We start from the raw sequence: 269,711 nt of genomic DNA, 5'->3' as shown, positions 1-269,711 counted from the left end.
CCCGGGGTTTCTATGAATATGCGTCATAAAACTTACATCCGGTTAATGCCTCGAGACCAGCCATTCAGATCACCTTTCAAGTGATTTACATTGGCCTTAAAGAGATTTTTGAGCCTCAGAATCTTCTATTTTTGAAAATGTCATTTAAAGCCCTTCAGCTGTTATCCTAAGTTCAAAGTCTCTTGTGAACAAAGTAAAAAAACACATTGGTACACAAAACCTCTTTGCTAGGACCAAGGCTCTGCCTCATGTACAGGCAAGCTCTAATTGTTTAATTGATGTATTCCATTTAATAACATTGGTTGATTTCATTTTCTTTTTCAAAGAAAGTAGAAAAAGCAGCTGTAGTCAATTATGTCAAAAGGACTGAATTTGATAGTTTTCCAGAGAAACTGAGAGCAGTTGTGTGTTGACTAGGAGACGGTGACAAAGGCTTTGCTAGAGGCAAGGACCTCTTGCAAAAATGGAATAATTACACAATTAAAAAAAAAAAAGATTGTCCAGCTCCTGTTTAAGGGGAAAAAAAATAGAATTGACTAGAATCCCTAACTTGGCATCCCCGAAAGTTTTTTTTCCTTAATATATGTATAGTATTGATGTATCGTTCACTTACAATGTTTCAGGGGCATATCAAGGTGATCCAGTTATACACATATATTATTTTTTAAATTATTGTCCATTATAGTTTTTTTTTTAAAGATATTGACATTGACTACAGTAAACCTTTGTTGCTTGCTGCATAATCTATTTCGTCCTTCATGGAAGGAAAGTCTTGAATCTGAAACTGGATAGTATGAAATATTGGAAGAACAACCATGGAAGGCCGAGAAAGAAATTCTATTAGAATCACCAAGGAAAACAAAGCCAAACCGATTGCAGCCAGCCGCTACAGCCTATCCTGGTTATTTCTCTGGGGCTCCAAGGTATTTTATTCTCTTTTGGTGTGATTATGAATGGGCTCGCTTCCTTGGTTTATCTTTCTGATGGCTGTTAGTGTACAGAAATGGAACAGATTTCTATACGTTTTGTACCCTGCAGCCTTACTAAATTCATCGATGAACTCTCGTCTTAGTAGTTTTCTGGTCCATCTTTAGGGTTTTCATTTCATTTGTAAACAGTGACAGTTTTACTTCTTTTCCAATTCAGATTCCTTGTATTTCTTTTTCTTGTCTGCTTGCTGCAGCTAGGACTTCCAACACTATGTTGAATAGAAGTGGTGAGTGCGCACCCTTGTCTTGTTCCTGATCTGAGAGGGAATGCTTTCAGCTTTTCGCTGTTGAGAATGATGTTAACTGTGGGTTTGTTTTATATATATATAGCCATTATGTTGAAGTATGTTCCCTCTATGCCCACTTTTTGGAGAGTTTTAATCATAAATGGATATTAAATGTTACCAGAGGCTTTTACTGCAGTTATTGAGATGATTGTATAGCTTTTATTCTTCAATTTGTCAATGTGGCGTATCACATTGATGGACTTGCAGATATGGAAAAATCCTTGCATCCCTGGGATAAATCTTGATCATGGTGTATGATCCTTTTAATGTATTGTGGGTTTGGTTTGCTAGTATTTTGCTGAGGATTTTTGCATCTATGTTCATCATTGATGTTGGCCTATAATTTTCTTTTCCTGTCATATCTTTGTCTGGTTTTGGTATCAGGATAATGCTCGCCTCATAGAATGAGTTTGGAAGTGATCCTTTCTCTGTAATTTTTTGGAGTAGTTTGAGAAGGATAGGCTTTAACTCTTCGCCACATGTTTGATAGAATTCACCTGTGAAGCCATCCGGTCCAATCTTTGTTGGGAGTTCTAAAACTACTGACTAAATTTCATTACTGGTAATTGGTCTGTTCATATTTTCTGTTTCTTCCTGGTTCAATCTTGGGAAATTGTACTTTTCTAAGAAGTTGTCCAGGAGAAGGCAATGGCAACCCACTCCAGTACTCTTGCCTGGAAAACCCCATGGACGGAGGAGCCTAGTAGTCCGTGGGGTCGCTGAGTCGGACACGACTGAGTGACTTCACTTTCACTTTTCACTTTCATGCATTGGAGAAGGAAATGGCAACCCACTCCAGTGTTCTTGCCTGGAGAATCCCAGGGACGGGGGAGCCTGGTGGGCTGCCGTCTCTGGGGTCGCGCAGAGTCAGACACGACTGAAGCGACTTAGCAGCAGCAAGAAGTTGTCCATTTCTTCTACATTGTCCATTTTATTGCTATATAACTGCTCATAGTCTCCTATGATCCTTTGTATCTCTGTGGTGTTTGTAACTTCTTTTTCATTTCTGACTTTATTGACTTGGATCCTTTTCTTTTTTTTCTTGATAAGTCTGGCTAAAGCTTTGTCAATTTGGTTTATCTTTTCAAAAAGCAAGCTTTTAGTTTCATTGATTATTTTCTGTCTCTCTTTCATTTATTTCTTCACCTTTATGATTGCTTTCCTTCTACTAACTTTTCTACTAACTTTTCCTTCTACTGTATATTGTCACCCTGTTTATTTAACTTACATGCAGAGTACATCATGAGAAACACTGGGCTGGAGGAAGCACAAGCTGGAATCAAGATTGCCAGGAGAAATATCAATAACCTCAGATATGCAGATGACACCACCCTGATGGCAGAAAGTGAAGAGGAACTAAAAAGCCTCTTGATGAAAGTGAAAGAGGAGAGTGAAAAAGTTGGCTTAAAGCTCAACATTCAGAAAACTAAGATCATGGCATCTGGTCCCATCACTTCATGGCAAATAGATGGGGAAACAGTGGAAACAGTGTCAGACTTTATTTTTTGGGCTCCAAAATCACTGCAGATGGTGACTGCAGCCATGAAATTAAAAGATGCTTACTCCTTGGAAGGAAAGTTATGACCAACCTAGATAGCATATTAAAAAGCAGAGACATTACTTTGCCAACAAAGGTCCGTCTAGTCAAGGCTATGGTTTTTCCAGTGGTCATGTATGGATGTGAGAGTTGGACTGTGAAGAAAGCTGAGCGCCGAAAAATTGATGCTTTTGAACTGTGGTGTTGGAGAAGACTCTTGAGAGTCCCTTGGACTGCAAGGAGATCCAACCAGTCCATCCTAAAGGAGATCAGTCCTGGGTGTTCATTGGAAGGACTGATGCTGAAGCTGAAACTCCAATACTTTGGCCACCTCATGCGAAGAGTTGACTCATTGGAAAAGACCCTGATTCTGGGAGGGATTGGGGGCAAGAGGAGAAGGGGACGACAGAGGATGAGATGGCTGGATGGCATCACCAACTCGATGGACATGAGTTTGAGTAAACTCTGGGAGTTGGTGATGGACAGGGTGGCCTGGCGTGCTGCGATTCACGGGGTCGCAAAGAGTCGGACACGACTGAGCGACTGAACTGAACTGAACTTTCCTTCTACTAACTTCTACTAATTTTAAGTTTTGTTTGTTCTTTCTCTAGTTGCTTTAGGTGTAGAATTAGGTTGTTTGAGACTTTTCTTGTTTCCTGAGGTAGGATCGTATTGCTATAAACTTCCCTTTTAACATTGCTTTTGCTGCGTCCCGTAGATTTTGTTGTGTTTTTGTTTTCGTTTGTCTCCAGGTATTTTTCTATAATTCCCTCTTTGATTTCTTCAGTGATCCATTTGCCTCTTTAGTAGCATATTGTTCAGCCTCCATCATGTGTTTGTATTTTTTGCGGTTTTTTCTTATAGTTGATTTCTAGTCTCACTGCCCTTTTACTTTCTTAACCATCTTTTGATGAACAGGGTTTTTCCTTTATGGACAGTGCTTTTTTCTGCCTGGATTAAAACATCTTTTCCTACCCTGAGGTTATAATATTATTCTCTGTAACTTATAATAGCCTCCTTGTTTTGCCTACATAGTTAATTTTTTAATATATCTGAGGTTGATTTTTGTTCAAAATCAAGGTAGGAGACCAGTTTCATTTTCTTCACGTATGGATATACAGTTTTAACACCACTCTGCCTCCGCCACCTCTCTAAATCAAATATCCATGTGTGTGTAGATCTCACTCAGTTCAGTTCAGTCTCTCAGTCATGTCTGACTCTGCAACCCCATGGACTGCAGCACAGCAGGCTTCCCTGTCCATCACCAACTCCCGGAGCTTGCTCGGGCTTATGTCCATTGAGTCGGTGATGCCATCCAACCATCTCATTCTCTGTCGTCCCCTTCTCCTCCTGCCTTCAATCTTTCCCAGCATCAGGGTCTTTTCCAGTGAGTCAGTTCTTTGCATCAGGTGGCCAAAGGATTGGAGTTTCAGCTTCAACATCAGTCCTTCCAATGAATATTCAGGACTGATTCCCTTTAGGATGGACTGGTTGGATCTTACAGTCCAAGGGACTCTCAAAGTCTTCTCCAACACCACAGTTCAAAAGCATCAATTCGAAAGCACCACAGTTCAAAATATATCAACGTATACATCTATGTCTGGACTATTTATCCTGTCCCACTGATCTCCTATATCCATCCTGTGTCAGTCATTTTAATCTTAAGATAAACCTTGATATTAAGTAAAGCAAGTCCTCTTAACTTGCTTTTCTTCTTCAGGAATGACCAACCCTTCTAGGTCTTTTGTCTGCCTATATATTTTATGAATTAGCTTATTGGATTCCTTAAAAAGTCCTAAGGACATTTTATTATGATTGGATTGACCCTTAAAAAAAGTCAGTTTGACAAAAGTTAACATCGTCACAGCACTGACTGTTGCATTCATTTAACATAATGCATTTGTTTGATTTCTTTATATAAAAAAATTTAATTGATTTTTTTGTATAGATGTTCTGTACTTTGTTATTTTATTCTTGTATATTTAATATTTTTGAAATATTAACTTTTAAAATTTTCTTCTGTGTTTATTTTTGGTGTATAAAAATTTCAGTGATTTTGTATTTTGCCCTTGTATCCAGTAACTTTTAAAAATTCACCTAGTAATTCTAATAATTTATCTACAGATTCTTGGACTATTTACCTATTTTGTCATATTATCTCTACAATGAGAGTTTTGTTTCTTATTTCCAATTTTTATGACTTTTTCCTTTCTCAGGACTCATAGCACTGTGTTTGACCTTCAGGGCAATGTTAAAAGTAGGCATATCCTTTGTCAGATGAAAGAAGTTCTTTTAGTGCCTGGTTTTTTAAAAAGAGTTTTTATCAAAAATGTATGTTAAATATTATCAAATGCTTTTTCTGCATCTATTGAGAATTGATAGGATATTTTTTCTCCTATAATCTGTCAATGTGGACAAAATATTGATGCTTTTCTAATGTTAAACCAGTATTTAGGAAAACAAACTAACTAATATGTGGGTAAATCTAAATGATTATAAACACATATCATTAAAATGAAAAATGACAATTTCACATAAGTTAGAGGATAAAAAAAAAGTCTTTCCTAAACATTTTTTGGGAAAAAAAAAAAACCCTAAAAATCTCCTTAAAATTCTATTATGTGCTGGTTATAAGAGAAACAGCAAAAACATAAGGATGATACAAAATTTTAAATAAAAAAATAGGTATGTCAGGAAGTTACTATAGCAGTTGGAAAGCTACTGTAGCTATATTAATATGAGATAAAATAGAATTTAAAGCAAAAGGGATTACTGAAAGAGGACTACTTAATAATGGTAAAGTTTTAATTCACCACTAACATATAAAAATTCTACATACATATATACACTTATTGTCATGAGTCCAAAAGCAAAAATGGCAAAACTATGAAAAGAAATTTTAAAAAAATCTACAGCCATAGTGAGAGATTTCTTTCTAGATTAATAAGCTTTATTAGAGCAGTTTTAGATTCACAGCCAATTAAGCCAAGTATGCAGAAAGTTCCTGTAAAAACCCTGTGCCCATGCACACATATGTGCACTCCTTCCCCACTAAGGAACCCTCTCCCACAATGGAACATTTGTGACAATCGATGAACCTGCATCTTCATATTAATATCACCTTCAGTTCATAGTTTACATTAGGGTTCCCTCCTGGTGGTGCAGCTTCCATGGGTTTTGACAAATATGTATCATGTATCCACCAGCGTGGTATCATACACAACAGTTTTCACTGTCCTGAAAACCCTCTGGGTTCCACCTGTTCATCTTTTCCTCTACCCTAAACCCTGCCAATCACTGATTTTTTCTTTTTCTTTTTTTTTGTTAACTGTCTCCCTACTGCCTGTTCCAAAATGTCATGCCATTGGAAGCATACCTATGGAGTCCTTTCCCCTAGGTATGTCCATCCAAGGTTCTTCAATGTCTTTTCATGTCTTGAAAATTCTTTTTTTTAATCATTGAATAATATCCTATTGCCTAGACATGCCACAGTTTATATTTGCTTCCAAATTCTGGCAATTATGAACAAGGCTTCTATAAACATCCATGTGCAAGTTTTCATGTGGACATAAGTTTTAAACTCATTTGGGTAACTCCCAAGGATCGTGTAGTAGGAGAGTGTTTAGTTTTTTGAGAAGCTGCCAAACTGTCTTCCTAAGTGGGGCTGTACTATTCTGCTTTCCCACTGGCGATGAATAAGAGTTTCTGTTGCCTTGACGTCCTCACCAGCATGTGCTGTGATCAGTGTTTTAGATTTTGGCCATTCTGATAGTATCCCACTGTCGTATTAATTTACAGTCCCCTAAGGACACTTCGAGGGCTTCCCAGGTGGTGCTAGTGGTAAAGAACCCGTCTCACGATGCAGGAGACAAAAGAAACGTAGTTCGATTCCTGGGTAGGGAAGATCCGCTGGAGGAGGGTGTGGCAAGTCACTCCAGTATTCTTACCTGCAGAATCTCACGGACAGAGGAGCCTGGCGTGCTACAGTCCATGGGGTTGCAAAGAGCCAAACACGACTTAAGCGACTTCGCATATCACACAGCACAATGACACTTTCATATCTTTTCATCTGCTTGCTTTGCCATCTGTGGTCGTCTTTGGTGAGGTATCTGTTCAGCTCTTTTGCTCATTATTTAACCATGTTGTTATTTTTTTTACTGTTGAGTTTTGAGAGTTCTTTGTATGTTTTGGATAACCGTCCTTTATTAGATATGTATTTTGCAGGTATTTTCTTCCAGCCTGATTTGTTTTCTTGATGTTGTCTTTCGCAGAGCAGAAGTTTTAAATTTTAACGAAGTCCAGTTCATTAACTGTTTCTTTCATGGATCATGCCTTTGGTGTCTCTGAAAAATCATAGCTATATGCAAGGTCAACGAGGTGGTCTCCTAAGTTATCTCCTGAGAGTTTTACAAACTTTTGTGTCTTACATTTAGGTTTATAATCCATCTTGAGTAGAGTTTTGAGTTTTGTGCAGAGTGTAAGATGTGTGTCTAGATTCGATCCCTGATCAGAGAGCTAAGATCCCCCATGCCTTGTGGCCAAATAACCAAAACATAAAATAGGAGCAATATTGTAGCAAATTCAATAAGGACTTTAAGTATGGTCCACATCAAAAATCTTTAAAGAAAATAAAAAAACAAATAGGTAAGGATGGAAAAGGACTGAAATCAGAGTAAGTCTTCTGACTACTCTGTGATAATGCTGGAAATTGGTAACAGAAAGATGACTAGAAAATCTCCATATGCGTAGAAATTAAGAAATACACTTTTAGATAATTTAGGGTCCAAAGAAGAATAAAAAAATTAGAAAATATTTTGAGTTATTTGCCACCTGTATGAAATAGTGGATCCAAGGGAAGACCGTCAAACACTGCTAGCATCATAGTGAGAGAGACATCCAGGGCACATCCATGAAAATCTTCCTGCTGGAAAGTCAGCCTGATTCAGAACCAACCTCAGTCTATCCGTGTACAGGAAACACAAGTGACTATAGAGCGTGCTAAAGACCACCACAGCGCGGCAGTCAACAAAATCCAGAATATGAGAAACTTTCTGGGTTAAGTGACTCAATGTCCCCAATAGGTGAGTTGCAAAGAATAATGAAAGATAGGAGGTGGTGGAAGACCAGCAGTGCGGTGGGAATCTCTTTAGAGATTTAAGAGATGAGAATGAAATGCAGTGTGGGAACCTTGTTTGAATCCTGAGTCTAGGAAATTAACTTAGAAATGCTCATGATACAGGGGAGTCTGAACACTGTATTGGATCATATTGGGGGTTTATTATGATTTAATTGTGTTATTCACATCTTAAGTCTAGTATAATGATTTCATGTTTCTTTTTAAAAAGACCATTCTCAAAAAGGAAGATCATTTACTTTTAGAGTTAAATACTAAATTATGTATATCAATGAGAGAATTTGTGTGAATGGGATTTGCTTCAAAATAACCCAGTGATGTTGTAAATGACATAATATTAGCAGTGGGCTGATAAATGTTGAAAGTTGCTAATGGGAACAGGAGAGTTCATTATACTGTTTTCTCCACTTTTGAATACATTAAAATTTTTCCTGATAAAAATGGTTTTAAAAATCATAAATAGCAACCAAAGAAATATTTAGAGAAAAATTTATGGCTTCATTGAAACACTTATATTCAAAAAGAAAGTCTGAAAAATGAACAGCTCTTGTGTACCCACCAGGTTAGTAAGAGTGAACAGGATAGAAAATGTAAAATACTGGTGAGACTGAGAAGAAAATAGAACTCTTATAAGCTACTGGCAGAGTGTAAATTAGTTCACCTCCTTTTGGAAACTTCTTGGGATTACCCAGTACAGTTGAAGTTACACACGTCCTGTCACTCATCGGCAATTCAAAAGCTAATAGAGTTTTGCCAAAAGAACGCACTGGTCATAGCAAACACCCTCTTCTAACAATACAAGAGAAGACTCTACACGTGGACATCACCAGATGGTCAATACCAAAATCAGATTGATTATATTCTTTGCAGCCAAAGAAGGAGAAGCTCTGTACAGTCAGCAAAATCAAGACCGGGAGCTGACTGAGGCTCAGATCGTGAACTCCTTATTGTCAAATTTGGACTTAAATTGAAGAAAGTGGGGAAAACCACTGGACCATTCAGGTATGACCTAAATCAAATCCCTTATGATTATACAGTGGAAGTGAGAAATAGATTTAAGGGACTAGATCTGATAGACAGAGTGCCTGAAGAACTATGGATGGGGGTGGGTGACATTGTACAGGAGACAGGGATCAAGACCATCCCCAAGAAAAAGAAATGCAAAAAAGCAAAATGGCTGTCTGAGGAGGCCTTACAAATAGCTGTGAAAAGAAGAACGAAGCAAAGGTGAAAAGGAAAGATATTCCCATTTGAATGCAAAGTTCCAAAGAATAGCAAGGAGAGATAAGAATGGCTTCCTCAGTGATCAATGCAAAGAAATAGAGGAAAACAATAGAATGGGAAAAACTAGAGATCTCTTCAAGAAAATTAGAGATACCAAGGGAACATTTCATGCAAAGATGGGCTCAGTAAAGGACAGAAATAGTATGGACCTAACAGAAGCAGAAGATATTAAGAAGAGGTGGCAAGAATACACAGAAGGACTGTACAAAAAAGATCTTCATGACTCAGATAACCATGATGGTGTGATCACTCACCTAGAACCAGACATACTGGAATTCGAAGTCAAGTGGGCCTTAGGAAGCATCACTACAAACAAAGCTAGTGGAGGTGATGAAATTCCAGTTGAGCTATTTCAAATCCTAAAAGATGATGCTGTGAAAGTGCTGCACTCAGTATGCCAGCAAATCTGAAAAACTCAGCAGTGGCCACAGGACTGGAAAAGGTCAGTTTTCATTCCAATCCCAAAGAAAGGCAACACCAAAGAACATTCAAACGACCGCACAATTGCACTCATCTCACACACTAGCAAAGTAATGCTCAAAATTCTCCAAGCCAGGCTTCAGCAAGACGTGAACCGTGAACTTCCAGATGTTCAAGCTGGTTTTAGAAAAGGCAGAGGAAACAGAGATCAAATGGCCAACATCTGCTGGATCATCAAAAAAGCAAGAGAATTCCAGAAAAACATCTGGTTTATTGACTACACCCAAGCCTTTCACTGTGGATCACAACAAACTATGGAAAAGTCTGAAAGAGACAGGAATACCAGACTACCCAACCTGCCTCCTGACAAATCTGTATGCAGGTCAAGAAGCAACAGTTAGAACTGGACATGGAACAACAGACTGGTTCCAAATCGGGAAAGGAGTAAGTCAAGGCTGTACATTCTCAAACTGCTTATTTAACTTATATGCAGAGTACATCATGAGAAATGCTGGGCTGGATGAAGCACAAGCTGGAATCAAGATTGCAGGGAGAAATATCAATAATCTCAGATATGCAGATGACACCACCCTTATGGCAGAAAGCGAACAGGAACTGAAGAGCCTCTTGATGAAAGTGAAAGTGGAGAGTGAAAAAGTTTGCTTAAAATTCAACATTCAGACAACGAAGATCATGGCATATGGTTTCGTCACTTCATGGCAAAAGAGATGGGGAAACAATGGAAACAGTGACAGACTATTTTGGGGGGCTCCAAAATCACTGCAGATGGTGATTGCAGCCATGAAATTAAAAGACACTTGCTTCTTGGGAGAAAAGCTATGACAAACCTAGACAGCATATTAAAAAGCAGAGACATTGCTGATAAAGGTTCATCTAGTCAAAGCTATTTCCAGTAGTCATGTATGGATGTGAGAGTTGGACTATAAAGAAAGCTGAACACCAAAGAACTGATGCTTTTGAACTATGGTGTTGGAAAAGACTCTTGAGAGTCCCTTGGACTGCAAGGAGATCCAACCAGTCCATCCTAAAGGAAATCAGTCCCAAATATTCATTGGAAGGACTATGAAGCTGAAATTCCAATCATTTGGCTACCTGATATGAAGGACTGACTCACTGGAAAAGACCCTGATGCTGGGAAAGATTGAAGGCGGGATGAGAAGGGGATGACAGAGGATGAGATGGTTGGATGGCATCACCAACTCAATGGACATGAGTTTGATAAAGCTCTGGGATTTGGTGATGGACAGGGAAGCCTGAAGTGCTGCAGTCCATGGGGTCGCAAAGAGTCAGACATAACTGAGCGATTGAACTGAACTAATAAACCTAAAGAAATACACGCAAATGTGTCCCCGGATATGATTATAAGAGAGTTCATGGCAGTGAAATTTGTAATGGCCAAAGACAACCTGCATGTCATCACCAATAAAGTAGATGGATAATATGCATTTTGTACCTGCAAGGGCCATGCACCAGTCACAGTGAAAGAAGTCCAGTGCGTGTGATAAATCAGTCCTAGGAATAACAGTGAGAAAAGAAACCAAATATGAAAGATCCATAAGACACCAAGTACATGAACCCATGCAATGAAACAATTGATAAATTGAATTTTTTCAAAAGAAGAATCTTCTCTTCAAAAGACACCATAAAAGAATGAAATTTTATCCACAGGCAGGGTGGCATACACTTTTACCATACATACATCAGACAAAGGACTTGCAGCCAGAATAGATAAAGAATGCTTCCAACTCCATAATAAGACAAAGAGCTCAATTTTAAAAATGTGTTTATTTGCCTGTGCTGGGCCTTCGTTGTTGCATGCGGGCTTTCTCTAGTTGCAGAGAATGGGGGCTGCTCTGAGTTGCAGCGCGTGGGCTTCTCATTGCAGTGGTTTCTCTCGTCGAAGAGCTCAGGCTCTAGGGCGCTGGGGCTTCGGTAGTTGCGGCTCCCGGGTGCTAGGGCACAGTCAGTGGTTGTGGTGCATGGGCTCAGTTGCCCTGCCGCACGTGGGATCTTCCCAGACCAGGCATCGATCCTGTGTCTCCTGCATTGACAGGCGGACTCATCACCACTGAGCCACCAAGGAGGCCCCAATTAAAAAATAAAATAACCAAGTGACTTAGACACTTCACCAAAAGATGTATGTGAATCACCAATACATGGGTGAAAAGATGTTCACACCATTAGTCATGGAGGAAATGGAAATTAAGAGAGAAGAGACCTCACTTCATGAACAGGTCTATCTTAGAGCCCTGGGTGTGGAGCACTTCGACGTTTCATATGGTGCAGATGAGAATGCATGGGCTGCCACCGGCTGGAAGAAGTTTGACCGCTTCTTATAAAGTCAGTCGTAAACGGACCACACACTTCACTGCACGTCCACTCCCTGGTTTTCACCCAAGAGCAGTGGAGGCATACATCTCTTCCAAAGACTGATCTGAAAATACAGCAGCTTGGTTCACAAATGCCCAACCCTGGAAAGCACCCAGTGTCCAACAGCTGCTGAATGGATGAACCAATGTGATTTATCCATCCAATGGAATAACGAATTCTGCAATAAAGGAAAAAGTACTTGTGTGTAACAGCAGAGATGAATCTGAAAAACACTAAGCTGAGCACACAAAAAGCTAGATTCAAAAGAGGACTTTCTGTATCGTTCCATTTAAATAAATTCTATAAAAGGCAAAACTGATCTCTAGTGACAGGAAGTAGATCAGTGATTGTCTAGGGGTGGGGAGAGGAATTGACAGCAGAAAGGGACGAGGAACTTCTTGAGGTGATGGACATGTCCTGTATCTAGTCAAGCTAATCAAACTGCACATGTAAAATGGGTCAAATCGTTGTGTATAAATTATACCTCTTACACTTGATTTAAAAACCAAACGAGAGATGTACACGCAAGTTCACAGCTGCATTATTTGCAACAGCCCCCAAATGGAAGCAGCCCAAGTGTCCACTGATGGATGAATAGACAAGTGAAACGTGGTCTATACATAGAAGGAACAATACTGAGTCTTTTTTTTGGTTGCACCATGTGGCTTGCGGGATCTCAGTTCACAGACCAGGGATTGACCCCGGGTCATGGCAATGACAAGCTGGGAGTCCTAACCACTAGGCCACCAGGGAACTCCCTATTCAGTCTTAAAAAGGAGGAAAATTCCGACATAGGCGACAATGTGGATGACATCTGAAGACATTGTGTGCATGCGTTCTAACTCGCTTCAGTTACGTCTGACCCTTTGCGACCCTTGAGACTATAGCCCGCCAGGCAACTCTATCCGTGGGATTCTCCAGGCGAGAATACCGGAGTGGGTTGCCATGCCCTCCTCCAGGGGACCTTCCCGACTCAGGGACCAAAGCCACATCTCTGGCATCTCCTGCATTGGCAGGTGGCTTCTTTACCACTAGCGTCACCTGGGAAGCCCTTGAAGACATTATGCTCAGTGAAATAAGCCAGACACAAAAGGACAAAAGCTATACGATACCACTTAGAGGATGTACCTGGAGGAGTCAGGGTCACAGAGAGAAGGCAGAAGGGTGGTTACCGGAGTCTTGGGAGGAGGAAGGGCTGGGGGGTGTTTGACCGGCTCAGGGTTTCAGTTGGGAAGATGAAAAAGTTTTGGAGGTGAATGGTGGTGGTGGTTTCACAGCAGTGTGGATATGCTTAATGCCACGGTGTACTTAAACATGCTTAAAAAGCTGAAATTTAGGTTATATCTATGTTACGACAATTTTTAAAAGAGAAGGAAAAGACCAAACAGGGGGTACTGGGGATCAGATTTTTCTCCCTGAGTCTTCTGAGAGGTGTGACTGCAGGTCAAAGGGTGTCTCAGGGGCCCGCTGTCCCAGCAAGATGAGGTTTGGGGGGGGTCTGCCGCCAGGCACAGCCGGGTCACACGGCTGCTGAGAGAAGGGCTGAAAAGTTGCTGACGGTGCTCACAAGACAGGAATACACACGGGAGAACCGGAGCCGTCTTAGTGAGGCTTATGTAACCAGCTCAGACACGAGTCCTTTACGAGGGCTGCAAAGAGATCACGGAGACACTCCCAGAGACAGCAACCAAAGAAGACCTGGCAAGTGATGTTTCTGGGTGCAATTAACTAGTAATTAGTAGTAAGTAAAGTAAGATGTGGGCTTCCCTGGTGGCTGAGTGGTAAAGAACCCACCTGCCAATGCAGGAGATGTGGGTTTGATCCCTGGGTCGTGAAGACCCCCTGGAGAAGGAAATGGCAACCCACACCAGTATTCTTGCCTGGGAAATCCCATGGACAGAGGAACCTGGCGGGCTACAGTCCATAGGGTCACAAAGTGTCAGACACAACTCAGCAACTGAGCACATAGGCACGCATGCACAAGGTAAGACACGCATGCGTGAGACAATGAAAACTGCATAGGAGGGTCCGTTTGCATGTTTGTCTGATTCACTTTGTTGTAAGGCAGAAATTAACACAACATTCTAAAGCAACTCCAATAAAATTTACTCCAATAAAAATTAATAAAAAAAAAAAGATATGTTTGCAATGAGCAGCGCCTTCCTCTCCCATCCCCCCTCCTCCGTGCCCTCCCTCAAGAGCAGCCTTGTGAAGGATTTCCCTGGGTCTTTGCAGACAACCCTTGGTGTGGAATAGGTGGTTCACTCGCCAGTTTCACTACCCAGACTCAGGCCCCCCATCAACGCTCTTGTTCCTCTTCTCTGAATTCCTCACGCCCTTTTGCAGGGGCTCTGGGCTCCAACCACCACACCGGGCATTGCCTTGTTCTTGGTAAATGCTGCATGGTTCTCCTTTGGGGGGAAATACTCATCAAACAGGCAAATGCAGACCCCTTTCCACATCTCCCCAGGGCTGCGTGGCCTCTCCTGAGGCCTGGGCTGGCGCTCAGGTGCCCTGGCCACACGGTGTCTCCTCTGCACAGGCCCACATGCTTGGTCAGCCCTGCAGTGAGCTACACGGAGGCCCCATCCTCCGGGCCTAGACGCTGTCCTGCCCGCACAGCCTTCCTGCATCCTCTCCGCATCAGGTGCCGGCACCTCCTTGTTCACGGTCTTTCCTCCCTGCTTCCTGGCTCCCTTCCTTCTGAGCTGGCTTTGCAGCGGGGAGACGGCTCCCCTGATCTCCACCTTCACGGCCTAAGCCTCTGCTCTCGCCCAGGCTTCTGGGCCCCCCAGAGCCTTCTCCTTCTGCACTATGAGCACAGAGCCCAGTCAGTTCAGTTCAGTCGCTCAGTCGTGTCTGACTCTTTGTGGCTTCATGGACCGCAGCACGCCAGGCCTCCCTGTCCATCACCAACTCCCAGAGCTTGCTCAGACTCATGCCCATCAAGTCGGTGATGCCATCCAACCATCTCATCCTCTGTCATCACCTTCTCCTCCTGTCTTCAATCTTTCCCAGCATCAGGGTCTTTTTCAGTGAGTCAGTTCTTTACATCAGATGGCCAAAGGATTGGAGCTTCAGTTTCAGCATCAATCTTTCCAGTGAACACCCAGGACTGATCTCCTTTAGGATGGACTGGTTGGATCTCCTTGCAGTCCAAGGGTCTTTCAAGAGTCTTCTCCAACACCACAGTTCAAAAGCATCCATTCTTCGGTGCTCAGCTTTCTTTATAGTCCAACTCTCACATCCATACATGACTACTGGAAAAACCATAGCTTTGACTAGACATACCTTTGTTGACAAAGTAATGTCTCTGCTTTTTAATGTGCTGTCTAGGTTGGTCACAGCTTTTCTTCCAAGGAGCAAGCATCTTTTAATTTCATGGCTGGGACAGAGAGACCGCCTGCTGAGGCTCAGCGAGTTACTTATTCAAGTCTCAGTACGCACCCCAGGGGCCACTGCTTAGAGGCTCCGATGGGGATTCTGCCAGCAGCCTGGGTCTTGGACCTTGCACCTCGTTGGTGACCTTGACATCCTGAGGATGGTGGGGGATGTCTGTGAGATCTTCTGAGCCTGACGCTGAGACACACCTTGTCCCTGGGTCACAGGGGAACTCGAAGGAAGCTGCGAGGTCCCCTGGGTGCTGGGGAGCAGAGCGCATGTGGACCAGCCTCCCTCCTCAACCCTCCACATTACCCCGGGTCACCATCCCCCAACCTCTGCTCACACACGCTCCTGAGTCCAAAGTTGGGAGCCCAGAGCAGCCATGTAGAAATTCTATGGGGAAAAGACAAAAGGTCCAAAGAAATGCCAGGAGGGCTGGGCCTAACTCAGCACAGGATGAGGGCCCTGGGTGGTATTAGATGAAGGCAGATGTGGACATCAACCCACAATCTAAAAGCGCCCGAGGAAAACCACTATTAAGGAAATGCACACTGAATCCTTTAAAAGAAAATAAGAATTTTTTTTTAAATCCATTATGAAGCAATCACCCTTTCCTTTTGCCCCTTCCTTTAGTTGATGTTTTTGGCATTTTCAAATTTTTATGTATTGAGTCTTCTTCAAGCCAGGCCCACAATTACAGAAAATTTCACTTGAGGGGAGAAAAAAAAAAAAAGGCTACATTTATGCTTCTCAGGGTGTGTTTTTAAATACCAAACAGAAGGGCAGGAGGGAAAAAAATTACACGCCTTCTGGTGCCAAAAGGAGATTAAGAAACGAAAAGGCCTTTTGCAGTTGGATTGGGAAGAAGGTACTGGGGGATAAACGGTCCACTAACAGCTGAGCAAAGCCTGGCGCTCACCTGGAGAGCGCGTGGTCGAGAGGGTGCGTGCATTTTCCAAGCTCGTTATGCGATCTTTAACAAAAGTAGTCGGTGAAAGAAATGTGAGCACCAGGATGTTCTGGAGGCCTTTGAGAAATGGTTGTGGCTTTAATTAATTCATTAAACACATATGAATTATATATGTGAGAGACACTGTATTAGCGCGGTGTCTGCTGGGTCCTGGGCTCAGTTAGAGGCCCTGGGAAGACCGCAGACCCATCCCTGCCCTCGCAGGGCTGACCGTTCAAGTGGGAAAACACAAGAGAAACAAAATCCAGAACCGAAACTCGCAGGGTGACAGATAGCGCCCAGAGCGGAGGAGCGAAATATACATAGGACAGGGAGGAAGGAAGGGAATGGGGCTGAGGGGATGAGGTTTCAGGGAGCACGCTCAGGCAGAGTTTTGTGGGCTTGAGGTGTGTCCCCCCACCCCCAATCCATACTGAAGTCCTAACTTGCCAGCACTTCTGAGTGTCACTGTATTTGGACACCAGGTCTTTAAAGAGTTGGTTAAGTCAAAATGAGATCCTGAGGGTGGGCCCTGATCCAGGATGGCTGGTGTCCTTGTAGGAAGAAGAGAAGATGGGGACACAGATGCACATGAGGAAGTTCATGGAGGAGACATGGGGAAAAGATGACCGTCTCCAGGCCCAGGAGGGAAGCCTCGGAGGAAATACACCTGGCCGACACCTTGGTCTCGGACTTCCAGCCTCCAGATCCACAAGACAGTCCGTTTCTGTCCCTCAGGCCACTCAGCATGTGGGACTTTGTTACGGGAGCCTTGGCAAACCCACACGAAGACCTCCCCGAGAAGGGAACTTCTGAGCAGTGGTCAGAAGAGAGGGCTGAGCCAGCAGGGGCGGTGAAGGTGCAAGGTGCAAGGGCTCCGAGGCATCGGTGCAGCCCGTGGGGCCGGAACAGCACAGAGGGAATGGACGCACAGGTAGCAGGGGGTCTGGGAGGTGAGGCGCGGGAGGCTCTGGCTTTTACTCTGAGCCAGGAAACCACTGGAGGGTTCTGAGCAGAGATGTGAGACACGGTCTGACCTATATTTTATCGGAAGCATCCCAGCTTCTTGCCCCGTACGACTCTCCATATTGGGTAGACCAGCAAGTATGCAGGGGGACCAGTTAGGAGGCTGGTCAGGGCTTCCAATGAGAAATGATGTCGGTCTCCACGAGGGTGGGCAGGGGTGGCGTGATAAAACGTGGCTGGATTCTGGTTGTGTTTTGAAGGCAGAGTTGGTCGGATCGGCTGGCAAATCTCGTGTACAAAGTGATGGGAAGAGAAGGGTCAAGAGCGCTGCATCAGCCGATCCACTGGAGGGAGGCAGCGCCAGCCCCTGGGATGGCAGCGGGCGGGGGGCCACCAGGGGCTCCGTGGTGAAGCCTCTGGCCTTAGACTGGCTGCTGGAAATCCAGACGGAGACCGCTGGCCGTCCTGGGGTGAGCGTGGCCTGAAGATTGACACAGGCCTCGTTGGCATTGGAGGGTCTCAGCCGAGAGCATGGGTCCAGGGGCAGAGGGGTCTCTGCTGGCAGAGGTCGGAGGATTGGCACGTGGACCAGAGCTGGTTCTGGGGCAGAGGGCGAGGTCAGGAGAGGAGCCAGGGGCGGCCAAGGCCAAGAATTGGGGCAAGGGACACAGAAAAGCTGCAAGCACTTTTATTTATTTATTTATTTTTTAATAGAAATTTATTTATTTTAATTGGAAGCTTTACAATATTGTAAAATTTACTTTACAGTATTGTAGTGGTTTTGCCATATATCGACATGAATCCACCATGGGTGTACATGTGTTCCCCATCCTGAACCCCCCTCCCACCTCCCTCCCCATCCCACCCCTCTGGGTCAGCAAAGACTTTTAAATTGGGTGTTGTCTGTGGTAGTTACTCAGTCATGTCCAACTCTTTGCGACCCCACGGACTGCAGCCCATCAGGCTCCTCTCTCTGTGGAATTCTCCAGGTAAGAACACTGGAGTGGGTTGCCATTTCCTCCTTCAGGGGATCTTCCCGACCCAGGGATCAAACCCACATCTCCTGCATTGCAGGCAGATTCTTTACCGCTTGAGCTACCAGGGAAGCCCTAAATTAGGTAGGGGCCCCGTTTTGAATCTGGAGATTTGGCAGGACCATCACTGGCCGTGGGCGTCTTCCCTTCCTCAGCACTGGCCACTCAGCAGATGTTTGTTGACACGGCCTGGGCTTCCCTGTGAGGGCATCTGGGATGCAGGGATGGGGACCTCTGGTCCAGTTCTGGTGACTGCACCCCTCCAAAATCCTTAGAGCCATCCTTCCTTGGTTCTTTTGCTAACTCATCTCCCTCATCCCCCCGGGAACTGCTGGGTCCCCAGGGTTTGCCCCTTGCTCACCTGGGTCTCTCAGAACCTCAGGGGGTCTCTGCGTCCCCTACTAGCAGATGCCCAGGACATGTAGTGACATAGACAAGCCTCCAGCTCTGGTCCTGCTGATGACCTTCTCTCCAGGTGGCGCTGGGGCTGGTCACCTACCTGTGGCCTGAATCTTGTTTCCCATAAGCTGTAGCTCAGGGGGTTCTAAGGACGACAGGAGACAACAGACAGGTACCCACCACGGTGTCTGGGTGAGGGTGGTGGGGCGAGAGAGAGGGTGGCCCCGAGCAGGCGCAGAGCTGGCTTTTATGACAGCGGTCCTGACCCCTGTGTGAGTGAGGCTGGTTGATGCCGACAACTCAGGAGGTCGGGAACTTTGCTTGGCACCCATCCGGGCAGATGGGGCAATGGGAGGGAAAAGAAGGGCAGAGGGGCGTGAGTGAGTGTGACCACGGGGTTGGGAGGTGTGCAGACACTGTCCTCTGAGGGGCTATAGCGAGGGAGCGTGGCGAGGAGACTGGGAGCCAGGGAGGCAGACTTGACCATCATCACCCTGGGGGGGCCCTTTACTTCCCTGGGCCACAAACAGGAAGGCAGCTGCTGAGTTTCTCAGTAACAGAGGAGAGTGAGTGTCTGGGGTTAACTGTGTCCCCAGAAAGTGTTGCAGTCCTGACCTCAGCATCTGCGGATGGGACCCTGGGAGTATCACTCAGCCCTGTGTGTGACATAGGACCATCCCACTCAGAAAAAAAGGTCTTTGCTGATGATCCAAAGTTAATGCGAGGTCATTAGGGTGGGCTCTAATCCAATATGACTGGTGTTTTTATAAAGAGGAGAAATTTGGACACCTAGTCCCCAGATCTGTTTAGACGAGCAATTTCTGGGGTTTAAGCTGCCCCGTCCGCAGCCCTAGGAGACACCATGGTGAGTGATCAGATGAGAAGGTGCAGGCTGGAGGCTGGACCTGCCAGGGGTGTCACAGCTGGGCAAGGAGCTCCCACTGGGGAACCAGAGCAGGGCAGGAGTGGGGAAGAGCCCACAGTCGCAGAGAGGAAAATGCCACGACCCAAGGAAACACGAGCAGGAGACCCGCGCAGACGCTGCAGGTAAGAGGAGTATTCTGAAGGCTGATAAACACTTAGCGGGGTACACAGCTTCTCTCGCCATCAGAAACACAGATGGAAACCACAGCAGGCAAGCACTGCTCGCTCACCGGAAAGGCGGAACCATCAGTGATACCAAGCACAGGCCAGGATGTGGGGCCACTGGTGGGAACGTCCCTGGTGGGAACACAGCTCGGTGTAATCACTTCGGAAAAGTTCTTGTGCCAAACAAAATGCACTCATGCCCGATGATCAAGCCATTTCACTCCTGGGTCCTCACCCAGCACAGATGCGAGTCAGCGCTTCTGTCCACGGAAAGGACATATGTGATTGCTGTATCCATAGCAGCTTTCTTTACCGCAGCCTCCAGAAATAGCTGGTGTCCATCAGCATGAAGGGGCCTCTCAGGTGGCTCAGAGGTAAAGCATCTGCCTGCAATGCAGGAGACGTGGGTTCGATCCCTGGGTCGAGAAGATCCCCTGGAGGAGGGCATGGCAACTCACTCCAATATTCTTGCCTGGAGAATCCCATGGACAGAGGAGCCTGGTGGGCTAGAGTCTGTGAGGTCGCAAAGAGTCAGAAACAGTTGAGCAACCATGCGTGAGCACACATCAGTACGAGGATGGGTAAATGGTTGCACATTCACACCATGGAATAAACTACATAGTAATGGCAAGGAACCGACTCCCGAGAGATGCAGCAATGTGGATGGCTCTCAGAGATGCGGTTTTGGGTGAAGCAAGGCCCGTACCAAAGGGTCTGTGTTGTGTAACTCCATCAAGATGACGTTTAAACCCAGGTCAAATTATCGAAGGGGAGGGAGGTCCGAAGAGTGTTGACCTCAGGGGCAGGCACCGTTAGGGAGGAGGTCAGACGTAGCCCGCTGCGGTGCTGGAAACGTTCCCCACCTTCATCGGGGTGGCAGTACAGGGGTGGACGCGCTGAATCGCTGTGCGAGGTGGGGGTAGAGGCGAGGGGCCATCGTTGCAAGCCACCCCTCCATGCTGACTCCGAGTTCGCACTTGAATAGGTCCCTAGGTGATTTGAATGCAAGTTCAAATTTGAGAACAGATTTTGAAGAAAGACTCCGGTCTCTAGTGGGCAGTGGAACTGGGGGTGGAAAGGAGAGGAAAGGGGGAGCTCCGTGGGACCCCGGGTTCCCGACGAGTGAACAGGTGAGTGGTGGGGGTGGTATCTGGGAACAGAGATGCTGGGGAGGGTGGGGTTGGGTGTGCCCTCTGAGGATGCTGCCTCCAAGACTTGGTCCGCTGCTTGACTCCATCTAGGGAGAGAGATCAAAGTTCTAGTTAGAGACCCAGTGTCATTAGAAAGTGGGTGCAGGTCATTGCCAAGCCCGGGATCATGGCTGGAAAGTGAAAGTGAAAGTCATTCCTTCCTGTCTGACTCTTTGCGACCCCATGGACACAGTCCACAGAATTCTCCAGGCCAGAATGCTGGAGTGGGTAGCCTTTCCCTTCTCCAGGGGATCTTCCCCACCCCACCTAGGGATCGAACCCAGGTCTCCCGCATTGCAGGCGGATTTTTTTTACCAGCTGAGCTATCAGGGAAACCCAGGAATCACGGCAGGAGGAGGGCTAAACTGAAAGGGTCCGGGGCGGAGTTCTTACTCACGAGTCCTGAGAAGAGCTGAGTTAGGAGACAGGAGGGGAAGCAGGCAAGAGTGGGGCAAGACCCGGGAACTTCGGGAGACACAACCGAGCCAGATGCCCCCGGGAGTTACCTTCAGGGTGGAGACGCAGCTGTAGGTTCTGCGAAGCGGACAGCGTGTTCGGGGTGAGCGGTGGGAAGCGGCGACTGCGCTTTCAGGCAGCTTGGTGGTGGAGCGAAGGGCCGGTGGGGCTGTGGGCATCATGGCTAGTGGAGAGGCATTGCGCGGATGTCTGCGGAGCCAGGGCTGATTGAAGCCGTATTATTTCAGGAGGAGGGAGGGGACGAGGTCCGGAGGACAAACCAAAGGAGGAGGGTGGACCAGGGGGGTGGGCGTAGACAGGTCCACGTGCTGAGAGGTGAGGACGGTCAACCTGGCGCTTTCTTCTGTGACGTGGAAGACACGGGCACGCGTGGAGCGCGACAGGGGGCTGGGGTGGGCGGCGCAAGGCACGGGGGGCGCAGACAGGAGGGGAGCAGTCGGGGCCTCCTCGGGCTCTGGGGCAAGGGGAGTGAACGCGTGAATTTGATTCCAGCATTTTCCAAGAATGCAAATGTAATAATACCTCCTTCTGTTTTTCTGTTTCCTTCGAGTACCTTGGCTTTAGGGCTCTTTTATCTCTTCAAATCCCACTCTGGAAAAGGCAATGATTAAAATGATAAGTTCCATCATAAGTAAACCTTGGGCAGGAAATGAGGAATCCGGGAGCTCAGGGATCACCTTTGTGGTGAGCTCCTGACATTCTTTTGGACAAGGATGGGAGACAAGGGAAAGCCTTCCTCAAATATCAGAAGGGACATCACACGGAAGAAAAGTTTGATGAGTTCTCCCTGTCGGCAATGCAGGGGCCAGTAAACGCACTCGGAGTGGCTGTGGGCACAGATGGAGCAGAGAATGGGCCCTGCAGGCCGCCTGGGGAGTGACCTGGCTTGGGAATGTGGGACGGAACAGAGGGGTCCAGCGCTCACACTGGTTGGGAAATGGAAAGGCAATTCCTTTGGATTCTAAGATTCTCTGATTTGGAGCTCTGATCCTCTGATTTTTGATTCTCTGATTTTTCTGGCTCGCATTGGCCTTGCACCCCTGTGGGGGTGGCCCTGGCTGGGGGGGCTGGGACCCACAGTGGGGCAGGAGAGCCTGTGTTCTCAGAGGGCTCAGAGCTGCTAGAGGCAGAGCTGGACAGGCCTTCAAGCCCCTCCTCCATCTAGGATGTCAGCCCCCCGCGTCGCAGCAAAAGCATAGACTCTACAGACTTTTTGTTCCAAACCCAGGTTTCCTAGGTGGCGCTAGTGGTCAAGAACCCACCTGCCAATGCTAGAGACATGAGAGATGTGAGTTCGATCCCTGGGTCGAGAAGATCCCCTGGAGGAGGGCATGGCAGCCCACTCCAGGATTCTTGCCTGGAGAATCCCATGGACGGAGGAGCCTGGGGGGCCACAGTCCACAGGGTTGCAGAGTCTGACACAACTGAAGTGACTTCGCACGCACACACACGCTAGGTCCCCTTGGCTTACCAGCCAGAGACCTGGAACAGGTTATTCACTCCGTGCCTCAGTTTCCTCACTTGTAAAATGGCGATGGTGATGATGGCGGCTCCCACATGGAACTGTTCTTGGGGTCAAATATGCTCAGAAGAAGGCCTGGCACATTCAGGGTATTTTAGCTATTTATATTATTTAGCAGCAGGGAGGCAGCTTTTATCTCGGGAAGCTTTATTAATTATTAATAATGTTTCTTTTAAGAACACAAATCGGTCTAGTTGCATAAACTCATAATAACAGAATGGGGTTGGGAATTGGAAATTCTAGGGAAGAAAGCAAAAATATAAAAGCGGATGCCCTGCCTTTCCTTTAAGAGCAAAATTAAAAGACTCCACTGAAATCTAGAGTTTCCTTGAGTAGTAATTGTCTCTGGGGAGGAGAGAAAAACAGGGGCTTCCAGGGACTATCTCCTGCGCTGGGGTTTCAGTTCACATCCCACAGTCACTTTCCTGGCCATCTGAGTGGACAGCCCATGCTGACCCTGGGTGCACGCAGGACCCCAGGGAGCAAGAAGAAAAGGCAAGCAAAGCCAAAGGACGGTGACAGTCCTACCCCACCAGCTGGTCAAGAGATGTGGGGGTGCCCCTGGCGATGCTGTGCAGAGCCTCGTGGGTTCTGCTTCTACAGCCTCGGGGCACAGGCCGGTCCTCTGGTTGTCTGCCTACAGACAGTACCGCGTGGGTGGAACTCAGGTCACTGCTGTTACTTCCCCACCGCGGGGCCTGCTGACTCACCTGCCCAGCCAGTCATCTGCTGGTTCCCTTTAGGTCAGCCTGGGAGTTAGGGAGCTTGGCTCTGAATTCTGACTCTGAGTATTACATGTATGACCTCAGGGAATTTAGATCAACACTTGGTAAAGAATCTGCCTGCAATGCAGGAGATCCAAATTCGATCCCTGGGTCGGGAAGATCCCCTGGAGAAGGAAATGGCAACCCACTCCAGTATTCTGGGAATACTTGCCTGGGAAATCCCATGGAAAGAGGAGCCTGGAGGCCTTAGGGTCACAAAAGAGTCAGACGTGACTGAGCCACTAAACCACCACCCCCACCTGGCCTCGGCTTCCTCATGCGGGAAACAGGGACAAGAAGGCTCTTGTCATAAGAAATAAATGGTGTACAATGAGTATCAGTGCTTTGGGCTCAATTAATAAATGGTGATTCTTTTTACTATCATCTATTGACATGGGGATTTTTCACTTTCATGCATTGGAGAAGGAAATGGCAACCCACTCCAGTTTTCTTGCCTGGAGAATCCCAGGGACGGGGGAGCATGGTGGGCTGCCGTCTATGGGGTCGCACAGAGTTAGACACGACTGAAGTGACTTAGCAGCAGCAGAATTGACATGGGGAGTGTCTAGAAGGGCTATCCTCTGAACCCCATAGATCAGGGATCCCCAACCTCTGGGATCTAATGCTTGATGATCTGAGGTGGAGCTGATGTAACCATAATAGAAATAAAGTGCACAATAAATGTAATGCCCTTGAATCATCCGGAAACAAACCCCCTCCCTAATACCTGGCCCATGGAAAACTTGTCTTCCATAAAAACAATCCCTGGAGCCACAAAGGTGGTACACAGATGACCAACACTGTCTGTCCTCTGACCAGGATGGAGGAATCCCTCCAATGGCCAAGATAACTGATGCTGTCTTTTTCTCCCATCTCTTTTTCTGCTGATGGGACTCAACTAGAGCAGCCGCAGTCCCCTCGTCACCGCGCCCATGTCCAGATCATCCTGTTGGAGCAAATGCCTTCAGACGGCTCAGTCGCATCTTCTCCTTCTCAGTTTGCAGCCTTCTCAGTACCTAAGATCCAAGGGAATGACCTTATAAGTGACCCCCAGCTGTGGACCAGATTTCCATCTTGCCCTCACTGCGGTTTTGGAAATCTAGGGCCATTCAGAGGGAATTTGGGGGAACTGAGGTGGGACCTTTGTACCCACCTCCCACTGTTGATCAGCATTTCCCCTTCGCACCTCGGGGGTTTTTGTTTGTTTTGTTTTTGATCTTTGAAAGGCCCCTGTAAGGATCTCCTGTATGGATGTGAGTTGGACTATAAAGAAAGCTGAGCACCGAAGAATTGATGCTTTTGAACTGGGGCGTTGGAGAAGACTCTTAAGAGTCCCTTGGACTGCAAGGAAATCCAACCAGTCCATCTTAAAGCAAATCTGTCCTGAATATTCATTGGAAGGACTGATGTTGAAGCTGAAGACTCTTAAGAGTCCCTTGGACTGCAAGGAAATCCAACCAGTCCATCTTAAAGCAAATCTGTCCTGAATATTCTTTGGAAGGACTGATGTTGAAGCTGAAACTCCAATACTTTGGCCACCTGATGCGAAGAACTGACTGCTTGGAAAAGACCCTGATGTTGGGAAAGATTGAAGGCAGGAGAAGGGGACAACAGAGGATGAGATGGTTGGATGGCATCACTGACTCAATAGACATGAGTTTGAGTAAACTCCAGAAGTTGGTGATGGACAGGGAGGCCTGGCGTGCTGCAGTCCGTGGGGTTGCAAAGAGTTGGACACGACTGAGCGACTGAACTGACTGAATGACTGTAAGGATCTAGACACGGAGAAATCAGGATTCTGGAGCTAAAAATGACCTTAGACACCAATTTGTCCAACTCACGGCCTTAAGAAACAAAGCTCACTGCAGCACTTTCTGTTTACTGAATTGTTTCTCCCTGGCCCTCCTGGCCACCCTTTAAGGGAGGTATTATCAGTATCTCTCTATGTCTATAGATAAGCAAATTGAGTGATTTAGTGCGACGTGTTGGTTAAGAATATGCACTCTGGAACCAGACTGCTCGGGTTCCAGTTGTGGCTCCGTTGTTGACTAGCTGTGTGACCTTCAGTGAATTAGTGCCCGTCCGTGCCCAGCGCCCCCATCTGGAAAACGACGCTAACGCCCAGTGCAGTGGAGGGCTGAGTGAGGGTCAGCGCGTGTTATTGTTGCAGACGTCCTGCAGGTTCTGTTCCTGACCACCACGGTAAAGCGAGTGTGTATGGCAATAAAGTGAGTCATCTGAATTATTCGGTTTCCCAGTACAAATAAAATGATGTGTACACTCCACTGTGGTCTGTTAAGTGTGCAAAAGCATGACATCTTTAAAAACGTGCCTACCTTAATTAAAAAACACTTTATGGCTACAAAGTGCTAACCAGCATCTGACAATGCAAGGTGGCCACAAACTTTCATGCGGTGACCCAAGGACAGGAGCAGATGAAACCAAGGAGGGTCTTGGAATGCAGGAATGGAAAAACCAGACCCTTATCCACCTTCCCTCCCATCCCCAATGTTGTAACTATTAATGAATTTCAGGTCCTCCTGACCAGTATAACCTGTCTCCCCTCTTTCCCCATATAGGGATAAGGTATTTGCCTTACTCTTCCCCCCAACCCAATATACCTGCCTTCATCCAATCAGCAAATGACCCTCGAGACCCCTATCCTGCTCCTTACACGCAGGGTATAAAGATGAATCAAGGACCCCTGTTCAGCGTCGGCTCTCCCTGACCATCAGGAAGTCAGCCCACTGTCCTGGCAGCCACTCACCCCTCCCCACTCTAATAAACTTTATTCTTCTTTTCATTCTGCCTCGTGTCTGGGAATTCTTTTCCAACCCGTGCACAGACCACAACACTCCATTTTGTAAAAAGTGTCGTGTCTGGGAAGTGCAGGAAAGTGAAATGCAATAAAAGGAGATAGGCTGTCTTCCTTGAGCCAGTACAGAGTAGACTTGCTGATTTCTTCAGCACACGTTTATTGAGTCACTACGGTGTGCCTGGCCTGCAACGTGCTGACGATACAAGGGTGGGCAAAACCAGCGTTCCTTCCCTCATGGACCTTAACGTCTAGTGGGGAAAATGGGCACTGGTGGGAAGTCACACGCGTGTGCAGTTGTTCCGCGGCAGGTCTTATGCAGGAGTCACAGTGGGGAAGGTAGAGTCGGCAGGGCCTCCAGAAGAGCTTCCTTGAAGAAGTGAAGACCACCTTGATGTCTGATGATGAGCTGGACTTAGGCAGCCTGGGGATGGTGGGGTGGGGTGGGTGGTCAGGCAGAGCAGTCTGAGCAGGGGGTAGTGAGGTCTGAGTCCCTGCGGAGGGACAGCCCTGACCCCTTCAAAGGCTGTAGAGGCTGGAGCCCAGGGTACTAGGGCTAGTCTGAGGAAAGACCAGTCGGTGGGAGGAAGCGTCTGATCCTTCGGAGCCTCACCAAAGATTTTCTTCATCCCCAGAGCAAAAAAAGGATGCTGAGCTGAGATGTGACAACCATCACATCAGTGTTTTCAGAAGATTCGTGTGATTGCAGTGTTCGGGATGGGTTGTGGGTGACCGAGGGGATGCAGGGATGATGGAAGGAGGACAGGGGTGGGGCACCGGTGTGTGGGCCTGGCATTTGGAGGAGAGGTCTGGGCTGGAGATAAAATATGTGCCTTGTTGGCAGGGTAATTACAGCCAGGGGCATAGGGGAGCTGCTCTGGGAAGACACTCTAGAGTCACCTTGTCCCAGAAACCACGAGTCACCTGCAGCTCTTAGATGACTGAAACGTGCCTCCTCTGAATTTAGATGTGCTGAGTATAAAATACACACTGAATTTTGAATTTATTTGAAATTACATTTATTATACTAATAAAACACCACTTCCGTCATGGCTCAGCTGTAAAAAATCCACCTGCCAATGTAGGAGACATGGGTTTTAACTCTGGGTCAGGAAGATCCTCTGGAGAAGGAAATGGCAACCCACTCCAGTGTTCTTGCCTGGAGAATCCCATGGACAGAGAAGCCTGGTGGGCTACAGTCCATGGGATCGCAAGAGTCGGACACGACATATCGGCTAAACAACAAGAACAGTGTAAAACAGTGTGAACTATGTCACTGATACTTTTATATCGGTTGTATGTTGAAATGATAACATTTTGGATATAGTGAATTGAATAAAATATATTAATAAAATGAATTGTACCAATTTCTTTGAACTTTAAAAAAATGTGGCTATTTGAAAAATTAAATTACATGTGGAACTGGGATTAGTGGCTTCTGTCATGTTTTGCTTGAACAACGCTGATCCAGGGTGAGAAAGGGAGAGGGTCTAGGACCCAGCCCTGGGAAAGATGTTCAAAGCAAGATTTCAGACAGCACCTAAGCTAAGGGGAAGCAGCTGGGTAGATACGGTTGCCAGGGACAGGGAGACCGAATGCTCACTTCCAGGCTCTCCTCCGGCTGGTTAGCCTGCCTCAAGTCCTGAGTTTCGGAGAGTGGAAAGAAGCAGAGTATTTGATCAGAACTTCTCACTAATTCTGAAATACCGTCCTCCACCAATTCCTCTTTAGCTCTATGTGGACCAAGAGCTCCCTCCCACTGGCCGGGCTAGAAGGGGCCTGGGAAAGGCCCCAGGCTGAGGGACAGGGGCTGGCACTGGGTCACGCAGGGAGCTGGGGGATGAGCCGAAGGCCCCTTCCCCTCCGCAGCATGGGTTTGTGGCCGGTGACCCACGCGACCAGGGGTGTGGCTCGTACAACCGCACACACAAGCGCAACAGGGGTGTGAGATGCCAGGAATTGGGGGGGGAGGTGTCCCCGGGGCCGAGACCTAGATCCATTCCTCTCAAAAGACAACTAAAGGCAAACTTCATCTCGGACGCGTTTCCTATCTGTAATTGGTAAATATGCAAATGAAAGGCCCACATGGTCTGGCCGGGCAAATCAAGCTCTAGGCGAGCGACTGGGGGAACCGGCGCTTCCGGGGAGCCTGGGCACCGCGCCCCTCCGCGGGCGCCCGGGGCGGAAGGCCGGGAGGGCTCGGGGTGGGGGGTGCGTCCCGGCCCCCTCGGCCGCCGCCGGGGGGCGCTCCAGGCCCGGACCCGCCGCGCCCCCCAACCCCCGCCCTGGCCACGCGGGCCTGGCCTCCGCGCCCCGCGATGCGGTCGCTTCCGCCGCCGCTTCCAGGCGCGCTGGTCGGCAGGGCAGCGTGGGTTCGCGGCCCGTGGCCGGCCGCAGCCTCCCCCGCGTCCCCCGGCTCGTTGCAGCGGGGCCCTCCGGCAGCTCCGGGCGGCGAGGCGGCTTTGTTCCCGCGACCCGACGGCGCGGGGGCCCGTGCGTCTGGCGGCGGCGGCGGCGGCACTGCAGTGGCGGAGCCCGGCCGGCCCGCGCGCCTGCAGCCGGGCGCTCGCAATGCGCCAGCGCGGGCGCCGCGCGCGCCGAACCTCGTCGGGCCGGCGGGGCAGCCCGGCCGCCAGCTGCTCCCGCGCCCTCGTGCGTTAACTGCTGGGGTCGGCCCCCTCCCCGCGGCCCGCGGCCCGCCGCTCGCCGCAGTACGAGCCGCCTCCCCGCCCCCGCCCCCCGCGCCGCCGCCGCCGCCGCAGGAAAGGGAGGGGGCCGGAGGGAGGGGAGGAGGGAGGCGGCGGGGCAGAGCCCAGAGCCCGTCCCGGGCACCCGCCAGGAGCTCCGGCCGCGGCGGGAGGCGCCATCCGGGGGCCGCCGGGCAGCCGCCGCGCGCCTCGCCCTCAGCGCCTCTCGCGGCCGCGTCCCCGCCGACCCGGCCGCAGCCTCCCGCCGCGGGGAGGGCAGCTCCCCCCGCCGCCCGGGACCCCCCGACTCCACGGAGGGCAGACTCCTTTTTTCCTCCCCGGGAGGGTGTCGCCACCTGGATCGCCAAGTGCGAAGGGCCCGGGAGGCGGGGACCCACCGGAGCACGGTGACCGGCCATGGCTCAAGCGGCCAAACAGCTGAAGAAAATCAAAGACATCGAGGCGCAGGCCCTCCAGGAGCAGAAGGAGAAGGAGGAATCCAACAGGAAGCGGAGGAACCGCTCCCGTGACCGAAAGAAGAAGGTAAGGGGAGGGGGGCGGCGAGCCTGGAGGCGGAGGCGCCCGGAGGTGGCCGCTGGGGGAAGGGGCGCGGCGGGGCCCGGAGAGACAGGGGGGCGCGGGGCCCCGCGGCCGGTCCAGGCGATGTTGCCGAGCGCAGGGCGCGCGGGGCAGGAGCGGTGGAGGGAGGGGGCTTCGGTGCGGCCGGAGGAGGACCGGGCAAGGGGCTGGAAGGGCAGAGCGGGCGGCCCGGAGGCTGAGGGCGCGCTGGAGCCCGCCCGCCCGCGGAGACCTTTCAGCACCTTGGACAGACGCCGCGGGCCCGGCGCCGCCGGGAGGAACTTTTCCGCCCCCGCCTCTCGTGGTCGGCGCGGGGTGGGGGGCTGCTGGCCGCCTCTCCCGGGCTTTCCAAGGAAGCCGCTTTGGGAAATGCGGCCCCGGGCTCTAGAGACCGCTCTGCCCGGGGACCCACTCTCGGAGGCGGAGAGCCTCCTTCCCAGATCTCTGAATGGTGGGGCCTCTGCCCTTTCCCCACCCTCCTTGAACCCCAGGAAGCACCTTGACTGACCCTGTGGGGTCCCCGGGGCAGAACAGCTTAGCCTGGTTGCGGGGGGAGGCGCGGAACGGGTGGGCATTTGGCACCATCTCCAGTTCGGGTCACTCAAGATGAGCAGCGGATGACCGAAGGAACTTCCCTTTGGAAACCGGCCGCGGGTGCTGTCCAGCCTGGCCCAGGGGCCAGATCAGAGAACAGGTCTCCTTTCTGTGTAGGAGTCGGTTGGTGGTGGGGGCGGGGGCTGGTAGTGACAAGACAGCCCCCACAAAGACCCAGACCCCTTAGGGAAATTGCTCTCTGTTCAGCACTCTGGGTCTGGGGCCTTCCTACCCCCAACACAAAGCACCTTTTAATAAAAACATCTTTGGTGAGAAACACCTTCACTTGTGGAGGGAGGGAGTCAGTTGACTGGGTGAGGGCTCCAGTTGGGGTGTTGTGGAGCCCCCCCCCCACGGAGGAGGCCAGGTGTCTATGGATGCGGTTCTTTGGGTTGGAGACAGGCCCAACTTTGGCTCCAGCAGAGCCATTTTAACCTGCGGGCAGAGAGGTGGGGCATGGCCTGCGAGCCCATTGCCTGGGAATGTGGCCCTCGGGGTTCCCGGACTGAGATGCTGGTCTTGGTTGAGAAGGAAACATTTTTTTTTTTTTTCCTTGAAATTGGCTCCCTCTGAGAAAGAAGTTTGAAGCCTGGGGTTGACAGCAGCGTGGGGACAGGCTGCCTGTGGGTCCTACCTACTCCTCCTTGTACCAGCCAGTCGGCAAGACCCACATCCAGCCCGTTCCTCGAGATGAAATCCAGGAGCAGAGACATTCTCTGATTGCAGCCCAAGTGGCCGGTGCGCTAAGCTTTCCTATATCCCTTCCAAAAAAGCAGCCTTCCTCCCCCGAGGGACTGCTGTCTCATGTGTAAATAGTAGTTGCACCAAGGCACCACCACTTTAGCAGGACCTAAAAAGAAGCCTTCCCCAAACTGACAGGGATCGAGAGTTTGGGTTGGTGCCACGTAGACAGAACGCTCCATCAGGTCCTTCTGCTGGGTCTGAAATACTGGAGCCCATCTTGTGAGCCAGGCCGGGGGGAAGTCTGGTTATATCTGACAGTGCTCACCCACTTTCTTGGCATGAATGTAAACTTCTCCTTAGGAAGGCGTGTTCTCTATTTCCATCCCTGCCTCGGGCTTTAGGAGCCAAACCCATCCTCTCCCAAACTGCTCACTCAATGTTTTTATCCCACTTTTTGCTCCCCAGCCTCTTCCTTGATGCTCCTGAGACCGTAAACATATATATATATATTTTGAGCCAGAGTCAAAACAAAACTCTCCCTTTCCTCTCTTCTGAGAATTCTTTCCATTCTCTGTAGCTCCCTTCAATATAACTCTGAATCCCAACTGCCTGCAAGACACACATAGAAAAGTAGCAAGTCCAATATTCTTTTTGTTTCTTAGTCTGGACATTCTTGGTCAACTTAATCTCCATGTCAAGTCGAGATGATAACATATTCTGCGCTACCCCCCCACCCCCCAGCCAGTTGGGTTATTTTGTTTTACTAGCTGGTCACAGCGTACTGCGTCAGTAAGCATTTGAAAATCTTCCACACAGATTTTCATTATTTTACGCAGTGTCCTGGGTGCTAGGAGGGATACAGCAATAATAAGGAAATCTGAATTCAAAGTGGTAGCGATGCTGTAAACTCTTCAAGGGATTTTTGGGGTAGAGGGGCACTAAGGTACGCAATGAGGTGTGGGGTGCTGCATTTGTGTTTTGTAATGCTAGTGAGTTCTTTTTGCCATCGGCCTGGTCTTGCGAGCCATTTCAGAGAGCTGAGTTAAAATTTATAGCAAAAGGCAACATCGCAAGAAGGTGGCAGGCCCTTGGGGAAAGGTGAGGGAGGCAGAGCACTGCAGGAAGGCTGGCTGGAGGACGCGCGTGCAGGAGCTGGTTGAGCAGATGGCCGAGGCGGGAGTGGGGGCCCAAGGGAGGGTTCACATAAGGTGAGGTCTTCGTTAGACCCATTTTTCACCAACGAAGTCATGGTTTGAGGTGAAGTGTGTTAAGACCGAGCAGCTGAGGACTCTACCCTGGTCACCCCAGGCTCGGGGATGCTGTGGAGCCACCCTCCTCTCAGCACGAAGAAAGAATTCACACATGCAGACAGTCGTTTGATGCCAGTGAACTGGTAATTCAGGGGAGCGCGGAGCTCAGCAAGGGCATTCTGGATTTACGGAAAGGGAAGGCGTTTGTCCCACGGGTAACCTACTTATCGGGGCCTGACGGAGCAGAACCGCAGCGCTCCCCATTTGTAGAAATCATCACGGTTGTAACTTCAGCGGTGGCTGCAGCTTTTACAGTTGCTGGTATTGTGTGGGAAGGCGCTGGCTGAGGGGTGTTGTGCAGCGGCCCTGGAGGCTGCTGTTGTGACGTGCTGACTGACACAGATAGAAACCACCTCGATGCAGGGAATTGAGCTCAGACTCTGTAGCTGGAAAAAGGCCTGCATTCTTCTGGGGCCTCATTCAGTTTTCTGCTTGTGCAGCGTATGTCCTCATCAGATGCCTGCCGTTGGAGCTGCAGCTTTATGGGGAAAAAAAAAAAATAAGACCCAGTATTTATGATGCTGACTTGATAAGTCCCCTGTGTCTGAAGATGGGGATGGAAGTAAATAAACTGCAGGGCATGTTTCAAGCAGGTATTTGCATTAAGAATGGCAGCTTTCTAAGGCTGAGGACGCCTTGGGCATAAGGACATGTGTGCTTTTTCTGCCTTCTTGAAGCTTGAGGTTGGGAGATGAGGATGAGGAGTTTGGAGATGGAGGTGAGGCAAGGCAGAATTCAAAAAAGAGGGAAGGGGAAGTGGGAAGGGGAGGGAGGTAGACAGAGAAGGGGGCTGGGCTCTCAGCCCTACTTTAAGGGGTGACCCTCAGCCTGCAGCGCCTGTGAGTGCCCCGGGGTGGCATTTACTGAGCTCTCTCCTCATCCCTTACTCTCTCCACCTCCTTCATCCTCTGATGCTGGTGAAGGAGGGGACCAGGCCCTGTTCGCAGCTGTCCATCTGATACCCAGCAGGCATGCCGTGAATGTGGGGATGGGGATGGGTGGGTGAATGAGTGGGGTCTTATGTCTGTCTCTATTCATCTAGGTGATTCTTGTCATCGCTTGTGTTAGGTGAGCAATGCGCTCTTGACTGTCTTTTGGGGGCACCTGAAGAAAGCCTGACATTTCTTTCATTCCTGATCACTTTGCAAACCACCGGAGCCTTGTAGGCAGGCAGTGGAACCATCTAATTTTTTGGTGCAGTGACTTCTACCACCAAGCCTGCAGTTAATTCCTGACAGGGTCCCTGCTGCACTAAATGTCAAGTGAGTTTAGCCATTTGGAACAGCAGTGTTTGCACAGGGCCCCGAGGATCCCAGCGGAGAAGGCTACAGAAAAAAAAAAAAAAAAGGAAGCCCAGGAACAGAAAGTGGCCATCTCCACTTAGCTGTGTGTCAGCCCTGCCGGCCTCCGCAACATCCTCCGGGGCCCTGGGCCTTCCTCATGCAGCAGACGAGGCCCTGCTCCTGGACTGCGGAGATGTCTTCTGTTGATCCAGTGACTGGAATCACGGAGATTTAGGGGGACCTGTAGGAGACTGTCAGTCCCCCAACTGTGGCCAGGGCTTGTTCCCAGGAAGAGGGTGGGATGGGGCGGGGAGGTGTGGGTGATTAAGAATGGGGTGAAAGGCAGGAAATTAGGCAGGAGAGTCCTGTGAGCCCACGTTTCCCATTTGTAAAGGGCCCTGAATGTAAAGTGCTGCTGCTGCCTCCAAATTGGTCTATACATTCAACCCAAGGAGAAGGCCCAGGATCGGAAAGAGGCATGTTCCTCATGCGTCTTTAAACCAAGGCCCTGCCATGAAATCACCGTAGTAGTGTATGTCGCAGTATGCCTTGATGTTTGTATATGAAATCTCCATTTGGCTTTTGGAAAGCATCATGATTGCATGTTAGCTATTAAACACACTCATTTGTTTAGTTTTGCGACTTTAAAATGTACCACGACTTGGGTAACTGCCACCTTGGTGTCTCTTATTTTAGTACCCGGGGAGTCTCAATACAGGGACGCGGCCTTGCCCACCCCCTCTGCCCCGAGCGCTGGGAGAAGATGCAAGAACTTTCCCAACTTGTTCTCTGGCCATCTCCCAACCCAGCCCTCCCTCCCTGCTGCAGGGGCAGTTTTGGTGGGGCCGTTCCCTGGGGGCTACCGTCACCCTTAACCATCCACTAGACCAAGAGAGCAGGGTGTTATGGGCAAAGAAGGTCTTCCACCCTTAGTTGTATCCAGCAGAGTGTGTGGCTGGCACATCACAGCCGCTGCTCAGAGTATGTGGGGTGGCAGCTGAAATTCAGAACCTGGAGCATGGGACCTCCCTGCCAAGGGGACCAGGAGCCAACTCTGGGACTGGCAGTTTTTATTTTCACGTCAGTCTAAGGACTTGCTTATTTTTATGGAAAAAAATAAGCAAGCTTTAGTGAGTGGATGCCACATGCCAGGCAGTTTTCAGTTGGTTCATTCCCGGGCTCTGTCTCTGTCGGGCGAATCCATCAGCCATTCCTTCCTCCTTCACCATCAAAGCCCATCATTCTTTTCTTCAAGAGAGCTTTCCTGAATGTCCTCCGTCCCTCTTTCTCTGTATCCTGGGTTGCCCCAGCCTTCGTTCTGGTGTGTGTGTGCACATGCATGGGTGTGTGTGTATGCACATGGGTGTGTGTATATGAGACACATGTTCTTATTTTATCCCTTCTACTAGATTATAAGCTCTTTGAAGCCAAAGCCAGAGTCTTTGCACATAACCACTCAACAAATATTTATGGCTTGAAATGATTCAGGAGCTACGTTTAACTGGTTCAGAAGTTTTTCCCTTGGTCTTTCTATTTGATGCTTGAAGAGTTGGCCCTATAGAAGTAGAACCAAGTAAATGTGGGTTTTTTTTTTTCCCCTCCCTGAATTATTCCAACTAAAGCAAAGTCTGCTGTCATCAATATTTTGGTTTTTGGAAAAGGCAAATATGCTTTGCTTGGCTCCATCACTTCATTCCTGGTTCTTGAAAAGTAGCTCAAACATCTACCTCGTACAGAGTGCTGGGCTGGGAGTCAGGTGCCTGGATTCCAGTTTCAGTTCTTGTACTTACTGGCTACCTGGACATGAATAAGCCACCAGATTTCTTTGAGCCTCAGTTTTCTCATCAGTGAAATTGAAATGAGAATAAAGGAGGTGTACTTTGTAAACTTTAAAACTCCTGTCTATTTAAGAGGTTACAGTTAGTAACATAATAATGTTTGTTAATTAAATTATTCTTTCTAATAAATCCAAAGCCAGAGCTCCAGCCCAGACTTTCAGTGGTGGCATGAAATCTTGACATTGGCTTGGCAAGTCCAGCCCATTATTATTTCAGTGCTGGTAAATGAGAAAAGGGACACTTTAAATCATTTTCTCCATTTCATTTTCAGGAAAGAAATGAATTTCCTATTTTGACAAGATTTATTATCGTGGGCTTAGTTATCTCCATGGGTGCAGTCTACAACTTTGAGATGGGCTTTATTAAAGCCCTGGGTGACAATTACAGCCGCTTGCCAAAAGAGGAACATAAACGTGGTTCCTGAACTTTCTGAGAATACCATCCCTGTTAGAGCCCTGGCAGGTAAATCTGGGGTGTGGACTATTACAGACAATGAAACATGTTGTTATGGGCAGACCAGACTCCTCCAGGGGAGACTCTGTGCATCCCAGGAGTGTAAGCCCAGCACATCCTCCAGGAAAGGAGAACTTGCATGAGGAACCCTCAGAGATAAAGCAAAGAAGACTGAGTGGCCAGACAGTTTGAAACCAAAAAATCTTTTATTTCTCCTTTGCTGCCCATGTGACTGGATGCTTTCCCAAGAAGAAAATTTTCCTGTGTTTTTGCTAAGGTGATAATACTTTTTCAGTGTCAGTTAATGCCTTTTTACCCTTTTCAGGGCATCCTTGACCATGACAGCTGCAAATACCCTTCTTTGCTTATCCGAGGAGGGCCTGTATGTACTGAGAGGCTGTGGGTCCTATGGGCATCGTCTCGCTGGATCCTCCGGCGGCCAGTGACCTCCGAGCCGGGGCCTGGCTCCAAAACTTGTTCACAGGCCTCCGTGCTAGGCTGCCTTCTTACACGTTTGTTACCTCCTCGGTGTGTTCAAGGCTACCAGGTGCTGGGAGGGGAGTCAGAATACTGGTACTTTTCCTGCCTGTGCAGGAAGGACTTGCACATTGGAAGGAAAGCTGCTGGTGTGGGAAGTAAGCCAAGGAGGCCGAGAAGAGGGGCCGGTGATCTGGGCTCAGGACGGAAGCACTGGCATCTGGATGCCAGGTGGGTGGTGGTGCCCACGGGCTCCTTTGAACGTCTCTGTAGCAGCCCGTGGGATGGTGAAGACCCCATTGAAGCCTTGGGTTGAGACAAGGGGCCGGATGATGAGTGACTCCCAGGAGTGGCCTGCTCTGTTTCCATCTCCCCTGCCTCACAGAACGGTCCTTTCTCCCTTTACTGCCTGTTTTAAAGACTTCTCTTCCTACCGGTGGTACAAGTGGTAAAGAGTCTGTCTGCCAGTGCAAGAGACGCAAGAGATGCAGGTTCGATTCCTGGGTCAGGAAGATGCCCTGGAGAAGGAAATGGCAACCCACTCCAGTATTTTTGCTTGGAAAATTCCATGGATGGAGGAGCCTAGTGGGCTACAGTCCATGGGGTTGCAAAGAGTTGGACACGACTAAGCATGTGCCCGCCACACTTCCTGCCACAGAGCTGGCATCTTCCCTGTATAATCATTTAATAACGTGCTTATACATGGAGTTATAGTGAAGATGTGTCTCCGTTTTCATCCATTCTCCCTAACTCTCTGGGACTTTTGCTTTCTTCTGGATGCCTGTGAGGTCCTGGGCCTCTATGTGTAATGCTTGCCAAGATCTCAACTTGGATGGGTGGGAAGAGAAACAGCAGGGCCAGACTCTTGCCCTGAGTCTCTCCCTTGAATCTCTGTGGTTTCATTTCCTGTTCCTAAGAAGTCCAGTGGGCTAAGAGATGCCCATGAAGAGCAGTGCCGTCAGAGAGAAAACAGGCTCAAGAGATGAACAGGCACAGACTAGCCTTAAGGTCGACTTGGGAGAAGTCAGGGTGGCGTCAGAGGAAGCATCCCAGAAGAGGGAAGGAAAGGAGGCACTTAATTATGGACTGGCCAGAGCCGTGATGCCTAACCCAGTTCTGAGATGGAAGGGATATCCCCAGATGCTCACAGTGAGACCCACAAGGAAAGAGGGAGGAGAGAAAGAAATGGTCCCGGTGGCTCCCCCACGTTGCCAATCTCAGAGTCCCCCTGGGGAGAGGGTTTGTCACGGGCAGACCTGCCCCAGTGCCTCCCTGCAGAATCGGCCACTCAGGGCGGTGGGGCCAGGAGCCCGCCTGTCCAGTAAGGTCCCCCCGGGTGATGATGCTTCCATAGAGCAGCATGGAACCTCTGTTCTAGCAGACAGACAGGAACCAGCTGGTAGACATGGCAAGACCAAGGGAGAATCGAACCAGCAGGTGAAGGGAAGAGAGGAGCGGGTAGGGGGTTTGCCTGGACTTCTTATTTGTTCTCTGTCCACTTTCCCAAAGGAAGTGGGGAAGGAAGGGTTGACTTGAGCACTGTGGCCAGTCTTGTGGGAAGAGTAAGCCTGACTGGGAGTAGGGTCCGGGGAGGCTTTCTGGGGGAGAGACTGGGTCCTCATGGGCTGTTGAGGGTCAGCCAAGTGATGAGGGCCAGGACATTCATCTGAGGCCATAGCAAGGGCAGAGGGTGAGCCAGTGGGGTCTGGAGACGGGGTTGGCCCAGGTCCTGTGAGCCAGTAGCAGGAGCTTAAACACTGCAGTCAGGAGGACAGGGGGAGGTGGAGAGGAAGCTGAGCTGGGGCCAGGCCAGGGCCAAAGCCCAGAGGAAGCCTGAGGAACTCCAGAGGGAAGTGTGCAAAGCTGCTGCGCCTCCAGGGCAGAGGTGGGTCGGGACAGGGCGGCCGCACAGTGAGCAGGACATTGGGAACGCTGAGCAACGGTGGTCCAGAGGAGGGCAGGGTGGTCGTGCTTGGCGGCCAGTGGGGATGGAGTGTGTGACAGATTGTAGACGTCTGGGTGGTGGAGAAAGTCCGTCTTTGTGAGTAATAAAGTGAGTGTGAGTAAGTAATCGGGGATGATGCTGTGGGTTTCTTCTGGACATATGTTAACACATCCACATGTGTGTGACATGAAATGGCAGCGAGGCCTCGTATCTGACTTGGCGCTGGGGTGGTTAGTTGGTGGTGCCCTTCATGGACCTGGGAGAGAGTGAGGAGGAAAATGACGAGTACTTTTTACGGGATCTATGGTTTGTCTAGTCAAGGCTATGATTTTTCCAGTAGTCAGGTATGGATGTGGGAGTTGGACTATAAAGAAAGCTGAGCACTGAAGAATTGATGTTTTTGAACTGTGGTGTTGAAGAAGAATTGAGAGTCCCTTGGACTGCAAGGAGATCCAACCAGTCCATCCTAAAGGACATCAGTCCTGAATATGCATTGGAAGGACTGATCCTGAAGCTGAAACTTTGGCCAGTTGATGCGAAGAGCTGATTCATTGGAAAAGACCCTGATGCTGGGAAAGATTGAAGGCGGGAGAAGAAGGGGACAACAGAGGATGAGCGGGTTGGATGGCATCACTGACTTAATGGACATGAGTTTGAGTAAATTCCGGGAGTTGGTGATGGATGGGGAGGCCTGGCGTGCTGCAGTCCATGGGACTCGCAAAGAGTTGGACATGACTGAGCGACTGGATTGAACTGAACTGAACTGTTCGGTAGCTTCCTGGGGCTCATGTGATGGAAGGGGAGCTAATAGGAAGTGTTCCTCAATGTGGGGGGAAGCTGTCAGACTCTGTGGGAAGAAGAGGCCCTCAGTTCAAGTCTGAGCTCTCCCACAAAGCCCTGGTGTGTGTCTGCATCTGAGCATCTGAGAGATTGCCTTAACTAAGGCCGTGCACCTGACCAAGCCTGCAAGGCTTGGGCGGAACTCAGGCATCTGACTGGTGGATACTCATGCCTGCAGGGGAGGCGGAGGGCAGAGGAGGCCTGCGGTGGGGACAGGACTTACTATCTTAGTTCCCCGGCCAGGCTTTGAATCCAGGCCTTCGGCAATGAGGGTGTGGAATCCTAACCACTGGACCACCAGGGAATTCCCCTGCCACTTTTTTTTTTTTAATTTATTTTTGGCTGCACCGGATCTTCGTTGCTACATGGTGGGTTTTTGGCTGGTTGTGGTGTGCGGGCTTTTCACTACAGGGGCTTTTGTTGTGGTTCGTGGGCTCTAGGGTGTGTGGACTCAGTAGTTACATTCCCGGGCTTTAGAGCACAGGCTCAGTAATTGTGGGCTTAGCTGCCCTGAGGCATGTGGGATCTTCCCGGACCAGAGACTGAGCCCGTGTCTCTTGCAATGGCAGGCGGATGCTTAACCACTGGCTCACCAGGAGTCCCTGCCACTCTTCAAGATGTTACCTTGGTGCCATCATCCAAGTCGTGAAATGCTATGCATTCATTCAAAATGATGCTTAAGAGAACAGGTTGTTAAGAATATGCTTCTAATAAAAAAGTAGGAATAGGCTTCAGCTGTAATAGAATTTAAAAATGTAATGTAATTAAAAGAACGAGAATGCCTTGCTTATCAAGGAGGGTCCCAGGCCTCCTCTGCTTGTGTGTCTCCTGGAGACGGAAGCTGGCATGGATGGATGACCTCACATGCCAGTAAAGAATTCCAAGGTGATGTGGACTGGAGCCCAGTAGGTAACAGAATGTTCTGGTGCCAAGTGGAGCTGGAGTGTGGTCCTGAGAGTCCAGGCAGCTGGGTCTTGGCATGGGGAGCTGTCCATTGTAAACCAGCCTGAAAATGTAGGTGTGTGTGTGTGTGTGTTGGGTGGAATGCTCTATTCCACAGCCAGAGTGATCTTCCAAAAATGCAAATCAGATCCCGACACTCCTGCCTTTAAATCCTTCGCTGGCTTCCTAATTGCCCTTAAAATAAAGTCCTAGAAGTTTACTCCAGCGTCCAAGGTCCCCAGTCTAGCCCAGAGCTGCCTTTCCTGTCTCATCTCTCCTGCAAGCTGCACTCAGCTGTCCTCCAACCTTCTTCTAGGACTTAGGATATGTACGTGTTCTCTGCCTTTGGATCTCCCATTGGCTGAATTTTGGGCCTCAAACACAGATACCGGCTCCGCTGTCAGAATTCAGTTTAAACATCGCCTCGCGGGTGCTAGATGAGGTTGGGCCACGCTGCCCAGTAAGGAGGCCAGGAGATTGTATAGACCACTGTGTGTGCCAGGAGGGCGTCTTGGGTCGAGATGTCCGAGCTACAGAGAAGAGATGTGAGCAGTGGCCTTGGATGGAGTCAGGTGGCCCAGGGACTGTGTCCTGGATGTTTGCTAACTGGGCGACTCTGGGCAAGGTTCTCAGTTTTCCTCTGAGTCTCAGTTTTGTCATTTGTAGGGCAGAAGGAATATCTACTGGACAACTACGCAAGGTTATTGGAAGGATTGAATGAGTTAATGTTTGTGAAAGTGTTAATTGATCAATCGTGTCTGACTCTTTGCGACCCCATGGACTGTAACCTGCCAGGCTCCTCTGTCTGTGGAATTCTCTAGGCAAGAATACCAGAGTGGGCTGCCATTCTGCTTCTGCAGGGGGTCTTCTTGACCGAGGGATCATATCCAGGTCTCCCACATTGCAGGCAAATTCTTTACCGTCTGAGCCAGTAGAGAAGCCCCCAAGCACCCAACATACAGTAAGCACTCAATACATGCCAGTCTGATGCCTGAGTTCCTGCTTGCACCCATCCCCCCACCCTCCATGGGGAGCAACCAATGAGATCCAAGGCATGGCCCTTAATAGGCTCTGGGTTTCTTTCCAGAGATGGCCATCAAGGATTCCTCCCAAGGTTGGTATGCTCATCCAGCATCACTGCCAATTTCTTAAATGAATTAGGAAAAATGAAGGAATGTGAGCCTGATCTCAAATGCCAGGGAAAGCGAAGAATCAGAAACAGCCCAAGTCAGAAAAATGTCCAAGTCTGAAATGTCGGTAGAGTTTGTGGAGATGTTACATTCTCCTGTGGTGTGGAGGTTTGGCAGATCTTGGAAAGAGCTGGTTTGGTCTCTGCCCCCAACCCCCGGGAAAGGAGAAGGCCGCTGTGCCGATCCCAGCCCACGGGGTGTGCAGGACGCATGGGACCCAGTGCCCCGTAGACATGGAGCCATGTCCTGGGAACAACAATGCTGCAGCCAGACCTCGCTGTCTGCCGTCGGTGGAGCAGACCATAGTCCAAGGGTTGGCCTTCCTTTTCACGTTATCTTCTGGCTTGTGCGTGTGTGTCTGTCATGAGGACCTGATTCTTGAGCATATCTGCCTTTGAAGGACGTCTGGGCTATAAGCTTCAGGGTTGAGCCTTAGCACTTTAACCCACTTGATGTTGCTGCATGCACAATAGGACTGGGAAGAGGCAGATGGAAAGAGCATCCTTCATGACTCTGAACCAAGATGAAATGACTCTGTACCAAGGTGAACGCAATAACATCATTAGATGCTTTCGGAAGAGCGTGTGAGGGTCTCTCCCATGAATTCAGCTTCCTCCACCCGGTTTGTGCCTCCACTGTGCCTTCCGGAACCTCTGCGTCGCTCTTCCGGTACCTCTGCGTCGCTCTTCCGGTACCTCTGCGGTCACTCTTCCGGTCCGGCCTACATCCTTTCTCATACTTCCGGTTCCTTCCTGTCACCTTCAGGCTAGAGTCAGGCTTTTCCTCAGGACTTCCGAGGCTGTTGACACCCTGCCTACCCCTGGGGGTCTTACCCCATCCCCCCCCACGGTGCCACCTAGGTTTATGGTGCCACCCTGCCCCGTGTACATTTCATGCCCGCCTTCACCGCCTCCAAGCTCTCCCAAGTGTGGGCCAGAGATACCAGAGAAGAGGTGTCTGCCCTGAAGGGAGGTCAGGGAGGGGGGTGTCCAGGACACCTATCAACTCTGCCGTCTGTCGCAGCGAATGGCACTTGCTGCCAAGTCCTAGGACCATGCAGGGTATGGACCCGTTACCTTGTGTTTCTCAGGGGGTGATGGCTGTGTGTGATCTGGATAGTAGGGGCCTCCCCACCTCACACATCACCCCCAGATGATGTGCGAGCATTAGCTACGCATGGTTGTGGATGGAAAGAGCAGACTGTGGGATCAGGAGAGCTGAGCGTGCCTTCCGGTTCTTTTCTCTCTGGAGTAGCTCTGGACACGTCTCTGAGCCTCAGTTCTCCACCTCTCAATTCAGTTCAGTCTCTCCATCGTGTCTGACTCTCTGCGACAACATGGACTATAGCATGCCAGGCTTCCCTGTCCTTCAACTCCCAGAGCTTACTCAAACTCATGTCCATTTAGTTGGTGATGCCATCCAACCATCTCATCCTCTGTCATCCCCTTCTCCTGCCTTCAATCTTTCCCAGAATCAGGGTCTTTTCCAATGAGTCAGTTCTTCCCATCAGGTGGCCAAAGACTGAAGTTTCAGCTTCAGCATCAGTCCTTCCAATGAATATTCAGAGCTAATGTCCTTTAGGATGAACTGGTTGGATCTCCTTGCCGTCCAAGGGACTCTCAAGAGTCTGCCCCAACACCACAGTTCAAAAATATCAGTTCTTCAGTGCTTAGCTTTCTTTATAGTCCAGCTCACATCCATACATGACTACTGGAAAAACCCATAGCTTTGACCAAACGGACTTTGTTGGCAAAGTAATGTCTCTGTTTTTTTAATATGCTATCTAGGTTGGTCATAACTTTTCTTCCAAGGAGCAAGTGTCTTTTAATTTCATGGCTGCAGTCACCATCTGCAGTGATTTTGGAGCCTCCAAAAATAAAGTCTGTCACTGTTTCCATTGTTTCCCCATCTATTTGCCATGAAGTGATGGGACCAGATGCCATGATCTTTGTTTTCTGAATGTTGAGTTTTAAGCCAACTTTTTCACTCTCCTCTTTCACTTTCATCAAGAGGCTGTTTAGTTCTTCTTCGCTTTCTGCCGTAAGGGTGGTGTCATCAGGGAGGTTAGTAATATTTCTCCTGGCAATCTTGATTCCATCTTGTGCTTCATCCAGCCCAGCATTTCTCATGATGTGCTCTGCATATAAGATAAATAAGCAGGGCGACAATATACAGCCTTGAAGTACTCCTTTCCCTATTTGGAATCAGTCTGTTGTTCCATGTCCAGTTCTAACTGTTGTTTCTTGACCTGCATACGGATTTCTCAGGAGGCAGGTCAGGTGGTCTGGTATTCCCGTCTCTTTAAGAATTTTCCAGAGTTTGTTGTGATCCACACAGTCAAAGGCTTTGGCATAGTCAATAAAGCAGAAGTAGATGTTTTCCTGGAACTCTCTTGCTTTTTTGATGATCCAACGAGTGTTGGCCATTTGATTTCCGGTTCCTCTGACTTTTTCTAAATCCAGCTTGAACATCTGGAAGTTCATGCTTCACATATTGTTGAAGCCTGGCTTGGAGAATTTTGAGTATTACTTTGCTAGCATGTGAGATGAGTGCAATTGTGCAGTAGTTTGAACATTCTTTGGCATTGCCTTTCTTTGGGATCGGAATGAAAACTGATCTTTTCCAGTCCTGTGGCCACTGCTGAGTTTTCCAAATTTTCTGGCATATTGAATGCAGCACTTTCACAGCATCATCTTTTAGGATTTGAAATAGCTCAACTGGAATTCCATCACCTCCACTAGCTTTGTTTGTAGTGATGCTTCCTAAGGCCCACTTGACTTCGAATTCCAGTATGTCTGGTTCTAGGTGAGTGATCACACCATCATGGTTATCTGGGTTATGAAGATCTTTTTTTATATAGTTCTTCTGTGTATTCTTGCCACCTCTTCTTAATATCTTCTGCTTCTGTTAGGTCCATACCATTTCTGTCCTTTATTGTGCTCATCTTTGCATGAAATGTTCCCTTGGTATCTCTAATTTTCTTGAAGAGATTTCTAGTTTTTCCTATTCTATTGTTTTCTTCTATTTCTTTGCACTAATCACTGAGGAAGCCATTCTTATCTCTCCTTGCTATTCTTTGGAACTCTGCGTTCAAATGGGTATATCTTTCCTTTCCTCCTTTGCCTTTTACATCTCTTCTCTCTACCTCTAAAGCAAGGGAACTGATTTAGAGGGCATCTGAGACTCTTCTGGGCTTCCCTGGTGTCTTAGATGGTAAGAAATCTTCCTACAATGTGGGCGACCCAGGTTTGGTTCCCGGGTCAGAACGATACTCTGGAGAAGGAAATGGCAACTCACTCCTTTATTCTTGCTTGGATAATTTCATAGACGGAGGCGCCTGGTGGGCTACAGTCCTTGGGGTCACAAAGAGTCAGACACGACTGAGCACGCATGCACGCAATTAAGACTCTTCTGGGCGAGTAAGGGTAGTTCCATGAACATGTGAATTTCCAAGGCCTCAGGGCAGCTGGCCCGCCGTGGCTGAAGGTGTGCCAGGTGACACTTGGACGCAGGAGGCCCTCGGGTGTCGAGGTCCAGCTCTGATGGACCCCAGAGAGCCGGGCTAACATCCCAAGAGGGATGTTGGCAACAGTGTGAAAGACCGCGTAGCTCAGGGGGCTGGCTCAGCATGTGGACACTCATCCCCTCTGACGGGTCATCCCCACGAGGCTGGCACTGTCGTGGGCAGGCCAGGGAGGTGAGGGTGTGCTGGCGAGGGCCGGGGCCACACGGGCTGCTGGAAGGCGGCAGTGCCCAAGGTCAGCAGTCCGGTCCTCTGGGCACAGGGCTCGTCAGGCAGCCCCTGTGACCCCTTAGACTCCCTGCAGTGGCCGGCTTGGGGCCGCCTCCTACATTTGTCACGAGTGCAGCCGCTGGGAGGGCAGAGGGCACCTGCCAGGTGAATTGAGAAAGAGAGAGCGGGCACCTTCTGTGTTCAGTGCTCGGCGACGGAGGCTGTCACCTGCTTTCAAGGTCATGAGCAAAGCCAGCCTCCTCCCTGAGCTTGAAGGAGCCCAGGAGGCCCTGACTCTGATGGGGGAAGGGGCTCCAGGGGTCCCCACCACCTGCCGTTTCCTGGAAAGGAATTCTGGCCATCTTCAGGCAAGAATACTGGAGTGGGTTGCCATTTCCTTCTCCAGGGGATCTTCCCGACCCAGGGTTCAAACCCATATTTCCTGCATTGGCAGGTGGATTCTTTACTGACTGAGCTACAAGGGAGAGGTTGGTCCCGCCCCATTCAGCCCCAGACGAAGCTCTTTTATTTTTTCAGCCTCTGTCCCCCATGGTCCTTGCCTTCTCCAGGGAATGCAATGTCCCAGGGCCTGCAAACCCATCCCCTTTTCTCCAGGGGCTGGGAGAGGAAGGAACGACGTCCCAGGAAGGGGTCAGCCAGGGCTGGGCTGTTGTTGGACTAGAACCTCCTCCAGTGCTTGCATCATCTGGGAGGTGAGTGCCCGGGTCTCAGGCCTCAGAGAGCCCCGTGGACAGTGGCCACTGTGACATGGAGCTGGACGGATGGCCAGCACGGCCCGTGAGTTACTCCACTGTACTCTTGACGGCCGGGCAGAGAGGCAGGTATCAGGTGTGTCTCTCGGGAGAGGATGGTAAGCCTGGGAAGACTCAGTGTGGTTCACACCGTCTGGACATGCCTGTGATGCCTGTCTTCAGACTGCCTCTCTCTGAAGTCGTGGAGTTTTGTAACAAGCGGGCAGTAGCAGGTGTAGCGTGTGGTGGATTGAAATCCGTGTTGCGTTCAATTTTCCGCATCCACCAGCCGCCTACCCAGCCGCCTGCAGGGACGCAGCGAGGCCCGGCCATCAGTGGCCCGTATTCTCTCCTCTGAGGAACAGAAGGGACAGCAGGGGACGTGACTCACCTGAGCCCACTCCACCCGGGAGGCTGGCTGAATGGGCCATTATCCAGGACCTTGGAGGGCTCCGGAAGGTTAAGTAAGCACCCCAGTTCACAGCTGATCAGAGCCAGGGCTGGGGTTCACACCGACTGCCTGATGGGAAAGCCTGCACCTTACTGCCTCTAGGGCTGTGATGAGGCTCAGACAGAATGAAATACATTCCTCAGGGCGGAACCGCGAGGGGCCGAAAATGGAGGACATTTTAAAAGCCCTTAGCACTGAGCTTGGAGGTGGACGAGAATGCCACGGGTCAGTTCCATGACTCTGCAAGATGAAATACATCCCGTTCTATGCGGGCCTCCAAACCACGTGGCAGGGAAGGCATGAGCCCTCCACTGTGAAGACCCAAGACACAGAGAGACCTGGTGATGGATACAGACAGACGTCCCAGGCGGTGCCCAACCAGCGCCTGGTCGTGGGAGCGTGTGGCACTGAGCATGCTGAGAAGTGGCTGGGTGACCTTGGGGACGTCGCTTCACCTCTCTGGGCCTCTCACCCATAGCACAGAGGGCCTGGAGTAGGCCAGCTAACACAGCGTCTTGGAAGGGACCTTGGGGATCTCACAGCCCTGCCCCTTCGTGGGGAGACCGTGGTCCAGAGACAGGAAGTAGCTCATCAGATCATGCAGCCATTCCTAGTGGCCCAGCACGTGCTAGAACCAGGCCCCCAGGCTCGGCTCTCGTGCGTAAAAGTGGCGAGAAATCCCTGCCCTTACCAGCTGTGATTCTTTGAGCATGACCTGGCAGGAAGAACTCAGAGAAGGGCTGAGGGACTCTGGTCCTTTGGTTCTCCGTGGAAAGGGCCCTGCCACGCCCATGCAGCAAGCGGGAGAGCCTGCAGAGATGGGGTGTTTCCCCTGCACTGTGGGCGGAGGGGCTCCATTGCTGGGACCCGCCGGGCACCCCTGCACAGAGGAGGCTGCCAGGGGCTGAGTTTGGGTGGAGAAGCCTGAGCCCTCCCCGGGCCAGGTGGACGGAAAGGTGCTCTGGAGGGATTGTTCCCACGAGCCCTCAGCCCCTGTCCTAACTAGAGCTCTCTGGTCCCACGTACAGCTCGGGCCCTGCTCGGGACCCGTGCGTGGCCAGCCACAGCCGCTGTGGACACTGGGTTTGTTCCATGTGGCCTCGGGGGCACATTTGTCAAGGACAACCTCCTCATTCTACACGCAGGAACTGAGGCCAGGAAGGGGGTGGGGGATCACTTCTCCCAGGCACACGCATGAGCAAGATCTGAACCTGGGCCCTCTGGGTCCTATTTGGAGGCAAGGCCTACTTGCCCCTTGAGTTACCAAGTGCGTCTGTCTGTCTGTCGTCTATCTTGTGCTGTGCTGTGTTCAGTCGCTACGTCATGTCCAACCCTCTGCCACCCCATGGACTGTAGCCCGCCAGGCTCCTCTGTCCATGGAATTTTCCAGGCAAGAATACTGGAGCGAGTTACCATTTACTTTTCCAGGGGAATCTTCCCAACTTAGGGATCGAACCCGCGTCTCCTACATTGCAGGCAGTTTCCTTACCACTGGGAAGCCCTATCTATCTTAGTTACCTACTATTTCATTGTGCTCTTTCTTGGGGAAACAGGGGATAAGAAACTTCTTGCAGGCATACTGAGTTCTCCATCCTTGGCCTAAGCTCATTTTTCCCACTTATCTTCTTCCCTTCCCCCTCTTCATCATCTGTGCAGGGTCCTTGCCTACATGCTGCCATGCCCCATGCTGCACACAAAGTCTGAAACCCCTCTCCCCTTGGCTACCCAGCAAACTCCTACTCATTCTTAAAGTCCAGAAAAACTATCACCTCTTCCGAGAAGACGTCCCTGACTACCAAGCAGAAATAACTGCCCCCTCTTTTGTGTTCCATCTGTCCTACTAGTCTCACCATCCAGCAATCATGGTTTTGTTTTAACCAGAGGTGGGAGCACTTTTATTTTTAATGTTTTTTAAAAAAGTGATTTAATAACATTACAAGAATTTCACTACACAGAGAAGCTTTTTTTTAAGTCATCCATAGCTATATTCTCTCATACACTGTTCCTGTATGTTAGCATATATTTATTTTAGACTGTTCCTGTGTTTTCTGTTTTTGTGGACATAGCATGCTTAGAATTTCGTGGTTTGTTTCCTTTATTTTCTTTATTCAGTTCTCCTGCCTAGGGTGGGGGCCTATACAGAGCAAATGTGCTTCTGCTCTTTAGGGGCTCACATTTGACTAAGGGAAAGGGAGCAGAATAGATGACTGAAATGCTAGAAATTACCAGCTGTCCCAGTCTGCCTGGGACTGAACCAGTTTTAGGATCAGAAGCCCTGTGTCCCAGACAAACCAGGACAGTTTCTAATAGGTCACCCTACTAGAAGCAAGTCCAGAGTTGGGCGAACTTTTAAAAGGTCAGATAGTAAATATTTTTCCGTCTCGGTTGGAGGCATTCAACTCTGCCAACCTGGCAAGGAAGCAGCCATAGACAATATACAAATGAATGAGCATGGCTGGGTTCCAATAAAACTTTATTTATGGACACTGAAATTTGGATTTCAGCTCCTTTTCACGTGTTACAAAATGTTATTCTTTTATTCCCCCCCCTACTGTTTAAAAATATGAAAGCCATTCTCAGCTTGTGGACTGTACCAGAACTGCCAGCAGGCTGGATCTGGCCCTTGGGTACAGCTTGCCACGCCTTGGGTTGACTGCTGCTTCCTTGTTAGACCTTGCAGAGAGGCTGTGTGTGCTGTGGTCATTTCTGTGCCCCTAGAACCTGCTGGTTGAATGAATGAATCTGATGATCTGATGATTTACATTCAGCATGTACACAGAAAGAGAGAATAATCTTTTTTAAAAGAAGTATTTATTTTTTTGGCTGCATTGGGTGTTAGTTGCACATTCGGGATATTTGCTGCATCATGTGAGATCTTTTGCTGTGGTTCACGGACTCTTCAGTTATGGCATGAGGGCTCCAGAGAGCCGTGGCTTCAGTACTTGTGGTATGCGGGCTTAGTTGCTCTGCAGCAGGTGGGATCTTAGTTCCCTGACTAGGGATCGAACCCAGGTCCCTTGCATTGCAAGGCAGTTTCTTAACCACTGGACCCACCAGGGAAGTCCCAATGGTTGACTTTTTAAAGGATCTTTTTGACACATGGAGACGTGATGAGCGTTATTGCTCCCATTTCACAGACAGGAAAACTGAGGCTGGAGGACTGGTCCATGGGAGAGTCTCAGGATCTTACCTCTGGCAGGGGTGCTGCTATGTCTTTTTCCCAGGGGGGCTGCTCTGGGTGTTGAGGCCCCCACAGTCGCTGGGGGAGCTTGGAGGAGCCAGGCCAGCAGGACGGCTGGGCCGCGAGGGTGAGATCAGCCGTCTAGGAGCGTGTCTTTCGGTTGTGAACGTAGAAGCAATCTGGTGCCTGCCTGGTGGGGGAGGCCTGTGTCACCACGCCTTGCTTTCCTTCCTGTGTCTCTGGCACTGCGCTGTTCGGATGTGAGGCACAGTGTCTGTGCTGCTGAGGGGGAATTATTACACAGAGCTAAAATTAGCTGTTTTGTTGGAATTATGTTAATTTGACTTAATTGCCGGGGGATGTCAATGTTCTTCAGAAATCCAGGCACTCGCTGGTCTGGCTGAATAACAGTGATCCGTCCTGTTTGGGTAGCGCCTGCCACCCTGGCCCTTCCACCTTCATTATCTGATCTGATCACTCACAACAAACGCGGAGGCCAACGGCCCAGAGGACGCCATCGGGTTCGGGTGGGGGGTGTGTCTGAGCTCTAGGTGGCTGGAGTTTGAAAACTTTGTGCCTGTTTTTGAGCTGTGGGTGAGGCTGGAAACGCCTGAAGGTATGGAGGACCCTGCTTTTGCAAAGCTCCTGTGCTTGCCTTCATGCTCTTATGGTCATTTTGAATTATTCCTTGTTGTTTTTTTCATTTATTGGAGTGTAATTGCTTTACAATACTGCGTTAGTTTCTGCGGTACAGCAACGTGAATCCGCTGTGTGTATACATATATCCCCTCCTTTTGGACCTCCTTCCCACCCACCCCCCACCATCCCGTTCACCTAGGTCATCACAGAGCACCTAGCCGATCTCCCTGTGTTTTATATCAGGTTCTCAATTGAGAGTTGTTTTTTTTCTTTTAAAGATTCCTCATTTTTTAACATTGCATTTTCATTTTGCACAAGGCCACGCAAAGCATGCAGCCCTCTCTGGCCATGAGATCACAGCCCGGCACTTGTATATTTCTGCCCTGTTAACCCTGGAATGTGATCTGATCTTGGCCACGGCAGCTGGGATGTTCAGAAGAGCATCTTTTCATAAACAAGTCCCCCAGCCCTGGCTCAAGGTGAGGTTCCTGAATGAGGTCTGGCAAGAAGGCCGGCTGGTCATCCCTCGGCTCCTCCCCCTTCCGCCTTCGCCCTGGGCCACGGGGCAGGTGTGTGTCCATGTGCGTGCAGGGGACTACTCTCCTGTCGGAGGCAAGGTTGAAGATGAAAGACGTGCCGTCCGAGCGCTGCCTGGGGATTCGGCCCCAGGCTGGGCACACGGTGAATCTTTGGGTGCTGTCTCCCCAGCGGGTTGAGCATTGGGAGCCACCCTGGCTCTCCGGGTCTGGTGTAGACGAAGCTCTCTATTAGTTCTTGTTGCTGCTGCAGATGGCATTTGGGATGACGTCACAGGTCTCAGAGTAGGCGAAGCCACTGCTGTTGGACCCGCTCCCTTCCAGAATGTCGGTGTCTGGACCTGTAGTGGACTGTGTTCTGCCAGGAGTGACAATGGCCTGGGTCACCGACCCCCCGCTGGGTGCCAGGCATGACTGCCAAGCCCGAGCCTCCCCCTCACATGCTGCCTGTGACCCGTTCCCCAGTCCCCCCCACCCTGCCCCGCTCAGGGCCTTGGCACGTGTCCGTCACTGTCCCCTGGAGCTCTCTGGGCCCCCTGTCTGTCTTAGCACAGATGTCACCTCCCCAGAAAAGACTGCTCCGAAGTCCCCACTCAGCTCCCCACCAGTCGTCCATCTACCCACCAGCACGTCATTCTGTTTAACTTCCTTCATTATCTGGAATCATCCTATCTCTGGTGTTTTATCTGTCTCCCTCTACCTGTGTTTAAAAAATACATTCTCTGTCACGTATGTGTCATGTATATGTCTGAGTCCCTTCGCTGTCCAGCCGAAACTATCACAACATTGTTAATCAACTGTGGTGATGGTTTAGTCGCTCAGTCATGTCTGACTCTTTGCGATCCCGTGGACTGTAGCCCACCAGGCTCCTCTGTCCATGGGGTTCTCCAGGCAAGAATACTGGAGGGGGTTGCCATTTCCTTCTCCAGGGAATCTTCCCGACCCAGAGATCGAACCTGGGTCTCCTGCACTGCAGGCAGACTTTTTACTGACTGAGCTACCAGGGAAGGCCAACTATAAAATAAAAAGTTTAAAAAAAAATACATTCTCTGAGACCAGGGACCTTGTCTGGCTCATTCACTACTCTACTTCCAGAGTCTAGAAAGAGTCTAGAAGTAGTAGGTACTTAATAAGTATTTGTTGGATGAAATGATGAATCTACCCTCCTGTAAATGTAGGCTCCATTAGTCTCCTCGATGGGGAGACTGAGACCCGGGAGCAGTTCAGAAACCTGCCCAAGTTCCCAGCGCGTGGAGAGGAGGGACTCTGCGGCTCCACAGTCTGGGTGTGCCGCCAGGACCAAGGTCTGCCGCCTCCCCAAGGACCCTGCCCGCTACCCCGGGCCTGGGGTTGGTGTCAGGAGCGTGTGTGCACTTGTGCAGCTGGGCTCTCGCTTCTCCAGCCTGTGCTGTGCCTGGCGATCCCTTTCCCGGGGTCCTTCTACGTCAGTGTGGAAGTTCCGTACAATGCCATTGGTTTTCTAAAACATCGGATGCCGCAATTGCTTTCGTTTATAAATTTTAAAATGAGTCTTTCCATTAAATCACACTCAGTTTTACATTTTACATTAGTTTTATATTGATCAAGTGGCCTTTATTGACAAGAAAAAGTTCCCTGACACCTGCCTGAACCCTAATGAAGTGAATTGAAGTGAAAATCGCTCAGTCGTGTCTGACTCTTTATGACCTCTTGGACTAGACAGTCCATGGAATTCTCCAGGCCGGAATACTGGAGTGGGTAGCTGTTCCCTTCTCCGGGGGATCTTCCCAACCCGGGAATTGAACCCAGGTCTCCTGCATTGCAGGCAAATTCTTAACCAGCTGAGCCACAAAGGAAGCCCAAGAATCCTGGAGTGGGTAGCCTATCCCTTCTCCGGCAGATCTTCCCGACCCAGGAATTGAACTGGGGTCTCTTGCATTGTAGGCAGATTCTTTACCAACTGAGCCACCAGGGAAGCCTCTGATGGATCATCCCATCAACATGTGATAATGTACGTAGAACTGCTCAGAAAACCTAGAAGTGGTACAGAAACGGGAAGGATACCCAGCAACTCTTGGTTTCTTAATAAAATCGATCAGTCCAGCGAGGATCAGGTGAAGGGGTTTGGGAGGTTTCTTTCTGAGTTCTTCAGCGTTCAGGTTGGAAGTCAGACCTTCCAGTGGTTGACGGAAAGCTCCTGGCTTCTGGGGCTGGACAGACTTCCACTCAGTCTAAGCCAGACCCTGTGCTTCTTTATGAGCCTCACTTTTCTTCCCTGTAAGATAGGCCTGCAGTTCCTCCTTAACTCCTCTCTGTGGCTTAAAGGTTAAGGGAAATGTTAAATGCACCCCACCTCGTTCAGGTGTATGCCCACGGTCAGCTCCATTCCCGGGTGGGGCTGGGAGATGGGTAGGGAAGGAGCACGGACTCGGGACAGGACGGCCAGTGGGGGAAGGCCGCTCACAGCCTGCAGAAAAGGAGACTGGCCTCCATGTTGGGGCAGCAAGGCCAGGGGAAGTCTAGAAGAATGCGAAGGCTTCTGTCCTGGTGGGAGGGTGCCGTCCCAGGCCCCACCAGGCGTGCTCTGGGCCGGAAGGGGAGCCTTGGAGATGACCCAGGGATGAAGGTGGAGGAAGGAGGTGCCTTGGTCCCCACTTCTCCTACCTGGGTGCCCCCCCACCCCCGCAGCCCTTGGCTGCTTTAGATCATCTGAAAACACAGCAAACAGAACATAGAGAAGCTATGGTCCCTGTGGAAGAGAGGGTGCCCCGGGGACCCGGTGACTTGCCTGAACCCATCACGCCCAGGACAGCCTGCACTTTGCTGCCTGCGGCCACACGCCCCACGCGCTTCGGGCCGCTGTTAGCTGGCGCAGCGGGCAGGGTGAGCCAGACGTCGCGAGTGTCCACCTCCTGTGTGTGCACGTGTCCGACTGGGGCGCTGAGTTGGCCCTGACGCTGGGCGACCCGTTAGAAAGAGCCGGGAATTGGGGGTTGGGGGGCCTGGAGGTCGTGTCTAGGCTCCACTCGGCCGGGGCACTCGGAGATTTTCCCTTCGTACTTTGGTAGCTGTCCAGTGTCAACACTGAGGCCGTGCAGCTGATGCGTGGGGTGGGGAGGCTGGTGACTACGCTCTTGAGGACTTCCGGATGCCCAGGGCTGAGGATTTCATCTCCCTCCACGCAGACACGTCTGTACATCACCCCTCTCTCCTCCTCACCCAGATCCCTGTGCCCTGGCTGGTGCTGCCAATCCCAGTGGGCAGGGAGCCTGGTGCGACTGACACCATGTGCCAAGGGGGCTGCAGAGACCCAGCTTCTGGACCCCAGAACCTGGAGGAAGGCGGGAGGGCCTGGGGTTTGAAGAAAGGGGAGGAAAGGGGGTGGGAGGAGGGGGACCTGGTCCTTCTGGTGCCTTCTAGCCTGGCTCCCTGCTCTCCCAGCTGCCACCCTGGGCTCCATAAATGCCCTGAGGAGATTGTCCCGAGGGTCTGCCTGGGGCCGGCACAGCGCCTCCCCTTGGACTGTCACAGTCTCCCACCCACCCGTCCTGAGAGTCCCGCAGCTGCAACAACGCTCTTTCATCTCAGAGTTGGACATCCGTGGTGAAAGGGCCTGGAGGAATGGCCCCCGGCGGGCCCGTCATCCCATAGAAACGTAATAAGTCACGACACTGAAGGGAACAGAGAGGGAGATGAGGCTGGAGCCAGAAGCCAGGCCCTCGGTGCTAAACCTTGTCCTTGCAGACCCAGAGAGTGGGGTGGCCCTTGGGGGGGCCCACCAGGGTCTCCTTGGTTATCGTCGGGGATGACATGGGCACTTGTCGTCGCCTCCTCGTTAGGACACCGTGCCCAGACGTGAAGAGAGGGGCGGAGGGAACTCACGGTCCCTTGGGTGCCCCTCCCTCCAGGGCACTCCGAGAGCCAGGTGATCGTCCAGCACCACTGGCCGTCCAAGGGCCCGAGGGCACGTGACTGGGGCCGGGCCGGTTGGGGCATGCAGACGAGCAGGTTGACCTCAGGAAACTGCTCGTTGGCGACACCGTTCTTACCCCCACTCCCTGTCCTTCTCCTAGGCCCAGGGCAGCCTTTGAAATTAAATTTAATTTAGTCAAAATGAATTGTGATGGATGTGAGACAAAGCCTGATCTGAAACAGAGGCATTTCCAGGTTTCTGCGGGACCTTGGTAAGTGGCAGTGGGCCGTTCCCTGAAGGTAGAAGCTTCCGTGCAGGGCGGGCCTCCCCTCGACAGCCCGGGGCGCCCCTTCAAAGGCCCCGGGTACACGTCCCCTGCCTTGCCCACCCCCAGGAGCAGCTGCCCTCCCCCCACCCCAGGATGTCCAAAAATCTGGGCCCCTCCCTTCCCTGTTGGGTGTCCACGTTGCCGATAGTTCTGCGTCAGACCTCTGCCTCCGTCCCCAGGGACGTGGGCCCTCGGACAGTGGGTAAGACGGGCTCTGAGATTTGGGACCAGGGCAGTGGGGAAGGGGGACCCCGGCAGATCTCTTAAAGATCATGCCAGGGAAAGACCTGGGCAAACCTCCCTTCTTTCCAAGGCTTCATGAAGCCTTGCTGCAGGCGTCACCTTTAAAAAAAAAAATCTTAAATTCCTTTTATAGTCTAGATTGAGGATTATGAAGCGAGGGCCCCCACCCGCTTGGCAGGCGCCCCAGCTGTGCTAATCAGACACCCACGGCTGGCTGTGTCCCCGCGGCTCTCGGGCTCTGACCCCGGATCTTTGCCGTCACTGTCACCGTCGCCCGGGGTGACCTTCCAGAAGGATGGCTCAGTTGGAAGGAGGAGCTGGGTGTTTGGGCTTTAGAGCTGGACTAGAATCCTGGCTTCAGATCGCCACCAGGGGAGCTTCTGGTGTGTTAATTGAACTTCTCTGGACCTGAGTTTCTTTTTCTCTGAAGTGGGGGAATAGCAGCATTGGAGGGGTCCATGGGGTAGTGTGCACAGAGGGCCTGGCCCAGCGCCCGGCAGATGGTGACTAACAGTGCCAGGCAGGGCAGTGGGGGATGGACAGAGGCAACCTGGGCTCAGAGCGGCCAGGTGCTCCCCATGGCCGTGTCCCAGCTCCGTCTGGGGGTGCTGGAGCCTCCGGGGGACCAGCTCCTTCCCTCTGCACAACCTCTGAGATGTTTAACTTGAAGTCATCTTGCCGCATTCCTTGGGAGGAAGTGATTTGTATGACTAAGAACACGAATCAGCTTGGGCGATGCGAGGCTCATCTGTTCCTGAAATATTAAAAACTCTCCGAAGTGAGTTAGAGCAGAATGATGACAGAGCCTTATAAATAATAAACCGCCGGGGGCTGCTGAGGCCCTGTCCTCGGGACTGTGGGTGCCTCTCTCTGGCTGCCCCTCCCCGCCCCAGGGAGCCCTCCTCCCCAGCCAGGGTCCTTGGGAGGGGCTTTGCAAGATGCATGCAACCCTGGCAAGCACAGCCCCTGCCCTCTGTTCCCAGGCAGCTCCCAGGGCTCTGTGCAACTTCCCAGACTCCAAATCCAGACTGTCTATCAGGACTTGGTGTATTTGATTGCTAGGTCAGCGGCTCTAACTATGGACTACAAACTGGGCGGTGTAAACCACAGACATTGACTCTTCAGCATCTCTGGAGGCTGGAAGGCCAAGACCAAGGTGTCAGCAGGGCCGGTTCCTTCCAAGGCTGTGATGGGGAAATGTACCAGGCCGCTCTTCTTGGCTGCGGGTGGTTTGCTGCAAGTCCTCCGTGTTCCTTGGCTTGTAGACACGTCACCCCATCTCTGCCTTCGTGTCATCTGGCATTCTCCCCGTGTGTGTCTCTCTGTGTCTGCACTTTCCCTTTTCATAGGCGACCAGTAACATTGACCTCACGTTAACTCGATTACCTGTGTGAAGACCCTACTTCCAAGCAAGGTCACATTTTGGGGTCCTGGGCGTTAGGACCTCAACCTGTCGATTTTTGGTGGGGGAGAGATTAGGGGGTGACATAACTCAGCCCATAACACTCAGGTGGGCATATGCTGAACTTGTGTGCCTGGGGTCACGAACTGTGGACACCGGAAACCCTTGGCTGTCATTGGAGAGGGGCGCTGGGCTCTTGGAGCTGGTGAGATCGCCCCTTATTTACCGATAAAGAATAAGCTCCACACGGGGAGCCCCCGAGGCAGAATGTTGGCTGCCTGGACTCCCCCTTGCCCTTACATTCTGTGCTCCTGTTGTTGGGTCAAGTGCATGTATTCCCATGACCAGGAGGAAGAGGGAGGGGAGGAAACGTTTGGGGTGTGTCAGGTACTTTCACCTCTCATTTAATTGTTAAGAGAACATCTATGCTGGTTATGACCATCCCCATTTTTCCTTTTATTGGTAAAATACATAAAACATGAAATTTACAATCCTAACCGTTTCTAAGTTCAGTGGCATTAAGTACCTTCATACTTGTGCAGCCATCACCACCACCAACATCCACCCACAAGCTCTTTTCATCTCACAGATCCGACATTCTGTACCCATTAAACAATAACGCCCCCTTCCTTCTCCCTGCAGCCCTCGGCAACCATCACCCTACTCACTGTCTCTACGAATCTGACTCCTCTAAAGACCTTGCCTAAGTAAACTTATACAGTGTCTGTCTTTTGTGACTGGGTTATTTCCTTCAAGTCCTCAAGGTTAACCTATGTTGTAACATTCTAAAGAATTTTCCCTCCTATTTAAGGCTGAATAGCATTCCATTACACACACACACACACACACACACACGACAATCTGCTCATGGACATTGGGGTTGCTTCCATATTTTGGCTGTTGTGAATACTGCCTCCATGAACATGGTCTACAAACATCGGTTTGGAAGTTCCACTTTCCCCACACCCTCCTCAACACTTCTTCTCCGCTTTTTGGATAGTAGCCCCCCTAATAGGTGTGAGAAGGTACCTCACTATAGTTTTGATTGCCATTTCTCTAGTGATTCGTGATGTTGAGCATCTTTCCATGTACTCGTTGGCCATATTCATATATCTTCTCTGGAGAAATGTCTACTCAAGTCCTTTGTCCATTTTTGAATCAGATGATTTGTTTCTGTTGTTGTTGTTGTTGAGTTTCCACCTACATTTTTAAGATGAGAAAATCCAGGCTCCGAGAAGTTAGGTAACGGGCTGAAGATTGCATTGCCTGGGTAGTGGTGGGCCTGGAATTAGGACCCAGTTGCTCCAAAGCAAAGCTCCCCCTTTCCGTTTCCATTGAGTGCTGCCTGAGAGGCAACGCTTGATTCTAATGGTCAGTGGGAAAGCGGGGGAGCGGGGAGAGTCTAATCAATACAGATTTGTTGAAGCCCCCACCCTGGATTCAGCCCCTGCCTAGAGTTGTGGGAAGTTAGGTGGGCATATCCATGAGCCCTATCTTCCAGTGGCTTCCAGTCCCATTGGGGAGAGATTTGGACTCAGAAATGAATCAGAATAGGGACTGACACATAACACATGACTATATATAAAGTAGATAACTAGGGATTTCCCTGGCAGGCCAGTGGCTACGACCTCTCATGTCCAATGCAGGGGGCCTGGGTTTGATCCCTGCTCAGGTAATTACATTCTGCATGCCCCAACCAAGACTGAAGATCCAGCATTTCTCAACTAAGACCCGGAGCACCAAACAAATTTTTAAAAATTCTTCTTGTTTAAAATAATAGATAACTAATAAGGACTACTACCAAGCACAGGGGACTCTACTCAATACTCTGTAATGGCCTTATATGGGAAAAGAATCTAAAACAGAGTGGATTTATGTATAATGCGTAACTGATTCACTCTGCTGTACAAAAGAACACAACACATTGTAAATCAACTGTATGTCAATAAACAGTAAAAAAAAAAAAAAAGACATTGGAGACTAATACAAGAGCTATGTTACAGTCCACATTGGTCTGAGCAGACAAGTCGTAGGCTGCAATGAAACCCCAGCGGATGGGGAATGGGCCTCCCTGGTGGGAGGGGCTGGCCTGGGCAGGTGTGTGGTCCAGGAGGAGATGGGGGGACTTGCTCTGGACATGGAGGCTGCGGAGAGGACACTTCTTGAGAAGAGTGACTGCTGGCCGTGAGTTTGGAGGACAGTGAGTGAAAAGGGACAGATAGGCCCCTTGATCACCGAGGGGGTGCAGCTTGTCTTCACTCTGGATGGAGTTTTTGTTAAGGGGACGCTGCGACCCCCTCTCCCCAGCTGTGCCCCCGGCGTGCAGAACCCAGGTGCCCCAGTCAGAGCATCTCCAGCAGGACCAGGCGCTCGGCGGGTGTGAGCGTGGGCTGCTGCCGGTGGGAGCCAGGCCGGCCTCTTCCCCAGCCTCTCCCAGCCCGACTCTGCACAGCTCAGAGCTGATTGTGCTGCCTCTCTCTAGAATTGGTGTCTGCTCATCGTCCCAAGAACTGGGCCTCTTAGGAATGCTCTTGCCCAAGGCTGCATATTTCATGGGTCTCTAGTAGTATTGCTGTTCTATGACCCGTGGAGCTAGGGGTTCACGAGAGGCCACTGGCAGTAGGGTGCTTGCCACTACGTGAATCCCAGTCGTCCACTGGGATTTAACAATCCCAGTGCTTGTTAAAATCCCAGAGTCCTGCCCTCCTCAATCTACTGAATTGGATTTTCTGGGGGTAGATCTTAAGAATCTGTATGTTGGATCCTTTCTTCTTAAGTCTCTAGATGCTAAAATTTGAAAGACCAACATTATTGCTAAATGACTGGACGTTTGGATTTGTGACAAAACTGAAAATACACAAATTCCTAGTTCCCTTTGACTAACATCTGCTTTTACTGTGTGTGTGTCCTCATGCAAAGAGTTGACTCAGTGGAAAAGACCCTGATGCTGGGAGGGATTGGGGGCAGGAGGAGAAGGGGACGACAGAGGATGAGATGGCTGGATGGCATCACCGACTCGATGGGCATGAGTTTGAGTAAACTCCAGGATCTGGTCATGGACAGGGAGGCCTGGCGTGCTGCCATTCATGGGGTCACAAAGAGTCGGACACGACTGAGCGACTGAACTGAACTGAACTGAACTTTAGTCCCTAAGTCATGTCCAACTCTTTGCAACCCCTTGGACCATAGCCCTCCCGAGTCCTCTGTCCATGGGATTCCCCAGGCAAGAATACTGGAGTGGGTTGCCATTTCCTCCTCCAGGGAATCCCTCCGAGGCCTAGGGGTCGAATCCAAGTCTCCTGCATTGTCAGGTGGATTCTTGACCACTGAACCACCTGGGAAGCCCTTTTTACTGCGTACGGTGTCACCCAATCAAAATCTTGTGTCAGCTGACCAGAGCTACAGAGCATCCAGGTGTTGGAAAGCGTCTCCAGGCCCCCGTGGGTGTGGCCTCTGCAAGTCCTTGGGCCCTTTTCCTCTTTAGGGTAGCATTTCTCAGCGGGGTCCTTGTCTTACCTGTGTCAGGGCATAGAGCCCATCGTAAAAAGTATATGTGTATATATATATATATATATATAATACCATCTGGGTTCTGCCTCAGAATGACAGAAGGAAGATCTCCATGGATGTGGTCCCCGAATCAGCATTTCCAGCCAGATCCCCAATGTGGGATGTTCTTTTGCTCGGGAACATTCCAGAATCACAGGCTCCACCTCCCCACCTGGGACCTTCACAATGGCATGGGGAGAGTTGGGGAACCCGCTAGTCCTGTGAGATGGGGGCCACTGGGGACCAACCTCGTCCAGCCACAAGGACTTTGAGATGAGGAGGGCCTCATTTTCTCACCTCTCCCTGCTCAATGGCTGTAACTTTCCCCCTCTGGGCACAGGAAGGAAGGTCCCCCAAAGGAAGCCAATATATATGGAGCTCAAGAATGTGAAATGATTTAGCAAATGTTTAACCCACCCCTTTCTTATTAGGATACACTTCACCTGGGGCTACAATTCTGGGCATTCCTCCTCCCTGAACCTCACCCTCTTCTGTTAAACAAGCTTTGGGTGAAATGTCTTGCATTGGAAAGTTTGGGCCTTTATAAATTTTTATCCCAGGGACTCTGCTCCCCTCCCCCTCCCTCCAAATTTTCTAAGCTCTTTTTAAATAAGGTCTGGATGGGAACTGCTTTGACGCAGCATTTCCACAGCCCAGGCTTTAGTGAGGTTTGTAAATAATGAATCAGACCAGGGTCAATATCTTATAGCAAATGATTTAAGATTCCTATCAGACGATCTGTTGGAAGAGGTTCCCAGGCCCATTTCTTAATTATTCACAAGATATATAAAGTTATAAATCATTTAGGAGACGATAATAAATGTGGTATTTCTGATGAGATTTCATACATTGTCTGGAGTCCACATCCAGGCTGTGCACTTTTAGAACATCCCCGAGGGGCCCTGCCTGGATCTTGGTGCAATGGTTCTCACTGGACATGGTCTGCAACCCCACCACCACCCCAATCCCCAGGGGAAATTCAGCAAAGTCTAGAAGCATTTCAGTTGTTGGGAGTGGGCAGCAGGGTGCTGGCTTCCAGTGAGTTGAAGCCAAGGGTGCTGCTGAATATCCCACAATGCATAGGGACCGCCTGCCCCCCACCAGCAAAGAATTCTCCAGCCCCCAAGTCAGGAGTTCCGAGGTCAAGAGAGGCCCTATCTCAGTACATACCGATGCCCTTGGCTGCAGAAACTTACCTGGGAAATATCCTTCACCCCTCCAAAAATACGTGAAGAGCTTCAACCATCCTAGGTTTGGGGGAGACAGAAATGTCATTTCAACAGAGGAACACAACTTTGTGCGGTGATGAACAGAAAACCAGCAGCCTGGTGGTGGAGACGTGCTGAGCGAGTGGGCATGACCAGCCTGGGTCGGGGGGCCGGCAGCCAGAAGTCTATCCTGGGAAGGTTGGTGCTTGAATGAGATGCTGGGGCATCTGTAAGAGCCTGGCGGGAAGCTGCTCCAGGTGGAGACACGGAGGGGCTGCCATCGGCTGCGGCTGGCTTGCAGAGCACCTGGGGGAGGGGCGTGGGCCGGGTCCACATCGCCTCTTTCAGAAGCGTTGCTCCTTAGGCCTGCCTTAGGGGGATTTTTCTCGGGGCTAAGCTATCAGCTGGACGCCACAGGCACCAGGGCACGAGCATTTCCACTCGGCTCTCAGGTGGCTTATTTCCGAGAAGACGGCTCCTCCCTCTACAGACCACACTTCCGCCCTTCGTCCGCCCCTTCCGCCCTGGAAGGAGCCGGTCCTCAGAGCTATGGGCCTCACCCGGCCCCCGCCCTTCTCTCTGAGAATCTTGTGCTGAGAAATCTCCTTCTGAGGCCTCTTAAGGAACTCCTAGCAACTTGTGTTACCGAGTCCAAGCTCCCCCTGCTCTCCACACGGTGGGCCAATGAATCCGAGGAAGAGGGGCTGAGGCAAGGAAGAGACTTTAATCGGGGAGCTGGCTGACCGAGAAGATGGTAGCTAGTGCCTCCAAATAACTCTCTTGTTGGGATCTGCATGCCAGGTTCTTGTATAGATCAGAGATGGGGGGGAGGTGAGGAAGCAAAGTAAAAAGGCCATAAATCTTGCAAACGTCTCCTAGAATGGCAAGCCTCAGGCATGGGTATGTGTTAATATCTTCCTTCCTGCCATCTGCACGTGGACAGGGTTCTGAACAAAGGCAGTTGAGTTTAACAATCAGGCAGAGGGGCAGAATTCTCTGAGGCAGGCCATTCTGAGTGATTATAACAACAGAAGCAATGAAAAGCAAGTCAAAGAAACAGTGCCAACATGGAGTCAGAATCGGCTTCTTCTCGGCAACACTTGCAGCTTGACTGCTTCTCCAGGTGTCTGGGTCTGTCCTCTCCATGTTCAGAGTTGATGAGTGAGAAGGATGGAAAATAAAATGACATTTGGATGGAAGACAATCTGGTGCTTCTTCAAAAAGTTAAACAGAATGACCCTGTGGTCCAGCTACTCCATACCCAGGTATCAGTCGTGTCTGACTCTTTGCAACCCCATGGACTGTAGACCTCCAGGCTCCTCTGTCCGTAGAATTCTCTAGGCAAGAATACTGGAGTGGGCTGCCGTTTCCTTCTCCAAGTTGTAGATACGTTGGAGAGCTGAGAGCAGAGATTCAAATAGGTATTTGTCCACTCACGTTCACAGCAGACCATTCACGGTAGTCGAAACATGGAAGCAACTCAAGTCTCCACTGATGGATGAATGGAGAAGCAGAATGTAGTTCATACACACAATGAAAAATTATTTTTAGCCTTAAAAAGGAAGGAGATTCTGACACACGCCACAGCATGGATGAACCTTGAGGATAGTACGCTGAGTAAAAATAGCCAGTCACAAAGGGACAAATACTTTCTGCTTCCATTCAGATGAGGTCCCCAGGGGAGTCAGATTCACTGAGACAGAAAGTAGGAGGTGGTCACCAGGGGCTGGGGGAGAGGGGTGGGGAGTTGTTGTCTCATGGACACGGAGTTTCAGTGCTGCGGGATGAGGAGCGTTCTGGGGACAGCTGGGGTGAAGGGCGTGCAACAATTGTAAATGTACTTAATTCCACTGAGCTGTACCCTTAAAAATGCTTAAAATGGTAGATTTTATGTTATGTATATTTTACCCCATTGGAAAACAAAAGGAAAATTCAATTTGGGGAAAGGTTGAAGGCATAGAAGAAAAGAGAATACAGATTACCACTGGGTGGTCTTGTGTATCTGAAAAGGAAATGTAAGAAAAGAGGGGGCAGCTTCTCCACTGAAGGGGTGTCCGCAGAGTTCCTCCAAGTTCAGTGGAAGCTGGCATGGGGGGAGGGGAGCGTGGGCAGAGGGGCTGGTGGTGGCCGGGTGTGAAGCGATTTGTATCCCCGGGTGCTGGAGGCCCGTGGAGTGGCTGTGTCACACTGGCATTTTAGGGAGACTTTCCAGGGTCGCTGTGGTCCACAGTTCTGAGGGACGGTGCAGAGATGGGGGGGCGATGATGCTGGGGAGGAGCCCAAGGGCTTTGGGAGGTGATATGGGGTTCAGCTGGGAGCTGATGAGAGCCGAGGGAAGCAGGGGAGGCGGGTGGAGAGGGGAAGTCCCCCAGGCCCTACATTGGGAGGAGGGGAGCTGAGGAGGTGGGGTTCCAGCCTGAGGGCCCACCCCCTTCCCCAGGCATCTGCTCTGGTAGCCAGTGGTGGGCATGCATTTGGCATTGGGGAGGAAAGTCTGAAGACTTCTGCGTGGCTCAGCGGTAAAGACTCCACCTGCCAGTGCAAGAGACACAGGTTCGATCCCTGATCTGGGAAGATCCCACATGCTGCAGAGCAGCCAAGGCCGGGCGCCACAGTTACGGAGCCTGTGCTTAGAGCCTGGGAGCCGAAACTGCTGAGCCCGTGTGCTGCAAATAATGAAGCCCGTGCACCCTGGAGGCCGTGCTCTGCAACAAGAGAAGCCACTGCAAGGAGAAGCCCGCGCACCACAGTGAAGAGTAGCCCCCGCTTGCTGCAACTAGAGAAAAGTCTGCACAGCAATGAAGACCCAGCATGGCCAAAAATAAATTATAAAAAAGAGGGCAGAGATCATTTCCTTTCTAAAAAAAAAAGAAAAAAAGAGAAAAGACTGCCACTTTGGGAGAAGGCAGAGATGCAGCCTTTCAGTTCAGGTCAGTCACTCAGTTGTGTCCACTCTTTGGACCCCATGGAGTGCAGCATGCCAGGCTTCCCTGTCCATCACCAACTCCTGGAGCTTGCTCAAACTCATGTCCATTGAGTGGGTGATGCCATCCAACCATCTCATCCTCTGCCATTCCCTTCTCCTCCTGCTTTCAGTCTTTCCCAGAATCAGGATCTTTTCCAATGAGTCAATTCTTCACATCAGGTGGCCAAAGTATTGGAGTTTCAGCTTCAGCATCAGTCCTTCCAATGAAAATTCAGGACCTGATTTCCTTTAGGATGGACTAGTTGGATCTCCTTGCAGTCCAAGGAACTCTCAAGAGTCTTCTCCAACACCATAGTTCAAAAGCATCAATTCTTTGGTGCTCAGCTTTCTTTATAGTCCAACTCTCACGTCCATACATGACTACTGGAAAAACCATAGCCTTGACTAGACAGACCTTTGTTGTTTAGTATGCTGTCTAGGTTGGTCATAACTTTTCTTCCAAGGAGCAAGTGTCTTTTAATTTCATGGCTGCTGTCACCATCTGCAGTGATTTTGGAACCCAGAAAAATAAAGTCTTGTCACTCTTTCCATTGTTTCCCCATCTATTTGCCATGAAGTGATGGGGCCAGATGCCAAGATCTTAGTTTTCTGAATGTTGAGTTTTAAGCCAACTTTTTCACTCTCTTCTTTCACTTTCATCAAGAGGCTCTTTAGCTCTTCTTCATTTTCTGCCATAAGGGGGGTGTCATCTGCATTATCTGAGGTTACTGATATTTCTCCCAGCAATCTTGATTCTAGCTTGTGCTTCATCCAGTCCAGCATTTCTCATGGTGTACTCTGCATATAAGTTAAATCAGCAGGGTGACAATATACAGCCTTGACGTACTCCTTTCCCTATTTGGAACTAGTCTGTTGTTTCATGTCCAGTTCTAACTGTTGCTTCCTGACCTGCATACAGATTTCTCAGGAGGCAGGTCAGGTGGTCTGGTATTCCCATCTCTTTAAGAATTTTCCACAGTTTGATCCACGCAGTCAAAGGCTTTGGCATAGTCAATAAAGCAGAAATAGATGTTTTGCTGGAACTCTCTTGCTTTTTTGATGATCCAACGGATTTTGGCAATTTGATCTCTGCTTCCTCTGCCTTTTCTAAATCCAGCTTGAACATCTGGAAGTTCATGGTTCATGTACTGTTGAAGCCTGGCTTGGAGAATTTTGAGCATTGCTATGCTAGCGTGTGAGACAAGTGCAATTGTGCGGTAATTTGAACATTCTTTGGCATTGCCTTTCTTTGGGATTGGAATGAAAACTGACCTTTTCCAGTCCTGTGGCCACTGCTGAGTTTTCCAAATTTGCTGACAGTTTCACAGCATCATCTTTTAGGATTTGAAATAGTTCAACTGGAATTCCATCACCTCCACTAGCTTTGTTTGTAGTGATGCTTCCTAAGGCCCACTTGATTTCACATTCCAGGATGTCTGGCTCTAGGTGAATGATCACACCATCATGATTATCTGGGTCATGAAGATCTTTTTTGTATAGTTCTGTGTATTCTTGCCACCTCTTCTCAATATCTTCTGCTTCTGTTAGGTCCATACCATTTCTGTCCTTTATTGTGCCCATCTTTGCATGAAATGTTCCCTTGGTATCTCTAATTTCCTTGAGGAGATCTCTAGTCTTTCCCATTCTATTGTTTTCCTCTGTTTTTTTTTTTTTTTTTTTTGCATTGATCACTGAGGAAGGCTTTCTTATTTCTCCTTGTTGCTCTTTGGAACTCTGCATTCAGATGGGTATATCTTTCCTTTTCTCCTTTGCCTTTCACTTTCTTCTTTTCACAGCTATTTGTAAGGCCTCCTCAGACAACTATTTTGCCTTTTTGCATTTCTTTTTCTTAGGGATGGTCTTTATCCCTGCCTCCTGTACAATGTCACGAAACTCTGTCCATAGTTCTTCAGGCACTCTATCAGATCTAATCCCTTGAATCTATTTCTCACTTCTACTGTATAATCATAAGGGATTTGATTTAGGTCATACCTGAATGGTCTAGTGGTTTTCCCTGTTTTCTTCAGTTTAAGTCTGAATTTGGCAATAAAACATTCATGATCTGAGCCACAGTCAGCTCCTGGTCTTGTTCTTGCAGACTATATAGAGCTTCTCCTATCTTTGGCTGCAAAAAAATATATTCAGTCTGATTTCAGTATTGATCATCTGGTGATGTCCATGTGTAGAGTCTTCTCTTGTATTGTTGGAAGAGGGTGTTTGCTATGACCAGTGGGTTCTCTTGGTAAAACTCTATTAGCCTTTGCCCTGCTTCATTCTGTACTCCAAGGCCATACTTGCCTGTTACTCCAGGTATTTCTTCACTTCCTACTTTTGCATTCCAGTCCCCTCTGATGAAAAGGACATCTATTTTGGGTATTAGTTCTAGAAGGTCTTGTAGGTCTTCATAGAACCATTCAACTTCAGCTTCTTCAGTGTTACTGGTTGGGGCATAGACTTGGGTTACCGTGAAGAAGGTCTTGTAGGTCTTCATAGAACCGTTCAACTTCAGCTTCTTCAGCGTTACTGGTTGGGGCATAGACTTGGATTACCGTGATATTGAATGGTTTGCCTTGGAAACGAACAGAGATCATTTTGTCGTTGAGATTGCATCCAAGTACTGCATTTCGGACTCTTGTTGACCATGATGGCTACTCCATTTCTTCTAAGGGATTCTTGCCCCCATTAATGGATATAATGGTCATCTGAGTTAAAGTCACCCATTCCAGTCCATTTTAGTTCGCTGATTCCTAAAATGTCAATGTTCACTCTTGCCATTTCCTGTTTGACCACTTCCAATTTGCCTTGATTCACGGACCTAACATTCCAGGTTCCTGTGCAATATTGCTCTTTACATTATCTGACTTTACTTCCATCACCAGTCACATCCACAACTGGATGTTGTTTTTGCTTTGGCTCCATCTCTTCATTCTTTCTGGAGGTAGTTCTCCACTGATCTCCAGTAGCATGTTGGGCACCTACCGACCTGGGGAGTTCATCTTTCAGTGACCTATCTTTTTGCCTTTTCCTACTGTTCATGGGGTTCTCAAGGCAAGAATACTGAAGTGGTTTGCCATTCCCTCCTGCAGTGGACCACGTTTTGTCAGATGCAGGCTTGGGAGAAGGCAAAGCACTGGTCCAGGTGGATCAGGAAGGAAGGAAGTTGTTCACTTACTCGTCCAGCAAGTGTCCACTGAATCCAGTTGAAGTCAAACACTGTGGTGGGCACAGCCAGGGGATACGTGTCCCCTTGGTTACGTGCTCAGGGAGATGGGCTGAGTACCGGGTATCGACCAGGCCCTCCCTAGGAATACAGATGGGGGAAGGCCCAGCTCAGCCCAGAGCAGGCCCTGCTGCTCCCAAGAGCTGTCATCTTTAGATGGTGGCTTAAGCCCTTTCTCAGACTCGCTGGGACACCAGGGCCAGGGCCAGCTGCGGAGTTAGCACAGCCCCTGAAAGCCACTCACCTAGAGGCTCCTTCGTAATAGGCAACATGGTTCCTATAAATCAGGGAGTCCCATGGGGCATGTGGCCAAGTTTGTTTGTTTCTTTAATGGTTTGTGTTTTAAATTTTATTCATTTTCATCTGTGTTGGGTCTTCATTGCTGCATGGGATTTTAGTTGCAGTGCTCAAGCGTTACTCTCTAGACGTGCTGCTTCTCACGGTGGTGACTTCTCTTGTTGCAGAGCACGGGCTCTAGGACACACAGGCTCAGTCATTGTGGCTCCTGGGCTCCAGAGCACAGTTTCAATAATTGGAGCACACGGGCTTAGTTGTTCTGAGGCGTGTGGGATCCTCCTGGATCAGGGATCGAATCCGTGTCTCCTGCACTTGCAGGCGGATTCTTTACTCCTGAGCCACTGGGGAAGCCTGTGGCCAAGTTTGTGAGTGAGTCTATGTGTGAGTCTATGGGGGTGATGTCTGCTGGCCCCCAGCAGTGCAGAAGTCGGCAGCCTTATAAGTTCTGGGTTTTTTTAGCTGAGACTAAAACAGGGAGTTTGTCCTGGCTGACAAACTCGGGCAGCTGTGCTCACAGATCCACACTGGGGCAGTAGGCTGTTGGCACCCATGGATCCGAAGCTCATGGGGTCTCTGGAGGCCGGAGGATCCGAGGGACAGAGCCTGATGGAGTCTGCAGCCAGGCCCCCACTCAGAGCTCACAGTCGGGCCACAATTGGGTGGCAGGAATGGGCATGATGTCCTGGGTCCCTGGGGGCACAAGGCTCCTTGAAGGAGAGTTAGCTGGATGCCCCTCTCATCCGCTTGGGATCAGACTGGTCCACACTCCAGCCGGAGACACCTTTCCTGGAGGTGTAGGGGGGCTCCTCGGGCCGTGGTTTAGTTGATGTTGCACTGCTGGGGGCACACTCAGCCGTGCCTGACTCTCTGTGACCCCATGGGCTATATAGCCCACCAGGCCCCTCTGTCCATGGGATTCTCCAGGCAAGAATACTGGAGTAGGTTGCCATGCCCTTCTCCAGGGGGAAGGTTGAGTAGGGAGCACTTTATACAAACCTAGTCGTTCAGCTTCATGTGCACACAGCTTGGACCAGGGGTGCCTGCAAGAGAGAGGTGCGGGAGATGGGTCCCCTGTGGTCTTGGACCGCTCAGCACACACTCCGCATCCATGGGTTCAGTGACCCCCGTGGGGAGGGTGTTGGGGAGCCCCGGGTGATCTCCCCTTCTGCTTCACCCTCTCCATGAGAATCTCTTGAAGGGCTTACTTTTCCTTAAATTCTTACGTTGATTTTATCGATGACGAGTCGGCGGTTGTGGTTTGCTGTTGTTTACGACGCAGCCCAGCATGGTCACCAGAGAGTAAATCCTGCAGTCTGACGCGAGGCCCTTTCCCGCAGAAGGAGGAGCCCTGGGTGGGGAGGGCCTGGGGCTTAGACGGCTCCTTCACCATCGGGCACACCCGCCAGCACCCACCCCCCGCAGGACAGGCTGTCTGCGGCTCCTGTGGCCTCGGACAGTCATCCTGGGGCTGCAAATATGACCTTCGTGTTGGCTTTTTCCTGTATAATCCAGGGGGAGAAACACTATTCCAGTCAGCTTTTGGGTGAAATGGCTAAAGAAAGGCAGCACAGAGCCGACTCATTCCTTGCACCTGGTGTTATGTAAGCAGAACAAACCTGAACTGACCTCTGGCGCTTCTTCAGTCCCAAGACTCTCAGGAACAGCCTGAAAGGAAGACTGTTCACTGCTCCAGGAAGGAGGAAGCCTCAGCTCTGGGCCCCAGTCCACCTCTTACGGCTTGTCTGACCTTCCTTAGGCACTGTTGTGGGCCTCAGCCGTTTCATCCACAAAATGGGGTTAATAACACCTCACTGACAAGGGTGCTATCAGAAAAACTCTTCAGCTAGTCCAGCCTGGGTCTTCACACCCAAAGCTTAGATTCCATGGACACTATTAAAAGCAAAAATGTCTTTTTGTTTATTGTGTATGAATAGGCACAATTATATGCATCTATTAATGTGAATTCATTAAAAAAAAAAAAAAAAGCAAGTTACCAAGCAGTACATCTTACATGATGTCCTTTTGGTCAGTAAGTAAATATTTGCAAACTCCACGCGCCTACGAGGATGGTCACCAAGTTGTACACAGTTTCAAAATTATTTTAGCCAATGAGATCATAAATGATTTTTCTAAGAAGGCATGTTAATAAAATAGGATACGAGTCTCTCTGAAGACTTAGCAAGTGAGGCAGAAATCCAGACAGTGGCTGCAAGCTCCTGCCTCAACCCCTGGTTCCTCGTGTGTTCATTTCTTCCCCGGTGTCATTAGGCCTGGCTCTCGCTGGGGGGCTCGCTGGGGGGCTGGCGTGTCTTGAGTGTGGGGTCCTGGGGATGGGAAGTGACCCCTGGCTTAGCAGCAGAGTACAGACCCCCAGGCTGGCTTTTCTTCCACAGCAGAGCTCCACCGTGGCGCCCCTGAAAGGTGTGTTCGTGGGTTCTATCGCAAAATTGAACACTTCCAGGCTCAGACAAACTGCAGGGCCTCTTGGTCCGTTTCTCCTGCGTTGCAAATAGACGATGGGTGTTCCTTTCTGCAGAGTTCCCAAACCCTCTGAGCATGGAACCTTTTAAAAACGGAGCACACTCTGGAATGGTTTCCACGGATACTCTGGGAAGTGTGGTTCCCTGGGGTTCCATGCAGACTGTCCAAGCCTGCACCTCGTTAAGACGTGCCTGGTAGCCCCCGCCTCGTCAGAAGGAGAGCTTTGCTTTATCCAGTGCGTGTCGTTGCACTGCTTGTTGAGACTTCATCCCACCCAAGGTTGGTATCTGTAGATCTGTCTCTTTCAAGAGCACCTCACTAGACAGCCTTCCTCCTCAGCTGCACTCGGAGACCTTGGCCCCTGTTGATTTTCCTGTGAAGCTGTGGTTCCAGGTCCCCGCCTAGTATTTCAGCCCCTCTTTCCAGTGTTTCTAGGATGGAGCATTTTTGAGGTTGTTAAAATGACAGGGGGGTGTCCTGGAAGCAGCGGTTGAGCATGTGTGACCTGTTTGTATCACTTTTGCTGGCAGCGTGGCAGCCTGGTTGTGGAAATGTTGACCTGACCTCGGGCATTGCTCTGGGCACATGGGGTGGTGCTCCGAGGACCCACCTCATCGCATCTGTTTCTCCTTCAGCCCCCAGAGCACCCTGGGAGAGCCCCCTCCTGGAGAATGTTCTTAGTTACCTGGATACTCCTTCGCTTATTTGTCTTCCCTGAACTGGAGAGAGATGCCTACGTGAATAACAACAGTTCATGTTGTTTTTGCTTTCTTGGTTTCAGGCACCCTCCTGCGAGCATCGCCTGTACTGACCCTCACCACCATCCTTGGAAGGGGACTTTCTTTGTTCCCATCTTACAGATGAGGAACCTGAGGTTCAGAGAAGCTAAGTGACCCACCCAGGTCACACAGCTAGCGTTTCCACTGCAACTTACAGCCCTGAGCATGGTGCTTACCATCCAGGTGTCTCCTGAGTACCTTCTTGGGGTGTGGGTGGGGCGTGGTTCACGGTCTGGTCCTGGGCATGTTTTCACTAAGGGTGTTAGGTCTGGCCTCAACTGTTCACTGACTGCCCCATCTCCTTCACCCAGGGTTGGGGCAGGGGGCGGTGCTCTGCCCCCTTTATCCTTTGGGAAGCCTGGCCCATGAGCCCCAGCCTTGAAGCTGGTCGAAGCAAGATTGCTCCTCTTACCCAGAGGCAGCAACCAGGCCAAGCAGGACTCTCCAACGTGGGGCATAAATCTTGAGCTATTCTTGGCCTGCAGAGACAAGATTTTAATGACCTGGCTCCTCTGGGCTTTGGAGACTGTGCAGAATTTTAAAGAGTCCGTGAGAACTGCAGGCCCGCCCTGCCCCCGTGGCCCCACCCGCATCGTGTCATCAGTGTCTGAGCAGGTTCTGTCTGCGTCTGTCTTGTTTGCTGATGTAGCTGGTGGAGGGCGGTGTCCTTGCTGCAGACCGTACGGTCTCTCTGACCGTACCTGCCTCCTCACGTTCCCTTCTTCACTGCAAGGGACCTCTTGGAGGCAGAGGTCAGGCACGATGCCGGCAATTTTCCAGGGAATGTGGGCAGTGGGCACATTAATTCTGCTGGGTGACTGGGGCCAGGGTCGAGCTGCCCTCTGTGACCACGGCCCCACCGACCCCCACCTGGACCTGTCGACTCCGGTTCCTTAGAGGTCAGAAGCCAGCCATTCATAACCCTGTGCCTGAGCTGCTGCCCGGGTTGTTTCATTCCTGGCAACAGTAGCCAAGGAAGAAATCCATCGATACGTATTTATTGAGCATGTAGTCTGTAACTGTCAAAAACAGTAGCCACTAAAGCAATCTGGATTTCAGAAACTCAGCTCTTGTCGGAGGGCCAGGCCCCTGGAATAGCCCTCTAGGTGCTGACGGTCCACACTGCCCTCCTGCCCCCAGCCCACGGAGCCAGCCACCTGCTGTCTCCTCATGCCTATTCCTGCGGCCCGGCCCTAGGCTCTGGTGGAGCCCCGTGGGGTCTCAGATATCCCCTCCCCGTGGGACCACCCAGGGGTAACCCCGATTCTGATGCCAGATTCTGGTCCCTTGTTCAGCGTCCTTCTTCTGCTAGGAATCATCTCTGATGATGGTGACAAGGTTCCTGGGTGACCCCCTGTTCTCACTCCCACCTCCCTTCCCGCTCTGAATCCTCTCTGCTCTTCACTGCCTGTTATTCCCCCTCCCCCCAGAAGCCTCCTCCGTCACCATCACCCCACACAGGCATTGAGAATAGCCTTGATCTGTTCAATGCCCTAAGGGGCCTCCCAGACTCGGCATTTATGTAAGCAAGTCCCTTAATCCACGTACAGCCCTGTGAAGTAGGTTTCACTATTGCTCTTCTCTGTCGTTTGTTTTTTCAGACCAGGAGACAAAGGTGACCTTGCCCTGTGTTTTATAGGTGGTAAGTCGGGGGGACAGCACTCAAACCGCGGTCTGCCTGCCCTCTGAGCCCAGGCTGTGAATCACTAGACCTTTGGGTGCCCCGCTGTGTCTACACTTACTGTCTGAATGACTCACCTGGCACTTGGTAGCCTTGACCCTTAAGTCGTATTGTCTTTTTTAGGGGCCTGTGCTCATTTCAACTTACACCCCGAGGACCACCCCACGGTTCCTCCCCCAGTGACTCACATGGAAAGAAGTGTTAAAAAAATGTTTCTTGACAGTTGATGTTGGTGTTACCCCCTGGGCCCAGGTGGATTTTTAGCAGAATTCATCAATCAATGTCTTAGTGTAAAGGGATGAGTCAAAGAGGGGGTTCAAGGTGTGAGATGGGGAGAAGCTTTCTTGGGGAATCTGTCAGTTCTCATTAAGGAAAAGGAAAGGAGAGGGAGAGACTGTGAAATAATATGTATTAAGCACCAAAGAGTAATATATAGTAGTCACTTTTTTAATGCATTGTCTGAAAACTACGAGGTAGTGTTATTATTCCTGCTTTTCAGATGAGAAAATGAGACTCAGAGAGGTGAAGGGGCTTTGCCAATACCCAGAGTTATTGAATGAAGAATTGGGGCTCAAAGCCAGTTTTCTCTGATCAGACTCTATATAGTTCCCACTCTGCACAAATCCTTTTCTCTCTAATTTCTAAGTAAACTTTAGGCCAAAGGTTTAAGTCAACTCTCATTGGTGTCGACATCTGATAAGGTTCAGGCATGTTAGAAAACCAGAGCAAAAGGCTTCAAGCTTGCATTTCTATCAGGGGTTGTTAACCTAGAATTTCTGGACCCTAGAGATTCTGCAAATAGCTCTTAAGAAGTTCCCTTAAAATTAAAAGCAAGAACTGTATTCATGTGCATTTTCCCTGGAAGAGGGAAAGGGGCCTTTATCAGTTGCTCACAGGTTTCACGACTCAGAAAAAGGTCAAGGGTTTCCAGTTTAGAGGGACAGAAAATAGATTCCCCAAAGACAGTTCATCCATGGACTTCTGGTGGAGGCGATGTTGTCCTGGGTCGTTGGCAGAGTTTCACGTGCATTCAGGAGGGAGTCAGTGCCAGAGGGTCTCCCCAAGCCCCTTTGAACCTCTGGATTTGAGATGTTCTGGCTCTAAATCCATGGAGCCTGCAGCCTCCGGGCCCATCCTAGGCTGGGTGATGGATGGGATGTGACAGGAGGTGGATGGTAGGGAGCCAGGACATATAGGATTTTCCACTTGGCGGGGGCAGGTTCCGAGGGAGGCTCTGCCCTCCTGGGTTAATGCATTCCGGTGAACTTGCTGATGCCGGGGGAACGGAGGGCGGAGATGTGTCTAGGCTGCAGGACACGCTGCAGTGTAACGTCCAGTTCTGGGTGATTCAGTGTTGTCGTGGTGTTCACGTTTATAAAAATAGAGTCAGTTATCTCGGGTAAGGCAGAGCGCTTCCTCTTGACTTCTCTCACTCAGAATAATTTGATTTCCAACGTGGCCAGAACACAGTGGCTCTGTGGGTTTTTCCGCACATCTAGTGGCTTCTTTCATTGAGTTGGACTGTGAAAAGTACTCTCTAAACATGACCCAGTGATCTGAAATGCTGACAGAAGGAGGATGCCTTCTCTGCAGTGGGGTTTGCCCTCTGCCCAGGCACGGTCCAAATGGGGGCTCATCTCAGGCCTTGCAGCCCACTTTCTTCACCTCGAAATGAATGAGGGGAAGAGGATGAATCTAGAGATGACCTGGATTCTACGGGGTCCATTCCTCTGTGACTTTGATCACTTCACATTTTCTGGGTCCCATCACAGTGTATCTTATTTATTTACATAATTGTCCAGGCATCTGCCTATCTGTTTGGCTGTCTATCCATCTATCATTTATTATCTCTTCAACTAACATTTCTTGAGTATGAGCTATTCCTAATGCCACTGCCGTTGGGAATGCAAAGATAAATAAAACATAGTCTCTAAGCTCTAAATACTAGAGCAGCGCTTCTCGATGTCAGCGTACAGACAAATCCCCAGGGATCCTGTTAAAAGGCAGAGTCTGAGTTGTGGGTCTGGACCCAGAGTTGTGAGTTTTTAAGATGCTCCCAGGTGCTGCTGATGCTGCTGGCCTGGGAGCAAGTGACTCCGAGGTCCTTAATGTGTCCCCCATCTTCTCTGTGTTATCGTGAGGATCCGGTATAGTGTCAGTCACTCAGTCACGTCTGACTGTGTTCCCATGGACTGTAGCCCTCCAGGCTCCTCTGTCCATGGAGTTCTCCAGGCAAGCACACTGAAGTAGGTGGCCGTTCCCTTCTCCAGGAGATCTTCCCAGGGATTGAACCTGGGTCTCCTGCATTGCAGGCAGATTCTTTACCATCTGAGCCACCAAGGAAGCCCCAACGTATATAAAGGTACCTGTCAAATAGGATGTTTGTTCTTGCTGGATTTCAAGACAGTTGGGTGACATAGATGCTTCTGCTGGAGGTGTTCTTGGCCCCCTGGTTGATTCAGCAGAATCGGGGCCAAGCTGAGGTATATGGATGCTGGAAGATTCAAGTTTTAATCTTGATTTAAAGTTAAATCTGGTTCTTTTTTCAGATGCTTTTCCCTTCTAGGTTATTACAAAATATTGAGTAGAGCTCCCTGTGCTATAAAGTAGGTCTTTGTTGTTTGTCTATTATATATATAGTAGTGGGTATATATCAATCCCAGAGAATCTTATATATATATCCACTTTACAGGTGAATTCTACGAAACATGCAAAGAACTTATACCAATCTTTCTCAAACTCTTCCAAAAGACTGAAGAGGAGGGAACACTCTCAAAGACATTCAGTGAAGCCACCATCGCCCTGATACCAAAGCCAGACAAAAACACTACCAAAAAAGAAAATTATAGGCCAATAGCATTGATGAATACATATATTCATATTCATATATATTCAGATGAATTCATCTATACATATATGTATACATATATATGAATCACTTTTCTGTACACCTTAATCTAGCCCAGTATTGTAAACCACCTATACTTCAATTTTAAAAAAAGATCAGGCAGCCACATACACTAAGTCCCCTCTTTCTGCTTCCCCTCCCTCCATTTCATGTGAGCTTTTCTACGAAGGATGTTCTCTTCCTCTTGAGATTACTCTGGCCCTGTATCATCCACAGGACCTCAAACCACCCAGCAGGGAACAGCGGCCTGCTGCAGAGAGACGTGGGTTTGCTCTTTAACCAATCAGCAAGATTGGCAGCCGTATGAAATAGCCAAATGTTTAACCCAAGATTAATTAGTGAAAAAATCCTATGTTAGGTTGATAAGGATGTCAGCCTAACAAAGATATGTCCATCCTTTATGAGGCAACGGTTTGTGGTATCCTATTCCAAGGGTGAGCATGGTACCCCTTCGTTAACTAATACTGTTAACCCCAGGGGTGGTGACCTTGTGTTTTGGGAACACCCGTCCCCTTTAAGTGTCTGTTACAAGGTGGTAGGAGTGTGAGGGGATTGAACTGAGAGGAGACGAGAAGCAGTTTATTCTAGTCTCATCCTTTCACTCTCTTTAAGATATCAAAATTAAAATAAATATGATTTGTAAAAGCAGTACATCAACATCATCTAGAGCACAATCAATACTAAAATTTCAAGGTGAAAAATTACCCAGAGGGAGAAAAACATGAAGTGTTCGGATCCCAGAAGAAGGAAGAAATCTAAAATATATTTCATTGATCTCATCAGAGCATTTTTAGGTTTGCTGGTTTTCACAATGCAGAAATTCCAAAAGTTTATTTGAACACTTCACTAAGAAGACATTGTAAGCAAAGTTGCCAGAACATTTTCATAGAGCAAATCATTTTTCAACAAACCCTGGTTCTCTTTGGCATGTTGGTATCAAGAGGAAAGCCAGGAAACAGAGCAGTTTTGTTCTCTTGTAAATTGATGATGGTCCTGTTCCTGAAAAGTTGAGCATCAAATGAATTTTGTAAATTGAGTCTTATTTTTGAATGCGCTAGAGGAATCCCATAAAAACAAGAAGCCTTTTGGTTAAATGAATACTTTCTCTCTCTCGCACTTTCTCTCTCATTTTGCAATTTAAAATTTTTTCTCTAGATCTGGAATTTTGTATATTTTGTCTGCTCAGAGCAGGAACCACCTGTGGATAAAGAGAAGGGAAGGAAGAATAATTAGTCCAATCACACTCCTCGGGGTCCAGGCTGGGAGACCCTTTCAGAGAGGCCAGATGCAGGGGTCCTCCAAGCAGCCTTCTACATTACATGCAAGGTCTTCAGGAGCCAGATGAACCCACGTCCCAGGTGGTGAGGGTGCCAGGCAGGGGGCCAGGCCTACCTGGATTTGGCTCCTGGCTCTGTCACCCACCAGCTGTGTCCTAGAAAACTCATTTGACCTCGGTGCCTGCAGTTCCTCAAGTTTATGATGAAGCTGTTTCCCTTAGAAAGTGCTGGGGGGTGAGCCAAGACTGTGCCAAACAAACAGCAGATGCTCCGTAAGCGGTAACTGCATTTAGGGAGGGCCCCAGGGTATTTTTGGGTTTCCCAGGTGGCTCAGTGGTAAAGAATCCGCCTGCAATGCAGCAGATGCAAGTTTGATCCCTGGGTTGGGAAGATTCTCTGGAGAAGGAAATGGCAACCCACTCCAGTACTCTTGCCTGGAAAATCCCATGGCCAGAGGACCCTGGTGGGCTACAGTCTATGGGGTCACAAAGAGTCAGACTCGACTGAGCGATCAACAGCAGCAATGGGGTGTTTTGGTGCAGAGTCCCTTGACCCAATGGGGACATCCTGTGTTTTCCTCACTTCTCTCTTTCTTGTCCCTACTTTATCTGTTCTTACCACCTCCTAAAGACGGTCTTTCTCTCTGAGATCTGTGTGGGGAGGGCCATGATCAGTCGGCAGAGTTTCTCACAATATGACTGGAATATCACAGTCACCATCTAGGTTTTTTTTTTTTTTTTTTTTAATATTTGGTGATGACTTGGTTGCTAAGTCGTATCTGACACATACTGCCCCATGGACTGCAGCCCAGCAGGCTCCTCCATCCATGGGATTCTCCAGGCAAGAACACTGGAGTGGGTTGCCATTTCCTCCTCTAGGGGATCTTCCCAGCCCAGGGATTGAACCCGGGTCTCCTGCATTGCAGGCAGATTCTTTACCGATTGAGCCACAAGGGGAGGCCCTTTCAATATTTATTTTTACTTACTTTTCTGGCTATGCCAGTCTTACTTGCAGCATGTGGGATCTAGGTCCCAAGCAGGGATCAAACCCAGGCCTCCTGCATTGGAAGCGTGTAGTCTTAACGACTGAACCACCAGGGAAGTCCCTTACTATCTAGTTTTTACACCAACCTGCTGTGCCCACATTCCCTGCCCAGGGCAGAACCGTCAGAGGGCCCCTGGCTCTTAACTGGCCTGCTCCCTGTCTCACGGCTAATGGCTCAGAACAGCCCCGACTCTCCGCGCACCTCCTGCCCCCTCGCTCCCTCCCTGGATGCCGTTCCAAGGCGTCCGTGGGCACTGCAGCCTCTCCTGCAAGGCTCAGCATCCCTAACGCTGCTCTCCTCCCCGCCACTCGAGTTTCTCCCCCTAGGGAGGTGGCCAGGGCTCAACCACTGACGGAGAGCCTGGTCCACCAGCCTTCATCCTAAAACCACAGAAAAGGGTGCTGATATCTGACTGAGAAGGTCCCGAAGACCAAGGATCACCGTGCCGAGAGCCCCCAGTCCTGGTTATTTTTCTGAGCTGTCTGAGCTGAGCAAGCACACGTTATCTGCATTTAGCAGCTTTCTGTACTTGGAGGCAAAGGAGCCATCCCCGGAGGCAGAGAGGCTGAGGAAGGAGGACCGCAGGCAGGAGGGATGGAGGGGATGAACGTGACTGAGAGCCGGCCCTGCGCCGGGACCCATGCTGGGCCCTCCACACCGGGTTAGCCTCGTGAGACCCTCTCTGTGCCTCCGGGTCCCCTGAGTCTGGCTCTAGGAGATTTGGGTCCAGTTGGTGGCAGGTCGGCCCCTGGCCTTCCAGTTGACTCTGTAACAGCCCTGGCCATTCTTGGGCCCGACGAAGCCTTTGAGAGAGAAGGAGAGGGAGATAGCAGGAGGAGCCACTTAGCAAGCTGATGACCGCACTGTGCTGCCAACATCGATCCAGATTCGATCGATTTCCGTCTGCGAACTCTGCAGCCCCACTATTGATCCCGAAGCACTCGAATTGGAAAGGAAAATGTCTTCTTCTCAGGAGGTGGGCATGCTGGCCAGCTTGAGTGCTGGAGCGCCTTTGGAGTGAGGGGACACAGGTGAGATTCCCGTGGAGGGGACTTCCTTTCCAGAGACCACTGGACTCTTCTTGAAGGACCTCCTTGAGGTGGCATGGGGATATGTAAGTGGGTTTTGGAGTGAAGCCCTCTGGGGCTTGGCTCCAGCTCAGCCACTTGCTTTCCTGGCGTATTGCATAAGTTTTTCATTCATTTGTTTCCCATTCAGTAACCATTTATTGAGCACCTAATATATACTGTGTACTTGGAATACACAAGTGAAGAAGTTCAGCCTGACACCTGTTTTAACTATGTTCTTTTTTTCTTGCTTGAGGAGGTCACTTTATTTTAAATTTCTACTATAAGGAATGTCAAATATACCCAGAAGAAGAGTTTTCACTATCCGCCCTCCCCATTACAGGGCACTGTAACATGTGCTGGAGAAGTCGCCGTGAGACCTGAAGTCAGTTACTGAGCCCTGCTAAACCTCAGTTTCTTCATCTGTAAAATGGGGGCAATGTACTTACTTAGCGGGCAGTGCAGAGGACTGAATGCTGTGCTTCAGGCCCTGTGCTTAGGGCCCTGCAGGCAGGTGGGGAGGACCTCATACCCGTGAACAAACACAGGGCTGCAGGGAGGACTCAGTGAAAGGACGGCGGAGTGATGGGGGAGGCATAGTGCCAGTGGGCCCAGGGACCATCGGGGTCACGGTCGTGACGCTGGCTGCTTACAGCAAGTGCCTGACCAAGAGCAGAGGCCCTCAGTAGGCGAGGGTAATGATGGAGATGATGGTGGTGATGATGGTGATGGTGAGGGTGATGATGGTGATGGTGCTTATGGTGATCCTAATAATGGTGATGGCAATGATGGTGATTATAATGATGCTGCTGGTGGTGATAGTGATAGTGGTGGTGGTGATGGTGAGGGTGATGATGGTGATGGTGCTTATGGTGATCCTAATAATGGTGATGATGATGGTGATTATAATGATGCTGCTGGTGGTGATAGTGATGGTGGTGGTGGTGATGGTGATGATGAAGATGGTGATCCTAATAATGGTGATGTCAATGATGGTGATTATAATGATGCTGCTGGTGGTGGTAATCATGATGATAGTGATGATGGAGGTAATGATGGTGATGATGGTGATGGTGATGGTGATGGTGATGATGGCGATGGTGCTTATGGTGATCCTAATAATGGTGATGACGATGGTGATTATAATGATGCTGCTGGTGGTGATAGTGATGGTGAAGATGGTAATCATAATAATGGTGATTATAATGATGCTGCTGCTGGTGGTGATAGTGATGGTGGTGGTGGTGATGGTGATGATGAAGATGGTGATCCTAATAATGGTGATGTCAATGATGGTGATTATAATGATGCTGCTGGTGGTGGTAATCATGATGATAGTGATGATGGAGGTAATGATGGTGATGATGGTGATGGTGATGATGGTGATGGTGCTTATGGTGATCCTAATAATGGTGATGACGATGGTGATTATAATGATGCTGCTGGTGGTGATAGTGATGGTGAAGATGGTAATCATAATAATGGTGATTATAATGATGCTGCTGGTGGTGGTAATCATGATGATAGTGATGATGGAGGTAATGATGGTGATGATGGTGATAGTGATGGTGGTGATGGTGATGGTGCTTATGGTGATCCTAATAATGGTGATGGCGATGATGGTGATTATAATGATGATGCTGCTGGTGGTGATAGTGATGGTGGTGGTGGTGATGGTGTTGATGAAGATGGTGATCATAATAATGGTGATAATAATGATGACGATGCTGGTGGTAATCATGATGATAATGATGATGGAGGTGATGATGGTGATGATAGTGATAGTGATGGTGGTGGTGATGATGGTGACGGTGATGATGAAGATGGTGATCATATTAATGGTGATGAAAATGATGGTGATTATAATGATGCTGCTGCTGGTGGTAATCATGATGATAGTGATGATGGAGGTGATGATGGTGATAGTGATGGCGGTGGTGATGATGAAGATGGTGATCATATTAATGGTAATGATATGGTGATTATAACGATGGTGCTGGTGGTGGTAATCATGATCTTGTTGATGGTGGTGATGTTGGAGGCGATGATGATGGTGGTGATGGTGGTGATAGTGATGGTAGTGGTAGTGATATGGTAATGATGGTGATAATGTTGATGGTGGTAATCATGATAGTGATGATGGTGGTGGTGATGATGATGATTATGGGGTGGTGAGATGCATTTTCTTGAATTTAAACATGGTTGGTAAAAGAGAGATGAGAGAAGAGAGAAAATTATGTGCTAATGAAAGGAAGTAAAGAGACCTCTTAGAAGAGGCATCATCCTGTTCGGTAAAAATCATATATTAACTATGAAAGTATGAAAATGCTGAGATGATGTAAAACCCCCTAGTGTGGGTTGAGGACCTTCCACGTGCAAGATGTCAGGCTGCGTTCTGGGGGCTCACGGCTCACAGTCAATGTCAGGCATTTGCCTTTGCCTTCAAAGAGATAATCCTCTTTTTGGGGGAGACACAACGGAATCTCCTGATAAATTTTGACAATTATTATTTAAATAGCAGCCCAACACAGAAGAAGAGCTGACACAAGGTGAAGTGGATTAATCGGCTGTTAATGGTGCAGATGTTAAATGCTCCAAGGTCAGAAGAGAAGAGATCCCTTCAGGCAGAGCCATCATCAACCTCTTCTGATAGATGGGTTTCTGTTCAGTCTTCAAGGATGTGTGTGAGAGAGAAAGTCCTTCAAATATGGTTCAGAGGTCAATGCAATGATGTCAAGTTTGTTTCAAAGTGCATAGAGTTTAGTGAGTTTTAAATCACTTTTAGGTGTGGTTCAAATCCCTGGGTCCCTGTCTGGCACTGGAGAGAAAAAGGCCATTAAATAAAGCTTCAGGGCAGGCTGCTGTCCCCAGGCCTAGAGGCTGGGTTGCATGCAGGTTGGGGAATGACTTAGCAGCCAGCCTTGGGCAATCCACCTCCCTGCTTGGACTTTGGGGTTCCAGCTGTAAAATGGGGGTAACCAAACCCTCCACATGGCAGGGATTGTTGGGAGGATTACGAGATGACTTGAGGGCACAGTATATTCAGCTGTACAGACTTGGGCTGTTTACAAGTTGGTCTCATCTAATCCCACTTTCGAAAGGGTGAGTTTTTCCTTCACCCCCCAGGGACACATTTTTCCTGGCACCCAATACCCTGGGTGGTTTGATGAGAGACAGTCAACATAGGACAGAGCCTCAGGCACAGATGTACGCGTCCCCAAGCCAGACACTGGGCCAAGGGTAAGGGAAGACATCGGCTCTGTCCTGCGTCTGGCTCTACAGAGATAAATGATGTCAAGCTAAGGGGTAAGTGGCTATTGGTGTTTCATGTTCTATACTTCTCTTGGGAGGTATTTGCATTTTAGCCAAGACCTTATGGAGATTGTACCTTATGCTGAAAGAATTGCTCCTTGATGGAAATCTGGGAGGTTGAGAGATCTGGTGATAAAACACTGGATACTTATCAGGAGGTGTGTGTTAGATTTTGTTACAAAATAATGTGTGTAGTGTTCCATGTCATTGTTCAGTTGCTAAGTCATGTCTGACTCTGCGACCCTGTGGGCTGCAGCACATCAGGCTCCTCTGTCCTCCACTATCTCCTGGAGTTTGCTCAAATTCATGTCCATTGAGTCGGTAATGTTATGTAACCATCTCGTCCTCTGCCGACCCCTTCTTCTTTTACCTGCAGTCTTTCCCAGCATCAGGATCTTTTCCAGTGAGTTGGCTGTTTGCATTGGGTGGCCAAAGCATTGGAGCTTCAGCTTCAGCATCAGTCTTTTCCAATGAATATTCAAGGATGATTTCCTTTAGGATGGACTGGTTTGATCTCCTTGTGGTCCTTGTGTAGTATAGGTCTATTTTTTTCAAAGAAACTGACAAATCAACTGGATAATCACTGTGAATATATTCATGCACATAAACACATGTACACAAAGATCCACAGAGTTGCACCTCAAACTGATAACAACAGTGAATTTGGGGGAAATCTGGGATGGAAGGTAGGGTGGCCAAAAAGGATTCTAGTCTTCTCTATGTTGTTTCGGTTTTGTTTGGGGGAGAATATACTCATTGGTCAGAGCAGGGAATTTGGAGTCGGAGCACTGGATTCTTCGAGTTTCCTCATGTGTAAATGAAGACAAGTTAGCTTCCTTGGTGGCTCAGATGGTAAGGAATCTGCCTACAATGTGGGAGACCCAGGTTCGATCCCTGGGTTGGGAAGATCCCCTGGAGAAGGGGGTGGCTACCTGCTCCAGTATTCTTGCTTGGAGAATCTCATGGACAGGGAGCCTGGTGGGCTGCAGTCCATGGGGTTGCAAAGATTGGACTTGACTGAGCAACCCCCACACACAGGCTTCAATGAGCTGTCGCGGGGACTGAATGAGGTGATGAGTATGTGTCTGCCATCACAATGCATGGCACAGAGGACTCCCTAGAGAAGAGTCAGCGTCGGCTCACCTGTCCATTTCCTCTTCCTGTCCCACAGGAAGACTACATTTCCCAGCCTGCCTTGCAGTCGGCAGTCACACGGCCGGCTCTGGCTGACGAACTGTGTGCAGAAGTGTCGTCTACCTGTTCTCACCACAGATCCACCCGCGCCATCCTCCTCATGTTTTATCTCCCCAGGTGAATGTTAGATAAATGTGTCTCAGAGGACGTTTACTCAGAAAGCCACCCAACTCACATTAGACGGTGACACGAACAAGAAGTGAATGAGTCTGCATTGAACCACTGAGATTTGGGGATGGTTTGTTGTCAGCGCTGATGTGATAATCAACCTAATGTATCGTTTCCTAAGTCCATATTGGAAAATCCAATAAGAGATGATTGTGAAATTGCTCTGGGCTGTGAACGGGCCCATGTGGTACTGGCCAGGCTAGGCAGTGAGCCTCCTGAGAGGAGAGCCTGGCCTCGGACTCCGGGAGGGCCAGGGATGGTGGGTGGGAGAAGGGCTCGGAGAGAGGGCGTCCAGGCCTCCGCCAGGTGCAGAGAGGAGCCTCCATCTGCGGATGGCTGCTGCCGCTTCTCGAGTTACAGGAGAGTCTGTGGGTCAGGCAAGGCTCAGTTCCCAGGATCAATTCACTGCAGGCTGATAAGAGACTGGATGTGTTGTTGGGGATTGGCTGTTGCCCAGGCCAAAGCAGAAAACCTGCACTGTAAGCAGTAATTAAGAAACGATTTGCCCTTGGCCCCTGTTCCTGGGATGAATGCCAGGCCCTGCAAGCATCCAGAGCGGCCGGTCTCTGGAGCCGGCTCAGCTGGGGGCAGGTGACACGTGCCCACAGGTGCCTCGGCCCACCTGGGCCTTGGCTGAGCCCTGTCCTAGCTCTGGGCCAGGGTCCTCTGTCACGCCTGTCCTGTGGGTGAATACTGCTGCAAAGGGGGGCTTCTGGGGCATGAAGGTGAGCTGATCCCGGGGGCAAGCTTGCTGGTATGATGGGCACTGTGGAAGTGTCAGTAGCTGGCTGTGTGAACTTGGCCACAGCACAGCCATTCCCTGGGTCTGTTCTCTCTTCTCTGCCATGGCCAGGGGTGGGGTGGGCGGGGGGGTGGCCTGTTTGTCCAATTCCGGACCCAGGGAGACGGTCCCGGTGCTGACAGCATCCCTGCCCTCTTGGAGCTTCCAATCTGGTTCCTCAGTCCATGTCCCACAGACGGGCAGTCTTGGCGGCTGTGGACAGTGAACCCTGAAACCAGGAGCATCTCCCTTTGCAGACCAGATAGTGGAGCCGAGTTTGGGGATGAGGTAGGGAGAAGCGATGGAAGAAAGCAAGACTTGTTGGTGAGCCTGGTATATAAACACTCCGCACATCTCTGTAATATATGCAGTGACATATACTTTTTTGCCTGTGGAAGCTTAAAATCGTGTTGGTATATTTAAGACAGTTGTGGGAGGGGAGGGAGAAAAACAGATGGGAAAGAGGAACAGAGAGGCAATTTCCTTTTGCCTTGACTCTGGGTGGATTATTTCGTGGGAAGGCACGGTTTATGTTCCTCTTGGCGAGCAGTTTCCTACAGTTAATCATCCCCACCCCGCCCCCCACGGAGGTAAGGGAGGTGCTGCAAGACAGGAGTGACTCACCGGTTCACCATCAGATCCCCCAAGTCTCAACCCCTGCTCCCTAAGGCCCACACCTTCCCATCCGGGGTTTCTTGTGCCTTTTAGGGAACAGCCCCAGCAGCAAAACCCCAGCCAGGAGGCCACCGAAGGATGAGAACTGAGTGAAGAAGTTGCCAGCCCACTGGTTCAGACATTCCCATCTTTGTGTGATGAGATCGGCTGCCCTCCTATTTCGGGGGGTGAAGTGTCTCTTTCGGAATAAAAATGAACGGGTAGATTAGCCTAGTAAGAAAAAGGATTTTGCCTTTTTCTTCCATGTGATCCTATGGCTTGTGCCAGGGCTGGTCTCTGGCCCGGGGAGGTGCAGGGGGCTCCAGAAAGCTGATCCAAGGGTGCCTTCCAGGCTCCTGCTTCCAACCCCCCCTCCCCAGCCCTGCCCGCCCTGCCCACCCCCACTGGGACTGCCTCACTTGACCACTTAATGAGAACAACAGCTTACCTTTGCAATCTGGCTTACAAGTTACACAGCTCTTTCAGACATTTTCCCCCCCTGTTTGTTCTTTGTCGAGTCTCTTTGTTGGTAGGTCTGTATCTCAAGTGGTGGGGAGGTTAAGTGATATGCCTAGGACCAGTAGAGCTTGATTCTGTATCCTATGGGCTTCCCAGGTGACGCTAGTGGTAAGGAACCCGCCTGTTGATGCAGGAGACAGAGGAGACGCAGGTTCGATCCCTGGGTGGGGAAGATCCCCTGGAGGAGGGCAGGGTAAACCCACTCCAGTATTCTTGCCTGGAGAATCCCATGGACAGAGGAGCCTGGCGGGCTACAGTCCATAGCGTTGCAGAGTCAGACAGGACTGAAGCGACTTAACACACACACACGCATTGTATCTGGTGCTTGCCCCTGAAGGGCAGCATTGTGAGGGGTGGGGGGCGTGGGGGGGGTGTGATGGGAGGTCTGTGTGTGTCTCTGTGTGCAGAGGGCCGTGCTGTGTCTGGAGTGTGTCTGTGTGTGGTGGGGTGCGTGCCTGCGTGTGTAGGGTGCGGGGGCGATGGGGGCCGGGGAAACTGTTGTCGCTGTCCGCTCATCGTGGGCTGCCAGAGGCCTGTCCATCTGCCTTCTTCCCCCGGGCCTGCCTGGATTCCTGTAGCGTCACATTGCACCTGTATCCAGCCGTCCTCATGAGACCAGGTCACACCCGTAGTTTGCCTGTGGGCATTCCCGAGAGGGTACCAGGGTCGAGCAGGTGGTGGGTGGACAGGGGCTGGGTGCAGCTGGCTTCTGAGACATGAACTTCACCTGCTGGCTCCCTCAGTGACAAATGTGTGGTGTCACGATGGGAGACTTCTGGAAGCCCTCTCGACCTCCCTCTCTCTGATTGCCAGACCACACCGTGTCTGGGGCTAACAAGCTCCATACAACATATAAGCTGCTGGAAATCCGTTCCCAAATCACCGCCTTCAAATCTCGAGGGAGGTCCCTTGCGGTGTGTTCTGGGGGTTGGTGAAGTCCGCATCCCTGGGTCCCTCTCCTTGAGACTCCCTGGATGCCCATCACATCGTCCCTTCGGCCTCTCCAGGAAGGCCCGGGACTTGACCACCCCACAGGACAGAGTGACTCTTGCGCCCCCGGGCACCCGGTCCGCATCGCTGCCGAGTGCGGGCTGTGTGCTGACCCAGGGCCGAGCTTTGCCTGCACAATCTCACGCCTGCCAAGTAACTTTATCCGGATGATGGATGCAGGTGGTTCACTGAAGGCAACGGTCCCCCACCTCGCCCCGTCTCATCCAACCCCGCCCCCCAACAAAGCTTCTTTAACAGCTCCTCTGTGCACGTCTTCAGGTGGCTGTCTCCTATCTTGATATTAACACGCTCTCGGTTAGTCTCCACCGCAGTCCCGCGGGGCAGCTGCTCCTAGTGTCTCCATTTTACAGATGAGGAGACTGAGTCTTAAAGGAGACATGTGCTTTCCTCGAGGTCCCTGGAGCTGGGACACAGCCAAGCCACGGCCCGCCTCCCTGCCTTTACCCGAAAGCCACAGCGCATCCAAGAGGCCACCCCGTGCGTCCCCTCTTTCTGCCCGGCTGCCCCCGGAGCTCGGGCCCCCTTGCCACCCGGAGGGGCTCCTCTGTCTCCAAGGCGGGGCTAGCGATAGGCACAGCGCCCTCTAGCTTCCACCCAGCTCAGAGCATGGCTGTCTCCCCAGCTCTGGGATCACAGTCTGTTTCTTCTGGAAGTGATGCTCCCAGGAGACAAGAGCTGGTGGCCGAGGGGCGTGGGCTGCTCCACGGGAGCTGCCTGAGCACACTCCGGGGAGGAGGGGGCCGGGTGGGTGGTGGGAAGCATCACTTTTTCTCCCTCCCTCCCTTCCTTCCTGCTTTCCATTCAGCTTTATCAAGGCATAGTTGATATATTAAAAAGCTATGAATTTAATGTGTATAATCTGATGACTTTGGACACATGCATGCAGCTATTATGCCATCACCACCATCACAATGGTAAACATGTCCACCACTTCCAAAAGTTTCCTTTCATCCCTTAATTTTCTTCTTATAGTTTGGGTATTTTTTTTCCTGTGTAAGAACACTTAACGTGAGATCTACCCTCTTGGCCAACTTTGAAGGGCACACTTTCGAATCATTAACTGTAGGCACAGAGCTGTCCAGCAGCTCTCTGGAACTCACTCATCTTGAGTCGTCCTCTGTGTCCACAGAATTCCCCGGCTGCATTTTCCCGCCCGCAGTCCCTGACAACCATAGACCCGTTGTCTGCACCTGAAGTTTCACTGCTCTGGGTCCCTCGTAGAAGTGGAGTCAGGCAGTGTTTGTTCCTCTGTGGCTGACTTATTCACTCAGCATAATGTCTTCCGGACCCATCCATGTTGCCAAAAGTGGCAGAATTTCCTTTCCTTTAAGGCTGAGTAATATTTATGATATGTGTATTAACCACATTTTCTTTATCCATTCATCTGTCCAGGGATATTGAGTGGTTTCTACACTACTGATATTTTGAATAATGCTGCAATGAACATGGGGTTACTAATATCTCTTTGAGAGTCCAATATCAGTTCTTTCGTGTATACAACCTGAAGGGGGGTTACTGGATTATAAGGAAGTCTTATTTTTCATTTTTTAGGAACCTCCACACTAGTTTTGAAAGCAGTCGCACTATTTTACACGTCCACCAGCACTGCACACAGGCTGCAGTTTCTCTACCCCCTCGCCCACCCTGGTTATTCTTTTTGATAACAGCCATCCTGACAAGTGTGAAGCGATAGGAAGGATCACTTTCACTTTCAGTCGGCCACTTTTTCCTTTCTGGCATGCATATACCGCTACTGAGGCTTCCACGGCAGCTCAGTGGTAAAGAATCCACCTGCAAAGCAGGGGCCACTGGAGATGCAGGTTCGATCCCTGTGTTGGGAAGATTCCCTGGAGGAAGGCATGGCAACCCACTCCAGTATTCTTGCCTGGAGAATCCCATGGACAGAGGAGCCTGGCAGCCTACAGTCCATGGTGTCACAGAGAGTCAAACACAACTGAAGTGACTTGCCACGAACACATACTGCTATTAAAGTCAGTTGTGTTATGGACTGAATGTTTGCATTCTCCCTAAATTAATACGGTGAAGTTATAACCCCTAATGTGATGGTGGTAGGGGGTGGGGCCTTCGGGAGATGGTTAGGGTCAGATGAAGTTGTGAGGGTGCACCCCTCATGCTGGGATTAATGCCCTTATAAGAGGGGGAACAGATGGCAGAGCTTCAGCTACGTGAGGACACGGCAAGACAAGAGCCATCTGCCAACCAGGAAGAGGGTCCTCACCAGGTACCGAGTCTGCCAGCACCTTGATCTCGGACGCCCAGCCTCTAGGACTGCGAGAAAATCAGTGCCTGTGTTTAAGCCACCCTGTCTAAGGTCTTTCGTGATAGCAACCCAAGTTGAATAAGACAAATTGAAATGTGAAAAAGTAGACAGCTGTCGGTTTAAGTGGTACCACTAGTGAGTATGTATTTTCTTATATTTTTTGAACAATTTTAGATTTACAGAAAATTGCACATACAGTACAGAGGGTTCCCATACTCACTGCACCCAGTTTTTCCTGTTATTGGCATCTTAGCGTGGTACACTTGTTGCAATGAGTGACCCAAAGTTGACACGGTTTTATTCACCGGAAGCCCACTTTATTCAGGTTGCCCTAGTTCTCTCCTCACATCCTCTTTCTGTTCCAGGATACATCCTGTCTGCAGGGCAGACGCCATGCTACACCTTCTCATAGAGGGTCAGGCTCCTCATGGCTGTGACGGTGTCTGACTGTCCTTGCTTTGGATGATGTTGACAGTTTGGGGAGCCGTGGTACCCACTGGTTTCCTCGGATGTGATTTGGCCGATGGGCTCTTTTCTGTCCCTGAGAAGGCGAGGTCCCCGCTGAAGTTGTCCAAATCTTCCATTGGGAAGTTCCTGCCGTGGGTGAGGATTTGGAGTGAAACACACCAGTTTCCTGGGCAAAATTTCAATCAAAGGAATTCTCACCCCACCCATCTCTGCCAGCTGGAAATGGAAGCTGCATCCAGGGCGGGGAAGGGAGCTGGCGAAGCCTGCTGAGCGCCCTGCGAGGCTCGGGGGCGGGGGTGGGAAGTGGGGGTGAGAGGAGCCCCACGGTCTGGGTCTGCCCCCAGCTCTGCCCCCGCAGACACCCCCCTGCCAGTGACCCTGCATCCCCGCCTCGGTTGGTGGGAGGGTGACGGAGACCCGCCTTGGTTAGCTGGTGCAGATGCGGAGCGCCTGGACCTGTTAGCACCGAGCAAGCATGGCTGTGCTGACGTCAGTACCAGTTGTAACTGGAAACCACTGACACGGAGGAGACTGGTGAATTCTCTTCCGCAGCACCCTTCCTGACAGGCAGGTGGTACGGCTGTTTTCCTACTTGCAAGATCCCTTTAGGACACAGTGCAGGAGTGTGTGGCACGTAGTAAATTCTTTACAGATGTCAGGATAGTATGTTTCACAGGCACCTGGGCTCATTGCCGGCCCCCTGGCCCTCCCAGGCGATTCCAGTCCTACAGCCCCGTGGGTAACCCATGGGCTCTGCGGTCAGATGCATGAGGGTTCAAATCCTAGCTTCTCTTGAGACAGGCTGGGACCTGGGACCCTTGGCAGCAGGGCTTGCATCAGACAAACGTCTCCTTCAGTAATGAATTGCAAAGCAATTATAAAGGGACTAAAAATAACTGTGTGCATGGGTAGTTGGTGCAAATTATGGACAAAAGGCACAAAAAGGCCAAGAACCCAACTGCTCCTTCTGAAGATCTGGGAACAAAACAGTGTGTTGGGAGCAAAGCAGGGTACCCTGCACACCCCCTAGATACAACGCCACCACGGGAGTGGGCAGACCAGCTAAGCCATCCTCTGGCTTAACCCCCCCACACACCGTACCCTTACCCCATATAAGGCACAAGCTCGCCCTCCTTGGTGAGCAGGCAAGAGAAATGGTTACTTGTTCCTACTCCCCGCCCTGCCCCCCACTGTAGCATGAGCCCCAATAAAGCCTTGTCTGGCCTCTGATCGATATTTGCTGTAATCATAATCTGTAGTTCTGTAGATCCCAGACTGGTAACACTCTCACCACTGGCTATGTGATCTCGGGTAGTCCACCAGCCTTTCTGCACCTCGCTTTCCCCAACTGTAAAATGGGGATAACAGTAACACTTCCTTGTAGCATTGTTGTCAGGGTTAAATGAGATGACAGGTGTGGCATCTAGTAAGTGCTCAATAAATGGGAGTGATTAGTGTCATTAACACATCTGTGGGGACAGCCTTTGTGGAAGGCACTGTCCAGGGGCTCAGGAGAGATCACCAGTAGTAGGGAGCGTGTATGCGTGCAAGAAGTGGCCTCTGAGGTCCAGTCACCCCTCCACTGGGGACTCAGGTTACCTGCGCTTTCCCCATAGCTTCAGTCCTTAAGGTGAATATGTTTCTGCCACCTCATATTGTGTATTGGGGTGTCATCTGAATAAGGTACCGTTTTTATTTTTATTTATTTATTTATTTTTTTGAGGTACCGTTTTTAAAGTTCTGCCCTGCCCACAGGCCATGCTCCATGCTTTCATATATATGATTTCACTCAATTTTCACAAATGTTATCCCATTTTACAGGCAGAGAAACGGAGGCTCACATATCTATCCACAGGTCACAAGGCTGTTGGCAATGGGCTTGGAAGCCCACGGGTCTGTGCTTTTGCCCCCCAAAACTTGGCCACAGAGAGCATGTGCCCCAGTAATTAAAAGCACAGCGCCCTCATTATGAACATTAAATCTCTCCCAGGGGCAAGGGCTGTTTCTGCCTTGTCGCCTTCATCCTACACCTTAGTCCAGGAAGTGGCACAGAGTAAGGGTGTGATCAGTGCTTGCTGAGTGAATACATGACTGTCGCTTACAGCCCTGTTGCATCCTTCAGCCCGTCCTATCCTCAGAACCACCTGGCGGGAAAGAGGCTGATAATGTAATCTCCAGCTCTGGGGTCAAGGGAATGTTCGGGAAGTGAACACTGACCCAGCCTGTTCTGCAGGCGGACGTGTTGCGGATGTAACCTTGTTTAATCCATGCAAGTGGACTCTGAGGAGGTGTCCCGCGGCAGCAGGCTGCAGAGAGCCGGGACAACGGCCTCCATCCACGTCCAGACCCCCAGGCCCGTGTGCTGCCCCGGGTACCCCTTGCCCTCCTTTCCAGAGAGCCCTGGAGCCCTAAGCCCTCGTGCTCCTTAGCCCAGGCTGAGTTGCCAGCATTCAAAGCTGGAGCACTGAGAAATGGAGCTTGGCCTAGGATGACAAGATGCTCAGCCCCCCAAGACCACCCCGGGGGGATGGGGAGACAGGAGCCCGCCTGCGCCGCGGCGACAGTGCTGTCAGTAAAGGGCCTGGCGCCGCGTCCGCACGCGGGCTATACTCACGGCGCAGGACTGGCCGTCGGGCGTTCGTGCTCTCATCACACGGCCCCCAACATCGCAGACGGGAGACAGCAGGAATCAATGGAGGGCGAAAACCCTGCCTCATCCATGTATGTTACGAGTGACTTCCTCTCCCCTCCACAAGAGCAAGAACTGAGGTTTTTTTTTTTCCCCCTTCTTTAAAAAACTCGGGCTTGTTAACAAAGGAACTGAACCGTCAGCAAGTTTTCCTCATCAAGAAGGGATTTGCAGCAGGAAAGGAGGTCATTTTGACAAGTCTTGTGAGTTGCGCTGGGTGCAGGGGAACTTTCTGGCACATCTGGGCCTTCCAGAACTGCTGCCTCAGAGGGCCGTGTCATCCCCACCGGGGTCCGAGGGGGAGCGTGACTCCCTCCACTGGAGCAGCTGGGTGGGGCGCAGAGCGCAGGGTTGGGGGGGCACGTGGACCGGAGCCGCTCCTCTTCCAGTCCTTCTGCCCTCCCCGCCTTCAGTAGATGGCAGGTCCTCTCCCCTTCCCCTGGTGGGGGTTCCCAGGAGACTGGATGCTGTGTGTGAGGGTCCCAGGGGGCCATGGGGGGTCTTTCTGCTCGGAGGAGCCAGGACTTCTGGGTGACGATGTCCCAGGGCAGCCTGGCCCCCGCTCAACATCTCAGATGGCAGAGACCTCAGGTGTCCCTAGGCCAGGAGTCAAGAAACTTCCACTAAAGGCCAGACAGCAAATCAATACCTTAGATTTTGCAGACCGTGTGATTTTTGTCACAACTGTTATTCTTGATTTTTTCCCCCAACCATTAAAAAATGTAAAAAAACATCCTTAGTTTGTGAGCTATACAAAAATCAGCCAGGGGCCATAGTCTGCACACTCCTATCTCGTCTGTGTTCCTCTTCTTGCCTCCTGAAGCCTCCCCCCTCCACCCGACCCTGGACCAGGTGTTTGTCCAGCCCCAGCCTGAATGTCTTCCCAGCAGCCATCAGCCATCACTCTTGCTAACGAATGTGAAAAGGCTCACTGGTAGTTGCCTTGGTCTCCAAGACACCTCTTGCCTTCTAGCTACGCCCGCCCTCTCGCTGTCTTCAGATCAGACGTTCAGTTGTTGGGAATTAGCCCGGCCCTGGGGCTCAGTGACCATCCTAGTCAGAGCCCTGCCCTGGGAGCGACCAGGTGTTGAGGGATGCCGAGCGTGTGCAATGGCATGAGGCGAGCAGTAGGCGGCAGCACTGAGCCGCCTTTATCCGATTTCGCCCTCAGCAAGAGCCTCAGACCCAAAAGGGCCCTGGCCTTTGCGTCCTCATCACTGGAGGAGATGGAGACCAGACTGCTGCGCTCCAGAGCGGGGGCTGGTGCTCCGGCCTGCTCACCTGGGGCTCCATCCGCCACATTGCTTCCTCCAAGACTGGGCCACATTCCTTTGCTTTGGGTGACCTCTTTGATGCCTCCAGGACGTCCCCGCGGTGATCACTAAAGGTCCGCTTGGGCCCCTGATCACCTCTCTGCAGGTCCAGGTCAAGCCAACGTTGCAGTGGTGGGGGCGGGGCCGGGCCAGGCGGAGACTGCAGAGCGGACTCTGTTGTTGGGCTGGGGATGGTCTGAGTGGCCGGGCAGGTGCTCGGGAGTGCACCTGGACTTGGCAAGAATGAAACCCCAGGACTGCCCCCTGACGTCAGACCCACTTCCTTTCTATCATCCTGGCTGGTTGACTGGCGCCCCACATCTGAAGCTGGCGTTCATCTGCCCCTCCCCTCCCCCTGCCTCACTGCCCACCTCCAGTTCATCCTCGGGTCTGGTGTATCGCCTCCTACCTGCTTTTCAAACCTGTCTGCTGCTCAGGACCTTGGCATTCTAACCCTGGACCAGCCCACCCCTCTGCCATCGAGCGCTCTTCCTAAGATGCACCTCTGACCCTCGTGGTCTCAGCATCCAGTCAGACCCCTTAACGGGTCATGCCAGGCCAGCCAGTCCTTCCACGCCCATCTCCTGCCACACTGTTCCTTGTACACCCTCCGCTTTTTTTTTTTTTTTAACCTCCAGGCCTTTGGCCGAGCTGGGTCCCCCGCCTGGAGCGCCACCCCGGTGGGTCCCCCCACTCCCCACCTCCTCCGGGCCCACCTCTGCTGGTCCTCCCAGAGTCAGCTCGAACGTGGCCTCCAGGAAACCCCGCCGACCCTCCTGCAGCCCTCCGCGTGCTCCCAGCTCTGTTGGGTGCTGGTTGCCCCCAGAACACGACCTCCTTGAGTGCCAGCACCGTCTGGACGTGGCTGTGTAAGCGCAGTGCTCGCAGCAGTGGGAACACAGAGGTGCCCGAGAGATGAGCGGTTGTCATAGCAACAGATGACCAGTAGGTAGGGCGGGATGAGGCTGAGACACGTCCAGCCCCCACACGGGGCAGCCAGGAACAGGAGAGGACCCGATCGTAAGCGGGGACCATTCCCTCCGTGGTCATCGGACTTTCCCGAGATCTAATCAAACCCATGTCCCTGGCACTTCAGTTTAACCTTGTTCCATCCACCCCTGCAGACGGAGAGCAGCTGCTTCGAGTCTGTTGGGGCTTTTAATACAAATTCTGCACAGATTTGCCCTCTGTTAATGGCAAAAGAAAAAAGTCCAAGAAGGGAAGTGACACCTCCTTCCCTACATGGTGGGGGCCCGCGGGTGGCAACTCCCCCAGACATCTGTCACTCGGGGCCTCGGAAAGTGCAGAGACCACTGACAGTCCCCTAGGGGTGACTGTGGAGGACCCAGGCTGGTGGCAGAGTCCATCTGGGGGGGTGCTCGAGGGTGACCCGTGATGTCTTTTTCAGAGGGTCTGATGCATTCTGGAGGGGCTGCCTTCGCCCCAGCCAGCTTGTGAGCACAGTCTCGGGCTGGCTTTCCCTTTCCCACCCACCTACCTGCCCACACCTGGCCCTGGAGTCCAGCTTCCAGTGGGGAGTAGAGGTTGGAGAGAGAATCTCCTTTGCTGGCCTTTTCTGCCCCTTCCCCAGCGCCCCAGTCTGCTTTGGGGCCAGGTTTGTAGAGAGGTTTTCCTAACAGACCCAGCTATGTAGTCCCCAGGGAAGGCGCCAGGAGGCAAGCGATGTGTGTGCGTGGATTTGGACGCACGAAAGTGAAACAAGCCACCTTCGAATGCGTGGTAGGTGGGGCCACACGTGGTGGGGGGTGTGGGGGAGGATAGGGCTGCCCCGAGAGTTCACTTGGGGAATCCAGCAATTAAAAAATGCGTACACATATCACACGGGACACACAGCAAACACACACCAACACGTTACTCCTTACTTATCTGCAATTCCGATTTATGGAGCTTCCCGTCTTTTCTCTGGCAACACTGGTAGAGGTGACTCCCTTGAAGGGGGTGGGCATTCCCCGTGTCAATCAGTCTGGAGACCGGTCCTTCTTCAGGAGAAGGGGGGCTGGAAGCTGGGCTCCGGGTACCAAAGCCGTTCCTCTTGGCTTTACTTTCTTGGGGTTCCGGGTCTTTGACCACGTGGTGGTGGGAGAAGTGGCCCCATCCCACTGACGCTGAGCAGAGCTAGGCAGGGAGCCCGTGAGCTGGGCCTTAACCTCTGGGTTTCCTTCCTCCTTGTTGGACCCCGGAGCCTTTGGGGAGGGGCGCTGAGAGCCTGGGGGGGAAGGGTGTTGTCCTTGGGGGGCCAGCAGTGTCCACGGAGGCCCAGCAGGCGGGTGTGGGAGGTGGGGCCCCCCGGGAACTGAGTTCACTTGGAAACCCCTTCTTTCCTCCCAGTGGGGAGTCTGCCTCTCTTTTCAGTCTTGGAGGGTCTGGGCTTGAGTTTTAAAGCAGTTTTTAACTTAAAAAAAAAAATGTAGTAACAGTGAAATCCACCTCTTTTGTTCAGTCCTGTGGGTTATGATGACTGCACGGAGCCACGTCCGTCACAGCGGACACCGATCGCTTCCATCAGGCCCCAGATCCTCTCAGGCGTCTCCTCACTACTCACACCCTCCCCGCCCAGACCCACAGTTCTGTCCCCGGCCCTGGTTCGGCCTCTTCCCAAATGGCCTGTGCCCGGGTCGTGCCAGCTGCATCTGAGAGCCATCCGTGTCGCTGGCTGCATCCGTGGTTCATTCCTGAGCAGTGATCCACTGCACGGACATGACAGGGTTCATTGACTCGCCCGGCAAGGACATCTGGGTCGAGTCCAGTTTGGGGCGATTATAAACAAAGCTGCCATAAACACTCATGTACAGGTCAGGGGTTGTGTGTGAATGTAGGGTTCACTTATCTGGGACACATACCCACCGGTGGGCCTGCCAGCACGTGCCGAGCCTATGTTTGATGTTATAAGAAGCTCTCAGGCCTGAGGGTTATGGGGAAACTGGTGGATACCCAAGCCTCCCACGCTTTCCAGTCGATGGCACCATATCCCTGTTTGGCACTTTTACAAACGGGGAGATGGAGGCCCCGGAGGTCCAGTGACTAGAGATTGCATCAGGGGCCTCTCCCAGATCACCCTTCTGCTGCTTCTCACGTCCCCCTTCGTCAGCTCCTGCTGCAACTCCATCTTTATATTATCTGTGGAATGTGTAGGCAGAGGTAAGGGCACCTCACTTAGAAAAAGGAAAAGATTTGGTAGGTCAGGTTTTTCTTTGTGAAAGGTCAGTTAAGGGGATGGCAGGCTTATAAACAATAAGGTCTCCTGGTGCACTTGGAGAATCAGAAGGAGAATCTGAATTTTGGAAGACGATGTACGCTTTGCTAGGGCACTATACATTTCAGATCCTAGCGAGAGGGTGAGACCAGGAGAAAGCAGAACTATAAGTGAGGACTGGGACTCTGGAGTCCAAGTGCCCGGGTTCAAATCCAGCTCCATTCACTGCTCATGTAGGCTTGATGTGTCCTTTAGGGGCATGGTGGCGATGACCACGGAGCTTCTCCATCCACTTATAAGGGGACTGTGACCAAAAGGATTAATCCATTGGGTTGAGAAAGTCAAGTGGCTTAAACACAGCCACATCGATGTACCGAATTGGTCTTTAAAGAGAGGACCACAGACACAGTCCTGGCCCTGGGTGGTTGGCTTGATGGAGTCACCTACAAAGTCATTCTTCTGTGATTCATCTACTCAGTGATTCTTCTGAGAGCCCCTCAAACTGCTGGCAACTGTTTGCTTCATCTCGTTCAGGTCTGACTACATCCCCCCAGCGCCTGGCTGCCATCTGGGACTTGTGTACTGCTCCTGAAAGTCTGAGCCCCAGGCCGCACTTCCTTTTATCTGCTCCAAGTTCAGAATCAAGACGGCAGGAGCTGATACTCCCTGGGAATCTTGCCTTGACCACAGTCCCAGCTTTTGAACATTTCCACGGAGGATTAATTATTATTCACGCTGTCATTGTTATGTAGGTCATTTTTCCTTTGGAGCAGTTGATGGGATTTTTATTATCTGTGGAAAGCAGCCATGCCAGATTGGAGACTACTTTTGATTGATGATTTAGCTTAAAAATAGTTTCCTATTTTAATAAGTCTCATCAGGAACAGATGACCCCAGAGAGCAACTGCTTGCTTATCTGGTAGGCTGTGTGCTTTGAAGAAATGTGTGTATTTTGAAGAAAAGGAGAGAGCTGCCCCTGGCAGCTGAGCACTGGGGCAGAGATTGGCATTCCAGCTTGACCCGCTGGCTTCTACACAGGGACCCTCCGTGTTCCTCAAGCCGAGAAGTCAGGCGAGGACAAGGGAGCTTTTTCCAGTTGCATTCAGGCAGGCAAAAAATCAGATTCCACAAATATTGAGTACTCCCCGTGTGCCAGGCAAAACATGCTAGATGCTTTCATTTATATTATCTGCGGCATATGTGGGCAAAGGTAAGGGAACCTGAAAAATGGAAAGATTTGGCAGGTCAGGTTTTTCTTTGTAAAAGGTCAATTAGGGGGATGGCAGGCTTATAAACAATAAGGTCTCCTAGTATACTTGGTGAACCAGAAAGAGAATCTGAATTTTGGAAGATGATGTTTGCTGGGGAGCTATAAATTCTAGCTCCTAGTGAGAGGGTGAGACCAGGAGAAAGCAGAACTTAAAGTGAGGACTGGGACTCTTGGGTCCGAGTGCCTCGGTTCAAATCCAGCTCCATTCGCTGCTCATGTAGCCTTGAGCACTTCGTCTCTCTGAGCCTCAACTTCTGTACCTGAAAGTGGGGGTAATGATGATCCTTCCCCATAAAATCACTGTGAGGAGTGAGATCTAAGATCATGAAGCCACAGGAAGAAACCTCAGAGGTTTTTTTTTCTAGAAAACGCTGCAGTTGAGGTTTCGCCTTGCAGCCTTGTGGAGGAAGCCGAAAACCAGCTAATAGATCTGGAAAGGTGCTTCCCCGGCATCCCTGCTGTGTCAACAGTGGTCCCCGCAGCGGGCGGAGGAGAGCAGGGGAGACATGAGCGTGTGGTGGCAGGCTGTGCGGTGAGCGCCGCGCCCCCCCAGGCCCCTTGTCTAACCATTCTAAAGTCGGTTCAGAAGAGCATTTCTTGCATTTGATCTTTTTTTTTTTTTTTCAAACTGGAGTATAACTGCTTTACAATGTCGGTCAGTTTCTGCTGTGTGGAGAAGTGGATCAGCCGCGTGCATCCATGTATACCCTTCCTCCCGGGCCACCCTCCCACCCCCACCCACACCTAGGTCGTCCCAGAGCGCTGAGCTGAGCTCCCCCGGCTACACAACAGGTTCCCAGTGGCTGGCTGCTTTACCCGTGGTGGTGGGTACAGTGTCAATCCTGGCCCCCCAGTCTATCCCGCCCTCCCCTGCGCCACCGTGTCCACCTGTCTCTTCTCCACGTCTGCATCTCTGCTCCTGCCTTGGACGTAGGTTCATCTGTATCCTTTTTTCTAGGTTCTACATATGGTTGGTTTAGTCACTAAGTCGTGCCCGACCCTTGCGACCCCGTGGACTGGGGCCTGCCAGGCTCCTCTGTCCATGGGATTCTCCAGGCAAGAATACTGGATTGGGTTGCCATTCCCTTCTCCAAGATTATACACAAATGTGTTAATATTTAAGCAGTGAGTCCGCCCTCCGAGGCTCAGCGGCCGCCAGGGGGCGCCGGCGAGGGGGGCACCGCAGGACCGAAGTGGGAAGGGTCTCTGGGTCTCTGCCAGGGGCGGAGTGATGGGGACCCGCTCCTCGCCGCTCCATTTTCAGGATTCTCCAGGAGGAGGGACAGCGCGCCAACACCTTCTCCCTCCCCAGCGCTTTTGCCAAACGCTTTCCCCCAAAGTCTGCAGCCTTGTATGGAACATTTAAAGGGTAATGAAAAAAACAAAAAAAAAAATCACTGCTCCACCGTAGCGTCCCCTCATAGCTCAGTGGGTAAAGAATCCGCCTTCAATGCACGAGACCCCGGTTCGATTCCTGGGTCGGGAAGATCCCCTGGAGAAGGGATAGGCTACCCGCTCCAGTATTCTTGGGCTTCCCTGGGGGCTCAGCTGGTAAAGAATTTGCCTGCTTAGCGGGAGACCTGGGTTTGATCCCTGGGTTGGGAAGCTCCCCTGGAGAAGGGAGAGCTACCCACTCCAGGATTCTGGCCTGGAGGATTCCATGGACTATTCCATGGGGTCCCAAAGAGTCGGACACCACTGAACAACTCTCACTTTCACTTTACCATAGTGTCCGGGACGGCGGGGCACGTGTGAGAAACAAGGCGTGCCTTGGTTACAAGTGCCCTCTGCCCAGCCCTGCGAGCAGGAATCATTCAGCTAACAGTTGCATTCAAGGACATTTCAGTGCTATCTCAAGGGCAGAGAGTGGGTATAAGACTCGAACAGAGGAGCAAGCAAAACGCCCTTGGGGCACACAGGAGATGCTCCATCTGGTGATGGGAGGTGATAATTATAAGGAAAGAGGAGCTTCCTGGAGGAGGTGACATCTGGGGTGCACCTGGGCCGCTGTTTCAGGGAAGGGGCGTCGGGCAGGACTTAAGAGGCTGGTGGCCTCCGATGGAGCCCACACCTCTGTCCATGTCAGACGACTCCACGGCCCTTTGAAATCTGGAACATGAGATGGGGAAGGTGCAGAAGGTTCTTCCGTAGAACCCTGGACCCAGGAGCGGGAGGGAGGCCACCACGCCTGTATGGAAAAGGAAACGGTGCTCAGAGGGGTAAGGCGATTTGCCCAAGTCACACAGCTAACTCAGCAGGGGCTGGGCTGGGGTGGGGAGCACAGGGAGGAGTGCCGGGGGGGGGGTCTGGAGGGAAGGGGAGCACCCAGACTTCCTGTCTCGTTGTCCCCTGCACACAGCCTTCAGCATGAAGCTGGGCATCAGACATCAGAGCGAAAGCAAGTGTTGGTTGCTCAGTCGTGTCTGACTCTTTGTGACCCCATGGACGGTCACCCACCAGGCTCCTCTGTCCATGGGATTCTCCAGGCAAGAACTCTGGAGTGGGTTGCCGTTCCTTTCTCCAGGATCCCTGGCCCAGGGATTGAACCCGGGTCTCCTGCATTGCTGGCAGATTCTTTTTCATCTAAGCTACCAGGGAAGGCCACATCAAACTTCAGGTGATGGAGAATTGATTAACTCCAAGTTGATGCCTGGAATTACACCTCCTCCCACCCCCATGATCTAGGGAGGAATGTCCTATTTAGATTCTGTGACCCTGAGACTGCGCTGAACTGGTGAATGATCTTGGTCCATATTATTAACAAGTGAGTTGCAGAGGGTGCTGGCTCTTTCTTGCTCCAGCTGGGGGTGGGGGTGGGTCTGTATGTGGGAGTGGAGGGAACAGCCTTTGCAAAATAGTGTCAGAAAAAAATGCTGCTTCAACCTGTCTTTATTGCATCCTCAGTGTCTAGAACAGTGCCTGACAGAAAGCAACAGATGTTGAGTGAATGAATGAAAAAAAACGCTGCTTCAGTGTCAGCAAATAACTCTTGTTAATTTGCAATCCCATTGAAGCTAAATTTCCTTTGAAAGACCTTTTTACTCATATTTAAGTTTGAAGAGAGGGTCAGAAGGAGAGTTTGCATTTCATTATTTCTTTGTTTGATTAACTGGCCAGACTGTGGGATGGTCCACCCTTGGTAAACTCTGACCCAGGAAGGTCCAGGGTAGTTCTTAGAGAACCAGGCCGCGCATGTCCTCTGCCCACCAAGGGAGGGGCTGAACACGAGGTGTGAGCCCCATACTTTTCATGAGATTGGTGTTTATTCCTGGCTTCTGGAGACTTCTCTGAGAATTTCTACAAACATCAGAAGGCAGGGGGTGTGACAGAATTCACAAAATAGGAAACTGTCTGAAAAGCAGCAGTACTTACTCATCACCTACTATACATGAGACAGAGTTGCTGACCTTGAGGGGCTCACATTAATTCCAGGGACATAAGACCAATTCAATTAGAAAAGATAAGACATGAGATAAAGCCCTGAATTGTGCCATCTGTATCACAAAGGCAGAACATATTGACAGGAACCAAATTAATACCAACTGGGATTATCAGGCCAGACTTGGCAGGACCGGGAATTAAAGGTAGGGGGAGATTTAAATGGATGGAGGAAAGGGGTGAGAATTTGTGAACACCACACCTGAGCTACAGAGGCAAGAATGAGTGTTGTGTTTATTGTTTGAGCGAGGCTGGAAAAAAATTACCATATACAAACTATTACACATGGTATACATCCAATTTTGAAAAAATATGTTTTATTCATATGCAAGAAAAAAACTGCAAGCAAGTGTTTCAAAATATAAACACTGCTTGTCGAATGATGGAGGGATGATGGATGGGTTTTAGTTTCTCCTTTTTACTTCTTGGTATTTTTTTGTTTATAATGAAATGACAGTCTTACAGCGAGGAAAAAATAACACATGGTTCCTTTTTTAAAAAATATTTGTTTATTTGGCTGTGCTGGGTCTAAGTTGTGGCACACAGGATCTTTCATTAGCAGCTTATAGGATCTAATTACCTGACCAGGGATTGAATCCAGGCCTCCTGCATGGGGAGTACAGAGTTTTAGCCACTGGATTACTATGTAAGTCCCCATTGTTCCTTATGAAAAGATATACTCGTGTGTGTGTGTGTGTGTGTGTGTGTGTGTGTGTGTGTGTGTGTGCAGTTCAGTTCAGTTCAGTCGCTTGGTCATGTCCGACTCTTTGAGACCCTGTGGATTGCAGCACGCCAGCCTCCCTATCCATCACCAACTCCCAGACTTTACTCAAACTCATGTCCATTGAGTCGGTGATGCCATCCAACCATGTCATCCTCTGTCATCCCCTTCTCCTCCTGCTTTCAATCTTTCCCAGCATCAGGGTCTTTTCCAATGAGTCAGTTCTTCACATCAGGTGGCCAAAGTATTCAGGATCGGTCCTTCCAATGAATATTCAGGACTGATTTCCTTTAGGATGGACTGGTTGGACCTCCTTGTCCAAGGGACTCTCAGGAGTCTTCCCAGGTCCAATTCTTTTGCGACCCCATGGACTGTAGCCCACCTGGCTCCTCTGTCCGTGGGATTCTCCAGGCAAGAATACTGGAGGGGGTTGCCATGACTCCCTCAAGGGATCTTCCAGACCCAGGGATTGAACCCACATCTCTTGCGTCTCGTGCATTGGCAGGCAGATTCTTTACCACGAGCACCGCCTGGGAAGCCCGTGTACTTATGGGCCTGTGCTCAGTACCCTGGCGCCTAGGGAGGGCGTGTCTGGGATCGCACAGACCAGCGCTGGGCGGGTGTGCGCGTGGCGGACCGCAGTGGTGAGGGGTGAGGACCAGCGGGTGGCGCCCTGCGGGCTGCACTACATCCTGCCCGGCAGTGGGGAGTGGAGGGGGCCTGGTGGGAAGAGACCAGCGCAGAGGCCGTCACCGTGAATGATTCCGACCCAAGAGAACAGGAGACCCGGCCCTCGTGGGTCATGAACACTAAGGGAATGAGCTTGGCCAGAAAAGCCTTTTCTAGAAAAATACAGCAATTGCACAGGCAAGAAAGGAAGGATAAAACGTCCAACAGTGGGCTGTCAGAGGTGCTGAGGGGCCCCGAGATGACGTGTTCCATCCCTCGGACTGGACGCCCCGTCTCAGTCCTGGGCTAATCCCCAGGACTCATCTCAAGTTCTTGTGGCTGGACTAATCATGAAATTAACACGGGATGGATTAACAGGAGAAAAAAGACGCAAATCTGAGCTTGTGCTTATAGAGGTCACACAGAAACTGGGACCTAAGAAGTGGCCCAAGCAGGCAGCTTTTATGCTTTTTAGACAAAGAAACCATAAAATTGTGTGACGGGACAAAGAAACTGGGTTTGGGCGCTCAGTTAATGAAGAGTCTATGCAGAACTTGGGCTCGGGGTTGTCAACTAGACAAGTAACAGGGTTTGTTCATACAGGTTTCTTGGCCCCAATTCCCCAGCACTGGTGCTATTATTCCCCGTTTTCTACCTCCAGATGCGGGAGGTCACCTTCTGAGGAGGAGATTTATGTCCTGCTTTTTGGGAGACAAAGGAGGGTCAGAGTGTCCCTCTTGTGTGTCTTTTCTTCTTTTCTTTCTTTTTTTTTTTAAATGCTTACATAAATTTATTTTTATTTACTTACTTTTTGGCTGAGTCTCAAGGCAAGGAAGATCTTAGTTTCCCAACCAGGGATCAAACCCATGCCCCCTGCATCTCTTAATAACTTGAATTCAAAGTAACCAGAGTGCCATGGAAGGGGATTTGGGAGCCACCCACTCTGAGACCCAGCCCCTCCTTCAGCAAGTGGTGAGACTTCCGAGTTGCTGGGCCTCTGGACTGGGGTTGAGGGGTCGTGGTTGCCTGTGGACCATCACTCACAGGCAGGGTCCGGGTGCGATGCCTTCACTCTGTCCCAAACCCCCACCTGGAAACGGGGTGGCTCCCTGGTGCCCGGCGCCTGCCTGGGACTCCGGAACTACACTTTGTCAGCAGGGCAACTTCTCAGAGGCAGCGGCCACACAGGTGGCCCTGAGCGTGGGAGCTATACTGGGGGGGGGGCCTGGGGTGCTGCTTGGTCATTTCAAGGTGCGGAAGGGCAACCTGGGCCACGTGTTGCCTAGGATAGAATCGTCGCTAATGTCACGGCTCACCTGATCGGGACTCATCCATCCAGAGGCCCGAGAAACTCTGGGTTTTCCCTGGCAAACATCACTGACTTCCATCCCATGGGGGCTGGAAGTGATTCTCCCACCCAGAATGCAGGGGCTCAGTCAGTGAGCAGCCCAGCATGAGTGGGATTAACTGAAAGTGCGACCCCAAGGCCAGTGCTTGGGGCCACAGAGGCTGAAGGAGTCCTGCAACTTACCAACAATTGTAATAAAAGATGAATGGTCTATCGGTCACTTAAGGTTCACAGGAGGATTGCTGTGTACCTCATCCCAAGGACAAGGAGGTCGTGAACCCTAGAAGTCCTGGGAACAGGCAACCAGATGGGCTGCAGCACGCCCTGGGTCCTCTGCTGGGAACTGGTGAAAATGACTTCACTTTCTTGGCCTGCCCACAGGTGACCAGTGGAAAGCAAGAACCGGGCGGGGGAGGGGTGGCCCTTGAGGTCTTCACCCTTGAGTAGATGCAGGGCTGGAGCCTGTGAAAGGAACACATGTCCCAGGCCCCACAGCGGATTTGTAGCCAGCCCTCTGCACACGAAGCCCTTGGTGGATAGAACCCGGAGGGTCAGGAGTGTTTTCAGCATCAACGCTACTCAGATGCCTCCGTCACTGAACTCCCAGGGATCCAGTTCAGGAGAATCCTGTTCTGTTCTGAACTCTGATGTCCAGAGCTGAAGCCTTGTGGAGGCGGGGTTTCTAGGCATAACTCCTCCTCCATCCCCATCATGCACACCCTGCCTGTTTAGGCATTTAGACACACACTGGTTTAGGCATTTGTGGCATGTTTTTATGCCCCAGTTCTCAAATCGCAGAGTCCAGCTTTACTCTGTCTAATAACAGAGTGGTGGGTTCTCTCTAGAGATAGTGAAATAGAAGCAATCGGAATTTGCAAAGTCTGAAAATGACTTTGCAAGGAACCATTTTTCATGTTGCTTGTGCTGACACCTTTGTAGGGAAGGGAGTTCCCTGGATATCACAATCCATCGTGGCACAAAGAATGTTGTAGGCTCTTTCTGTCTGTTGTGTGGATCAGTTAACGAGGCAATGTGATTATAATAACGAAATGAGAAGACATGTTCTTAAGTTTAAAAATACTTCGAATGATACTAGGCGCTGCTTAGGGATATATCCATGTGTTATAAAGGTATGCGAATGTGTATGGAATGACAAACACCAAATTAATGTTATTGGGTTGGGAGGAAGTTGCAGAAGATGGATTTAACTGTTTCCAGTGTTTTATTTCTTGAGCTGAGCGTTGGATACACAACTGTTGTACTGTATTTTTCTTTGTCCCCTTTAGTATGTCTTCAACGTGGTAGGATACATTTTAAATATAAATAAAACTACATTTAAAAGATATCTCATATAAAGATGGCTTCACAGAAGAAAAACTGGAGCACGGGAAAGCTGAGTAAATGTCTGTTTCTCCCCTAAGTTGGGTGCGTTTTTTCTCACTCCCTTGCTTATCTACACCAACCACTTCTCCCTCCCTAGATTGTGCCTTCCAGGGTTTCTAAGTAATTATATCTTCCACCACCGGCTAGAAGAAAAATACGTCCAGGCAGTAAGATGGGGGCTCCTGATGTGATCTGAGCGGCTTCGTTTCTCCCAGATACCAGCTTCTAAATAAAAAGATCATGCGTCATACATGAGAGGGTACAGACGTTGTTGGCTGGGCACCCGTTTTGTGCCCATGAGGCACAAAATTTAATTCTCGTATCAGCCTGAGATGTAGGTATTAGCCTTCCTACTTTATAGATGAGTGATGAAGCCTGCTGGTTCTCAGCAGCTTGTCCAGAATAAGGCGCCCACTGCCCGCCCCCCACCCTCCACGACCTCTGGCCCCGGAGTCCTTGTGGGCTTTCCTAGTAGCTAAGACAGTGAAGAAACTGCCTGCAATGTAGGAGACCCATGTTTGGACCCTGGGTTGGGAAGATCCCCTGGAGAAGGAAATGGCAACCCACTCCAGTGTTCTTGTCTGGAGAATCCCATGGACAGAGGAGCCTGGCGGGTTATGGTCACAAAGAGTTGGACACGACGGAGGGGCTAATGTTCATTTTCACCAGGGGTTCCCAGACACAGTCAATTTGGGGCTCATGCCCAGAGTGGCCTTGGATGCCCACCTTCTTGAGCTGTGGCCCCCAGAAGGGGGTGCAGATCCAGCCACGTGTTGGGGCTCTCTGCCTTGTGACCAGTGGCTTCTCTTTGGGAGATGCTTAGGAGGGTACCAACGTCATGACTCATTGGAAAAGAACCTGATGCTGGGAAAGATTGAAGGCAGGAGGAGAAGGGGACGACAGAGGATGAGATGGTTGGATGGCATCACCGACTCAGTGGACGTGAGTTTGAGCAAGCTCCGGGAGTTGGTGATGGACAGGGAAGCCTGGCGTGCTGCAGTTTGTGGGATCGCAAGGAGTTGGACGTGACTGAGTGACTGAACTGAACTAGAGAGTTAAGGACACAAGCCAGGTGGCTGTGGAGGGCAGTGAACCTCTCTGGGCCTCAGGAGTATTGGCTCATGATCCTGACAGTCCTGGGATCTCCAAACTGGGGTCCATGTACCCTTCTCAGTGTGCAAGAAGATGCAGGAAGAAGGTCTCCATCCTGTAGCAGTTTCTGCCTCACTGTGTTTTTTATATGCACATAATGCCTAGGCAAGGTAGTACATGTATATTATTTATGGATAAATAGCCAGATATTGAAGCAACAGGCTCAGAAATATTTGTATTAATAGGAGCATGCAACTTAAAATGTTTGAAGGCTTTGAAAAAGTCTACTCAACTGCCCTGGTCCACCTTTTTCAATCAGCCGCTGTGTGAGCACATGCATGAGAAAAGAGCCCAGGTCTTCTTGTCCAGACACACGTTCTCCCTGGTGCTGAGTGCATTGGACACGTGGGCATGGAGGCACTCTGGGGAATGTTGGTGAAACTCAGAGAGGAAAGCTGGAAACAGGTAGATGTCTCGGTTTTCAAGAAATCAGATTTCAAGGTGTACATTCTGGGAAAAAAAAAATTGGTGGCTCAGATGGTAAAGAATCCACCTTGGCAATGCAGGAGACCCAGGTTTGGTCCCTGGGTCGGGAAGATCCCCTAGAGAAGGGCATGGCAAACCACTCCAGTATCCTTGCCTGGAGAATCCCATGGACAGAGGAGCCTGACGGGCTACAGTCCATGGGGTCGCAACAGTCAGATACAACTGAGTGACTTTCACATTAAGCAGATAGTTAATGGCCCGTTAGGGGAAAAATCATGATCTCTGGCAGCTAGCGTGGGTTCAGCAGGAATGAATCAGCCCAGCTGAACTCCTTTCCTTCGTAACACTCAACAGGGATTTATTGGGAGACATTGTTCATTCATTCATTTTTTTCACACACGCATACAATTCATGGTCCACTTGACAGGAAATTTCTGAGCATCTAGTATGCTTAAAATCGCATGCTTGAACGACATCTAATGATGAGTGTATTGGAATCTCTGCCCCCAAAGAGCTTTCCTTTTAATAAAGGAAACCAACCGGCGCACAAGTATCTATAATAAAATAGAATAAGTGCCACATTTGTTGTTAAAACACTTCAGTCCTGTCTGACCTGTTGCGATCCCATGGACTGTAGCCCATCAGGCTCCTCTCCTTTTTCCCAGGCAAGAATACTGGAGTGAGTTGCCATTTCCTTCTCCAGGGGATCTTCCCGACCCAGGGATCAAACACATGTCTCCTGCATTGGCAGGTGGGTTTTTTTTTTTTAAACTACTGAGCCACCAGGGAAGCCCATAAGTGCCACATAGCGGTTCTATGATAAGCAATGTGGTTCTTTCATAAATGAATGTGGCTAGGATTCAGCCACAAGAGAATCGTCTGGAGACAGTGATCCTGACAGCAGGACCACACATTTCAGAGGGGAAGGAAAACACTAGAACTTATAAAATACTTATGTTGAAATATCATATTTCCAATTGTTTTTTATATATCTGTGATACTGGCAGAGTCACTCAGGAGTCTTTGTGGACAAAATGAAGAAAACTGAAGACAGTTTGGGTCGGATGAGATAGTTAGGGAGCTTGAAACTAGGTGAGCAGCCATACCCAAATGGGTTGCTTGGTGAACCTTCACCAGCCCTGGGAGGGGGCTTTGGTGACAGGCATGGGGTCCCGTCCTCGGTGGGCACCAGTTGACCCCTTAGTTTGCAGTTTTCTTGTAAGCACAGTGACCATATTCACCTAACTCTCCAGGTGGGGAGCATTGTGTGCATTCTGATGCCTGGAGACCGTGAGTGCCCTCTGTCCTGGGTTGGAATGTTCCGGAATATTTCATCAGGCTGTCCAGATGAAAGACTTTGAGAAACACGGGCAGGCTAGGAGGAGAAATGTGGAGGAAATAAAGATAATGAGATAATAATAGCTGCATTTCCTGAGCACATACTATTGTGCCTGGGAAGCTTGTACACACGTGGTCTCATTAGCCCTCACTGAAGCCCCAGGAGGTGGCCTCCGTGGTCATTTCCACCAGACAGCTGGACGCGCTGAGGTTTATAGAGGGTCCCCAAGGCTGCCCGGCTGCCCAGGGCTGGGGGAAGGACCTGGGCTTGTGGCCGGGAGGGGAGGCAGCCTGAGGAGGTGGAGCCAAAGGAGGTGGGTTACAGGGTGGCAGCCCCCATATGTGAAGGAGCTTCTGAACCCCAAGGACAGTCCTCCTGGATGGTCAAGGGGAGGTGGCCCCATTCCCCATTGAGATTCTGCCACGAGATGACCTTTAAGGTCTGTTACCACTTTGACTTCCGTGATGTGTGTGAAACATTGGACTTGTAGATGGCGGGTTTGCCGGCTGTAAAAGAGACATTGTTCTGGCTCCGGGTAGCATCCTTGGAGGAGCACAGATGGCTTCACCGTGGACACCAGCTCGCTTCCAGAGAGGCCAGATCCCTGGCCCGAGGGGCGGAGGGAACCAGTGTGAGTGGCTGTTACCTGAGATTTGCCTTTTAGGGGAGGAATAAAAATCAGCCTTCAGACCTTTATATCGTCTAACGTGAAACTTCAGATGCACCGATTATTCAGCTGCATTTTGAACAGTCAGCATTTGTCAGTATGACTGACTTCCTCTCCAAATGCTGCCGAGATGTAGGAAATGCCAGGTATAAGTAAGCAGGCAAACTGCGCTGTGTTGGGAAGCATAAGCTGGAGAATCGAGCTTAAACGCCCTCCCGGCTGGAAAATGACCGCCAGACAGAGCATTCCACACCTGAAATGTTGTCATTGTTGGATCCAGGGTAACCCTAGAGCTGGGGGGGATCGAGGGAAATTCTCTGTGTCTCTCTTTCTTTCCCTGCCCCTTCTCTCTTTCCTCGGCCCGTCACCCCTAACATAGGACCCCATCCACTGGATACCTATGTGTGTGTGTTTATGTCTGTTAATTGCTCAGTCCTGTCTGACTCTTTGCGACCCCATGGACAGTAGCTCGCCAGGCTCCTCTGTTCATGGAATTATCCAGGCAAGAATACTGGAGTGGGTAGCCATTCCCTTCTCTAAGGGATCTTCCCGACCCAGCAGTTGAACCTGGGTCTCCCACATTGTGAGCAGATTCTTTACCATCTGAGTCACCAGGGAAGCCCTTTGGTAACATATGGTCCATGTTAAATGGTGACCAGAGAGCCCCTGTGACCAGGTAAGCCCAACAACAGGACTGATTTCCTTTTATGAAGTCGAGGAAGCCGTGTGGTGTGAGTCTGGGATTAGTTGGAAGAGTGGATTCCAGCCTTGATCACTAATTAGCTGTGGGACCACAGTGACTCAGTTTGATTTTCTGCGTTTCCATTCCCCAGTTTGTAAAACAGATAGTAATCATCACTTTTCACAATAATAAAGACTCTGGAATTGTCCCGAGGAGCACACATCTCATTGTACACTGATCTGTCTGCAAACTGCTCTACAAATGCATAATATTATCTCGGCTGTTATGGGGGGAAACCTCCAGCGACTCTGGAGGCTGTTTACAAAGGTGCACTCACTCGCTCACTTCAGTCGCTCAGTCGTGTCCAACTCTTTGTGACCCCATGGACTGCAGCACGCCAGGCCTCCCTGTCCATCACCAACTCCCAGAGTTTACTCAAACTCATGTCCACTGAGTCGGTGATGCCATCCAACCATCTCTTCCTCTGTCATCCCCTTCTCCTCCTACCTTCAATGTTTCCCAGCATCAGGATCTTTTCCAATGAGTCAGTTCTTTGCGTCAGTTGGCCAAAGTATTGGAGCTTCAGCTTCAGCATCAGTCCTTCCAATGAATATTCAGGACTGATTTCCTTTAGGATGGACTGGTTGGATCTCCTTGCAGTCCAAGGGACTCTCAAGAGTCTTCTCCAACAGCACAGTTCAAAAGCATCAATTCTTTGGTGCTCAGCTTTCTTTATAATCCACCTCTCACATCCATACATGACTACTGGAAAAACCATAGCTTTGGCTAGATGGACCTTTGTTGGCAAAATAATGTCTCTGCTTTTTAAAATGCTGTCTAGGTTTGTCATAGCTTTTCTTCCAAGGAGCAAGCGTCTTTTAATTTCATGGCTGCAGTCACCATCTGCAGTGATTTGGGAGCTCCCAAAAATAAAGTCTCTCACTGTTTTCATTATTTTCCCATCTATTTACCATGAAGTGATGGGACTGGATGCCATGATCTTCCTTTTCTGAATGTTGAGCTTTAAGTCAACTTTTTCACTGTCCTCTTTCACTTTCATCAAGAGGCTCTTTAATTCTTTGCTTTCAGCCACAAGGGTGGTGTCATCTGCATACCTGAGGTTAGTGATATTTCTCCCGGCAATCTTGATTCCAGCTTGTGCTTCACCCAGCCTGGCATTTTGCATTATATACTCTGCATGTAAGTTAAATAAGCAGGGTGACAATATACAGCCTTGACATACTTCTTTTCCTACTTGGAACCAGTCTGTTGTTCCATGTCCAGGTCTAACTGTTGCTTCTTGACCTGCAATCAAGTTTCTCAGGAGGCAGGTCAGGTGGCCTGGTATTCCCATCTCTTGAAGAATTTTCCATAGTTTGTTGTGATTCACACAGTCAAAGGCTTTGGCATGGTCAATAAAGCAGAAATAGATGTTTTTCTGGAACTCTCATGCTTTTTCAATGATCCAACGGATGTTGGCAATTTGATCTCTGGTTCCTCTGCCTTTTCTATATCCAGTTTGAACATCTGGAAGTTCAGGGTTCATATACTGTTGAAGCCTGGCTTGGAGAATTTTGATCATTACTTTGCTAGCATGTGAGATGAGTGCAATTGTGCAGTACTTTGAACACAAAGGTCCACATTTGCCATAAATGCAGGGTTTGATTTATGGCTCCTCAAGCGCTTGGGATAATTAAATAAATAAATCTCTGCTAAGCCAGGATGTGTAACTGCCCAAACTGATGGTCTTGCCCTTACCTTATAATACGTACACAGAGGAGCAGTAAGGAGTGGGATCATGGTAGGGATTAAGCATTGCTCCCCAAATAAGGATGGTTCTTAAAAGCCTTCAGGAGGGCCCTGGGTGGAGTCCCAGCTGTGTAGTGGGCCTGGCTGTCCACCTCAGGCCCCCAGCCAGACCACGACTTACAAGACTGGCTCACAGCTTCGTGAGTGGTATGGGGTGATAAGGCTACCTCAAGAACTTGACTTTTCTAAGAATGAAAGAATAATTAGTCCCCATTGCCAACTGGGTGCCTGGAAACAGTTCATCCATTTTCTGGAGGAAAATTGACAATGCCCGTCAAAGCCAGCCTAGAAAAATGTCTGGGAAAGACAAGAAAGGAATAATCACATTCAAGAACATGAAGATATTAACTGTCACATTGTTTAAACTGGCAAAATAGGACTCCCCTGGTGGTCTAGCAGTGAAGAATCCACCTGCCAATTCAGGGGACGTGGGTTTGATCGCTGATCTGGGAAGATCCCACATGTCCAGGGGCAACTGAGCTCATGCACCACAACTACTGAAGCCTGAGTGGTCCAGAGCCTGTGCTGGGCACCAAGAGAAGCCTCTGCAACTGTCACCGAGTCCAAGGCCGCTCTGCTCGCTGCACGGCGGGCCAATGAATCTGAGAGGTGAGGGGTTGAGGCAAGGAACAGACTTTAATTGGGGAGCTGGCTGATGGAAAAGATGGCAACTAGTGCCTCAAAATAACCACCTTATGGGGTCTGGATGCCAGGTTCTTGTATAGATCAGAGATGAGGGGAGGTGAGGAAGCAAAGTAAAAAGGCCCTGAATCTTGCAAACATCTCCTAGAACGCCCAGCCTCAGGCAGAGTATGTGTTATTTTCTTCCTTCCTGTCATCTACAGCACACGGTTCTGAACAAAGACACTTTAGTTTTTTGTGCAGGGGGGCAGGGGGGCAGGGGGGCAGGGGGGCAGGATTCTCTGAGGCCCATTCTGTACGGTTATAATAACAAAAGCAATGAAAAGCAAGTCAAAGAAACAGTTCCAATGTGGGGTCAGAATTGGCTTCTTCTCCGCAACAATGAGAAGCCAAGCTCCCCAACAAAAAGGAGTCCCGCCTCAGGACACCTAGAGAAAGGCCACATGCAGCGATGAAGACTCAGTGCAGCCAAAAGCAAGTACATTTTATTTATCTTTCTCCTTCTGATGCACTTCACTCTGTATAATAGGTTCTAGGTTCACCCACCTCATCAGAACTGACTCAAATGCATTCCTTTTCACAGCTGAGTAATATTCCATTGTTATATGTACCACAGCTTCTTTATCCATTCATCTGTCGATGGACATCTAGGTTGCTTCCATGCTCTAGCTATTGTAAATAGTGCTGCAGTGAACAATGGGATATGTGTGTCTTTTTCAATTTTGGTTTCCTCAGGGCATATGCCTAGGCGTGGGATTTCTGGGTGCTTTTATGGTGCTTTTATTCCTAGTTTTTTAAAGAATCTCCATACCGTCTTCCATAGTGGCTATATCAATTTACATTCCCACCCACAGTGCAAGAGCGTTCCCTTTTCTTCACACCCTCTCCAGCATTTATTATTTGTAGACTTCTTGATGATCGCCATTCTGACTTGTGTGAGATGATATCTCATTGCAGCTTTGATTTGCATTTCTCTGATAATGAGTGTTGTTGAGCATCTTTTCATGTGTTTGTTAGCCATCTGTATGTCTTCTTTGGAGAAATGTCTGTTTAGGTCTTTTTCCCACTTTTTGATTGGTTGTTTGTTTTTTTGGTATTGAGTTGTATGAGCTGCTTGTATATTTTGGAAACTAATCCTTTGTCAGTTGTTTCACTTGCTATTATTTTCTCCCATTCTGAGGGATGTCTTTTCACCTTGCTTATAGTTTCCTTTGCTGTGCAAAAGCCTTTAAGTTTAATCAGTTCCCACTTGCCCACACTGCTTACTTTTGTTTTTAATTCTGTTACTCCAGGAGGTGGGTCATAGAGGATCTTGCTTTGATTTATGTCATCGAGTGTTCTGCCTATGTTTTCCTCTAAGAGTTTTATAGTTTCTGGTCTTACATTTAGGTCTTTAATCCATTTTGAGTTGATCTTTGTGTATGGTGTTAGAAAGTGTTCTAATTTCATTCTTTTCCATGTAGCTATCCAGTTTTCCCAACACCATTTATTGAAGAGGCTGTCTTTGCCCCATTGTATATTCCTGCCTCCTTTGTCAAAAATAAGGTACCCGTAGGTGCATGGGTTTATTTCTTGGCTTTCTATCTTGTTCTATTGGTCTATATTTCTGTTTCTGTGCCAATATCATTACTGTCTTCATGACTGTAGCTTTGTAGTATAATCTGAAGTCAGGAAGGTTGATTCCTCCAGTTCCATTCTTCTTTTGCAAGACTGCTTTGGCTATTCAGGGTCTTTTGGATTTCCATATGAATTGTGAAATTTTTTTGTTCTAGTTCTGTGAAAAATGCCATTGGTAATTTGATAGGAATCACACTGAATCTGTAGATTGCACTTGGTAGTATAGTCATTTTCACAATATTGATTCTTCCTAACCAGGAACATGGACTATCTCTCCATCTGTTTATGTCATCTTTGATTTCTTTCATTAGTGTCTTATAATTTTCTGTGTACAGTTCTTTTGTCTTCTTAGGTAAGTTTACTCGTAGATATTTAATTCTTTTTGTTGCAGTGGTGAATGGGATTGATTCCTTAATTTCTCTTTCTGATTTTTCATTGTTAGTATATAGAACTGCAAGTGATTTATGTGCATTGATTTTGTATCCAACAACTTTGCTAAATTCACTGATTAGCTCTAGCAATTTTCTGATACTATCTTTAGGATTTTCTATGTACAGTATCATGTCATCTGCAAACAGTGAGAGCTTTACTTCTTCTTTTCTGATCTGTATTCCTTTTATTTCCTTTTCTTCTGATTGCTGTAGCTAAGACTTGCAGAACTATGTTGAATAATAGTGGTAAAAGTGGACACCCTTGTCTTGTTCCTGATCTTAGGGGTATTGTATTCTAATGCATATATATGGAATCTAGAAAAATCATACTGAAGAATTTATTTACAGAGCAGCAATGGAAAAACAGACATAGAGAATAGACTTAGGGCCATGGGGAGAGGGGAGGAGAGGGGGGGATGTATGGAAAGAGTAACATGGAAACTTAATTACCATATGTAAAATAGATAGCTATTTTAAAAACTAGGGAATTTGCTGTATGGCTCAGGAAACTCAAACAGGGGCTCTGTATCAACCTAGAGGAGTGGGATGGGGAGGAAGATGGGAGGGAGGTTCAAAAGGGAGGGGATGTATGTACACCTATGGCTGATTCATGTTGAGGTTTGACAGAAAACAACAAAATTCTGTAAAGCAATTATCCTTCAACAAAAAAATAAATTAATTAAAAAAAAAGAAAAAAATGCATTAAAAATTTTTTTAAATAAATTAGCAAAATATTTTAGGCAGCACCTAAGTGGTCAGCAGTAGGGGGTAGTTTAAGTGAAATAACAAGCTTTCTTGGGAACCCTTATTCTGCAACCAATAAAAGATGAGCAGATGTGTATTTTTCTTACATCTGAATATTTTAATATTAAATAATATTTCATTTGAAAAATATTTAACAAGAGAGCCTTCCCAGGTGGTGCTGGTGGTAAAGAACCCACCTGCCAGTGCAGGAGACATAAGAGACCTGGGTTTGATCCCTGGGTCGGGAAGATTCCCTGGAGGAGGGCATGGCAACCCACTCCAGTATTCTTGCTTGGAGAATCCCATAGGCAGGAGAGCCTGGCGGGCTACAGTCCATGGGGTTGCAAAGAGTTGAACACGACTTAAGTGACTTAGCACACACACCTGCACATGTTAACAAGAGCTGGTTATAAAGCACTATGAGTCCTGTTTTTGGAGCCATGTGTGTGTTCATATGTGTTCCACGTGCATGTTTAGAGGTCTGAGGAATAGTCACTTAAATGATAATGCCAGCTACCATTTCTGGAGTGTTGGCTGTGTGTGGGGCAGGCTCCACACGTGTGTTATCCCCTTAGACCTCTCACCAAGCCCTGAAGCCAGCACATGTGTCCTTGTCTCACAGCGGAGGGGATTTAGGGACTGAGAGTGGTGAGTAGGAGGCCAGGCTCCTGCGGCTACTCAGGGGAGAACCCAGGTCTGTCTGACTGCAAAGCTGGGCTTGGCAAACCTTTCTTGATCCAACTTTTCTGTCACAGTAGTGGTTCTATTCAGACTGCGAGATCATGAGCTATTTTACTATTTTGAGGACTTCCTTGGTGGTCCAGTGGCTAAGACTCAGCTCCCACGACAGGGAGCCTGGGTTTGATCCCTGGTTGTGGAACTGGGTCCCCCATGCCACAAATGGAAGGTCACATGGCTCAACTAAAGATCTTGCATGCCAGAAATAAGACCTGGCACTGCCAAAGAAGTAAATAAATATATATGTATATTTAAAAACCTACCTTTTTAAAAAAACTTTTATCTGATGATAAATTCTCATTTCCTGTGTATTTAAATGAATGTGTGTTCCACCCAACTGGATCGGATGGGGATATCAGCATGGGGAATGACTGGCATGAGGCCACTGGCATTTTGAAAATGGCCTTCAGTCCTCAGCTTGTTGAATTGCAAGAACAGGGGATTACATAACCCAGGCCATTACCAGAGTGTGACATTGTTCAATGGATAAAAATAAAGTGCTTTTAGATCAGCACTTGTCCTCATAAAATTCTATGAAGCAAGCAGAGACGGTTTCTTATACCCATTTTGTAGATGAGGAAAACTGAGGCTCAGTGCCTGTAAGTGGCCTGTCCCAGGCTCTGTGGCCTGTCCCAGGCTCCGTGGTCTGAAGTAACAAAAGATCCATTAAAACTTAGACCATCTAACTCCATCTAACTCCAAAGCTGTTTACATAAAAATGAGTTTTCAGAAAGAGGTGTTCTGGAGTGGAAAGAACCCCCTGGGAACTTGGGTGGGACTGACGTTGGGTGGACGGTCTGCAGCAGGGGTTCTTGGGTCAGGAAGCAAAGCCCTATGACCTCTGAGGAAGTGGAAGGTCGCGCACCGATCCATCTACGCGAGACCCTTTTGGGTTTGGCTCAAAGCAGAGGGCTGCTGACCTGGAGATGGGCCAGACAGGCTCTTTTCTCCAGAAAAGTAATCTCTCCCTGCCATCCCACCTCTCTCCTTCTCCTCCTCCAGACCACTGTTCTCCTAGAGAGAAACCCAACCCTGTAGACACTTATAGAGAAGGACGTTTCAGTGACATGGATCTGACCTTCTTCAACCTTCAAGGCCCGCCCCCCCCCTTGAAGACCAGTGTTTTATTCTCCAGTTTAAAGCTCCTTGGCAGCGCATGTAGCCTGTGGCCTGCACGGCTGGCCCTGGGGGACCTGGAGACAGCCCTTCCCGGTGGACGTCCGTGACTGGCATGCTGTCTGCAGTCCAGGCTCCATTCAGCTGTGCGTGGTGCCTTTGAAAAGCCCCAGGGCAGAGGCCAGGGTCCACAGTGGCCAAATCGTAATATCCATCCACACCAAGCTGTGGAACAAGGAACATGTGACTGAGGCCCCCTACACGGCCAAGTTCAAGTTCTCTGGCCACCAGAAGATCCACGTCTCCAAGAAGTGGGGGTTTACTAGGTTGAAAGTGGATGAATTTGAAAACAGGGTGGCAGAAAAGCGGCTCATCCCAAATGGCTGTCAGGTCAAACACATCCCTCAAGGTGACCCCCTGGACAAATGACCAGTCCTGGACTCATGAAAGCCTTGGCACCATCCCCTTTTCACTCACGCACCAATGAACCCTACTTTCCTGTCCAAAAAAAGAAAAAGAGAGAGAGAGGAAGTAAATGTCCTTGATTTCTTACAACTATCTCAGGACCTCTTAGAGATGGTCAGAGGTTTCAGGTGCCACCCACTGTCTTCAGCACATCACCACCGTCCCCAGGGGACCCATCGTGGGGCAGGGCACAGCTGCCTCAAACTCCACCTCCTGTCACGTGGCAGCAGTGAAGTCATACTCCTGAATCTAAGGTCAGGTTAGATGCTCGCCTCAAGAAGGCGAGAGGGTCCAAAGGAGTGGGGCAATAATGACTCGATTTTCCACGCTAGTCTTCAGGGGGCAGGGTGTAAATTCAGATAACGTGAACTGCAAGTGGCTCCAAGCCATTTGTAGGCTCATGCGCTGCTCTGGGGACAGGAGACTGCTCCAGAGTAAGACACGCATTCCTTCTTAAGCTCCGTGACCTTGGCGAGCCTCTGTGCCTTGGTTACTTCATCATGAAAATGGGGTCATCACAGTATCTACGCTGTGGGGTTGACGGAGTCAGAGGTGAATGTTGAAGCATTAGACTATTTCCTTAACCATCACATCCGTGGTTCCATGCCTGGAATGTAATAGTTGCTTGTAAATATTGAAAGATAGACGGATGGAAAGAGAGAGAGAGATGGAGAGAAAGAAGGGAAGGGAAGTGTGAACGGTGGAAAGAAAAGTGAATGAACAAGCTCATGATAAGTGCTTAATAAATGCTAACTATTATTATTATCAAGCATTTCATTCTTCCACCCTTCCTCTGGAAAGGAGAAGTACAGTTCTGTTGATTTGAGTGTGGTTACCTGTTTTTCTCGTGTCTCCTGATGGTGAGACTGTTGGGAGTAAGAGAATAAATCTGATGCAGCATTAACAAGGGATATTTGAGGAAGAAGAGGGTCTGGAGAAAAGCACTGGAAAATCAGCACGTGAAATAGTACAGGAGGGTCGCAGTTGGCTGTCTCAGATCACGGAGCTGCGGCTATATTAGCGTCTTCCTCTTCCTTTTCTCCGCATTCTTCCTCTTCTTTCACCCAGTGGGGCAAAGGTAGAGGACTTGGGATTTGGCTCTGCAAACTTCGTGGATGAGTTCCGGTGTCTCTCGGGTGGGAATTTCGTTTGCACAGTGAGGACGCAGCTCTCTGAGCTGGGATCAGCCTCTTGTACTCTAGCTCCACTATTTTTCTTTCATAGCTCAGTGTCAGAGGATGTCTGATTCCCTGTATCTGCAGTCTGGAAAGTCTTAGGGAGTCTCTCAGGTGCTTGCAATGTGTGTATGTGGCGGGGTCGGGGGGCTGTCGGTGGCAGGGGGTGGTAATGGTGGGGTGGTGTCCAAGGGCAAAACTAGTCCCATAATACTAAGATGTTATTTTCCCTTCTCCTCTCACTCTCTCACAAGTGTAAAGAATACGGGATTTCACTGATCATTCCTGAGACTACACATGGCCGCTAACCTTTAAGAAATGCCCGCTTGCCGAGTGTTGGTGTCAGATCCAACAAGACAGTATATGATTAACTTACAAGGCTGTGACTGCCCTCCCCCCTTTCCCACCTACATATCTGAGTGAGGCCAGACTTCATGGACCTCAGCCTAAACAGGTTACAACCCTGGACTGCAGAAGCAGAGGGGAATTCAGCTGCCTTTTCTTTTAAGCCAGACACCAGACAGATCTGTGAACATACAACAACCCTCTTCTTACTTTTTAAGAAAGTACAGTTGTTTCCCATAAAAATGTTATCTAGGTCCGTCTAGTCAAAGCTATGGTTTTTCCAGTAGTCACGTATGGATGTGAGAGTTGGACCACAAAGAAAGCTGAGGGCTGAAGAATTGACGCTTTCAAACTGTGGTATTGGAGAAGACTCTTGAGAGTCCCTTGGACTGCAAGGAGATCCAAGCAGTCCATCCTAAAGGAGATCAGTCCTGAATATTCATTGGAAGGACTGATGCAGAAGCTGAAACTCCAATACTTTGGCCTCCTGATGCTGGGAAAGATTGAAGGCGGGAGGAGAAGGGGATGACAGAGGATCAGATGGTTGCATGGCATCACCAACTCAATGGACATGAGTTTGAGCAAGCCCCGGGATTTGGTGATGGACAGGGAAGCCTGGCATGCTGCGGTCTATGGGGTCACAAAGACTCGGACACAACTGAGCGACTGAACTGAACTGAACAACAAATATTGATAGATAAAACCCACATTTAAGAAAAAAGCTCAGTTATTTTTAAAAGATAAAGGGGTCCTGAAACCAAAAAGTCGGAGAGTCACTGCCCTAAATTTATGAGAATGAGTGGGTCTACCAATGGGTTACTTGTTATTAATTAACTGTCTATTATTTAACCTCTTCAACCTTGTACCTTCCTGAACTCTTCATGCTGAAATACTTTAAGTGAATGAGGTTACATCTTTGTTTCAGTGTTTTGCTGAATGTAAGAATTTTGCAGAAGGCTAGGCTAGGGCAAGGTAGATAAAAGACGTATCAGGTTTAAGAAAGTGGGAGTAAGTTTTCAGAGTCTGGAACGTGTTCTAAACATATTGAACTCTTATCAAACTTGTAGTCTGAAAACACGTTGTGACATTAAAACAATTAGCATTCTCCTTTCCAATAGTCACCTTCACTTTGAAAAACACACGAGGACAAAATGATTTTGCCGAAAGGTTACCCCTCTCGTGGACAAACCACGGCAGGGAACAGACAAGGAAGGAAAGCTACCTGATTCATCTTATGCGTTTGGTATAGCATGATAAGAAAACTGGAGACAATGTGGGAAAAAGAAATGATAAACCAATGTGATGGCTGAAAATATGAACACAATCTCTTTGATATACTCCCTTTGACAGTACCCTTGCCCTTGGGTGTGGACTGGGCTTAGTGACTTGCTTCTAGCAAGGAGACTCTGGTAGAAGTGATGATGTGTGGTGTCCTGCTGCGGTTGCTGTTTAGTCGCTAAATCGTGTCTGACTCTTTGTGACCCCATGATGGACTGCAGCCCAGCAGCTCATAAGAGGCTTGTGGCTTCTGCCTTGCTCTCTTGGGTCCTTCTGGGGGCAGCTGGCTGCCACACTATGAGGACACGCAAGCAGCTGTGGAGAGGTCCGAGCAGTGAAGAGTTGAAGCCTTTTGCCAATAGCCATCCAAGTGACCCACCCGAGGACCTCGCAAGCAGAGCCCCCAGCCCGGTTGAGCCATCAGGCAACTGTAGCCCTAGCGACACCCTGCCTGCAACTTCATGAAAGACCCTGAGCTGGGTCACCCAGATAAGCTGCTCCTGAATTCATTTTTGTCTTTTAATTTTTATTTTATATTGGAGTATAGTTGATTTGTAAGGTATTAGTTTCAGGTATTCAGCAAAGTGATTCAGTTATATATATACATTTACATATTATCTATTCTTCTTCAGATTCTTTTCCCATTTAGGTTATTACAGAACACTGAGTACAGTTCCCTGTGCTATACAGGAGGTTCTTGTTGGTTCCCTATTTTATGTTCAGGAGTGTGTGTCTATTAATCCCAACTTCTTGATTTATGCCCCCCTTTCCCCTTTGGTGACTCAGTTATACATACATACACACATACATACATACTCAGTTATACATGTATATACATACATACTCAGTATACATACATACTCAGTTATACATATATATATATACTATATATATATATTCTTTTTCTTATTCTCTTCCACTATGGTTTATCACAGGATATCGAATGCAGTCCCCTGTGCTGTCCAGTAGGACCTTGTTTATCCGTTCTACATGTAACAGTTTATATCTGCTAATCACAAACTTCTAGTCCTTCCCTCCCCCACTCTCATTCCCCCTTTGGCAACCACAAGTCTCTTCTCTATGAAAAGACACTATTTTAAAAAGTCAAAAGGTGAGCCCCACCCAGGGAAAAGCTTCTTGGAAAGTATGTAACTGAGAAACGATTGGTGTCCAGACCATGTCAAGAACTCTGACACCTCACTAAGAAAAAGCAAATAACAGAACAGAGAAATGGGAGAAAACAGGCTTCACAATCCTCTCACTGGAAGGAAGAAACAAATGGCCAAGAAGCACCTAAAAAGGTGCCCAACCTTGTTAGTCATCTGGGAAATGCAAATGAAAGCTATGACCATCGTACACCTGTCTGCTCAGTCACTCGGCCATGTCCAGCTCTTTGCGACCCCATGGACTGTAGCCTGCCAGGCTCCTCTGTCCGTGGAAACCTACCTGACTGACAAAAATGTCAAAGTCTAAGTGTGTCAAGTGCTGATTCAATTGGGGAGCAACTGTATCTTCTGCTCTTGGGAGTTCCATACACATCTTGACGTTTCTAGGAGAACTGAGTGTGCACATTACAATCCTGTGACTTCACGCCCACTAACACACACGCCAAATGGATCTTACACATGCGCAGTAGGAAGTGTGTCTAAGAATGTTTGTAGCAGTAAGTAGCAAAAACCTGAAGATGGCTCAAACCCCAACATCGGCAAAATGGACAAGTAACTTGTGATATTCAAGTCCCATGGAACACTTTCCAGCAGTGGGAATGAACAAACGACTCCCTCTGAAGTGCAGGAATTGTGTTGCATAAAAAATACAAATACTAGTAGAAGAATCCATATAGCATGATTCTACTTGTTCGAAGTTAGAAAGCATGCAAAACTAAACAGTATGTTGTTGAGGGATACATTCAGAAGTGGTAAAACGGTAGAAGAGGCAAGGGAATGAGAAACAGAATTTAGGACAGTGTTTGAACCTGGTGGGTGGGATGAGGTCACCAGGCAGGAGGAATCAGAAAGAAAATGTGGATGTGGGTGCCTATAACCTTCTCTTCATTAGCTGGGTCAGAGTTCTTGGTGTCCATTTTTTTAACACATTAAAAAAAAAAAATTCTTCTCCATTATGGTTTATCACAGGCTATTGACTATAGCCCTGTGTTATACAGTGAAAGCGAAAGTCGCTCAGTCGTATCCAACTCTTTGTGACCCCATGGACTGTACAATCCATGGAATTCTCCAGGCCAGAATACGGGAGTGGGTAGCCTGTCCCTTCTCCAGGGGGTCTTCCTGACCCAGGCATATAACCAGGTCCCCCACATTGCAGGCGGATGCTTCACCAGCTGAGGCACCAGGGAAACCCTGCTATAGAGTAGGACCTTGTTGTTTATCCATTCTAAATGTGGTCGTTTGCATCTACCAGCCCCAAACTCCCAGTCCATTCCCCTCCCTCCCCGCCTCCCCTCAGCAGCCACACATCTGTTTCCTATGTCTGTGAGTCTGTTTCTGTTCTGTAGATAAGTTCATTTGTATGGCTGACTCACTTTCCCATACAGCAGGAAAACGAACTACATGCCAATAAAAAAAAGATGTGGCACATATATAAAATGGGGTACTACTCAGCTATAAAAAAGGATTTAAAAAAAAAAAAAAGGACTCGATGTTCATTTATTATCTTTCTTTATGCCTTCTGCATGGCTATAGTGGGTTTTTTTTTTGTATTGAAAATTCATGGGACCAATAAATACCAAATTCTGGTTAGTCGTTACCTCTAAGCAAGAAGGGGATGGGATTAAGGTACATTGCACTGGGCCTTCAACAGTATCAACTATGTTTTATTTCTTTAAGAAATCTGACAGGAGACAAAATTTTAATGAAACTGAGGGATGCGTCCTGGAGTATTTACACAGACATTCTCTGTAATTTTCATTTTGTTTGAAATATTTCCTAAAAAAAAAAATATTAGAGGAAAAGAAACATGTGTGGAAAGTCTGGAAGAAAATGCATCAAAAATCTGAGTGTGATCACATTAGGGGGCTGCAGGGGGGTTGAGACTGTAGGTGATAATCTGCACTTTTGAAAATTTTTCAATGAGGATGTCATTACTCTTGTAATTAAAAGCCTATTAAAGATTTTTAAGAATCTGAAAAGGAATATGTATATATATAAGTATACGTGAATATACATATATGAAAATGTATATATATGTGTACACGAATCACTTTGCCATACACCTAAAACTAACATAGTTTTAATGTTAGTTGTTAATCAACTATACTCCAAATAACATTAAAAGTTAAAAGAAACTACTAAAAACTTGTATCAACTTATTTTTCCTCTTCTAAAACTGGAACACCAAGAACCCTTGAAACACTCAAACAGTTGCTGGATCCCATCCTCACTAAGGGAATGGATTGGTCCACTGTGAACGAAACCGGTGTTCACCCTAAAGCCAGATGGTGACTCGGCTTCCAGGCCCTGGATAAAGACTCCCGGCTTGGAAACTGGCTTTGTTGCTTGAGTAGGCTTTTTGTTCTTGCTGTGCCTCAATATCCTCTTCTGTAACCTGGGCCTCAGGCTACGGGTGCCTCAGAGACAGTTACAAGGATTATATGGGTGACTGTCACATGCTTAGAACAGCCTGGCCCGTAGAAAGTCCCGGGTATAAGCTTGTACGTTCGTTCATAAGTCAGTGGAACAAAGGAGGCGGGGCTTGGAGAAGGGGCAGTGCTGAAATTTGGAGGGATCCTCGAGTTCCTGAAATAATCAGGCCTTGTGCTTCATGGGCTGAGACAGCGTCCATGGTTCCCTTTCAGAGATGAAGAGGAAAGAAATGCAGAAAACGCATGAACACTCCTGGGAACAGCCTGCTGACCAGGGGCTGACAATGTCACCTTGTTCCCCATCAGACCACTCACCCTCCCTTATCCTGGTTGTCACAGGAGCCCCACCCCGGGGAAGAGTCAGGGCCTCCGGGCGCCATGAGGCCAGCACTCTGGAGCCTGGTTGAGCCTGGTTGCTGGTTTTGTGCTGTGTGTAACTGGCCTTTCCCCGCTGACGCGTCCACGGGAGGAGAGCCTCGCACTGCCCACGGGGCTGGTTCTGGGGAAACGTCCACAGTATCCGGGCGGGCTCTGGGAGACCCAGAGCTGCTGGACTTTCAAGGCTCAGGGGCCTGTGAGATCCATCTCATTGCCTAAAGCACCATCCAGTGGCCTCGCAGAATCCTCACAGCCTGCCTGGTGGTCCCCTTGCCAAAGATTTGAAGTCACAGTTTCGACTACAGGCATGTTCTAAGTCCTTGTTACGCTCCGTGTTTAGTTGCTGCCGGCACGCTCTCTTCAGAGCCCAGGGACTCTGAAGAGGAAACTATTACAGTTTCTGTTCTTCCCGGGACGGTGAACCAGCTCCTTGCTCCCACCACCCTGCTGGTGACAGCCACGGTCGGTCCAGAACCTCCCCTGAACACTTCCTCCATGCCAGCTCCTCTAGTTACAAACTCCATCCCATGCCCAGGGGGTGTGGGCAGCACCTTGCCACCGTGAACCAGCCTGGCCCAGCCTCTGTCACCAAGTAAGATCATTTGTCCTGTGGTCGGGTTGTTTGAAGTCAACCCCCACGTGACCTGCTTCTTTGACATTTTTTTCACTATTCTGGCCTCTCAAAAAAAAAAAAAATTTAAAAACCACATTTTTTTTTTTTTTTTTAAATTCTGTGCTAAGGACATTGTTTTGAATCCTTGTCTATAATGATTGTGGGCTTCTCTGGTGGCTCAGTGGTAAAGAATCTGCCTGCCAATGTGGGAGCCTCAGGACACGGGTTTGATCCCTGAGTTGGAAAGATGCCCTGGAGGAGGGCATGGCAACCCACTCCAGTATTCTTGCCTGGAGAATCCCATGGACAGAGGAGCCTGACAGGCTACAGTCCATAGGGTCGCAAAGAATCGGACACAATTGAGTGACTGAGTACTATAATGATCATGTTGTTGTTCAGTTGATCATTCATGTCAGACTCTTTGTGACCCCATGGACAGCAGCATCCCAGGCTTCCCTGTCCTTCACCATCTCCCGGAGCTTGCTCAAACTCATGTCCATTGAGTCAGTGATACCATCCAACCATCTCATCCTCTGTCGTCCCCTTCTCCTCCTGCCTTCAATCTTTCCCAGCATCAGGGTCTTTTCTAATGAGTCAGTTCTTCGCATCCGGTGGTCAGAGGATTGGAGCTTCATCTGCAGCATCAGTCCTTCCAATGAACATTCAGGACCGACTTCCCTTATTGAACCTTGCTGGTCTGATGATGGTTATAGTGGGTATTTTTATCATAAAGGTGCCCTGGAACCTGCTTTGCCCTCCCCACCCGCCTCAGTGCTGGCCTGCTGGGGGATGCCCGGCCCCCACGCGGGGTTTCCAGCTGCTGTGGGAACAGAGCATCGCAGAGCAGCTCTCGCTGGTGGTTCTCACCGCAGTTGTGGCCTCTCAGCAGGGCCTGCTTGGATCTGCGGAAAAGCTGAGGCCAGATGGCTGCCCGTCGGGGCCCCTGGACCAGCCTCAGCACAGAGGCGGCCGAAGGGCCAGGAGAGAGGCTGGAGAGGCTTTCTCAGGCAGAACAGAACCCAGCAGCGTCAATATACGTGGCGAAGCAAAATCGCCGATGTGTTACACCTGAGCGTGTAACACAGCCCGTGCAGGGCAGGCCTCATGTTTCATCCGCTGCCTCTGCCACCGACTGTGATTCCAGGGCACCGTGTCCTCACCGGATAAAGCCACTCGGGGCAGGTGCCCCCTCATCCGGTCAGTGATGGACGGATGTTGCAAAAGAAGCCTCCTTCCATGCCAGGCCTCAGGAGCGTGGTGGTGGCGGGACCTGCTGGGCAGCCCTGACTCTTGGCCCTTTTCCCTACCAGGCGCTGTTTCTGGTGACTCGCCTCTGGTTCCCAGGAATGTGGTTATTTTGAGCCCCAACGTTATTAAGATCATGCCCAGATTCCCTGCAAATCGGCCATGAATGAAGACAGGGCCCCCCTGGGAAAGCCTATGAAAGCCTAGACCCCATGTCCCTGCAGCCCAGGGCTGATTACGCAGGGAGGGTCAGGGGCTCTGAAGAGCCCTCTGCCCCTGGGAGGGAAGCTACCTTCACTTGGGGAATTCGTCCCCTCTGGACGCCTCCTCCAGGCAGCCCCTCTGGCTCTGCAGGACTCCAGCACCCAAACTCAGCAACCAGGGCTCAGAGTGGCCCCCCACCCTACTCACCGCCCGAAGGGCCCAGGGAGTGGGGCCAGGACTCCCGGCTGAGCGCGAGCGAGGGCGCCCCAGCAATCTGCAGGCCCCAGGCAGGCGCCTCCCCTCTGCTTGGCTCCTGGGCCTGATAGCGCCTGTGCTGCTGATAAAGCCCCTGAGGGCCCAGCCTCGCGGGCCCCGCAGAGGCGCGGTGGCTCCGGCAACCCCAACTGTATCCACGGCCCACGATGACTGACCTCGGGGACCTGGCCAGGGACGGCATGCACTTCCCGGACTTCGGCAGAGTGAGTGCTGGGGCAGCCGCTCCAGGGAGGGGAGGGGGCGATGGCAAAGAGAGGAGGCGGGTGGGGCCGGGGAGGACCGGAGCTGCGTTCACCCTGGGCCCCGACTTTATAATCATATCAACACGCGGGTTTTTCGTCGGCGAAGGGGGCAGGTGGCCTCTGCTTGACTCAATTAATCCAGTTCATATTTTTTACTGCCTGAGATTTGCTGTTAACTTGAGTTCCGCCTACCTGGCTCTCTGAATTATATTCTCTCTGTGTTAGGGGTCGGGAAGGAGACTCTGGATGCTGTTTCTTTCGTCTGTCTGCAGGGTCTCTAGAAGCTTTCCTCTGATGCTACCAAATCCTGCCTCTTCCGGGAGTGTGGTCACAGGCCTGTGTCCCTGAGGGAGCATAAGGCAGCTTTCTGGGGGCTGCTCTGCGGGGGCCCGGGGTCAGCCCTGTCTGGAAGGGGGCTTGTTTTCTTAATGATCCACAAAAGCCAGTCAATGCACTGATCTGCCTGCTCTGTTGTTGAAACGGGGTACTTTGGATTCATGTCGCTAACAAAGAAGAGGGGCAAAGTCAAAGAAGGAAGGGCTGAAAGTGGCTCTGGGGTACGGGGTCTAAGGGTGTTCTTAGGCTGTGGAACGTTTCAGGGGTCACCGCACCCCCGATTCTCCCCACGATGATAAGAGTTACCGTCGTGGCCTGTGGGCTGTGCCTGTCTAAGGTGTCCTGGGTCGGGGTGAGGTTCTTGCTTTCGGTGGTGGATTCAGGCCAGACCCAGACCCCAGAGCACAGGCTCAGGGGTTGGTGGGTCTGCGCTGAGAGTCTTCTCTGGAAGCTGGGTCTGCGCTGAGGCTGAAAGTGAAACTAGTCTCAAGTGTGGTTTTTATAAGCAGGGCCGTCTAAGCTCAGCTGAGCCCTGACTTCAGGAGTCAAAGACAATGAGGTTTTAGACCCAGATGGCCACCCCTTACCCCACCCCCACCCCCCACCTGGCGTCTTTGCAAAATGAGCCGATTTATCTGGAGGTTTAGCTAAGCGAACCATGTTGAGAAAGGCAGGTTTTTCATCGTTGCTGTGGCCGAAAAAATAAAAGAAAGGAAGAAAGATTAAGAGAGTGCTTTCTAAAGGCAAAGTAACTGAAAATGACTGTCTCCAAGGTCTGTTCAGCATCTAATCTGGCTTTCTTGTGTACCGCTGGGTCAGTCCTGGGGTGGCACTGGGAATGCAGCCGTGAACAAAATGCACACACCCCTGTCCTGCGGAGCTGAGCATCCAGGAGGATGAGGAGCCAGGCTAGAAACAAAATAAACGAGTGTTCCTGTATTCAAAGCTGAGAGGCGCTGGGGCAGGGTGCAGGTAGGGGGTTTCTGCCATCAAAATAGGCACTCAGCAGGCCTCAGATAGGTTGACTTTGGCCTTTGTGTTTCAAAGCTCGATTCCACAGGACTATGAATAAAGGATTGTAATTTGCTGTCTGGAGTCTTAAATATCAGACTGTGTTTAACGGTCAGAAGCTGCGGATTTCTCAGTTACATCATCATTGTCGAGACAGGACACGTAGGGATGGGGCAGCAGAAACTGTCCAGTGGGACGGCTGGGTGCTGGCCTTTCTGGCTGGCCCGCCTGGATGGATGGATGACTTCTTAGGCCTCTTCTCTCTGGGGTTGCCAGGATTTCTCATATCAAACTGCTGTGGATTGTATTTGCCTGTTATGATTTGGGGTAGGGGGGAGCGTGCTAAATGTGTTATGAGCACTGACAGACGTGATGATCTTGGTTAGGAATATTCTCAAGAACAAAGAATATTAGTTTTCGTAAAGAAAGATAACTCTGAGTTGTGTCCGACTCTTGTGACCCTAGGAACTGTAGCCTGCCAGGCTTCTCAGCAAGAATCCTGGAGTGGGTGGCCATTCCCTTCTCCAGAGGATCTTCTCGACCCAGGAATCAAACCCAGGTCTCCAGCATTGCAGGCAGATTCTTTACCAGCTGAGCCTCCAGGGAAGCCCATTAGTTTTCAAATCTCCTATTTAAACAAACAAACAGACCACTGAGCAAAGACTTGAAGGAGGTGAGCTCAGCCCTGCAGGGCTCTGGAGGAAATGGCCGATGCCAAGGCCTTGTGGCCGGCTGGAGCAGCAGGAGGTCACGGGGTGGCGGAAGGGAAGGGTGGGGGAGGGGCCGGGTGCAGAACTCAAGGGGCCTTGTGCACCATCATAAGGACATTATTTTAACCCTGAGAAGGATAAGAAGCATCAAAGACAGTCTTGGGGTTGAACAAATAGGATGACTTGACTTATCCCTATACCCATGACCTCTGAAAGCCTTTGCAACCAAACTCTCAGGTATGGAGTTGGAGTATGGAGTTGACCCCTCGTGCAATTGTTCTCTGCCTATTTTAACTCTGGGATGCACAGAGGGCTGGCTGCTGACATAGTTACAGATGATTGATTTCATAGTCATACCCAGGTGTTCATAACGCCCTCTCCCTTACACTCTGCAATTTCATGAGGAAATACTGTCACAGATGCTCTTGACTTAAAAAAATTACCAAGTATAAAATTAAGAAGGAAATGGAAGCCACTCTGAAATCATAATTTATATGCAGGACAGCAATTTGCTGTCACAGCTGTTGCTGGTGGCTCGTTTTCTGCGGAGCTCACTGTGGATGGAGCTCCTGGAAGTTAGCTGTCCAGAGAGCTCGCTGCATGAACGCGAGGAAGCAGAGTTGCTGGCGGGAGAAGCTTGATTTTGTTCCAAGTTTTGAAGAGTAGTAATGGTCTTCTTGTCCCTGGTGGCTCAGATGGTAAAGAATCTACCTTTAATGCAGGAGACCCGGGTCCAATCCCTGGGTTGGAAAGATATCCTGGAGAAGGAAATGGCAACCCGCTACCGTATTCTTGCCCAGGAAATCCCAAGGACAAAGGAGGCTGGCGGGCTACAGTCCAGGGGGTCACAGAGAGCTGGACATGCCTGAACGACTAACACACACACACAATGGTCTTCTTGGGTCTTCCCAGGTGGCTCAGTGGTAAAGAATCTCTCTGCCAATCCAGGAGATGTGGGTTCGATCCCTGGGTCAGGAAGATACCTGGGAGAAGGAAACGGCAACCCATTCCAGTATTCTCGCCTGGAAAATCCCACGGACAGAGAAGCCTGGCGGGCCACAGTCCATGGGGTCGCAAAGAGTCGGACACAGCTTAGTGACTAAACAACAACAAATGGTCTTCTTCTAAGTGGCCTTGCTCCCTGGGATCCATTCTTCACACACAACCTAGGTGATTTTGTAGGAAACACATCCTACCCTGTCACTGCCCTGCTGTGAACCTTCTATGGCCTCACCTTGCTCTTAGGATGGAGTCCAAACTCCTCTCTGGGACCTCTCTCACCCTGCCTGCCCATCTTTCCCTGCCCTTCTTCCTACTCCATGCTTCCAGAAGAGCTGTCAGCTCGTTCAACCGGTTGAGCTTGGAAATTATTCCATGTGTGAACTTCACCCATGCATGCTTTGTTCACTGTTGTTACTCAGCATGTAGCACAGAGCCCTGCACATAGCAGGTATTCATGAAATCTGCTTGCAATTCATGAACGAACAGTACATGACTTGCAAAAAAGCACCTCATGACTGTTGACTGTTCACTCGTTGGGCCACAAGGCTGCAATCCAAGCTCTAGTGGTTTGTGTGTGTGACTTTTTATATACTGCTCTTGGGATTTTTTTTTTTTAATCTACAAGATTGTTTCTGCTTCCTCTGAACCCTTTTTGCATTTAAAAAAATATTTATTTATTCATTTAGCACCGGGTCTTTGTTGCGGCTCTTGGGCTTTCTCTAGTTGCAGCAAGTCAGGGGGGCTACTCTCTCGTTGCGGTGCAGGGGCTTCTCATTGCGGTGACTTCTCTCGTTGCAAAGCCAGGCTCTAGAGCACAGGCTCAGTAGTTGCCCCTCAGTTCAGTTCAGTTCAGTCGCTCAGTCGTGTCCGACTCTTTGTGACCCCATGAATTGCGGCACACCAGGCCTCCCTGTCCATCACAAACTCCCGGAGTTTACTCAAACACATGTCCATTGAGTCGGTGACGCCATCTAGCCATCTCATCCTCTGTTGTCCCCTTCTCCTCCTGCCCCCAATCCCTCCCAGCATCAGGGTCTTTTCCAATGAGTCAGCTCTTTGCATCAGGTGGCCAAAGTATTGGAATTTCAGCTTCAGCATCAGTCCTTCCAATGAATATTCAGGGCTGATTTCTTTAAGGATTGACTGGTTTGATCTCCTTGCAGTCCAAGGGACTCTCAAGAGTCTTCTCCCACACCATAGTTCAAAAGCATCAATTCTTCAGTGCTCCGCTTTCTTTATAGTCCAACTCTCACATCCATACATGACCACTGGAAAAACCATAGCCTTGACTAGACAGACCTTTGTTGACAAAGTAATGTCTCTGCTTTTTAATATGCTATCTAGTTTGGTCATAACTTTCCTTCCAAGGAATAAGTGTCTTTTAATTTCATGGCTGCAATCACCATCTACAGTGATTTTGGAGCCCCAAAAAATAAAGTCTGACACTGTTTCCACTGTCTCCCCATCTATTTCCCATGAGGTGATGGGACCAGATGCCATGATCTTAGTTTTCTGAATGTTGAGCTTTAAGCCATTTTTTTCACTCCCCTCTCTCACTTTCATCAAGAGGCTTTTTAGTTCCTCTTCACTTTCTGCCATAGGCACGTGAAATCTTCCCAGACCAGGAATTAAACTTGTGTCCCCAGCATTGGCAGGTGAATTCTTATCCACTGGACCACCAGGGATGGACTCGATGGACATGAGTTTGAGTGAGCTCCGGGAGTTGGTGATGGACAGGGAAGCCTGGCGTGCTGCAGTCCATGGGGTCGCAAAGAGTGGGACACGACTGAGCGATTGAACTGACTGGACCAGCAGGGACGCTCCCCTCCTTGTTGTTTTACTGGAACCTCCGTTGAGACTCTTGTCGTTTTCTAATACTAGGTCTTTCCACTTATTTAGACAGGTGTCTTTTCCCCCAGGGCGGGGAGGTGGGGGAGGGTGCAGCCTGGCTAATCAGCTCCGAGTCAGGTTCTTCTCCCCAGCACCCACCCAGGTCTTGAACGTGGGACTGAGAAAAAAACATATTTGTTAAAGGAAGTCGTTTAAAACCCACAAATGAGCCAGAACGCTGGCTTCTCCTTCGCTTGCACACCCGGTGAGCGCTGACCGAGTGTTAGGAACCTTTCGCGGGCGTTTGCTCAGAAAATCCGTCTCCCGCAGGCCCCACGCAGAAGCCGCAGTCACAGCCTGGGCCCGCCGGCCTCTCGGCGCCGACTCCCTGCCGGGCCCGGCCGCGGGGCCTGCGCTGGCAGACGCGGGCTTTGTCATCGCGCTCCTGCCGGCGGTGACAGTCAATCAGGGATCGAGAGGGAAACAGGACTGTCGCCCCCCGGGCCTCCCGCTCATCCCGACCCTCATTCCCACCCAGGCTGATTCTTCTCCTGAATTGACCGTCGCTGCCAGGAGGGAAGGCGCTGTGTAGAGAGGAGGCGGTCCCGGGCTAACTAACGGCCGGCCGGAGCCGCGGGCAGGGGAAGGTGGGCGGATGCATGCGGCGGGGATGGATTGAAAGGAAACGCGCTTGAAGGCAAACGCACCCCTACCCCCAGACTTTCTCTCCTGCCCGGGGCCTGGAAGGCAGGTTCCCTCCCGAGGAAGCTACAGGCACCAGAGTTGCCAGGATACGGAGGTGGCCACGGGAGGCCTGTCTTGCCCACACCCACCCCCCACTCCCCACACCCGCCCCCCACCCCACTCCCCCAGCCCCCTCCCCAAGACCATATTGGTCAGAATACTGACTTGCTTTTCCGGAATGATGGATTGTGAAGCGCTAGCTTGTCAGGAAGAGCGCAGGGTTTCAGTTTCCTTTGGAAAACGTGTGCCTGTAAAAGCTGAAAAGAAGCTGGCTTTGGTCCAGCCATGGATGGAGGGTGAAGATGATTTGCAAACATTGGAAGAAATTCCAGTTATTCTGAAAACCCAGTCTGGGCTCTGCTCCCTCTCCCACTCTGGCAGCCTCTCCTCCCAGCGGGGTGGATCGGGGGTGTATCTGTGGTGGTTTTCTTTTTCTCTGGAGGAAGGGAATGGCTGGGGTGTGACATCTGTAGGCTGCCCCTGCCCACCCCCCCCACCCCCCGGGGGCTGGGGGGGCGGAACTGGCTGGTATTTCTAAGTGGTTTGATTTGAAGGTACCCTTAGGCTTGGTAAGCCCCAAGTTCCACCATTAGAAAGCATTCCTCAGGTTCTTAAAAGGGCTTTCATCTCTCAAAGTCTTCTATCAATTGCATATGCTTAAGCCTTTCTAATCGGAGAAGGCAATGGCAACCCACTCCAGTACTCTTGCCTGGAAAATCCCATGGACGGAGGAGCCTGGTGGGCTGCTGTCTATGGGGTCGCACAGAGTCGGACACGACTGAAGTGACTTAGCAGCAGCAGCAGCAGCAGCAAGCCTTTCTAATAGGATCTCAAGTCATACAGATGCAAGGAGGTAATTCTTATTTTGTGGGTTTAGCTGAGGATCAGGCTAAATCAAGGAGTGGAATTTAGGGCAGGGTCACAGAATGGGATGGAGAGGGGTGAGGTGAGGATAGAGGGGTAGGAAGGAAAAGTCACTTTGCTCCGGACAGTGACTGGGATCAAGACCCCCAGGCATCTGTACATCCTGGGATGTGGGTTTCAGGCAATGTGCCTGTCACCGTGTAGACCTTGATAAATGATGTTGGACTGAAAGTGTGAGTAGGGACCAGTGGTGGAGTTACTCAGATTCTGAACCCTCCTCGTAGACAGGCCATCCAGCACATTGTGAGGTCAGCCCAGGGATCGGCTGAGCTTCTGGACTCCAGTGCCCAGGAAACTACTCCTTGTTCCTCTGCTAGACTTTGAAGAGCTGTCCAGAATAATGTAGTTCTAAATTATTATGTTAATCCGTGCAGAGTCATGTAGCACTCGCTCTGCGCACTTCATCTAAATGCGATCTTGAGGCCACCCTGAGAGGTGGGTGTTATTATGCCCACTTTCCAGATGAGGAAACAGAGGCTGCAAGGTCAGTTAACTGGCTCAAGTCCCACAGCCAGGTTCCTGGCTCTTGTCTGTCTCCCAGCACCCTGTAGATGCTCATAGGTTATGCAGTCTCTTCATTTCACATCCTGGTCATGCTGAAACCATTATTTTATATGCCTTTCTCCCCACTGGTCTGCATCCCAAGGCCCAAAGCTGGACAGGACAGAGGTCTCACCCCAACATCGCCAAAGGCTGGTACGACCTCGATGGTCCAGCCTCCAAGGTCTGCAGCCAGACCACCTGTGCTTGAATCCCTGCCAGTTTCTCGGTGACACCTTGAACTGGTTTCCCTGAGATACCTCCCTGACAGACTGGATGTCTCCCAGATAACCAGCAGTCAGAACACGGCTCGTCTGATCACAGCTTGGTGGGCTCCATAGGTGCAGCACCCAGGCCTAGTTGCTCCGTGGCGTGTGGAATCTTCCTCGACCAGGGATTGAACCCATGTCCCCCACATTGGGAGCGTGGAACCTTAACCTCTGGGCTACCAGGGAAGTCCCTGAAATGTGAATATTTCTGAACGGCAGCTTCAGACTCAAATTTCTTTTCCAGCTGCTGGGGAGTCCCCCCAAAGGCTTTGGGTAGGACAGTGTCATGACAGTAGAACATTCCTTCTGATTGGGTGAGGAAGGGGGTCTTCAGAGTGTCAGGGAGTGGAAACCAGTTAGGAAAACGTCTCCCTCTCCAGGCAAGAATGGGTGAGGTCCAGATTAAGGGGATGGCGGACCTTTGATATCCCCGAGGGGACCAGCTACCGTGCGGTGGGAGTACTCAGCTCAGCTCAGCCCACGCTCACAGCAACCTCTCCAGGAATCACTACCCACGTTACCCAAGAGGAAACCAAGTCTCGTTGCAGCCAGGAGGGGTGAGGAAACCAGGCTGCTCTCTGCGGCATTGTCGGGGTGCCCCTGTGGTCTGGGGTCTGGTCCTCAGCTTTCAGGCCCAGCAACTTGTTCTGGAGCACCACCTGAGGACAGCAGGTCTAGGAAGTGACTTCATGCTACCCCAGCCTGCAGGAGCCTAGTGTGGACATCGGCCGACCAACTTCACAGGGAGGAGGAGGGCCCCTGTGGTCCTCTGGCGTCCTGCTGTCTCATGCACTTGGGTTCTCTGGCCAGTGAATTCACCCCACGAAGAGAATCTAAGTGGCCAGTCGGTTAGAGCAGCATCTGGGGAGCATGCAGTCAGGGAGACAGGGGCGAAATCATCCAGGAGAAGATGTCATCAAGACTGCAGGGAGGCCTGATGAGCTATTCACGAGCCACAGCCAAGAGCATCACACTGGTTACAAACGGCTGGTTAAACAAGGTGGGAATAGAAAACAGGTCTCGTCACCCGTGTCCGCACTGATCCGAGTGGTACCAGCTGCCCGGGATGCTGTGCTGAGCAGGAGCCTGGAGCCACTTTCGGGCTCATGGGAAAGTGTGTGTGATGAATTAGCAGCGTCTTCCAGATGCCAGGTGGGGGAGGGTTGGAGTACCGGTGGGAGGGTTATAGCAGCCATTTCTGGTCCCTGGTTGTTTTGCTTTTTCTGCTCTTCCATCGAGCTAATCAGATGAGCCATGTTCTGACTGCTGCTCATTTGAGAGACAACCAAGCTTTGGATAGAATCACCTTCCTACCTGGACTGTTGACCTCCCGGCTGGGTCTGCCCCCAACCCCATCTCTCTGCACGCGTTCAAAGTGACCCTCCTTTGAGAAGGAGGGTTCCCATTGTCCTTTGACAATGGGAATTGTCCCTCCTCCCCCCAGCTCCCACTCCACCCTCCCCCCGACCTGTCCCCACCAGGCTGTGGCCTCATCTACCAGGCGATCCTCTCTGTTCTCATAGGCCTCTGGCACCAAATAGGTGCAGCATCAAAAAAAAAAAAAAGAAGTGAATAGCCAGAGACTTCCCCGGGGGGTTCAGTGGTGAGAATCTGCTTTCCAATGTGATTTGATCCCTGGTCAGGGAACTAAGATTCTGCATGCTACCAGGCAGCTAAACCCTCGTGCCACAACGAAGACCCAGTACAGCCCCCCAGAATTTAAAAATAGCCATTGAACCCCAGCTCTGAGTGTGTGTGTGTGAAACTTTACAGAGTATCGTGTTTGTTGCATTGAGTGACAATTCAGCAGCGCTTGTTTCCACTGCTGTCTTTTTTCCTTCTCCTTTAAGACTCCCTCCCTCATTGAAACAGCCTTTTAGGAGAACTGCAGTGTTTTCAGATTTGGTTAAGATGTATTTGCAGATGGAGTGACGAACTGACAAGCTGGGAGCTTTGGATTCTACATCTTCGTCTAAACTGTCTTCCTGTAGGGTTTTGAAAAAAAAAAAAACACTTCAGTTTGAAAGTTCTTGTTTCTCCATCTGAAAAATATACTTGGCACCAAGGACCATGAGGGAGTTTGGTGTCAGGCGCTGTTTGTGTTAGCGGGTTGTTCTTTATGTCTTGGGCACAGAGCGATGTTCAAATAGATGCTCCGGGATTAGGGTCCTTGTCCTCACCTTTCATCCCAGTGTGGCCGTTGGGAATTCTGACTCCAGACATTGAATAAATGGGATGTATTTAAAGCATGTAGTGCATGGGTTGGCCTTGTTTGTTTGTTTTTTTTTAAATTGAAATATTGCTGATTTACAATGTTGTGTTAATCTCTGGTGTACAGCCAAGTGATTCCGTTACACATATGTATACATTTTTTTTTTTTTTGGCCATGCCACTCAGCACATGGATTCTTAGTTCCCTGATCAGGGATTGAACGCGCACCCCTGTGTGGGGACCACAGAGAGTCTTAACCACTGGACCACTAAGGAATCCCCTTTTTAAAATATTCTTCCCCACTGTGCTCTATCATAGGATATTGAATATAGTTCCCTGTGCTATACAGTAGGTCCTAGTTTACCCATTCTATGTGTAACAGCTTACCTCTGCTAACCCCAAACTCCCACTCCAGCCCTCCCCCACGCCATCCTCCTTGACAGCCCCAAGTCTGCTCTTTATGTCTGTGAGTTTGTTTCTGATTTGTAGAGAAGTTCATTTGTGTCATGCTTTAGATTCCACATGTGAGTCATATCATATGTTATTTGTCTTTCTCTTTCTGACCTGCTTGACTTAGTGTGATAATCTCTGGGTCCATCTATGTCGCTGTGAATGGCATTATTTTGTTATTTTTATAGCTGAGTAGTATTCCATTGTCTATATGTATACAGTGTATACCACTGTGTATATGCAGACAATGTATTCCACTGTGTATATGCAGACAACGTATTCCATTGTGTACATGCACCACATCTTCTTTATCCATTCATGTCAATGGACTCTGAGGTTGGTTCCATGTCTTCAGCCTTAAGTTGTTGATTGAAGCTCTTTCCTTGGTTTGTTGGCATCTAATTTTGTTTGTGTAACAATGCATGTGTGTCCCGCTTAGAGCAACTGCCGAAGGCTGGGCTGGGGAGTCTGTCTCTGGCGTCCCCCACGATCCAGTTGATCCCCTCCTGAGGCAGCTCTGCCAGGGCCCCAGGTGACCTGCCGGGAGACTTCCTTCCATCCTGCCCTTCCCTGATGGAGACCTTCCTCCAAAACCTCCTCCCTCCCTCATCCCCAGCCAGCCCTGCCCCCTACTCCTGGTCCTTCAGTCTTACTCTGGAGCATCGCTCACTCAAGCTGGTGAGTGATTCCTGAGCTCCTGAGATGGGCGAGCTCCTCCAGAAGTGAAGCCTGGTGTGGCATATACAGAAACCTCAAGATCCCAAAGGCAGGAGGAATTTGCCACGAGGAATAAAAGGCTTTGGAAATTCCCGAGAGAAAATCCTGCAAGCAGAGGAAATCGAGGGGAGTTCCGTGGAGATAGGGCCTCCAAGGTGGCTGTCAGGGACAGGTTTGGTGCAAAGAGCTGAGGATGGAGGCAGAGGAGAGCATGGAAGGGCATCCCAGAGGAAGAGAACAGTGAGATGACAGCCCTGATTGGGTGGCACGTCATCAATCAGCTCAGGGCAAGAGAGGAAGGGAGGGGTGAGGTCAGGCTAGACATGTAGCTGAAAAGGGGGATGACCTACCAGGCTGTTCAAAGGACCTGGAAAGCAGTGAGCCAGGGAGGGTCAGGAAACTGACTTGCACCAGCGTGTAAGTTTCACAGGAAACTCCACCTGGAGGTGGAGGCACCTGGGAGGTCGCTGCTGAGTGGTCCAGGGAAGAAGTGATAAAGCCCTGATTCGAGGTGTGAAACGGAAAGGAGTGGATGCGTGTGATGGTGGGAACTGAGAGCAGGAACTGATGGCCCCCATTTGGGCTGTGCTCTCGGGACTGGACAGACCCTGGTCCTGGCCCTCAGGACTGCATTGCATGTGATGCTGAGGACACGAAGGTGCAGAGAGGTGAAAATGCTCACAGCTGCGAGAGCAAGTGTGCAGTGGAACTGGGATAAGTGGCCAGGACAGCTGGCCCCAGAGCCTGGCTTCTGAACCAGTGGCTTCTCCTGCTTTCGCGAGAGCAGCTGAAGCAGGAGGCTCGGGAGGCATGGCAGGGGTGGGTGGGGGGTTGGCATCCCTCCTGCTGGGTCCTGTGGCAGCATTTCCCTTGGAACTCCTGAGCCCCCCAGCAAACCTTTGACCCCAGGGTGCCAGCATAGCCCTGTGGCAGGATCGTGTTGGCCCAACTTTCGGACCCTTCCCATCACCCACACTTCTCATCCCTTCAGTGGAGCCTTACTGGTTTCCTGTATGCAGGGGTCCCCCCCATAAACCAAAGCAGAAGCACCTCAGGAAGCGTGTCCCCATCTGAACTCAAAGCACAAATGCATGGTAGGATGTTTACTTAATTTGCAAAAGCTTCACCATGGGGTTTCTTTAAATAACTAGCTCCCAAGTGCATAGGGAAATTATTATATATGAAAACGTTTGTGGAAGGCAAAAAAATAAATAAATAAAGCTTTAACAGAGTCGATTCAGATGTACCGTACACGCTGAAGGTATCTAAAAATGCTTCTGATTTTCTCCTTGCCTTTCATATTTGTCTGTGAATTTAATGGCAAACATCAATCATCTAAAAAAGTGTCTGTGTGTAGATGGTAACCTTGAATTGTTTCACAGGTCTAACTGAAGAAATATATGTGCAGATGGTAGCCTTGAATTTTTTTAACAGGTCTAACTGAAGAAATGAAAATATAGTAAAGTTCACACATCCCAAGCAGGACAATTATGGAATTGATTCTTGACATCCCCAAAGGATGTTTTGTTTTAGGAAAGAATCCACTAAATATAGTTTGCTATTGCATCGAAAGTGAAAGTGAAAGTCGCTCACTCGCGTCAGACTCTTTGCAACCCCATGGACTATACAGTCCATGGAATTCTCCAGGCCAGAATACTGGAGTAGGTAGTCTTTCCCTTCTCCTCCAGGGGATCTTCCCAACCCAATGATCAAACCCAGGTCTCCCACATTGCAGGCGGATTCTTTACCAGCTGAGCCACAAGGGAAGCCCAAGAATACTGGAGTGGGTAGCGTATCCTTTCTCCAGGGGATAGTCCCAACCCAGGAATTGAACTCAGGTCTCCTGCATTGCAGGCGGATTCTTTACCAACTGAGCTATTGCATTGAAGTTCTCGTTTTTACATTAATTCCTGGGGGCCAAGGAGAGATCGGGGGCGGGGTAGGCTGGGGTATAGAGAACTGAAGTGTTACAAGGCTTAGCCAGTGGGACATCAGAGTGAAATGATCAGCCTTTCCTGATGTGGGGAAGATGAAAGGTTTTAGAGTCAAATGCTGTTGATGGTACATTGGCCTAAACACCTCTATCAGGGTTTCCCCAAGATAGCTCAGGGCCTTAATATGCTCCCTTGTTTTGTGACTCTCTAAGGATGAAGTTTGCATTTTCCACATTTGCTTGCCCAGTGCACCCTTGGTGTGGAGTGGGTGACGCTGCATGGGGCTGGTGTTCCTGTGAACACACTTTGGGAAATGGAGTTACCAGGTTCCACGGAGAGGGTGGTGTTCAGATTTCCACTTCAGGACAGACATCGATGATTGGAGCACATAAGCAGGGTCCCCATTTTGAGTGAGAAAGAACTTTCCAGCAGTTAGAACTCTCCAAAGAGGAAAGGATGTGATCAGATGCCTGCCTAGAGGGCCATGGATCGGGAGGAGGACCTAGGTGGCCTCGGACATGATGACCTTGAACGACGGTGATGAGATTGCTCAGACCAGAAGCAGGGTTCAGTTGACAGACATTCCCCTGTGCCACACTGTTCACACTGTTACTTTGTTAAGGGGTTGACTTGTCTGAATGCCGGTCTAATCTTCTTCTCCTGCTGGGTCTATGGGCCTCAACACTCGCATGGCTGGTTTCATAGCTCTCTGTGGAAATGAGAAAACCATTCCATCAGGGGAAATGGATTTGGAATGAGTAGAGGAGCTTTTTCCGGTGCAGCTATTTTCGGAGTGCCTCTGCCACTCAGTATATACGGTGGCTAAGAATCTCAGGACTTTCTGATCCACTGATGTCTAGGGATCGAGTCCATGAAATCCTTGAAATTGTGGAAGCTGAATAGGATGGAATTCTCTCATCTACTTGGGGATCCAGACTGACATCTTATTGACTTAGATTTGCATGGGCGATTAGAGATAGAGAGGTCCTAATTCCAAGTGTGAAAATTAATGGCTGCAATGTGCTACCTCTCGATTCAAATAAAATGCTTAGACCTTGATTCACTAAGGATCCGAGACCACCACCTGAGCGACAGCTCTCAGCAGGCAGCACCTAACCCCCCCGGGCCTTAGGAAATACCCAGGTGAGGGGCTTACAGATATTTAGGGACTGGCCTGCAGGATGCAGCAGTGACTCACTCCAAGTGCTGCCGCTTCCGCTGGGAAATAAGATCTTATCTTGTGGAGGTGGAGACTGGAATGGTTGGGTGACTTGCTTGCTGGCAAACAGATCAAAGGAGACACGCAGGGGGGTGATATGAGGAGGCCCGGAGGATGGCAGCTTTTTGCTCTCCCAGTTGAAATACTCAGGGAACGCCAGGCACATCCTCATCGACAGAGATGGGTGTTTCTACTACATCCCCTACTTTTTTTCTGGCCCTGTATTTGACCTTGAGAGAGTGCACGTTTCATGTAACAGCCCTCCTGCCGTCTTCCATCAGGCAGCCCCCTAGAACTGGGGTGGGCTGGGGGCTGGCTTCCTCTCTGGGAGGAGGGCAAGGCAGGCACACTCCCGCGCTGGTGGGCTCCTGGCCCCCTTCGGCTGGCGCCTGGCATAAGAAGCTGGTGTCGGCATCTGGAAGGTCTACTTTCTCTAAACCGAGGACTCAGCATGCAGCGGCTGAGCTCCCGTTCTTTTATCCGCCATTTAAAACCCCAGTGATTTGCATTCTTGGGTTTCTTAGCGCCGTTCCCCATTTGGCCAGAGATGTTCTGACCACTCTGCCTTTGACCTTCAGGCGGTGGGGCCGGCCCCAGCTGCCTCATGCAAGCCAGGTGGTAACAGCCATGGACCGGCCCCCGCAGCCCCTACTGAATTTGTTCCGTGCCCCCAGCACTTGCTTTCGCCTCCCGAGCTCTGGGCTCTGGGCTGGGACCTGAACTTGACCTTCTGGACCTTGGCAACCTTGTGCCTTCCTTCCCCCACTCCCCTCTCCTGGTTCCTGTTGGTTGTAGCTCAGTGTCCGAGCAGGCCCCGCACCCAGGAAGGACAGGGAGAAGGGGCCTTCTGAGCAAACCCCAGGGGTGTGGGCCGTGCTGGACCAGAGGACGGAGACTTGGTTTCTGGTCCCGTAAATACTACCGCCATGACCTGTGACCTTGAGCCGGTCACTTCACCTTTCCGGACCCAAAGATGAAGGGTGGTTTTCAGGTCCTGAAATCTGTGCCTTTCCAGCTCATCCAGGGCGTGCAGCTCTCTCTGAGTCATGTTTTGGTTTCCACTCTGGCTGGGGTTAGGAATGATTGCACGCTGATCCCTCGGCAGAAGGCAATAGCAGAATGTGTGGTGGGAATAAAATGAGGGCGGGGAAGGAAGGAGGCAAGAGCGGAGCCTGAACACCAGGGCCGGGGAGCCTGGAAGGTGGTCTTGCCAAGTCCCTCCGTGCTGGGATCCCTGGGGTGCGGTCCCCAAGCAGAAGGCAGGCGACACCACTGTCGGTAGGGGTGGGGCCCTCTGGTACCCAACCTGAGGCATCTCTCGGATCACACGGAAATTAGGGGGATTGCACAACAGTTAGGAAGGGCCCCGGGGCAGGGAGTCCTGGCTGTGAGTTCTGGATGGCCTGAAGCTGGCTGAGGGCTGGGATGGCGGAGGTGGCTGAGGAGGCTGGAGGGCAAGGGGCATCCTGCCCCCATTGGGACTTCCGACTGCGTGTCTTCTCCTCTCCTGAGCCTTCCAAACAGAGTCCCCAGTTAAAACACAAAAGGAGGACTCTTTTCCCAGAGAGGGAAGACTTTCCCACAAATGTAGAAGCACAGGGCGCAGACATTTCTCTTTAGCATCGCTGGTAAGGGATTTCACCCGTTTCCCCTCGAGGCATGGGGAGAAGTTAAATGCCGAGACCTCTTCTGGTTTTCTGTGTGTGCGTGGTGGCCTCTCCCCACCCCCACCAGCTTGTGCCCTCTAGACGTGACCTCTCTGGTCAAACTGTAACACACCCGCCCACAGAAACAGTGGAAGAGACAGCGGTGAACCCAGCGGTCCTCTGCCCTCCTCAGCATCTTGCCCACATCCAGCCCCAGACTCGATGCCCTCTGACCCACTGTTTAGCTCCGCGTCTGATGTTGCCCTAACAGTGACGATCCACACACTCGTACACACACACACATGCACACGCACATACTTGCATGCACACAGATGCACACACATCATCCCTGAACAAGTACTGTGGCCTCCAGGCGTTGGAGTCCAGGAAATCCAGCCCCTGTGGCCCCAGGAGCATCAACCACGTGGGTGGGAAGAATCTAGTAAGAGGCATCTGCTCCCCAGTCCCCGCCGCGCCCCCCCCCCGCCCTGGGGGGCGGCGGGGCGGGCTTTGGGTGTAGAAGGATGAGTCATCCTTCCTGAGGAGGAGAAGAAGCTGGATGCTCTAAATAATGAGTCACTCAGGTTAACTCAACAAACTCCTACAGGCACTTGAAAAACGTTCCTGCTATTTATGAATCCAGAGTCCAAGAGGAAGTCATGGAAAGATATTGACTCCAGCTGAAGAGGAGGTGAACCTGGGCCTCCCATCTGGCCTGATTAGCCAGCTGGGCTCCAGGTGAGGACCCGGGAGGGCCATGAAGGTCCGTGACTTCAGCCTCCCTGGTTGGCCCCTGGACAGGGTCTGCTGCTGCATGCTAAGGCCCTTCAGTTGTGCCTGGCTCTTTGGGACCCCATGGGCTGTAGCCCACCAGGCTCCTCTGTCTGTGGGATTCTCCAGGCAAGCACACTGGAGTGGGTTGCCATGCCCTCCTCCAAGGGATCTTCCTGACACAGGGATCAAACCTATCTCTGTAACATCTCCTGCATTGGCAGATGGGTTCTTTACCGCTAGAGTCACCTGGGGATTCCATTAAAGAGGCCAGGTTGGTGGAAAGGGATGTTTGCTTTATTTTGGATGCTGGCAATGTGGGGAGGGTGGACCCCTGTCCAAAAACTGACTCCCCCCACCATTTCTTGAGGTCAGTTCTTGGAACTGTGGCAGCTTGTGTCATGGGCACAGTCTGGTCATCACACAGTTAACCTCTTGCACCTGGGGTTTCAGTATCTATGAGATGGCTCACAGGATATGGCTCAGAATATTATCTATAGCCCTTGAGAAGGAACTAGAGGTCCTTGACTATGCCTAATGACTACATTATTATTTGGTCTCCTTTGGCTGCTTTCCTTTGCTTCTGCATGTTCTCACTTCTCTGATTAAACTTATTCTTTGGCTGAAGTTTTTCCACAGACAAAAGGCAGGCAGGGGACACGGGGGAGAGGACCGCAGCATCCTGCTGCGTTTTATGTACACGTGTCTTATTACTTTATCTCCTTTCCTTCACCATCAGAAGGCAAGCTCCATGAGAGCAGGATGTCTGTCTGTCTGTCTGAGGACACGCTGGGTCCTAGATAGTCTTGGCACTTAATAGGCACACAAATATTTTTTAAAGAAATAAACAGATCTAACAACCATCATCTTATCCTCCTCTTGCGTAACATAGGGATGGGAACTTCCTGCAGCCTCACGACGTTTAAACCTTTAAAGGCTGTACTATCATTAGGAACAAACCATTCTTTTACTTAGTTTTCACGCCATTCCCTAGAGTAGGCATGTTTGTTTTGTTGACTAACATACATATTTTTAATCGACAAGTGTTTCTGGATCCCTACCTTCTGTTTACGAAGCGTGTATTCTCTTTATCTTCTAGAACCGGGCACCTAGAATACAGGGGGCTCCAAGTAGGATCGGTAGTGTTAACACGGATCCCAGCGACTGCCTGAAAACTGGCAGCCCTTAAGGTTCTCACTGCTGGCTGAAAGGGTCCCCTGAGTGCCTTATTCCCCTCTGATCTCAACTCTTGATTTGAATTCCTGGCACTTCTTGATGGAACCTCTTACTGCCTTAAAAAAAAAAAATGTATTGGAGTAGAGTTCACTTATAGTGGTGTGTTAGTTTCGGGTGTACAACAAAGTAAGTGATCCAGTGACACATACACATGTATCCATTGATTTTCAGATTCTTTCTCTTCTAGGTTATTACAGATTACTGGGTAGAGTTCCCAGCGCCACACAGCAGATCCTTGTCGGTTATCCGTCTTATATATAGTGGTGTGTGTGTGCTCATCCCAAACTGCTGGCTTATCCCTCCTCCCACGGTTCCCCTCTGGGAACCACAAGTTTGTTTTCAATATCTGTAAGTCTGTTTCTCTTCTTTAAATAAATTCTTTCCTGTCATTTTAAAATTGAATTCCACATATGAGTGATCTCATATATTTGTCTTTCTCTGTCTGACTTATTGCACTTAATATGATAATCTCCAGGTCCATCCACATTGCTGCAAATGGCATTATTTCATTCTTTTTTATGTCTGAGTAGCATTCCATTGTACATATGTACCACATCTTTTTTTTTTAATCCATTCTTCTGTTGAAGGACTTCCACACTGCCTTTTAATCAGACACTCATGGGGTATCTCTTGAGCTATTGTCTTACTGAATCTTTAGCCTGTGTATTGTTTTGTGTATTTCCCATATAGCTATATCTTTCCCCTCTACAAGTTTGCAATCTTCCCAAGGCCAGGAACCACAGAAGATGCTTATCTGTGTCTTCTGCTGGGTTCTCAGATCGCACACAGCAATTCAGCAGCTCATACGTCAGGGTGGAAGAGGGGACGAATCAGAGAAGGAGACCTGTTAGTATCCTGTATGGATAATTTTTCTCGCTACCCTCATCCTAAAAGCACTCGCAGAGCTCAAGGTTGATGTGGATATTGACAAATGATTTTCTTTTGGAAATGCTGATTTGGCCTCTAGGTATCTGATTTCAGAAGTCTTGGAAATGTGTCTCTGATGGCCAAGAACTAGCTCAGTGATTACAGATATGATAACACTTGTTTTAGTGATAAATGATTCATGGCCTATTTCTCTTTCTTTTTCTAATATTTAACCCTTATTTAGAAGTTTAAGGTGTGTGTGTGGGGGGGGGGGTGGTGTTGCTAAGAAAGGCCATGTTGAAAAGTAGCTAGGGAATGGCTATCAAGGGTGATTTCAGAGTAGAAATGAGCTCTTCATGAACTCATAACATTTTGGAGACAGCAAGAGAAGGAAAACATCTCTAACATTTTATTTCTTTAAAAAGATATGCAGTCAAGGTTTCAGAGCGGGACTGTCTAGTCAGCCTTCATCATTGTCCGGATGAGAAATGTCTAAGTGAGAAATAGATCTCAGAATTCACCCATGGTGGGTGGGGGTTTCTGCAGATGAAGTCGGATGGAGAGAAATGTAGATTGGCCTGATGACTTATAGCTTATTTCCTCACCTTTTTATTTAAATAATCATAAAAGGGGTGATATAAATACTGTATGAAAAGATATTTGAAAGAGAAGCCAGCCGGAATTCACAAGAGGATTAAATAGAGAGCTAATGGTCTCTGTTCAATTATTAAGGGTACTATGATGAGCCCTATGTGACATACCCTGTGTAGCATCTGCCCTGTTGCCTTGGTACTAAAGAGAAAATAGCACGGGGAAGCTGAAGGCAGTTGCCAAGGTGCATTTCAGTGGTAACCGCTAAGTGCCCTGTTGAAAGGAGCTTAAGCGCATCTTAAAGGACAGAGCCTGCCTTTCTGTTGTCAAGTTGTGAAAAACGGCAAGCTTCAGGGGCTGGTCGGTGGGCTGGGTGGTAGTTTAATTGGGTTTGATTCCCTTGAAACGTTTTGGCTCCAGGAAGAGAGAGAGGAAACCTTTTCGGTCAGCATTTGGCCATCGGGGCCTGAATGAAAGGGGTGAGAAGTTGGTTCCATCGCAGAGGATCCCCAGGGCTCCACTGCCTTGGGCTGAGCACGCAGGGCAGCCGGGGGGAGGCTTAGCACCCTGCTGCCTGGACCTCCCTTCGCCCGGTTTGGGAGGGAGTGTCCCTAAAGTCACACTGATGATTCCAGAGAACTCAAGTGGGGAGCGTGGGATTGAAGTCACCCTTATTGTTTCAAGTCTGTCCATTTCCCCAACCCTCTGGGAAGGACAATTTCAATCACCTCTTATTAAACCTTTAATATAACAAAACAGAAACAGACTCACAGACATAGAGAACAAGCTAGTGGTTAGCAGTGCGGGTGGGGCTTATGAGATACAAACTTTTATGTATAAAATAAAGACAAGGGTATATTGTACAGCGCAGGGAAATAGAGCCAATGTTTCATAATAACTCTAAACAAAATAATCTATGAAAACGTTGACTCACTATGCTGTATATCTGAAACTAATATAGTATTATAAATCAACTACACTTCAATGAAAAAACAAAACAAAAAAAAATTTCGGGGGCCTGGATCATAGAAACAGCGGTCTAACATTTCTGCATTGAACATGTCTTGCAGCAGTGGCTAGGGTCTTTTCTGATTATAGAGAATGGCCACATTCACAGACAGGTCCTAGTTGCACTCAGATTTCCAGGACTGAACAATTCTTTCTGGAAAATTCCGAATTTCATGTTTCTCACATACCCTAACCACACCTTAGGCTCACTGAATCAAGCAAAAACCAGAGCAACTGCCTTCACTCTGCTCCACATACCACCCAGAGCATCATATCACCCCTCGGTGGCTTTGGGTAAATTACTTAATGTCTTCATGCCTTGGCTTTGTCTTCTGTACAATGGGGGCAATGATGGAAGCTACCTCATGGAGTGGTTGTTGAGGATTCGTGTTAAGTAAAAGGCTTAGAATAGTGCCTGGCTTGTAAATTTCAGCTATCACTATTTTTTAATCATTTCTCTCTCCTGCCCTTTCATCTGCATCGAATTGTCATGACAGTGAAGTATTAGGGCCATAGGGCATGGAAGGGCTCACCCAGCATCACCTTCCCAAGCCCCGGTTCCTAGGGGATGTCTCCGCCAAGCTGGGAAAGCCTTGCTACCCAGGCTGGACAAACTCAGGGGACACAGGCCTCTCTGGAATCCTTCAGGCAAGTCTCCACATGGCTGGCGACGGGTCATCCCCTCCTGGCTCTGTCTCTTCAGGGAGGACTGTTCAGATAAAGCCCAGCCATGCAGGGCTGTCAGAGCTGACACTTGACCATCCTTCAGAAACTCTGGTTACGATGGGTTTTATTGCAGATAGACAAGCCCGCTGCGCTACTTGAAAGAAGACAAGGGTTTCCGCATTAGCATGTGCTCCTGAGAAGTGAGTGCGGCCGTGCAGTTTCTCTGGTGTGTCCGCCTCTCCTCCTCATGCCCCCCAGGTTGCAGGAGCAGATTCCTGCGATGTGAGGGAGCACTGGGTATAGTTTAGCAACGGGACCGTCCGACAGCCCATCACATCGCATCGCACATGTGTTTTCAGAAATGCGTGCAATTGCTGCCCCAGGTCTGGGCTCTGCACTCAGCAATCAGGCAACATGATCTGAATGTAGCTAGCACCTCACACCATGGAGAAAGTGAAGCGTGATGGTCCGATGTGGGCCAGTGCACTTGCCGATGGGGGATGCTCTTGGAACGATACTGACACCTCTCACGACATCTTGTGCCCCCTCCCAGCCTCTGCAGAGAGATGTGAACTGTTGCAGACCTGTCTGCCTCTCTGCCCTGAGACTGAGGAGGTGGAGTTGCTCTGTGGGGTCCGGACTGGCAATTTAGAGCTGATGTAGAGGAAGGGCTGGGAGCCACGGGCTGGGGTGGGGGACCCTTGTCTGCAATGCAGCCCACCTAGGACCGTATCCTCCCCACCCAGAAAACCACAGTGGTCCCAAGGCTGTATCCACAGGCACCATTGTGGCTTACGGGGAAATGAACAATTGGGTCAAATAGCCCTGGACATGATTATTTTTTCACTGATGTGGCATTTACAAATCTGAACTGATCAATTCGGATTCCAATTTGGCTAACGTTCCTGGAGCCTCTGGCGTGTGGGCAGAATCACGCTAACACTCACGTCTTGTTTTGACCTGGCCTGGCCAAAGCTCCCGTTCGGTTGACATGTACTGAGAACTGCTTCCATGCTGGGCACAGGGGTTCTGAGATGCACAGGAGAGGATGCCTCCTGCTTCTTTACCGCCTGCCTGGTGGTCCCAGGGCTGCTCAGCAGAAGCACTTGCTTGTTCTCAAGGCAGTTCATCCTTTAGGAGTTCCAGGTCTATGTCTTACCCCAAAAGAGAAATGGATACTGAAGCTGAAACTTGTTATTCAACATCAAACATTCTGTTCTCTTCATCTGGCTATTTGATGAGAAACTGATGTCCGCTTCTTACTATTGGGGAAATAATGTCGTCCCCTGCAGACTCGCCCCTCGAGGCCCCTCCCCACCTTCTCTCCAGCACAGGGCACAGAGACCCCTTCAGGTGTCAGGGTTTGTTTTTTTTTTTTGCTTCCTCCTGTTGGCAAACTTGGCTGTGGGCTCGCAGGGCTGAGGGGCAGCAGGGAGAGGGAGTTTCCAGTTCTGATCTGAAAACCAGAAGAGAGGGAGATGACTGATACATATAAAGGCAGGTTGATTTTTCACACTGAGCAGGGGTATATTTTTAAAATCTCGGTACTGAAACACAGACCCAGCAGGCAACTCAAGGCTTCATGGTGAGGGGGCGGCTTCCACGAGGTCAAGTCCCAGAGGGGCCTGTGATGGACAGTCGGCGTCTAATTCCAGCATGGAGGGGAACCCCTGTGTGGAGGTGAAGGGGAAATCCTAGGTTCAGCTGCGCCCTCCCCGCCTCCCCCCTGCGAGCTCGGGTTTAAGGCCGGCCCTCCCTGGAATCCATGTAGCACCTTCTCGTAGATTTAAAAATAGACTCCAGGCCTGCCAACCCTTTTAAAAGGAACATGATGGGAAGAGGGCCAGCACCGTGGGACCTGACACCCGGCTCCCATCAGCTCCCTAAATAGACCCCGGACTCCGGGTCCTGCGGCCACTGAACTGGCTGCTGGGAACTCCCCACGCAAAGTTCAACAGGAAAGCAAGCCAGACTCTCTTTTCCTCGCTTCTGCAGGTCTGAATTTCTCGGTCCACTGGATTTCTCGGTTCATTCAACATGACAGCCGTACCATCTGTTCTGTGAAGTCCCCCCCTAATTAACTAGGGAGGGGGCCAGGGAGGGAGGGTGCAATGCTGTCCACAAGAGGGAAGACATTTCCTCCCGCAGCACCAACAACGCTCTAGACGGTTCGCAGAGTCCTGGGGTGGCTGACCGCTGCCCCAGGTGCAGATAAGCCAGCCTGCCTTTCTCAGTAAAGGGCGGAGCCCTGGCGCCCACCCTTATCGGCCTTGGACAGAGACGCTGGGCCAGGGCACCTCCCTGCGTGGGTGTGGAGCCCAGCAGATAGAAGAATGGTCGGGGGCAAAGCCAGCCTCGTCAGCTGGGGAGGAGCTGCGGCCCCAGGCTGGGCTCAGGAGCAGGGCTTCAGCTGTATGCGCACCCTGAGACCTGGTCCTCCGCTGCAGAGAAAATGGAAATGGAAAATGATGCAGCGGAAGAAAGCCCAGGAGGTGCAGCTGCTATAGCATCACAGCAGCGTGCTGGGGGTGCTGGGATCTTGTTCCCAGCCATGGCTGTTCTGACCTTGCAGAAGCAGTGACCGGGCCCTAATTTTCCAGTGTAGAAGCCAAATCAGTCATACTCTCTGTCTCAGGGTGGGAGGGGAGGAGGTCACCTTTGACCAAGGCTTTCGTGAAGGAAGCTAGAGGGAAGGAGGAAAAAGAGCCATCCTTGCCACTCACTGAGGACCTACTGTCTGCCTGGGGTGGTGCTGGGCATTTTTACATTATTTGCACAATACCTGGGGTGGGGGGCAGGGGAAGGTTACTTTCATTTCCCTGATGAGGATGCGAATGCTCAGAAAAGTTATTTCCCTTTATCAAAAGTACATGAGCATGCTAACTTGGAGTATTTTAAAGCTGCCCAGGAAAGCAGATGGTGATCCTGACATTCAGGGAGGACCCAGCCTGACTTGATTGCAGAGGAGGATGAAAACTGCAGGGACAGGAGCCCCATGGGTCCTCCAGTTCCCTGCAGGGGGAGAGGCATGGTCACTGCTCCAGGTGTGAGTTTCCAGGAGGGCCATCTCTGGAATCCCAGCTCTGCCCTGAGTCTCAGCTTTGAAGTCCCTGGAGCAAGGAACCAGCTTGGGTCACGGCTGGTTCCTGCCGGAAGCTGCCTCTTCCTGTTCCCCCGAAAGGCTTCTGCGGAGGCAGTCATCCGAGGACCCCAAGCACCCGAGATCCTTTGCTTCAGGCTTCTGAGCAAAAGGAAGCACGCTCCCAGTTTGTGGAAGGAGCTAAGGTTCACCGGGCAGTCTGTGGCAGGGCGCCCGGGGGCTGCATCCCTTTCTTCTCCCCACGCCATCTCCGCCTGGCATAGCTGATGTGGCCTGGAGCACAGAACTCCACAACTCCTCCAGCACCTCATTAGGCTCGTCTGTGAGGAACTGCAGAGATAGTTGGTAAAATATTCAGCACGACCGGGGAAAAAACTGCACACGCCATGGACCTGGAAGATGGAACCAGTGGTCCTTACCAAGCAGCCCTCATCTTTTTCTTAGCCCATCGATTCCTTTCTGCTCCTTTGAGATGGTTGTTTGCTTTGATTTCAGCGACTCTCCTGGCAGATCTCCCAGGCATACTAAATACCTGTAATAAAGATGAATACGTAAATGCATTACCATTTGTAAAACATAACTAGTGGAACTTGCTATATAGCACAGGGGGCTCGACTCAGCGCTCTATGATGACCTAGAGGGGTGGGATGGGGTGGGGTGGGGGGAGGTCCAAGAGGGAGGGGGGAGATATATATATATAACATAGAGCTGATACACTTTGTTGTAGAGTGGAAACTAACACAACATTTTAAAGCAATCACACTCCATTTTTTTGTTTTAAAGACACATTGAGAAGAGCAGTCTTCAGGCATGAAAATATACAGGAAACAGGCAAGCAGCAGTATGATTCCTTGTTGTCGAAGGGTGTGGGAGTAATGGAAGGTTGAAGAGGGACAGTCTATTAAGAGGGAAAAAGTAAGGGCTTGTGCTTCTGAATCCCTAGAGCCCAAAGAAGCGCTTAAAAGTCATGAAGTTTATCCTGCATTTCTATGTGCTATATCAAATGATGAGTTATGTTTCTCTGCTACTTCAAAGAAGCCCCCCCCCCCCAGCAAGGATTCAGCTCTTTCTGAATAATGAATTCTATTATGTCACATCCCTTAGCACCGGAAAAAATTTCTTCTGTCTGATCTACACCTTCTTCACTCAATTTAATCCCATGATTGCCAGTTTCCTTATGACCCATGGGAATATTCATACATCGGTCAGCAAGCATTTATTTGGCACCACCCAGCTCTGTATGGAGAAGTGAGGGAGAGGGACTGGGTCTACAGGACATGTGGGCCAAGCTGTCTCTACCTCTAGGAAGCTTATAGCTGAGTCCTGGTGGCCAAGGCAGCTGGGGAAAGGGCGCCATATAATTCGTCCCACTCTGGGATCTGGGTTCTAGTGCTCGAGGGGATTACATACATCTTAAGAGCCATCTTCTTGAGCTTTCTGTCTTTTTTAATTTTTTTGGCATGTGGGATCTTAATTCCATGAGCGGAGATGGAACCGGTGCCCCCAGCACTGGAAGCACAGAGTCTTAGCCCCCCAGGGAAGTCCCTGCCTTCCCTTCTTTAGTCAATCACCCCAGGTCCTTTAACCTCAGACTTTACTGAGTAGCGTGCCTGGAGTTTTTTCCTTCTCCTCTTGGGCTTTGTCTGACTCTGCATATCTAAGTTGCAAAAACCTCAACCCTTCCGAGGTCACAACCAACCTCAAGAATTCTTGGCAGTCCTGAGTCCTCAAGTCCTCTAATAACACCTCGGGCCCTTTCCCATTCTCAGCAGAACCATGGGTTGTAGTCAGCTTCTGGTCCACTATCTCTTTTCTTTGTGATTGTATTGGATATGTGTATTGAATGTATTGACTATATAACCCATAGCATTTATGGTGTAAAGAACCCTGGGCTTCGGAGTTAGACTCCCTGGGTATCAGAATTGGATTGGGAGTTTTGTGCTATTTAACTTCGAATATTTCACTTGTAAGATCTCAGTTTTTGTGCTCTGGGGAGGAATTGGGAGGTTGGCATTGACACATATACACTATTGATACTGTGTATACAATAGGTAACTAATGAGAACATTCCTGTAGCACTGGGAACTCTACTAAATCCTCTGTGGTAAGCTGAGTGGGAAGGAAGTTCAAAAGGGAGGAAATGTACGTATATGTATGGCTGATTCATATTGCTTACAGCAGAAATTAACACAACGTTGTAAAGCAACTCTACGCCAATAAAAATAATTTTAAAAAATAAATGTGCTATCTAGGAAAAAAGCCCAGTAATAAGACGACAAACAACCCAATTTAAAAAAATGGGCAAAACATTTGAACAAACATATCACCAAAGAAGATATGTGGACAGCAAGAAAGCCCCTGAAAAGATGTTTAGCATCATTAGTTATGAGGGAAATGCAAATTAAAACCACAATGAAATACTGCTACCTATCTATTAGAATGTCTAAAGTGGGACTGACCATACCAAGTTGGAGCTTCCATGTCCTAGCTATTGTAAATAGTGCTGCAGTGAACAGCGGGGTGGGCTTCCCTGGTGGTTCAGATGGTAAAAAAAATCCACCTGCCCATGCAGGAGGCTTGGGTTTGATACCTGGGCCGGGAAGATCCCCTGGAGAAGGGAACGGCAACCCATTTCAGTATTCTTGCCTGGGAAAATCCCATGGACAGAGGAGCCTGACAGGCTACAGTCCATGGGGCTGCATATCGGACAGGACCGAGCGACTAACTAATGCCAAGTGTTAGCAAGGATAATGGACCCATGGGAGGGGCTACAAACGGGCAGGAGGAAACTGTTGGAGGTGATTTTGGAGGTTCCCTGTCTTGACTGTAGTGATGGTTTTATAAGGTTCTGTATGTATAAAAACTTACCAAGTCCATTTAAAATATGTAGTTTATAATGTGTCAATTATACTTCAATACAGCTGTTCAAAATGGTCTGTTTTTCAGTTCATTGTGCGAGCCAATTCTATTTGTGCTTTTGAAACTGTTATAAATACTGTTCTTCTTCCATTTGAGTAGGGCATTTCTCTCTCTCTCAATATTAATGTTGGAACAGTGCTTTGGAATCCCTTGAGATATTGTGCTGGGCTATGATCAGGGCTGTTCCAGTAACCATCATTTATTAATTGAAGCTCGCTGTGTAGAGGCTTTTAGCAAATCTGAGAGGCAGTTTTAAGGGGGCACCATAGCAAAAGACCTGTAAGATAACGCGAGGTTTTAAAATGTGTGCATTTTTGTGCCTGAAGGAGGGGCTGTGGTGAACCCCCCGAATCCAGGCACCTGTCTTTGGTATAGGGATGTGGTGTTTTCCACCTTTCAAAGGTTGCCTGTCCTCTGATGATGATGAGGGTCTTGGGCCTGGAGAATTCTGATGCCCCGTCTTCAAATACCAGTGTTGGCCCCCACACAGGAGTTCATTGCATTACACATTGTAAGTCACTCTTTTCTGGGATCATCCTGTCCCTCTCTCTTGATCCTTATTTATCCCTTTTATTGGGGACCTTCCCCTAATTGTCAAATAGTGCTGAAGGGGACCTTACTTGTTATTTTCTTTTTTAAATTGAGATATAGTTGATTCACAATATTAGCTTTCAGTTTCAGGTGTACAACATAGTGATTCAGAATGTTTATAGATTGTACTCCATTTAAAGTTATTATAAAATATTGGCTCTAGTCCCTGTGCTGCACTTTACACCCGTATATCTTGTTTATTATAACACCTAGTAGATTGCACCTCTTAATTTTCTTTCCTATCCCCTATCCTCCCCCTCACCGAACTCTCTCCCCACTAGTTTTCTGTATCTGTGAAACTATTTCTCTTTTTTTATATTCATTTGTTTTATTGTTTAGATTCCACATATAAGTGAAAATGCATAGCTATTTGTCTTTCTCTGTCTGACTTAATTTCACTAAGTATAACACGTTTCAGGTTCATCCATGCTGTTGCCAGTGGCAAACTTTCATTCTTTTAATGGCTGAGTAATATTCCATTACGAGCTTCCTTAGTTGCTCAGTCATAGAGCATCCACTTGCCAGTGTAGGAGATTCGGGTTTGATCCCTGGATTGGGAAGATCCCCTGGAGAGAGAAATGACAACCCATTCCAGTATTCTTGCCTGGGAAATCCCGTAGACAGAAGAGCCTGCCAGGCTACAGTCCATGAGGTCATAATAAGTCAGACATGACTTAGTGAGCACATAACTACAACTACAACATTCCACTGTATATACCACATCTTTGTCCATTCCTCTGTTGATGGACACATAGGTTGCTTCCAGTCTTGAAAGAAAGTGAAGTCGCTCAGTCTTGTCTGACTCTTTGTGACGGTATGGACTGCAGCCCATCAAGCTCCTCCATCCTTGGGATTTTCCAGGCAAGAATACTGGAGTGGGTTGGCCTCTTGGCTGTTGTAAATAGTGCCGCTATGAATGCATTTTTTCGAATTAGCGCTTCTATTTTCTTGGGCTAAATAGCCAGGAGTGGGATTGCTGGATCATATGGTAGTTCTATTTTTAGTTTTTTTTGAGGAACCTCCAGACTGTTTTCCACAGTGGCTGCACCAATTTACAAGAGCACCTTACCTTGGAGAACAGTCAGTTTTTCTAACCTCAGAGCATCTCGCTTGGCGACCCCTCCTGGCCCTGTGCACACTTAGTTTGGGGATGTTGCCAGTGCTGCTAGCGGAAGGGCTTTGGGTCAGCTGGACCCTCTGTTTCCCAGTAGTAATTTCGGACCTGACCTTAACCTCTCTGGGTTCAGCTTGTCCACCATACAATTTCAATAGCATCTTCTGGCTTAAGAGGTGGCTGCGAGGGTTAAATGAGGTAATGGCAAAATGTCCTTCACCTCACAGTTATTTAAGGGGTTGATGCCTCCCAAACACACGGCCCTCCTGCGCCCCTGCTTCAGGGCGGGAGGGGTGGGAAAGAGCCTGTGCTATCCGGACTGCTCTTTGCAGAGAGCGTGAAGCTGGGCTCACGATACAAAACACGCATGTTGGAGCAAGCGGTGTCGCCAGCGGCCGTGACAGCTCCCGGGGTGCTTCTGCGGGCATCGCTCAGCGTAATCCCTGGTGCCACCCCCACCTCCCCGACATGTCTTTGACATCCCCCCCATACCCCCGGAATGACCTCGGGAGAAGGGGAGGATGGTCCGGGAGCAGAATCTGAGCGCTTCCACCGGCCTTGGATGACAATGCCCTAAAACCCGCGTCAGCCTGGAAGGATGAAGGAAGACGTAGTAACACAGTCTGGCCTCGCGGCTTCCCTCCGCCGCCGCGCGCTCTCAGCAGGAGCTGGAATCTCGGGACACACACGGGGCGAGAGCTGGAGACGCGCAAGGAGGCGATGGGCATAAATAGACTCTGCTGAGCTCACCGTGACCGGCCCCGCCGGCCCCGCGGCCCATTCACCCGGGCGGCCGGGGAGGCAGGAGGCAGGGCGGCCACGCCATGCGGCTGGGAGCGCCTCACCTCCATTGGACGTGGGTGCCGCCCCCCCAGCAGCCGCAGGACGCTGCCCCCCGCCGGCCGCCCGCCCCGGCCGCTCGGCCCGCGCGCCCGTCGCAGCCTCCCCGCGCCCGCGCCGCGGGGCTCGGCCGCAGGCGCCTCATCTCCGGAGCCCGCTTCGCGTGAACTTGCCCAGCAGACGCGAGGATGGGGGACACAGTGAAGAGACCCCTCTAGGAGCTGGCGGGCGGGCCGGGGCCGGGGGCCCGGGGGCCGGAGCCCCGCCGGGCCCCGCCGAGCGGCCGGCGCCGGTATTTTTAGCCCGATGCCGGGGAACTTGCTGGCGCTCCGCGCGCCGCCGAGCAGATAACGGGGGAGGGGAGCCGCGCGCGGGCTCGGGTTTCCGCGCGGGCGCCGGACGATGGCAGCGCGACAGGGCAGGTCGGGTCCGGACGCCGCGGTGAGTGCCTGGCCGCCGCGCCCGCGCGGGGTCCACGCCGCCGCCGCCGCCGCGCCCCCAGCCGCGGGCTCGCCGGGCGCCAACTTTCGGGGCGCGGGAGCGGGCGGGGGCGCGCCCGCCGGCCGCCCTTCTGCTGCCTCACGCCTGCGGGCGCCGAGGCTTCCAGCCGGAGCCGGAGGAAAATTCCTCTGACCCGGAGGCCGCCGCCTCGGAGGGGCTGGTGCGGGACGCGTGCCCGGCTGGCGGGCGGGAGGGCGGGCAAAGCGGGGCGCACGGGCGGGCGCGCGGAGGTGCCCGGAGGAGAGTCCCGCCGGGCCGGCTCTGCGATTGGGCGAGGGGGTTGGGGGGGGCGTCTGGCCGCCCCTCGCGGGAACCCCTCGGACCCGCCGGGATGCCCCGGGCTTGGCCTTGGCTGGAGAAGGGCCGCCTCGCGAGCCCGCGGCGCGCCTGACCCTTAGACCTCAGAAACGCGAGCGCCCGGACGTCCAGAAGCAGCGGGAAATGAATGAGGGGAGAGGGAGCCGGGGCCGCCTGTCCTTTGTCATCCTCACCGCCCCCCCCCCACCTCCCCGGAGAGCTGTTTGCTGTCCCCATTTTAGCAGTGGGAACGTTGAGGTTGGGAACTTGTTGGAGGCACAGCGTCAAGTGGCAGAGCGGGGCTCCCCGCCAGCGCTGCCCACCGTCAGGGTCCGCGGGTGGCTTTTCTCCCGTCCCGCGTCGCCCAGCCTCCGAGCCCGCTGCCGGAGGAGCGCAGGAAGGGGACAGCTGGTTTCCACCCCCCCCGGGCCTCGCACTGGGGTGAATAGCTTCGAAAAGGACCTTGGGGTCTCCGGCTTGCGCGCCTCGTTTCGTCAGCCACATCTTTAACAGTCCAACTTTCCAGAGAGAAAAAAGGAAAGGAACCTAATGAAAACGCACCCTGGGGCCGCAGGGGTTCACGGCTGCTTCTCTGTAGTCGGTGGGATTGAGGCAGGGGCCAGGCAGGTGTGCGCCCGCGGGCGCTGCGCCTTCCCTTTGGAGGCCCCACATGGACCGCCAGGAGCACCGAGCGCTGAGTCCGAAGGGCACTCAGAACTTGAGGGCTAGCCCCACGCAGGCCCTGCTCTGCTTGGTCTCCTGGTAGAGCTGCGGCCCCCTAGGACAGGGTCCAGAGCCTGGACCGGGCGATCCAACCCTGACTCTGGCCAAGAAACTGCCTTTTGCCCAGACAGGACCCTTTGGGAAGGAGATCCCCTCTTACTGCTGTTTACAGAAGCTGGTAAGAGCTGTTTCCAGTCATCGTTTTAGATGAGAATTTTGCACTCAAAGACCTTGAAAAAGTCATGATTCGTCCTGGGAAAACTCAGGTCATCTCAAGCTCCAGACAAGGCCTGCGGAAGCCATGGGTTCTCCCCGCTGCCTGGTCTAAACTTCAGCTTCGCTCTGGTGTTGGGCTCTGGTCTTGGGGAGCCTCCCCCACCCCCAGATGCAATCTCCCACCCCCCAATTACCCCACCCCCACCCCTGGCTTGCTGACATTTGGCAGCAGGCTTCTGGCTCTCTCTCCCGACACTGGAGCCCCCAGGGCTACTATCTATTGCTAAATTCGTATGGCCCCACTCAGGAAGTGCAAGTTTAATAATAGTCTGGGTGTCTCAGGTAACCAAGGGCTCACCTCCCTTTTCCGAAGAGCAGCCCTGATGGGAACTTGACTCCCAGGAGGAATCCTGGTCCCTTTCTTCCCCTCTACTTCCTTCCTCCAGAGGGGAGGGCTGAAGTGGGCACAGTCTCTGAGCGGGGGCAGAAGGCTCCCCCCCTCTCCTTCCCCAGCCAGAGCTGAGCTGAGCTGGAGAGGAATCTCAGGGCAGGAGAACGTGGGCAGTGAGGAAGCACTGCTTAGATTCACATCCTGACCCAGCCAGGATTCGCTGTGTGACCTCAGACAATGTGCTTAACATCTCTGTGACTTGTTTAGCTCCTCAGTGAGGAGGAAATAAGGAAAAGTACCTGCCTCCAGAAATTATTGGGGGGAGCCAATGAATCTGTGGATGGGGAGGGCTTAACACAGAGGAAGGGCTTTATAAAGGTAACTTCTGTTGTTATGGAAGGAAGTTCAGGGACATCACATGAGTTGACCTGTAGGGATAGGGGCTGGGAACACCGTGACATGTGTGTGTCCCCTCCTCCCCTGAGTGCTGGCGGTTTTCTCAGGGGAAAAATTAGATTTCCATAAAGCTCGAGATGAGCAAGGAGCAGAGGTGTGAGCAGGCAGCCTTGGTGGGGTGATCAGAGGGGTGACAGCTCTCGGGGGGTGAGGCAGAGGTTAAGGGCATCGTGGATTGACTTTTCTGGATGCAGGGAACAGCCTTCTCTCACCCCTCTGATCTCCCCACTCAGAGGCCGCCCTACAGGGAGGAGCACTCAGGAAGGGCCGGGGACTCTGCCCCAGTCTGTCCCACTGCTGAGATAGTCTGGGGCGTGTTTCTCACTGTTGTCTTTCTGGCTGGTGTTTACTCCTGTAAACAGTCTAAAATGGAGCCTATTGCATTCTTTTGACTTTCCGCCCTGTTGGACTGTTCCTAAATGCACCAGGAAGCGACTCCTAGGATGGGTCATTGAGTTGAAGGTAATTGAATTAGCGGCTCGGCAGAATGAGCTAGCAAGAGGTGGTCTCATACTCCAAAGAGGGTCATTTGCTCTGCAGCTGAGATAGCCCCCGGCACCCAGGAGATGCCCACTGCGTGCTTGTCGAATGGGTCACTTTCTAACTCTGTCACGTTGCGCTTCAAATCTTGAGGGCAGGGATGTATATGCGGAATTTCTACTCTCTCCGTTTTTGCCCTAGCGGGATCCTGGACTTGCAACAGGACCTCAGGAAATACTCGTAGGATTAACTGGGGGGGGGGGGGGTTCCCGGTGGAATGACACCATTATTACCTACAATCCACCTGTAAGATACTCCCAGGATCCTGCTTGGGTTATGACTACCCTATACCCAGAGAAGACAAGAGAGGAAATGAAAAAGCCTTAGTAATTGAACTTCACCCCTAGTTATGTAGGTGACCTTAGCCAGTCACTTCCTTTTTGCCATCAGTTTTATCATCAGAGAAGGGAAGGACTGAGACTAGATGATTTCTTTCTAGAGGCCTATCTTGGACTTAATGCAGTGACCAGGGTCAGAGCAGAGACCTGCCGGGTCCCTTTCTCTGCTGTGAGTTCACTGCTTAATTGGAAAAGGCATGGGCCCCTCCTGGCTCCTACATCTGTCAGGGCTTTCTGGTCACCCTCAGGTTTGAAATTGCGGAGAATGCGCCTCGAGATCAAAGGCAGTAGGAAGGTGTCGGCTTGGTTCAGGGAGTCATGGCCTGAATCCCCAAGTATTAACCAACGCAGAACCTGGGCAAACTGGTCACCTCCCCCAACCTCTAAAATGGACGTCATCATTACACCAACCTCCACAATCCAGTTTGTGATCAGGATTAAAAGATAGAATGTTGGTAATATATTGAATTGGCCAAAATGGTCATTCGGATTTCTCCTTAACAGCTTGCAGAAAAACTCAAACTTTTGGGCCAGCCCAATACTTGCCCAGTGATTGGTATAAGTATTATAATTTCACGGTGCAATTATATACACAACAGGAAGTTTTCAGCCTTCCTCAGCCTAGTCTAGGTCGGGCTTCCCCTGCCCTCTGTTTATCTGCTTGTCTGTCTGTTGTAAATACGCTCCTTTGCTGCCTAGATTCATTGTTTTGAATAGTGACAGTGTCGTGAGCTGGTGTTGCATCTGTTTTTATCCACCATTCTCAGTTTTCATCCCTAATGCTCTGGTTATGCTGCAGAAGATCGTTTGGGCAGGTGGGAGATGTGTTTCTAATGCTGTCATTTTGGGGGAATAATATACTGTATATTTCTAAACAGCTGAGTCCACAGAGGCCTTCTGAAGCAGCAGGCACTGACATTTTTGGAGAGACTAGACCTTGAGCCTGATTTCTCTGGGAATCCAGCTCATAGGGAACCCATGGATTGGTCCTCATTTCTGAAATACTCCTTTACAGATGCCCTGCCAAGAAGCCTGGGGATACTAGGTGCCCTGTGTTTTAGGTCAAGGGAAGTCTTGGCCTAGAGACGATTCATGCTTTGAAGGATTCAAAAGAGATAGATTTGGTCCCTGACACAAGAAGCAAATGATTCGCCCATGGGAAACAAGACTTGCGTAAAAGAGGAAAGTGTATTGAAAATGCATTTTAAGAAATCGAGCTCTTGTTTCTAGATGTAAAGATGGTAAAGATTGAGTTTCCAAGGTTAGCAGCTCAGAGGATAGAGGGCCTGAGTGGATTGTGAAGAAGGGCAAGACGGGGCTTAACAAGCGAGAGGACGTCAGAGTGAGGGCCTCTCGGGAGACAGGATGGGGATGCCGGGGCAGGGCTGGGGGGAGGACGGGGAGGAACCTGCCATCCTGTTGTGCTGGGGGTGTGCGATCCATGTGTGCAATGAACCAGCAAACTCTGGGCTTGGCTTTGAGCTTATGTACCGGGACCCTCGCGGGCCTGGAGTCGGGGAGGACTAGCAGGACATCAGGATTTTAGGAAGAGCAGCGAGGTTGAGTGGAGAAGTATCAGCCAGGAGTCTTGGAGCAGGACTGGAGGGCTGAGATGGCTGGGGGCAGCCCTCAGGGGTGAAGGTCTGTAAGGCTGGAGACTCTTTTTCTGCCTTGGATTAGCTCTGGTTTAATTGTCGTACATGGTGATGGTTGGCTGTAGATTTTGAATCTTCCATGGTTAGGGACCATCATCTGCTCTAACAAACTGCTGCAGACTTGGTGGCTTAAAACAGGAGAAGCTTCTCTCACAGTCTGGAGGCCAGAGGTCTGAACTCGAGGTGTGGGCAGGGCTGTGCTCCCTCTGGAGGTGCCAGAGGAGAGATTCTATGCTTCTAGCTCCTGCTGGATGCCGGCTTCCTCGGCTTGTGGCCGCATCACTCCTATCTCTGCCTGCATCTCGTGTGTATGTCTGTGCACGCGTGCATGTGTGTTCTTCTGTCTTTTATAAGGACACATCACTGGGTTTAGGGCTGGCTTCCCAGGTGGCGCTGGTGGTAAAGAACTTGCTTGCCAATGCAGGAGACCCAAGAGATGTAGGTTCAATCCTTGGGTCAGGAAGATCCCCTGGAGAAGGAAATGGCAATTCACTCCAGTATTCTTGCCTGGGAAATCCCGTGGACAGAGGAGCCTGTAAAGAGTAGGACGTGAGGTGGCAAAGAGTAGAACACGAATGAAGTGACTTAGCACACAGCTCACAGGGTATCGAGGGCGCTCACCTCAAGACCCGTGACAGCATTACATCCGTAAAGACACTTTCCAAGAGGACACATGCTGGGGTTCCAGGGGTTGGGGTACAGACATATCTTGGACACCACCCTTCAGCCCACGACAGCAGGTTCTCGGATGAGGGGAGCATGAAACAGGGAGACAGAGCACCCCAGGCTGGATCTTCTGGAGGAACAACGGTACAAACCCCCACCCCCCACCCCCAAACCTAAACACTCCCCTTCACTCGCGGCCTGTCATATGACAGCCCTCACCCGTTAAACTCACCCCGAGTGCCCACCACGTGCAAGCCCTGTGCTCCACGCTCACGCTGGTGCAATCATTACACTCACATATAATCTGTAATATTTCCGTTCAGTTTCACAGCCAGGGTATGGGACAAGCCTTGCCCTCCCCTTACAGCTAAGAACGCAGGAGTGGAGGTACCTGCCGACCGTGGGACCCCCTAGATGCAGGGAGCTACTCGGAGGCCCCGCCCTTGTCTGCCTCGCTGGACCTTATGTCACCCCCTTTCCCGCTCTCTCACCCCCTCCCCCTTCTGGCTGTCATTCACCTCTAACACAAGCCGGCGTCCCGGGCAGGGCCTGCTTGCATCTGTAGGGGGCTGAGCCTCAGCCTACAGACCTAAGTGCTTCACTCTCGTTCAGGAAGACTGGCGAGGGGCGCCTGCCAGGTCAAGAGGCAGGGATCCTGCACAAGTCACGTGGGCTCTCTGGGCCTCAGTTCCTGCATCTGTGAAATGGGCATGGCAGGAGTACTTACCTCCTGCGGATGTCTTTAATGGCTAAATGAACCTCTCTCCTCTCTCTCCTCCCGCCCCACCCGTGTAAATGCATATTATAGTCAAGTGCCGATAATGGTTCCCGGCATGTAGTAAGTGCTGGGTGCTGTTTATTTGAAAGCAAAACCCGCAAAACTGCACCAGAGTGCTTCGCCTGATCTCAGCGGGTGGGGCCGGGTGGTGGGGGCCAGGCTCCCGAGTGGGAAGGTGGAGCCTGCGGAGGTCCCGAGGCAGGGAGATGCCGGGCCTGCCGAGACGTCTCCCGAGTGGAACGGGAACCCTCTAGAAGGCGGCCCCTCCCGGGTCCCAGCCGAGATCGCTTGCTTATAAATACTCCAGCCTCTGAAGGCTACCCCACCCTCGGGCCGAGAGCCGTCCGTCTTGGGGGGCTCCAGACCCGTGCACGCCTGGGGACCATGGTGGGCACTTAACGGGAGGGGGTGGTGGCTGCCGCCAGGACCTCAGTTCTGTTCGCAGGCCGGGGCTCGAGTGGCCCATGAGCCCCTCAGCACGCAGACCCACTCACAGCTGCTCTCTGTCCTCACAGGCCGATGCTGCTACCAGCTTTCTGAGGGCAGCCAGATCAGGTAACTTGGACAAAGCTTTGGATCACCTGCGGAATGGGGTAGACATTAACACCTGCAACCAGGTAAGTGAGAGGGAGGCGGGTGTGTGGTCTCTAAAGAGTGGCTTGTGCTTGGAGCTGTTTTCTGAAGGCTCTGCCTCTATGAACCTTTCTCCCCCTGGCCTCAAACACCCCCCGGGGCTCCCGCCCATTGAAGGCCCTGCCCCGGGCGCGTACCGGGCCCGCGACGGCCCAGGGACCCACGGGGAAGGGCTGGTGCCCCGACAGCGTGGGCCGTGCCCTGTCCACCCCCCGCGGCCTCTCCCCTCAGAAGTGCCCGCTGGTGCCCGCTGCGGGCTTGGACTTTGTGGCTTTTGAAGCGGGGGCAGGGGGCGGAAGGGCTTTGAAGGATGCTCTGTCGGTGGTGACATTCATCTCCTTTGTCTGCCTCGGCCTTTGTGGGTTTGCCGCTGAGAAGGAGGTAGCACTGAGGACTCCCTGTTGGGTGTTGCCGGAGGCTGAGAACCAGGGCGGCTGGAAGGGTTCTCTGGACGTTTCTGGTGCTAAGTGATGGGGCTCTGTGGCGGGGGAAACTGAAGGTGCGCGGGACAGCCTGGGGCACAGATTGGCAGGTGTGGGGCCCGAGACTCGAGGCCCTGACTGAGCAGAGAGCCGTTCGCTCCCTGGGGAAGAGAGGACAGGGGTGGGGCCGGGGCTGTGGATCTGATGCCTTTGGTTTCGTTTGTCTGTTTTTGCCAGTCGGTTGAGTTGTTCGGTTACGTGGCCAATTCTGTTTCTAATTGAGAAGAAATTTTCCCATTCTGGCTTCATAAAAAGCCATCCTAACGATTAGAAAAGTGTTTCTGGTTGTGGTGAGAAGCACCTCACATAGAATGGACCATCTCAACCATTTGTAACTATCCAGTTCCGTGGCCTGAGTTACATCCATGGCCATCACCGCTATCCATCCCCAAGTTCATTTCTCATTTCGCAAAACTGAACCTCAGCACCCAGCAAACTAACTCTCCAGCCCCTCCCGACCAGCATCCTCCTGTCTGTCTCTGGGAATCGCATAGCAGTGAACTCACGATGCAGAGTTTGTCTTTGCGGACCAGCTTATTTCACGGAGCACAGGCTCCCCCGGGTCTGTCTGTGTTGTTCTGGACTGGGTGGCTTTCACAAACCAGCAGAAGAAACACCCAGGATGCAGCTTAAGGCCCCTCAGCCTCGCCTCCCTGCCCCCTACTCCGCTTAAAGTGCGCGGGACCATGTGCTGAGATTCCTTTTGGACACAGTTGGGCTCCTGTGGTCTAAATCCACACGTGGAAGCTCAGAGAAGATGGGGTGGGGAGGGTGGGAGAGGAAACAGAGGGAGGAGGGTGATACGGAGCAGCAGCCATGGCAGTGGACTCCAGAGGGGAGCCAAGCATGTGGATGGACTTGGGGTGCAGACTGGATGGGGAGAAGCAAGCCCCCGCTTCTGTCATCCCTCCCCCCAAACATCCCAGACCTGAGGCATTCTGGGCGGTTCTAGATAGCATATTAAAAAGCAGAGACATTACTTTACCAACAAAGGTCTGTCTAGTCAAGGCTATGGTTTTTCCAATAGTCATGTATGGATGTGAGAGTTGGACGAGAAAGAAAGTTGAGTGCCGAAGAATTGATGCTTTTGAACTGTGGTGTTGGAGGAGACTCTTGAGAGTCCCTTGGACTGCAAGGAGATCCAATCAGTCCATCCTAAAGGAAATCAGTTCTGAATATTCATTGGAAGGACTGATGTTGAAGCTGAAACTCCAATCATTTGGCCAACTGATGTGAAGAACTGACTCACTGGAAAAGACCCTGATGCTGGGAAAGATTGAAGGCAGGAGAAGGGGATGACAGAGGATGAGATGGTTGGATGGCATCACTGACTCAATGGACATGGGTTTGAGTGGACTCCGGGAGTTGGTGATGGACAGGGAAGCCTGCAGTCCATGGGGTTGCAAAGAGTTGGATACGACTGAATGACTGAACTGAGTTGATAGGTTCAGCGCAAAAGGTTGCCTTTGGGGAAGTGGACACTCTGGTCCCATTTCTTTTGTGGAAAGGGACAGAGGCGCAAAGTCTGGGGGCCACGAGAGGGTGCTGGGGTCAGAGGGCTCAGCAGAGGGACTGTGTGAGCTGTGGTGGTCTCCCCGCCCCCTCCAGGGGGGGCCCCTGCAGATGCACTCCTGGGGGCCAGGAGGCGAGCTCCCAGCTGCCTTCGTTCAGGCCCAGAAGGGAGCTGAGCGTCCCTCCACAGGGCAGCTCCTGGTGAGAAGCACCAGCCCCCCCACAGAGGCCCTCAGAGGGTTAGGACGTCCGCTCTCAAAGGAGCCACTTAGCAGGATCGGGGGCAACCGCGTGGTCCTGAGCCCTGAGCCACGGACAGGACTCTCCTGATGGGGCTGCTGCCAGCAAGGCCCCGCGAGCCCGGCCTGTCCCTGGGCGGCCGCTCCGCAGGGCCCCTCCTCCGTCCATCACCGGCTCGGCCAACGCCCAGGCCGCATTTGCACATTATGGGCGCCGTCTCTGATAGGCTTAGTGCTGGAGGAGGCTGCTAACTGCTGCCGGCGAGGAACGGGGGGGCTGGTGGTTAAAGGAAGGGCTCTCCAATGCACAAAGCCCCTCCTGTTGACCTAGCCCCGTGGCTCCTTCACCCCTCACCGAGATCTTAGTCCCACTGGTCCTTGTCTTTCGCTCTGCCTGCTGCAGAGCTGCCCCAGGACCGCCAGCGTCACAGGAGCCTCCTTCCCGTGTTACAGGGCGATCGGGCTCTTGCTCCGAGTGGAGATACAGGCAGAGAGGATGACAGGGCACCGGGGTCCGGGGCAAGGTGGGTCAGAACCTAAAGCTCAGCTCACCTTGGCGCATCGCTGGGACAGCGCCCTGGCTCTGTGACACGCACAGACCCATCTTCCTTAGGGCATGAGAGCGTCTTCTCTTTAGAGCATGCATTCACTGTTCTGAGAAGATTAGAAAACACAGGCTCTTGTCCTGGGGTCATGGCTCGAGAATTTGCTTCTGTCGGAACCTTTTGAGCCAATGGACCGCAATCACAGTGATAGGGCAAACGCCGATGCTTACATAAGTAACATACTTTCAGAGGATGTTTCGTGGAAAGAACGAGAGTCGTTTGCCATAATCGGAAATAATTACTCTAAGTAGTGTGGAAAGAGGCTTATATAAGAGACATCTGAATATTCAGGGCAACTTCCTTGGTGCATGGATTTTTGTCTGCTGATTTTTGTCACCATGATTACGGTTGTAGAAAAGAGCAAATCCACACACAAGGACATAGAGCTACACGTGGCCTCGCCAGTATCTCTACGTAAATACTCCTTTCATTTATCCAAGCGTTTTTCAAGCTTGAAACCCACACCGTCCATGTCTTCCCGGATACCTCCTCAAGTGTAGAGCTGGGCTTTAGGGATTTCATAGTTAAAAAACAAAAGCCATCCTCCTCATCCCCTCTGACCCATAGTCTGCTGACTGTGAGAGCTGTTAATCGGGTAATCATGCAAATAGATCTGCAGACAAGCTATGTTAGGAGCCCAGGAGGAAAGTCACAGGGAGTGAGGAGAGTCTGTAAGAGAGACTTGGGGGAAGGGCCAGAGGTCAGAGAAGACTCCTGGAGGAAGAGCTATTGAGCTAAGGGGTGGGTCAGGGTTAATGAGGGGAGGGAGGGAAGAACATTCCAGAAGCAGAGAAGAGCCCCCAGAGTTTAGAGGGCAGGGTGGCAGAGCGGCTGCAGGCGGGAGGGAGAGACCAGGGACCAGATGAGGTCACCCAGCGAGGTGACCTCGGGGCTGGGCTGGATGCGAGAGGCAGGGGTGATGGTCACAGCAGCCGACGACGGGGTCAGCGTGCCCCAGGGCCCGAGCCGCGTGTGTGCGTCATGCGTGTGGGCACGTGTGCGCCCGCGTGTTTCCTGCTCCGCTGCACGTGAACCCTCTGGTTGCAGAGTGAGGAGAGGGGTCCAGGGCAGGGCCAGAGCAGCCAGAGCGGCAGGGGTGGGGGGCAGACCAAGAGGGATGGAGGCATTTCAGCCCTTGACCTCCTACACAGCCACGTGCATGTGTCCTGACGGAGCGTCCACCCGGCTTGCAGACCTGGGGAGGGCTGCCGGCCTTTACCCTGAGAGCCGAGGGGGGCGGCCACAGATTCAAGCACAGGAGCCGGGGCGGCGGGTGCCCACAGTGGACACGGCAGGCGGGAAGGCCCACGGGCGGGTACGGGAAAGCCAGTTTTCAGACGACGGCAGCGGTCCAGGTGGGACGTGTCGCTGGCCCGGGTAAGGGTCGTGGCCGTGGGGATGGGTGAGTTTTACAGGCGTGGGGGAAGGGGCAGGAGACTTCAGAAGGGACCCTCAGATGTCTGGCTTGTACTGGGGGGTGGGAACGACCTCTGCTCGCTGACCCAAGAACTAGGAGCCGGCTCAGTGTGTGGAGTTGGGGTGAGGAGGTGACAACGGGATGGGGATCCTCTTACAGAGCCTTTGAGGAATCTGGATATTTGAGCCTGGAATCCAGATAAGAGGTCCAACCCAAAGATAGATATTTGGAAACCATTCAGCATTTGAGGAAGCGAAGTTCTGGCTGTTGGCTGATGAGAACAGCAAGGAGAGGCGTGTCAAATCCAACTTCCCAGTGTCAATTCGCACATGTAGGGGTCAGTTCACCCGTGTTTATTAAACACCTTCTTTACGCCAAGTATTGGGCGCTGAGCAAGATAGTCAAAAGGGACAATGTCTGTGCTCTCGTGACATTTACAGCTGGTGAAGAAGACGGGTGATAAGAAAGCAAAAAGGTATCTAACGTCCGCTAATGAGACATCCCGTGGAGGAGAGGGGGTGAGGGGTCTAATCTTGAGGGTGGTTAAGCCAGGCCTCTCTCAGGGGGTGATTTGAAAAGAAGTGAGGGAGAACCATGTGGGCTCCTGAGGTGAGCAGAGCAGTCTTGGAAGACGGGGCGGAGGTGGGGAGGGCGGGGGGAGGATGTGCAAAGGCCCTGGGGCAGCGTGGGGTTGGTTTGTTTGGGAAAGAGCAGGAACAGGGTGGCTGCAATGGAGAGATGGAAGGGAGGCATAGGGTGGGGGGAGGTGGGAGACATTGCTGGGGCTGAATCTTGAAGGGTTTTTGGGTCACGGTGAGGACCTGGACTTTGCTCCAAGGGTGATGGGAAGTCTTTGGAAGGTGCTCCATCTGACTTAATATTTAAGAGGTGACCCTGGCTGCCATGTGGAGGATTGTCTCGGGACACAGAAATGGAAGGAGGGAGATGGTGGGGTGTGAGGGAAGGGGCCAGGCAGAACCCCGAGGGGCTTTGAATAAGGGGGAGACACTGCAGAGGGTAAAGCCCAGGGACTTGCCTCCCCAGGGTCACAGGGTCATCGCCTTGGCTAGGGCACATGGGATGTGGGTCCTGGGGACCCTCACTCAGCCCCGGACCGTGTCATTCTCATCACCGGGGCTACCACATGGCAATGGACTGGTTGGGCTGTGTCTCAACTCAGAGGTCATTGTGAAGACCCCGTGGTTCCCAGGGCCTGAAGCTACGTCCCCCGCGGTCACTCCGTACCTCTCACAGCTCAGCATGTCCAGCCACCCAGAGTGGCTGTGTCTTGTCTGTCCCAGGAGACGCTAGGTGTCTGGGGGCGAAGTCCACGGCTGCCTCTGCCCATAACACCTGGCACACAGCATGTCATGTGGTCAACACTGGGCTGAATAAATGGCTGTGTTATTAGGCACATCCTAACATCAGCTTCCTCCATCCAGTTTCCAGAATGGTTGCTAGATTGCAGTATCAAAATATTTTATTATGGAGGCCATAGCAAGGTAAAATAATACTTTTCTGGGATGAACTGATTGACCGTATGCACTTAGCCATCAGCCCAATGAAAAGAGAACGAGAGGAGACCAAGTCAAAAATTCTCTGTTCTCCCACGTTCCTCGAATTGCCAGGTCTACACAGGGCTCCGACTGGGAACAGCCTGCTCTAACTCCAGGGACGAAAAGCCTCACTGTTTTAGGTTTCATCTCTGTTCTTCTGATGCTCACCAAGCCTGGCCTTCCTGATAGGAACAGAGTTCCTTGAGACACTTGGAGGAAGTTGCACGTCCGCAGTGCTGGCCCAAGGCAGAGAGTTAGAAGGGCATCACCTGGAGCATCCCAGTTACCTCCACCCCCAAGCCTGTCATCCTTCTCATGGTCCTCACTGCTGCCTGACCTCCTACTACGCGTCTCTGTATCTCTTCATCATGCTCTGTCTTCCCCACTATGGTGGAGACACCCCGATGGGCAAGGACTTTGCTCTGTGTAGTGCCCCTCGTCAGGGATTCTGCCTGGCACATAGTAGGTGCTCATAATTGCAGTCCCGAGCTGTGCAGTCTGCTGTCACCATGAAAGGGGAAAGCTCATGTATTTGGTGCCTAGCCCATGAAGGAACCCCACCTATGCACCACCACTACGTTTTGTCTTAAAAATTTATTTATGTGTACATTTTTATTGAAATGTAGTTGCAATGCTATGTTAGTTTCAGGGCTTCAGCAAAGTGGTTCAGTTATATATATATATATAATTCTTTTCTTATATTTGCTTCCATTATAGGCTGTTGCGAGGTGTTGATTATAGCTCCCCGCGAGATACAGTAGGTCCTCGGTGGTTATCTCTTTTGTATCCAGTAGTATGCTTGCGTGCTCACTCAGTCGTGTCCAACTCTTTGTGACCCCATGGACTGTAGCCCGCCAGGCTCCTTTGTCCATGGGATTCTCCAGACAAGAACACAGGAGTGGGTTGCCATTTCCTCCTCCAGTGGATCTTCCCAGCCCAGGGATCGATCCCATGTCCCCTGCGTCTCCTTGCATCGGCAGGCAGATTCTTTACCCCTGAGCCACGATAGTGTGTATATTTTAATCTTTCCCTCCTCCCCTTCTCCTCTGGTAACCGTGTTTGTTTTCTGTGTCTGTGAATCTATTTCTGTTTTGTGAGTTCATTTGTAGTCTTTTTTTTAGATTCCACATATAAGTGATATCATATGGTGTTTGTCTTTCTCTGTCTGGCTTGCTTCCTTCAGTATGATGATCTCTAGGTCCATCCACGTCGTTGCAAATGTAAGCACTGCCGCTTTTAAGAGCATAATGAAATAGTCGCTCTCAGAATAATGACTCTTTTGCAGGATGGCGGTTTTGGCACCAGCCACATGCGTCAAATATGTGGCAATATTTGCTGCCGAAGCCAGAAGCTCGACCATCTGAGCAATCACAAAAACATAAACAATTTCCAACACAGCCCACAAGAGCATGCAAAACCATCCGAGTTCCATCGATGTTCCCTAAATTTCCACGTGTGCCGTCACACACAGGCCACCACTGCTGGGTACTTGTTTATCTCGAAGGTGAAGGGTTTTCAGCATTTCAGATACATGGAGCCACGGAATAATCTTTTCTGCAGCAGCCAAATGCCAAGTCTTCTGATCAGGACTCGTTGGGCTCTGGTGATTGTGATAATTGCTACCTTTCCAAATTATAGTCCTAGAGCTTAGAGGAGAGCGGGGCATTCAACTCTCACTTTTGTAGCTCGGAAAGCTGAGGTTCAGAGGTTACTTCTGAATGTCTTCTGAGCTTTATGACTTTGGATTTGGAGAGATGGGTTGGCAAAGACCACCTGAAGTTTCTCTGCTCATTCGTTTATTCTAAAAATTTTAGATGTATTTAAAATTTTTTTCTTTCAATTTTTTTTTCTTTTCAAGAATTTATTTTATTGAAGTGTAGTTGATTTACAGCATTCTGTTCATTTCTGCCGTACAGTGAAGCGACTTGGTTATACACATAAATTCTTTTTCACGTGCTTTGCCATTGTGGTTTACCACAAGATATTGAATAGAGTTCCCTGTGCTATCCAGTAGGACCTTGTTCTTTACCCACTCTACATATACTAGTTCTACAAACATAAACCAAGCTCTTACAATGCCCCCAGCACATTGGTAGACACTTAACTCATCCACGCCCTGCTCTCAAAGAACTCAAAGGCTAGTAAAGAAGCCCAGCTTGGAAATAGAAGGTGACATGTCTAGTAGCATCCGGGAGGAACACAGAGGCTGTTTTCATTCATTCACTCCACACACTTCTTGAGCTGCTCTACTAAGCCACGTGCTGGCCACTAAGAGGGAGTCCCGGCGTCGACTCCCCCGTCGCTCCCCGTCTGGGGGTGGTGGCTGGGATGCCAGTGAGTCAGAGAAAGCCTCGGAAGAAAGAGTGGGAGTCTGCCAGGGAGACTGAGCACAGGGAATTGTAGCAAGAAGGAGGAGTCGCTGCAGAGGCAGGGGCGGTGAAGGGTGTGGGGAGTGGGCAGGAGTGAGGTTGGGGGGAATGAAACGTAAGAGGGAAGGATGGGGGCAGTCAGGCTAGGAGGGTGCATCTAGATCAAGGTTGATACACAGCCTATTACTCTTCTCTGGATTCATCTTTTCTTTTTTCTTTTTGGCCGCACCGCGTGGCATGCGAGATCTTAGTTCCCCGACCAGCAATTGAACCCATGACCCCCTGCAGTGGACGTGCAGAGTCTTAACCTCTGGACTCCCGGGGAATTCCCCTCTGGCATCATCTTTTGCCTAGGAACTGCTGATCGGCATAGAGATCGTGTTCATCTACATCCTCCCCTAATTCTACCACCCCCAACTCACACAGAAAGCCTTTCCATGTAATGACGGGGTAACACATTAAGCCTTCTGGTGGGCTTCCCAGGTAAAGAATGGGAAAGAATGGGTAAAGAATCCACTTGCAATGCAGGAGACCTGGGTTCGATCCCTGGATCAGGAAGATGCCCTGGAGGAGAGCATGACAACCCACTCCAATATTCTTGCCTGGAGAATCCCACACACAAGAGGAGCCTGGCGGGCTACAGTCCGTGGGGTCGCAGAGTCGGACACGACTGAAGCGGCTGAGCCCACGCACAAGCCTTCTGGAAGTATGCAGCTCTGGATTAGTGATGAGGAGAGGGGAAGGATGTGTAATTACAGCCCCCACATGGGAGAGAGGTGGTCCTGGGGAGGTGGGGGAGTGCAGGTGAATGAGGGGAGGGCCAGATACCCCAGCGTCCAGTTCCAGGGACAGTTTCCACCAGAGAAAGATGTTTGTGAAAAAGACAGAACCTGAAAACCTCCTTCCCCTGAATTATTTTAAATAGGTAAATTACTTCTGCATCGCGGCAGAAATGAGCTATTTGATGTTCATCTTGCTAATTACAGTGACTAATTTATCGTTTGAAAGGAAGCTGATTGCTTGACTGGAGTCAGGGTGACCCATGGTGCTTAAGAATCGCAGGTTTCAGTTTTCCGACGTCTCTGCTTTCTCAAGCCCCTCCAGGCACACCCACTTTGAAGGCCCGCATCACCCTTGCGGGGTGGATGATAGAGCAGGCGCTTGATTAGTAAGGTCGGCAGAGAGGCGAAGAGGCTTTCTGGGCTGGAGCCAGGGTCTCCCAACACTGAACTCTGGGGACAGGCTGACTGTGCAGTGGGCCCCCCCCCTTCTCTGGGCGGCCTTCCTTGTGCTGGTTTTATTTTCATTTTCCTTCCGTCCTGGTGAAGGAAGGTCAACAGACCGCTTCGGGCAAATAAAGGTGCCCACTGGTAGCAGCAGTGGGGACATCTCTGGGATCCTAGGGATGAGAAAGGTTGACAGCAGCATCAGGAATGATCTGGAATGCTTCGCAAGGAAAGCACAGCTTCCAAAGTCCACTCGGTGGTTTGACTGCTCTGAGTTTATAACGTGAAGACCAGATGTGCCATCTTCGTTTCGAGAGACTGAAAAGAAAGATAGGTCTGTGTGCGTGTCGGGTTGCGTGTGAGTTCAGTTCCGCCAATGCCTGGGGAGAACACAGTGAGTGCCCAGGCCCCAGGCTGGGATCAGAGGTACAGTGAGAAGCGGGACTCTGCAGACAGTCCTGCTTGGGGACAGAGACTCGAGAGCTGGTAGGCGCAGTGATAAGGTCATCAAGTGCCCTGGGGATATGGTCGGGAGAGCGACTAACTTTGGGAGCTGGGAATACAGTGTGTGTGTGTGGGGAGGGTGGCGGATGAGAGAGAGACAAAGAAATTCAGAGAGGAAAATGACATGGGATCTGGGCCTTGGAAGAGGATTTATCTCCCTGGCTAACAGAGGAAATGTAAACACAGTTCGTTTTCTTTCCGAGTAGAATAGAGCAGGTGTGTGAATTTGTCCTGGCATCGTTGACACTCGAATGTGAATTCTCTAATAGGCACGTTTTTGGCATTTGTGAGAACCATCTTCCTAGGTTTCATTGTTTCTTGATTTTTAATTTAACAACAGATGAATATAGGGTGGTTGCTGAAAAAGTCACCCTTGATAGAAATATAGAAAGTCGGTCTTCTGTAAGTCTCCCCTTCTGCCCCCACGTCCCTCAAATCACTGTGAGCAATTTGGCATGAGTCTTGTATCTTTCTCTGCATCTCTGCATGCAGAAACATATCTCTTGATTGTCTTCTGAGAGTGCATACAACTGTTTGATTCTGGAATTGTGGAATTAAGAGGAAGCAGGCTGGGACTTCCCTGGTGGTCCAGTGGCTGAGACTCCACGCTCCCAATGCAGGGGGCACGGGTTCAATCCCTGGTCAGGGAACTAGATCCCGCATGCCACAACTAAGACCTGTTGCAGCCAAATAAATAAATATTTAAAAATTTTTTTTTTAAAAAAAGAGGAAACAGGCCTGCCATTTTGAAGACTCACAGACAGAGGCCCCGGAGGTGAAGTGACATGTCTAGACATTAGGAGGACAGCTGAGAGGCCTTCGTTCGGTATCTGATGTCCTTCCCCTGCTTCTGAGGGGCTGGCTCTTTTCATCCTTTTGAAGGGAGGCCGAGATCTCGGACGTGGACACTCTTTCCAGTCCACAGGAGGTTTTCTTAGCGGCCGAGCTGCATGTCAGAGTCCCATTGTCTCATTGCCCTGAGCTCACCCTTTCTGGCGTGTCCCTAGGGGCCTCCAGCCCCTGCAGCTGCTGGGTGGCTGAGCTGGGAGGCTGCCCAGGTGTGTGTCCAGTGAGGAGCGGCCAAGGGACCAGGTTGAAGCATCTCCTCCCAGAGCTCTCAAAGACGTGTGGGTTTCTTTTTTTTTTTTTTTTTTTCTTCTTAAGGTAATGAAAAGCGTTCAGGTGTTTCCCTCCTTGTGAATATCCAGTAAACCAGAATCAGAAGCAGTACCTGGGTCAGGAGATAAACTCCGATTGTGATAGAGCAGAGGAGGGGCACGCTCAGAGCCGGCCCTGAGCGTTCCTCTCGGACCCTGTGCCTTCCTCCCAGTTTCTGAGCTTCTCCTCCCTTCCCTGGTCCTGGACCAGAGACAGGCTGGCAAAAGAGACGAAGGGTGATTTCCCGCCAGGGTGACAGCCATCACGTCGGCTCTTTCTGGCTTCCGATGCGTTAGATCCAGGATCATGTATTTTTAGCAGACCTTTCCCATCAAGCAGTCACACGATATCCGGGTCAGGAGGAGGCTGCGGGCGGGGGGCCTGCCCTCCCATCAGCTGGTTCCCATGCACGGCTTAGGCTGCTCTCTGGACTTTCCAGCCTGGAACAGTCTCTAGACTCTGGTAAAGGCGGCACCCCTTGGGCCTGCAGAACTCAGGGATGTGTGTGCTCAGCCTCCCACACCGTCTCTGGTCCTAGACGTGCAGGGTCCCCAGTGGGCTGCCCATCCTCTCCCACCACAGCCAGCACCCAGAGTCATCCTCAGCTCTGCCTCGGCTTCTCCGACAGCCTCTGCTACTCTCACCCCGTGGCTCCCTCCTACCCAGTCCCTGACTTTGTTGTTTTTTTTTAATTTTAAATTTCCGCACCTATAGAAAAGTTCCATGAACAGTACAAAGACTCCTCTGCCACCCAGATCCTCTGACCTTTCCTGTCTGTTGATGTGTAAGAGGTACAGAGATGGTGTCATTCCCCATCACTGCTAAACATCCGGTGGGTACCATGCGAAAGTCAGGACACTTTCCCGCATAATACAGGATCTCTCAAGGAGTGCACTTTGGGCTCACTTGTCACGTCTTATGGGTCTCCTTCAATCTGGAATGCTTCCTCAGTCTTGGCCCGTCTCATCTTCTTGACTGTCTTCCATCCTGTACTTTGAACCCTGGTCGTGTCCGCAGACGTTTCCTGGTGACCAGGCTGAGGCCATGCACTCTTGGCAGGATCCTGTAGAAATCAAGCTCTATTTCCATATCCGAGGATGTTCACCTTGATATAGGTGTCTGCCAAGTTTTTCTTCTGTAAAATCATTGATTTTTTTTCCCTTTGTGGTTGCTCAGTGTTTTCTTGGGGAAGAATATTCTCATGTATTGCCAATAGCCTGTTCCTCATCAGACTTCCAGCCACCATTCTTGGCAAACACAGTTGGTTCTACCTGCATCGGTTACCACTGTGATGGTTTCAAAGAATGCTTCTCCATCTTCATCATTCCTCCTACACTTATTAGCTGATATTCCACTGAAGGATAAGCTTTCCCTTATTTCTTACTGATTCATTTTTTCATTATTTATTTATACCTGTTCAGATTCAAGAGTTCACTTGATGGGCTGTAGTCTGATACTCTCGAATGATCAAATTTCAATCAGGCCACTAGCAGACTTTTCAATAAGCTGGCTTCTGTGTTCTCTGACGTGTCTGCATCATTCTTTGATTTCTTTACTTTAGGGCAGAAGTTATGTCAGCATCGTTTTGTACTTTCCCTCCCCCAGTGCTGAATCAGCCGCTTTTCCAAGGCCTCTGTTTCTTGGGTGGAGCCTGGTATGTAGACAGCAAAATCTGGTCTCTCAGTGTGCCCATTGCTGCTGCTTTTGTGTGTGTGCACACATCTATAACGACGTCTACATCTGTCTGTGTGTGTGTGTTTAAAAATCCATGAGATCAGGCCAATACTTCTAGTCTTAATCCAAGACCTCAGGGCTCTTCCTAACCTTTCCTCTTTCCAGGTTTAAATTTCTTCAGACAGTGAGCAGCCTGACTCCACTGATTTGCATCACCTTCAACGCACTTGTTTATTTGCTCTATGTACCCACCTCCCAAGCACTCCAGAGCAGCCCCCGCCTCCTTCTCAGATGCCTCTGCAGGGCACCCCTCTGGTTCACCATCCTGCATCCTCAGATGCTAGCATCTTCTGGCTGGATTGAGGGGGGGGGGAGCGGTGTGAGGGAAGGGAAGAGGAAGAAAAGGGAAAATGGGGACATTCCTGTTCCCTTTTGATTTTGTTTCTGTTTAGACTGAAAACCTAATGCAGGCAATTTGAGGAGAGGCCCCAAGATTTACATTGTTGTAGTCATTTCTTTGTCAGCAGCTTAGTCCAAGCCCTTATCTCGTGAGCCCAGGATAGCAGTCACCTCATCTCTCCTTCCCCATCACCTCGGGTTGCTCACCGTCTCCTTGGCCTTTGGTTTCCATGGTCTCTGCCTCTCCTTCTTCCCTGACCCTTTCCCTATTCCCCATAAATTAAAGGATTCAGAGGCGGGATGGCCACCATTTCGACCTTTTTGTTTCTCTCCAGCGCCCCGTTTAGATTCTTATTTCCTGCTCTGTTTCAGGGCTGCAGACCTGCAAATATATAATGTCAGTGATCTTGCACCACAAATAAGAACCGATAATAGAGCAAAGCCAGAGGTCACAAATGCATCAGCAGGTTGTTATTCAGGGAATTAAGCTTCTGTAACATAGAGTAGAATACTTACCTTCTCTGAACAGATAGAGCAAGCTAATAGAGGATCCAGACTGAGTGGGAAAGTAGGGTGTAACATATAAGAACTAGGGGTATGATCCTGTGTGTGCACGTCCTTTTCCTTTATGGGAGAGACTCTCACTCTTTGCTGACCACCTGAAGGCAAGTTACCTGAAAGCCCCTCCCCGGCTTCTTCTTGTTCCCCTCCGGGGTCCTTGGCTTCTTGGCTTTCTCTGCCACTACTCTGGTCTGTTCTTCCAGGACTCCACTCCTTTCCTTCCCCATCAAAGCTTCCCCTGCCCAGGGCTCCATCGCCTCTGGCGGTAGGGCAGCCAAAATTAATCTGATAAGCCCAATCAATAGTAGGGTAGTAGGTGTTTATGAATAAAAAGGCCATGCTTCCCAGTTGCTACAGGAGCAGACATTGCTTAGCTCAGAGAAAAGGGGTAGGGGCTAGAATCCTGAGTTTGGGGGGGCAGTGGGGTGGGAGGGGCAGGTGGGCATGAAGTCCTTAGGACATAGCCAGAAACTGTGCCCTTGGGGGCAGGACTGGCTGAGTGTGCCGGTGAAATACTCACCAAGTGTGAGAAAAGGTGTGGAACAGAACGTGTCCACGTGAGCACACCAGCACCAGCCTTGGAGGTGTTCCTGGAGTTTCCAAAGAGGCAAAGGGTCTCCGGACACCATGGCCTCTCCATTTGGAACAGTCCTCTACTCTGGACAGGACGAGAGTTTGAATTGGCTGTGACACATCTACTGTATTTGTACATTGAGAAATCAATTAGCGTAATTGGGGCAATCAGAGACATGGAACAGAGGGATCATTTGCTGAGAACAAATGTCTAGAGTTGTCTGTTTTGCCAGTGGAATTTTTCACAGTTGGTACAAGAAAATACTGCAAATTAAATCATTCAGGCTGAATGATTTTTTTTCCCTTTCTTCTTAAAAATGTTAAAAGAAACACAGCCTGGCTGAGATCTCCGCTCCCTCGCATCAGACAGATTGCTGCTCAGAAGAACCCACTAAATTGACATTTTACCTGAAAAAAAAAGAGCAAAAGCAAATGAAAAACTGCAGGTGTGCATGCTTGGCATGAATATTTTTGCCAGAAAGATCCTAAAATGGTTGTCTGCTGTGTTCAGACCATGTGGGACAAGATCATATGGAGGCCAGGTGGCCTCAGAGACTCAGGATAGAGTTTCTAGGATGTAAAAAGCTTCGAAGAACATTGCTCCCACCCTAACAGCAAAAAAAGCCTGGATACTCTTCAGAATGACAGTTTTCCCTAAGCCCATCAGAAGGCTGAGATCGCAAGGCAACAAGGTTGGCTGAATTCTCAAAAGGGACAAGCCCTCCTAGGAGAGGCCCCTGTTTCAGTTTTGGTAGATGTAGGAGAGAAAAGCAGTTGCCATAAAGCCAAAGTCTTACCAGATTCTTGGCCAACAAGCCAGCGTGGCTGCAGTGTGTCTGGAACCTCAGGCCTCCACCAGGGGCTCCTGAGAAATACTGGAGTGAATCAGATCAGAAAGCATCCCTGGTGAGCATAGAGCTCACGACAGGAGAGCGGGTGTTGCCTGTGGCTGTGGGATCCGGGTGGAGGGGACCACAGTCAAAGCCTTGCCTGCGTTGCAGACTCTTCCTTTATGTGAAGCAAAAACAGACCCTCTCCCCTTCGGACCCCAGGCAGAAATCCCGTCTCGAGGGGAGAAATAGAGTCAAACTGCCTCTGCTTTTGGTGAGGGTGGGAGACCTTCCAGCCCCAGGACACAGGCAGAGACCCCTGCAGGAAAGGGGGGGGTCACAACCTCTGTACCCCTAGGGAGGGCGGGAAACTGGGGCCAGTAACTGTCTTGTACCAAGAAAAAGCAGAGGTCTGCTTCTGTTAGGGGAGGAAGAGCAAGGAAATGTCACTCAACACCAAGTATAGAGACAAGGCAAGTTTTGCTGCTACGGAGAAGAGGGGGGAAAATAATGGGAAAAAAAAACAAACAAACACCTCCACCTTTGAGGTCCAAGAGCAAAGCCTGCCTAAGACTGAAGCTGGACCAGGACAGAAGAGAAGCTCCGTGCTCCGACCTTGTAACAAGGAAGAACATAGGACTGCAGGGAGGGGGGCAAGAGTGTGGAGAAAGACCCCAGTGGAGGCACAGGCATACCAGGATGGGCTGAAAGCTGAGGGGAGATCGGGAACACAGAACAGGCCTCTGGTGTCCCAGCTCCAGCTCTGGACTCAAGGGGAGAGCAGCCTATGAAAGGCTGTGTGCACCAGGGGTCACAGAACACCCGGGCGCAGGCCAACTCCCGATTGGATTGACTCAGCTCCCCCACCTTCACTCCTGTGCCAACAGCTTCTCAGAAGAAGAAGAAGAAGCATGTCCATTTCCAGGCACAGATTACTTCCGTCTCTACTGTTCTTCTGTGTATGATGTCTGGCACTCAATTAAAAATTACTATACACACACAACGTAAGAGAGAGCAAAGCGTTGTCAATAGACAAAGCCATCAATAGAGCCAGACTCAGAGATGACCTGGATGTTGGAGCTATCAGATGGACTTCAACTGTGCTTAATATGGATCTGGTAGGAAAAATGGACACCATTCGCGAACAGGGGAAGTTTTAGCAGAGTGGGGAAAACTGTAGAAAGGTGTTCATCGCTCAGTTCTGTCCCAGTCTTTGCGACCCCATGGACTGTAGCCCACCAGGCTCCTCTGTCCATGGAGTTTTTCAGGCCAGAATACTGGAGTGGGCTGCCATTTCCTTCTCCAGGGGGTCTTCCCAACCCAGGGTTTGAACCCACATCTTCTGCGTTACAGGCAGATTCTTTACCGTCTGAGCCACTAGAGAGGCCCCAGCTGTAAGAAAGAGCCCAATGAAATGCTAGAAATTAAAAAAAAAAGTTTCTTGGTGATGAGAAATTTCTTCAACAGGCCCAAGAGTAGACTGGACTCAGCAGAGAAAAGAATCAAAGAACGTGATGATCAGTCTACAGAAATGATCGAAACTGAAGCAAAGGAGAGGAAAAGAGTAATGAAAGAAAAACAGCAGAGCAGGCAGGGGCTGTGGGACAAAATCAGTTGGTCTAACGTGTGTCGGTGGAGACCCAGAAGCAAGTGTCTTTAAGAAGAGGAATTTGGCAGGCTGGCATTTGCCTGAGAAAGTCATATATTAAAAAATGGCCACAAGTAGCTACTGCTTTGCTCCTCGGCTTCTAATTTAGCGGAACCTTTTCCTCTAATATCCCTCTATCTCCTTCTTGTTTATCTTCTACACCCAGTTATTTGAGTGAAGAAATAGATGATTTCTCCCCCACAATCCCCCTCGATAGCCTGTCTGCTATTCGGCATGGAGTGGAGTCATTGTCGGGTTAGCTGGACCAGCTGAAAAGGTTCAAAGAAGACTCAGCGGCCTTTACTTATAGCCAACGTCTTGGCAAATAGATGGGGAAACAATGGAAAGAGTGAGAGACTTTATTTTTTTGGGCTCCAAAATCACTGCAGATGGTGACTGTAGTCATGAAATTAAAAGACGCTTACTCCTTGGAAGAAAAGCTATGACCAACCTAGACAGCGTATTAAAAAGCAGAGACATTACTTTGCGAACAAAGTTCCATCTAGTCAAAGCTATGGCTTTTCCAGTACTCATGTATAGATGTGAGAGTTGGACTATAAAGAAAGCTGAGCACTGAAGAATTGATGCTTTTGAACTGTGGTGTTGGAGAAGACTCTTGAGAGTCCCTTGGACTGCAAGGAGATCAAACCAGTCAATCCTTAAAGAAATCAGCTCTGAATGTTCATCAGAAGGACTGATGCTGAAGCTGAAACTCCAGTAATTTGGCCACCTGATGTGAATAACTAACTCGTTAGAAAAGACCCTGATGCTAGGAAAGATTGAAGGCAGGAGGAGAAGGGGATGACAGAGGATGAGATGGTTGGATTGAGTCATCACTGACTCAATGGACATGAGTTTGAGTAAACTCCGAGAGTTGGTGATGGACAGGGAGGCCTGGTGTGCTGCAGTCCATGGGGTTGCAAAGAGTTGGACACGACTGAGCGGCTGAGCTGAATGACTTGAAGCTCAATTTAACTCCAATATAGCACACGGATCCTAATTTTAAAGGTGGGGGTAGACTACAGTCCGCCTCTGTCCATAGTTACAGCTAAGAACAAGAAGCTCTCAGAATCCACACCCTTCCCCTCTTCGGATTTGAGCAATAACAAATCTGCTGAAAGGAAAAGGTAGGATGAAATGAGGTGTTTATTCATAAAAAAAACTCTTGAAATACTGAAAGGAGTCTCCTATACAAACTAGCTGTGCCTCTAATGAGTCCGTTGCGCAACCTTCTTCGTGAACATGTGTGGTGAACGCATTTTCAGGCTTGCAATGACTTCAGCTGCTGGAGGTGAGCGGTCATCCACCCGCTGAGGCCACCTACTGGAGAAGACTTGCTGCAGTGGATCTGGGGGTTTGTGCACCCCTTGTATTCAGCTGCTTCACAGAAGAAAGAGGAGGGCGCTTGATGAGACTGGCTGGGGACACGGTTTCTAGCATCTGAGTTCACGGGTTTGGAATTCGAATGCACCTTGCCGTTGTCAATGGACTTGCACCCCTGACTGTGTGCAGACTGCCCTGAAAAGCCCTCCGTGAAGCTTTCTGACCCCCTAACCAAGCAACTCCTTTCTCGTCTGTGCTGCGTGGTGTCCTATACCTGCATTTGGGGCATTTTTCACATGACTTCGCATTTGTCTATGCATCTCTTTTCTCTACAAAACTGAGTCCTTCGAGACTCAGGGTTTGTGTTTCAGGCCTCCCTAGCACGGTGCCATGCACGGAATAGGTCCTCAGTAAACGTCTGCTGAAGCAGATGAAGTGTGTGCTCGGCCTGAAGCAACTGTAGCTGGGACAGGAGTTTGTCGCAGCTGTGACCTGTGTGATTTTCCTCTGTGCAAAACTCTGGAGCCTTTTTGCACACTTGTTGTAGCTGTGCCACATGGGGCTTACCCTGGGCTCCTGGTGAGGGCGTTGGATTCAGATCATCCCAGAAATGGACTTGAAAGTACCTTAGGGTGACTGTGTTAGAAACGATCAAAGACAAGGTGAGAAAAATGAAGCCATCAAGAAGACATCTTTGAACCAGGAGCTGAGGTGGAAGCTGAGTAAAGCTGTTGGAGACGCGGATCTATTTAGGCCATCCCTTGTCTTCTGCCAGAGTGCAGCTTCGGGAGGGGCATGTGACTTAAGGAGGAAGCAGAGGGGCTTCCCTGGGACCAGGGCAGCGAATGAGTAAAATCCTGGGGACCATCTACAGCAGTCGTGGCCAGCCCCACAGGGATGCTTACGGTGACTGGGAAGTCCCTCTAGGCTGCCTGGTAATCACAAAGGGAAACTGTGCTTTCATCATCTATGAAAAGAAACAGTAGTTCCTCAGGTTGACAAGAAACAAAAACCCAAACCCTTTCTTCTGGGGAATCCGGGTTAGCTCTGTCTGTGGCAGTGCCCTAGAAAGGCTGTGTGACTTGAGCCAGTCATTTGACCGCTCTGGGCCTCCGTTTCCTCAGCATCCAGGGATCTCCAGCATCCAGCTGGCCACCAGCCTTCTCCGGGCAGACAGCACGCTGACCCTGTGGCTCCAAAGAGCAGGGACAGTCACCCTGGGGCTTTAGCAGCGAACATGAGTGTTTTCCTTCTAGACTTGCCACTTCCCCAGCTTTGAGGCATATTCAGAGCCAGTAACTGCCCCCAGAAGGTGACTGCAACCCACAGCACCACTGAAACCCAAGCAGTCAACACACACACGCACACACACACGCACGCACATGCACGCATGCACACACACAACCACAGCCGAGACCCCTGCGGTGAGCAGACTGCGATTCCCACGGCCACACACGCCATCCCGAGTACCCACATAACCACAAGTTGCCTGCGCTCAGCACCCCGAACCTTCCAGACTAGGTGGCTATTGGGTGTGTAGACGGGATTGCAGATCACAGTGCTGGGGAGGGAGGGGGTCTTCTGCCGTGCAGACCCACCCCAGTACTGGGTCAGGATGCAAAGCTGGAGAGAGTGGCTCCTGGGGCCACTAGCAGGTCACCTGACAAATTGCTTTTCTGCAAGTTTGTGTTTCAGATCAAAGTGATTTGAACAGGGCTGGTGTACTTCAACCCCAAGCTCTTCCTCCTCCCCCAGATTCCTCTAGTAACAAACTGCTCTCTGATACTCAACCAGTCTCTCCCTTTCTGTGACCCAAACTGGTTCTGACCTGGTCTTTATCTGATAAGCCCATTCACACTGGGGTGTGAATAATTCACAGTTTTGGACCCTCTCTATCATGCTATCCAAAATCTGCGAGAGGAAGAAATCTCATGGAGACTTTCAGGCATGCATTTGCCAGAGGAAATGGACTTCCCAGGTGGCGCTAGTGGTAAAGAACCTGCCTGCCAATGCAGGAGCTGTAGGAGACTCGGGTTCGATCCCTGGGTTGGGAAGATTCTCTGGAGGAGGACCTGGCAACCCACTCCAGTATTCTTGGAGAATCCCATGGACAGAGGGGCCTGGCGGCCTACAGTCCATGTGGTTGCAAAGAGTCAGACATGACTGAAGCAACTTAGCAAGCACGCAAGAGGAAAAATTGCCCGGGCTCTCAGATCACCCACCTCCCACCCCCTCCACATCCCTGCCCCCACCAGCAAGGCTGGCTGTGCTGACGGGCAAAGATTTGGCCAACTGCACTCTGTTCAGGGTGCAGGGTGGGGCTGATCTAATAGGAAGTAGGTAAGGCTGCCCTCAAGCCTGCTGTCGGCTGTCTTCTGACCCCCAAGGCACCTGTTGTATTTGCTGCATCCAAGACCCTGATGTACGTCTTTGCTCTCCAGCCCCCTCTCCCGTCATGAGGCACCTGCGTTGTGTACCTGCAGTGATCGCTCAGTACTTTCCTCGGTGGTTTTAGAAAAGCAACAGGACCCGTCTGTTCACGGGTGGGAACACTACCACTCCCAGGCAGAATATCTGTGCTTTAATTGGAACCTTCTGAAAATGATGCCCGGATGCAAAGTGAGAGTGGGTGTTTCGGGACCGCGAGGTGGAGCTGCAGAGGTGTTTGAAGATGGCTGAGCCAGGGACCCCTCCGCTCTCATCAGCGGGAACCAAGTCCCTCCATCCTGGCGGCGAGGGTCTTTCTTATTGGTCAGAGCCCTAGGTGGTCCTGGGGCAGCCCGTGAAAGGGGATGTGTGAGAACAGGGTTGAGCAGCAGAGGAGACAGGAAGGGGAAAGTGGGAAGAAGGGAGAATTTCTGGTTGGGAAGGAGGTGGGTGGAGATCACTGACTGATGAAAACCATTCTGTATGTGGAGCCATGATTGCCTTCTCCATTGGAACTGACAGCCATCACGTCGTCATTTATGTCTGCTCTGAGTTCAGTTCAGTTCAGTTCAGTCCAGTCACACAGTCGTGTCTGACTCTTTGCGACCCCATGAACCGCAGCACGCCAGGCCTCCCTGTCCATCACCAACTCCCGGAGCCCACCCAAACTCATGCCCATCGAGTCGGTGATGCCATCCAACCATCTCATCCTCTGTCATCCCCTTCTCCTCCTGCCTTCAATCTTTCCCAGCATCAGGGTCTTTTCAAACGAGTCAGCTCTTTTCATCAGGTGGCCAAAGTATTGGAGTTTCAGCTTCAACATCAGTCCTTCCAATGAACACCCAGGACTGGTCTCCTTTACGATGGACTGGTTGGATCTCCTTGCAGTCCAAGGGACTCTCAAGAGTCTTCTCCAACACCACAGTTCAAAAGCATCAATTCTTCTGCACTCAGCTTTCTTTATAGTCCAACTCTCACATCCATACATAACTATGCACTGAGTAGCTCTCTTTGAATTCAGCTTTTGCCAGGAAGTTTCGACACATCTGTGCAAGGGCAGAAGAAACAGAGGCAGAGGGGGACCACTGGAGCTGCGCTGGCTCCTGACTCTAGGGCCCGGAGGAGCTCCACCAGGGCAACTGGAGCTTCAACTGCTGACTGAGAGAGAGTTCTGCTTTTGTGGACTGATGGTTGGGCCTGAAAAATGTTAAATGTCTGCTTGTTTTTTTTTTTCTCTCCCCTAAAATTTAACTGTCAGGCAAGTTTTGGTCCTATTTGAAATGCCATGGTGGCTAAGGGGCTATTTTATTTCATTGAAGTATAGTTGATTTACAATATTGTGTTAGTTTCAGGCATATACCAAAGTGATTCAATTATATATGTGTGTGTGCTAAGTCGCTTCTGTCATGTCTGACTCTTTGTGACCCCATGGACTATAGCCTGCCAGTCTCCTCTGTCCCTGGGATTCTCCAGGCAAGAATACTGGAGTGGGTTGCCATGCCCTCCTTTAGATCTTCCCGACCCAGGGATGGAACCTGCATCTCTTACACCTCCTGCTTTGGCTTGTTGGTTCTTTTTTTTTTCCATTTATTTTTATTAGTTGGAGGCTAATTACTTTACAATATTGTAGTGGTTTTTGCCATACATTGACATGAATCGGCCATGGATTTACATGTGTTCCCCTGCTTGCAGGTTTTTTACCGCTAGCACCACCTGGGAAGCCCTATATATATATTTACATATATTTTCAGTTTCTTTTCCATAATAGGTTATTACAAGATGTTGAATATAGCCCTGTGCTATACATTAAATCCTAGCTGTTTATCCATTTTATGTATAGTAGTTTGTATCTGTTAGCCTCACACTCCCAGTTTATCCCTCCCCAACTCCCTCTTTGGTAACCATACATTTATTCTGTGCCTGTGAGTCTATTTGTTTTGGAAAGAGATTCATTTGTATTATTTTTTAGATTTCACCTATAAATGATATCATATACTTTTTCTCTCAGACTTATGATATACCCTAGAACTATTTTTTAAATAAATTATTGGCTTTATCTTACTATTCTTATTATTTGGCCACACTGCAAGGGTTGTGTGATTTTAGTTCCCTGACCGGGGATTGAACCCACACCCTCGGCAGTGAAATCAAGAAGCCCTAACAGCTGGACTGCCAGGGAATTCCTGCAAAGGGCTATTTTAATACTAACTCTTCTGTGGAGGAAATCTCATAGTGGGATGATTGGTGGTATTTAGTTTTCAGATGACCTTCTTTCAAAATGCATTATTTTACTAAACATATGTCTAGCTCTACAAATGGTTAGGAGGCCCGGGTGTTGCTGCTTTGCCGTTTCTGGTTGCTGCTGTGAAAATTAACCAGGGGGTTAAAGCTAGACCATCCCAGTTAAGTGGTGCCTGTGCCCAGCCAAGATGTGAATTTCAAGGTCGCTGCTGGTTTTATGAGAGCTTCCCACACTTCATTCACACCCGGGGGTGGGGGGCTTGTTATCACCCTCTTTCTTTCCATCTGACTCGCTACAGAAACCCTGCTCTGGAGCCGGCCTGGCTCAGTCCTGAGCCTGTGTAGACACCCCTCTGGGGTCCCTCGGGTCTCCCCTTCCATCCCTTTCACTTTCCCTCGGGGGCAGGGGCCTCGGTCCAGCCTCATGGACCGGCAGGACACACAGACCCTCTAACCCCACCCTCCCTGCCTCTCTGCTCTCCACAGAATGGGTTGAACGGCTTACATCTGGCCTCTAAAGAAGGCCATGTGAAGATGGTGGTTGAACTTCTGCACAAAGAGATCATCCTGGAAACCACAACCAAGGTACGTCTCTTGGGGAGCCAGAGCTTTCCCCTGATATTCACGTATTGCCCCAAACCCTCAAGCTGTAGAAACCAGTCCTTCATGACAGAAACCCAGTCCTGCTTCTGAATTTGTCTCCTTCTTCCAGTCGCTTCCTAGGTCTATGAGCCCCTGAAGTCACTTGGAAAGCACAGGATCCCGTTTCCACAAAAATTCAGGGTGCCTTTTTCCTCATCGCGAGACTATAAATCTAAAAACACAACCCTCTCCCAGGGGCTTCATGCTGTCCCAGGCTGAGAACACTGGAAGGTCCTTGTGTCCAAATCCTCACTGAGGTGCTTCATACTCTGTGACCTTAAGTGAGCGACTCTACCAGTGAGAGGCTGTAGTTTACTCACCTTTAAAATGGGGATTCTGATAGTTAGTTGCAGGATTGGTATGAAAGTTAAACATGGTACTATATAGAAAATGTCTACATAGAAAGAAATCAATAAGTATTGGCAACTGTGTCATTTGTGAGGGTTTCGGAAGAATCCACATCCCTCCCATTCATCCTTCTCCAGCAGGTTCTTGATCATTTCGAGAACCTGCTCCTTGATCACTTCCAAACACGTCTCCTCTCTTTACTCGGTCCCTTGAACAGCAGACAGAGTTCTCTTTTACTCTGAGCACGGCTGACATCACACCTGTCTTAACAGGAGGCTTCCCCCCAAAGCAGTAGATTATAAACACCGGTGACTCAAGTCCAGAAACTACAATCATGAAATGGATGCACTGATACAGGTTGCAGTGCATTGATACATGTTGCGAAATCCGTTTCACTTCTTATGCATCTTATTTGTGTATTCAGCACCCTTCAGCCAGCATTTAAAGACAAACAACATTAAATCAAAAAGTCGCCTCTGTTTACCGTGTTCAGTACTGTCTCCTCTTCCTCTCCCTTTGTTACGTAGGTCCTGTGGTTTTTCCCCCTTGGCTGGTCCCCTCTCTGTCTTATTTTTCATTTGCTGTTTATTTAACGTGGCCTCGAGCACAGCGCTGATTTATTTCACACAGCAAGCGTTTTGCTGCCTCGTGAGCTGAGAACAAGAAGAACAACACATAGAGAACAGACATAATTTATGGTTATGAAGTGAGCTACCAAAATATTATGAAAGTAGAATCATCTCTGAGGTAGAATTCTGTAATTTTCATGTCATTTCCCGAAGGTGAAGAGATCTCACGGGTGAAATAGACTGACTTGCTCTTTCTGAACGTGTACAGGGTATTGTATTTTCTAACCCCATGACAAATTGAACATTCACTGGAAGGACTGATGCTGAAGCTGAAGCTCCAGTACCTTGACCACCTGATGCAAAGAGCTGACTCATTGGAAAAGACCCTGATGCTGGGATAGATTGAGGGCAGGAAGAGAAGGGGACGACAGAGGATGAGATGGTTGGATGGCATCAGTGACTCAATGGAAGTGAATTTGAGCGAGCTCCGGGAGATAGTGGAGGATAGCCTGGTGGGCTACAGTCCTTGGGGTCGCAAAGAGTCAGACACGGCTTAGCAACTGGACAGCAAACAAATGACGGATACTGGTTGTCTCCACCTGCTTCTTTTGTGGGAGAAGGGTGCATGGCTCTTTCTCTCCTGATGCTCTCGCCTACCTGGCTGCAAGCACAAGGCCATCTGACCGGCTGTGGGGGCCGATGCGGCTGTGCCTTCTCTGGCATCCCCCCAGGAGCTGTAGAAACAGTACGCTTCAGCACGTTTACGAGCTCCGAGTTTCCCCCTTTGATTGGTATTTTGCAAGCGAACACTTGGAGTGTCTTTGTTATTTATAGAAGTGATATAAGCTGGCGTGGTTTCTGAGGGCCCAACAGAGAGAGTTTTAAAAAAAAAAAAAAAAAGAGTGAAGCTGAAACCGTGGGCAAAGCAAGAATCACAACAGATTGGGGAATTGTAATGGGTCTCGCAAGCAGGAGCAAGATTAAAAAAAGACTCGACTGAAAAGCCAAAACCAATATAGATTCCTAAACTGTGCTTAGAAATTTTAAAGGCGTGAAGCAAATGTGTTCCCTGCCTCCCACCTCCACCTCCAGAGGCCAGCTGAGCATCCAGGCTGGTGGTGATGGAACATCGTTGACCCCCACCCCGCCCCCACCCTCACTCAGCACCCACCACGGTCACCCTCCCTGCCGCGAGCTCTGGGGCTCCCTGGAAATGGAGAAACTGGGTCTTTGAGGATCCAAATATAGCTAAGTAATTTTTCCTGCTGCTTTGAGGGCATGTTCCTTCGCGCCAAGGGAGGGGCAGAGAAAAACCCATCTCCCCGTGACTCTGAAACCAAGGCTGGGGGCATTCCTCCTGAGCCTTGCAGCATGTGCAAGTGTGTGGAGGGGGGCAGAGGGGGGTCCCTTCCTCTCCTGGGCTGCCCTCGGCCCAGATCCTGAAGATGTCATGGGCTGAGACCCACAGCAGGGTCCCGACAGCCCTCCCTAGCTTTATACGGTTTATACGGTTGGGTTCTGTTACCGTGGGTCAGGCAGGAAGGAGCAGATGGAAAGAAACATTTGACAAACCCCTCCTGAGCTGGCCCAGTGCCTGGCACACACGTGCTCGGCCTGTGCAAATAGATGGAGGGACACAGCGTGCCTCCTTCTAGGTGGGGAGGCCTGGAGGTCCCATCCTGATTCCTAGAGAAGGTTCTGGGGCCCACACCCCTTTCCTCTCGGTACAGGAAGTGAGTCAGACCCAAGTGCCCAGGTCTCTAAATGTAGGCTCTTTGGACTTCTGAGAAAAAAGGATTAATTAGTATCTACATACTCATTTCTGGCTCTTGCTCTCTGATGGACATTTGAGAAAAAAACCCTTTTGCTTATCAAAAGGGAGAAATCGGAAAGACAAGTTCGGGAGGTAAACAGGGGACACTCCTGCCTGAATCACATCACACGGTAGAGACCAGAACCTGAGCCCTGGGGCCCTGGGGCAGCGGTGACACGTGGGGCCCCTCACCCCCCGGGCGCTTGGATTTGGTGCTCAGACTCCCAGGGGAGACACTTGATTCCTAGTGACCGGTCAGTGGCCCCATCGCATGGGCTGAATTTGAAATCCCAGTTTGGTGGGTTTCCCAAGATGGATTAGCAAGTGGCTTAGCTTAGTTAGAAACTAATTATCGTTAAAAACTATATGCTGTAACACCGACTCGATGATGGCATGACCCACTCGATGGACATGAGTTTGAGTAGGCTCTGGGAGTTGGTGATGGACAGGGAGGCCTGGCGTGCTGCAGTCCATGGGGTCACAAAGAGTCAGATACGGCTGAGCGACTGAACTGAGTTGATATGCCGCCTGAACTAGAAAAAGTGAGGTCATGAGAAATCTCTGCTCCTTAAGTAGCAGAGGGCCAGATGGGTGCAGCTGTGGTCCTTATTTGATGGACGTAGTCAAGTGCCTGCCCCTCCTGGAGCTGGGGTGCCCTTAGAGTCACGTGGGCGAGAGGGACTTCACAGGGAAGCAGGAAGGGGCCAGGCAGGGAGGAGGCGTCCTGGAAACAAAAGACGCCTACAGGACTCGAGCCTGTCCAGAAAGTGCAGTTACACACACCCAGGACGGAGCCAGACAAGAAACCCTGCCTGTCCGCCCACCTTCTCAGAACGGGCCTAGCTTCCTAGTCTCTGCTGTCAGTTCTCAGCTTTTAAAAAGTTTACTTAACCAGTCCCTCCCATCAGGAAGCTTACAGAAGCCTCAGTCTCCTCCATCAGAGGGCAGACAGAAGAAGCAAGGAAGAACCACAGTCCCACAGTGACTAAAACCAAAGCACATTACAGAAAGTTAATCAGTGTGAAAAAACAGGAAGTTACGCCCCAGCTTTTAGGGACAAGATGAAACCCCAGAAAAACAACTAAATGAAGTGGAGACAGGCAGCCTTCTGAAAAGCTGACTTTGAAACAGCTGTGACCCTCACTTTCGTCTGGCGGTCCTTCTGAGAAAAGAGGACTCTCTCCTCTCTTGCCTGCTGATCTCTGACTCTCTGTATTTTATGATTCATAGTTTTTCTTTGGATTTTCTGTTGCCAGATTTTATTTTGTTTATTCCCCTCCCACACACACACAATTTCGTATTTTTTCTTCTCTTCTACAGACATTACATAGTCCGTTTTATTACCTCCCCCACCCCTTTACCTATGTTGACGGGCTTCCCCTGGTGGCTCAGTGGTAAGGAATCTGCCTGTAAGGCAGGAGATGTGGGTTCAATCCCTGGGCTGGGAAGATCCTCTGGAGGAGGGCATGGCAGCCCACTCCAGTATTCTTGCCTGGGAAATCCCATGGACAGAGGAGCCTGGAGGGCTACAGTCCATGGGGTTGTAAAGAGTCGGACACGACTAGGCAACTAAACAACAACAACACAACCCTCCCACTTCCGCCTGATGCTGTACGCTCCTCATGCCCTGCCCGCTCTGGTCCAGCCTCCGGGCAGTGGGTGTTACCGTCTCGGCACACGGTGCTGGCCCGCGGGATCTGCAGCCTCCTTTGTCCCGGAGCTCCGGGCCTCACGGGGCTCCACGCTTCACTGGGCTCCACGCTGTCCTGCAGAGCCTCGGCTTGCGAGGAGCTGGCCGTCCAAGGAGCCGACTTGCCCGGCAGTCCTTCAGCGGGTCTTTGCCGATGACGGGCCCCTGAGCCTGTGGGCTGCAGATCAGCTGAGAAGGAGGTGCTCTTATTCCAGAGCAGTGTTTTTCAGGAGAACAGGAAGCGTTTCCCTCCCCGGGTTTCCGGTGCTGCTCACGAGGTCTGGTGGGTCAGGCACACGAGAGCGTGTTGTGTGCCCCCTGGGGCCATAAAGGAAGCCTGCTGCCCTCCCGGGGCTGGCGCGTGTTTCCCCTACCTGCGGCCGGCCCCGGGAACCTCCTGTCCTCCTCTGTGTTGCAGAAGGGGAACACGGCGCTGCACATCGCCGCCCTGGCGGGTCAGGACGAGGTGGTCCGGGAGCTCGTCAACTATGGCGCCAACGTCAACGCCCAGTCGCAGGTGATGCTCGGGCCCCTGGGGGCTGGTGCGGCTGCCCGTCTGCTTCACCCCGGGGAGTGGGGGGGCACGTACACTCACTGTGTGGCCAAGTCCGGGTGTGATCAGGTGTCTCCAAGCGCTTTCTTGCCTTTTCCTGCTTCAGTGGGCATTCTGAGCACGGTGGGCAGGGGCATTGTGGACCCTGTTCCTGGAGTTGAATAATGTGTCTTGTTTAGCTGTATGTATGTATGTATGTAGCTCGTCTATGTATGGAGGGGCATTATGGCGGGGTGGGTGGGGAGGGTCGCCCCACCTGGTGGCCTTTTGCAGTAACCCCACTACGCCAACTGCAAAGTGCCCTGAGTTTTGACAGCTGGAGACACAGGTGGGGATGTTGCCCCCAGGGCTGGGTGGAACCAGGATGTCGGAAGAGCCGTCCTTCAGTTTGCAGGATTTTGCACCGGTTTTAGCATTGGGCATGGACGTGGCTGGCTTCCAATGGCTTTTCCTCTTGGTTTACAGAAAGGCTTTACCCCCCTGTACATGGCAGCACAAGAGAATCACTTGGAGGTGGTTAAATTTTTGCTGGAAAATGGAGCTAATCAGAATGTAGCCACAGAAGTAAGTACCTTGAGGGGATGTGACCTCATGGCTGAACATGTCTTGCGGGAAGGACAGGGTCATGGGGGCATGGATTCCTGGGACAGGGCTTGGGATTCATCCTCTGTCGTGCTGAGCATCCAGGGCACTGTCAGACCCTGCAGGGGGCTGAGAGACAGTCATGGCTGTTGTGGGATGCCCAGACACGTACCAGAGAAATGACCGCAGGGATGAATCTGTCATTCCCACTGTGGCCAACACTGGAGGCTGCAGGGGTGGGGGGCATGCCTGTGTGTGGGTGACAGGTGTGCCTCGGACCTTTACAAGAAGTATAAAGATCTTGCTCTGAGCCCACAAACACTCTTGGTCAAGTCGCTTGACCCTGAGTTTTGTCACTGGTGAAATGATGGAATCGGAGTAGATGAAACCAAAGCTTCTCTTGACTCTTAGCATCAGACGACGCAATGATTAGATGGCTGTTTTCGTTCTGCTTCTCCAGTTCAGCGGGCCCTGTGCCCCTGTACACACCGAGGAGATTAATAACAGTAGCTCAGAATTGAAACCTCGGTGCCTGCTGTGGTTTCCAGCGTTTGATAGGTGTTCAGTAATATTTGTGAAATAAATGAAGGCCTGATTGTCGGCCATCCATTCAGGGCCCTGTCCTGACACCGGGTCATGACATGCGAGGGAGGGAGGCAGAGAGACAGGGCAGTAAAGCGCTCAGTAAAAGCGCTCAGAACAAGTCATAAAGGAAAAATTAGCCAAGTGCTAAAGGAAAGTTATCACACATGCTGTGAGATGGCAGAGAATGAAAGTGGAGCCAAGGAGGGCATTAGGGAGGAGGCAGCGTCTGACGTGGAGGAAGGAGGTGCTCCCAGGCCGAGGGCAAGGGCCCTGAACTTGAAGGCGCGTGTCCTGCCCCGAGGACCGGAGTGGTCAGGACGGTGGGCGCACATGGGTCTCTCCTCTGCCCTGGCCAGGATGGCTTCACCCCGCTGGCCGTGGCCCTGCAGCAGGGCCACGAGAACGTGGTGGCACACCTCATCAACTACGGCACGAAGGGCAAGGTGCGCCTGCCCGCCCTGCACATCGCGGCCCGCAACGACGACACGCGGACGGCCGCTGTGCTGCTGCAGAACGACCCCAACCCCGACGTGCTTTCCAAGGTGAGGCTCCCGGCGGGGCTGGGAGCACCCTGGGGCCTCCCGGTCGGGAAGCCTTGGGAGCCCCACGCATTCCCCGCCAGTTCCCCGGAACCAGCCCAGACCAGAGAAGCCCCAGTGTGTACCCCGAGCAAGCCCCGCCACGCCCGCCATTCCCAGCAGCCACACGAGCGCCCCGCTTTAAATCCCTGGGCAACGCCGAGACAACACGTGCTGGGGCGTTCAGAGCAGCGTCCCGGAGAGACAGGAGGGGCGTCTGACCAGAGTAGGACTTTGGAATCCATCCCCTGACCCCTGGTGGTGCGTTAGAATTGTATTCCAGCTCTTTCCCCGGCCATCCCCCGGTAGAGGGAGGTGGGGATCCCCACACGGAGAGGGGACCCTGGAGGGGCTCCCGGGGGCCTGGCCAGCCCGCCACCTGCCCACACTGTTTGGTGTGCATACCATCTGTAAGTTTAGGCTGTCAGTGTCTCCCTCCCAGGGGAGATGATGTGTTTGCACCAAGTCAGTCACGAAGCAACCCCCCCACCCCCGACGCAGAGGTCATGGGCTTCCATCTGGATAACTCTACCTGGGTTATTAGTCGTGGGCAAGGTTAGGAACAGAATGATGGCAATTGACACACCAAAGATCAGAGGTCTGCCTTGTCCACCCAGCTGAGTCATTGCAGCCCTTTTGGGGCTGAAACCATCCCGAGGATTAAAGTCGTAACCCCATAATACTTCTTTCATTCATGAAAATCTCTTCAAAAGTAGCCGTTCAGAGGATTGGGCCCCATCTGCAGGGCTGGAGGTGACCCTGGTCTGTGGTTTGTCCACGTGAACCCAGAGACTGGGCGCCCCCCGCCACAGGCAGCACCTCACTTTTGGATGTAACTTGCCATGGGATGTCTGATGACCCCTCCAGTCCAAATCTGCCCACCTGTGGGGTCCTCTGGTCCTGCCAGCTTTTCAGAGCCTGGGCTGATCCTAGGTAGAAATGACAATACACGGTAATACAATGCTGCTTGTCCACTATTGTGCCCCAGACGGGATTCACCCCCCTCCACATCGCAGCTCATTACGAGAACCTCAACGTAGCCCAGCTGCTCCTCAACCGTGGAGCCAGCGTCAACTTCACACCCCAGGTGAGGCTCTTGGGGCCGGGGCGGGGCGGGGGGGATGCCCACACATGTGCGGCAGCTGAGAGTCTAGAATCCAGTGCCCCCACCTCTCGTGGCACCGAGGACATCCTCGCAGGGCGGGTGGGACAGCCTGGAGTCTATTAAGGCTCCCGGCGAGTGGGTTTCTAAGAGGTTGCCACCCGTGTTGTTGACTCCCTAGGAGACCCAGCCTGGCCAGCTTGCGGTGATGAACCACGATGCTGGCCTGTCCTTAGAGGCTTGGAAATCTTTCTTAGGCGAGAAGAGTCCTAGCAGTGGGCTCAGGCTGGCTGCCTGTCTTGGGGTGGGGGCACGGGAGTGCGGGGTGCAGGGCAGCTGCCCCTCCCCCCCAGGAGGATGCGCGTCCTGACAGTCTGTCCCTCCTTCCAGAACGGCATCACGCCATTGCACATCGCCTCCCGCAGGGGAAACGTGATCATGGTGCGGCTCCTGCTAGACCGCGGGGCCCAGATAGAAACAAGGACCAAGGTGGGTGCCAGCAAGCTGCACGGTGAGTCCAGGGGAGGGAGTGCTACCTGCTGGGGCCCACTCCGGGAGGTGGGCTGTCTGTGACCAGCGGGGAAAGGGCGTTCAGCCTCTAGAGCAGCCCGCAGGGGCAGCCGGAGATCGGACTGCTCCGTCGAGCCAATCCTTAAAGGACTCGATGTGCCCCTGCAGCTGGGATGATGCTGCAGTCTGTCCTCTCTCCAGCAGCCTCTGATGGGCGCCTCTGGGGCTTTCTCTTTTTGATCCTTTTAAAGGATGAACTGACACCTCTCCACTGTGCAGCTCGGAATGGGCACCTGCGAATCTCAGAGATCCTGCTGGACCACGGGGCACCCATCCAAGCCAAAACCAAGGTGTGGGCTTCCTTCCTGCGAGGAGCAGCTTTTAGGCAGGGCTCCAGGTCAGGCCGACGCGGAGTAGAATCCCACTTCTGAGAAACAGACAGGCTGATACTGCTAACTTAGCCATTGTATGCAATGTTGACCCCAATGCCTGGCACACGGGAGGCACTCGGCTCTATTATCTAGATCAAGGTTGGCTAACTTTCCCTCTAAAGAGCCAGATATTAAATACTTTTAGGCTTTGCAGGCCATGGTCAAGGTCACAATGATTCAAGTCCGTCACTGTAGTGGGAAAGCAGCCCTGGATAATGTGTCAACACGCGGCCCTGTTCTAATAAAACTTTACTGACAAGCACAGGCAGTGGGCCGGATTTGAGCCTCGGACTGTCATTTGTCTGTTCAGCTCTAGATCAGGCCTCGTCTCTTTTACCCGAGCTCCAGAAAAGACAGAGACTGAGCACTCAGGGAGTCTTCAGAGCCTGGGGTGGGCTGGATGACATTAAAAAGAAAACAGAATAGTTGTTCTCAAAGTCCTTTCAGGGCTAGAAGGCCCTCAGTTCTAGTATGAGGTCTTAATCTTCCTGGGTGGGGCTGATGCTGTCAGGCCGCCCCAGTGCTGCCTACGCCACCTCCAGGCCTGGAGGATTTGGCCGGGTGGGAAGGGGAAAGTTTGCTACCCGAGACCAGCAGGAGTGTGGAGGCCAGGATGAAGCAGGCTCACTCGAGAGCCACGCGGAGGCCCCGCAGCTAGGGGGGAGATGGGAAGCGAGCTTGGACTCGGTGCCCTGAATCTCCGTGTTCATTTCCATTCCAATCTCTTGCTTTCCCTCTTTACCAGAATGGCCTGTCCCCGATCCACATGGCTGCCCAGGGAGACCACCTCGACTGCGTCCGACTCCTGTTGCAACACAACGCGGAGATTGACGACATCACCCTGGACCACCTGACCCCCCTCCACGTGGCCGCCCACTGCGGCCACCACAGGGTGGCCAAGGTCCTTCTGGATAAAGGGGCCAAGCCCAACTCCAGAGCCCTGGTGAGTGGGAGGCTGTCGAGAAGGGGCCGGAGGGGCGAGGGCCAGAGCTGCAGGGCTAAGCCTCCGCCTTGGAGGCTCCGGGCAGGCAGAGGGCTGGGGTCCCGAGGCCAGGCAGCCATGACCTCCCTGCCTGCCGTGTTCCTACCCCTCATGACCGAGCCCCCGTAACACGCCGAGGGGCGCACTCAGTGCTTGTGGGGCTCGAGCAGAGGGGCAAATTCCCTCCTGGGACTGTGGTTCCTCTTCCCTCACCCCAGGCCGAGAGCTCCCAGGGAAGTTCCTGGTGGGGCCGGAGTGCCGCACAGAGCCTGCCCATGGCCCCCATCCCCTCTCTGCCCCTTCCCAGAGGAGGTTCTAGAAGACAGGACAGCCTCCAGGGCCACAAGGATGGCTCGTCCACTCTTCATCCATTCATTCAGAAAGCTTTCCCTGAGCTCTCCCACCAGCCGGGCACTGTCCGGTTTTTTGACCTCAGCCCTACTGACTTTGGGGGCCCGATATTCTTAGTTGTGGGCTTCCCCAGGGGCGCAGTGGTAAAGAATTTGCCTGCAAAGCAGGAGAGGCAGGAGATGTGGATTTGATCCCAGGGTCAGGAAGATCCCCTGGAGGAGGGCAGGGCAACCCACTCCAGTATTCCTGCCTGGAGAATCCCATGGACAGAGGGGCCTCCTGGGCTGCAGTCCATGGCGTCGCAAAGAGTCAGACACGACTGAAGCGACCGAGCGTGAACACGATTCTTTGATGTGGGGGAGACTGGCCCGTGAATAGTAGGCCGTTTAGCAGCATCCCATCTCCACCCACTAGGCACTGACATCACTCCTCCCCTAGTGGTGACAATCAAAAATGTCTAGATATTGACAAATATTCCTGGGGTTGGGAGTGGTTAAGACACACTCCCCTCCCCCAACCTTGAGAACTGTTGCCCTAGAGGAATAAAGCACTGAAAAAATAAGCAGAGAGACAAAGCCTAGGAAACAGAAATCCCTCCCCTCGTGGAGTTTACATCCTAGTACTTCCTGCTCACACAGTAAAGAGTCTGCCTGCAGTGCAGGAGATCTGGGTTCAATCCCCAGGTCGGGAAGATCCCCTGGAGGAGGGCATGGCAACCCACTCCAGTATTCTTGCCTGGAAAATCCCATGGACAGAGGAGACTGGTGGGTTATAGTCCATGGGGTCGCGAAGAATCGGGCACAACTAAGCGACTAACACACGTAGCACGTTACAGTAGGGATGAGGTGCAGGAATCCATTTGACCAAAAGCTGATCAGCGGTTCCAGGGACGAGGGAATGTGATGTGCTTCACACAAGTTCTCTTTCATTGTAAATTTCCCCTTAAGAAAACAAAACAGCAGGCTCTTTTAGTACATCCAAAAATACAACCAAATTAAAAAAAAATGAAAAGATGTGCAGACATGTTCAGAACTATGCATGGTGCATGGTGCGCATTGCCTGCCTCTTCTGGTTTGTGGGAACTGCTGATGGGCCGGGCCCGAGGCCGCCTTCTCATCAGCAAGGCAGTCTGGGTGTTCCCCGGGCTCGCAGGTAAGCCCCTGCTCATCTGTCTCCCTTTGTGTGGGGCTGCAGAATGGCTTTACCCCCTTGCACATCGCCTGCAAGAAGAACCACATCCGTGTCATGGAGCTGCTGCTGAAGATGGGGGCCTCCATCGACGCGGTCACCGAGGTAAGGGGAACTCTGTGGGCGATCCGAGGGCCTCCGAGGGTCTTCTTCTAATAGACATCTTCAGAGTTGTCCTTTGTGGCTGCCTCTGTGTGTGCCCATGTCCGCACGGGTACTAGTCTAGAACTCTCAAAGGAATGAATCAGGGATGGATAAGACCAGGAGCTTGTGTTAGACCTCAGGGAGCTGTCCAAGGTCAGATACAATATTCTGAGCTGTGAACATGGGTGGAATCACCCTGCAATGAGATTCCCCCCACCTCCACCCTTTCCCTGCAAGCAGACCCATTTCCTTGAACTCCCTTTCATGGGAAAACTGTTGCGAAGCACCTAGAGGCAAGAGAGCCTAAGCTCCCTCTGGCTGTGTCTGAGATGGGGAGGGCTCCCGTCTCACTCCCATCTGGTCTGTTCCAGTCCGGCCTGACGCCTCTCCACGTAGCCTCCTTCATGGGGCACCTGCCCATCGTGAAGAGCCTGCTGCAGCGGGAAGCATCGCCCAACGTCTCCAACGTGGTGAGTCCGTGGGCAGAGACGGTGCTTGCTGGGGACCGAGGGCTCAGAGGAGCCCAAGCTCTCCTCTCCTGGACAGAGGTAGAAATCTCAGAATAGCAGGGACTTCTGACTTGGGGAGAATGTCTGTATCTCAGTGAAACTTGTTACACATCTGTAAGTCTTGGGATTTTATTTTGGACAATTATTCGGAAACTTCTGTGTTGTTCTGGGAATATATGTGCATTTATTAACATTCCTTTGCTCTGGGGTTTACTTTTAAGTGTATCTTGCACACACACACACACACACACACACACTCACACACATAGTCACCGCCCCCCCCCCTCCCCCGGCCAGGCGTCAGCAGGCCAAAGGCTGATGTTGCTTGCTGGGGCAACTCCACCTCTTGGGTGAAAAGCCCCCCAAGCTGGCACCGTAGAGCTCTGTATGTGCCCTTTTAGAAACCCGGAGCGAGTTAACACCTCCATAATTTTGTTGTTTTGCAGAAAGTGGAGACCCCGCTACACATGGCAGCCAGAGCAGGGCACACGGAAGTGGCCAAATATTTGCTCCAGAACAAAGCCAAAGTCAACGCCAAGGCCAAGGTGGGTTCAGGAGGCAGGAGCGGCCCTGGACATGAGCCCTTCAAGTGCAGGAGGAGCTCCGAGGCCAGGCTGCAGGGCTCGTGGGGCCGAGATTCCCTGTCCCGGCCACGTGGTTGCGCCCAGCGCTCAGGTTCCACTTTGCAGGGCTTCTGAGAAGGCCAGACGTGTGCTGGCATCAGAGCTGTTTCTTTAGGAAAACAAAAGGCCAAGAAGCAGTGTTTGGGGAGCTGAAAGGATGCATGGTGGTTGCAGTCACAGTATCAGAAGAAAAGTCACTTTTTCAAGGAAGCGTTGCCAGTGAAAATCAGGAATTACTTAATCTGAAAACAAAAGACTCCCCCTGGTGGTAACAGGCATCTCAGAGGGACTGAGTGAGCGAAGGGGAAGAATTGCTGCTGGGTTTGCAGGCTGGCTTTGGTCACCATCAGGCTTCCCTACCGCACAGGCCACAGAGGTGCTGTTGAGTGTCAGGACTGCGGTCTGGGTTTGGACCATGTGACAGAGCCCCCACTCCTGGGCCGAGTAACACAGAGATCTGGCCCACTGACTGCTTCCGTTTCGGGGGGAAAACGGGGAGGGGCGGGGGACAGGGGATGAAAAATCATCTTGCCCTTTCGCAGTTCTGACCCTCCATCACCCTTGGCATAGAGAAAGCCAGGGAAGCCTTCAGACAGAAAGACAAGCAGACGCTCAGACAGGACAGATCCCCTGGTTTAATTGCCCTTTGCTTTAGTGCACTTTGCAAATATTTGTGTTTTTTACTGTTTGAAGGTTTGTGGCAACCCGGGTTGTCAAGTGGTTAGCATTTTTCTAGCAATAAAGTATTTTTCAATTATGATATATATACATATATTTGAACATAATGCCGTTGCACACATAATAGAGAATAATATCATATAAAAATAATTTTTATATGCACTGGGAAACCAAAAAAACTTGTGTGACTCGCTTTACTGTGATAACCCATTTTATTGCCGTGGTCTGGGGCCGAACCCACAATGTCTCTGAGGTCTGCTTGTGAGAAGAATCACAATGGATCAGTTCAGTTCAGTTCAGTAACTCAGTCGCATCCGACTCCTTGCGACCCCATGGACTGCAGCACGCCAGGCCTCCCCGTCCATCACCAACTCCCAGAGCTTACTCAAACTCATGTCCATCAAGTTGGTGATGCCATCCAACCATCTCATCCTCTGTCATCCCCTTCTCCCACCCTTCAATCCTTCCCAGCATCAGGGTCTTTTCCAATGAGTCAGTTCCTCATGTCAGGTAGCCAAAGAATTGGAATTTCAGCTTTAGCATCAGTCTTTCCAGTGAATAGTCAGGACTGATTTCCTTTAGGATACACTGGTTAGATCTCTTTGCAGTCCAAGGGACTCTCAAGAGTCTTCTCCAACACCATGGTTCAAAAGCATCAATTCATCAGTGCTCAGCTTTCTTTATAGTCCAACTCTTACACCCATACATGACCACTGGAAAAACCATAGCTTTGACTAGACGGACCCTTTGTTGGCAAAGTAATGTCTCTGCTTTTTAATATGCTGTCTAGGTTGGTCATAACTTTTCTTCCAAGAAGGAAGCATCATTTAATTTCATGGCTGTAGTCACCATCTGCAGTGATTTTGGAGTCCCCCAAAATAAAGTCTGAAACTGTTTCCACTGTTTCCCCATCTATTTGCCATGAAGTGATGGGACCAGATGCCATGATCTTAGTTTTCTGAATATTAAGTTTTAAGCCAACTTTTTCACTCCCCTCTCTCACTTTCATCAAGAGGCTTTTTAGTTCCTCTTCACTTTCTGCCATAAGGGTGGTGTCATCTGCATATCTGAGGTTATTGATATTTCTCCCGGCAATCTTGATTCTATCATACTTGGTGTGAGACTTCTTATATACGCAGTCTGCTTGATCCTAACCACAGCCCTATAAGGTCAATACCATTTTTCCCCTTTTATAGATGGGAAGGCTAAGACTTTAGGCAAATCAGTAAGAACAAGAACTCACTTGAAAGGTTGTTATAGGACTAAATTAGTTATAAGGATTAAATGAGAAAGAACGTATCAGTTTCTGTAACTTGGAGACTTGAATCTCAGCTCTTCCTCTCACTAGCCATGTGGCTTTGAGAAAATCCCTGAACCCCTCCGGGCCTCAGCTGCCTGCTGCGTGAAACGAAGCATTGGGTTCGGTAACCCTAGTGTTCCTGTCCTTTGTTTTCGCTCTGGGTTCCAGGATGACCAGACCCCGCTTCACTGTGCAGCTCGCATCGGCCACACAAACATGGTGAAGCTCCTGCTGGAAAATAACGCCAACCCCAACCTGGCCACCACTGCCGGGCACACCCCCCTGCACATCGCGGCCCGAGAGGGCCATGTGGAGACAGCGCTGGCCCTTCTGGAAAAGGAGGCGTCCCAGGCGTGCATGACCAAGGTATGGCCTCCCTCCTCCTGTTGTCCAGAAGCAGCAGGCTGGTCTCCGCTGGGTCCCGGGCAGGGGAGGGCCGTCCCGCCCCTGTGTTGCCTTGAACTGTCGTTTCTCATCCACCCACCCAGCTTTCATCCGTTCATCATGGAATGTCTCAGGGTCTGCTCTGAACAATCCAGATGGGCCCTGGGATGAGAGACGGATGACGGGCCAGCCCCAGCCCTCAGCTCGCTGGCCGTCAAAGAACAGCGCGAGCAGTTCTGCCTCCGTCACAGGAGAGAGAGGGGCGGTGGCCGGTGGCCGGGCGGGACCGCCCATTCCATGCCAGCCGGGGTGGGCGCCTCCTTGGCCGCACGCAGGCCCTTTCCCTGGGGAGGACGGCCGGGGCGCCCAGGCTTCTGACGGCCGGTGTTTCTCCTCAGAAAGGATTTACCCCTCTCCACGTGGCGGCCAAGTACGGGAAGGCGCGCATGGCGGAGCTGCTGCTGGAGCGCGATGCGCACCCCAACGCCGCCGGGAAGGTGCGCTTGACCTTGCGCCCTATCTGGGGTCAGGGGTCAGGGCGGAGCCAGGATGGAGGCGCAGCTTCACGCGGGTGGTGGCATCTCTACCTTGTGATCAGGCGGCCGCCCGGGGAGAGTGGCCTCTGGGGGGACTGATCTTCCTGACGATGCCTTGCCCTTCTAGAAAGACCTGGTGGCCCCTCTGAGCCAGAGTGCTGAGGGTACTGCCCCGTTGGCCCCAGGACTGAGGAGGTGACCCCCTCCAGGAGTGAGGTGACTCCCAGGAGTGAGGAGGTGACCCTTAGGACTGAGGAGGTGACCCCCCCAGGAGTGAGGTGACTCCAGGAGTGAGGAGGTGACCACCCCCAGGAGTGAGGAGATGAACCCCAGGATTGAGGAGGTGACCTCTAGGAGTGAGGGACCCCCCAGGAGTGAGGAGGTGACCTCCTGGAGTGAGGGGATAACCCTCAGGGCGGAGGAGATGACCCCCAGGACTGAGAGGGTGACCCCCCAGGACTGAGGAGGTGACCTCCTGGAGTGAGGGGATGACCCTCAGGGCGGAGGAGATGACCCCCAGGACTGAGAGAGTGACCCCCCAGGACTGAGGAGGTGACCCCCCAGGAGTGAGGAGGTGATCTCCAGGACTGAGAGGGTGACCCCCCAGGACTGAGGGGGTGACCCCCAGGACTGAGGCGGTGACCCTCAGGAGTGAGGTGGTGACCCCCAGGAGTGAGGGAATGACCCCCAGCACTGATGGGGTGACCCTCAGGAGTGAGGCGGTGACCCCCAGGACTGAGAGGGTGACCCCCAGGACTGAGGCGGTGACCCCCAGGAGTGAGGGAATGACCCCCAGGACTGATGGGGTGACCCTCACGAGTGAGGCGGTGACCTCCAGGACTGAGAGGGTGACCCCCCAGGACTGAGGGGGTGACCCCCAGGACTGAGGCGGTGACCCCCAGGAGTGAGAGGGTGACCCCCAGGACTGAGGCGGTGACCCCCAGGAGTGAGGGAATGACCCCCAGGACTGATGGGGTGACCCTCACGAGTGAGGCGGTGACCCCCAGGACTGAGAGGGTGACCCCCAGGACTGAGGGGTGGCCCCCAGGGCTGAGGAGGTGGCCCAGGTTCCGCTGGCTGTGTTCTCCAGTGGCCTGGCTCTGACATGGCTCTTCCGCGGATTTCCTGGGTAGCAGAAGTGACTCGGACCCCTAGGCCTGGCTCCTGAGGCCTGGCCGGGGGCCGCCCCTGAGTGAAGGCTCCCCGTCCCCCCACAGAACGGCCTGACGCCCCTGCACGTGGCCGTGCACCACAACCACCTGGACATCGTCAAGCTGCTGCTGCCCCGGGGCGGCTCCCCGCACAGCCCCGCCTGGGTAAGCCTCCCGGCCGGTCCCCACCCCAGCGCCCGCCCCGGGAGCCCGCTGTCACCCCCCGGGCGGGCTGCGCTGAAGCCGCCGAGCTGCCCGCAGCGCTGGGGGACAAGGGGCGGGGTGGGGGGTGGGGGCAGTTCCCACCACAGGTCACCTCCCGGAGCGGGGACTTATTCACACAACAGATGTGTCCCCAGGCCTGACCTCAGAGGTCAGCGTGTACAGCGTGCTCTTGGATGCTGGGACAGGGCCCCCCTGGAGAATATTCAGGGCAGGGGGTGAACTTGCCAGAACCTTGAAGCACAGAACCTGTTTTAAAGGTGAATAGTCTCCCCCAGCTCTGATCTCCTCCTGAGTTCAGGCTCTGAAGCGGTGCTCCTTCTGTCCATATGTTACACGGGGACGCGTGGCCCCTGACCAGCCTCACTCCAGCCCCTGAGATGCTCAGAGTCGCGGGTACATCACCCCTGAGGGACCCTGAGTGTAGGGAGCAGGTGGGGCTTACGTTAGAGTGGACTGCAGGGCGCAGAACAAGGTACAGAGATGAAGCTTGACACCAGCATCATTTGGGGGGACAGGCTGCCCCCCTGCGGGATGAGATGAGAGGGTGGCAAGATCTGCAAGGGCAGAGGGGCCTTGGGGGTTGGTGGCCAAGTGAAGGAGGGTGAGGAGAGGGAGCAGGGCTCGGGGCAAAGGACACACGCGGTCTCTCCGCTCACTGTTAGATGGACAGTCGAGACTCAGAAGAAAGGAAAGTGTGAGTGAGGATAATTTATAGATTTTGGGGGCGGGGCGCGAACCCCCGTGCTCAGCCCTTCAGCAGGAGGGGTCTCGGGTGGGTCAAAGTATGATCCCAGCTGACCCCTGCAAACTCCCGTGGGGATGCGGCCTGGTCGGGGAAGATCTGTGCTGGCCTTCAGATTGCCCTCCCTGCTCAGATCGGATGCTCGTCTGATATTTACAGCATCGCCTTCCTGGAGACACAGCACACAGCCTCTCCCAGACGCCCTGTCTCCTTGGGCTCCAGTCCCCCACCCCTGCTGTGGCAGAGCCCGCATCACTGCGCAGACAGCACGCGGCCCCGCGGGGGACGTGACTTACTCCTGCCTCTAAAAATAAAACTGCTGGACTCCCCTCCTCCTCGCACCCCTCCTTATATAAAGGAAATCGGAGCCAGCCCCATGGTATTTAAAGAGAGCTTTATCCACACATAAACCCTGTACAGATGGGTTTTGTTTCCATGGCAAAAAATAGTTTCCAAAGTAGTCTGGCAATTTTGTAGAATTTCACATGCAAATCTCTCTGCACCCAAACCAAACCCGCCCCTTTCTCATTCCGATGATGATGTTGTTTTAACATTGAGGCAGCTCTCTCTCCAGCGTGTGTGTTCCTTTGGACGAGCTCACCGCCTGGGGAAAGAGGAGCCTTTTATGGCTCACGTCATCTCTCCCTGACTCTCCTGCCCCTGTGAGGTCATTCATTCCCTGTAGTCCTGGTTCAGAGGGAGCTCCGAGGGGCTGGCCCCTGATTTGAGACAGACTGTTGCTCTTGTATCTCGGTTTTAACCGGGGGTCACCCGGCAGCCTGAGCTCCAGGGCAAGCTTGCCCGTTGCCAGGACAGGATGCTGTTCTTGCCGCACATCCTCCACTGTCTGGCCTAGTGGCCTGGACTCCCGATTATACCAACAAGGATAAGTGCTCGAGTCCCATATCCCCAGGTCCCTTGCCAGGGACCTCTTCTTCACAGGAGAAGTCCCTGATCCTTGCTTCCATGCAGGGAATGGAACGCAGGCTGCAGCGTGGCACCTTGGGTGGGCCTCAGCCTCACCACATTTCACCCCGGTCTCACCTCATCCTGACCGGGGAGCTTTTCAGAATGCAGAATCTGGGGCCCGCCTAGTCAGAATCTGCGCTTTAACAAGATCCCACGTGATTTCATATACACACGAGTCTGAGAAGCAGGGCTCCAGCTAAAAGCACCTGCGTTCTTAAGTCAGAAGATTCTCTGATGCTCAGAGAGCAGGCTCTCCATGTGGGCCTGACTCCAGATCTCAGGCCTGATCCACCGAACCCTGCCTCTTTCCTTGGCTCCTTCTTGATACAGTACAAAACTCATTTTGTTTAATTAATTTTACTATAATCGAAATGCCAGTCTTGTCAGGGGAACACAGCCTCCAAAGGATTTAATGTTTTCTCATAACATAATCCAATCTAAAAGGAGGAACACTAGAATGGTCTTACGTAATTCCTCGAAAGAGAATGATTTTCGTTATTCAGTTTCCTTCTTTGGGTAAGTGACTTTTCCTTTCCCCATAAAATCCACTATGGAGATGGATCTTACCCTGTCCCTCAGTGCTTTAAACTGGGATTTTAAGGTATTGGTCTGCTGCCACCTTGTACCACCATCTCTGTATCCATTCATCTGTCAGTGGACATCTAGGTTGCTTGCAGGTCCTAGCTACACTATCCACTTTTAATGCCTTAAAAAAGTACAAAAGGGAGTCCAGAGGGCATTGACTCTTTTGCCCCTAGTGACACAGCTGGTTAAAGTAGATCAGGGACTTGTAGAGCAACTGTCCGCCAATAAAAATTAATAAAAAATAAAATAAAAGTGAGCCAAGGACTGACTCCATGTCTCCAGGTCCCTTGCCAGGGGCTTGTCCCCTCACACCACCTGCCTGAAGCCACGGAGCTCAAGGGGAGCTCTTGGGCCAGCCGCACAGGGAGCCAGAAAGAGCTCTGTTCTTTCCCCTCCATGAACTGTCCGGATGCTCTTCTCATGGCAGGAAAGAGGATCTTGTGTTTTCATCCGCACCTAGCCTGCTGGTTGCTCTGTAGGCTGCCTGGCTGAATCCTAGCATCTGCTGGGGACAGGGTACTCAGGCCCAGAACATAGATGGAGAGAACGGGAACAGGGCTTTGCTGGTCCGGGAGCCTCTCCAAACCCAATGGACTCGGTCGGTTTGTTTGTTTACTGAAGCAGCCCTCCCGGGTGACACCAGCCCTAAACCAGACCTCCTGGCCCCGCCTCGGAGGATCTGAACCAGAAGGCATGTGCTCAGCTTGTCAACTCAGCACTCCTGTAAGCAGGCTCCGGGGGCCCCTGTCTATTTCAGAACGGCTACACCCCTCTGCACATCGCCGCCAAGCAGAACCAGCTGGAGGTGGCCCGCAGTCTGCTGCAGTACGGGGCCTCGGCGAACGCGGAGTCGGTGCAAGGCGTGACCCCCCTCCACCTGGCAGCTCAGGAGGGCCACGCGGAGATGGTGGCTCTCCTGCTGTCCAAACAGGCCAACGGTAACCTGGGCAACAAGGTAAACACGCGTCTGCGACACTCCTGTAGACTCGATCACGTTGGGGGTCAGCTGAAGACTGGGAGCACCTGTGGTGTGGTGTGCCTGGGTTCTGAATCAGGTGTTGCACGTGTGTGTGTGTGTGTGAGAGTGTGCATGTGTGTGACCCTTACAACAGCCCTGTGTAGGTTTTATCTCAGTTTTATAAATGAATAAACAGGTTCAGAAAGGTTGCTAATTCCAAGGTGGTAGGACCCCATGCCTACCTGATGCCAAAGCCTTGGCTGGTCCTTCCTAAATAGAATGACTCAAGAACCCACACAAAGATCACTGTTGAAATCCACTGCATGCTTTCCCAAATAGAGGCCAGGTTCTACATTCAGGAATGTATGAAGTTGGAACTAAATATTCTTTTTCTGTAGGGAAGGCATTGTTTTCAATGCTTACCTGTCCCTTAAATGGGATTATCAGTCCAGGGACTATTGGCGTCTGAGTAGAAAACCCTCCTGGTGTGACCTGTGGAGGGAGGACCTGGGAACTGGTTCCCTGGTGACGTCCTCGTGGTTTTCATCAGCCTCTCAAAGGAAGGCGTGGCCCAAGAAAGGCTAAGAGTCACTCCTTTTGTTTTTTGTTTTGTTTTGTAAGTTTTAAGCTTTTTGTTGTGTACTGGGGTATAGCCAATTAAGGATGTCGTGGTAGTTTCAGGTGAATAGTGAAGGGACTAAGCCATCCATATCCCTGTGTCCATTCTCCCCCAAACTCCCCTCCCATCCAGGCTGCTACAGAACATTGAGCAGAGTTCCCTGTCTATACAGCACGTCCTTGTTGGTTATCCATTTAATACACAGTGTGTAAATATCAATCCTCAACTCCCTAACGATCCCTTCCCCCAATCCATCCCTCCAGAAACCGTAAGTTCGTTCTCTTAGTCTATAAGAGTCACTTCTTTTATTAAGCAGCCGTTTTATTGAAATGTAACTCCCATACCATAAACTTCACTGGTTTGAACTGTACTATTTGGTGGTTTGGGGTATATTTGCAGAATTAAATGAACACCACCACTACCTAACTTCAGGACATTCCCGCCACCCCAAAAGGAAACCTCAGACCCATTAGTGGCCACATCCCGTCTCCCTCAAACCCCTGTCCCCTGGCAACCATTCATCGGCTCTCTGTCACCATGAATTTGCCTGTTATGGACATTTCTTGTAAATGGAATCATACACTATAGAGAGTCACTTCTTTAGATGATACATGAACATAATACAGTTTCAGAAGGGCAAGCATTTTAAGGATAACTTAATATTTCTTTAAGAATCTACTGGATCTGCTGGCTCTTTCTGGACAGGTTTGGACAGGTGACCCCCAGGAGGGAACCGTTAGGGCAGCACCCTTATATTGGTTACTTGCTGGTACCATTTAAGTGAGCTCTGTCAGGGACCAGGGGCAGGATGGCCATGCCTTGCCCTGGAGACATGCCCATCCATCCACATCCCCCATCACCAGACAGGCTCCTGTGTTATCCCAGGGGTCAGGCACGGCGCCTGGTAGCTGGGACTGACCCAGGACCTGTTCTTCTCTGGGCATCCCTGCCCACTTCGCTGGCTTCAGTGTGGGGGGCACTGCCCCTGGGCCTCCTGTCAGCCAGGGGGAAAGGACAGATGGCAGGGGAGGGCGAATGGAGCTTCTGGAGAGGGGGCAGCCCCATTTGCCCCACAGTGAGGAAGGCTTGTAGAGTCAGGTACAGGAGATAGAAGGCTTTCCTGGCATTTTTTTGTGAGTGCACACATATCAAGCAAGATTTCTGGAGTATTACCATCCTTGTATGATGGATGGACTTCCCTGGTAGCTCAGATGGTAAAGAATCCACCTATAATGCAGGAAACCTGGGTTCAATTCCTGGGTCAGGAAGATCCCCTGGAGAAGGGAATGGCTACCCACTCCAGTATTCTTGCCTGGAGAATTCCATGGACAGAGGAGCCTGGTGGGCTACAGTCCATGGGGTCGCAAAGAGTCAGACACGACTGAGCGACTAACACTCTCCTATGCACTATGAGAAGGATGTGATGAGAACTTCAAGAATCTGGCGTTTTTCAGTCCCAGCAGGATCTTCCATCGTCCCATCCTTTTTCCAGCGAAGCACTGGCTGGGTGTGCGGATCACAGACTGCATTTAAATGGCACATCTTGCTTTACAACATGTTTTTGTCTATGTTTTCTCAAGCGAGCCTTCCTTTGCCCTTGAGATTTGTCAGTGAGAATCCCTATTTTCTCGATAAGGAAACCAAGACTTTGAAGCTCATCTCGAGTTGTGGAAATAAGAAATGTTACCACTGAAATGGACAATAAAGTTCATGTAGTTCAGATATCAGCAAACTACAGCCTGAAGGCCAAATCCGGCCCACCACTTGTTTGTATAAATAAAGTTTTATTGGAACACAGCCATGCCCATTTGTTCACCCGTTGCCAAAGATGCTTTCTCATTATAACTGATGGAGTTAAGCCTAAAATATTGCTGATCTGGCCCTTAGCAGAAGCCATTGCGGACCTCTGGCTTAGTTCCACCACCTCATCTTTTCGCTAAGGATGTAGGGGCCTAGAAGAGCTTGCCCGAGGTCAGATAGCTGGTTAGTGGCTACAGAGCCAAGTTTGACTCCCAAACCTCAGTGCTTTCCCAGGGTGACCTAGAACTCTATCTTGGCTGCAAGCTGATGAACTTCTTTTCCTTCCCAGAGTGGACTCACTCCCCTCCATCTGGTCGCACAAGAAGGCCACGTTCCAGTGGCAGACGTGCTGATTAAACACGGTGTCACGGTGGACGCCACCACCCGGGTAAGACCCACAGCCTGCATCCTGTCCACACCTTCCCCCTGCGCCCACGGGCCTGCCCACTCTGGCCTCCCTCACAGGTCCATCCCAGGAGTTTGGAAACCCCGAGGACACAGCGGCCCATTCTTGTCAGCCACTTCCTAGGGGCAGCAGTGGACCCCAGGTCAATGGACTCACTTTCCAGTGGGGAGTTTAAGAAGTTGGTTAAAACTTCTTTGAGCCTCTGTAGTGAGTCATGATTTCAACCTCTGTCTTACATGAGCCAGGTGTCAAAATGTCAGGCTTCCCTGGATGTGCTGGAGAATTCTGTGCCTTCTGGTCCGGATTTGGCTCAGAGCGGGTCAGCATTCCCAGAGCCTCTCTGTGTGCAGAGGGTTGGCAGCAGGGTCGGCTCTGGGGTGGGGGATGGAGAATAACCCAGTGCCCAGCACACAGTGGAATCTGCCTCCAGGCGCCTGCAGATGATGTAAGAGGCAGAAAGGGACAGCGGGTGTGATGTCCGGTGCAAGGAGGGTGCTAGTGAACCCGAGGGAGCATAGAGGGAGGGAGGAGAGGGTCTCTCTACTTGGTGGAAGAAGGAAGCTTCCTGGAAGAGGCATCATTTTGTTCCTTTTCACTGCAAGGCAGGTGTATTAAAAGAAAGGGGCAATGCAATACCCCTCCAGCCCCAGCCCCCTCCAGAGCTCCATTAAAGGCTCCCAGAAAAATCCAAGACGTATTTTATCCCCAACTGCCTACAGCTTCTACAGGAACCTGCTTAAAATCCAAGAATGTTCTGGATCTTTGAGGTTCTCTGGCTGGCGCAGTCTAGTCTTTTGGGATCTTGTCCTGAGAGGTCCTATTCTCTGAGTTAGAACTTGCTGCTGCTTTTGTTCAGCCGCTAAGACTTGTCCAGCTCTTTGTGACCCCATGGACTGCAGCACACCAGCCTTCCCTATCCTTCACCATCTTCTGGAGTTTGTTCAAACTCAGGTCCATTGAGTCAGTGATGCTGTCCAACCATCTCATCCTCTGTCACCCCCTTCTCCTGCCTTCAATCTTTCCCAGCATAAGGGCCTTTTCCAGTGAGTCGGTTCTTTGCATCAGGTGGCCAAAGTATTGCAGCTTCAGCTTCAGCATCAGTCCTTCCAATGAATATTCAAGGTTGATTTCCTTTAAGATGGATTGGTGTGACCTCCTTGCTATCCAGCGGACTCTTAAGAATCTTCTCCAGCACCACAGTTGGAAAGCATCAGTTCCTTAGCACTCAGCCTTCTTTATGGTCCAACTCTCACATCCATACATGACTACTGGAAAAACCATAGCTTTGACTAGATGGACCTTTATTAGAACTTAGAGATCTCAAAGCTGGCCCATCACTTCAGGTCCAGCCTGTGGGGTCTGGATCCAGATGGTCTCTGGGATCAGGCTCCCCAGGACACTTAGGGGCCAAGAGAGCCTTGGCCTGTCAGCCTGTGGAGGGAGCACTAAAATATTCAGCATAACAGCTTCCTTGAGAATTACCTCCTTTGTGGCCAAAATTCAAGTGAATAAATACTGAAAGCCCACTCATTTCAAGCCATGGCCAGTTCCTACCATCGTGGTACCTGACTGTACCACTCAGTAGCCCAGATAGCAGGGCAGGGCGGGTCTTGTCCGGGTCAGCAGGGACCTCGTTCCCATGCCGGGCCCCTGCCCTCCCGGCTCCCTCGCTCTCCGAGTGCGCCGTCTTGGCCTCTGCAGCACGGTCTCTTCCGCCTTCCCTCCTCCCTCTTTGCTGCCCCCTCCCCACCCTCTTTTCTGAACTCCCTGTAAATATTGCCTCAGTTCTGTGAGCACCACTTTTTTCTCACCATACTTCATCTGGGGAACTTCGCTCACCACCAAGACTTAACGCCCACGGGCGCCTCCTTGCCGGGCCCTCTTCCCCAGACCCAGGGCCGGTTTTCCCATCACCCGCTTGCCTGCCCGCCTTGAGTATCCCTTGCTCACCTCACGCTGCGCTTGCCTGACGCTGAGCCCCGCGCCCCTCCGAGGCCCCTGGCCTCTGACGGCCTGGACAGTTGACCCCAGGGAGCCGCTGCCAACCTTGCCAAGGCCTCCTCATCCATCCTCCCCTTTACCGCCGTTACCGTGCGAGTTTCCTTCTCGTCCAGCTCAGAGTGACTCGTGTTGTCCCCAGAAGCCCTGCCGGTCACTCTCTCTCCTCTGTTACTTTCCAGATGGGTTACACTCCACTCCACGTGGCCAGTCATTACGGGAACATCAAGCTGGTGAAGTTTCTGCTGCAGCACCAGGCAGACGTCAATGCCAAGACCAAGGTATGGGAACGCCCGAGACGGAGACAACGCTGGGGCCACCCGCCTTTGCTGCAGGGCTTGTACCAGGACAAATATCTCCAGCAACAAAGATACAAAGACTCTGTAAGGGGCTAAAAATAACCCCGTGCCTGAGCAGTTGGGGCAAGTCATGGATGACAAGATACACAGAGACCAAAAACCCAGCTGCCACTTCTAAAGAGCTGGGAGCAAAACCAGGGTGTCAGAAGCAAAAGTGGGGTCCTGTGCATGCCCCCCGCACACACCACCACCCAAGGGCAAACCACCTGAGTCACCCCTCCAGCCTGACCCTTGGACCCGCCCCTACCATCAGTCCATGTCAGGAAACAGCTTGTCCCATCGCCTTGGGGAGCAAGCAAGGGAACCTGTTACTTATTTTTAACCCCCCATCCCGGCTGTAGTAGGGGCCCCAATAAAGCCTTGCCTGAGTTTCTTGTCTGCCCTCTGATCAATTTCTATTGACTGGAAAAGCCAAGACCCTAGTCGGTAACAAGACCAGTGCCAGATACAGAGGCACCTAGAATCACTCTGGGCACACGTGGGGCTCCGCCTCAATTTTCAGCTTTGACGCTGGAGGAAGAAACGGGGAAATTGCGTACAGAAGACACAGGCTCTGTGGTGGGTGGGCAGTGCTTTCTCTGTCGCTAGCTCATCCTCCCAAATGTCTACCCGCTTTACAGCTCGGATACAGCCCCTTGCACCAGGCGGCTCAACAGGGCCATACGGACATCGTGACATTGCTTCTCAAACATGGTGCTTCCCCAAACGAGGTCAGCTCGGTGAGTACCGGCCGGGGCGCTGATTCCGGAGACCTGCTCTCCCGGGGGCCGCTGAGACGAGCCTTCACCGGGGAAGCTCAGGTCATCCTCCAGAGCATCTGGGGTCCGAACAGGCTCCCGGGGGCATGGGGCCTCCTTCTGGAAGGTGGAAGGTTATCCTAGTAGCACCGCTTACCCTCCCCCTTTTATTTTTGTTTAAATGTTGTCAAAACCCTTAGTAAAATCCTTGCTAAAATCTGTGAAGCTGTTCTCAGTGTGACGAGAGCGAACAAAACCAAGTGTCTTGGCGGGGGGCTCCTGATGTTTGGGGGCCTTGGGCGAGTCTTCAGCCACGTCAGCTGTCACTGTTCAGGGGTCACTTCCTCCCCGGACAACGGGACTGTCAGAGATACTGGCTTATCTCCATGACTGCTTCCAGCTCGGAAAACGTGAGGACCTCTGACTGTCGCTGTGGTTGCTGAAGCCGTAGCTGTGGATGGGACCGAATCTGCGTGGGGTAGACCCTGGAAGCAGAGAACTTTGAAAGGGCGCGGGTTCGACCCCTGGTCAGGGAACCGAGGTCCCACATGCCACGTGGCGCGGCCAAAAAGTTAGAAAAAGAAAAAAGAAGGAAAGCCTAGTTATCCATTTAGTTTCACTTAGCTCTTCCTTTTAAAATCAGAGTAGAAATTTGCCCCTCCCTTATTTTCTGGTGACTTGGGATTTCTGGCTGGCCTTAGAAGAGTTCACTGAAGTGTGTGGGTTATTTGAACTGTTTCCACGCTCAGCAACTGACACCCGAAGAACTGGCCTTGGCAGCCGTGGGCAGTACCGCCTGGGGCCCCCTTACTCCTCCAACCCCACCCGGTGCCTCCCTGACCCTGACCTTCCCACTGGCTCCCTCTCGGCCGCTCTTGACTTCGGTGGCAAGATCTCTGAACACCCAGCACTGGCGATTTACGTACCAGGGCAGCCGGTCTCTTTGAGCACCACTGACCACACCCATCTGGGCGCACACGCGTGCGGGGTCTTGCTCCGGGTGTGAACGACTGGGGTGTGGGTCTGGGCTGATCACGCCCTCCGTCTGCTCCCCTCCCCAGAATGGAACCACGCCTCTCGCCATAGCCAAGCGCTTGGGCTACATTTCTGTAACAGACGTGCTCAAGGTTGTCACCGACGAAACCAGCGTCGAGGTACGTCTGCTCCTCTCCTGCACCCCCACCTCAGACACGCACCACCTGCAGAGTGCCCTCGGGGGTACCCCGGGAAGTGGAGCGTGTTCTGGGGTCCTGGGATCCCTGAGGGAAGCTTGAAGCCTGAAGAATTGGGGGTTCGGGGTGCGGTGGGTGGTGTCGGGGGTTCTCCTCCATCAGGCGGGGCTTTACTGCCACCTGGTGGCCAGAAGAGTTGGGGCCTGGACCAGACCAAGGGGCGGCCGGACGGAGTTGAGGGCCGGGACCAGGCAACCAGAAGCTGGGGTTCCGTTCATCGCCCCCTACGGTTCCTGCCAGACCCCAGACACCCTCTTGTCCTTCTCTTCATTTGGGACAAACGTCTTTTCTCATCTCCTTCCCGTCTCCAGTCATGACCAGATAACTGCCGGCTGGGTGAAAGGGTCCACTGCGGTGTTGGGGTTGAATTCCTTGCTTTTTTCTCTTTTCAGTTGATCACGGACAAGCACCGGATGAGCTTCCCCGAGACGGTGGATGAGATCCTGGATGTCTCTGAAGATGAAGGTACAGGCTGGGATCCATCCCACGTGCGGGTCGAGTCAGGCTGAAGGGGGGCACTCGGGACTCTGAACACTCACCAGGGGGCCTCTGGCCGTCACCCCCGGTCACCAGGTCGTCAGAGTCGCAGCTGGACAGAACCACTTTCTAATGATGCTGTCCCTCATCAAAAGGGCTTCTTTAATGTGATTTGAGGAGAAGGAAATCTAACATCACAGAGATTAAAAATAGAAAATCCCAGAAAGTTGCATAAATACACGTGTGTTTGCATATAGCATACATGGAGTGTGATTCTGCTCAGATCAGCTCTCAGAGCCATAAGGAACTGTCATAAAATTCCACCTGGTGCGTTCCTTGTGCTTTGAACGAATAGCAAGCTGTTTGATTTAAAATGTGTTAAGAATTCCTTTTCATCAGCTGCTCTTCAGACCACATGGTGGGTCAGTCGGTTTCGGGGGTGGATCTGTTATGAAATGACTGCGTTTTCCACTTCTGTGGGCCGTGGGGTACTTGTAGCACTTTTTCCTGCCCCAAGTACACCTGTCTCCTCGCTTAAATTGGAAGAGAATCCTGTGATTAACAAGGGTGGGGCTGGAGCAGATTCTCTCTCTGGCCCCTTCCATCCTGGTAAGCCAGGAGTTGTGCAGCCTGGTGGGCTAAGCTCTCCTGAACGCCCTTTAACGAGACACCGCTCACTTGGCCTGACTTCAGTCCTGTCCTTCCTTAAACGTGGCTCTTTCTTTGCTTTCCAGGAACTGCTCACATAACTATAATGGGTATGAAACACTCTCTGTTCCCTGTGGTCCTTTCTCATGAGTGCATTTCACCCTCAGCCACCCAAGCTGTCACTAATCCACCCCTGCTTTCCATAACAGTCGGAGCTTGACTCAAGCGGGACATTTCCGCCTGTGCGGTCCATGCCTTGGCGGGCGGCTCCGGCCTGTCCGCGTCTGTGTCTGTGCCACTTGCCACTGTGTCTGCGGTCATAACTGCATGAGCTGCTGTGGTTCCATCCTGTAGGCTCCTGATCACAAGGAGGGGCCGCTGAGGGGCAGGAAAGGACCCTGCAAGGTCCAGGGCCCCCACTCCAGTGCAAGGAGGAGAGAGAATCAAAGAGGCAGAGTCGGGGCTGCAGACAGAAGTTGAACCTCCTGGCAATGGGCTTCGGGAATGCGGATTCAGCCGCTGAGGTCACACAAGCCCCTAGTGCCTCTCCAGACGGATGGGCTCTGTTCCACGGGGGTTTGTTCTTCTGTCGCGTGTGGCGTGGAAAAGAACAGAAGCACCTCTTTAGGAAAAGAGCACCCTCCACAAGGGCTGTTCTGAAGTGGAGCTTGTCAGGCAAAGAAGGTTCCTTCCGGGCCTTCCCTGATGGTCCAGTAGTTAAGACTTCCAGAGCAGGGGGTATGGGTTTGATCCCTGGTCAGAGCTTCCCTGGTAGCTCAGCTGGTAAAGAATCCACCTGCAATACAGGAGACCTGGGTTCAATTCCTGGATCAGAAAGATGTAGGCTACCTACTCCAGTTTTCTTGGGTTTCCCTGATGGCTCAGCTGGTAAAGAATCTGCCTGCAATGCAGGAGACCTGGATTTGATCCCTGGGTTGGGAAGATCCCCTGGAGAAGGGAAAGGCTACCCACTCCAGTATTCTGGCCTGGAGAATTCCATGGACTGCATAGTCCGTGGAGTTGCAAAGAGTTGGACACAACTGAGCGACTCACACTTTCAGGGAACTGAATCCCACATGCTGTGAGGCATGCCACCCTCCCCCCCACACACACAGAAAAGGAAGAAAGTCCCTTTTGATTGAGTTGTTATCTTCTCCAAAGCCTGGTGCAGACTATGTTATGGACTGGCTGCCCGGCTCCAGGGCTGGAGGTGCAGGGCTGGTTGAAGATGAAGACATTGCTATGGTCCGCTTTGAGCATCAGAGACCTTGCCCCATGCCCCAGCAGGGGCGAGCATTGAGAGGAGGAGTGGGAAAGACACCTTTTAAAAAGAAAGAGAGTATCTCCTTCCTATCACTCACTTAAACCTGTGTGGTTTCAGGGGAGGATCTTGGCCCCAGGGCAGAGAGGCCAGATGCCAGGGATGTAGATGAAGAGAAAGAGCTGCTGGATTTCGTGCCGAAGCTGGACCAAGTGTAAGAAATGCTCCCGTGGGGGGAGACCCCTCCTCCCCAGACTCGAGGTAGAAGATCCCGGAGCAGGGAGGTGCCAGGAAGGCCAGGCCTGGACAGAGAGCTGGCCCAGTGTCTTAGGATAAGCCAGACCTGCACTGGGGGTGCCAGGCGGGGGCAGATGTCTCCCCTACAGCCTGCCACCCTCTTCGGGGTCGCTGCCTCCCACTGTTCCTCCTCCCCTCCCTCAGTGCTCTGTCCACACCCCTCCCCCTTTCAAAACAGTCAGTTTTGCTCCAGAAAAATCCACTGAGGGAGATCCCATTAGAAACCGTTGTCCAAAAAAGGGGTCGGTTATTATAGGATGGGGTTTCCCTGGTGGATCAGAGGGTAAAGAATCTGCCTGCAATGCGGGAGACCTAGGTTCGATCCCTGGGTTGGGAAGATCTCCAGCCCACTTCAGTATTCTTGCCTGGAGAATTTCATGGACAGAGGAGCCTGGTGGGCTACAGTCCATGGGGTCGCAAAGAGTTCACCATGACTGAGTGACTAACACACACACATATGTTATAGGATTATATGAAATCACGTGTGTGAAATTTTGAACATTGTAAAGCACTATATAATTTAGTGAACCTTTCATTCAGTTAAGAAATTTAAATAGAAAGAAACTATTGCCAAGCTGAGCTCACAGGCTGGCCTCGTCTCTCCATCAGCCGGTCCAGTAGGGAAACCCCACAAAGGGTCTGCGTCTGCCTGGCACGAGTCTCTCATTCCTCCAGGGATGCAGTGAGCTGTTCCCATGTGCGTGTGTTGGCGCACACAGGGATTCTGTGAACGAACCTGAAAGCAACAAGTCTATAGGAACATTGAGCCCTTGGGGTTTTCTGAAAAGACAGACATGTGCCAGCTTGGTTCCGGGGCTTATACAAAAGAGGGCCGTGGACCAAGGAGAAGGGAACCTGTGATTAGTATTACTGAACTTCAGTCAGAAACACAAAACTAAGACCTCAACTACGGAGAACCTACAGATGTATTTGGTAGAATGAAAACACATACCCAGTGGTCAGACCGTGATGCAGAATAAGATGTTATGGCCAGAGCAAGAGTTCCCTCAACAAGGGGACTAAGGCTATAGAACTGGGGTGGTACGGGCAGGAAGACTTCCTGGAGGAGGCAGTCTTTCAACTGAGGCTCAAGACAGGCTCTGGGGAAAGGCCTAGAGGTGGAGGGGGGGAGGCCAGGAAGTAGCACCTGTGCCAGTGGGGTTCAGATGGTGGAGGGGACAGGATCGGATTGGATAGGTGATCCTGGGGGTACAGAAATGTCTCCCTGAGGCACCCAGTGGAAGATGATGGGCTATGCAGAAGGATCGCGCCCTAATGTCCCAGTGTCCTCGGCGTACAGGGTAGAATCTCCAGCCGTCCCGCGGATTCCCTGCGTCACACCCGAGACAGTGGTGATCAGAGCCGAAGAGCCAGATCAGGTGAGACACATCCTTTCTCTTACCTCCTCTTGGCGGGGAACAGATTCCCCAGGCAGTGATTGCTCTGAGATGACCTGCAGGTTGGGAAGAACTCATAAAGCTCGCCGCACTTACCAGGCCCTGCAGATCCCAGGTTTCACGTGTCTTTGGCAGCAGCTGTGCCCCCAGCACTCATAAAACCCCAGCTATTGAAGATCTGAGTCTCAGAGCCCGAGGGTGCCTGGGACGCCCTCACGCCAGTCTCGGCGGGTCTGAGAACTGACAGAACAAGTTCTGGCTCCAAAGCCCATGTTCTCTTGCACACACGCCCTGTGCACACGCTGTCTGCACCCATGGGGGCCATGGGTCCCGGAACTGGAGAGGGGGCCCCGAGGCTGCAGCCGCACCTCCGTGGAGCTGCGGGCAAGTCCAGAACTCGGCACCTTTTTGTTTCACATCCATAAAAATGGGACAGTTTCTGCCTCACCTTCCTCAAGAGATTACTGGGAACTTAAAAATACCAGTCCAGGTAGAAAGGGGATGTCAAGGAGAGCTGTCCCCAGCGTGGCTGCTACTCATTATAATACCCTATTTGTGGCTTCCCTCGATGCCGCTTGAATTTGTCCCCAAAATGGGTGGTATGGTTTAAAACAACGTAATGCTCCTCGATTTAATTTTTATGCTAGCTGGCACTCTTTTTTTCCCAGGGCCAAGGGGTTTTCTGGGATCAGATGGAAGCAGTGTAGTGTTTAGAGGTTGGAAACAGCCACCCTGAGCGTGGTCACTGAGCCAGCCGTGTTGGTTTTCCAGCTAGGGCTGGTCTCTTCCTCCCCGCTGAAGGGATACATGTCTGAAAGCAGCGGCGGAAGCCCTGGACCCCAGTGGGGCAATGGGAGAGGATGGCTGTGACGCGGTCCGGTCAGCCCGCCCACCCTAGGGCAGGTCACAGGGCTGCGATGGTGGTGTCACGCCGCGGGGCGGGGGCAGTTTGGGAGATATGGTCAGATACAGCCCTCGCACTGCCATGGTATATTCCCCCCATGCTGCTGAAGACAGCGACGAGAAAGCTCCGAGGGGGACCCGGGTTCTGCTGTTCCCTGGGCAACCGTTCACTCTGAGGCCCTGCTAAGTCGTGAACCGAGTCAGCAGGGGCTTCCTGGAGTCCCGCCAGGCGCCCTGGAGGGGACCCCGGGTGGGAGGGTATGGGAGCAGATGGTCCAGCTGGGGAGGGTCTCAGAATGCAGGCGGGTGACTACCCAACGGCTCAGCAGCATTGAGGGCAGCGGGGAGCCCTTCCAGATCAGAGTCAAGGGCAACGGTTCTCAGAGGAGGCGAGAGGTGGATGATGCACTGGGGGTCCAGTGAAGGAGACGGATGTGGGTGCCTGGGCTGATGGGGATGCTAGAGTGAGGGCCAAGTTGAGAATAAAGCTGGAGGGGGTGGGGGTAGGATCCGAACCTACGGGCTTCGTGAGTCCTTGTGATGGACAAGGCCTGGGCTGAGGCAGCCCTGAGGTCCTGCAATTACAGCATCACTGTGAAGAGGGGGCCGCCCCATTTGCAGAGGAAGAAGCGGGAAGCCCCCCCCGCCCTGGGATCGGGGGGGGGCAATCTGTTCTCAGAGCTGGGCAGCTTGTAGGTGACGGCGTGGGCTCTGGTGCCAACTCACATGTGAAAAGGAGCTGCGTGGAGCTCACGTGGCAGGATTCACGGGGCAGGTGGGGGCAGGGGGCAGGCCGGACGTGCGCGTGGTGCGTGAGCTGAGACCGGGGCTGGACAGGAGGGAGGACTCACTCCAGCGTCGGAAGTCCTCGCCTAGGGTCCTGAGCCGAGGAGAGGCCGTGTAGGTCCCAGGAGGCCCGCGCTCCCTTTTAGACTCTGGGTGAGCTTTGTCCTAAAGGGTCAGTGAGTTCCGGGCAGCACCTCCTTCGCTGGGCCCTTGTTGGCTGGCCGAGCCTCCCTGACCTCTGCGTGAGGTCCACTGGCCAGGACCATCGGCTGGAGCTATGGCCCGCTGGTGATAACAGCTGGCCTTTCCCCCTCCCCGCTCCATCCCCAGGTGTCCAAAGAGTACGATGAAGACTCTCTGATCCCCAGCAGCCCGGCCACAGAGACCTCGGACAACATCAGCCCCGTGGCCAGCCCGGTGCACACAGGGTGAGTGGCCTGAGAGGGGCTGGCGGCCCTGGCCCCTCTTGCCCTCCTGGCTGCCCGCCCGGGAGAGGCCAACACAAACCCGCTGTGCCCTAGGTTCCTGGTGAGCTTCATGGTGGACGCCCGTGGGGGCTCCATGCGGGGCAGCCGGCACAATGGCCTGAGGGTGGTGGTCCCGCCGCGGACGTGCGCGGCGCCCACCCGCATCACCTGCCGCCTGGTGAAGCCCCAGAAGCTGCCCACGCCGCCCCCACTGGCCGAGGAGGAGGGCCTGGCCAGCAGGGTCATCGCGCTGGGGCCCACGGGCGTCCAGTTTCTGAGGTGAGAGCTCGCTCCCCTGCCCCCTGACCCGTCCCTGACGCGCCCAGGCCGAGGGGAGGCGAGCCCAGAAACCGCCACCCCCAGCCCCTGCCCAGCCTGCTTTCTCTGTGTCCTGACTTGTCAGAACTAGAAGCCCCTGGGCTCCTAGGTACACGTAGGAGGCTGGTGCCTGGGGCAAGCTTAACATCCTCAGGTCCTATGTGATGCTCTTAGAAGGGGATGAACACGGCTACTTCGGAGGCCCCCCGCCCCGCGCCGAGGTTTCGTTAAGTTCTGAAATGGGCTTCCTAGAAGACAGCCTTGCAGCCTTGTTCCCAAGGACAAGTCTGATGGTTTCGGAGGCCCCCCTCACCTTTCCTGAAGCAGACCTGCTTCTCCTGGCAACCCTGCCCCCTTCAGGCACCATGGGTTCCATGTTGGGACAGGCCTGGCCCAGGAGGCCCTGACCTCCCGTCTGCGTCCATGGCCTGTCTCGCTCCCACCCCCGCCCCCAGCTTTCTTCCACCGACTGCAGAGCAGCTGTAAATTTTCACGTTGATTTCCCCTTTAAATGTGACGCTCAAAGCCGTCCTTCCTCGCTTCCCTGGTGGCTCAGCGGTAAAGAATCTGCCTGCAATGCAGGAGATGCTGGTTCCATCCCTGAGTCGGGAAGATCCCCTGGAGGAGGGCATGGCACCCCACTCCAGTATTCTTGCCTGGAGAATCCCATGGACAGAGGAAGCCTGGTGGGCTACAGCCCGTGGGATTGCAAAGAGTCAGACACGACTCAGCGACTAAATAACAGCAACAACTACAACCATCCTCCTGAGGAAATGCCACTGTCTAGACTGACAGAGGAGGATGCTGAGGTTCAGAGGGGTTTGGTCCCCTGTGCAAGACACGAATGGGTTCTCAAGGTCAGGTCCAAGGTCAGGGTTATTCTGCCGAGCCTCAGCCACGTGGTCATGGCAGGACGCGCCCTGTGAAGTGAGGTTGGGCCTGATGAGAGGGTCCTGGGGCATCCCGAGAACCTGAGGCAGGTCTGTCTGCTGTGAGGGCCAGCCCGTTGGGGGGACCCCGCTACCCCCCGCCTGCCTGCTCTTGCCTCCCGAGCCCACGGCCGTCGCCCACACGGCACACACACCTGCATCCAGCCCCTCGCCTGTCCCCTCTGTCCCCCCCAGCCCTGTCATCGTGGAGATCCCCCACTTCGCCTCCCAAGGCCGTGGGGACCGTGAGCTCGTGGTGCTGCGGAGTGAAAACGGCTCCGTGTGGAAGGAACACAAGAACCGCTACGGAGAGAGCTACCTGGACCAGATCCTCAACGGGATGGATGAAGGTGAGCGAGCCCCGGGGGCCCAAGCAGCGCCTTCCTCCTGGAGGAGAGGGTTTAAGGCTGCGCTAGGGGTGGGCTGGCGGTGCCTCCTGGTGTGGGGGGTGCCCTGAGAGTCTAGAGACGGCTCAGCTCCGGCGCCCAGGCCCCCTGCAGCCTGTTCTCCTTGTGCTGCTCTGTCTGGGCCTGGACTCTTTCCCACCCCTGCTGGAGAGGGGGCGGTGCTGGAGCCGGGACGAGGGGCCCTGGGGGCCCACGGTGGTGACCGGCAGGCGGGCGTGTGCGTGTGCTTGCAGAACTGGGGAGCCTGGAGGAGCTGGAGAAGAAGCGCGTCTGCCGCATCGTCACCACCGACTTCCCCCTGTACTTCGTGATCATGTCGCGGCTCTACCAGGACTACGACACCATCGGCCCCGAGGGCGGCTCTCTGACGAGCAAGCTGGTGCCCCTGGTGCAGGCCACCTTCCCCGAGAACGCGGTCACCAAGAGGGTGAAGCTGGCCCTGCAGGTGATGCACGCAGCCTCTCTGCCTGCTGGGGCCCCGTCAACCTGGACCGGGTTCAAGGCATCAGGGCCCTTGGAGATAGCCTTCATCCTTGCACATGGCCTTTGTCCCCAGGACATCTCTAACTGTTGGTCCACTGCCTAAAAAATCCCGTGAGAGCTCTGACCTTAAGCTCAGAAGAGAGTTGGGTGGCTGGGATAGGGCAGACGCTCCGTTAAGTTGCAGGAAACCCTAGATGACGTGTTTAAACCGCCGGGTCAGCATTGAGGGGCAGCCATGTGGCTCCCTGGATAGGTGCCTGATGCTGAGCAAGGCCCCGGGGAGTGGGGAGCAGCAGGGAAACGGGGGTTGGGGCTCAGACAGGGGAGTTGGGCAGGACATCAGCAGGAAACCCTCCCCAGCCCCCAGGAGACCTTTGCACCTGCCAGGACAGCAGCTCTTGTCCCCGCCCATGGGCCCCTCAGCTGCTCCGGGCTGAGCTTCCCCCTTGGGCACCTCGCAGGCCCAGCCTGTACCTGATGAGCTGGTCACCAAACTACTGGGCAACCAGGCCACATTCAGCCCCATCGTCACCGTGGAGCCAAGGCGCCGGAAGTTCCACCGCCCCATTGGCCTCCGCATCCCGCTGCCCCCGTCCTGGATGGACAACCCCCGGGACAGCGGGGAGGGGGACACCACCAGCCTGCGGCTGCTCTGCAGCGTCATCGGTGAGGGGCGTCCCTCGGAGACGGGAGGGCATGGAGCTGGGGAGTGATGAGGCCCTCGGAGGGATGGGGGGCTGCCTCCAGGTAGAGTCGCCCTGTCCCTGAAGAGCCCCCGGACCCCAGAGGAGGGGGTCCTCCCTGAGGGGGAGGAGGTCACGGGGAGCAGGGTGGTGGGGGTGGGGGGCTGGGATCAGGGCCTCAGCCAGGTGTGCATGCCCCGCGTCGGCCTCTGGAGATGGTCCCCCAGCCCTGTCTACGCCTGTGGCAGGGGGTACCGACCAGGCCCAGTGGGAGGACATCACGGGGACCACCAAGCTCGTCTATGCCAACGAGTGCGCCACCTTCACCACCAACGTCTCTGCCAGGTGAGATCCCGCCCCGTGGCCTGACCCCGCGGCCCCCGGGCCCTGCGCGAGGGGGGCGGCTGTCCCCGGGGGTGGCCGTGCTCAGGCTGACCTTGTAAGCCCGAGGGTCCTCCGCTGTCCCTCCCCTTCTCCACCTGAAAGCGCCACCCCCACCCCCACCGGGGCTGTCTGAGTGGCCACCGCCCTGCTCACAGGCCATCCTGGTGGATGGAGGGGACGCTCCTGCCCCGGACGCTTAGGGACAGGCTCAAGGCTGCCCTCCTTGCAGGTTCTGGCTGTCGGACTGCCCCCGGACGGCTGAAGCCGTGAACTTTGCCACCCAGCTATACAAGGAGCTGACCGCGGTGCCCTACATGGCCAAGTTTGTCATTTTCGCCAAGATGAACGACCCCCGGGAAGGTCGTCTGCGATGCTACTGCATGACGGACGACAAGGTGGACAAGACCCTGGAGCAGCATGAGAACTTCGTGGAGGTGGCCCGGAGCAGGGACATCGAGGTAGGGGCTGGGCCCCCCTCCGCCGGGCTCCTGCCTCGAGGGGAGACGGCACCTCCAGGGCCGCGGGTCGGTTGGGGGGGAGGTGGCACTGGAACCCCAAGCCGTCAGGAGGGTGGCCTCTGCAGAGGGGCTCCTGGACATGTCCCTCTTGAAAAGCATCCTTGGGGGGCCGCCCCAAAGCTGAGAACACCGCCCTGCGTGTCTCAGGGAGGCAGCAGGCTGTCCGCCCAGTGGTACTAAGAGCTGACGTTCATTAACATTCTCACCTCCCAGATGCTATCAAAAGTGCTTGAGGGACTTCGCTGGTGGTCCAGTGGTTACGACATCACCTTCCAATGCCGGGGGCATGGGTTCAATCCCTGGTCAGGGACTGAGATCCCACATGCCTCACAGCCCAGAATCCAAAACATGAAACTGAAGAGATATTATAACAGATTCAATAAAGACTTTAAAAACAGTTCACATCAAAGACAAAAAAATCTTTAAAATTTTTTTAAAAAATAGAAAAAAAAAAGACTCAAGTGACATCATCTCCCCTGATTCTTGCAACAGGGTGTCCTTTTCTTATCACCAGTTTACAGATGAGGAAACCGAGGCTGGGAGAGGTTAGGTAACCTGCCCAAGGTCACACAGCTAAGTTAACGGTAGAGAAAGGACTTGTCCTACTCTCTCTGCCCCACCAGGGTTTGGGCAGTGCCCAGACCGGGAAGCAGGGGAGAGCTTGGGCAAACGGGAGGCGAAGCGAAGTGCGGGCCTTGGTGTGAGCCTGTCACCCATTCTGGAGTCCTCACTCGGGTTAAGCTGTGTAACAAGCCAGGACCTTGCCCAGGGTCTGGCCTCAGAGGCTGTCCTGAGCCTTCGAGGGGTTCTGATGGGCCAGAAGGAGGAGCCCAAGGCTGGGACCTGCCTCAAATGCTGTTTGGGGCACTAACCAGGCAAAGGATTGTGTTTCTTTGGGCCTCAGTTTCCTCATCTGTCAAATGGGTTCCTGGTAACTTCTCAGTTTTATATACATAGTAGGGATCGTTATGCCATGGGTGAGATTAAAATACCGCGTGGCCTTTCTGGCACTCGCATAAATGAAACACTGTTGGATGGGTGTTAAAAGAGAGAAATGCTTTCTGGAGCCATATTATGATCTGCTAGTGGAGTTCTGGAGTCCTTTGATAAGCAGCGGCAATCAACCACACAGGGAGATGTGGAAAGTTCTGCTTAATATAAAAAACCCTTTGAAGTAAAGAAGTATCTGCCGTGACCTTTCCAAAACCCTCCATGGGGCTTCCCAGGGCACAGCCTCTGGGCTCGTGGGGAGGGAGAGACCGGGGCTGACAAGGGGGCCAGGTGTCTGCGTGTTCCCATCTGCTCCCTCTCTCCCACAGGTTTTGGAGGGCATGCCCCTCTTCGCCGAGCTCTCGGGGAACCTGGTTCCCGTCAAGAAGGCCGCTCAGCAACGGAGTTTCCTCTTCCAGTCCTTCCGGGAAAACCGGTTGGCCATTCCCGTCAAGGTGCGCCCTCCTCTAGCCCACCCCTCACTCGGGTCTAGAAGTTCGGGAGGCAGAGGTTCCAGAGCCGGCCGGGCTGGTGGCCGGGGTTGGGGAGGCAGAGGATCCAGAGCCCGCTGGGCTGGTGGCCGGGGTCGGGGAGGTGGGTGTCCTCTGAGCTGGCCGGGCTGGTGGCTGGGGTTGGGGAGGCAGAGAGCCCAGAGCCGGCTGGGCTGGTGGCCAGGCTTGGGAGGGGGGTGTCCTCTGAGCCAGCCGGGCTAGTGGCCGGGCTGGGCGGGGCGAGGGCAGCCCCCGACCCTCCATTCTGTGTGACTGAGTCCAGGTGAGGGACAGCAGTCGGGAGCCAGCAGGGTCCTTGTCCTTCCTGCGAAAGGCGATGAAGTACGAGGACACGCAGCACATTCTCTGTCACCTGAACATCACCATGCCGCCCTGCACCAAGGTGAGCGCCCCGCCGGGGCCCTCGGCCAACAGATGGCCCGAGATGCGCCCCCCTCCCCACCCTCCAGGGTGGAGAAAGGCCCTGGGCTCTCCTCTGACACAGGCTGTGGCCCAGTCCTTCCTGCAAAGCTCAGGAGCAAACGTCAGGGTGCAAGGGTGACACCCCGAGGCCCCGAGCTCCCCAGGACGCCCCCTCCGGGAAGTTGGAAGGCGAGGCCTGAGAACCAGATGGCTGGTGGTTCACAGCAGGGCTTCTTTGGAGCCTCTTTCTCCTGAACTTGCTCAGGGGCCAGGCCTCCCCAGAGAAGGGAAGCCTGGTGTCTTAGCCCAGTGCTTGCCCCGGGCTCTGAGCTCAGCGGAGGCATGAGGACTGAGTGTCACCAGCCAGGGAGCACCAGGCTGCCCCAGGGATGGAGGGACCGCCTCCGTTGTGTTGGTGACTCCTGGTGTTTTTATCGTCAACCTTTCATGCCCAACTAGACAAGCAAGGCCACGTCCAGACTTCGAGGCTGGTTTTCTTTCCTGACTAAAGACGAGGGGGAGCCGACTTCTTTTGCACCAGAGGGGCTCCCGAAGCCTTGAACAAGCACCCCTGCTGCTTTGCCACAGCGCCAGCATGCAAAGGCTTGGGCACAGGTCTTTTGAGAAAGGAATTCAGAAAGAAAAGCTCGTTGTTTTTTTTTTTTTTTTTAAGAATGCAAACCCCAGCTCCACCGATTACTGTCTGAGCGGCCTTGGGTGGGTTGTTCCAGCCTCTGGGCTGGTGACTTGGGAAGAATGATGGTACCTGCCTTAGGCAGCTCTGACCACCAGGCAGGGCCTGGCATGTGATTAGGGCTGTGTGAGCTTATTATTGGGCTTCCCCAGCGGCTCAGTGGTAAAGAAGCCGCCTGCAAGTCAGGAGACGCTGGTTCCATCCCTGAGTCTGGAAGACCCCCTGGACGAGGGCACAGCAACCCACTCCAGTATTCTTGCCTGGAGAATGCCATGGACAGAGGAGCCTGGTGGGCTACAGACCATGGGGTCGCAAAGAGGCGGACATGACTGAAGCGACCTCGCACGCACGCACGAGCTTATTATTATCACTAGAAAAGAAGCACGTGAACCTCATCGACTCCTTCTCGCCCGCCCCCGCCCCTGTGCCATACACAGCCTGTGCGTCCTGGGGCTGCCCGTCGCCAGGGCGTCCTCCCCGCACCCACAGCGCCCCCTCCTGGTCTCTCTCCTGCAGGGCAGCGGAGCCGACGAGCGGAGGAGGACGCTGACGCCGCTGGCCCTGAGATACAGCCTTCTCAGCGAGTCCACAACGGGTACACACTTCTCTGCGCTCACTCCCTTCCCCCGGGGCGGCGAGGGAGGTCGTGTCGCCGGGAGCCCCCCGAGCGGACACCATCGGCTCAGCCCTCGGCGGGGGTCTCCACCGACCCTCTCAGGCTCAGCCGCCAGTTGGGGGGACACGGAGCGTGACCTGAGCGCTCTCGAGGACCCCCGCCCATGCCGGGCGGCTCTGTGTCCTGCCAAGGCTGCTAAACAGAATGCTCTTTCCCCAGGTTTCCTCAGTGGCACAGACCGGGCCGACATGAAGATGACGCTCATATCAGATCACCTGGGCCTCAGCTGGGCCGGTGAGTCAGGAATCGGGGCGAAAGAGCAGGTTGCCTGTCCACAGCCTGCGCTGTCAGCGTTTCTACGCCTCTTCCCACCATCCTCTGTGCATCTGATCCGGGGCTGTCTCTGATGGGGCTGTTGCCCAGACAGCGCCTTTGGGTACCAGGGGAGGCGGGCCCCCTCCCTCCCCCACTTCTCTCTAGTTTTCCTCTTGAGAAACTCTGACATTATAGGAGACCTTAGGGTGGATCCAGTCTGCCCATTTTACAGATGGGGAGGCTGAGATCCCACTAACAAGGGTGACTTTGGTTGTGCAGCGAGTTATTGATAGAGCCCTGAAAAGGCCAGCAAACCAAGGACACACAAGCAAACACAAAATGCATGTCCTGACTGCCTGCCCACCGCTCCCTACACCACACACGTCATCTGTCCTGCAGGCTGGCTTTGTTAGGAGGGAAGACAAGGGCAAAAGCACTTTGCTGCCGCTTCTTGGTTTTGTGAGTGTGGATGTTTGTGTGTGTGTTGTGTATGTGGTGAGTGTGTGTGTTGTGTATGTGGTGTGTGTGTCTGATGTGTGTGTGTGGTGTATATGTGTTGCATATGTGTCCTGTCTGTGTTGCATATGTGTTGTGTGTGTCTGGTTTGTTGAGTGTGTATATGTGGTATGTGTATGCAGCGTGTGTTTGTGTGTGTTGTATATGTGCTATGTGTGTTTGTGGTATGTGACTGTGTGTGAGGTGTGTAGTGTGTGTGGTGTGTGAGTGTGTGTATGTGTGTATGTGTGGTGTGTGTGTATGTGATGTATATGTGATGTGTATGTGTTGTGTGTATGTGTTGTGTATGTGGTGTGTTGTGTACATGCTGTGTGTGTCTGGCTTGTGAGTGTGTATGTGGTATGTGGTGTATGTGGTGTGTGTTGTGTACATATTGTGTGTGTCTGGTTTGTGAGTGTGTATGTGGTGTGTGCATTTGTGGTACGTGCATGTGTGTGTTGTGTGTATGTGATGTGTATGTGGTGTGTGTGTTGTGTTGTGTGTACATGGTGTGTTGTCTATTTGGTGTGTTACGTATGTGTTGTGTGTATGCATTGTGTTACGTGGAGTGTTGTGTATGTGGTGTGTGTGTATGTGGTGTGTATGTGGTGTGGTGTGTATGTGGTGTATGTGGTGTGCTGTGTATGTGGTATGTGAATGTGTATGTGGTGTGTGTGTGGCATGGTGTGTGTGTTGTGTGTACACAGAGTGTTGTGTGTGTGGTGTGTGTGGTGTGTTGTGTATGTGGTATGTGAATGTGTATGTGGTGTGTGTGGTGTGTTGTGTGTACACGCTGTGTTGTCTATGTGGTGTGTGTGTATGTGGTGTGTATGTGGTGTGGTGTGTATGTGGTGTATGTGGTGTGCTGTGTATGTGGGTATGTGAATGTGTATGTGGTGTATGTGTGGCATGGTGTGTGTGTTGTGTGTACACAGAGTGTTGTGTATGTGGTGTGTGTGTATGTGGTGTGTTGTGTGTGTGGTGTGTGTGGTGTGTGTATATGTGGTGTGTTGTGTATGTGGTGTGTATGTGGTATGTTGTGTGTGTGTTGTGTATGTGGTGTGTGTGTATGTGGTGTGTTGTGTATGTGGTGTATGTGGTGTGTTGTGTATGTGGTATGTGAATGTGTATGTGGTGTGTGTGTGGCATGGTGTGTGTGTTGTGTGTACACAGAGTGTTGTGTATGTGGTGTGTGTGTGGCATGGTGTGTGTGTTGTGTGTACACAGAGTGTTGTGTGTGTGGTGTGTGTGTATGTGGTGTGTTGTGTGTGTGGTGTGTGTGTATGTGGTGTGTTGTGTATGTGGTGTGTATGTGGTATGTTGTGTGTGTGTTGTGTATGTGGTGTGTGTGTATGTGGTGTGTTGTGTGTGTTGTGTGTGTGGTGTGTTGTGTATGTGGTATGTGAATGTGTATGTGGTGTGTGTGTGGCATGGTGTGTGTGTTGTGTGTACACAGAGTGTTGTGTATGTGGTGTGTTGTGTGTGTTGTGTGTGTGGTGTGTGTGTATGTGGTGTTTTGTGTATGTGGTGTGTATGTGGTATGTTGTGTATGTGTTGTGTATGTGTTGTGTTGTGTATGTGGTGTGTTATGTATGTGTTGTGTGCATGCGTTGTGTTACATGGAGTGTTGTGTATGTCGTGTGTTGTGTGTGTGGTGTGTTGTGTATGTGGTATGTGAATGTGTATGTGGTGTGTGTGTGGCATGGTGTGTGTGTTGTGTGTACACAGAGTGTTGTGTGTGTGGTGTGTGTGTATGTGTTGTGTATGTGGTGTGTTGTGTATGTGGTGTATGTGGTGTGCTGTGTATGTGGGTATGTGAATGTGTATGTGGTGTGTGTGTGGCATGGTGTGTGTGTTGTGTGTACACAGAGTGTTGTGTATGTGGTTTGTGTGTATGGGTGTTGTGTGTGTGGTGTGTGTGGTGTGTGTGTATGGCTCGCTCGTGAATGTATGTGGTGTGTGTGTGGCATGGGTGTGTGTTTTGTGTTACACAGAGTGTTGTGTGTGTGGTGTGTTGTGTGTGTGGTGGTGTTGGTGTGTGTGTATGTTGTGTATGTGATGTGCTGTGTATGTGGTATGTGGAATTGTGTATGTGGTGTGTGTGGCATGTGGTGTGTTGTGTGTACAAGATGTTGTGTATGTGGTGTGTGTGTATTGTGTGTTGTGTGTGTGGTGGTGTGGTGGTTGTGTTATTGTGCATGTGGAATGTGTATGTGGTGTGTGTGTGGCATGGTGTGTGTGTTGTGTGTACCACAGAGTGTTGTGTGTGGTGTGTTGTGTGTGTGGTGTGTGTGTGTGTTGTGTATGTGGTGTATGTGTGTTGCGTGTATTGTGGGATATGTGAATTGTGTATGTGGTGTGTTGTGTGGCATGGTGTGTGTGTTGTGTGTACACAGTGTTGTGTATGTGGTGTGTGTATGTGGTGTGTTGTGTATGTGGTGTATGTGGTGTGCTGTGTATGTGGGTATGTGAATGTGTATGTGGTGTGTGTGTTGTGTGTACACAGTGTTGTGTGTGTGGTGTGTTGTGTGTGTGGTGTGTGTGGTGTGTTGTGTATGTGGTGTATGTGGTGTGCTGTGTATGTGGGTATGTGAATGTGTATGTGGTGTGTGTGTGGCATGGTGTGTGTGTTGTGTGTACACAGAGTGTTGTGTGTGTGGTGTGTGTGGCACACGCACATTCTGGTTCTCACCATCACTTTCCACGCTGGTCTTCCTCATCCCTGAAATGAGACTCAGACTGTGCTCTCATCTAAAGCACCTGCGAGAAACAGCCGTGAAGGCAGCGGGAGAGGAAGCGCTCGCGTTCTGCGATGGGGCCTTGCATCTAGATGGGGACTTGTATTCCCATTTTAAATGTAAACAGCGCCTTTCCCTGAAGAAACACAAATACACAGATGCGTTTCCATGACGACTGCTTCCCGAGGGGAGGGCGGCTGCGTTTGCCTCACCGTCAGTGCCGAGGGCATCTGCCGTTCAGCCCTCCCCCTGGACCCCAGCCGGTCCTGGGACCTTCCGGGGCTCAGCCTCATCATCTGTATTCCACGTGATGACAGCAAGAGCGTTCATTCATTCATTCAGTCAGTCCTTATTACCCTCCTGTGATCACGCCTCCTCCTGGCGCATTTCCTGGGGATACCACGGGGCAGGTGTCACCTTACACTAGGCATCCTTGGGAAGAAGGCTCCAAGTCCACAGGGGACTTTTCTCTATCTCAGGGTGCCTCTCGGGGTACCCCTCGGGGCGCCCCGCTCCACACGTGGGCTCGGGGCTGGCTCCAGCTGGTCTCACACTGCTCTTGGTTCCTTGCATGCAGAGCTGGCCCGGGAACTGCAGTTCAGCGTGGACGACATCAACAGGATCCGCGTGGAGAACCCCAACTCCTTGCTGGAGCAGAGCGTGGCCTTGCTGAACCTCTGGGTCACCCGTGAAGGCCAAGACGCCAAGAGTCAGTACCAGGGCGGGGGCGCAGCTGGGACCCTTCTCTCCCCAAAGCCTATGCCAGGAGCTCACCAAGCAGTTCACCCCTCTCAGGGTGCTGTTGACCTTTGGAACCAATCTCTTCTGCACATTCTGTCTCTCACACACACATACACAAGTGCACACACACGCATGCACACACCTCTGAGGGTCCCTGGTCTTCTGGGCAATCCTGCCAGGAGGGCACATCAGAACCTTGGCCATGACCTCTTCCCATTCTCAGGATGTTTGCACTTGCACCAGGACCCTTAAAAGACCGCATCTGTATAGGGTGTGTGCCTCTTGGTTGAATTTCTCAAATGAGGACTGTCCCCTCAGGACAGGACAGAGCCCAGCCAGATGTAGTCCTTGTTCTCCCAGGATTTTCTTCAACCTGGAGGGAAGATGTGACTCACTCTTTTCAGCTCCTTCTCAACCACATTCCTGAACACAAACACTAAGAGGAAATTGAGTGTTTACATTTGCATCTCAAATCAACTGGCAAGGACCAAAGATTTCCAAAGGACAGAATCCAATTCTTCTCCCTCTCATTTTCTTGGAGTATTCCTCCTGTTATTGTTTAGCTGTTTAGTCGCTAAGTTGTCTCCAACTCTCTGCAACCCCATGGACCGTAGCCCGCCAGGCTCCTCTGTCCGTGGGACTTCCCAGGCAAGAATACTGGAGTGGGTTGCCGTTCCCTTCTCCAGGGGATCTTCCTGACTCAATGTCTCCTGCATTGGCAGGTGGACTCTCTACTGCTGAGCCACCAGGGAAGCCCCAGTATTCCTTTTGGGTTACAAAAAAAGAGAAAGAAACAGTCTTTCCATGCCTTGAAATTCACCACTGTTAGGGTTTGGAAAAGATCTGTTAAAGGATACAAAACACAGGCCTCCCTCACTTTACTGTGCTTCAAAGATACTGCATTTCCCTCCCAAATTCATCAGATCTGTTGGTGCCAATTTCCAGCAGCATCTGCTCACTTTGTGTCTGTCACATTTGGGGAATTCTCTCAGCGTTTCACATTTTCTCATGATGACTGCATTTGTTGCGCTGATCTGTGATCAGAGTCCTTATGTGACTATGAAGACTCAATGAAGCCTCAGAGGAGAGTTTGCGTTTTTTAGCCATAAAATACCTTTAAGATATGTACCTTGTTTTTTTCCTAGACATAATGCTATTGCACACTTAATAGACTCAAGTGTAGTGTAAATGTAACTTTCATATGCACTGTGTATCAGTTTCTCAGTGGTGTCTGACTCTTTGGGACCCCACAGACTGAAGCCCTCCAGGCCCCTCCCTCCATGGAATTCTCCAGGCAAGAATACTAGAGTGGGTTGCCATTCCCTTTTCCAGGGGATCTTCCCGACCCAGGAATCGAACCCGGGTCTCCTGCATTGCGGGCAGTTTCTTTACCATCTGAGCCACCAGGGAAGCCCCTGGAAAATAAAAAAAATTGGTTTCTCCTTCTTACTGGCTTTATTGCACAGTCTGGACGGAAACTGCATCATCTCCAGGTCTGTCTGACTTCTCCTAGAGGTAGTTTGTTTGGACTTTTAGAAAAGAGGGGGCCTGCAATTCCCCCCAGCCACCCACCGACACACACTCGAGAGTTCAGAGCCGCGCAGGCGGCCCACATGGCCCGCGATGGGTAGCGGCCCGCGAGCGCCCTCTTCCTCCTCTCTGCCCGCAGTGGAGAACCTGTACGCCGCCCTGCGGAACATCGACCGCGGCGAGATCGTGAACATGCTGGAGGGCTCGGGCAGACAGGGCCGCAGCCTCAAGCCCGACCGCCGGCCCGCCGACCGGGACTACTCGTCGTCCCCCTCCCAGATGAATGGTGAGTGTCCCCCGGACGTGGGCTGGCGGGCCGAGCCGCCGCCTGACCCTCCCTGGAACCTTCTCGCCCGGTGGCCGGAGGTCAGTCTCCCTCTGGATGGGCGGTGGTGAGAGCAGAAATGATGGGGGTCCCGGGGCGGCGCGGGGGGGGGGGTCGGGCAGCAGGATGGGAGGGGCGGCCGCCGCCCCCACTCCGCTCCCCTCCCCTGCTTGCTGCGCCTTCAACGCTGCGCAGACCCACCTGCGACCCCGGTCTGAGGGAACGAGGTTCTGGCGCAGGTCGGGTGGGGACCAGCGGGGAGGTGTCCTCGAGCCCTCGGGCTACCTCTTGTCTGGGGCTAAGCGGGCTCTTTCCTTCGAGCCGGTTTCTGCTTTTGTCTCCCTTTTTTCCTCGCCCCATCCCTTCCCCATCTCTTGTTTCTTTGCGGTTTGGCCTGGCACGGAGCCCCGCCCCCTCCGGTTACCCCCGCTCCACGGAGGCCTGACCTTTGCCCCCAGCACCCCCTCTGTGGCCTTTAGGACACCTTCCTTGCAGCAGAGGACGAGCCGTGTGGGGAGCAGGGCCCAGACCCCTATTCCCCTTCATCTGCGTCTCTAATCAGAGCGCAGAGAGGCAGGCGGGGAGCCTCATCCTGCTGGTATGGTGGGAGCTGGGGCCCTTCCTTTCCTCTTGATTCCACCTGCTGGTCCATCAGCCTCTTCTTTAAAATCCACAAGTTGGATCAGAGACCTGAGGTTCCTTACAGGCCTTGAGAAACAATTTGGTTCTGGGGCCCGGCTTTCCGGGTGCAGGGTATGCCCCCCACCCTACCCCTCCAGCTTCACCACCCACCTCCCCCCACTCCTAGGTCACCAGCCATACCGGCCACCCCCACGTGCATGCCCCCATGCAGGCCCCTGTGGCCCGAGCTTGTGAGAGAGTGGGGGCAGGGGGCAGGGGCCTCCCCAGTGAACGCCGCACCCCTCACACTGGTCTCTCTTCCCGAAACCTGGTGTCCAGCGCCCCCAGGCACAGGGCTCCTTGGGTGACTGCGTCCTGCGGCCTTCCCCTTCTGCCCCTGACCTCATCTGGGCTGCTGGGCTGCTCTTGCCCGCATGGCCTGTCTTCACTGCCTCACCCGGGCGGCCAGTGTTCAGGGCCCTCAGCCTCCCCAGATGCTTTTCCTGAGGACCCTGGCCTGCCCTGGGGGTGGCTACCCTTCCGGCCGGGGCCTGTGTGCAAGCTCCGGGCTGTCCCCGGGGAGGAGGCGCGCTCTCAGCCCCAGCGTCCAGGGCTCCCAGGCCAGCCTGCTTCCAGCCCCTTGGGGGACTGGCTGGACATGACCGGGACTGCTAAGCAACCAACTAGCTTTCACAGGACGGAGGGAGGGTGGCGGAGAAACGCTGCAAACTGGAGGAAATCAAGAGATTTTTTTCCCCTTTTTTAACGAGATAACCAGTCACTTGGTTGGGTTTATTAACAGACACCCAGAGTTGGTTCAGTCAAGGCAAGGCAGCAAGTTTTGGGGGGTTTGTTCCCCAAATCTATGGACACTGGGCACATAGAATTATATGAGGATAAACAAGGCAATTACAACAATTAAAATCCTGTCAAGAGGACAGATCCCACGCCAAATGTTCGTATCACAGTAAAAAAAAGTTTTTTTAAGGGCAGTTACGTACCTGAGTATTTATGAATGTCTCTTCTGGCCCTGGAGACTCTAAAGCCAAAGCAGAGTTCTAACCCCGATGGGCCTGGCCTCTGTGCCCCGTGACTGTGGAACGGCAGTCCAGTTGGGCCGCTCATTTGGCAAACGTTCTTTGAACACTTGCCACCCGCCAGAGGTTGATCTAAGTCAGTTCTCAAAGAGACCCCGAAAGGAGCAAAGCCCCAAACTCTGCCTTCATGAAGCTTGCCTTCTGTTGGGACAGGCAAACAAAAATTTATGGAAGTGAGTTAGATAACGTGCTAGCGGGGTGATGGGGGGAAAGAATTGGAGGCAAGCAAGGTTGGCGTGTGGGATTGAGGGGTTAGATAGTGGGGTGGGAGTGGGTAGCACGTGAACAGAGGCTGGAGGGAGAGGCGGGGTAGGCGTGTAAACTGGGGAGAGAGTGCCCAGACCAGCAATCTGGGCAGGGGCCCGAGCAGGTGGGCCTGCGGCGCCCGCCGAGCACGGAGGGGCCGCGGGAGGCCGGCTCCTCCAGGCCGTCCTGGGGATGCTGGTTTTACTAGGAGGGCAATGGAGACCCGTGACTGGTCTGGAGCAGAAGAGTCTCGAGATCTGACTGGTGGACCAGGGGCCCTCACCGCTTTGATTGCAGACACAGTCTGAATGCTTCTGTGCTTCCTGGCCGCTCTGCCGCCTGTCAGCCCTTCCGAACCCCTCGTCCCGCGGGTGTCCCGGCAGACGCAGGCCGTGTGCCCTGCGTGCTCGCTCCCGCCAGGCCGGAGCAGACACTCGGAAGTCCGCTTGGTCCATCCTGTCCTTTCGGGGCACCAGAGCTGGCTTCTGTGTGTTTTTCCTGCCTTCTGCCTTCCTGTCCCGGGAAGACCATGCCCTTCTGGCCTGGAGAGGAGGAGCAGGAGGGATCAGAGGTGGAAGAGCAGGCAGACGGCTGCCCCCTGCACTTCCTCTGACTTTCTGTCCCGGGCCAGCTTGGCCCTCACGCTGATGGCCACGGCATCCCTTGCTTCCTTTGTGCTTTCCCTGCCCTCTGCTCGTCTGAGCCTTCCTCGGCCACTGTGGGCACTCAGGGCAGTGATTGGTTGCTCTGTGGTTTCAGGAAAATAGGAACCTGAGGTCTCTCGTCCTTCCTTCCTGGCTCTTCTTGCTGGGTTTGTCTGGACTGGCCGGGGCAGAAGGGCCAGTTTGCTTCTCCTATAGAGGAGGGAACTACCCCAGACCCTGGGAATAAATTTGAAGGAAAAAAAAATTGCCCATAGAGCAAAAACAAGAAACAAAAAATCGTGTTCCTAAAAATAAAACAGATTTCTCATATGAAAGGGAAAGATGGACATCTCACATCCCCTTCAGTCAACTCTGTTTGGTTTCATAGGTTGGATACAACGTCTACTTGGAAATATAATATGTCTCATTTCTCTCAACTCTTAGCAGAACTAGTGAAGTGTGGTTTCTGTCTGAGGTCAGGTTGTCTGTCCACCCCTTGTTGAGTCTACTGCTGACATCAAACTATTAGGGTCATTGTTATGTCTGGGTTAACAGAGACCCCAGGTGACAGCTGAGATAAGGAGGGGCTGGAATCAGGAGGTGGGTACTCCTGGATTGCTCTGCCCCAAGGCTGTGTGTTTGGTTGCCTATTACCTGATTTCCCCAAAATGCGACCCCTAGGGGACAGCTCTAGACAGAGGGATGGGCTGGTGACCCAGGTATGGTAGGGCCACGAGAGACTGCTCCAGAGACAGGCACTCCTGAATCTCAACCAGAGAACTCGGCCAACCTTCCTGCGCTCCGGTCCACCCAGACCTTGTGTGATAGTCCTCGCTGAGCATGGCCCCTGCTTAGTAGGAATCCCCACTCCACTGAGTATGGCCACCTACAGCCTCAGATCCATGCTTGTGGGGGTAGGGGGGGTCAGTGGAGTCTTCTGGAGACTTGAGAGGGGGCAGGGAGCATAGCCCCCAGACCCTGCCATCAGGGGAGGGGCTCCAGGATAAACACAAAGCAGAAAGAAGTCCTGAGGAAGGGTGTGCATGAGTTCTCTTTGTGGACACACTTTCATTTGGGTGAAATTCCATTCATGTGAACCCCAGGAAGTTTCAAGGTGGTAAAGTCACCAAGAATGAGACTCAGGCATACTGTGACTGGCAGAGTTATTACCCTCTCTCACCCTTAATCAAATCTTACTGAGATTCCCAGGAGTGATAGAATGTTTATCCAACCATATTTGAGGAGCGATCTGAGATGCAGTCCACTGCTGGCTAAGATAAGGCAACAAGGACTGAACATATCCTGCTTAAAACAAGCAAAAAATGGACAAGCTCTATGAAACGGCAGTTTTCAAGACACTGACATCAGGCAGTAAAGGTCATATGAAACGTGGAAAATAAATGAGGTGAACCCTACAATTGCCTGTATTATTGCCTCGAAAGAGTTTCTAAGTCATGGTGGAAGGAAGAGATATCCAGAAGAGCCCCTGGTTAAGGAGAAGTTGCTGGCAGTCCAAGGAGATCAGGGCAGCTGGAATTCCCTAGAGAGACAGCTGCACAGAGGCAGCACTCTGGAGCGCTTCAGAAGGTCCCCCACAAATTTTGGTTGATTATTTATTAATCATCTATTTGCAACAGTCAGACTGATTGTTCACAGACATTGCATAGGGAACACAGAGTGGTCCTTCTCAATAATGGAGAATGATTAGCCATAGATTGATCAATGCTCCCACCTAATTAACCTTGAAAGCAAAACTCAAGAGGATCAAACTGTTTCCAAGTAACTCAATGACATAACAGAACAAAGCTCAAGAATCATCTGTTGTTGTTTGATGCTAAGTCATGTCCGACTCTTCACGACCCCACAGACTGGCTCCTCTGTCCTCCACTATGTCCTGGAGTTTGCTGAAATTTGTGTCCATTGAGTCAGTGATGCTGTCTAACCATTTCATCCTCTGCTGCTCCCTTCTCCTCCTGCCTTCAATCTTTCCCAGCATCAGGGGCTTTTCCAATGAGTCAGCGCTTCACATCAAGTGGCCAAAATATTGGAGCTTCAGCTTCAACAACAGTCTTCCCAATGAATACTCAAGGCTGATTTCCTTTAGGATTGACTGACTTGCTGTCCTTGCAGTCCAAGGGATTCTAAAGAATTGTTACAGGAATACAAGATATCCAGCACCCAACAAGATAAAAGTCACAGTGTCTGACATCCACATAGTCCAATTAAAGATTCTCAGACACACATTCAAAGAGGCAGGGAAACAAAACCCATAATGAGGAGAAAAATCAGTCAATCAAAACTGATGCAGATGTTAGAATTAGTAGACAAGAATGGTAAAACAGTTATTATAACTATTTCAGATGTTCCAAAAGTCAAGTAGAAACTTGGGAAATGTTTTTTAAAGACCCAAACCAATCCTCTAGAGAGAAACTACAAGATATAGGTTGAAAAATACACTGAATTAAATTTCATTAAAGAAGAAAAGTGAACTTGGCCACATAGTAATAGAAACTCTCCAAAATGAAACTCAAGAACAACAACAACAAAATCTTTAAAAGCATCGGTGAGCTATGGGGCAATTTCAAGTGACCTAATATTTGTGAAATTAGTTTCCAACAGAGAAAGGGGCTGGAAAAGTATTTGAAGAATTAATGGTCCAGAATTTTCCAAGTTGACAAAAACAATAATTACACAGATCCAAGAAGTTCCGTTAACCACATGAAATGTGAAGTCTACTATACCAAGGCACATTTTCAACAAATTAGTCAGAACCAGTGATAAAGTTTTTAAAGTAGCCAAAGGTGGGGGGAAAGATGCATCATATACGGAGATAAAGATAAGGATATATCAAATTTCTCACTGGAAACAATGGATAAGACCGCAGAGCAATATCTTTAAAGTAGAACACATCTTTAAAGTAGAACATCTCTAAAGTAACCTACAATTCTATACCCAGCAAAAATAACTTCCACAAAATGAAAGCAAATAAAGACTTGTCCAGACATACAAAAGCAAAAGGAATTCATCAACAGGAAGTGACTGCTACAAGCAATTTTTTTTTTCATAAAACGTCTTTCAGGCCAAAAGAAAAATGACACCAGAAAGAAATATGGATTTACCTGAAGGAATGAACAGTGCCAAAAATGTTAACTATAAGGATAATACATAATTTTCTCATTATTTAAATCTTTTTAAAAGATAACTTTCACACAAAATAATATAATGTGTTTATAACATATATAAAAGTAAAATGTATTACAATGATGGTACAAAAGTCGAAAAAGTTGAGAGAGAAAAACGGAAGTATATTATTGTAACGCTCTTATACTATATGCAAAGTGTTATAATATCACTTAAAAGTAGACTGGGGTAGTTTAATGACGTATGCGAGAAGTCCTAAAGCAACTGCTGAAGTACTCAAAGAATCGTAGCTAATAAGCCATCCAAAGAGATAAAATGGAAAGTTTTCAATTAACACAAAAGAAGGCAGAAAGAGGGCTTCCCTGGTGGCTCAGTGGTAAAGAACCCACCTGCCCGTGCAGGAGAGACGGGTTTGATGCGTGATCCGGGAAGATCCCACATGCTGTGGAGCTACTAAGCCCGCGTGCCACAACCCCTGAGGCTGTACTCTGGAGCCGGGAAGCTGCAACTACTGAGCCCAAGCACCCTAGAGCCCGTGCTCTGCAACCAGGGAAGGCGCTGCGCTGAGAAGCCCATGCACCACAACTAGAGAAGGACTTGTGCAGCGAAGACCTAGCGCAGCCAAAAATAAATACTAAAATTATTACTTTTTTTTAAAAAAGGCACAAAGAAAGGGAAAAGAGAACAAAAAACTGATGGGACAGAAGTAGAAATTAACAAATGATAGATTTAAACCTAACCATATTAATAATCTCATTATTGTAAATGATCTTAAAAAAACCCCAAAAGGCAGATATAAAGGTAAATGTCAACTATCTACTGCCTACAGGAAATGTCTTTAAGTATAAAAACACGACCTCCTTAAAAGTCACAGGGTGAAGATAAACTATGCTAACGTGAATCAAAAGAAAACTGAAGTGACTGTCGTAATATCAAATAAGTAGATTTCAGAACAAAGACTGTTACCAGGGATAAAGAAAATACTTTCATAAGGATAAGTAGTCCATCAAGAGGGCATCACAGTCTTAAATGTTGATGCACCAGTAACATAGCTTTAAAATACATGAGCACAATCTGAGAAAACCACAGTGAGGAATAGGCAGCATCACAGTTAGAGTGGGAGATTTCAATACCCCCATCTTGCTAATTGATAGAACAAGTAGAAAAAGGAGTACCCAAACGGATTTGAACAACAGTCATTCACCTTGACCTGATTGACATTTATAGAACATTCCACCCAATGACAGAAGAATATACACTCTTTTTCAATTGTGCCTGGATCAAACCGACATAGACCATATTCTCAACCAGAGGTCCCCGACCCCTGGGCCACAGTCCACCTGTTAGGAACAGCAGGTCTGAGTGGTGGGCGAGTGAGCGAAGCCTCATCTGTAATTACAGCTCTTCTCAACACTTGCATCACTGCCGGGGCTCCATCTCCTGTCAGAGTGACCATGGTGTTTGATTCTCAATAAATCGAGCACAATAAATGTAATGCGCTTGAATCATCCTGAAATCATCTCCTGCACCTGGTTTATGAAAAAAATTGTCTTCCACAAAACTGGCCCCTGGTGCCAAAAACATTGGAGACCATTGTCCTAGACTATAAAGCAAGTCTTGATAAATATCAAAGAATTTAAGTCATTCAAAGTATATTCTCTGACCACAGTAAATTAAATCACAAGACAATAACCAAAAGATACGTAGGAACTCTCAGACATTTGGGAGCTAAATAATACACTTCTAAGTTACCCGTGGGTCAAAGAAGAGAGCAAAAGGGAAATTAGAGTATTTTGAATGGAATGAAAATGAAAACACGAAATGTCAAAATGTATGGGATGCCAGCAGAGCAGTACTAGGGAGAAATTTACAGCACTAAACATCCACGTTAAACAAGAGGAAAGTTCTCAAGTCAGTTACCTGAGCTTTGTAATATATTAAGATATTCTAAAAAGAACAAATTAAACCCAAAGTAAGCAGAAGGAAGATAATAAAGATCAAAGCAGAAATTGATGAAACTAAAAACAGAAGGCACTAAAGAAAATCATTAAAACCAAAAACTGGTTCTTTGAAATGATCAATAAATTGATAAGCATCCAGTCAGACTGATCATGAAAGAGAAGAAAAGAACTACCAATATCAAGAATAAGAGGTAATATCAGTAAAGATTCTATAGGAAGCAAGAGGATGATAATATTATGACAATTTTATTCCAATAAATTTGAAAGCATAAGTGAGATTAACAAAGTTCTTGGAAAATACAAACTATCAAAGCTCACATAGTAAGAAAGAGATACTCTGAATATATTAAAGAAATCAAATGTATAATTTAAAACATTCCTACCAATTTGTAGGTTGGTGCAGCCACTATGGAAAATAGTATGAAGGTTTCTCAAAAAACTAGTTGCCATGTGATCCTGCAACCCTAGTCCTGGGTGTATATCCAAACAAAATTATTATTTGAAGATGCATGCACCCTAATGTTCACTGAAGCACTATTTACAGTTGTCGAGACATGGAAACAACCTGTCCATCAACAGATGAATGGATAAAGAGGATGTGGTACACATACACCATGGAATATTACTCAGCCAATAAAAAGAATGAAATAATGCCACTTGCAGCAACGTGGATGGACCTAGAGATTATCATACGAAGTGAAGTAAGTCAGACAGAGAAAGACAACTACCATGTCATGTCACTTATATGTGGACTCTAAAATATGACACAGATGAACTTATCTATGAAGCAGAAACAGATTCACAGACATAGAGCAGATTTGTGGTTGCCAAGGGGGAGGGGAGCTGGGGGAAGGATGGATTGGGAGTTTGGGATCAGCAAATGCCAGCCATTATATACAGGATGAATAAGCAACAAGGTCCGACTGTATAGCACAGGGAACTATATTCAAATCCTGTGATAAAACAGAACGGCAAAGAATATGACAAATATATATATATAACTGAATCACTTTGCTGCACATTGAGGATTAAGACAACATTGTAAATCAACAATACTTCGATAAAACAAATTAATAAAAAAAAGAAAACATTCCCACCAAGAAAACTCCAAGCCTAGACGACTTCACTGGCAAATGCTACCAAGCATTAAGGAAGAAATAACTCACTCAGACAATTTTAAAGGACGTAATATTTCCCAGCTCATTCTCTGAGGGCCACTTGACATTTTTGGTTAAAAAGAAAAGGAAAGAAAGAAAACCATTTACAGAAAAACTACAGACCAATAAGGAGTGAGCATTTATGCAGAAACTCTAAATTTTAGCAAATCCAAATCCAACACTATATAAAAGGACAGTGCATCATGATCAAGTGGGGTTCATCTAAGGAATGCAAAATAGTTGAATATTCAAAAATAAATCAGCATCTGGTTTTGCATGTAAGGAGCGTGGATGTCACCACAGCATGCTGACAACAAGTAAAAAGCTAAACAGTTTGAAAAATCAGTAACTCTTCTAGAATCTGTAGAAGTGAGGGCTTAGGGCAAATTACTATCCTCCAAATCAGACAGTCTGATCGGTGAATATGAAGATTAGCAATTTACTGGAGCAGATACCTAAAGGCATCTACAAAAAAACCGGGAGCTAACATTACACTTGATGATGAAAGACTGAGTGCTTTCCTCCCACATTCAGTAACAAGACAATCATGTCTGCTCCTCCTGCTGCTGCTTTTTTTTTTTTTTTTTTAATATTTGGCTGCACCTGGTCTTAGGGCGCTCAGGTCTTCAGTCTTCCTTGCAGTGTGTGGGATCTCGTAGTTGCAGCATGCGATATCTTGTTCCCTGACCAGGAATGGAACCCCAGCCCCCTGCACTGGGAGCGCGGTGTCTTAGCCACTGGACCACCAGGGACGTCCCACTACCCCTGCTTCCGTTCAGGACTGTCCTTGAGGTGCCACTGGTACAATAAGGCAAGTAAGAGAAATAAAAGGCAGCTAGATTGGAGAGGAAGAAGTAAACTGTCCTTGTTCACGGACAACATGATATATATAAAAATCCGATGGAATCTAACAAATGAGTTTGGTGAGGTTGCAGGATACAATTTCAGTATATAAGAAAATCAATTGAATCCTATATACCATCAGTGGAAAAGTACCAACTGAAATTGAAAAAAGAATAGCCTTTACAGTAGCATTGAAAAAATAGAAATACTTGGAGGTGAATCTGATAAAAGATGTGAAAGATATACACTGAAAACTACAAAACATTGCTGAGAGAAATTAAAGACCTGAGCAAACTCCGGGAGATAGTGGAGGACAGAGGAGCCTGGTGTGCTGCAGTCCATGGAGTTGCAAAGAGTCGGATATGACTCAGCAGCTGAGCAACAACAAATAAATGGAGAGATACACTGTGTCATGGGTCAGAAGACTCAATACTGTTGTTAGTTCTCCCTGAAGTGATCTAAATATATGATGCAGCCCAGTCAAAATCCCAGTAGGCTTTTTTGTGAAAAGTGACAAAGTTGTTCTAAAATTTATATGGAAAAGACCTCAGTTCAGTTCAGTTCAGTTGCTCAGTCGTGTCTGACTCTTTGTGACCCCATGAATCGTAGCACGCCAGGCCTCCCTGTCCCTCACCAACTCCCGGAGTTTACTCAAACTCATGCCCATCGAGTCAGTGATGCCATCCAGCCATCTCATCCTCTGTTGTCCCCTTCTCCTCCTGCCCCCAATCCTTCCCAGCATCAGGGTCTTTTCCAATGAGTCAGCTCTTCACATGAAGTGGCCAAAGTATTGGAGTTTCAGCTTCAGCATCAGTCCTTCCAATGAACACCCAGGACTGATCTCCTTTAGGATGGACTGGTTGGATCTCCTTGCAGTCCAAGGGACTCTCAAGAGTCTTCTCCAACACCACAGTTCAAAAGCATCAATTTTTCAGTGCTCAGCTTTCTTCACAGTCCAACTCTCACATCCATACATGACCACTGGAAAAACCATAGCCTTGACCAGACGGACCTTTGTTGACAAAGTAATGTCTCTGCTTTTTAATATGCTAACCAGGTTGGTCATAACTTTCCTTCCAAGGAGTAAGCGTCTTTTAATTTCATGGCTGCAGTCACCATCTGCAGTGATTTTGGAGCCCCCCAAAATAAAATCTGACACTGTTTCCATTGTTTCCCCATCTATTTGCCATGAAGTGATGGGACCAGAGGCCATGATCTTAGTTTTCTGAATGTTGAGCTTTAAGCCAACTTTTTCACTCTTCTCTTTCACTTTCATCAAGAGGCTTTTCAGTTCCTCTTCACTTTCTGCCATAAGGGTGGTGTCATCTGCATATCTGAGGTTAATGATATTTCTCCCTGCAATCTTAATTCCAGCTTGTGCTTCTTCCAGCCCAGCATTTCTTATGATGTACTCTGCATCTAAGTTAAATAAGCAGGGTGACAATATACAGCCTTCACGTACTCCTTTTCCTATTTGGAACCAGTCTGTTGTTCCATGTCCAGTTCTAACTGTTGCTTCCTGACCTGAATATAGCTTTCTCAAGAGGCAGGTCAGATGGTCTGGTATTCCCATCTCTTTCAGAATTTTCCACAGTTAATTGTGATCCAAACAGTCAAAGGCTTTGGCATAGTCAATAAAGCAGAAATAGATGTTTTTCTGGAACTCTCTTGCTTTTTCGATGATCCAGCGGATGTTGGCAATTTGATCTCTGGTTCCTCTGCCTTTTCTAAAACCAGCTTGAACATCTGGAAGTTCACAGTTCACATATTGCTGAAGCCTGGCTTGGAAAATTTTGAGCATTACTTTACTAGTGTGTGAGATGAGTGCAATTATGCAGTAGTTTGACCATTCTTTGGGATTGCCTTTCTTTGGGATTGGAATGAAAACTGACCTTTTCCAGTCCTGTGGCCACTGCTGATTTTTCCAAATTTGCTGTCATATTGAGTGCAGCACTTTCACAGCATCATCTTTCAGGATTTGAAATAACTCAGCTGGAATTCCATCACTTCCACTAGCTTTGTTTGTAGTGATGCTTTCTAAGGCCCATTTGACTTCACATTCTAGGATGTCTGGCTCTAGGTGAGTGATCACACCATCGTGATTATGTGGGTCGTGAAGACCTTTTTTGTACAGTTCTTCTGTTTATTAATATCTTCTTAATATCTTCTGCTTCTGTTAGGTCCATACCATTTCTGTCCTTTATGGAACCCATCTTTGCATGAAATGTTCCCTTGGTATCTCTCATTTATCTAGGAAAAGACCTAGAACATCCAAAACAACTTTGAAAAAGGACAAAGTTGAAGGATTTACACTGACTTCAAGAGATGGCAACCCACTCCAGTACTCTTGCTTGAAAAATCCCATGGACACAGAAGCCTGGGGGGTGTAGTCCATGGAGTCACAAGAGTTAGACTCGACTTGGTGACTGAACAAGAAGATATATTACAAAGCTACAGTGACCAATGCAATGTGGTATTGCCATAAAGATAGATAAGTCAGTGAGTCCAGACACAGAACCACACATATAGGAACAACTGATATTCAGCAAAGGTGCAAAGACAATTCAGTGGATCATTGTTACCACATATTGTGCAGGAGCAATTGGCTATTTATATGCAGAAATAAACTTCGATTCATACCTTACATCATATACAAAAATTAAATCAAAGTGGATCATAGATTAAATGTAAAACCTGAAACTATAAGACCTCTTGATTAAAACATAAGGGAAAAAAAACCTTTGATTGGATAAGGCAAAGATCTCTTATATGCGATACCAAAAAGCAAAAGAACAAATCAACAAGTTGGACTTCATCAAATACTTCTGGCCTTCAAAATGCACTACAAAAAATTGGAAAAAAAAAACCAAGCTACTGGTTGGGAGAAAGTATTGGCAAATAATCATCTGATATAGGACTTGTATCCACAATATATAAAGAACTCTCAAAACTCAATAATAACAACCCAAGCTTTAGGATGAGCAGAAGATTTTAACTTAACCAAGAAGATAGATGGCAAACAAGCAGACGAAAAGATGCTCAGCATCATTAGTCATCAGGGAAATACAAATTAAAACTATTGATATAAGGAGGTACACTACACATCTGTAAGAAGAGCTAGAGTGAAAAAGACTGACCATACGAAATGTCAAGGAGGATACGGAGAACCTGGGATCCCCATGCACTGCTGGTGGGAATGTAAATGGGACTGTCACTTTGCAAAAAACTTTGGTTGTTTCTTTAAAAGTTAAAGATATCCCTACAGTGTGACCTAGCCATTCAGCAAAAAACAATGGATGAATTGTCAATACATGCAACAACATGGATGAAATTAAGCTGAGTAAAAAAAAAAAAAAGAGAGACACAGAGATTCCACACTGTATTGCTCCATTTAGATAAAATTCTGGCAAATGAAACTAATGCACAGCGACAGGAAGCAGATCAGTGGTTACCTGGGAGCAGGGTGGTGGAAGGAAGGACTGATACGAGGCCTGAGGAAACCTTTCAGGGGTGATGAACGGCCCCCTCGTCACTGTGCTGGTGGTTTGTTTCATGGGTGTTTCCCTGTGTCCGAAATTATCAGAGTATCTACTTTAAATGCATGCATTTAGGGCTTCCTCCGTGGCTCACGGAGTGATAAAGAGTCCATCTGCCAACTTAGGGGACACAGGTTCAATCCCCGGTCCAGGAAGATCCCACTTGCCGCAGAGCGGCTATGCCCGTGTGCCGTAACTACTGAGCGTTTGCTCTACAGCCTGGGAGCTGCAATTCCCGAGCTCACATGCCTCAGCTGCCCAAGCCTGCACACCCTGGAGCCCGTGCTCCACAAGAAGAGAAGCCAGCACAATGAGAAGCCCCCGCACGGTAACTAGAGAGTAATCCCCATCGCCACAACTAGAGAAGAGGCTTCACAGCAACAAAGACCCAGCACAGCCAAATAAATTATGTATATAATGTGCATTTATCATGTGCCAACTGTACCTCCATGAAGCTGTCTTTAAAATACTGTATTGGCGAAATTTAGAACCACTCTGTGTCCATCCATCGAGTTGCTGAATCTCTCCTTTCCTCATCTATAAGGTGGGAGTAATGTTGTGACAAATAAAATTAACACATTGGATACATTTTCATGAGAGAGAACACAATCAGTAATGGTAATAACGGAATATGCTTTCAAGAATAATAACAAGAAGAAAACTAATTACATGATTCTTAAACGGCCTGCTCACCTCTACCTGCAGAGATTTCTGTGGAGGGTTGGAAGGCCGTGGCCCTGGTTTCCGAGTTCGGTCATAATCTCACATGTGATGACTTGGTGTCACTATCATGGGAGGCTCCGACGCACGCGTGTCCCCCACCCTCCGCTTTGTCCCTCCCAGTTTGGCCAGAGCTGGGGGTCTCCCTTGGTCCCTGTCACCGCACAGCCCTCCCGCCAGCCCACACCACCCCCAGACATCATGGTTTCTTCCTCCCTCTCCTAATTTGGGAACGCAAAACCACGTAGATGTGTAGGAGTCTTGTAGATGAGACAGGAGGAAGGCTCCCGTGGGAGATTACGAGAGTCAAGCACGTAGCTCGGTTGCCCGCCACCTTGCACACCTGTCCTTGTTCGCCATTGCCGTTTCATGACTTATGGGCGAAGTCATCCATCCTGGCTCCCGCATCCCTCCCGTATCTGAAGGCTCCGCCCTGGGACAGACTCCTTGTCCACAGAGTGGACAGTCCCGGGAACCAGCCTGGGAGATTGTGGGGTAGGTTCAGAGATGGAGGATCTAGGTGAGCTGGAGTCGTTGGGAAAACGTCGTGAAAGAAAGAGGACAAAGAGAACCTATCCGTGTGTGCATGTGTGTGTGCACGCATGCGCATGTGTGTGCACGTGTGCGTGTGTGTCTGCCTGTGTGTTTATTGTCCCCAACCCTTTGGCACGTAGGATACCTGACATGGAAGCAGACCTCAGTGTGTGTTTGGGAGAAGTGAGTGCATGAGGACAGTGAGCTCTGTCAGAAGTCTGGCAGCTGGAGGGCAGGAGCTGAGGCCCAGCTGGGCGTGAGGTGGGCCGGTCTGCCCAGGAGAGGGGCCGGAAGCCTGGATGCAGTGGAGCAGTAGAACTGCGGGAGGAGCGGCGGGATGGAGAGTGTGGACACGGGGTTACGGGCCTCTCTGGGCTCCTGGGATGGGCCGCTGGGGGCCCTGCAGGGCAGCCGCACCCATGCCGCAGGTCCCTTTGGGCTCTGCCGGATCTTCAGAGGTTCTGGGCATATGCATACTCCCAGGGGCCCCAGACTAGCTGGACCCAGTGGAGAATCTTGGCTCCTAGCCTTTCCCCTGCCGGTGGATCAGCACCGGCTCCAAAGGGAGGGCAGCGATCCCCTCCCTCACCGCAGTTAGCGGAGGGCTGAGGCTCCTAACACACACCCCGACACTCACACCTGCCGCCCCCTCAGTTTCCTCCTCAGGTCTGCACACCAGACCCAACCAGGAAACTGTCAGAGGTCGGGGTCCCGGCGCGTCCCCAGGGACCAGGCATGGGACCAGGCTGCCGCGTCAAGGGCCTGGGCCCTCCGGCTCCCTGCCCGCGGGCTCACGGCGGACCTGGCCGGAGCAGGCAGACTTCCAAGGGAGCGGCGATATGCCTGGGACCTCCTGGGCCCTCTAACCTGGCCTCCCGCTGTTAACCCCGAAGGACCCCACCCCCAGCCCCACCCCCCCCATGCCACTTTAGACCCTTCCCAGTTCCTGGAATCCATACGCCGCTGCTTGCAGACGGCTGCTGCATCTTCAACCTCCTTGGGGTTTCCCGTTTGACCACCGCGCCGAGGTCTGCGGATGCTCTCTGTACACGCCAGACTCCCCTCCCCCAGCCAGGGCACAGTCACCCACAATGGTTCTGGGGTTGCCCCCCTCCCTTGGAGATGCCTCCCTAACAGAGCCCCCTCCCCCGAGAGCTGTGCCCAGGGGACGTGGGTGCAACGAGAGAGCAGCCCCTCCTTCCGTGCGGCTGTCGGAAGGCTCTGGCGCAAGCCTCTGGATCAAGGCGTCTTGATCCCTGCTCTGGACTCGGAAGAGCAAGCGTTCCATCCTCTTCTCTTGGCGTCCAGCTCCCACCCCCGGCTTGCCCCGCGCCCCGCGCCCCAGAGCCTTGTCCTCTGGCCCACGTGTCTGGGCAGCAGCCGCAAGGCTTGGGCAGCCCCGCCCCGGAATGCGCATGCCCGATCGTGGCCGAGCCTGTGCGCGCGAGTGAGTGGCCCTGCACGTGCGCGCGTGTGACGGAGGGCGCCGCTGGAGCACGTCGTCCTCTGTCTGCCCATCCAGGTTACTCGTCGCTGCAGGACGAGCTGCTGTCCCCCGCCTCCCTGCACTACGCGCTCCCCTCTCCGCTGCGCGCGGACCAGTACTGGAACGAGGTGGCCGTCCTAGACGCCATCCCCTTGGCGGGCACGGAGCATGACGCCCTGCTGGAGATGTCTGACATGCAGGTGTGGTCCGCGGGCCTCACGCCCTCGCTGGTCACTGCTGAGGACTCCTCTCTGGAGTGCAGCAAGGCCGAGGACTCGGACGCCACCGGGCAGGAGTGGAAGCTGGAGGGGGCGCTCTCCGAGGGACCCCGGGGCCCCACGCTGGGCTCTCTGGACCTCGTGGAGGACGACACGGTGGATTCAGATGCCACAAATGGCCTTATCGATTTGCTTGACCAGGAGGAAGGTCAGAGGTCAGAAGAGAAGCTGCCAGGTCATGAGAGGCAGGAGGACTCGACAGGTGCAGGGCAGGACTCAGAGCGTGAAGTGTCTCTTGTTTCAGGCCAGCAGAGGGTACACGCCCGCATCTCAGAAACCCCCACCGTGAGTTGGGCGACGGACTCGAGCGAGGACAGGTAAGGGCAAGGGCTGGGCTGCCGGGCGGGGTGCCTTTTGCCATTCCGGGCTTCCGGGGGGGTCCTGTGCCTAGCAGTGAGTAAGGGGAAACTTTTATATGCTGCTGCCCCCCAAACCTTGTGTGCGAAACGCCCTGGAGGAAATAATTTAGTAAAGTGCCAGCTCGCCCCGAGCCTCCCAGCAGGCACGCAGGCCGCTGTGTTGTGATAAAGAGTGGAGCTGCGTCTGCAAAGGTCAGTCCTTCCCTGTCTTCCCCCCAACTTTTGTGCAGCCCCCAGGAGAGAGGCTGGGGGTGTTGGGATGGGGAGAGCGATTGTCAGGCTGGGACAAGCCACAGCCCTGGCAGTGCAGCAGAGCCGGAGGCCCTGGGCCCCGGTCGATGCTCTATGTCGATGATTGAAAACAAACCATAATTGGAAGCCTGGGAGCTCCAGGGCCCAGGCGAGTGGGTGGGCAGTCACAGGGCCTGCATGTGACGGAGCTGATAAGGTTGCCCTTTCTAGTTACGCCTCTTCGGAGGAGTGAGGCCAATTGGGCTCATCTGGGCAGGACAGAGCTTCAGCCGTTGAAGATGGTTCCTCTCCTGGGTAGCTCCTGGCCACGCTTCCCGCCGTAAGAAGGCCTGGGACCCGGCCAGGCTGGCAGTGCAGGTGGAAGGGCCTCGTGCGCCTCAGTGGACACGGAGTGTCCAGGCCACGTCCATGCGATGGACAGCCCGCCGCACCCTGGCGCTTGGGCTAAGTGCAGAGGGGTCTTGGGGCGAGAGCGAAACAGACAGACGAGTGACAGGTATCACCATAGCCTCTGCGGCTGGCCCAGGAAAGGCGTGGCTGAGGCCCAAAGCCGTTTAGGAAACAGGATAGCCGGGAATCATTCAGTGCCCCAGATGAACCCTTTGATTCGTGAGGAGAATTGGGCAGGCTGAGCCGTGAGGATCCAAGGTGAAATTCGGCCTCCCAAGCATCTGCAGTGGCCCTTTGCTCAACAAGCATGGATTGGATGCCCGTGTGTGCTGGCCACTGCCCCGCTGTGACAGCAGCATCCCTAGACAGGGACCAGGGGCCTGGCGGCCAAGCCTCAGAGCATGACCGGCGGGCTCTGTGACCTGGGCCAGCCCTCCCGTGGGGACAGATGGATTTCATTCATTCACGCGACAGTGTATTGAGGCCAGCTGTGTGCCCGGCCCCTGTGCAAATGCCTCCAAGCCAGAATGTGGCCTTGAGCAAAAAGACAGTCGCCACCCGCAAGACATGTATGTTCTTGTGCAGCGGTCCCCAACCTTTTTTGGCACCAAGGACCGATTTCGTGGAAGACCGTTTTTCCACAAACAGGGTCGGGGGGGATGGTTTGGGGATGATTCAAGGGCATTGCATTTATTGAGCCCTTTATTTCTATTATGATTACATCAGCTCCACCTCAGATCATCGGGCACTGGGATCCCAGAGGTGGGGGAACCCCTGTTCCAGGGGGGAAGCTGACAATAAACAGATAAACTAAATGGAATGGAAACTAATTTTAAAAAAGAAATGCTTGTCAGTGCTAAGTGCTGAAAAGAAAAAATAAAGCAGGAAAGAAAAAGAAGAAAAAAAGAGGAAAAGGGGGTGGTTGGAATTATAGAGAAGGCTGCCAGGGATGCCTGAGAGTGACTCGGAAGAAAGATGTCAAGGAATTCAGGTGACGAGCCCTGTGAGCGTCTGAGCGGAGGTGCCCTCAGAGGCCCTGTTGGTGCAAAGGCCTCAGAGCAGAGCACGCCCACCGCATTCCAGAGACAGCGAGGAGCTGACTGCTTCCAGAGCAGGGTGATCAGGGAGGTGGTGGGGCCTGACATGGCAGGCCTCGGGGTCGTAGAAGGACTATGGTGCTTCCTGGGTGGGATGGAGAATCGTCGAGGGTTTTGAGCAGAGACCCGAGGTGATGTGGCCATAGCCGGACACAGCTAGGGGTAGAGGCAGGAAGACAAGCTGCAGGCAAGAGTCCACGATGACGTGGACCCAGATGGTTGGCCAGGAGTGGTCGTGCTCGGGATGTATTTTTGCAAGTTGAATCCCAAGGATTTGCTGGCAAATAAGATGTAGCGATTGAGAGAAAGAGGGGTGTCCAAGAGGACACAGGTGTCCTTGAGCTGACACCTGAAGGACCCAGGGTGCTGTCTACTGCAGGGTGGGGAGACGGCTGGAATGGGCCTGGGGAGGAGCCCCTCGGTGAGGACTTGAGCCCCCGAGATGCCCATCAGAGGCCTCCAGGGGAGGTGTCGAGGAGGCCGTCGGACACACAGGCCTGCAGCTCCGGGAAGAGCTACCGGGGACCTGCTAGTGGGCTTAAAGCCACGGGCTGAATGACCTCATCTGGGAAGCAGGATAGACAGAGAGAGAAGTCTGAGAACTGAGCCTGGGCCCTTCCAGGGTCAGACGTGGGGGTAAGTTAGGAGGAGACATGAAGGACACTGAGAAGGAACAGCCAGCAAGGGAGGGAGGAGCAGGCGCGTGTGTCCCCGAAGGTGTGGAAGAGCCTGCTTCCAGGGGGTGGGGGGTCATCTGACCAGCTGAGCCCCTGCATGAGGACTGTGGTATGGGAGCAACATGGGGGGCGGGGGGCTGGGCGCGGGTGTGGGGACCCCTGATGACCGGATCATCATGCGGCCTCAGGAGCAGAACCGTCCACTCAGAGGACAGGGCCCAGCGGCACTGGTGTCCGCGTCTGTCTGAACGGGGCAGATGCTGTGTGATGGGTCACGCCTTCCCAGCCTCCAGAGGGCAGGGCAGGCTCCGGACGGGGAGGACCCCTGAGAGTGGAGGCTGGGGGTGACCAGTGTCCTCGGGCTCTTCCCGGGGGCAGGGTGCACGACTGGGATGCGGAAGGCTCCATCGTCTCCTACCTGCAAGAGGCCGCACACGGCTCCTGGCTGGAGGAGGCCCTGCTTGGCCCACGCTCACTCCAGAGAACGGTCAGCGGCTCTCCGGAGCTCGAGGAGGGCCCAGGGCCTGCAGCTGAGCTGTCCGAGGCTGACAGGGAGCAGAGACCACCCGGCCCCCAAGAGTGGACGCAGGAGGCTGGCAGCACCTTCTCCCTCCAGGTAAAGGCGGGCGCCCTGGGGCAGGGCCTCCCTGACACTCCACTCGGAGGACCAGGGCCCCTGGTGTCAGATCCCTGCTGGGAGTGGTTTCTGTCTTTCAAGGTTGGGGTGGTGGCTCCTCTTTCTGTCTGCCCACCTGTTGGCCTCCGTGACCCTTCTGAGGGCAGGGAGGGGCTCTCCTTGATGGGGGTCCAGAGACTCCCAAGCACACCTATGGTGCCCCCTTCCCACTCCCCACTGCCGGCCGCCCTTCATACGCCCAAGGTGGTCACAGGATCAGAGGGGGGCCTTGTAGCTGTTGTTCAGCCACTAAGTCGTGTACGACTCTTTGCGACCCCATGCACTGCAGCACGCCAGGCTTCCCTGTCCTTCACTGTCTCTCCCAGAGCTTGCTCAAACTCATGTCCATTGAGTCGGTGATGCAATCCAACCACCTCATCCTCTGTTGCCCCCTTCTCCTTTTGCCTTCCATCTTTCCCAGCATCAGGGTCTTTGGAGAGCTGGTTTTGTTTTCTTTATCCATCATGTTTTAAGAAGAAGGGCTTAGAACCCAGAGGCCTGGCCACTGGGCTGACTTGGGTCTTACCTTGTCTTTGGGGCCAAGGACCAGCTACTCTCCTCCAGGCCTCTGGGTTCCCTTGTGTAAATGAGGTAGAGAAAGGATTGCCGCCAGGGTTCCCTGGGGTCTCTGTGCCCACACGGGTGGACCCCCATGGGGACAGGCTGGGAAGGGGGGGGCAACCCCCACACAGGCTCTGGCTTGACCCTCCCTTCAGTCCCCCCCGACTTATTTTATTTATTCCCTCTTGTCTTGACTCCCCATTTCCATGGACATCTGTTTCAATGTGTTTTTTGAAACCTTTTTGTATTTGGAAAAATGACAAATAGATACAAAACCAGATAGGATAGCCTATCACCTTCAAGCGCACACGTACTTCCCCCTGACGTTGTCTTGAAACTAATCCCAGATGTCTTATGATCTTGCGTGCATGCTCAGTCGCTTCACTCATGTCTGACTCTTTTCAACCCCATGGACGGTAGCCCACCAGGCTCCTCTGTCCATGCGGACTCTCCAGGCAGGGATACTGGAGTGGGTTGCCATGCCCCCCTCCAGGGGATCTTCCCCACCCAGGGATCCATCCCTCCTCTCTTACCTCTCCTGCACTGGCAGGCGGGTTCTTCACCATTAGTGCCACTTGAGAAGCCCCTTATGATCATGACATCTTTTTTTTTAATAATTTTATTTATTTATTTACTCTTGGCTGCACTGGGTCTTCGTTGCTTGGCGCGGGCTTTCCTCTGGTTGCGACGATCGGGGGCCGCTCTTCCTTGTGGTGCGGGCAGGCTCCTCACCGCGGTGGCGTCTCTTGTTGCTGAGCACAGGGCTCCAGGCGTGCGGGCTTCAGTTGTTGCCGCTCACGGGCCCTGGAACTCGGGCTCAGCCATTGTGGGTTTAGTGGCTCTGCGGCACATGGAATCTTCCCGCACCAGGGATCGAACCCGTGCCCCCCAGCACTGGCAGGTGCATGCTTATCCACAGAGCCGCCAGGGACATCCTTGACATCTTTTCTAATTTGTGTTTGTATAGAGTGTGAGTCATTGCCCTGTGAACATGTATCGACGCTTTCAGCGCACGCATAGCCTGTGCTCTGCGCCTCCCCGGTCCCTCTTCCGCCGTGGGCACGTGTCCTTTTCCGCCCTCCCCTTCCCTGCCAGCTTCTCCCCCCGCCCCTGTCCCAGCCCGAGCCTCGCAGGCACCTCTGAGGACCCCAGGACCAGGCGGGCTCCACCATGGGCCCCGGGCTGCTGGCTGCCAAGAGGTGCCAGGAATTAAACAGGGTTTTATTTAGAAGGCGTCCCTGCCAAGGACATGCCTCCGATGGCCGGGCCGCTGCACCCGTTTTTAACCCCAGGCCACCCCGTTCTTGGTGGTCGGACTGCACCCACTTCTGCCACTCCTGGTCGTGCGTACTTGTCCCAAAGCACCGGGCCCGCCCCCCAACCCTGGGTCTGTGCCCCCCACCGCGAGTCCTGGGGACGACAGCACACACGAGCCGCTCTGCGCTCAGCTTTGTGGGGCGGGCGAGGACTGGAGAGAAAGCAGGATCGTGGAGAAGCAAGCCCTCCAGGGTCACTGTGCCCGGCTGCCCCGTTTACAGATGAGGGAACTGAGTCCCAGGAGGCTCGGCGTCAGGGCGGGGAGAGTCCCAGGCCTCCTGGTCCCGGGTCCCAGGAGCGGGCAGGGCCCATGCCGCCCTGTCTAGGGCGGATGGGAGGTTTGGCGCTGTCTCCTCACGGTCTCCTGGGGCCCAGGGGATGATCAAGAGGCCTGTTGAAGGTGACAGAGTGCAGAGCACCTGTTGACTGGTATTTCCAGTGAGCCTCAACGCACAGTGGGGGCTGGGGGGTGCTTACTGTAACTGGGGACCTCAACCTGGAAGGCAGCCAGCCCTTCTCTTCGGCCCAGTGGGTAGCATCTGACCTTGGGCTCCCGGCCCAGGCTCGGACCCAGGGCTCCGGGGTCCCCTGCACGCGCCATGTCCGCGTCCCCGGCGCGCCTGTGTTGCGATGGGACAAGTCATTAACCTCTCTGTGCCTCCGTTGCCCTCGCGTGAGGACATGGGAACTCCAGAGACAAGACGGTGTTAATGTAACCCAGTTGATGTGTGGAAAGGTACGCAGAGCCCTGCCTGGGCAGCGGGCCACATGGGATGAGGGCCGTCACAGTCCCTTGTGGTGGGTGGGCTCACAACCCACCCCTCGTCTTGATGGCTGGGAAACCGAGGCCCAGAGGAGCGCCCCCCCCTCAGCAGCCCCGCTAGGCCTCTAGCCACCCTGCTAGACCTCCGCAGGGTCGGGGTGCCAGTCCTGATCCTGGTTCTTCCCGCCATGCCTGCTGCTGCCTTCTTCCCGCCATGCCTGCTGCTGCCCAGAGAGAGGGGCCGCCCCGTCCCAGAAATGGGACTCCTTTGAGCCTCAGCTGCTGGGCTGCCTTGGGGAGCCAGGCCTGCAGAGGCGAGTTGCAGGTGCCTGGTTCCTGCCCCTGGCGCTGCCAGCCCTGCCCGGGGAAGAGCTGTGAAGGAGAGGCCTTAAATAGACACACCGGGGACCCGCTTGCATTTAGGGTGGCTGTGCTGCCTAAGGTGGGGGCTGGGGGGGCACCAAGGGCCGCGGGGCTCATGAAATTGCACGGGCTCCCAAGGCCCCCGCCACCTGTGCTGGATGCCTGCGCTCCTGGGGCTGACCACTCACCCCGGGGGGTGCTATTTTTGAAACACACCCTGCACCCTCCAGGGTGTTAGCTGGCCCCACCCCACAAGCAAGCTGGTGGACGTCCCCATGGTCCTGGCGGTAGCCACCCAGGACACACACCAGGAACCGCATTCTGCAGATGTCTGATTTTTTTCCCAAGTCCTGAACGGGACCCTTTTCCTGGGCATGGCTAAAGCTGCCTCTGGCTAGCACAGGGGCGGGCTCTCGGGGGTGGGGGCGGCGTCTCTCACAGCGCCCTTTAACACGCACGTCCGGTGCCCGGGACGCGCACACCTGCCGGCTTCCCTCTGGCCCCGCCGGACAGCCTGGGGCAGCTGGCTCGGGAGCTAGAATTACTGGGGCCTGACGTCAGCCAGTCCAGGGGCAGAGGCGGGCGCTCAGCCGGGCGGGCACTCGGGCGGCAGTTCCACCGTGGGGGCCTTGCAGCCTCCCGTGAGCGCTGCAGAGAATGGAGTGGGTCCCGGGGGGCCTCCGGAGTCCCCAGGGAGAATGAGCGGCTGGCCCCGCCGCCCTGGCTCCGCAGGCCCTGGAGGCCTGGGCTGGTGAGCAGTCGAGGATGTGGACCTTCGTCACCCAGCTCCTGGTCACCCTGGTGCTGCTGGGCTTCTTCCTGGTCAGCTGCCAGAACGTGGCGCACATTGTCCGGGGCTCCCTGGGCTTCGTGCTTAAGCACATCCATCAGGAGCTAGACAAGGAGCTGGGGGAGAGTGAGGGGCTGAGTGACGACGAGGAGACCGTCTCCACCAGGGTGGTCCGGCGCCGGGTCCTCCTGAAGGTAACCCGGGGTCGGGGGGGTGCAGGGGGCGCCAGTCCGGATGCCCCGCGGGAAGAGAGGTCAGGCGGCCTGGCTTCGGGGGGCGCTGGGGATGTGCAGGCCCAAGCTGGGCGGCACTTCCTCGCCCTCCCCACCCCCCGTCCCCCACGATGGCCGAGAAGGCACCGCTCTGGGACTCAGGAGGCTGGCCCTCCGCCTGCTTATGTCCACAGCCAGCTCAGGGAAGCAGCAAGACCCCCCCGCCCCGGGGCGCGGGTGTCTGTGGCCGGGGCGTTCTTCCCCTGAAAGTGCCGTCAGAGTAGACATCAGGGTCTCCCTCTCCCAGGAGCTCCTCCGTCAGTCTGCATCATTGAGGCCCCTGTTTCACCCACTCTGGGGCTGATGGCAGGGATCCTTCACTCGGCGCTCCCGTGAGCCTGGGCTCCCCTCCCGACTGCAGGCCCAGGGCCCCCCGGGGGTGCCCCTCTCCCCCGCCACGGCCTCAACTTGGAGCAGCCGCTGGTCAGTCCAACTCACTTCTTGCTGAGTTGCGATTTCCTGCCAGGGTGGGGTCTCAGATTCTGGCTGCTGCTGCTACTGCTACCTTATTTCCTTATTGGGCTTCCCTCACAGCTCAGTTGGTAAACAATCCGCCTGCAACGCAGGAGACCCCGGTTCAATTCCTGGGTCAGAAAGATCCGCTGGAGAAGGGATAGGCTACCCACTCCAGTATTCTTGGGCTTCTCTTGTGTGGCTCAGCTGGTAAAGACTCTGCCTGCAATGCAGGAGACCCAGGTTCGATCCCTGGGTTGGGAAGATCCCCTGGAGAAGGGAATGGCTACCCACTCCAGCATGGCCTGGAGAACCCAACGGACTGTATAGTCTACGGGGCTGCAAAGACTCGGATGCGACGGAGCGACTTTCACTTCCCCTTTCTTTCCATCCTTATCTCCACTTATCCATATCGAGTTTTCTCCCTGCCTCTGATTCCAGGGGAATGAGCTTCAGAATATTCCAGGGGAGCAGGTGACCGAAGAGCATTTCACGGATGAGCAGGGCAACGTCGTCACCAAGAAGGTGAGTGCAGAGGGCGTTGGGCTCACCCTGAGCCAGGCAGAGGGCGTTGGGCTCACCCTCAGTGTCTTGCTGCCGCCGTAACAGTGGAGTAAGCCCGGCTCAGATGGGACGGTTCGGGTACCTGCCGCAGTTCCAGACGTGGCGGTCCTTACTTTGCCTGATTCAGCCTGAGCTCAGCTGGGGCGGCCGCGTTCCAGAAGGACAGGGCCCTGTGGATGCAGCCCATACCTAGTCCTGTGACACCTGGCCCTGAAAACAGCTGCGTGACAGCAGTATGGGGGGGGGTGTCCCCACAGGGTTTCCTGAGATAAAAAGGATGTGAGAACGCATGGGGCTGGCGGCAGGTCTCCACCAGGAGCCGCGATTCTGCCGGACAAGCGCTGTGCTGGGTGCCGGCGGGGGCTGACCGCTGTGGCTCTGGTGCACACACTCGGTCGGAACAGGGCCTGGTCTCCCCTTTTGCACGAGGAGCTCCAGGCTTGTGCATGTTCTCACCTTCCCGCTCCTTGCACACGGTTGGTGCAGAGCAGACAGTCATTGGCATATTCAGATGTGTGAATAGGGAACAGACGGTTGCAGGGACAGACACGCCCTCCCTGTCAGGGGCTCACCGTTGTGCAGGGAAGAGAGACAGTGTAAACATTGGTCACACAGCAGCAGGCAGAATGAACCCCATGGGCTAGAGATGGAAGTCACGGGGTCAGACCCGCTTGTCTATGAGCCCCGCCGAGACCACCCCCCCTCCCCCGCCACCGCAAATTCCAGGCCTTCTGAGACCGCCCAGTGCAGGTTCCCCACCCAACCAGGGGGTCAGAGGCCGCCCCTGACCTTGACCACAGGGAAGGGCACCTGGGGTCACAGCCCGCATCCACCCCCCCACCCCCTGCACTCCGGAACCTGCCCCTTTTCAAGCTCTTCCTTGACGGCTTCCCCCAGCCCCCTCCTACCCTCCCTCTCATTTTTCCAGATCGTCCGCAAAGTTGTTCGCCAGATAGACCCTTCCGGACCCGATGACACCCAGGAGCTTGAGGAGGTGATTTCCGAGGGGCCCCCGGAGGACCCTAGTGAGATGGAGGCGGACATTGATTCCTTTATGACTCACGCCAAGGTACTGCCGGGGCCGCGGCCTCCCAGGCCCTCGCTCTTCCGAGGGGCCGGCCCGGGACCTCCACTGCCCCTGCGCCAGCCCGCCTGGGCCTCTCCTCTCACCTGTCTGCCGGCTCCCCCTCGAGCCTCCCGCCGCCTCCGTAGGGTGCCTGTCCTCTCTGGCCTTCCCGCCGTCTCTCTGTGTGATCTGTCCTGCCTTCTGTCTGAACTGCTGTCTCCAGGTGGAGCTGAGAGGAAGTGGCCTGCAGCCGGACCTGATAGAGGGCAGGAAGGGGGCTCAGATAGTGAAGCGGGCCAGCCTCAAAAGGGGGAAGCAGTGATCTCCAGCCCCTCCTGTGGAATGGCCTCTTTGGAGGTAACACGGGCATCGGTCTTTTCTGCATGGCCCGGTCTCCCGCTGCCACCCACCCCCCAACCTCCGCCACGGTGGCTCATTTTGCATCCCCATCCTTCCGCCAACTCCCACCTCTCCCAGCATGAAGTGGGAGGACCAGGCATGGCTGTGGTCTCCAAGCTCAGACTCCCGCTTACTAACGGTGCCTTCTGAGCTGTTTCCTCCTCGAGAGAACCGTCACAGCCTCTGCTGGCCCGTTCCTCGGGAGTGCAGAAACAGATGCGGGACACATGCTTCCCTAAGTGAGAAGCACTGGGTGCATCTCCGTAGGATCGTTATTCTGGAAGCCCAGCCCAGCAAGGGAGCCTGGGGTGGGGTGGGAGACAGGGCCCCGGAGGGTGCAGTGGGGTCCGCTATCTGTGAGGTTTCAGCGCACGTGCCCAGGAAGATCGGGGAGAGGCTTGGAACGCAGCTGTACCTTGAACCCGGAATCCAAGGCTTCCATCCTCCTTGGTGTTTTCTGAAGCATGTGACTCCCTGGCTTTCTAGGAAGAGGCAAAGTTAACCAGAGGAGGCTGTAGGGGCGACGGGCGGGGGGTGCCCGGGCGTGATGTGCAGTGCGGGAGGGAAGGAGGCCGTGAAGAGGCAGCGAAGGCGCTCCAGTGGGCTGCGCAGTGCGGGGTGGGGGCGGGGCTTCGCGGCCCGCTGGGACCTGCGTCCTCCCTGACGGGTCCTGTACTGAGCTGCCCCGAGGCCCTTCGCTGTGCCCAGCTCGGATCAGCTCAGTGCCGGGCACGTCGGGGTGGGAGTCGGCCGGAAGCAGGAAGCACGTGGCCCCGGCGCCCGCGCGCGCACGCACCCGGCTGTTGTCACTTACACCCGCAGGGCCTGGCTCTAGGCCGGAGGCCAGCAGGCTCGCTTTCTGCACTTGGAAAAAAAAAAAAAAAAAAAAAACCGCAGGGCCGCTGTCTCCCAAGCCCCCAGAAGTGCTGACTCTGGGCTTCCCTCAGCACTTGGAGGGGGGAAAAAAAAGTCTGGCCCATCCAGTCATAGGATAAAATTAGACCTGACTTCTCAGCAGCTTAAGGAGGTCACCGCGTTAACCCGCACACTGCCAGGGTCCCAGCGGGCTGCTGGTTTAGAGCATCAGCTGTGGTCAGTCCTGGAAATGATCCAGAGGTGCAAATACTTTGAGAAAGCAGAGTGGAAGGCAGAGGACACTCTTGGGCCTTATTTTTCTTAGGGCAGTGACGTTTGGCTCAGGTTCTGCTGCTGTTCCCAAACAGGAGAGAGGTGGCCCAGACCGCAGGCCAGGGGAAGGACGGAACCTAGACATTAGGAAATTTTTTTCTGTAGATCTGCAAAGTGGCTGAACCCCGCCACGCACACATACACACACACACTTGGGAGATGCAGGTCCAAGGCCACCTGGCGTGGGTGGCGGGGTGCAGAGCGGCCTGGCTACCACAGAGGGATAAGGCTTCTGCCTGGAAGAGGCCAGGGAAGTCTGTGGGGCGGGGGCCAGCGTGCAGGAGGCTCCTGTCTGGTCCCCAGAGCCCAGGGGACAGCCTGCAAGGCTCTACCACCTGAGCAAGACAGAGTGCAGACAAGACGGGGAAGGGGCTGAGGGCGCTCAGTCCTTCATGCTTTGCTACCTGCCACTTGCAAGCTTGCACAGGCCCCGGGCGTTCCCGGATTCCAAATAATTGCTAACTTGCAGAGTCGCCTACTAGTTACAGTTCATTGTAACCCCCAAATCCAGCAGGCCCACGCTTCCCTCCCGTGGCCTTTCAGGGACGTGCCGGTAGTAAAGCAGTGGGTCCCCCGCGGGCCTGTTCCCAGCGGAGGTCAAGCAAGGCGACCGTCTCTCTGTCCCTGTTTCAGATCACACTCAGACCCAGCGTCCTTTTGGTGTCTATTTAGTGTCACTTTTTTTTTTGCATCTTTGTGCTGTTGGTGGGTGATTTCGCTGTTATAAATAGCCCTGCTGTCTGGTGTCGCTAAGAGCAGCAGGGCTGTGATGGGTCGTGTGGAGGAAATCCGTGTGTCGGATGAGCTTCATTTAGTCATGAGTTAAAGCTCTGCGGGACACGAGTTCAGTATTAATAATGCAACAATATCCAGTTGACCCTTTAACAACTTGGGACTTAGGGGGCGCTGACCCTCCAGGCAGTTGAAAATCTCAGCACTGTTCTGTCTGCCTAAAAAACAAAGGCTTTGATGAATGACTCATGCCCAGGGCAGGAAGCTGGAACGGTCTGGATAGAATCCTGGGTTCAAACCCTGGTTCTTTCAACTCTAGATGCTGTGACCTGTAATCCGATATGAACTTACCCCCACCCTCAGTTCGTCTAAAGATTCTGTGAAATGAAAATGCAAGTACTATATTTATTGACAAAGAGAGCCAATGTATAAGTGGGTCCGTGCAGTTCAAACCCATATTGTTCAAGGGTCAGTGGTACATTAAATATGTTGTCTTTGATCAGAAATAGACAGGGTTGTGTGTTTATAGTTTGAAAAACATGTCGTGACCAGAGGCTGGCAGGAACCCTGAGCGGCACTTTGCTGGGGAGCAATGGCCAAGGCCTGGCTAATTCAGGGGTCCTGGCTACTCGAGAGAACATGCCTCCTGCAGACAATGAGAACTGACTGTTTGAGAGAGAGTGGAAGCTGGGCAGGGGTCCAGGGTCCAGGCCTGGCTCCTCCTGCTCCTCAAGCTTCCGTCTCCTACTGGGAGGATGAAATCACTCTCTCTGAATGCGTGTCACTCCGGTGCTGTTGTTGTTTAGCCGCTAAGGTGTGTCCGACTCTTTGCAACCCCGTGGACTATATAGCCCAGCAGGCTTCTCTGTCCATGGGATTTCCCAGGCAAGAATACTGGAGTGGGTTGCCATTTCCTTCTGGGCTTAAAAATAACCATGGTAACCGTGAGGGCGACTGTGAGGAGTAAGGAGAATACAAGGTGTATCCTGGCCCTCAACCAACGGCAGGTCTTTCGTGCAGCGTGACCCAGGCGGGTCAGCTGACCTCTCCAAGCCTCAGGTGCCCCAGCGTTTTCCTCTTGCAGGGTGGTTATGGCGATCTGTGGGTTTACGTTTGTGAAAGGGTTTTCTAAATTGCCCAGTCCCAGTCCACTGATTCTCCAAGTGCTGCCCACATCCCTGTGGCACCCTCATCCGGGCGCCTGGTGACAGAGCAGACTCCCGGCCCTGCCCAGCACTTCTGAACCACCGTCCTGGGGCTCAGGATTGGGACAAAAGCTCCAGTGATTTTGTTGCAGACTGAAGAGTGGGTTAGTAGGACCCATTCTGATTTTTCTTCCCAAACCGCCCAGAGATCCTGTGGCACAGTTGTAGACTTGACGCCTAAAAGGTGAGCTGAGATGAGACAGCGACAGTTTGTTCAAAGCAGTGGAACAGCCCAGAGGGCAGAACACCCTGATCCCCGGTGCCCACTCCAATTCCGCACCTATCCCGCCTGCCCTTGGGAAGGATTTTGCATGAGTTCTGGCAGGTGGGGGAGGGCACTTTCTAGTCCCATTGAAGGAGCTAGATAGTTGCTGTGGAGACAAGCCTGGTCAGTGTGCGGCAGGCAGGAAGCAGCTGGTGGGTTTTGCTCCAGGTCCAAGAATCAGGGTGTCAGCGCTGCCAGGGCACAGCAGGGAGCAGGCAGCCTGTGCCCTCTAGGTTAGAGGTGCCCAGCTGAGTGCTGGGCCGTGCCACGCATGCGATAGCTGTTGCTTTTTTTGTTTCCTTTTCCAAGAGACACTTTTCATTCGGACACTGTAGTTGCCAAGCTTTGTGTTCGCTCTGACTAAAGAGAGCATTTTAACAGTAAGTAACTGTTAGCCGCTTCAGTTGTGTCTGACTCTTTGCGACCCAGCACCACGCTCCTCTGTTCGTGGAATTCTCCAGCCAAGAATACTGGAGTGGGTTGCCATTTCCTTCTCTAGGGGATCTTCCTGGCCCCGGGATGGAACCCAGGCCTCCTGTATTGCAGGCAGATTCTTTACTGTCTGGGAAGCCCAGAATATTTTAATAAATGAAAGTTAACCTATAAAGAACCCACCTGCCAGTGCAGGAGGCCTAAGAGACTCGGGTTTGATCCCTGGGTCGGGAAGATCCCCTGGAGAAGGGAATGGCCACCCACTCCAGTGTTCTTGCCTGGAGAATCCCATGGACAGAGGAGCCTGGCGGGCTACAGTCCATGGGGTGGCAAAGAGTCGGACACGACTAAAGCATCTTAGCACAGCACAGTCTCCGTAGGAGGAGGCAAGGCGGGCTGAGGTCCTGTTTACTTTCCTCTTTTGTTTTAAGTGACAATCCACTCTCACCTCCAGCCTCCGCAGGTGTATTGGAGCCTGGGGCTTCGGGAGAGAGGAGATACCCACACACTGGCAGGGGCAGGGGCCGGTGGCACACACAGAGAGATGACATGAGGGAAAGAGCCTGACCTGCCCGGCCACTTGGAGCTGCAGGAGGCTGTTGGCTTAGCGTTTTGGGGGGTGAGACCTTTCCGGATGGGCATCCAGGGCAGTGGCGAGCAGAGGTCCGCACTCCCTGGCCACCACTGCCACTGCCAGCCGGGCCCAAACGCCTCCTGGAGCTGAGCTCACCCAGAGACAGGAAGAGCGGTTACCCCAGAATCATCCCTCTCCGCGTTGAACCTTCTCCTCTGCTCCGTGTCAGGGCCGAAGAGCGGGAGGAAGATCCTAGCTTGTCTTCCCCAGGCTCAGGGTTCTGTAAGGTCTCTTACGAGAGGCGTGCACAGCGCGAGGGTAGGCGCTCTGGCGCCCGCGGGAAGGGTACGTACACGCGTGCTCAGTCGCTTCAGCCGTGTCCGACTCTTTGCGACCCCAAGAACCCGAGTCTCTTACATCTCCTGCATTGGGAGGCAGGTTCTTTACCCCTGGCACCACCTGGGAAGCCCCCCACAGGAAGAGTTAAGGCTGGCTACTGCCCTCAGAGTGTTGATAACTCCAGCCAGGGAGGTAGGCAGATGAGAGACAGGACAGATAGGAAGGAGTGTTTCCGGGTCCCGACCACGGCGGTATCCAATACTGCTCAGGGTCCCTAGCGCTTCCTAGAGGGTTAGCTGTCCAGCATCACAAGAGTCAAATGAGCTGCCTCCTCCTTCTGGCCTTGATTTACAGCAAGGGAAACCGAGTCCCCGACAGTATAAGTAACTTGACCGAGACTACAGAGCAGGAAACCGGCAGAGACAGGATATGAGTGCAGGCAACCTGGCTTCAGAGTTCTTGCTCTCAGCCAGACTGTTCGTCACATGCCAGGCTGTGGCACAAGAGGCGAGAGAGAAGGGGAGCTGGAGTTTTCAGGAGGGCTTCCTGGAGGAGAGGGCTGGAGGGCCGAACTTCAGCCGAGAGGAAACTGGATGGTGTCCTTGACGGAGGAGCCGAGGTCAGAGGCAGGCAGCAGTGGGCACGGGGGTTCGGACTCCGAGGAGGTGGCTTCGCTAACAGGGACACGGGCCGTGGTGGAGGGGTCCCTTCCAGGGTGACAGCTCGCTCACGCCATAGCGGCAGCAGGCCTGGCTTTTCAGTCTGGCGAGGAGCTTAACCCTGCTCTCCATCCCTGGGGAGCCACTTGGGGCTGAGCTCCACTTGGTCACCTCCAAGCCTCCTCCCCAACCCTGGCTCCTGTAGGACCCATCCACGATGACGAGCTCCCTGTCTGGAGACAGCTGTGCCTCAGATGAGTTTCTGCCTTTCTGTATCACTTCCAGCCCCGCCTAGGAGGCTGTCAGCTCCTCTTCATGTTAAATTCCTACAGATAGGACCCTGGGTGGCCGATCCCGCAAACATGGAGTTTTACGCACTCCCCTGCCCCCCAGGCTGGAAGACGAGGCCCCACAGGGAGGCCATGTGGCTGTGACTTGTAGGCTGCAGAGTTCAACTTCACTCGGCAGGCACAGCTGCCGTCTTCCAGTCTGATACACCTCGTCTCCTGGGGAGAAGGCCTCTGGTTTTCAAAGGCCTCTAGGCCCCAGTCGAGGCTGTCCATCCACAAGACACGGGGAGAGGAGCCAGAGGCCGCTGACAAATAGAGTCGTGGACAGAACCAAAGCGGCACTGAGGTCCCTTGAGGCCACGAGCTCCCGAGGCCACGCCTGCTCCGTGCAGCCTGGCACACAGGAGACATCCGTGCCCGCTGGCTGGACTGAACTGACCGAGCCGGGGCGGTGCCGCCCAGCCCGGCCCCTCTCCTGGGTGCTGGGCACACGGGGGGCCTCTCCCCAGGTGACCGTGCCGTCCAGGGAACTCATCCGAGGGCATGGAGCCCGTGGCAGCCTCGGGGTCCGGGAGCGGGGCAGCTGGGGTTTCAGGAAGGTCCCCGCCGGGCTCAGCACCTTGCAGCTCCTGCCTTGCTTGGGGAGGCCGCTTTTCCTGATTCACTCCTGCCCCGGGGCCGCCAGCGCAAAAGCTCAGGATGGCGGGGTTTTTTTGTTTTTTTTCTTTGCTGGGGGTTGTGCCTCTTCTAAGGGACCCCTTCTCTCTGTGTGTCCCCCAGGATCACACCTCGACACCCAACCCTTGAACTCCACACACTCTGCCATGCATCCAGGAGGAGAGCTGGCCCGGAGGCCCCGCGCACGCGTCCCTGGAGGCTGACGGCATGACCTCTGTAAGGGACTTCCTTTAGTCACCTATTCGCATGAACGACTGTAGACGCATGACCTACAGTCTTCAATCCTGCCTCTAGCGACGGTGGATCTCTGTGGGGAATGTGGACGGAAGCAGCAAGAGGGGGTGTGCAGAGAGAGAGGGACGCAAAACACGCGCAGGAGAGCGCCGAAGGCAACAGCAAAACAAGGGCTCTTTTGTGGCTGGGATGAGATATTTTTTTAAATCATTTCAATTTCGACTTGTTACAGGGTACTTTTTTTTTTTCCCCCCAACCTCATTCTGTAGGAAATCCATGTGAGCTTCCTGGAAAGGGGGGGGGGGGGGGGGAAAGCTTCCTGGAAAGGGAAAAAAAAAAAAAAGAAAACTAGACATGAAATCAGTTCCACACCTTTAATCCCTTGCCCTCATCTGCCAGCCTTCCACACCCACACACCTCCATGCTCCACGTGTGACCATCCTTGCCGGTGGACCGAACCTTCCAGAACCTTCCAGAATGCACTACACGGCATCAGGACACACAAACACGCCCGCACATGCACACCTCTCCCCTCCGCTCAGTATACACACAGATTTTACTGTGATGTCCGAGGCTGTATAGACTCTCCTGTGGATAAACTGGAATTTTTTTTATGTTGTCTCTCTCTCTCTCTCTCTCTCTCTGCTAGTATTAATCATCTTCCAATGGAAAATCATTATCTTCAGAATGCATTCGGGGGTTCCTTGCGTCAGGGACTTAAGAATCTGAGGCGAGGACCCCTCAGGCTTAGCTGCAGGGCTCCAAGGGAGCCAGCGCCCCCATCCGGAAGGGTCTTTGCTCTCTGCTGGGGGAGGGCCGATGGCTGTCCCAGGATTGCACCAGCATGTTCAATAGAGAAGAGGTTTTCTATACCTTCAAGCACTTAAATCCTAGTCTGTGTTCAAAGTGTAAACTGTACAGTAATCAAGCCTTGTGTATATGGAAAACAATAAATACTATGCAAATCAATAGAAACACTTTAGCAGTATGTACAGAGCACTCACAAACAGCTCAGCTCCTGAGGACTTCTCCAGGCTGCGGGAGAAGGAACTCCGCAGCCTTTCAGTGAAACAGGAAGGAAGGGCATAGGGCTAGCGAATACGGACCTGCCCAGTTCTTAGGTCAGCCGCCACCCGAGGTCTCCCGGAGCGAACTCGGTGCTCTAAGTCCAGGCAGCCGGCGGGGTGAGGGGGTGGTCTGGGCTGGGCAGTCAAGGTGCCCCCGCCCCCGCCCCGCCCGCCTCCTGGAGAGGCAGCGCAGGGGGGCGCGGGCGGAGCGCAGGGGGACAGACGGCTGACCACCTGGAGGCCCCAGCCAGGAAGGAGACCCTCCCGGCCCAGGGCTCCCCCGCTGTCAGGGCAGGAAGGAGACGAAGTTCCTCGCCTCGGTGCCATCAGGGAAGAGCCTTAAAGTTACACCAGAGCCCCCGACCCCCAGCAGAGGGAGGCCCGAATCAGCACAACGGCGCCCGCCCCGCGGCGCCCTCCAGGCCGGGAGAGACTGCAGGCTCTTCTCGCCCGCCCAAGGGCCACACTGTGTGTGGATGTCCGGTCCCCGTCCTCTCCGCCGCTCTGCCGAGGTGTCCTCCGAACACATCCGAACCTTCCAAGTAGCACAGAAGCCCCTCCTCGACGGCAGAGCGCGCCCCACCCCCCAGCACCCCCGGCCCCGGCCGGCCCCAGAGCAGTGTTCCCGTGGGTCCCGGCGGGGTCGGGGTCGGCCCGGCCTCCAAGGGGCGCGCGGGGAGGCTCGCAGAGCATCCTGGCCGCCGCCGGCCTGACCCTTCGCCCGGCCCCGGCGCCCCCACCCCCCAGCGCCCCGGGCCGGCTGGACTCGCTGAAGGCCAAGGAAGACAGGCACGGGGCCGCCTCCCGCCGCCATCGGCCCCCGCCTCGCCCCGGCGCCCCGACCCGGTAGCCCCCGTAGAGCCCCGGCCCCGGCCCCGGCCCGGCTGCGCTTTGGCCCCTCTCTCTGTCTGGCTTCGCTGCTTGGCCCGCCGGCCCCGGCCCTCGGCGGCATGCCGCGTCCGCTGCTAGTAGGAGCTTGTAGGGGAGGGGTTTGGGGTCGCCACACGATGCCTAGAGAATGCTGCAGTCTGCACCTTAGACGCTTTTTAGAAGTTTTGGAATTACCTTGATTTTTTTAAATTGTTATGAAAATGATTCTTTTCTTGACTCTTCCACACGGCTCTGTTCTCTGGAGGGAATCTCCCCCCTACCCACCCCTCTCTGATGTATAGACCATTCTCCCTACACCAGCTGAACAAATGTCAAAATTAATAAAGAAATCGATTCATGGCACTGGCTTGCTCTCTCCTTCCGGCTCATCTTTAGGGAGTTGGGGGTGGGGGGTAGCGGGGCTGGAGGAGTCTGGGGGTGATCAGTCTGCAGGGAGGCCTGCACCCCCCCCCCCCGCCCACCTTCTGGAAACATGGGCAGCCCCTTAATCAGGACCACCCATTCTGAGAGAGGCCCCCCACCCCACCCTCCAGATGATAGGGCAGATTGCTGTCCACCCCATAAGGATGATGCGATGGGGGCAAGTCCAAGATCTTTGAGGGGGGGAGCAGAGGGAACCACAAACACCAAGGTAGGTGGGTAAGCCCACAGCGGGCATACACTTAAGGGGGACCCCCAGTGCTCCCTGTGAGGGTGTCTGACCCCTGCATTCAGTGCCAAAGTTCAAGAACTTCCAACAAAATCACTCTGATCCTAACTAGTTCCTAACACTTCCTGCAAGGCTAGCCACCAAGCTGGCCTCAGTTTTCTCATCCATCAAATGGGGGAAGGGATCAAGCAAGTAGTAAAGTCTCTTCAGCTTGCCATCCTGGGATCACTGAACACAAATGCCTTTGTCAACCTTGGCATGAAATAAATTATTTACTCTGGCTTCTCCTCCTAAGTTCGCATCATTGGTGGGGGCAGGAGGCAGGGTATATAGCCAAGTCATAGTCATAGGGTGTTAGGAGTGCACCCAGCCTCAGTCTGATTCTGAAGCCTCTCTCTCAGTATCCAGGCCAAGCGGCCTGCCGAGCTGTGCACCACCATCACCCAGAGGGATTTTAAGACACAGGTTCAGAATCACAACCGCCAGGGTGGGTTCAGGCGGCCACGTGGGGAACTGGAATATGGCTTCCCAAAGGGTGGTGATGGACAGCTTTGTAGCGCAGCCAATTCGGACGGATAAAAAACCTTTTCTCTTGTGTTTAATCCAAACTTCCAGAAAAACAAGGTCCACCGCCTTTGTGAGGTCTTTCTTGTCTTTAACCTGCGTCACTTGTGCGACAGGGTTCACAGCCAGTTCCAGCCCGAGCAGATAACAGAAATGTGGGCAGAGCCAGCTCTTTGTGAAATGGAGCCATTCCTACAACCTGGGCCCTGGGCCTCCTGCTGAAAACCCTGGAGCAGGCTCGTCTCTGCCTGCCAAAGGGTGACCGTGGGCTGGAAAGAAACGGCTCTGGGACCGCCAGGCAGAGAAGGGACACAAGTCCATCTGTCTGGCAGCCTCTGTGTTCCCAGTCATGTTGCATGTCCAAACCAGTGACATGCTGACGGGCATTTAAACAGAAACTACACACGGGGAGGGAGGGGACGTAGGTATACCTACGGCTGACTGATGGTGGCGTTTGGCAGAAACCAGCACAATATTGTCCCTGGAGAAGGAAATGGCAGGCCATTCTAGTATTCTTGCCTGGACAACTCCATGGACAGAGGAGCCTGGTGGGCTACAGTCCGTGGGGTCGCAAAGAGTGGGACACGACTAAGCGACTAA

The 269,711-nt window shown here is 51.6% G+C and overlaps 1 protein-coding gene and 1 long non-coding RNA gene across 7 annotated transcripts; one reads left to right on the top strand and one right to left on the bottom strand.

Moving 5' to 3' along the window:
- Positions 1–29,426: 29,426 nt before the first annotated feature.
- ANK1 (ankyrin 1) lies at positions 29,427–268,240 on the top strand. 6 transcript variants are annotated; one of them, XM_043454010.1, is made up of 44 exons: positions 29,427–29,861; positions 163,025–163,126; positions 186,373–186,471; positions 191,367–191,465; positions 191,967–192,065; positions 193,025–193,210; positions 194,235–194,333; positions 194,739–194,837; positions 195,110–195,208; positions 196,035–196,232; positions 197,817–197,915; positions 198,326–198,424; positions 198,910–199,008; positions 201,233–201,430; positions 201,847–201,945; positions 203,202–203,300; positions 206,414–206,611; positions 209,323–209,421; positions 211,620–211,718; positions 212,417–212,515; positions 213,595–213,687; positions 214,158–214,230; positions 214,977–215,000; positions 216,272–216,365; positions 217,749–217,827; positions 219,865–219,962; positions 220,056–220,280; positions 221,444–221,598; positions 221,889–222,100; positions 222,600–222,804; positions 223,070–223,166; positions 223,435–223,663; positions 225,043–225,168; positions 225,488–225,607; positions 226,838–226,916; positions 227,157–227,231; positions 231,063–231,194; positions 232,896–233,042; positions 249,104–249,662; positions 252,499–252,736; positions 257,757–257,840; positions 258,808–258,948; positions 259,169–259,302; positions 265,809–266,915. In XM_043454010.1, the coding sequence occupies exons 1-43, from the start codon at positions 29,736–29,738 to the stop codon at positions 259,265–259,267; spliced, it is 5,778 nt and encodes a 1,925-aa protein (XP_043309945.1). In that variant the 5' UTR covers positions 29,427–29,735; the 3' UTR covers positions 259,268–259,302; positions 265,809–266,915. The 6 variants fall into 6 exon arrangements, with proteins under 6 accessions (XP_043309945.1, XP_043309948.1, XP_043309946.1 ...); XM_043454013.1 differs by having other exon boundaries at positions 29,428–29,861; positions 249,590–249,662; XM_043454011.1 differs by having other exon boundaries at positions 29,440–29,861; positions 258,808–258,873.
- On the bottom strand, positions 184,518–191,214 carry LOC122432245. The gene is made up of 3 exons (XR_006266800.1): positions 190,925–191,214; positions 187,361–187,529; positions 184,518–184,842 (listed from the first exon to the last, which is right to left on the bottom strand). It is a non-coding gene; the product is annotated as an uncharacterized LOC122432245 (long non-coding RNA).
- Positions 268,241–269,711: the final 1,471 nt, after the last annotated feature.

This window comes from Cervus canadensis, chromosome 31, assembly GCF_019320065.1.
Source record: "Cervus canadensis isolate Bull #8, Minnesota chromosome 31, ASM1932006v1, whole genome shotgun sequence".
Classification (NCBI taxonomy): Eukaryota; Metazoa; Chordata; class Mammalia; order Artiodactyla; family Cervidae; genus Cervus; species Cervus canadensis.
This window is presented reverse-complemented; position numbering and strand designations above follow the sequence as displayed.

Excerpts from the sequence above, each read along its gene's own strand:
- ANK1 (XM_043454010.1), top strand. The coding sequence starts at position 29,736 with ATGGCTCAAGCGGCCAAACAGCTGAAGAAAATCAAAGACATCGAGGCG. Across the intron at positions 163,127-186,372 it reads ACATTAACACCTGCAACCAG|AATGGGTTGAACGGCTTACA; the intron begins GTAAGTGAGAGG and ends TGCTCTCCACAG. Across the intron at positions 249,663-252,498 it reads ACGGACTCGAGCGAGGACAG|GGTGCACGACTGGGATGCGG; the intron begins GTAAGGGCAAGG and ends TCCCGGGGGCAG.